The 284,013-nt window shown below is 32.3% G+C and overlaps 98 protein-coding genes, 1 non-coding gene and 4 pseudogenes across 99 annotated transcripts, besides 16 other annotated features; 50 read left to right on the forward strand and 53 right to left on the reverse strand. All coding sequences in view use genetic code 12, as the record gives it.

The window, feature by feature from the left end:
* Positions 1-2,662: 2,662 nt before the first annotated feature.
* Positions 2,663-3,241, forward strand: CD36_63640 (conserved hypothetical protein; the record flags this gene model as incomplete). Its single annotated transcript, XM_002421041.1, has 1 exon — positions 2,663-3,241. One exon carries the CDS (start codon positions 2,663-2,665, stop codon positions 3,239-3,241), a length of 579 nt encoding a protein of 192 aa, XP_002421086.1.
* A 335-nt stretch (positions 3,242-3,576) lies between these two features.
* Positions 3,577-5,070, forward strand: CD36_63650 (actin-like protein, putative; the record flags this gene model as incomplete). Its single annotated transcript, XM_002421042.1, has 1 exon — positions 3,577-5,070. The coding sequence occupies one exon, from the start codon at positions 3,577-3,579 to the stop codon at positions 5,068-5,070; it is 1,494 nt and encodes a 497-aa protein (XP_002421087.1).
* A 1,011-nt stretch (positions 5,071-6,081) lies between these two features.
* CD36_63660 (1,4-alpha-glucan-branching enzyme, putative) lies at positions 6,082-8,115 on the forward strand (the record flags this gene model as incomplete). Its single annotated transcript, XM_002421043.1, has 1 exon — positions 6,082-8,115. One exon carries the CDS (start codon positions 6,082-6,084, stop codon positions 8,113-8,115), a length of 2,034 nt encoding a protein of 677 aa, XP_002421088.1.
* A 427-nt stretch (positions 8,116-8,542) lies between these two features.
* On the forward strand, positions 8,543-11,383 carry CD36_63670 (uncharacterized protein YPR097W orthologue, putative; the record flags this gene model as incomplete). The annotated part of the gene is made up of 1 exon (XM_002421044.1): positions 8,543-11,383. One exon carries the CDS (start codon positions 8,543-8,545, stop codon positions 11,381-11,383), a length of 2,841 nt encoding a protein of 946 aa, XP_002421089.1.
* CD36_63680 (phenazine biosynthesis-like protein, putative) lies at positions 11,324-12,319 on the reverse strand (the record flags this gene model as incomplete). Its single annotated transcript, XM_002421045.1, has 1 exon — positions 11,324-12,319. The coding sequence occupies one exon, from the start codon at positions 12,317-12,319 to the stop codon at positions 11,324-11,326; it is 996 nt and encodes a 331-aa protein (XP_002421090.1).
* Positions 12,320-12,772: 453 nt separating this feature from the next.
* On the reverse strand, positions 12,773-14,896 carry CD36_63710 (annotated as a pseudogene).
* Positions 12,773-14,896: a sequence feature (Similar to S. cerevisiae LPF39;~rearranged/degenerate pseudogene; in-frame stop codons).
* Positions 14,897-15,722: 826 nt separating this feature from the next.
* CD36_63720 (vacuolar protein sorting-associated protein, putative) lies at positions 15,723-17,639 on the forward strand (the record flags this gene model as incomplete). Its single annotated transcript, XM_002421046.1, has 1 exon — positions 15,723-17,639. The coding sequence occupies one exon, from the start codon at positions 15,723-15,725 to the stop codon at positions 17,637-17,639; it is 1,917 nt and encodes a 638-aa protein (XP_002421091.1).
* A 70-nt stretch (positions 17,640-17,709) lies between these two features.
* CD36_63730 (histone deacetylase complex subunit, putative) lies at positions 17,710-19,134 on the reverse strand (the record flags this gene model as incomplete). Its single annotated transcript, XM_002421047.1, has 1 exon — positions 17,710-19,134. One exon carries the CDS (start codon positions 19,132-19,134, stop codon positions 17,710-17,712), a length of 1,425 nt encoding a protein of 474 aa, XP_002421092.1.
* Positions 19,135-19,447: 313 nt separating this feature from the next.
* CD36_63740 (conserved hypothetical protein) lies at positions 19,448-20,254 on the reverse strand (the record flags this gene model as incomplete). The annotated part of the gene is made up of 1 exon (XM_002421048.1): positions 19,448-20,254. One exon carries the CDS (start codon positions 20,252-20,254, stop codon positions 19,448-19,450), a length of 807 nt encoding a protein of 268 aa, XP_002421093.1.
* A 635-nt stretch (positions 20,255-20,889) lies between these two features.
* Positions 20,890-21,783, forward strand: CD36_63750 (NADPH-dependent 1-acyldihydroxyacetone phosphate reductase, putative; the record flags this gene model as incomplete). Its single annotated transcript, XM_002421049.1, has 1 exon — positions 20,890-21,783. The coding sequence occupies one exon, from the start codon at positions 20,890-20,892 to the stop codon at positions 21,781-21,783; it is 894 nt and encodes a 297-aa protein (XP_002421094.1).
* Positions 21,784-21,949: 166 nt separating this feature from the next.
* On the reverse strand, positions 21,950-22,750 carry CD36_63760 (ribonuclease H, putative; the record flags this gene model as incomplete). Its single annotated transcript, XM_002421050.1, has 1 exon — positions 21,950-22,750. The coding sequence occupies one exon, from the start codon at positions 22,748-22,750 to the stop codon at positions 21,950-21,952; it is 801 nt and encodes a 266-aa protein (XP_002421095.1).
* A 660-nt stretch (positions 22,751-23,410) lies between these two features.
* On the reverse strand, positions 23,411-25,720 carry CD36_63780 (conserved hypothetical protein; the record flags this gene model as incomplete). The annotated part of the gene is made up of 1 exon (XM_002421051.1): positions 23,411-25,720. One exon carries the CDS (start codon positions 25,718-25,720, stop codon positions 23,411-23,413), a length of 2,310 nt encoding a protein of 769 aa, XP_002421096.1.
* A 2,200-nt stretch (positions 25,721-27,920) lies between these two features.
* CD36_63800 (NADPH-dependent methylglyoxal reductase, putative) lies at positions 27,921-28,952 on the reverse strand (the record flags this gene model as incomplete). The annotated part of the gene is made up of 1 exon (XM_002421052.1): positions 27,921-28,952. One exon carries the CDS (start codon positions 28,950-28,952, stop codon positions 27,921-27,923), a length of 1,032 nt encoding a protein of 343 aa, XP_002421097.1.
* Positions 28,953-29,266: 314 nt separating this feature from the next.
* CD36_63830 (carbamoylphosphate:L-ornithine carbamoyltransferase, putative) lies at positions 29,267-30,304 on the reverse strand (the record flags this gene model as incomplete). The annotated part of the gene is made up of 1 exon (XM_002421053.1): positions 29,267-30,304. One exon carries the CDS (start codon positions 30,302-30,304, stop codon positions 29,267-29,269), a length of 1,038 nt encoding a protein of 345 aa, XP_002421098.1.
* A 364-nt stretch (positions 30,305-30,668) lies between these two features.
* On the reverse strand, positions 30,669-31,736 carry CD36_63840 (putative uncharacterized protein; the record flags this gene model as incomplete). Its single annotated transcript, XM_002421054.1, has 1 exon — positions 30,669-31,736. One exon carries the CDS (start codon positions 31,734-31,736, stop codon positions 30,669-30,671), a length of 1,068 nt encoding a protein of 355 aa, XP_002421099.1.
* Positions 31,737-31,932: 196 nt separating this feature from the next.
* Positions 31,933-32,925, forward strand: CD36_63850 (DNA-directed RNA polymerase III subunit, putative; the record flags this gene model as incomplete). The annotated part of the gene is made up of 1 exon (XM_002421055.1): positions 31,933-32,925. The coding sequence occupies one exon, from the start codon at positions 31,933-31,935 to the stop codon at positions 32,923-32,925; it is 993 nt and encodes a 330-aa protein (XP_002421100.1).
* A 152-nt stretch (positions 32,926-33,077) lies between these two features.
* On the reverse strand, positions 33,078-33,995 carry CD36_63860 (conserved hypothetical protein; the record flags this gene model as incomplete). Its single annotated transcript, XM_002421056.1, has 1 exon — positions 33,078-33,995. One exon carries the CDS (start codon positions 33,993-33,995, stop codon positions 33,078-33,080), a length of 918 nt encoding a protein of 305 aa, XP_002421101.1.
* A 1,040-nt stretch (positions 33,996-35,035) lies between these two features.
* Positions 35,036-35,342, forward strand: CD36_63865 (annotated as a pseudogene).
* Positions 35,036-35,342: a sequence feature.
* Positions 35,343-35,867: 525 nt separating this feature from the next.
* On the forward strand, positions 35,868-38,849 carry CD36_63870 (arrestin-like protein, putative; the record flags this gene model as incomplete). The annotated part of the gene is made up of 1 exon (XM_002421057.1): positions 35,868-38,849. The coding sequence occupies one exon, from the start codon at positions 35,868-35,870 to the stop codon at positions 38,847-38,849; it is 2,982 nt and encodes a 993-aa protein (XP_002421102.1).
* Positions 38,850-40,076: 1,227 nt separating this feature from the next.
* MDR1 (multidrug transporter) lies at positions 40,077-41,750 on the forward strand (the record flags this gene model as incomplete). Its single annotated transcript, XM_002421058.1, has 1 exon — positions 40,077-41,750. The coding sequence occupies one exon, from the start codon at positions 40,077-40,079 to the stop codon at positions 41,748-41,750; it is 1,674 nt and encodes a 557-aa protein (XP_002421103.1).
* A 1,166-nt stretch (positions 41,751-42,916) lies between these two features.
* CD36_63900 (conserved hypothetical protein) lies at positions 42,917-44,863 on the forward strand (the record flags this gene model as incomplete). The annotated part of the gene is made up of 1 exon (XM_002421059.1): positions 42,917-44,863. The coding sequence occupies one exon, from the start codon at positions 42,917-42,919 to the stop codon at positions 44,861-44,863; it is 1,947 nt and encodes a 648-aa protein (XP_002421104.1).
* A 221-nt stretch (positions 44,864-45,084) lies between these two features.
* Positions 45,085-46,344, forward strand: CD36_63910 (conserved hypothetical protein; the record flags this gene model as incomplete). Its single annotated transcript, XM_002421060.1, has 1 exon — positions 45,085-46,344. One exon carries the CDS (start codon positions 45,085-45,087, stop codon positions 46,342-46,344), a length of 1,260 nt encoding a protein of 419 aa, XP_002421105.1.
* Positions 46,345-46,728: 384 nt separating this feature from the next.
* CD36_63920 (ATP-dependent permease, mitochondrial precursor, putative) lies at positions 46,729-49,116 on the forward strand (the record flags this gene model as incomplete). The annotated part of the gene is made up of 1 exon (XM_002421061.1): positions 46,729-49,116. The coding sequence occupies one exon, from the start codon at positions 46,729-46,731 to the stop codon at positions 49,114-49,116; it is 2,388 nt and encodes a 795-aa protein (XP_002421106.1).
* Positions 49,117-49,438: 322 nt separating this feature from the next.
* Positions 49,439-49,630, reverse strand: CD36_63930 (ATP synthase catalytic sector F1 epsilon subunit; the record flags this gene model as incomplete). The annotated part of the gene is made up of 1 exon (XM_002421062.1): positions 49,439-49,630. One exon carries the CDS (start codon positions 49,628-49,630, stop codon positions 49,439-49,441), a length of 192 nt encoding a protein of 63 aa, XP_002421107.1.
* Positions 49,631-49,987: 357 nt separating this feature from the next.
* Positions 49,988-53,389, reverse strand: CD36_63950 (DNA polymerase V, putative; the record flags this gene model as incomplete). Its single annotated transcript, XM_002421063.1, has 1 exon — positions 49,988-53,389. The coding sequence occupies one exon, from the start codon at positions 53,387-53,389 to the stop codon at positions 49,988-49,990; it is 3,402 nt and encodes a 1,133-aa protein (XP_002421108.1).
* Positions 53,390-53,679: 290 nt separating this feature from the next.
* Positions 53,680-55,017, forward strand: CD36_63960 (uncharacterised protein YPR085C orthologue, putative; the record flags this gene model as incomplete). The annotated part of the gene is made up of 1 exon (XM_002421064.1): positions 53,680-55,017. The coding sequence occupies one exon, from the start codon at positions 53,680-53,682 to the stop codon at positions 55,015-55,017; it is 1,338 nt and encodes a 445-aa protein (XP_002421109.1).
* A 77-nt stretch (positions 55,018-55,094) lies between these two features.
* Positions 55,095-56,750, reverse strand: CD36_63970 (uncharacterized protein YBR130C orthologue, putative; the record flags this gene model as incomplete). Its single annotated transcript, XM_002421065.1, has 1 exon — positions 55,095-56,750. The coding sequence occupies one exon, from the start codon at positions 56,748-56,750 to the stop codon at positions 55,095-55,097; it is 1,656 nt and encodes a 551-aa protein (XP_002421110.1).
* Positions 56,751-59,038: 2,288 nt separating this feature from the next.
* On the reverse strand, positions 59,039-61,381 carry CD36_63980 (conserved hypothetical protein; the record flags this gene model as incomplete). Its single annotated transcript, XM_002421066.1, has 1 exon — positions 59,039-61,381. One exon carries the CDS (start codon positions 61,379-61,381, stop codon positions 59,039-59,041), a length of 2,343 nt encoding a protein of 780 aa, XP_002421111.1.
* Positions 61,382-62,531: 1,150 nt separating this feature from the next.
* On the forward strand, positions 62,532-63,575 carry CD36_63990 (adenosine kinase, putative; the record flags this gene model as incomplete). The annotated part of the gene is made up of 1 exon (XM_002421067.1): positions 62,532-63,575. One exon carries the CDS (start codon positions 62,532-62,534, stop codon positions 63,573-63,575), a length of 1,044 nt encoding a protein of 347 aa, XP_002421112.1.
* A 1,172-nt stretch (positions 63,576-64,747) lies between these two features.
* Positions 64,748-66,979, reverse strand: CD36_64000 (conserved hypothetical protein; the record flags this gene model as incomplete). Its single annotated transcript, XM_002421068.1, has 1 exon — positions 64,748-66,979. The coding sequence occupies one exon, from the start codon at positions 66,977-66,979 to the stop codon at positions 64,748-64,750; it is 2,232 nt and encodes a 743-aa protein (XP_002421113.1).
* A 2,160-nt stretch (positions 66,980-69,139) lies between these two features.
* CD36_64010 (F-box protein, putative) lies at positions 69,140-70,564 on the forward strand (the record flags this gene model as incomplete). The annotated part of the gene is made up of 1 exon (XM_002421069.1): positions 69,140-70,564. The coding sequence occupies one exon, from the start codon at positions 69,140-69,142 to the stop codon at positions 70,562-70,564; it is 1,425 nt and encodes a 474-aa protein (XP_002421114.1).
* A 190-nt stretch (positions 70,565-70,754) lies between these two features.
* Positions 70,755-76,874: a mobile genetic element.
* Positions 72,192-72,626, reverse strand: CD36_64020 (the record flags this gene model as incomplete). Its single annotated transcript, XM_002421070.1, has 1 exon — positions 72,192-72,626. The coding sequence occupies one exon, from the start codon at positions 72,624-72,626 to the stop codon at positions 72,192-72,194; it is 435 nt and encodes a 144-aa protein (XP_002421115.1).
* CD36_64030 lies at positions 73,253-73,945 on the reverse strand (the record flags this gene model as incomplete). Its single annotated transcript, XM_002421071.1, has 1 exon — positions 73,253-73,945. One exon carries the CDS (start codon positions 73,943-73,945, stop codon positions 73,253-73,255), a length of 693 nt encoding a protein of 230 aa, XP_002421116.1.
* Positions 73,935-75,715, reverse strand: CD36_64050 (hypothetical transposon protein, putative; the record flags this gene model as incomplete). Its single annotated transcript, XM_022379231.1, is given in 2 exon segments — positions 73,935-74,714; positions 74,699-75,715. Coding segments are annotated over 2 exon segments (1,797 nt in total).
* Positions 75,920-76,213: a mobile genetic element.
* Positions 76,386-76,856: a mobile genetic element.
* A 99-nt stretch (positions 76,875-76,973) lies between the features above and the next one.
* On the forward strand, positions 76,974-79,994 carry CD36_64060 (phosphatidylinositol 3,5-bisphosphate 5-phosphatase, putative; the record flags this gene model as incomplete). The annotated part of the gene is made up of 1 exon (XM_002421073.1): positions 76,974-79,994. The coding sequence occupies one exon, from the start codon at positions 76,974-76,976 to the stop codon at positions 79,992-79,994; it is 3,021 nt and encodes a 1,006-aa protein (XP_002421118.1).
* A 96-nt stretch (positions 79,995-80,090) lies between these two features.
* CD36_64070 (conserved hypothetical protein) lies at positions 80,091-80,480 on the reverse strand (the record flags this gene model as incomplete). Its single annotated transcript, XM_002421074.1, has 1 exon — positions 80,091-80,480. One exon carries the CDS (start codon positions 80,478-80,480, stop codon positions 80,091-80,093), a length of 390 nt encoding a protein of 129 aa, XP_002421119.1.
* A 495-nt stretch (positions 80,481-80,975) lies between these two features.
* On the forward strand, positions 80,976-82,394 carry CD36_64080 (membrane transporter, putative; the record flags this gene model as incomplete). The annotated part of the gene is made up of 1 exon (XM_002421075.1): positions 80,976-82,394. One exon carries the CDS (start codon positions 80,976-80,978, stop codon positions 82,392-82,394), a length of 1,419 nt encoding a protein of 472 aa, XP_002421120.1.
* Positions 82,395-82,492: 98 nt separating this feature from the next.
* Positions 82,493-84,229, reverse strand: CD36_64090 (uncharacterized protein YDR026C homologue, putative; the record flags this gene model as incomplete). Its single annotated transcript, XM_002421076.1, has 1 exon — positions 82,493-84,229. The coding sequence occupies one exon, from the start codon at positions 84,227-84,229 to the stop codon at positions 82,493-82,495; it is 1,737 nt and encodes a 578-aa protein (XP_002421121.1).
* A 1,337-nt stretch (positions 84,230-85,566) lies between these two features.
* Positions 85,567-87,555, forward strand: CD36_64100 (acyl-coenzyme A oxidase, putative; the record flags this gene model as incomplete). The annotated part of the gene is made up of 1 exon (XM_002421077.1): positions 85,567-87,555. One exon carries the CDS (start codon positions 85,567-85,569, stop codon positions 87,553-87,555), a length of 1,989 nt encoding a protein of 662 aa, XP_002421122.1.
* Positions 87,556-88,005: 450 nt separating this feature from the next.
* CD36_64110 (conserved hypothetical protein) lies at positions 88,006-88,560 on the forward strand (the record flags this gene model as incomplete). The annotated part of the gene is made up of 1 exon (XM_002421078.1): positions 88,006-88,560. One exon carries the CDS (start codon positions 88,006-88,008, stop codon positions 88,558-88,560), a length of 555 nt encoding a protein of 184 aa, XP_002421123.1.
* Positions 88,561-88,776: 216 nt separating this feature from the next.
* CD36_64120 (conserved hypothetical protein) lies at positions 88,777-90,870 on the forward strand (the record flags this gene model as incomplete). The annotated part of the gene is made up of 1 exon (XM_002421079.1): positions 88,777-90,870. One exon carries the CDS (start codon positions 88,777-88,779, stop codon positions 90,868-90,870), a length of 2,094 nt encoding a protein of 697 aa, XP_002421124.1.
* Positions 90,871-90,905: 35 nt separating this feature from the next.
* CD36_64130 (conserved hypothetical protein) lies at positions 90,906-91,586 on the reverse strand (the record flags this gene model as incomplete). Its single annotated transcript, XM_002421080.1, has 1 exon — positions 90,906-91,586. One exon carries the CDS (start codon positions 91,584-91,586, stop codon positions 90,906-90,908), a length of 681 nt encoding a protein of 226 aa, XP_002421125.1.
* Positions 91,587-92,051: 465 nt separating this feature from the next.
* Positions 92,052-93,635, reverse strand: CYP52A5 (Cytochrome P450 52A5, putative; the record flags this gene model as incomplete). Its single annotated transcript, XM_002421081.1, has 1 exon — positions 92,052-93,635. The coding sequence occupies one exon, from the start codon at positions 93,633-93,635 to the stop codon at positions 92,052-92,054; it is 1,584 nt and encodes a 527-aa protein (XP_002421126.1).
* A 2,779-nt stretch (positions 93,636-96,414) lies between these two features.
* FGR17 (zinc cluster DNA-binding protein, putative) lies at positions 96,415-98,388 on the forward strand (the record flags this gene model as incomplete). The annotated part of the gene is made up of 1 exon (XM_002421082.1): positions 96,415-98,388. The coding sequence occupies one exon, from the start codon at positions 96,415-96,417 to the stop codon at positions 98,386-98,388; it is 1,974 nt and encodes a 657-aa protein (XP_002421127.1).
* A 67-nt stretch (positions 98,389-98,455) lies between these two features.
* On the reverse strand, positions 98,456-99,997 carry CD36_64160 (3-octaprenyl-4-hydroxybenzoate carboxy-lyase, putative; the record flags this gene model as incomplete). Its single annotated transcript, XM_002421083.1, has 1 exon — positions 98,456-99,997. The coding sequence occupies one exon, from the start codon at positions 99,995-99,997 to the stop codon at positions 98,456-98,458; it is 1,542 nt and encodes a 513-aa protein (XP_002421128.1).
* Positions 99,998-100,570: 573 nt separating this feature from the next.
* On the forward strand, positions 100,571-101,260 carry CD36_64170 (phenylacrylic acid decarboxylase, putaytive; the record flags this gene model as incomplete). The annotated part of the gene is made up of 1 exon (XM_002421084.1): positions 100,571-101,260. The coding sequence occupies one exon, from the start codon at positions 100,571-100,573 to the stop codon at positions 101,258-101,260; it is 690 nt and encodes a 229-aa protein (XP_002421129.1).
* Positions 101,261-101,526: 266 nt separating this feature from the next.
* On the forward strand, positions 101,527-103,739 carry CD36_64180 (nucleolar GTP-binding protein, putative; the record flags this gene model as incomplete). The annotated part of the gene is made up of 2 exons (XM_002421085.1): positions 101,527-102,336; positions 102,933-103,739. 2 exons carry the CDS (start codon positions 101,527-101,529, stop codon positions 103,737-103,739), a joined length of 1,617 nt encoding a protein of 538 aa, XP_002421130.1.
* A 108-nt stretch (positions 103,740-103,847) lies between these two features.
* Positions 103,848-105,281, reverse strand: CD36_64190 (RNase of the DEDD superfamily, putative; the record flags this gene model as incomplete). The annotated part of the gene is made up of 1 exon (XM_002421086.1): positions 103,848-105,281. The coding sequence occupies one exon, from the start codon at positions 105,279-105,281 to the stop codon at positions 103,848-103,850; it is 1,434 nt and encodes a 477-aa protein (XP_002421131.1).
* A 301-nt stretch (positions 105,282-105,582) lies between these two features.
* On the reverse strand, positions 105,583-106,773 carry CD36_64200 (cell division control protein, putative; the record flags this gene model as incomplete). The annotated part of the gene is made up of 1 exon (XM_002421087.1): positions 105,583-106,773. One exon carries the CDS (start codon positions 106,771-106,773, stop codon positions 105,583-105,585), a length of 1,191 nt encoding a protein of 396 aa, XP_002421132.1.
* Positions 106,774-110,412: 3,639 nt separating this feature from the next.
* On the forward strand, positions 110,413-114,300 carry ALSD2 (agglutinin-like protein, putative; the record flags this gene model as incomplete). Its single annotated transcript, XM_002421088.1, has 1 exon — positions 110,413-114,300. The coding sequence occupies one exon, from the start codon at positions 110,413-110,415 to the stop codon at positions 114,298-114,300; it is 3,888 nt and encodes a 1,295-aa protein (XP_002421133.1).
* Positions 114,301-116,881: 2,581 nt separating this feature from the next.
* Positions 116,882-122,623, forward strand: ALS9 (agglutinin-like protein, putative; the record flags this gene model as incomplete). Its single annotated transcript, XM_002421089.1, has 1 exon — positions 116,882-122,623. The coding sequence occupies one exon, from the start codon at positions 116,882-116,884 to the stop codon at positions 122,621-122,623; it is 5,742 nt and encodes a 1,913-aa protein (XP_002421134.1).
* A 732-nt stretch (positions 122,624-123,355) lies between these two features.
* Positions 123,356-126,265, forward strand: ALA1 (alanyl-tRNA synthetase, putative; the record flags this gene model as incomplete). The annotated part of the gene is made up of 1 exon (XM_002421090.1): positions 123,356-126,265. One exon carries the CDS (start codon positions 123,356-123,358, stop codon positions 126,263-126,265), a length of 2,910 nt encoding a protein of 969 aa, XP_002421135.1.
* Positions 126,266-126,437: 172 nt separating this feature from the next.
* CD36_64240 (mitochondrial 37S ribosomal protein MRP4) lies at positions 126,438-127,826 on the reverse strand (the record flags this gene model as incomplete). Its single annotated transcript, XM_002421091.1, has 1 exon — positions 126,438-127,826. One exon carries the CDS (start codon positions 127,824-127,826, stop codon positions 126,438-126,440), a length of 1,389 nt encoding a protein of 462 aa, XP_002421136.1.
* A 181-nt stretch (positions 127,827-128,007) lies between these two features.
* Positions 128,008-128,613, forward strand: CD36_64250 (conserved hypothetical protein; the record flags this gene model as incomplete). Its single annotated transcript, XM_002421092.1, has 1 exon — positions 128,008-128,613. The coding sequence occupies one exon, from the start codon at positions 128,008-128,010 to the stop codon at positions 128,611-128,613; it is 606 nt and encodes a 201-aa protein (XP_002421137.1).
* Positions 128,614-128,639: 26 nt separating this feature from the next.
* CD36_64260 (co-chaperone protein, putative) lies at positions 128,640-129,266 on the reverse strand (the record flags this gene model as incomplete). Its single annotated transcript, XM_002421093.1, has 1 exon — positions 128,640-129,266. One exon carries the CDS (start codon positions 129,264-129,266, stop codon positions 128,640-128,642), a length of 627 nt encoding a protein of 208 aa, XP_002421138.1.
* Positions 129,267-129,728: 462 nt separating this feature from the next.
* Positions 129,729-131,141, reverse strand: SHM2 (cytoplasmic serine hydroxymethyltransferase, putative; the record flags this gene model as incomplete). Its single annotated transcript, XM_002421094.1, has 1 exon — positions 129,729-131,141. The coding sequence occupies one exon, from the start codon at positions 131,139-131,141 to the stop codon at positions 129,729-129,731; it is 1,413 nt and encodes a 470-aa protein (XP_002421139.1).
* A 1,224-nt stretch (positions 131,142-132,365) lies between these two features.
* On the reverse strand, positions 132,366-133,157 carry CD36_64280 (uncharacterized endoplasmic reticulum membrane protein, putative; the record flags this gene model as incomplete). The annotated part of the gene is made up of 1 exon (XM_002421095.1): positions 132,366-133,157. One exon carries the CDS (start codon positions 133,155-133,157, stop codon positions 132,366-132,368), a length of 792 nt encoding a protein of 263 aa, XP_002421140.1.
* Positions 133,158-134,043: 886 nt separating this feature from the next.
* On the reverse strand, positions 134,044-135,951 carry CD36_64290 (F-box protein, putative; the record flags this gene model as incomplete). Its single annotated transcript, XM_002421096.1, has 1 exon — positions 134,044-135,951. One exon carries the CDS (start codon positions 135,949-135,951, stop codon positions 134,044-134,046), a length of 1,908 nt encoding a protein of 635 aa, XP_002421141.1.
* A 586-nt stretch (positions 135,952-136,537) lies between these two features.
* On the reverse strand, positions 136,538-138,178 carry HGT10 (STL1) (glucose transporter of the major facilitator superfamily, putative; the record flags this gene model as incomplete). The annotated part of the gene is made up of 1 exon (XM_002421097.1): positions 136,538-138,178. One exon carries the CDS (start codon positions 138,176-138,178, stop codon positions 136,538-136,540), a length of 1,641 nt encoding a protein of 546 aa, XP_002421142.1.
* Positions 138,179-142,535: 4,357 nt separating this feature from the next.
* Positions 142,536-144,467, reverse strand: CD36_64310 (ADIPOR-like receptor IZH3 orthologue, putative; the record flags this gene model as incomplete). Its single annotated transcript, XM_002421098.1, has 1 exon — positions 142,536-144,467. The coding sequence occupies one exon, from the start codon at positions 144,465-144,467 to the stop codon at positions 142,536-142,538; it is 1,932 nt and encodes a 643-aa protein (XP_002421143.1).
* A 2,416-nt stretch (positions 144,468-146,883) lies between these two features.
* Positions 146,884-148,218, forward strand: CD36_64320 (cyclin, putative; the record flags this gene model as incomplete). Its single annotated transcript, XM_002421099.1, has 1 exon — positions 146,884-148,218. The coding sequence occupies one exon, from the start codon at positions 146,884-146,886 to the stop codon at positions 148,216-148,218; it is 1,335 nt and encodes a 444-aa protein (XP_002421144.1).
* Positions 148,219-148,367: 149 nt separating this feature from the next.
* Positions 148,368-149,306, reverse strand: CD36_64330 (molybdopterin binding protein, putative; the record flags this gene model as incomplete). Its single annotated transcript, XM_002421100.1, has 1 exon — positions 148,368-149,306. The coding sequence occupies one exon, from the start codon at positions 149,304-149,306 to the stop codon at positions 148,368-148,370; it is 939 nt and encodes a 312-aa protein (XP_002421145.1).
* A 1,094-nt stretch (positions 149,307-150,400) lies between these two features.
* Positions 150,401-152,125, forward strand: CD36_64340 (serine/threonine-protein phosphatase, putative; the record flags this gene model as incomplete). The annotated part of the gene is made up of 1 exon (XM_002421101.1): positions 150,401-152,125. The coding sequence occupies one exon, from the start codon at positions 150,401-150,403 to the stop codon at positions 152,123-152,125; it is 1,725 nt and encodes a 574-aa protein (XP_002421146.1).
* Positions 152,126-152,564: 439 nt separating this feature from the next.
* SNQ2 (ABC transporter) lies at positions 152,565-157,049 on the reverse strand (the record flags this gene model as incomplete). The annotated part of the gene is made up of 1 exon (XM_002421102.1): positions 152,565-157,049. One exon carries the CDS (start codon positions 157,047-157,049, stop codon positions 152,565-152,567), a length of 4,485 nt encoding a protein of 1,494 aa, XP_002421147.1.
* Positions 157,050-158,535: 1,486 nt separating this feature from the next.
* On the reverse strand, positions 158,536-159,981 carry CD36_64370 (hypothetical GPI-anchored protein, putative; the record flags this gene model as incomplete). The annotated part of the gene is made up of 1 exon (XM_002421103.1): positions 158,536-159,981. The coding sequence occupies one exon, from the start codon at positions 159,979-159,981 to the stop codon at positions 158,536-158,538; it is 1,446 nt and encodes a 481-aa protein (XP_002421148.1).
* A 2,483-nt stretch (positions 159,982-162,464) lies between these two features.
* Positions 162,465-167,001: a mobile genetic element.
* Positions 164,844-165,085: a mobile genetic element.
* A 690-nt stretch (positions 167,002-167,691) lies between the features above and the next one.
* Positions 167,692-168,348, reverse strand: CD36_64390 (hypothetical GPI-anchored protein, conserved; the record flags this gene model as incomplete). Its single annotated transcript, XM_002421104.1, has 1 exon — positions 167,692-168,348. One exon carries the CDS (start codon positions 168,346-168,348, stop codon positions 167,692-167,694), a length of 657 nt encoding a protein of 218 aa, XP_002421149.1.
* Positions 168,349-168,957: 609 nt separating this feature from the next.
* Positions 168,958-169,030, reverse strand: tRNA-Ala (TGC). Its single transcript has one exon. It is a non-coding gene; the product is annotated as a tRNA-Ala (tRNA).
* A 14-nt stretch (positions 169,031-169,044) lies between these two features.
* Positions 169,045-169,354: a mobile genetic element.
* Positions 169,355-170,092: 738 nt separating this feature from the next.
* CD36_64400 (peroxisomal 2,4-dienoyl-CoA reductase, putative) lies at positions 170,093-170,875 on the forward strand (the record flags this gene model as incomplete). Its single annotated transcript, XM_002421105.1, has 1 exon — positions 170,093-170,875. One exon carries the CDS (start codon positions 170,093-170,095, stop codon positions 170,873-170,875), a length of 783 nt encoding a protein of 260 aa, XP_002421150.1.
* A 53-nt stretch (positions 170,876-170,928) lies between these two features.
* On the reverse strand, positions 170,929-172,083 carry CD36_64410 (antiviral protein Ski8 orthologue, putative; the record flags this gene model as incomplete). The annotated part of the gene is made up of 1 exon (XM_002421106.1): positions 170,929-172,083. The coding sequence occupies one exon, from the start codon at positions 172,081-172,083 to the stop codon at positions 170,929-170,931; it is 1,155 nt and encodes a 384-aa protein (XP_002421151.1).
* A 206-nt stretch (positions 172,084-172,289) lies between these two features.
* CD36_64420 (nuclear pore complex subunit, putative) lies at positions 172,290-174,692 on the forward strand (the record flags this gene model as incomplete). The annotated part of the gene is made up of 1 exon (XM_002421107.1): positions 172,290-174,692. The coding sequence occupies one exon, from the start codon at positions 172,290-172,292 to the stop codon at positions 174,690-174,692; it is 2,403 nt and encodes an 800-aa protein (XP_002421152.1).
* Positions 174,693-174,703: 11 nt separating this feature from the next.
* Positions 174,704-175,564, reverse strand: CD36_64430 (RNA binding protein, putative; the record flags this gene model as incomplete). The annotated part of the gene is made up of 1 exon (XM_002421108.1): positions 174,704-175,564. The coding sequence occupies one exon, from the start codon at positions 175,562-175,564 to the stop codon at positions 174,704-174,706; it is 861 nt and encodes a 286-aa protein (XP_002421153.1).
* Positions 175,565-175,893: 329 nt separating this feature from the next.
* CD36_64440 (SNF1 protein-kinase interacting protein, putative) lies at positions 175,894-176,904 on the forward strand (the record flags this gene model as incomplete). Its single annotated transcript, XM_002421109.1, has 1 exon — positions 175,894-176,904. One exon carries the CDS (start codon positions 175,894-175,896, stop codon positions 176,902-176,904), a length of 1,011 nt encoding a protein of 336 aa, XP_002421154.1.
* A 424-nt stretch (positions 176,905-177,328) lies between these two features.
* OPT8 (oligopeptide transporter, putative) lies at positions 177,329-179,482 on the forward strand (the record flags this gene model as incomplete). Its single annotated transcript, XM_002421110.1, has 1 exon — positions 177,329-179,482. One exon carries the CDS (start codon positions 177,329-177,331, stop codon positions 179,480-179,482), a length of 2,154 nt encoding a protein of 717 aa, XP_002421155.1.
* A 398-nt stretch (positions 179,483-179,880) lies between these two features.
* Positions 179,881-181,482, reverse strand: CD36_64460 (RNA binding protein, putative; the record flags this gene model as incomplete). The annotated part of the gene is made up of 1 exon (XM_002421111.1): positions 179,881-181,482. The coding sequence occupies one exon, from the start codon at positions 181,480-181,482 to the stop codon at positions 179,881-179,883; it is 1,602 nt and encodes a 533-aa protein (XP_002421156.1).
* A 298-nt stretch (positions 181,483-181,780) lies between these two features.
* Positions 181,781-182,788, reverse strand: CD36_64470 (SWR1 complex subunit, putative; the record flags this gene model as incomplete). Its single annotated transcript, XM_002421112.1, has 1 exon — positions 181,781-182,788. One exon carries the CDS (start codon positions 182,786-182,788, stop codon positions 181,781-181,783), a length of 1,008 nt encoding a protein of 335 aa, XP_002421157.1.
* A 739-nt stretch (positions 182,789-183,527) lies between these two features.
* Positions 183,528-185,630, forward strand: CD36_64480 (dipeptidyl-peptidase, putative; the record flags this gene model as incomplete). Its single annotated transcript, XM_002421113.1, has 1 exon — positions 183,528-185,630. The coding sequence occupies one exon, from the start codon at positions 183,528-183,530 to the stop codon at positions 185,628-185,630; it is 2,103 nt and encodes a 700-aa protein (XP_002421158.1).
* A 2,123-nt stretch (positions 185,631-187,753) lies between these two features.
* Positions 187,754-193,288: a repeat region (RB2 region).
* Positions 187,754-200,585: a repeat region (core RPS domain consists of a single partial RPS unit of 1535bp; orientation FT antisense).
* CD36_64490 (conserved hypothetical protein) lies at positions 189,443-190,993 on the reverse strand (the record flags this gene model as incomplete). The annotated part of the gene is made up of 1 exon (XM_002421114.1): positions 189,443-190,993. One exon carries the CDS (start codon positions 190,991-190,993, stop codon positions 189,443-189,445), a length of 1,551 nt encoding a protein of 516 aa, XP_002421159.1.
* Positions 193,289-194,823: a tandem repeat (RPS (RePeat Sequence) domain; single, partial RPS unit of 1535 bp).
* Positions 194,824-200,585: a repeat region (HOK region).
* On the forward strand, positions 196,409-196,964 carry CD36_64495 (annotated as a pseudogene).
* Positions 196,409-196,964: a sequence feature (Similar to Pichia stipitis IDH1;~degraded pseudogene in HOK region of MRS).
* Positions 200,586-201,957: 1,372 nt separating the features above from the next.
* On the forward strand, positions 201,958-203,250 carry CD36_64500 (alpha-1,3-mannosyltransferase, putative; the record flags this gene model as incomplete). Its single annotated transcript, XM_002421115.1, has 1 exon — positions 201,958-203,250. One exon carries the CDS (start codon positions 201,958-201,960, stop codon positions 203,248-203,250), a length of 1,293 nt encoding a protein of 430 aa, XP_002421160.1.
* A 232-nt stretch (positions 203,251-203,482) lies between these two features.
* On the reverse strand, positions 203,483-204,895 carry CD36_64520 (cytoskeletal protein, putative; the record flags this gene model as incomplete). Its single annotated transcript, XM_002421116.1, has 1 exon — positions 203,483-204,895. The coding sequence occupies one exon, from the start codon at positions 204,893-204,895 to the stop codon at positions 203,483-203,485; it is 1,413 nt and encodes a 470-aa protein (XP_002421161.1).
* Positions 204,896-205,212: 317 nt separating this feature from the next.
* CD36_64540 (RING finger protein, putative) lies at positions 205,213-209,688 on the forward strand (the record flags this gene model as incomplete). Its single annotated transcript, XM_002421117.1, has 1 exon — positions 205,213-209,688. The coding sequence occupies one exon, from the start codon at positions 205,213-205,215 to the stop codon at positions 209,686-209,688; it is 4,476 nt and encodes a 1,491-aa protein (XP_002421162.1).
* A 111-nt stretch (positions 209,689-209,799) lies between these two features.
* On the reverse strand, positions 209,800-211,164 carry CD36_64550 (conserved hypothetical protein; the record flags this gene model as incomplete). Its single annotated transcript, XM_002421118.1, has 1 exon — positions 209,800-211,164. The coding sequence occupies one exon, from the start codon at positions 211,162-211,164 to the stop codon at positions 209,800-209,802; it is 1,365 nt and encodes a 454-aa protein (XP_002421163.1).
* Positions 211,165-212,328: 1,164 nt separating this feature from the next.
* CD36_64570 (methionine aminopeptidase, putative) lies at positions 212,329-213,687 on the forward strand (the record flags this gene model as incomplete). Its single annotated transcript, XM_002421119.1, has 1 exon — positions 212,329-213,687. One exon carries the CDS (start codon positions 212,329-212,331, stop codon positions 213,685-213,687), a length of 1,359 nt encoding a protein of 452 aa, XP_002421164.1.
* A 2,141-nt stretch (positions 213,688-215,828) lies between these two features.
* On the forward strand, positions 215,829-217,194 carry CD36_64590 (endoplasmic reticulum integral membrane protein, putative; the record flags this gene model as incomplete). Its single annotated transcript, XM_002421120.1, has 2 exons — positions 215,829-215,862; positions 216,167-217,194. 2 exons carry the CDS (start codon positions 215,829-215,831, stop codon positions 217,192-217,194), a joined length of 1,062 nt encoding a protein of 353 aa, XP_002421165.1.
* A 1,790-nt stretch (positions 217,195-218,984) lies between these two features.
* CD36_64604 (vacuolar amino acid transporter, putative) lies at positions 218,985-220,511 on the forward strand (the record flags this gene model as incomplete). Its single annotated transcript, XM_002421121.1, has 1 exon — positions 218,985-220,511. One exon carries the CDS (start codon positions 218,985-218,987, stop codon positions 220,509-220,511), a length of 1,527 nt encoding a protein of 508 aa, XP_002421166.1.
* Positions 220,512-220,606: 95 nt separating this feature from the next.
* Positions 220,607-223,921, reverse strand: CD36_64607 (kinetochore protein, putative; the record flags this gene model as incomplete). The annotated part of the gene is made up of 1 exon (XM_002421122.1): positions 220,607-223,921. The coding sequence occupies one exon, from the start codon at positions 223,919-223,921 to the stop codon at positions 220,607-220,609; it is 3,315 nt and encodes a 1,104-aa protein (XP_002421167.1).
* A 929-nt stretch (positions 223,922-224,850) lies between these two features.
* ALSD3 (agglutinin-like protein, putative) lies at positions 224,851-230,820 on the reverse strand (the record flags this gene model as incomplete). Its single annotated transcript, XM_002421123.1, has 1 exon — positions 224,851-230,820. The coding sequence occupies one exon, from the start codon at positions 230,818-230,820 to the stop codon at positions 224,851-224,853; it is 5,970 nt and encodes a 1,989-aa protein (XP_002421168.1).
* Positions 230,821-234,462: 3,642 nt separating this feature from the next.
* CD36_64620 (conserved hypothetical protein) lies at positions 234,463-236,868 on the forward strand (the record flags this gene model as incomplete). The annotated part of the gene is made up of 1 exon (XM_002421124.1): positions 234,463-236,868. The coding sequence occupies one exon, from the start codon at positions 234,463-234,465 to the stop codon at positions 236,866-236,868; it is 2,406 nt and encodes an 801-aa protein (XP_002421169.1).
* A 668-nt stretch (positions 236,869-237,536) lies between these two features.
* Positions 237,537-238,253, forward strand: CD36_64640 (peroxisomal membrane protein, putative; the record flags this gene model as incomplete). Its single annotated transcript, XM_002421125.1, has 1 exon — positions 237,537-238,253. The coding sequence occupies one exon, from the start codon at positions 237,537-237,539 to the stop codon at positions 238,251-238,253; it is 717 nt and encodes a 238-aa protein (XP_002421170.1).
* A 170-nt stretch (positions 238,254-238,423) lies between these two features.
* Positions 238,424-238,747, reverse strand: CD36_64660 (conserved hypothetical protein; the record flags this gene model as incomplete). The annotated part of the gene is made up of 1 exon (XM_002421126.1): positions 238,424-238,747. The coding sequence occupies one exon, from the start codon at positions 238,745-238,747 to the stop codon at positions 238,424-238,426; it is 324 nt and encodes a 107-aa protein (XP_002421171.1).
* Positions 238,748-239,008: 261 nt separating this feature from the next.
* On the forward strand, positions 239,009-241,018 carry CD36_64670 (nucleolar ribosome biogenesis protein, putative; the record flags this gene model as incomplete). The annotated part of the gene is made up of 1 exon (XM_002421127.1): positions 239,009-241,018. One exon carries the CDS (start codon positions 239,009-239,011, stop codon positions 241,016-241,018), a length of 2,010 nt encoding a protein of 669 aa, XP_002421172.1.
* A 298-nt stretch (positions 241,019-241,316) lies between these two features.
* CD36_64690 (Dol-P-Man-dependent alpha(1-3)-mannosyltransferase, putative) lies at positions 241,317-242,900 on the forward strand (the record flags this gene model as incomplete). The annotated part of the gene is made up of 1 exon (XM_002421128.1): positions 241,317-242,900. The coding sequence occupies one exon, from the start codon at positions 241,317-241,319 to the stop codon at positions 242,898-242,900; it is 1,584 nt and encodes a 527-aa protein (XP_002421173.1).
* Positions 242,901-243,377: 477 nt separating this feature from the next.
* Positions 243,378-245,885, reverse strand: FLO8 (regulator of hyphal gene expression, putative; the record flags this gene model as incomplete). Its single annotated transcript, XM_002421129.1, has 1 exon — positions 243,378-245,885. One exon carries the CDS (start codon positions 245,883-245,885, stop codon positions 243,378-243,380), a length of 2,508 nt encoding a protein of 835 aa, XP_002421174.1.
* Positions 245,886-247,324: 1,439 nt separating this feature from the next.
* Positions 247,325-248,516: a mobile genetic element (5' truncated ORF1 + 3' truncated ORF2).
* CD36_64740 lies at positions 247,524-248,499 on the forward strand (annotated as a pseudogene).
* Positions 247,524-248,499: a sequence feature (Similar to S. cerevisiae POL90;~transposable element).
* Positions 248,517-249,961: 1,445 nt separating the features above from the next.
* Positions 249,962-251,128, reverse strand: CD36_64760 (poly(A) RNA export protein, putative; the record flags this gene model as incomplete). The annotated part of the gene is made up of 1 exon (XM_002421130.1): positions 249,962-251,128. The coding sequence occupies one exon, from the start codon at positions 251,126-251,128 to the stop codon at positions 249,962-249,964; it is 1,167 nt and encodes a 388-aa protein (XP_002421175.1).
* A 250-nt stretch (positions 251,129-251,378) lies between these two features.
* CD36_64780 (voltage-gated chloride channel, putative) lies at positions 251,379-254,033 on the forward strand (the record flags this gene model as incomplete). The annotated part of the gene is made up of 1 exon (XM_002421131.1): positions 251,379-254,033. The coding sequence occupies one exon, from the start codon at positions 251,379-251,381 to the stop codon at positions 254,031-254,033; it is 2,655 nt and encodes an 884-aa protein (XP_002421176.1).
* Positions 254,034-256,790: 2,757 nt separating this feature from the next.
* Positions 256,791-264,815, forward strand: ALS2 (agglutinin-like protein, putative; the record flags this gene model as incomplete). The annotated part of the gene is made up of 1 exon (XM_002421132.1): positions 256,791-264,815. One exon carries the CDS (start codon positions 256,791-256,793, stop codon positions 264,813-264,815), a length of 8,025 nt encoding a protein of 2,674 aa, XP_002421177.1.
* Positions 264,816-265,744: 929 nt separating this feature from the next.
* On the forward strand, positions 265,745-269,059 carry CD36_64810 (kinetochore protein, putative; the record flags this gene model as incomplete). The annotated part of the gene is made up of 1 exon (XM_002421133.1): positions 265,745-269,059. The coding sequence occupies one exon, from the start codon at positions 265,745-265,747 to the stop codon at positions 269,057-269,059; it is 3,315 nt and encodes a 1,104-aa protein (XP_002421178.1).
* A 91-nt stretch (positions 269,060-269,150) lies between these two features.
* Positions 269,151-270,677, reverse strand: CD36_64820 (vacuolar amino acid transporter, putative; the record flags this gene model as incomplete). The annotated part of the gene is made up of 1 exon (XM_002421134.1): positions 269,151-270,677. The coding sequence occupies one exon, from the start codon at positions 270,675-270,677 to the stop codon at positions 269,151-269,153; it is 1,527 nt and encodes a 508-aa protein (XP_002421179.1).
* Positions 270,678-270,995: 318 nt separating this feature from the next.
* Positions 270,996-271,205: a mobile genetic element.
* Positions 271,206-271,863: 658 nt separating this feature from the next.
* CD36_64830 (brefeldin-A sensitivity protein, putative) lies at positions 271,864-273,681 on the reverse strand (the record flags this gene model as incomplete). The annotated part of the gene is made up of 1 exon (XM_002421135.1): positions 271,864-273,681. The coding sequence occupies one exon, from the start codon at positions 273,679-273,681 to the stop codon at positions 271,864-271,866; it is 1,818 nt and encodes a 605-aa protein (XP_002421180.1).
* An 879-nt stretch (positions 273,682-274,560) lies between these two features.
* Positions 274,561-275,235, reverse strand: CD36_64840 (ubiquitin carrier protein, putative; the record flags this gene model as incomplete). Its single annotated transcript, XM_002421136.1, has 1 exon — positions 274,561-275,235. The coding sequence occupies one exon, from the start codon at positions 275,233-275,235 to the stop codon at positions 274,561-274,563; it is 675 nt and encodes a 224-aa protein (XP_002421181.1).
* Positions 275,236-275,626: 391 nt separating this feature from the next.
* CD36_64860 (subunit of the CCR4-NOT transcriptional complex, putative) lies at positions 275,627-281,563 on the reverse strand (the record flags this gene model as incomplete). Its single annotated transcript, XM_002421137.1, has 1 exon — positions 275,627-281,563. The coding sequence occupies one exon, from the start codon at positions 281,561-281,563 to the stop codon at positions 275,627-275,629; it is 5,937 nt and encodes a 1,978-aa protein (XP_002421182.1).
* Positions 281,564-283,189: 1,626 nt separating this feature from the next.
* Positions 283,190-283,873, forward strand: CD36_64880 (dnaJ-like protein, putative; the record flags this gene model as incomplete). Its single annotated transcript, XM_002421138.1, has 1 exon — positions 283,190-283,873. The coding sequence occupies one exon, from the start codon at positions 283,190-283,192 to the stop codon at positions 283,871-283,873; it is 684 nt and encodes a 227-aa protein (XP_002421183.1).
* Positions 283,874-284,013: the final 140 nt, after the last annotated feature.

Here is a 284,013-nt window from a genome sequence, read left to right on the forward strand (position 1 = left end):
GGAAGGGGTAGGGGGAAGGTAAAACATCCAAAAAAAAAAAAGCCTTGTTTAGAGCAATAAATAGAACAACAGGAAGAAGAAGAAGAAGAAGAAGAAGAAGAAGAAGAAGAAGAAGGTATTATCAAATAATCAATATTAAGATAAGGAAAAAAAAACAAAAAAAAAAACAAAAAAAAGGAATTTTAACTGCAAAAAAAAAAAAAAAAGTAGTAGAAGAAAGAAGAAAGAAGAAGAAAGAAGAAGAAGATAATGACAAAGATAGATAGGATAGGATAGGATGGGTTAAGAGTATTTCTTTTTCATTCTTTGGTTTATAAATGATGAATTTCATATTAATAATAATTGGACCCAACCCATCATTCTTATTATTATTATTATTATTATTATTATTATTATTATTATTATTATTATTATTATAATAATAATTCTTTTAAGAAATGTTAGACAATATATGACGACGACAACGAACATTTTTTCTTGGGATTGGGTCTTTGGGTCTTTGGGTCTTTGGGTCTTTGGGCTTAGGCCTGGGCTTGGTGGGTGAAGAAGAAGAAGAAGAAGGGGGTGGTCCAAAAAAAAAAAAATAAACCCTTTCTTCACTTCTGGTTGTAGTAGTAGTAGTAGTAGTAGTACTAGTAGTACTAGTAGTAGTAGTACTACTACTACTCTCTGTATTATATCTCTATTTCAAAATACCCATATCCAAATATCAAAAATTAATGGGAAAATTAATTAATGGGAAAATATGAAGATCATAATACTAAATTACTACTTATCATTTACAAGGATAGAGATAAGATAATTAAATATTTTTTATATATCTTTTACTAATAACTTCATCATCATCATCTTTTTCATCTTAATAAATATTGATAAAGATAAATGATATCCTACGACGACGACGACGTGTGTGTAGAGGAGGAGGATATCTAACACCATCTTGAATCTTCTTTCTCTTTTCTCCTTTGTAGTTTTTGTTATCGCTTATTATCTTGTTAATATTAATCATAATTATATTAATTTTGATGGTTAGTGTAGAAAGAATAGAGCCACACACACACACACACAAACATATTTAACACAATTGATAATGATAATGATAATGATAATGATAATGATAAGAAAGAAAGAAAGAAAATACCAATCACCATCACCACCATCAGTTGATCCACACTTAATGAAAATGGACACCTAATATACTTATTTGTTTGTTTCTATATATATATATATAGATAGATAGATATATATGTTTTTATCTACTACTACACAGTATTTATGTTTATATAAAGATAAGATAAGATAAGATACGATATATATTTGAACAATAGATGTCAAAGCAATTCTAATTTTTCAATCATCAACAATTTTTTTTTGCGCTCTGTTTTTTTTTTAATCTCCACAAACTATACAATATTTGGAGACAACGAAAATAAAAAAAAAAAAAAATCAATCTTTTAGTCCTCGTAATGATGATTAAAATATTACAACACATCAACATCAATATCAATATCAATGATGATGATGATGAAATGTTATAAATAACTGTGGTGGTGGTGGTGAAATTATTGAAGACTTGGGGGTAAAATCTTTACCAAAATAGGAGAAAATAACCGTCGCGGCCACGGCCACAGCCGCCATTGCTCCTCTTCCTCCTCTCCCCCCACCCCAACTTGGATTCTTTGTGTAATTATCTTTCTTTTCCCACACCATCTATATATATATATTGTGTACCTTTGATACTTTTGATACTTTTCTATACTTTTGATACCTTTCTATACTTCTAGACTTATGTATAATCAATGTCTTCATTTCGTTTAACTCCACAATAAATTTATTTTAGACAGATTAATTTGTTTCTTTTTGGTTTTTTTTTTTTTGGTAATTTCATCTGTCAAAACAAAACCAAAAACAAAACCAAAAAACAAAAACAAAAAAAATTAGAAGGAAAAGCAGCAATAATCAAAGTGTGGTGTTATCATTTTTTTTTTAAAAAAAAGAAAGATATTGTGTAGTTATTGGTTATCAATATATTTGTTAATTTCTTTTCTCTTTTTCAAGAGTAAGAATAAGGAGAAAAGAAAAGAAAAGAAAAGAAAAGAAGTAGTAGAGAGGTTTCTTAAAGTTGTCTCTGATAAACAAAGATTAATCCTGTTGAGTAGGTGGGTGAGTGAGTGGTAGATGGTAGATGGTGGTGAAAAGATAAACTAAAATCATCATACACAACACAACACAAAGAAAGACAATATCTCACTGTGGCGATTAATTGTTGTCTATTTTGAACAAGCAAATGTTTAGTAAGTTTTACCTTTACCAGTTTAGAAATTGATGGGGAATTTTAATTATAAAGAAGAAGAAGAAGAAGAAGAAGAAGAAGTAAAGTAAAGAAATGAAATGAAATGAAGAACGTTGCTTAAGCGCAAAATTTTTGTTTTATCTTTGACTAAAAAAGAATTAATTGTGGGTTTGTTTATAACCGATCTATCACTCAATCACCCACCACACTATAACTTCCCTCCCCATCAGATAAGCAAATCAATATAATGACACATACATATATATCTATATATATATATAGATATATAGATATGGAATTTTTCAAAAATTTTCTTTTTAAATACAACTATATAGATACATTCTTATTTTACTTTCACTCTACTATATAATGAAGAGATCATTAAACGATTCAATTTATTCAAATTCTTCTTCTTCTTCTTCTTCTTCATCATCATCATCATCACCACCACCACCACCATTAATTAAATCTTTTAAACGATTGAAATTAGAATATGAAATTTTCTCCACTTCAATTCAAGATATTGAAAAATTATTCAATGAAGAAATTACTACAACTACCACAAATACTACTATATCACCTGAATTATCATTATTTACAAAAAATAATCCAATAAAAGGTATATCAAATACTTTTAATAATCCAGATTCTTCTCAATATCTTGATAAAATAATCCCATCAACTTCATTTAATTATGATTGTATAAATATGTCATTTCTAGAACCACCAACAACAAGCAGATATCCTACTGATAATATACCCGTTAAACCAACAAATCAATATATTACTACTACTACTGGTACTACTACTACTGGTACCACTACGTTAACTACAAATATGTATCTTGATATAGATTATGATGAATATGATTATGATTATGATTATCAACCTTTAATTAATCAAGATTTATCAATGATAGATCAACTTATTTTAAAAAGTTCAATATAATATTATAGGATTTTTATAGACTATAAAATGATTATAATTATTTATACCGATACCTATACGTAGATGTATTACTTATAATAATAACTGGTGGAAATTCAATTCTTCATTTATTGTTGTAGTCACGTGATGCTATAGATTTTCAGTTTTTTTTTTTTTTTTTTTCGTTTCATCAAAATTTTTGGGAGAATTGAAAAAAAAAAAAAAAGAACAACAACAACAACAACCACTCTTAATAAACAAAGTAAACCACTCCCCCACTATAACAACAACGATCAATCAATACAAATATATAAACTTTCAGCCCACCCCCCCCTTTTTTTTTTTTTTTTGAAAATATGACAACAACAGTATATGGAGGAGATGAAATCAATGCTATAGTTCTTGATCCAGGATCATATACAACAAGAATAGGATATGCTGGTGATGATTTCCCGAAAATAATCACTTCATCATATTATGGACAACAACAACAACAAGAAGTTGAAAATGAGACCAATCATCAAAGAAAAAGAGTTTTTGGTGAATCAATTAATGTACCAAGATCAAATTTTGATATTAAACCTATATTAAAAGAATCAATAATTATTGATTGGGATGCAGCTATTGAACAATATCAATATTATTTTAATCAACAATTAAAAATTATTGAATCAGAACAACCAATTTTAATAACTGAACCTATATGGAGTAAAACAAATTATCGTCAAAAATTAATTGAAACATTTTTAGAAAATTTTGAATTTAATGGGATTTATTTAGCTAAATCACCAACTTGTATATCATTTCAACAAGGTCGATCTAATTGTTTAGTAGTTGATTTAGGTCATGATTCAGTACTGATTACTCCAGTAATTGATGGGATTTGTTTATTAAAAAATTCTATGAAAACTAATTATGGAGGTAAATTTTTATCAAATGAAATTCAAGATTATTTAAATTCATTTGATAATAATAATAATAATAATAATAATAATAATAATAATAATAATAAAATTATTATAGAACCAAGTTTTAAAATTAAATCAAAATTACCAACTATTTATCCTGATTCACCAAAATATCAAATTAAAAATAATTTACCTAATAATATAACTAAATCATTTCTTGAATATCAAAATGAAAAAATTTATCATAATTTTAAAGAAATTTTAGAAGTCCCAGAAAAAGGTTATAGTACCACTAATAATAATAAAGATTCAACAAGATTATTTGAATTACCTACAGGTCAATCTATTATTATTGATAGATTTAAAATTTCTGAATCAATATTTGATCCAACAATTTATAAATTCACTAATTCTAAATTATCTTTACTTTATCCACCTAATAATGGAGAATTATCAATTTCTCAAGTTAATGAATATCGTCCACTTAAAAGAATTCGGAAAAATGATGAAGATGGTGGTCAAGAAGAAGAAGAAATAACAGAAAATCCTTCTTCTTATTCTTCAAATAAATCTACTCCAAATCCACAACAAATTACTACTACCAATAATAATAATATTAGAGGAATTTCTCAATTAATTTCTCATACTTTATCTAATATAGATATAGATTTAAGAGCATCATTAGCTAATAATATTATAATTACTGGTGGTGTATCATTAATTTCTCAATTAACTGAAAGACTTTATTATGAATTATCAAATAATAATCCCGGATTAAAAATTAGATTACATGCCGTTGGGAATTCAACAGAAAGAATAAATCAAGCATGGATTGGTGGTAGTGTATTAGCTTCATTAGGTACATTTCATCAAATGTGGGTAACAAAAGAAGAATATAATGAAGTTGGTGTAGATAGAATATTAAATCAAAGATTTAGATAATAAGAAATATAACCTATTGTGTTGTGTTGTGTAGTGTAGGGTGTGTAAGTTATTAATTAGAAAATAATACAAAGTTGAGAAAATAAAAGAGAAGGAAAGGAAAGGAAAGGAAGGGAACAATGTGACAAAGCAAAGCCCTTGTGATGATGATGATGATGATGATGATTATTGTTTATCGGAAAAAATAATATATAAGTTATAATTTTGTTTTTGTTTACCTGAAATGCATAAGAAGAGAATGTTTGAATAATTAATTAAGGGATGATATGTAAGTAAGTAAGTAAGTAAGTGAATAAGTGAATGAGTGGATGAGTGGGTGGGCTGGTGATGATGATGATGATGATGATGATAGTTCTCTTGCTTTTGAGAGTGGTGGTGTGTTTAAATATTAGTGTGCATAATAAATTCTTTGGGGGGGTTAAATATCAATTTTGTGATAAAAGAAGAAAGAAGAAAGAATTGTGCTGGTTGTGAATTGTTCTATCTCGCTTAATCCCACCCCTCCCCTTTTCTCTTTCTAATCAATTCATCAACCAATAATAAGGTTGACTTGTTAAGAAGATATAACTAATAAATAAAGACTCGTATAATATAAACAGTTGTTGTAGTAGTAGTTGCTTGTTCAAGGTCGGCTCAAATTCCTCCATGTTTTTTTAGCCCCTTTTACACTTCCTCTCCTTCCTCGCCCCACTCCTGCCTACCTTCCCTCTCCCCCCTTCCCCCCCTTCCCCCTTCCCCCCCCCCAAGAAATTTAAATTAAATAATTAATTAATTTAATTAATGTTTCATACCACACTCAACTCAACTCAACTCAACTCACTTACAATAATCTCCTTATATTCTTCACTTTCCCTTTCCTTTCCTTAATTTATTCTTTTTCGTATCTGAATATTTAAACTCCATCAACAAATTCCAAGATATATATATACATATATACTCTTCCTTTCCCTTTTATAATTATTAGATTACACATTATATACACACACCAGTTTTTACAACTTTATTTAAATTATGTCAAAATCATTAATTCAAGGTGTATTAGATTTAGATCCTTGGTTAGAACCATTTTCTCAATCATTAATTAATCGACAAATTGAATTTCAAAATTGGCATAAAAAATTAATTGAATCAGAAGGTTCATTAATTGAATTTGCTAATAGTTATCAAAAATATGGATTACATACTTTATCTAATGGGAAAATTCAAATTATTCAATATATTCCTAATGTTGAACAAGTTTCAATTGTTGGAGATTTTAATAATTGGAATAAAGATAATCATAAATTAAACAAATTAAATGAATTTGGTACTTGGGAATTAACTCTTGAATCAAATACTATTCCTATTAATAGTAAATATAAAATTGCTATGCAAACTAAAACAGGTGAATGGATTTATCGTTTAGATCCTTGGGTTCATAGAGCTACATTTAATAAACAACAAGCATTATATGAAGGTCATTTTTGGGAAGATAATTATAAATTTAAAAATCCTCGTCCTTCTTCTTCTTCTTCCACCACCACCAAAGAAGGTGGTATTAAAATTTATGAAGCTCATATTGGAATTTCTACACCAGAACCAACAATTGGTAGTTATAAAAATTTCACGGAAAATATTTTACCAATAATTCATGATCTTGGTTATAATACTATTCAATTAATGGCAATTATGGAACATGCTTATTATGCATCATTTGGTTATCAAGTAACAAGTTTTTTCGCCATTTCTTCTCGTTATGGTACTCCTGATGAATTAAAAGAATTAATTGATACTGCTCATGGAATGGGTATTCAAGTATTATTAGATATTGTTCATTCTCATAGTTCTAAAAATGTTGATGATGGATTAAATATGTTTAATGGTACTGATCATTATTTATTTCATGGTGGTAATAAAGGTAATCATGATTTATGGGATTCTCGTTTATTTAATTATACAAATTATGAAACTTTAAGATTTTTATTATCAAATTTAAAATATTATATTGATGTTTTCCAATTTGATGGATTTAGATTTGATGGAGTTACTAGTATGCTTTATAAACATCATGGTTTATCAGTTGGATTTAGTGGAGGTTATCATGAATATTTTGGTGATGGAGTAGATAATGAAGCATTAATTTATCTTATGTTAGCTCATCAATTAATGAAAGAAATTTCTACAAAAGAAGGGTTTTCATTAACTTCAATTGCCGAAGATGTTTCTGGTATGCCTACTTTATGTCGTCCAATATCTGATGGAGGAATTGGTTTTGATTATAGATTATCAATGGCTATCCCTGATATGTGGATTAAAATTTTAAAACATTTAACTGATGAACAATGGGATATTGGTAATATTGTTCATACTTTAACTAATAGAAGATATGGAGAAAAAGTCATTGCTTATTGTGAATCTCATGATCAAGCTTTAGTTGGTGATAAAACTTTAGCATTTTGGTTAATGGATAAAGAAATGTATACTAATATGTCAGTATTATCTCCTTTAACACCAATTATTGATAGAGGTCTTGCTCTTCATAAATTAATTAGATTAGTCACTTATGCTCTTGGTGGTGATGGATATCTTAATTTTGAAGGTAATGAATTTGGTCATCCTGAATGGTTAGATTTCCCTCGTCAAGGTAATGGAGAATCTTATCATTATGCTCGTCGTCAATTCAATTTAATTAATGATGATCTTCTTCGTTATAAATATTTATATCAATTTGATAAAAAAATGTTACAATTAAAAATCACTAATAAAAAAGAATATATTTCTTTAAAACATGAAATTGATAAAATTTTAATATTTGAAAAAGATCAATCAATTTATATTTTTAATTTTAATCCTACTCAATCATTTGTTGATTATAAAATTGGTGTTGAATTACCTGGGACTTATAAAATTATTTTAGATTCTGATGCAAAAGAATTAGGTGGTCATGGTAGACTTGATCATAATACTAAATATTTCACATTTAATGAACCTTGGAATAATAGAAGTAATTCCCTTTTAGTTTATATTCCAACTAGAACTGCCATTGTTTTAGAAAGAATTGAATAAAATAAAATAAAATAGAAAAATAAAATTAACTTGATATTGATTATTTGTATAGTGTTTTGATTTGATTTGTTTTTGATTTGTTTTGATTTTGATTAGATTTGTTTTTTAAAAGACAATATAAAAAGTATTACTTCCTTCTTTTTTTTTGTTTTTGATATTATTAATAATGATGTAGAAGTAATAATATATAGTAGATTTGATATTGATCATTAACCAAGCCGTTTGTTGATATTCACATTGTATATTTGAGCTATTGTTGCTTCCTTGCGGCTCAACTGCGAAATAAAGATCTCTAAATCTTTAAAGCAAAGCAAAACAATGCAAAGTAAAGTAAAGAAAAAAAAAAAAAAAGAATTAAAAGCAAACTAGCAATAACCACCCACTACCACCACCATTAACCACCACGATAATTCATTACTCCTTTAACATGGAAACCAATATACAATCCAATGATGATATTGATACATTTTTAAAACAATTGACTCCAACTCAAGAACATTTTCTTAAAAAATATTTATTAGAAGAACAATTATCAAAAGAATTACATAAATTCAATCAACCTAATTGTTGTCAATTACTTGGATATCCCTTTAGATCTTTTACTACTACCACCACCACCACCAAAGATAACGACGAACTAAGTCATGAATTACCATTATTATCATTTTTTTTCAAACAATTTTTATCTACATTCCCATTTATAACTAATAATTCAAATGAAAATCAACAAGATTTTTGGCAAAATACTTTACAACCATTTATTGAAAGTTTTAATACTAAACCAATAAGTCAACTGGAAGAACGTCAAGAAAATATTACGAAAAGACGTCAAGTTAATAAAAAAATTTTATCAGGATTATTATTATTTTATAATTCAATGATTATAACTGATCAAGAACTTGATTATTTAAAAGAAAATCATTATAAACCTTCAGATACTGGTAAATTAGATAAATTTCATAATCGGAAAGAAACAATAATAAATGATCAAAATGGTCAAAATGGCAAAAATGGCAAAAATGGCCAAAATGGCATTGGTCTAATAAATATAGTTGCTGTAAGAGTAATTTATGAGAATCCAACTAATATTTCATCATGGATTCCTTTTTATAATCGTGTTAAAATTTATCATTTATATATAATTGAAATACAAAACGATAACAAGAATGACAAGAATGACAAGTATTATATTGCTAAATCATATCAAAATTTCAAAACTTTACATCATCAATTGAAGAAAAAATTCCCTGGTCTTATTACAGAAATACATTTACCATCACATAAACATAAACATGATAATGGTTGGGATGTTAATGATAAAGAACTGATTTATGAAGATGAAACTACCTTTAGTAATGATAAAATATTGATTCGAGAAAAAATGAGATTATCATTACGAGGATATTTGAAATCATTAATGAAAATCCCGGAAATTGTTCATTGTACGATTTTATCAGAATTTTTAACTACTAATAAAACCATTTTAACTAATGAGGATATCATTGATTATAATCAAAGAAAAGATCATGAAGAAATTATGAAACAAACACAAATTGAATTTCAACAACAAACTACTAAAATTATGTTACTGTTAACTAAAGATTTTGAAATTTTTAAAAATAAATTAATTATGAATCCAAATACTATTACGCAAATTTTTTATGAATTAGGTTCCACTCCAAATATTAAACAAATGTCACCATTATTACAAACATTTAATGAATGGTGTAAAGTTGAAATTGCTGCAACAATTTATCAAACATTTATTAGTCAAGATAATTCAAATGAATGGTTTAATAAAGTGAAAAAATTCCATCGAATTTTCCCTTATAATATAATTTATGGAATTCTTAAATATACTAATCCCATGAAAATTATATCAAGAATTGTTGATTTATTATTAGTTAATATCCCTTCATTCCCACAATGGAATTTGCTGGGACCAGTACTGGAATTAAGTGAACATTCTAAAAAAAATGGTGCTCGTAATTTATTATCAATGATATTTATTATGCTTTTAAATGAAGATTTAAATGGATTTGATAAAGAATTGACTATTTTAGAATCTAATTTAATTGGTTATGAAGTTTATTTACAAAGAATTAAAAATTATATTCAATTAGATTATCAACAAATTAATTTGATTAGAGAGGAAGAACAACAACAACAAGAACAAGAACAAAATGAAGATTTATTATTGACTATATTACTGACATCAAAATTAACTCCACAAATTGATAATAAATTTAATGAAATTAAATCATCTTATTTCCATTATAAAAATATCACCACCACTAATAATATTGGGAAACTTGAACAATCAGAATTATATTTAAATTTAAAACAATATTGGCAAATTCAAATTCGTAAACGTGATAAAGATTTATTTAAACAATTATGGCAAGAACCAGAATTATCTGAATTAATTAAAAAATTTTTAATTATATTTTATCAACCATTAATAATAATTTTCTCTAAAAGTGATATTCATTTAGCTTTTAAAAATTTACAAAAATTTATTGATGATTTAATTAATACAATTGATAAAATTATTAATCAAGAAATTTATTATTTAAATTCATTTGAAATTTATAATAAATTAATAAATTTATTAAATCGTCATGAAAATTTTATTTGGGAATTTATTCATAAAATTTATATTAAAGATGATGAAAAATTATTTTTAAATTTAATTAAATGGATTGAAAAATATTTAATTATGATGAGAATTAAATTTATTAATCCCGAAATTGTTAAAATAAATATCAATACATCTAATTCTGGTCCTGGTCCTGGTCCTGGTGATATTTCATTAAATAAACAATTATTTATGAATCAATTGAATAGTCGAGTTGAAAAAATTATTACTAAACGGAAATTATTTAAAGAATATCTTGAATTAAAAGCAAAAGCAAAAGCAAAATCAAAAGGAAATTTACAAACTAATAGTAACAATGATATTGATGATAATTGGGAAGATATAAATAATAAAATATTTGGTAATACTACAAGTGATGAATTTGGAATTAAAATTGATGATTTAGAAGAATTTAATTATCTTAATGTTGAAGATGATTTATTAAATGATTTATCAAATCAAACTGATTTAGAATGGAATTTATTAAATAAATTACAGAAATTAGATGAAATCACTTTAAAAACTAATGAATTAGATAAATTAAATATAATTGATGAATTATATCAAGTTTTAAATAGAATAAATACCTTGGAAACAAGTAATGGCATAACCACCAACATGAATAGATAAATCATTTTTATTATTACGTTCAACATTAACTTTAATTTTACCATCTCTTTTAATTGATTTACCTTGAGAAATATTAATAGTAAACTTATCTTTATCATTATCATTCATGATATAATTTGCTAAATAAACTCCAATAGCTCCTGATCCACTACCACAAGCAGGATCTTCTTTAACTCCTACTGCTGGAGCAATATTTCTCAATTCAATTGCAATCTCACCATCATCATTGTCATTGTCATTGTCATTGTCATTATCGTAATATTTCCCAAATACACCAATTCCTGTCCAATCATTTTCTAAACTTAATCGTTCAATTTGTTTTAAATCAACATTTAAATCTAATACTTGTTGAATTGATTCAAATTGGAAAATTGCCCATTTTGGTCCATCTTCAATAACAATTGGTTTACCAATAATATTAACATTATTCCATGAATTTTGTAATTCTTTAATTACTTCATGTTTAATTTCTTGAAATTTGAAATATGGTAATTCAAATGATAATAAAACCAGTAAATCATCATTATCACCACCACCACCACCACTACCATTACTACGTGGTGCTTTCTTATCAACCGATATTTTCACTAATCCTGCACCACATTCTTGAATTATTTGTCCTTGATTATTAGGTTTAATTTTACCATCTTCTAATAAAGCAAATGCAGTACCAATTGTAGGATGACCAGCAAATGATAATTCATTACCATTAGAAGTGAAAATTCTTACCCTATAATCAGCAATTGGTAATGATGATGATGATGATGATTTAAAAGATTTAGGAGTTAAAATAAATGTTGTTTCTGATAAATTTGTCCATCGAGCAATTTTTTGCATTTCTTTAGTAGTTAAATTATCACAATCATAAATAACTGCAACTGGATTACCTAAATATTTGGTTTTGGTGAATACATCAACTTGTTTAAATCTTGGCATGATGGAAAAAAAAAATCGGTGATGGTGAATTAGATATCAAGGAAGAAAATTAATAACGGAAGGGGTGGTTGACTTTATATATGTGTGGGTACTTCCTTTAATTTTCCTAATTGAGTCATATTTCCGTGAGTAAAATAAAGGGAGGGTGTTGCAAGAATTACCAAAGTATGGAAATATAAACTGATGTGTGATGGTGATGAATTAGTCATTTTCAATATACAGCCAAACCAAGTACTGCTATATTGTTTGGTACATAAAGAACAAATCAACAAACAAGAACATTAGCCAGTGTTTACGTAAAATATAGAGAAGCAAAATTACAATGTTTAGCTTAGTTTTGATTCAAATAAATTACGTCAATTAATTTACCATTTCTTTCAATGATATATATATATATATATATATAAGTAAATAAAAAACTATTAACTAAATAGTTCATATTCCACCAATAATTCAAGAAACTAAATCTTCATCACTTGTCTCAATTGACGATGCATCTTCCATCATATCAATATAATAAAATATATCTTTTTCTTCTTCATCTTCATCTTCATCTTCATGTTCTTTATCCAGATTACCCACACTTCCATCGTAAAGATCATCTGAATCATAATCTGATATTACCTCTTCTGGTCCAGAATATCCAATTCGCGAAACATAAGGATCAGTTGTCCAATATATAGCGTTCAAACGAGAAGAACGTTTAGTTATTTCTTTTAACGTTTCATCATATTTACTAAGCAGCAATGAAAGTCCTTGAAATGTTTTCATGACTCTTCTCACATCAATAACACTCACATTCCAATTTCCTGAAGCATGTATTCTTAATTTGGCATTTTTATTTTTTTCTTCATACATTGAAACTAAAAATGGTGATACCAAACGAAGGTTACATACACATAAATCTAGATAATCCAATGATGAAATTGGTAATTTGACATGAGTTACTTTTCTTAATTGATTTATGGATAATGAAAACCTGCGTAAATTTTCCAATTGTTCAAAAGATTCATATAATTCTTCAATCCCCATAGCTTCTAAAGTAAAATCTTCAACACTAATTGGAAATAAATCACTATCCAATTTTTGAATATAACCATTAGAAATTTGAATTTTTGTAATATTAGATTCTTTCAAGTTTAATAACTCTAATGTACGAGAACGAATATCAAACCCTTTGAAAGTAGAACTACTACTTGATTTTTTCAGTGAAAGGACTCATCTTAGCTTGAAATATAGCATTCAAGCGTAAACATGTAAGATTATTTGGTAAATGATACATAAACTCCATGCTTTTAAAAGTTAACTTGCCAACATCCAATTCTAATTGTTCAGTTAAAGGAGGAATTCTGAAATTACTATCAAATGTAAGTATTGGTGTCACAATGTTAATGTATCGCAAATTTTCACCCAAATGACAATATCCAGTATTGAAGGGGACATCTACAAATTAGAAGCAAGTTCTAAAGTACCTAAATTAAAATCCACAAGATCGGTAGTTTTAATTGATAAATGTTTCAAATTTGGGGGGGAATTAATAATGGTTCATCAATATATTCAGAATCTCGGAACCCGTTTCCAATATATTCAAAACTTTCTAATTCAGGGAGAAAATTCTCATCAAATAAATCAAATGGAAACAAACAAGAATCAATTGTTAAATGTTTTAAACGAGGGAATTTTATCAACCCCCTAAAATGCATCACCTCATAGCAATTTTGTAAGTGAAGGGTTTTTAAATTTGGGGCAATTATTTGCTTGGTATTAAAGACTTCAACGTAAGGTAATTCAAGTAACAAATACTCTAAAGTAGGCATTTCTTCAGATACAAGTTTAATCCATTCCAGATGGGTGACAATACATAATTTCCGCAAAGTTGGAGGTAAAGTCAATCCAGTTAATAGACTAGTTTTAATTTGTAAATTCTCTAAACTAGAAGGAAGAGCGTGTATTTGAGTTTCTTTATTACCAGGAATCTTTTTTATATTCAATTTTTTTCATACCACGAATTGTATAATCATCCAATTCAGCACGATGTAACTCAACATTTTTAGCAATGGGGGGGGGGGGGGGGGAAGTGTCACTGGATGTTCAAAATTCCATAATCTTATAGTATCAAACATGAGATTGGAATTCAAAAAAAAAAAAAAAATCTAATAAAGTTCTCGAATCTAAACCTTCTTCTTTCCCATAAAAAGTACCAATAAGACTCACAGCTGCTGTGATAAGTTTAGGGAAAGTATCCAAGACTCTCTCAAATTGTTTCACATGTTCCATATGAAATGTATGTGGGTATATATTCCATTGAGCAATGCCCTGCTTCAAATTATCAAGTTTGATTCTAAACCGGAGGCAATCACATCCGGAGTAGCCATCAATACCTTCGTGTCTTTCAACAGTTTCAGTAATATTTACATCTGATAAAATTTCAGAAGCAACCGTGTCTTTGATAGGAGGGAAATATAATAAATTTGGTAATATACATTTGGGTAAATAACTAATAATTCGAGCAATATCCTCAGGGTGAAGTTTTGCTAGTTCAAGAAAAAGATTAGTATTTATAGTTTTGATTGTCATGGTAGAGTGATTCAAAATTGGTAAATGAAATATTTGAAAAATTTGAAAAAAAATAAAAATATTAGTAGAGGATAATGTTAGTTATTAGTCTATCTTATAATCCAATGGTTCTTCTTTGAAGGAGTCTTAAAACGTATTGATTGATTCTTGGTCGTTAAAAATAAACTTTGAATAGAAAAAGAGTTAAAATAGTTAACATTCCATGAGCTTGTTTGATGGAATGTTATCGTTGTTGTTGGCCTTATTAATTGAAACAAATGAACTTGCAAACAGCTTAAATATTCACTCTCAGGGGTTCGTGAATTCTTGCAGATTCTAATTTGAAAAGGTTGTTCAATAATTGTGATTACAGCAACAACTACAAAAAAGAGTTGCTTAGGGTCCAAAGATGATTGTTAAAATCATTTCTTCTTTAGTATCCATGGAATGGAAATGGCTAGAATGATTCTGTTTAGTTGTGTTGGAGTTTGCAACACCCTTGATTTAAGAAACATTTGGAAGAGCTATCACACACAACTCACTGAAATTATAAATGCTCTGTAATAGTCTAACATGTAGATAACTCTTCCACATTCAATTGATAGTCTCTTGTGATTATTGTTGAACTTTCCTAATCTTTATAAATGATGATCGGGGGGTTGAATGATTGATTGATTGATTGTATCCCACACTGATATAAATCAAAATACTGCATATAAATACCACCATATATACTTCTTTTTTTTTTTTTTAATATTTGCCCACACAAACAAAATAAACAATTAAAAAGAATCCACGTAAGTCAACTCAGTTCAGTCCAACAATTCATTAATTCAAACTAATCAACATGGCTTTGAATTTATCAAATATTAAAAAGGCATACTTTGACAAATTATTCCTTTCTCAGAATGATACCACGACTGTATCAACAAACAATTCTACACCACTGTCCAATATTAAACCAAGGGTTTTGTTATTAGACAAATATACTACGCCGATTATATCCATGTGTTATACTCAATCTGAATTATTGGCAAATAACATTATATTAATTGAATTAATACAAAATTACCATGAATTCTCTTCCATGAAACATTTAGATTGTATTGTTTATATAAAACCATGTCAAGAATCTGTCAATGATTTGCGTCAAGAATTGCATAACCCCCATTATGGACAATATAAATTGTTTTTAAATAATTGTATTCACAAAAATCAATTAGAATCAATTGCAGAAGCTGATGAATATGAAGTTATCACCAAAGTGATAGAGATTTTCCAAGATTATCAAATAGTTAATGATAATTTATATCTTATTGATAGTAATAGTCTGAAACAAGATGTCAATCCTGTTTTACTGGAAAGTGAGAAATTGATTAGTTTACTTTTAGCGTTGAAGAAAAATCCAATAATAAAGTATGAATCCAATTCTATTGATTTGAAACGATTAAGTTCAGAACTTTTATATCAGATTAATTCCAATTCCAACAATAATTTATTTGATGATTTAAATCGTTATTCGGATTCACCTCCATTATTACTTTTGTTAGATCGTAAAAATGATCCTATAACTCCCTTGATTACCCCTTGGACTTATCAATCAATGATCCATGAGTTTTTAACAATTGAGAAAAATATTGTCCATATGAAATCAGATGAAAGCAGTAGTAACAATAAAAATTCCCAAATTATTGTTTCTGATGAAAATGATCCATTTTATAAAGAATCAATGTATTTAAATTATGGTGATTTGACGGAAAAATTCCAAAAATATGTGGAAAAATATAAATCAGAAACTAAACAATCATCAATTGATAATTTGAAAACAACAAATTTATCCGAATTGAAGAAAATATTAACAAAATTCCCAGAATTTAAGAAATTTTCTACTAATGTGTTAACTCATTTGAATTTAATAAGTGAAATTGATAAACAAATCACTATACAAGATTTATGGGAAGTTGGCGAATTACAACAAGCGATTGCTTGTGGGTTAGATAATCAACAAAATCTAAAAGAAAGAGTTTTATTAGTTTTAAACAATACCAATAATAATAACAAACGAGTATCGACCATAAATAAAATTAAATTAATTTTACTTTATTCTTATAGATATAACACTTCTAATGATGTATCATTGTTTTTACAAAAATTGAATGATCCTGTTTTCACTCAACCATTACCTTCTTCAGGTCAAGTTCAATTAATAAAACGATTCAAAACATTATTTGGTTCTAATTCTTTAATTGATCAACAAAAACTTCAAAATCAAAATCAAAATCAAGGATTGACAAATATTTTCGCCAATAAGAAAATTGATCTCAATAATTTGTTCAATAGAAACAACCCATCACATTCAGTATCGGATAACATTTATTTACAATATACACCTCGATTGAATGAGATTTTGGCGGGGTTAATTAACCCACAACAACCGCATCAAGAAGGTTCTTTAGGATTGGCAACTTTGGTCCCCGATAAAGTGAAACAACAATATGGAGTAAATGCTAGTGATGAATCAGTCCAAGATATTATTATTTATATCAAAGGTGGAGTAACTTATGAAGAAAGTCGTTTGATTTATGAATTATCCGAAAGTAACAAACGGATAAACTTAATTATCGGAGGAGATAGTATATTGAATAGTGAAATGTGGTTACAAAGATTGTATTCTATGGTGATGAAATTTAGTGACGAATCTGGTCGTCAAGATAGTGAAGATTCTCATGCAAATAGACAAACTCAACTACGTGATATCTTATAGGTTATAACAATAAAAAAGTAATATTACATAAAATTATTTAATAGTACTGAAAAAAAAAAAAAAAAAATCATCAAACAGCATATTTACCAAATGTATCTTGCCATGCTAAAATTCGTTCTGTAAGTTGTTCCATTAGTAGCAAATTCTCATCAAATGTTTCTTTTAATGCAAGAGTATCAGCATTAGAATTAACGTTTTCTTTGGAATTTGTTGACCCTTCTTTCTCATCATCATCACTAATAAATGAAAATAATTCTAGTTTTTGTTGTTTTTCTTCTTGAAGTTCTACTTGAGATCGTCCAAGCCATTCTAATATTGCTATTGTTCTTTTCCGTAATTCAAAAATCGAAGATTTATCATTTACATAACGAGGTTTTGATGGTTGTTGAATCAATTCTTCTTTAGTTGGTCCCAATGAATTGGTTTCATTAGATGAATCATCTTGTTTTTTGTTATTATTGTTCGCTGACAGTCTTGGTGGTGTACTCTTCTTCTTCTTCTGCCTGGCAGTTTTTGAAGTAGCACCACCTCTTCTTCTACTTCTTGATTCTTCACTTCCAGACATAAGTTCTTGCTCTGAATTTTCATTCAATTCTGAACCACTAGGATGATCTAATCGCTCAACTTTAAGACGTTTTGAGTCATTACTATCATCATCTCTCCGACTAGTTTCTCTTTTCCTTGATCCTGATCCATTACCTCTTGAACTTTCTCTGCCACTACTGTTATTCCCATCACTTTTGTTATCTTCCCTCTTAACCGAATTCCCATTACCTTTTTCATTTGACTCTGATTCACTTAATTTGACTCCTGATTCTCGGGCACTTTCTCTCAATGCTCTTTTCAATTGCTCATTGTATTCGTCATCATCCTCATCAATATTATGGTGGTGGTGATGGTGTCTTCGCTCCTTGCGTTTATCTTTAGTATTTGACATTATTTCCTGTTGTGGTACGTTCCGTTCATTTTTAACTCCTCTTCTCCTCGTACTGTTGTGGCTTGTTTCATTGTTCTTAAAAGTCATTTGCTCAAGTTTCTTCCTTTTATCGTTAACTGGTTTATACAAGGTTCTTTTGGAATATCCATCGTTATTCACAAGGATATGAAACTCTGGTTTACATGACTCACACCAATATTCATCGGGTACGTCTTGGCTCTCAAATAATCCCACACAATACCCGTGTTGCCAAACCGAGCATTTTTCACATTGAATAAACAAACCTTGATCTATTTCTATTTTGTATGTTTTTTTCAAAAAAGTCGATAATTCAGGATTAATGGAATCGTTGGTTAATTCATCTTGTCCACAAATACAACGAGTGATCTCATCTTCTTCTCCGTCTTCAATCAATTCTTCTTCTTCTTCCTCTTCCTCTTCTTCTTCCAAATCAACAATATCTTCTTCTTGTCGTTCTCTTCCTCCACCTCCACCTCCCCGATGGCTGGAAGTAGTAGTATCTGAATTATATCCTCTTCTTCCTGATTTACGTGACATTTAAAGAAAAACTGTATTGTTGTTGAATATATGAATATAGTAAGTTGATAAATGTGGGATAGAACTGAAATTTTGTTTTTCTTGTTGTTTTTCTAGTTAGTATGGGAAAAGTTTTGATCAAAAAAATAAAATAGACTCAAGCAAGCAAAGTGTATGGCACGTGACACAAACTGTCTGTGACATCACCAACTTCACTTTAATTTTACAGACACTACTATCCTCCTAATCAAGATATACATACACGTAATTTGTTTTTTTTGGGGGGGGTGGGGGGTGGGGGGAGGAACATACTTTATTGGGAATTTCTATATATTTACATATTGTTCCAGATTAAAGAATTCCCATATTGATCAATGTGTGTACCAGTTTTTTTATTACACTGTAGTTCTTCCGAAGTCCCCACATCACACAAAGTCTGTACTGTTGACTCAACCATTATCTTTTTAGGTTTCAACTCTTCCCACACATGATCTATAACTACTCGTTTTTTCCGATTATACAAAATCTTTCTAGCTCTTGGTGTAACTTGTACCGTTGGGATATATCCAAATACTCTTGCTGAAAGTCCATCTTTATACAGATAACATCCTACAGTGGTATCTATCATCCGTTGTTTTGTTAACTTGAGTGTGATTTTACTACCCAAGCTAACTCCTAAAGTGGTTGTGTTAACTAATATACCTTCACCCAAACTAAATCCTGTTCCTAAACTAAGTCTCAGGTAGATAGCTGTACGATGAGTTAAAATCACCCCTACAGGTGCAGAAGTAATATGTTTATGATATGGCAGTCTAAATTGACGAGTTATGCATGGAGTTAATGGAATAAGAGATGTTTGCCAAATTGGATTAAAATGTTGGAGTTCTAAGTATCGGAAATTAGTGATTGTGGATACTTGATTGCTTGGTGTAAGTAGAATCTCGTCAGAAGGGACAATAGTGCTGTTTGTGTCTGTGATTGATATGATTGTTTTCGGGTTATAATTGAACAAAGTTGTAAGCACAATATGAGTTACTAAAATACTGTGTGGAGCAGTGTAGTATGAAATGTCTGTAGTGTTTGGCTCGTTGAGATCAATGTATATTGCTATAACCAATGATATGAATATTGTTGACAACATTATAAAATTTCATCAGGTCGTTTGTATTCTGTTGTTGTTGTTGTTGTCTTGTTTTTTTTTTTTTTTGCAACTAAAGAATGTACTAAAAATTGAAGAAATAAAGTTCCCCAATTCCAATAACAAGCATTATTTCTACAAATAGCTAGGTAGGCACATCTAAATCAGGCAGTATTTTGCCAATTCAAGCAATGTTGATACTCGTACCATACTTTTTTCAAAACCTGTTTTAGTTGTGTCATTTATCATCATCATCATCATCATCACATGAACAGAAAGCCCAAAATTTTTTTATAGTGGATTACATAATCACGTTTATCGTCACAATCAACAAATGTAAAAATATTAACCAACAAAATTAAATAATTCATTTAAACTTTTTTCTCACATGGAGGGGAAAAATAATTTTTCTACCACCTACCACCACCCACTCGCTCGGTTCCTCCTCATCATTATCCTCCCTCCCTCCATCCACCTCTTCCCCCCCCTATAAATCAAATATGCTCACTATGAAACAATTATCCAACTTTTTATGACGATACATAACCACATAAAAATATATATATATATAAACTAATCTTTTCCTCATTTTCCTCACTTTAAGTATTACTTTTTATCAACTCTTTAACTAATTATTAATGCCACCTAAATACGCTTTAATCACCGGTGCTTCTTCTGGTATTGGATATAATCTTGCCATTGAATTATCGAAAAAAGGTTACAAAGTCATTGGATGTTCCCCACAACTGGTTTTATTTGGCCAAAAGCCATTAGAACAAGAATATGGTGTCATATCCCTTCCATTAGACGTCACAAACATTGATAATATCAAGAATGTTCTTAAAAAAGTGGAAGAAATAACCGGAGGAAGATTAGATGTATTGTATAATAATGCTGGTATATCTATTTCAGGTCCAGCAATTGAGATTGACGAGGAAGAATTGAATAAAGTTTTCCAAGTCAATGTAATTGGTCAAATCAATATGACAAAATATTTTGCTCCTTTGGTTATCAATGCCCAAGGAACAATTCTTTTTACAAGTTCTGTTGCAGCAAGAGTTCCTTTGAGTTGGGTGAGTGCATACAATGCAACTAAAGCAGCTATTGATGCTTATGCTTTGACTTTGCATGGTGAAATGGCCCCATTTGGTGTAAGGGTACACAGTGTAATAACAGGTGGTGTGGATACTGCTATCTGCGATGCCAATATCAAAACAACATTGGGTGATTCGTTTTATGATGTTGATGGTGTTTATGAATCAATCAGAAGTTCAGCAATGATGAGTCGTGATTTAAATATATCACCCCAACAATATGCTAAAGAAGTTGTCAAAGATATTGTCTCTTGGTGTGATCCTGGATTCAATTTATACCATGGAGCCAGATCTTATTTCTTGCATTGGGTTAGTCGTTTCTTGCCCTTATGGCTTGTTGAGTTTGGTGTTCAAGTTCATTTCAAACAACGCAGAGTATTACAAACAATTGCAAAGTTGATCAGACTCAAAAAATCCGAGGAAAAGAAGAATGTATAACAATTGAAATAGTTTCAATGTTAAAGCTAAAGTTGCTTAAATATAGCCTACGTAAATAACCAAATATATGTTTGGTAGTGCTCTTCAATAGCAATAATAATGATATCAAATTCAATATATATATATATATATATATATATATATAAACATAATCATTAGAATGGGCTTAATTCTTACCGTATTGATCAGCTCCTTGGTTAGCCAATCTATCGGCAGCTTCGTTACCAGGATCACCAGCATGACCCTTTACATGAACAAATTTCAAATTCCCCCAGTTTTTGTCTTGATAAGTTTTGTTAATGTTGTTTTTTAAGGCAACTGTTTCTTGAATCAAATCTTTATTGGCAACTGGTTCTCCCTTGGAATTTTTCCAACCATTTTTTGCCCAATTACTAGACCATTCATTAATACTTTGGATGGCATATTTCGAATCACTATGGATTTCAGTTCTCCCAGTAGCTTTACCCAGTTGTAAATCATTATGAATGTTCTTCAATGCATGTTTTACACCATGTAATTCAGCACGCTGATTTGTAGGTTTGTAGGACGTGTTTTTATCTACTCTGTCCAAGGGAACAGCTGCATTTCTTGAATCATTGGGACCATAATAGACCCCATATCCTGATGGGGCCTTGCTAGTTTGTCCATTACCTCTTGCAGCACCATCAACATAAACACGATTAGTAGTTGACGATGATGAACGATTTGAGCTACCACCAGAATAGCCACCAGAATAACCACCAGACGAGTAACTAGAACCAGAACCTCCACCTGATGATCTACCTCCAGAACTATGAGATGAACTTGATCCTGATTTGCCACCACTTGACACGAATGCATTAGCCTCTGCTGCAGTACTGAATTTCTTATAAGATGCGCCACTATAACCGTGGACTTGTTCTTTACAATCACCCCAATTACTGTATACACCCGTTTTCGAGCCTTTAGCAACAGCGTAATATGGCATGTCTTTTTGAATTGAATTGAATAACGGTAAACTAATCTTGAGAATTTTAATGGTACCCAAAAAAAATCAATAGGAGAATAAGGGACGTGGATGAGGAGAAGGAGGAAGATGAATAAATTCATACAAAATAGTGCGTTTATATGCTTTTTTTTTTTTCTCCCTTCTTGATCAAGGGGCTTTTCGTTTAGGATTTGAAAACCAGTTTGACGAACTCTGGGAAGCTTTAACTTAACAACCATTGCTATTGAGTTAAGTTTAGGAGACAGATAATATAATATAATTTAAATTATATTATACATATGTTGTAAAGGGGGTGATTATACTGTTGGTTTATTATTTGTTTATTAAAATATGTGAAGCATCATCTTTTCAATCGTTTCAAAGGGTTGAATATTATCTATTACATTATTCATGGTGATATATAATTAATGAGTTTCACGTATAATAAAAATAATCATGAAATCCCCAAATAGGGGGGGTTACAGCACAGTTTATTTAGGAAACTTGATACTTAGAATAAGGATAGTATTGACGACCTCTTGAACCAACCCATAATTATCAAGAATCGTATTTATTTACAATTGAGGAACGCTTTACAACATGAATCTCATAGAAAGGATTTGTTTATTTCAAAATTAATCTACTTTTTTATATCATATTTTACACATCAATACCTTCTTCTTCTTCTTCTTCTTCTTCTTCTTCTTCTTCAGCTTCTTCAGCATCTTCAGCATCTTCAGCTTCAGCTTCATCGGGATTCTCTAGATCTTCATCATCGTTTATTTCTTCAGATTCATCATTTTTTTCTTTATCACCTTCGTCCTTGTTTCCTTCTTCTTCTTCTTCTTGTTCAGCTAGCTCTTTGTCAGCCATTTCCTTATCAGCCTTTTCTTTCTCTTCCTTTTCCTTATTGGCCTTCTCTTGTTCAGCTTTTTCTTTCTCCTCCTTTTCTTTCTCTTCCTTTTCTTTCCGAGCTTTCTCTTTTTCAGCTTTTTTCCTAGCAGCCTCTTCTTTGGCCTTTTTCTTCACTTCTTTTATGGCTGCTTCAGAGTCACCTAATTTATAATGTTCCTCACCATAAGCTTTACAATAATCAGTAGCATTTTTAACCACACATTCAATCTGTTTATTCTCTTTCAAAATACCATCCCAATCATGATCCAACAGATTAATTACATTTTTCACACCATGAATATGAACCAAAGTATTATCTTGATCAGCAACACTCATAGTCAAAGTTAAATAATCTTCATCTTGATCAAACATTGAAATACCATTTGGAATCAAGGCATTGGCTTCATGACCAGCACAAACAACATCATAATCCAACCATCCATAGACCGTGACATTAAAATTAATCGATCCTGACAAATAGGTTAATTTAAATTTCGAATTCATTTTCTCCAAAATTAAGAAATTGGGTCTATACATTGATCCACCACAACCACAATCTTTGACATGAGCACGTAAAAATCCAATCCATAATTGTCTTTGTTTAGGTTCATGTTTATTTGATGGCAATTCATCTATTTTATCATTATTGTTGTTGTCAATCTTTATTGGCCATAATTCTGTTCCACCACGTACAGGACCAACTTCTTGAGTAGTTTCAACATCTTTGAAAATCATAGTACATGTAGAATGTGAACTATCAATAAAATTATCCAATTCACATTTCAAAATTTTCAAATGATTCCATTGATAAACAATATATACATAATTATCACCAAGATTTTGAGTCCCATAATAAGATACTTGATTTCTTTCATCAGTATCTATAAACGGAGTCCAATTTTTCTCAACTAAAGTTCTTTCTTTACCTTCAATTCTTAATTCTTTAACTTTATTAAAAGTTACATTATTAAATTTTGAATCTTGAATCCCATCAGTATTTAATTTCCCTAATTGATATTGAAACAACCAACCAACAAACATGGAACGATAAAATTCAAATTTAGTATGAACATTAGTATCATCTTCAGTACTCATATCTTTAATTTGACGATGATATGAATTGAAAATTATCACTGGTTCATCGTCACCAAATTTATTCTTCGTTAATATCAATCTAATATCTTCTGGTCCATACCATCTACTTTTAGTATATTCAGAATTATGATAAAATGGAATAGCCACAAATTGAGGATATCTAACAGCATCATAAACTCGTTCACCTTTATGATTAATCACAGGGACAATCAATTCAATATCATTTAATTCATTCCAATTTTCATCATAAACTTGAGCATATAATAATGAAAGTTGAGGATCATTTTTTCTACCTTTTTGAGAGTAAATCACTCGACTAAGCATCAAATGAACTCCATGTTGTTCTAACCATACTGAAGTACCAGCGAATTTATAAATATGTTTATGTAATTCACCTCTCATGATAATATGTGGTAATCTATCTTTGAAAAATGGTGATAAATCTTGGAATGCTGGATCATTTTCTAATTGGTTTAATAATGTTGTTGTCAATATATATAAATCGTCATGTAAGGTACGATATTTGGTGATTTCAAATGACCGTTCATATAAAATATCTTTACACAGACCAGCAACTTTAGTAGTAGATGAAGAATATAATCCAAAAGTATGATTGGTATAAGTTTGATTAGTGATATAATTTGACAATACAGTCTTTGAATCACCAAAATATTGTATCCATTTAGAATTTTCTGGTTCATTGACATATTCTACTCTATTATCGAAATTTTTGGGATAAATGGCTAATGATGGGTAATATGAGGAGATAACATTGGATGACTTTTCTCCTGTTTGTTTATGTTGTTGTTTTTGCTTCAAAATTCTATTAGTGATAAAAGTTGGCAGATAATCAGATATTTTACTAAACCCATTAAAGAAAACATGTAGTACTATTACGGCAAAAATCAAGGGAATCAAAATAAAATAAACCCTTTTAAATTGTCTAGGTGGCCGCAATAATGGCATATATGACTTTGTCATGATGTTTTTCAATCAAGTATTAAAAAGAAAGGTATAAAGTTGGATTAAAAGGTTATTGAAAGAAATACAAAATACAACTACGTACAGAGATGATATGACTGATTACTAGCAAATATACATATATATATATATATGTAAGAATGAAGATTTCTTTCCATTGAATCTAAAGAAATCCATCTCTTGCTAGATGAGTAAATTCTATTGTTAAAAAGAAGTACAATAATCCATTATACATCATGTTTAAACATTGTGTGGTTTCTTTTTTCTCAACAAAAGTTTCAAGATTTTGATTGTTTGCACTGCCTACCACCACCACCACCATAATCTAGGTTTTTTTTTTTTTACTTAATCTCCTTTCGGGAGTTCGCTAGACCAAAGTAATTTTCTTCTTGTTGTTGTGGCTAGATAAACTATCTCACGTCAAGCATGATCGAACAAAAACAATTGCAAATTAAACCACACAAAACAGAAAAAAAAATTTCATATGAACAATAGAGATTGTTTCCAACAAGCTGTTGATGCACTGTTTGAGATTTCCCAATTCTATTTAAATCAAGTGATGTTGAAAGAAGACAAACACAGAGATTCTGGAAAAAGAAACCAAAAAACCAAAAAAAAAAAACAATGAATCTGATATAAAAGGAATATTCTTTCGGTCCATCAACACAATATATGATTATCACAATTTGTAAACATTTGATGGAAAAGTATCCCACTAGTACTAATTCAATACCTAGTTGGCAAACCTCTTTCTTGAATAGTAAACAAAACATATCTTTTTGTTTACTTCTCTTCTGGTGCTGAATAGATTCTCCCCTTCGCTAAGAATTGCAACTATTTCAGAATGGCCAATTTTGTGAAATATTGACAAACCGGGTGTTTAGTGGATTGGTTTGCGTCTTATGCATCAAAAAGAGACAAAAATGAGAATATTGTTTAGCCATAATATATATCAAAAAGTCTTATTTCTGATTTTCCTTGGGGAAGCTTCATTTAGAAATGGCTGAAGATTTGCTCCACAGATTATAATTTCATCTACTATCCATGTAAATCAGTACTACTGAATTGCAAACAGTTCATAATATTATCAGACATATCATATCAACCGTTTAACCAAATATTATCACAATCGTGTTATCTCGTTGTTACCACCACTAGTTTATAAAACAATATGAGCAGATAATGTAAAATGCAAGAAACATAAATGCAATACACCAAGTACTTTACAAAATAAACTAAATCTAAATAAGTTGCATATCATTACTAGTCTCTCATTGTAAATAGTGTTTACAATGAGAGATTTTTTTTGCATTGTTTATCAATTTTGTTGAACTGTTTGTTATATACGATATGAAATAAAAGACAATCTATTTTGGGACATAATTCAAAACAGTTCGGCTGTTCCTGTTGTCTTACTTCCCCCCTCTTCACTCTTGATTATACTCTCTATCGATTGCAATTCTTTCATGATTATTACTATCACTTGTTGTTGTTGTTGTTGTTGTTGTTGTTGTTTACAAAAGTTTGGCTTTGATCACACGTTTGTTAAATCTTGAATTGTAAACAATTCCAATAGCTCCAACAAGACGCGATTAATATATTTCGTATATTATTGAATAGGTAAACAAGTTCCATCTGCCAAGAAAACACCCCCCCCCCCCCCTTAGATATATATTTTGATTTAGATTTAGACTAATTACAAATTTGTTAAATTACGTTTATTGCATTTCAATGTTTAGCCAATTCTTATAAATTAGACTAAACATTTAGCAGACAGCATTTCCCCCCTACAGCTCTATACACTTTGTTAAAGTGAATCACGCTAGTATTTACAAACAAATGAAATCTGGTATACTCTTTTTACTCTACATATGATGTATTGACATTTTATGATTACAACAATAAGTGTCAATTCCCATTTGTTGGTATTTGTTTACAGTTACATATTTCTCGAATGTGGATTATGTCAACATTTCCTCCTTCTTTCCATTATTAATTATTTTGCATTGATAACTCAATCCTTATTGTTTACATTTTGTGCATTTTTTTGCTGCAATTTCGGATGAAATTTTGTTATACAATTTGATACACATATGTCCCCCCTCCCTACACACACCATACTATTTTTATTTTACAGATCGTAGCTTGGGCCACTCCTGTTGCAATCGGGGCACTACTATTTTCACCTACCATACTCTCATCATAACTTATGAGCATTTACAATCTGTTCAACCGTATCATACACTGATTGTTCAAGGTTGTAATATTTAAATCCTAATAATTCACGAGATTTGGTGTCATCAATAGTAGCCAAACTTTCAGCAATAATTTCTTTGTCTGAACCTGGCTCACCAACTGGTATTTTCCCTTTTAAATCCGGAAATTTATCATTGATAATATCAACAAGGGATTGGGATGTAAATCTACCTGAATTCAATAATATTCTTTGATTTTTAGCATCTTCATTTTCAAATGCAATGATATGAGCTTTAGCCACATCTCTTACATCAACCCAACCTCCTTTTGACCCAGGAATAGGATCATTTGGTTTCAATTTCAAAATAGAATTAATGATCTCACTTGAAGTATTCAAACTTTGTTTAATTTCTGAACTAAATGATTGTGGTCCAAATACAAATGATGGATTAATTGTCGACAAAGAAAATTTAACATTATCATTGGATTTTACAAAATCCCATGCAGCTTTTTCAGCAAATTTCTTCGATCCACGATATCCATTAACTGGGTTAAGCAAGGAATCTTGCCAACTGATTTCATTCCAATCTTTTTCTGTAATAACTGCGTTTTTATCAGCTTCCTTTGATGCGGTACTAATGGCTGCATAAGATGAAGTAATGACCACTTTTTCAATATTTTTGCCAAAATTATAAATAGCTTGTAATACATTCTTAGTACCATCAACAGCAGGTAACAACAATTCTTTTTCAACATCAGTTACATTAAAATGAAATGGAGAAGCTAAATGTAAGAAAACTTTTGCCTCACCATGCTTTTGTAAAACTTTATCAAAGGCACCTTTGGTTCCAACATCTTCAACAATTTCATAAGATAAGTTTTGAGGATTGTTAAATAATTTCAATAAATGATCACCTTTGGTTGTTGATCTAACAGTACCAATGACTTGATAGTTCTTGGCTAATAATTGTTTCACAACGTGTTGGGCAATGAAACCTGTGGCTCCAGAAACAATGACAGTAGTTGGTGTTGACATTTTGAGTTGAATAATATATGAAAATAATCTTGAAAAATAGGAATAGAGGAAAAGGAAAATTGATCAAATTTATATGAATTATTGCCAACCACAGTTTTCCTTTTTCAACTGTGGAGAAATACACTAAATTTGTGATTCGTGTACAAGGAAATAATTTCGGGAAAGTGTTAAGCGGCATTTGACCCAATCTGTTCCATTTAGCGGATAACCACCACCACTCCACGCTACATTTTAGCGCATACAAGGAAACTATTATTCTTTTTATTAGTTACATAAATATATATTTTCATTAAACTACCCAGGTATTACCCTCTTTATTTCAATAAATCACCTTTATTGATGACAAATCCATCAATCACAGCCATAGCAGCATATAATCTATTTTCTGCTTCTTCAAAAACTACTGAATTGTCACTATAAAACACATCATCAGCAACTTCTTCAGAATGTCTAGGTAAACAATGCATAAACTTCCAATTCGAATTGACTTTACCTAATTTACACATTTCTTGAGTAATTTGATAACCTTCAAATTGTTTTAATTTAGCCAATTTTTGTTCTTCTTCACCCATAGAGATCCAAGTGTCAGTGACCACAATATTTGCATTATTCAAAGCAACTATAGGATCATTAACAATTTCAAAACTCAAATTTTGTTCTTTAGCTAATTTTTCAGCTATTTCAACCACATCCTGATCAAATGTGATATTTTTAGGTATTGAAATCGATACATTTATACCTAATTTCAAACAAGCAATAGATAAATCATTAATGACATTATTAGCATCACCAATCCATGTTAATTTTAACCCCTTTAAATTATCACCAAATTGTTCCTTTATGGTCAATAAATCAGCTATGGCCTGCAAGGGATGATACTTGTCACACAATGAATTAACAATTGGAACTGAACTATGTTGACATAAATCTAAAATGTCTTGATGTTTATTGACACGAGCAAAAATACACGATGTCATTGAACTGATAACTTTTGTGGTATCATACATTGATTCATTGACGCCTAATTGAATATCATCTTTACCTAAAAACATTGGTTGAGCTCCAAAAAATGATGCAGCTCCTTCAGTACTTATTCTGGTTCTGGTGGATCTCTTTGTGAATAATAAAGCAACTAATTTACCCAACAATTTTTGATGATTTTCAATTGATGGTTTGTCTGATTTGACCAATTGCTTGAATTGATAAGCTTTATTTATCAATGAAGAAAATTCATCATTGGTCAATTGAGCTATATTGATCAAATGACGTGGTGTTTGCGAAGTTGCTGCTGCTTTGATTGGAGTAGTGGATAATAATCTAGTTGTAGTAATAGTTCTAACTGAAGACATCATAATATGAAAACAAAGATATAAACTTAGTTGAAATTTCAAAAAAAAGAAAAGAAAGAAAGAAAGAAAGATCCAATAAAAAATAAGGGTAGAAGACTAGCGTTTGTATTTATACCCTTGAAAATTTTTTGGGGGATAAACCCAAGTTAGAAAATTTTTCATCCTAATTCGGTAATGACTCAACGTTAACCGCGGTAAACAATATAAAGGACAAAAACTTTTTTTTTTCTTTCTTTCTTTTGACCAATTAAATAAAAGAAAACAACTGTTTACCCTGCATAGTAGTAAACCGAATCATCAGGTGTTTGGAAACCTCAACAAAGGAGAAACAATTCTGTTTACAACTTATCGTATACATTCCATTACTCTAAATAACTAAATTATTCAATTTCTCTAGTACTTCCAGTTTTGTTTCTGATAATTCATTTTGTTCAATCTTAAGGTTTTGGATTAATTTTTGTTTTTCTGATTTCGTCACTTCAAACTGTTTGATTAATCCATTGATTCTTATGATTTGCTCTTCAATAGTGGGTATACTAAATTCTATATTGCCATCGTCATAGCTCTCATTCTCACTATGTTGTTGTCCATCGCTTTCCTCTTGATCAGCATCATCACTATGTATTTCAAAATTGAACTTATTGTCATCAAAATTACTACGTTTACCCATATTTAATGTCCCCATATCTTCATCGTTTAACTCTATATCACCATCATTAATATCATTTAAAAGTTGTTCTTGATCTTCTTGGTTTTGTCGTTCCGTTCCATCATCATAATTCTTATCATCTTTATATTCATTTACTAAAGCATTGGCATATTGTCGAGCTGTCAATTTCAGAGACTCTGGATCACGATTGGTTTCTATTGGTACATATCGTTTTGATGTATCTTCACTGACAGAAGACAAGACTTGGGATTGTCGAAGTTGTTGTGATGAGGTGGTTAGTTTTGACTTTAGCTTGACAAACTCTTCACTATCTTCATCTTTGAGATCATCTATATTTGTAATCACCGGATTGTTTTCAGGATCATCTTCATCCAACTCAAATAGTATCGTATCGTTGTCATTAATAACAGGGGTAGATGTGGTTGTAGTGGAATCAATTTGATATCTTGATAAATTGATTGGTTTTTTAATTGATTGTTCTGGTTCTGATGACTTTTCCTTTGTAAATTTGGCTCGTGGATTAAATCGAAGTAAAGAAGATCCTTTGCTCTTTATTTGTGTAGTCACTCCTTTTAACTCTTTTATATCCTCGTCTCCATCATGTTCCTCCTCTTCATCAATATTAAACAGTAGTTTATTTCGTTGGATTTTTTGTGGCTTGTTGAAAGATTTCCTTTTGAAACTAACTTTACTTGCTTGTGTATTTTTCAATTCATGGTTTAATTCACTCAACAAGTCATCATCATCATCATCTTCAATATTCATTATTAGTTGGTAGAAGCACTTATAACTGTAAGATGCAAGAGTGGCATTGTAATATTTCTCGGTTGTTGTTTAGATAAATCCTCACGATGTCTTCAAAAAAATATTTCTGTAAAGATCATCTTTACTTGAAAAAAAAAAAGAAAAATAAAAAAACTGAATCACCACTATATCCAAACCATACTTTTAACCAATAATCATGAGTGGAGTATTAGTATCAGATAAGGCGCGTCATCTTTATACAAAGATGCGGGAGTACCCAAACTCCAAACTCTTTGATCAAGATGAATTACAAACATTATTTGACATCAAAAAGGGGTCTGAATTGATGGAATATTTACAAGAATTAGTCAATGGGAAATATGTCAAAATCAGTAAAATGGGAGATCAATTAAAATTCCAAACTGTAGCTGAAGAAGAAGCTAAAAAAGTGTCATCAATGTCTGATGATGAAGCCATGATTTATTCTTATATTGAAGCTTCCGGTCGTGAAGGGATTTGGACTAAAACCATCAAAGCCAAAACCAATTTACATCAACATATTGTCCAGAAATGTTTGAAAAATTTGGAAAATAATCGATACATTAAAAGTATAAAATCGGTGAAGCATCCAACAAGAAAAATTTATATGTTGTATAATTTGCAACCTAGTATTGATGTTACTGGTGGTCCATGGTTTACTGATTCAGAATTGGACACGGAATTTATAGAGACATTATTAGAAGTGTGTTGGAGATTTATTGTTGGTAAAACCATGTATATAAAGGATGAAAATGCCGATACTGAAGATAGTAACCCACTTCAAACAACATACCATAACCATCATCCAGGAGTAAATTTGGATCAACTTGTTGAGTTTATAAACAATAGTAATATCACTAGTGTTGAGTTGGGTATTAATGATATTAGATCATTATGTGACGTGCTAATCTATGACGACAGAATAGAAGAAGTTGGTGGGAATCAAGAAAATAGTGGGATTTTTAAAGCCACTTGGCAAAGTATAATAGATAAAGGTAACACAATTCTACAAAACAATTATCAAGATTTGAAAAATGCTGTTTCTGATGATTGTCTTAATTATTTACAACAAAATCAATCCGATTTCAGTGTTTTTCAATACAAATCCACTATCCAAGATCTTCAAGATGAATCAGATCTAGTGTATTTGGATAGTTGGATGAACGAGTAATCATAATATAGAACAATATTTACAAAAAGCAATCAATTTATCATATATATATGTATATAATCATATCTACAAGAACGTACAACAATGTCCTATGTTTTCTAGAAAACAAGACTCAACAAAAAGCCTCAAATATAAACACTCGAAAGTGATTATTAGCTTTCCCTACTAATTGGAATATTTTTGAGTCTCAGAAGATATTTAGTATAGTCAGAACGAACTCTAAGTCTATATCCATCATTGAAAACAGTTTTAGTCAATCTTAATTCTAATGGGACAATTTTCCCAGCAACTAGATCTTTCCCATTTTTCAACATCTCCAAAAATTCTAGTCTCATTGCTTCCCTCTCCTCTGGTGTTTTATTCTTCCAAGCCTTTCCTAATGCTTCTCTAGTTTTTTTTATAGTTATATACAGATCCCTGAAGTGATTCCATTCTTTCGATAGGTAGTATTGGTATGCAGCACCTTGAGTTATGGCTCCTTTAATTTCATATTTGCCTGTACTTTCATCAAATTTGGCAAATACACTTCTAGATGTAACTTTAAGCATAGCTTTTTCAATTTCATATGGTAAACCTTCCACAGTTGGTTCATGCTTGTGTTCCCCCACGGACCCATTTTTAGCATCGTTAAACAATCTGTCCAATATCACTTCAGGAGCTTCCTTTTTTGAAGCTCTTTTTCTCGTATACTTCTTCTTTGTCTCATAAGGTTGGTCTCTACACCATTCCAAAATCAATCTTTGAATTTCAGACTTGGGTGTTTGGGAAGTCACACCGTTGTCATCCAACGAATTTTGTATTTCAACACCAATTTTCCCATCTAAATAGAATTCTGTGGGGATGTAAAACCAGCCAAATCTCGTATAAACAGCAGACGTTTCATTTGGTTTGTTTTCAGGATCAAAATTATCCAAGATTTTGAGTCTCGGATTAGGTGTTTCTATGTCACCTCTACGATTTAGAGTAGTCTCGGGTGTGAATGAATAATTCTTGTAAAATGATATTCTGGGGAATGCCAATTTTGGAATGATTGATATACGGCATCTGGCCGGTACCAAAAGGAACCTCATCGTTTGTAGGGTTGGTAGACGATAATGATGTTGTGATGGCCCGAAGTGAAAAAAAAAAAAAAAAAAAAAAAATTGAGTTCATTTTGTGAGAGTACCAGAAAAACAAAACAACCAACCAGTTGGGTTAGTGGATAAAAAGATTGCAGTCATTTCACATTACTGTTCTTGCATTGTAGCCACTATGTAACAACCTCAAAAGACATACTCCGCTATGGAGGATATTAGGAGCTCCGTGTCCTTTATCAAGCTGGCATGTATGGTTTCCGGTATTTCAAAAAAGAACAAATAAAATGATATCCCCAAGAATAGTTCAGTATGTAGTCAGAATTTGTGAATTTATACAAACTACTTTTCAAACCACTCTGTTAATATATGAGAATAGACCATTTCTATTTTTTCCATGACCTCATAAATCACTGGAGAGGGCTTTTACAATAAGTTTGATACAGTTCACAATTATCTGGTAATTGCACGTACACTCTTTCAATAAAAGAGCCAACTCAATTAACAACCAAGTCATGAATAAACAACACTCTCACTTCCACGAAGACACCGCCACAAAGCGTGAAAGATTTTTCAACGGTCATACTTAAGGACGTCTACTTTTTTCAAAGAATGGGGGGGGGGGTTACACAATTCTCTGTGTGACATATACTAGATCAAAAACAATACAACAGATAATAGAAACAAAATCAGCTCATACACAACCTGAGCAACACTCCAGACTTGAAACAACGGAAAAAAAACTGGAGCATATGTTGAGAACATAATGATCAAAGAGGCTTGGAAGGGATCCAGATTGGTGCTGGTGGTGGATGTGGATTAACCGGGATAGAAGAAAGAAACTGGCTTAAAAAATAAAACAATTCCGAAAAGGCGAAAAAAAGTCGTATCACAAGAAAATCCCAGCTCGATGCAATTATGGTACCATTTTGTGTGTTCTTGCCATACTTTAGAGTTTAATATATTCTCTGTTGTTGATGTTGTCTCTTTTATATTTAGATCTGCCAGCACTACTACAAAACTAGTCAACCACGAGTAAGTTACAACGTTGCAAGATTTAAAATAAAGGGGCCCGTCATATATTATAATTCAGGTTTTTTATAATATCAACAGGTCGTGTGCGTTATGTCGCCAGCGCATCTCATTTAAGATTCAAAAAACTGTATAATATTATTTGGATCGGAGATTACCCATTATACCGAATGTCTCATCCGAGGTATATTCTTGCATATTGAAGAACCTTCAATTACATGCATTTTATTTCAACATCTATCTGCTCATCTCATTTCGCAAAAAGTTCATCATAAGTTCATAAACAGTCATATAAATCATGAGACTATAAACGAAACAGAAGTTAAACATAAATGTCGTAGGAAATAGAAGTACTGATTGCTTTTAATATTGTCGTATTGTTCTCCCTTTTTTTTTCCGATGAAAATAATTCCTCTACAATAATTTATAATAATAATAAATAACCCCTATAGGTAATATTATTGTTGTTTAGTTTGGACTATTATCCACAAATATTCACTTTTTTTTTTTTTTTGGTTTAGCAGAAAATTATTACTCCCTATCAATTATATTCGTATCTAACTAGAATAATAATAATAATAATAAGAAGAAAGAAGAAAAAAAAAAAAGATCGTTCTCCTCCACCTTCGATTTTCATTTAAATTCTATTTCTTATTAACAAAGTTTTCTAAGAATTTCTTTTGTTTCAAACGTTTTCCAAACATTTACTATTCATTTCCTTCCAACTTCTACATATATACATATATTTACTTGTTGGAAGAAAGACTAATCGACTTTTTATGATTCTGACTCATTAGCAGTAAACACCACAACGTCCAATAATCCCTTGTCCATCCAATGAATATACCCAATTCACCACTATTTGCGCCGCAGCAACTAACAAACCATCATAGCACACCAACTAACTCCAATAATGACAAAGGAACTACCACATCCACTCCCACTTCTAAAAACCATCTAAATAAATCTTCATCCTTGTCACTGGCGGTGTTAACTCCCACTTTACCCGAGAAACCCACTGTCTCAACTTCGTCATTAGCGGTATACATTGTTCCTTCCGAACAGAATCTATTTGTCCAAGGGTTTGAAGAACATATATATTTATCAAGACCACCAACAATATTACGAGGGTCTTTGGTTGTAAAGGTATTAAAACCAACTAAAATCAAATCAATAAGTTTAACATTTAAAGGAATTCAAAGAACAGATTGGCCTGAAGGTATACCACCTAAAAAGAACCAGTATAATGAAATAAACGAGATTATCACTCATACTTGGCCATTTGTACAAGGAAACATTAATGACAAATTGCCTCACAATGGAGCAGATTATTTCATTGAAAAAGATGGAACCACTCATCAGGGTGGTATTAATGCTAGTTTTGAAGATGACTTTTCATCAGTAAGATCAAGTACTCCACCTCCGCCTGCATTGGGACACCTGGCAACAAGTCCATCATCCACTCTTTCTCCTACTCGAAAATCACACCGCGAGGAACAATCAAGTAACAATGCAGCTAACTTTTTCACCCGAAATTTATCACCAAGTTTTATTCGAAGAGGAAAATCATCTTCCATTTCCTCAATGGCAGAAGTAGGGAAGACAAGTTCATTTATTGATTTGATTCCAACAACGTCTTCTCCTAGTCCAGGTGATAGCCATTCAAACATTATTCATTTTTCCCCTGGTGATTACATTTACAACTTTGAACACCCATTGCCAGCATCCATTCCTGAATCATGTAATGCCACATTTGGGAGTACATCATATTATTTGGAAGTAAGTATCAATCGACCTGGTGCTTTTAAAACCAATTTAGCAGGCAGATTACCAATTAATATAATTAGAACCCTTGCTGAATCAAGTTTGGAAGAGAATGAGTCTATCGTCATTACCAGAGATTGGGAAGACCAACTTCGATATGATATTGTGATAGGTGCCAAGTCTGTTGTGTTGGATCTGTATTTACCCTTGGCCTTTAGATTTGTTCCACTTTGGGGTAAAGTAGCTCTACACAGAATCAGAGTATATTTGACAGAAAATTTGGAATATTATTGTTCCAATAAAAAAGTACACCGGATGGAACCTTCTAAGAAATATTTGTTATTAGAACACAAGGCCAAGAAGGGGAGATCGTTACTTTCATCCAAAAACCCAGAAGATGAATCATCAACTGATAGTTTAAACGATTTTGATGACGACATTTTACCGAAAGAACTAGAATTTCAATTGTTTGTGCCCACGGAATTAAACGCAAGAACAAATAGTCGTCTTCATCCTGATACATCATATGAGAATATCCAGGCTCATCATTGGATTAAAATTTGCTTGCGTATTAGTAAACAGGATCCAGAGAACCCTGAGAAGAGAAAACATTACGAAATCAGCATCGATTCCCCATTACATGTATTGAGTCATTTGTGTTCACACAACAATACATTATTACCTGCTTACGATGATTTGATTCCTAGCATGTCATTAGTTCACAGTCATAACGAGCTCCCACCTCTTTCACCTGGGGTTACACCCGTGGAACATACAGAAAGACCCCGAAATGGAAGTGTTAGCAACCAAATTTTGGGTATGTTCAATAGTAACAATAATGGAAATAGTCAATCACGTAGCAGTAGTTTGTCTCGAGAAAACGAAAACGGACGCTCACTGACGCCAATAGAGTTTCATCATATTTCTTCTGGTCTTGAAAGTGCTGGAGCCGTTGAGAGAGAAGCCGATATGCATTTAGAAGCTAATTTGTACCAACCAAAGGAGAATGCTATTAGTGCTATAAATTCACCACAGGCATTACCACATCCTGATACGTTTTCATCACCAGTAATTCTGCTGCCAGTGCAACGACCAATCCATTTAATTCGGAAACCATCAGTCAACCCACCTCCTTTCGATGCTGACGTACCACCGCCTTCTTCGATTCCACCACCTGCATATGAAGAATGTGACCCAGAAGGTAGACGCGGTTCTAATGGTTATGGAAGAGATTTATCTGTTACTAGTGACAACAGTCGTTCATTAAGTTTATCTCCATTGAGAATAGATGAACCTAGTGAGAGTGGAACCACTTCTTCAACTAGACCTAGCGTTACCACTAATAGTTTCCCTTCTACTGCTATTGCTAGTAACACTCCTGTTAGAGATTTATTGATACAACAATTGAATGGTTCTGGAAGTTCCAGTCTTGTTACCCCAACTGAATTGGTTGAACCTACAACTAAAATTGACGACAATATTCCCGTTGATAGTCCTGTCCCACAGATTGAAATTCACAATGAGAATAATGATGAGATTCATGGCAACAACGTGAGTACTGAATCAATTTCTTCTCTTCGTCGATCAAGTTTTAATAGTGAACGTGGTAGCAATAGTAATGGGCACGACCAGGACAGGGCACTGAATCGTGAAGGGGAACCGGAAACGGAAACGGAAGAAGAAGAAGATATTACGGATTATCCATCACCAATACTCCCACCTACAGCAGTGCATGGAATGGCTAAGATATCACGTACTTCATCAGCCGCATCAACCACATCAATAAACTCTGCAGAAATTCCCGTTGAACAAACTATTCCATTACTCAGTCTTGTTCCGTCGCATACTTCTCAAGCTAATATAGATTCTTATAATAAGGGCCGTAATGAATCAGTGGGTTCTTTGTTATATGAAGTTGCTAAACCTACAGAGTTTTATAATGGGTTAGAATCTAGTGCTGGTGTTGATAACGATTTCTTTAAAGTAATGAGTAGTAGCTTGAGTAAATTACGGAATCCTCGGCTTGCTAAACATTATCAAGATCAAGAGAGTTAACAAATTTGTACGATTTGTATTATTGCTATCTATATTTGCATTTTTAATAGAAAACGGAAACATGACTAGCATGAGGTTAAGATAACGCAGTTCTGCAGGAACAGTCTCCGTGAAGGTTAAAACCATTGATGACACTCTAGCACTTTAAATGACACATCTTTTTTTTTTTTCTTCTATATATGCCATCAATGATTACAAATAATCTAAAAAAATGGAAATAATATGAGCTAGGAATCTTAAACTTACTTAAATCCGTATAATTGAGGCATATAAAAGAACAATAATCTAGACTTACAAGATAGGTAAAGTGGCGATGAATAAGTTTAAAGACTATTGTGGTTTCATCAAAACGTGTTAGAATTGCGCAAATCAATTGCTTGCACTAAAAAAAAAAAAAAAAAAAAACATATTTCCAATTTGTAAGCAAGGAGAAGTGTTTTTACATCCCCTGTGTGTAATCCATCAAACTGTGATAATAATGACTCATCACAAGAGTAAAAGTAAATTTACCAGATTCGTGTGGTTGAAATATGATTTGTTTAAAAGTATTGTAGTCACACATTTCTTGCAACCTTCTGGTGTAGCCTTGTAATGCTGTCACTATGCCAAGTTCAAGAAGAAAGCATCTATAAAGTAGGACTAACCCCTTGAGGAGACTTTGCTGGTAATTATTGACGTGGGATTGGTAAATAAAGTTATTGTTTTTGTTACTTGATTTTTCATTTTAGGAAATTTACCGAGTTTTTGCTCGTTTAATTATGCCCCATTATAAATCAAAATCTCTCCTTCGTCATCATCATCATCAGCCGAATGCCGTTTTCCCTTCCTTAGGCATTTTTCCGTGGCTAACATTTTAAGGTTTTATTCTGTGTTTGTGTAACATTATTTGGTGTTGCTACCAATTAATTATCACGGTAAATCCACATTAGGAAAAATACCGAGAATGGCACAACCTTAGATTTTGTTTTCGGAAATTTATTCTCCAGCGCTTATTTTCCATAAACTTCTATCGCGAAATCGATACTCTTATGATTAATAATAGCAAGAATCAATCATGAAAGAATAGTTTTGAAAAATTATTTAAGGGATGGAATACCCTCCCTTCATTGAAAGAGTTGTTCTAATTTTTTTCTTTTCCTCCTTAACATTCTACATTCTAATTTACAATTTGCCAAATAGCAATACATATACTTACATATCTCAACCAAAGAAACACAATTTCACACAATGCATTACAGATTTTTAAGAGATAGTTTTGTTGGTAGAGTTGTCTACCATTTGTCCAAGCATAAATACTTTGCACATCCAGAAGAAGCTAAAGATTATATTGTCCCAGAGAAGTATTTAGCAGATTACAAGCCAACTCTTGGTGATGATACAAGTATAAATTTCGAAAAAGAAGAAATAGATAATGAAGGTGAACCCAATTCCACTCAATCGTCTTCCAATAACACTGTAGTTAGCAACACTAATGAAGATGATAAAATAATTGTCACTTGGGATGGTGATGATGATCCAGAAAATCCACAAAATTGGCCAGCTTTACAGAAAGCATTTTTCATTTTCCAAATTTCATTTTTGACAACTTCGGTGTATATGGGATCAGCAGTTTATACACCGGGTATTGAAGAATTAATGCACGATTTTGGTATTGGAAGAGTCGTTGCTACTTTGCCATTGACATTGTTTGTTATTGGTTATGGTGTTGGTCCATTGGTTTTCAGTCCCATGTCAGAAAATGCTATATTTGGTCGAACATCAATTTATATTGTCACATTATTTTTATTTGTCATACTACAAATCCCAACTGCTTTAGTTAATAATATTGCTGGTTTATGTATATTGAGATTCTTGGGTGGATTTTTCGCTAGTCCTTGTTTGGCCACTGGTGGTGCTAGTGTTGCTGATGTGGTTAAATTCTGGAATTTACCAGTTGGATTAGCTGCTTGGAGTTTGGGTGCTGTGTGTGGTCCTAGTTTTGGTCCATTCTTTGGTTCAATCTTAACTGTCAAAGCTAGTTGGAGATGGACTTTTTGGTTCATGTGTATTATTTCTGGGTTTTCATTTGTTATGTTGTGTTTCACTTTACCAGAAACATTTAGCAAAACATTATTATATCGTAAGGCTAAAAGATTGAGAGCAATCACTGGTAATAACAGAATTACCAGTGAAGGAGAAATTGAAAATAGCAAAATGACAAGTCATGAATTGATCATTGATACATTATGGAGACCTTTAGAAATTACAGTCATGGAACCAGTTGTTCTTTTGATTAATATTTATATTGCCATGGTATACAGTATTCTTTACTTGTTCTTTGAAGTGTTCCCAATTTATTTCATTGGAGTTAAACATTTCACTCTTGTTGAATTGGGTACCACATATATGTCCATTGTTATTGGTATTGTCATTGCTGCCTTTATTTATATTCCAGTTATTAGACAGAAATTCACAAAACCAATATTACGCGAAGAACAAGTTTTCCCTGAAGTGTTTATTCCGATTGCCATTGTTGGTGGTATCTTGTTAACATCTGGTCTTTTCATTTTTGGTTGGTCAGCAAATAGAACCACTCATTGGGTAGGTCCGTTGTTTGGTGCTGCTATTACCGCTTCTGGAGCATTTTTAATCTTCCAAACATTATTCAACTTTATGGGTGCTTCATTCAAACCTCATTATATTGCTTCAGTTTTTGCTTCTAATGATTTGTTCAGATCTGTCATTGCCTCAGTTTTCCCATTATTTGGTGCTCCATTATTTGATAATTTAGCTACTCCCGAATATCCTGTTGCCTGGGGTAGTTCCGTGTTGGGTTTTATCACCCTTCTTATGATTGCTATTCCAGTTTTGTTTTACTTGAATGGACCAAAGTTGAGAGCAAGATCGAAATATGCTAATTAGTAATTGTCATTGTTTATAGATATATCGTGTTATAGATAAGTTAATCAATATTTAAGATAGGAAAGGGTTGTAACATCTTGTACTCTTGATATTCAGTGAATTTCAGAAAATGCTAAATACTAAATGTTTGGGAGGTTTTTAGAGTAAGTCATATAATGACTTGACGTATTGCTTATGTAACTTAGTCACATAGATATATTACTCTTGACCTTAAGTTGTTTTATTTGATTCTAATTCGACGAGTCATAATTATAATAACACAGTATGGTGGTGACTAGAGAATGAACACATAGATTAACAGCATCTCGACATCACGCCTGAGACGGTGTACAAATTTCCAATAATAATAACAATTGTTGGCTTAGAAGAATAGAAAGTATTGCCGATGTACGTGTTTTGTGTGTTTTAACAAAACAATGCTTTATAAGAGCATTATCCATTTCAAACTATATTTAGATTAAACTTCTCGAGTGGAAAGAGAGATTACCATTAAACACTTAGACACTGATACTTCCCTTAGATCAATCTTCAATTTAATGACTATAAAAAGAAAGCACAAACTTCTCTAAAAATAGTTTACGAGGAATATAATATTTTTTTACTGCGCCTTTCTGCTACCAATTACATTGCGGGTCTAACTATAAATAAATGTGTAAACTGGAGTGGTAGTGGGGTGAGTGTATGTATACATCTCTATGTGTGTATTCTATTGCTTAACCACTAGTATTTTTAATTCTCTAACCTTTACTAGGAACATATTCTAAACACCCGTGTCATACAATCTTAACAGTCAGTGTTGTGATACTCTGTAGTCTATTGTTGGTGCTTTTTCTTTCATATTTGCCAATTATTTGCAGCTGACTCAGCCCTAATTTGCCCACTTACTCTGTGCATTGTTTTCTTGTCTCAATAAAATCAATTCACAAAGAAAACCTCCGTTAACCATATAAACACGAAGGAGTAGTTTTGATATACATTATATATATAAATGGATTGCCAAGCCTTGGCTTAAATAGAAAAAATTTTCAAAGGTTTACTTGTTCGCGTATTTTGATAAATAATTTGACTTTATACTTTTTTCTTCCAGCTGCCTTTTTTTTTTTTTTTATTAAGTATATTCATTGGAATTTGCTTTGGTATCAACTACACTCATCTATGGTAAGATCATGGGTAACTATAAACCAAGTATTAAGCAATATGTTGTGACAGCAAAAGCAATAAAATCCTCACAATTTGCAAGACTTGGTATCTGCGCGATAGTTCTTCTTTTCATATTGGGCTATCCCTTCTACTTCATATCAAATAACCCATTCGATACATCAATACGATTCCAATACGTTGATCCATATAATGATACCACTCGAAAGTATACCACCATTGAAAAACAACACACCGATATTGGTGGTAACAGTACCACTATTATCTATCCCAAAAATTTAGACTTGGACTTAGACCAGGCGGCTTTGCAGCAAGTTTTAAATACCACCAACACAACAAACCCCTTTGTCCAATACATTGGTAACTCGTCATCTATAGCGTTTAGTCAATTGAATCAAACTTTAGCTACTCACAATATACAGGTTTTTGATTCGTCTTCAAACTCCAAAAACTGTCTGGATATATTGACTGAAACACGATTAACAATTTCCCAAAACATAATTATCAAGGAGCTGTTTGAAATAATGATCAAACGACTAATTCATCAATTGAATACGGAACCAGCATTTAAAGAGCTTGCGCCTTTTTTCCAGAATAGACTTTCACTTCATTTGCGATGGAAAACGTATCATAAACATTTTTACAAATTTGCCGGAACCTCGGTATGGTTAAAGGATTATGGGGTACATTTAATGATTAGTAGGGTCATATACTCTCAGAAAGCTAAAAAGGGGGATCCTCAAATATCGTTACTATATGCTCAATTATATGATACTAATTGGCAAGAATTAACAAATACAGATCTCCTTGTGTCGATGCAAGATACCACTGGGGCATACAAATTGGAAACATTGCTGTTCCCACGATTCTTACCCATGCCCTTTTATTTCAACCCCCTGTTAACTAAAGGAAGATGGTATGGTCCCGAGGATGCACGTATTATGTTGGTTAAAAACCAATTGGATATAGAAGAGCCAATGATAATTTTCAATTCATATCATCGTCAAATCACTAATCATACAACTACTGAAACGAAAGATGGTTCTGTTGAACTAAATTTTGAGTTTTATAGATCAATGTTTGTTGGTTGGCCATTTAGATACCAATTGGGTAAAGCAAATACTGATGGGTTCGTTGACGATAGGTTTGATAATGTAAAGTTCACAAGAGTGGCCGAATTAAAGATTCACAACCAAACTCGAGCTGCAGTTGAGAAAAACTGGACGCCCTTTGTTGATCCTTCAGAACGGAATCCTGAAGACAAGAGTCTTTATATTGTATATCAATGGGATAAATTGAGGATTTTAAAATGTGACATTAGCAATTTAGTGACTGACGATGGGTTTACTCATTATAGTGCATGCAAGTTCAAACAGGATAGTAAACTTAAGAAAGTGGAAAAAGTGGGACCAATCAGAGGAGGCACAGAATTGATTCCAACAACTATAGACAACAAACGGTTATGGATTGGGTTTTTGAGAGCACATATTGATAAATGCGGTTGTGGGAAAGCTATGTATCGTCCGAATATGGTAGTATTGCAAAAGACCGACAAGGGAACATTTAAGGTAGCTTATTTATCGTCATATATATCGTTCAATATTCCTGTTCCTGGTTGGAAAACTCCGGATATCCAATGTGCCAAAAAAGACCCAAGTGTTTTGATTCCCAATGGTATTTCTAATTGGGAAGTGGCTACAATTGATGGAATTGAGCGAGATGTTTTGACTATGACATTATCTGCTGCTGATGAAGACAACATTCTTATGGATATACATGGGTTAAAAACAGTTATTCAGGATCTTATTACAAATCAGAAACAAGACAACGAATTGGACACTGACCTGGTTCAAATGAAGTGTGTTGTTGCTTACTCAACTGAATTCTGTAGAGCGTATGGTGAGGAACAGGCCAGGTTAGGGTTGACAGGAGGATGGTTGCCACAGCATATTTAGATGTATACCTGTATTTGATAATCTAATTAGAAAGCATTAATTGTAACTGTAAATAATAATTTGCAGTATTGCTGTACGTAGTTATTGCTTGCATGGATAGTTGGAAGTATGCTACTTTTTTAATCCGCACCTCTTTTTTTTTTTATAGTTGATTTGGTAGATAGGAAAACCTTGAGCTCGATATTATCACCATGTCCTCTTTTTGAAAGAACCCTATTTTAATGTTAAAACCGCTAATACGAAAGAAGTTCTCCAGACATTTATGGAGAACTGTACATACAAGACATTATTCGAATAAGAAATTACAGAATGTTGAATCTACACCGGAACAGGAATCAACTTCAGCGATAGTTGATAGAATGAAGCAAATATTGGAAGAAAAGATATCTTCTCAATCTGCAACTACAATCGAAACTATGAAACGTAGTGATGAATCACTAAATCAAATCTTATCGAAATACGACACTATGTCAACATCACTACCCAATACCAAACAAGCAGCATCATATATAAAAAGTGAGCCAATACTAGCTCATAACAAACACGCAAAAGATATCTACAATTCAATTCCATGGAGTGGCACCGAGTCTGTTTATGATTCTAATTTAAGAATGATCGTTGATTCCAAACCCAAACCCATCAATGATCCAGCAAGTCTTGCATACAAAAAGAGAAATCCAACAAATAATGAAAAATTGGCTATGGCACGAGATATATCATTGGATTATAAAGTCAATAAACCCCAGAAAGGCAAAGATAAGGATGGCGACAACAAAGATGATGATGATGATGATGGGTTTAGAGAAATGTATCGTGAAAGATTATTAGGTCCATCAATGCTTATTAATCATAGTTCGACATCAGTTGATTTTGTAGAAATGCTAGCTAGTAATAAAATTAATGCCAAGATTGATCAAACAACAGGAAAATTTGAAACTGATGATATGCAAAATGTTAGAGGTAAACCTTTAGAAAAGCAGCATTTAGTGAATTGTACTGATTCGAATTATTTTATGAATCAAGTGTTAAATAAGCAAGAAGTATTACCTCCATGGATTGAAAGTCAACAAAATTTGAATAGAAATATAGCTCAATTTCGAAGGAATTTAATTGAAATGTGGAGCAAGTCCAAAAAATTACATGAATCAGATTTGAAATATATTGAAACAAAAATAAATTTGTTAAATCAGGAGATACGAAATTATAATCTTCAATGTCCTTCTGTTAGTGGACATAAGTTTAAGTTGAATAAAGAAAAGGAAATTGAAAATGCAATCAAGCAAGCTTTAGAAAATCCCATAAAACCAAAACCTATTGAAGTGAAGAATAATACCGGGTTTTTGGATATATTTGGTGGTGGTAGTGGTGGTAGTACACACACAAGTGCTGGTTCTAGACAGAACATTCACATAGACAGAAATATAGATCCCAAACTAAATGTTTGGCAAGCAATCAAAGATGTTTTTAGTTTAGGCAAATAGGGAAATGGGAATATATATTCTATTAAGTAGATGTTTTTAACACAAATACAATTATATTGGTCCTCCCAACAATGATGATTAAAAGATCTCTCAAATCTTTAGCGCGCTTAAAAAGTAGAGAAAAAGTTTCTTATTGTTAAAGTTTTGATCTGACTCACTCACGCTTCGATAGTCGCAGTGGCTTTTTTATGCCCTTGGCGCTTGGCGGGGACCCGACGTTCCACGCCGACGACAGACAGAACTCCTACTACTACTGCGTGAATTTGTGTGTGTTGTGTGTGTGTAATAACCCAAAAAAAAATAAAAAAAAGTTTTTACAATGCCGATTTTTATCAATCTTTACACCACCAATCGCTATCTACTGAGAATATTAATAAGCATTGAATGATAATATTACCGTCTATAAGGAATTTTTTATTCCTTTCTAGTAGTCGAAGTATAAAGGTGCTACCTGCTCGACAATACTTCAAAAATCTCACATTTATAACCACAAAACTTAACACCATACATTCGGGTCCAACGACAACAACAACAACAACATCATCATCATCATATCTACTAAAAACTGTATGTTTGTCACAATTCAGGACGTATAGCACTACCCCTTCATCCAATTTGCCACCTTCTCAAGTTTCTGTCAAGGCACATCTTGATGCAACTAATTTGAAAAAGAAAGAAATCAAACAAGAAAGATTAGAACAATTTCAAAAACAAGAAAACAAAAAAACTTTTAAACAAAATCTTCTAACCATTGGAAGAATTATTAAATTGGGGAAACCCGATTGGAAATTATTTGTACTAGCCATTGGATTTATATTATGTGCAGTTTTATACCCAACTACAGCCGTTAAATTGGTAGGATCTGTATTAGATTCATTCAACAATAACATTAAAGATGAAGATGGGGATTTACTTGTTTGGGGATATAAAGTTTCCACTGTGTTTGCAGTAATGATACCGTTTATGGCTGTTAGTGCTGTTTGTTTCTGGGCCAGAATTTGGGTATTAAAATTATTGGGAGAAAGATTAGTAGCCAGATTACGTGCTAGAGTGATGAAGAATTTATTGCGTCATGACCAAGAATTCTTTGATAATGATAAACACAAAGTAGGTGATTTAATCAGTAGATTATCAAGTGATGCATACATTGTCAGCCGATCCATCACATCTAATCTCCCTGATGGGTTGAAAAATTTATTGTTTGGGTTGTTAAGCTCATATATGATGTATCTGATCAATCCTATGTTATTTGGAATGATGTTATTAATCTCACCACCAATAACAATTGGTTCGGTATTTTATGGGGAGAAAATCAGGAAATTGTCGACCAATTTACAGAATGCCACTGCTGGATTGACCAAAGTGTCTGAAGAAACGTTGAATTCTATAAAATTAATTAATGCATTTACTGGTGAACAAAAGGAATTGAGAAAATATTCTACTCGTTTGAGAAGAGTGGTTGAAGTTGCTAAACAAGAAGCATTTGCTCAATCAAATTATTCTGTATCTATTTATTCATTGTATCATACTGGTTATTTGGCATGTGTGGCCTTGGGGGTTTATTTGATGACAAAGGGAACAATGTCAGCAGGAGATGTGGTGGCATTTACTATGTATCTGGAATTCTTCAATTCAGCATTATACAGTTTAACAACGACATATTTGGAATTAATGAAAGGCGCTGGAGCTGGAGTTAAATTATTTGCATTAATCGATTATAAAAACAAGGTTCCTGCTATACAGGGGGAAAAAGTGACAACTTGGAGACATACTTCAGTTCAAGACGACATACAGTTTCATGATGTTACTTTCAGTTATCCGACTCGTCCGAATCATACAATCTTTAACCATTGTAATTTTGAGATTGTTGGAGGCACTAGTACTTGTATAGTTGCACCCAGTGGAGCAGGAAAATCAACAGTTGCTGCATTATTGCTTAGGGCTTATGATATTCAACTGGGTGAGATCTTAATTGGTGGTAAGAACATAAAAGATATTCAAGTACGTGATTTGAGACGTTATATTGTTGGGATTGTTCAACAAGAGCCAGTGTTGTTATCGGGGACTATACTAGAGAATATTGTTTATGGGTTGACTTCTTCTGAGATCAACAAGTTAACAATGCAAGATATTATTGATGTATCCAAACAAGCCAATTGTCATGATTTTATTGTTAATTTCCCTGATGGATATGATACGGTAATTGGCAATCGAGGTGCTTCGTTGTCGGGAGGTCAAAAACAACGTATAGCTATTGCTAGAGCATTGATCAAAAGACCTAAAGTTTTGATTTTGGATGAAGCTACTTCTGCTCTTGATTCCAAATCGGAAAGTTTGATAAATGAAACATTGAAAAATTTGACAAATGAAGGGTCAATGACAATTATTTCTATTGCCCATAGATTATCAACAATTTCCAAATCGGAATTTGTTGTGGTTTTAGGTAAACATGGTCAAGTTGTTGAAACAGGTAAATTTGTTGAATTATTTAGTAACCCTGATTCAGAGTTGTCGAAGTTGTTAGATGAGTCGGCAACTTCACAAGCAGCAGCAGCAACACAAGAAGAAGATGAAGTAGATGGATCTGAACAAGAGAATCGTCATCATAAAACTCAAGAGGATGAACTAGAGCATATTAATCGAGAAGCTGAAGAGATTGAGAACAAACAAATCAAATATAGCAAGGTCAAAAATCTAATTGAATCATTACCATTGGATATGAAACAACAATTACTTGCAGAAATAAATAATGAGGAAAAGAACACCACTTGAGAGTCTTTTTTTTAATCATTCATGTAAATAACTTAAAAATGTAACTGCCCCCCTTGTTTAAGATTAGAAATTGCAAAGCAAAGCAAAACAAAACAAAAAAAAAAAAAATTATAAATATATATTTATTCGTATTGTTAAAAAAAAGTAGTTTAACTGTATCATTTTGTCATGAACTCTATTTCATATCCATAAATTCTCTTCAAAATTAAAATTGTTTTTTGAAAGACCTTAAATACAAACCAATATAAGATTCACCCATATGGATGAAGGATGGAAGGTAGGTAGGTATGCAGGTAGGTAGGAAGGAAAGTAATGGAGATGTTTATTTGTCAGTTGGTTTCAATGGAATTGGTTCACTTTGTTTACCATCTTTAAAAGTTATAACTTTGGCATCAACGAATCCTCTTTTTTCAGCAGCAGCTCTGAATTCTGGTTTTAAAGAGTTTCTTAAAGTTTGAGCAGCAATTGCTAAAGCTTTGTTCAATGATACACCAGCTTGTTTGTATGCAGACATGACTAGTTGAATTTGTTTTTTATTGAATAGATAATGGATAAAAATGGATGGGAAAGTGTCAAAGATTGTTCAAATTGGTTGGGAATTTTCTTTTTTTTTTTTTTTTTCTCTTCCTTTCTTCTTCTTTTGGGGGAGTTGGATTTGTTTGTTTCAATAAGAAAAGAAAAATTCGGATTACTTTTTGAACATTGGGACACTCCCAAGTTTTTTATTGGACGAGAACAAAGTTCAATTGAAAATGGTAGCTCTGCTTCTTTTTTTTTGTTACAATTCACACGCACATCTTTTCAAATTTGCAATTATTTTACTATTTCTACAAGTCTATATATATATGTATATGTATATGTCTATGTTTAATTAGGGTTTACTGTTTTTGGTATTTGTTTTGGTTTTGGTTTTGGTTTTGGTTTTTGAATTATGACAAGCATTATTCTTCTTACTGTTGATCCAATTGATAAAATCGAAAAACAAAGAAGGTTGTAATTTACTTTCCGATTGTAAGCACCATTGTTTTAATGATTTACAATAAATATCAACAATAGCTTGCATATTTGATTCATCTAAATTCAACAAATTTTTGGCAATAATAATACAACTTTGATTATAACTTTGTACAACTGATTGATTAGATGATTTTATAGTGTTTGCCTTTGTTTGTAATTCTTCAATTAAATTGATCAAGTGATGGTAATATTCAGATAGATTATTATCATCATCATCATCATCATTGTAGTACTTTTTTAATTCTTCATTTTCAATTTTAGTTTTGGAGATTTTATTTTTCAATAATTTATGAGCTTTAATTCCCAAATTTTTATCTAAAGTTAAATTCATCAAATTAATTAATGGTTTAATAAATGTTAAATTATAATGCAGATTTATTGCAACTTTATTAAATGTTTCTAACAAGTCTAAAACTCGATTTTTGAAAAAAATCATATTTTCTTTAGCTTCTAAAACTTCCAATTTACGTTTGTTACCAGTAGATAAATTAATTATTGTGTCTTGACGTTGTTTGAAAATTTTGGATAATTGATCATCCATAGCCATCATTTGTTCATCATCCATTGAATCTGATTCATAATCATCATCATCAGATGAAAGATCATCCAATTCATCAAATTTAACTTCACCAGATTCTTTTGTTGGAATTCCTAAAGCTTGAGCTAATTTCAAATTAGTTTGTTTATCTATTTCAGCGATGGTGTCTTCATTATTATCCAACTCACTATCATCATCATCATCATCATCATCATCACTGTCATTGTCACTGTCACTGTCACTGTCACTTTCACTATCAATTTCGCTATTTTCATTCAGTTTGTCATCCTGTGCTTCTTCATTTTCCTCCTCCTCTTCTTCCTCCTGTTCTTCTTCTTGAAACTCCTCATCTCCTTCAAAAAGTTTTTCTTGACCTTGTTTATTTTCTTTGGCTTCTAATACATCAAATAATAATTTAAAACAACCTTCATTAACACGTAATTTCCCCATATCATCAACTTGACATAAAAAATTTTCCCAAACCAAAACTGATAATTTTTTAAATAAAGTAGATTTTCTAGAAATAAAACTCAAGACAATTTCCGTTAAAACTAAATTATCATCAATTTTATTTTCATCATCATTATCATTATCATCATTGTTGTTGTTGTTGTTGTTGTTGTTGTTGTTGTTGTTGTTGTTGTTGTTGTTGTTGGTATCATCATCTTTTGGAGAAAATTGATTTTCAAATACTAATTTCAATTCATTAATTACTTGAATAGTTTCTTCATCTTCCATATATAATTGTATCAAACACATTGAAAACATCAATTCAAATATATATAATTTATCTGATGATGATGATGATGATGATGATGTTAAATTAGTGTTTAATTCAATAATTGTTGATAATAATTGTTCAGTTTCTTGTTTAACTATAGATATTTCATCATCAAATTCAACAAGACATTTATTTTTTGGGAGTTGTGATAATTTTTCAATTATTTGATAACAAAATGTCGACCAAGTTTTATAAATTTTATTTTCAAGTTTTAAAGTAATAATTTCTGATAATATTGAATTAAATTTTTCTTTACAAATAGATTGTAAAAATTTTGATATTTTAATTTCTTTGGTATCAAAAAATGAATATTGAAGTAATTTAGTTAATATTGATTCCAATATAGTATCAGATAATTTGAATTGATTATTATTATTGTTATTGTTATGATGTTTAATTAAGGAAACAATTTTATCTAAATACCATTTTAAAATATTATCATTTGAATTTTTATTGTTGGTGTTATTACTGTCTTCTGATACAATTTGAGTTTGTAATTTGATTATGAAATTTTCTAATAAAATATTGATATATTGATTAACATTAGATTTTATTTGTAAAATTTCATCAATAGTATGAGATTTACTAATTAAATCAAAATTCCAACATCCACCTTTTGATTCATCTAATAAACACAGTAAAACTATAGGACCCAATTCAGAATTAGGTTCTTGTTGAATGGTTTTCACAAGAGTTTTCAAAGTTTGTTGAGCAATCTTATATAACATTCTTGTTGATGATGCATGTTGATTGATTAAACATCTCATGAAATTTGGAGTAAATAAATATTCAACTAATGATGACGATGATGACGATGATGACGATGATGATTCCAAAGATGTGATAAATTTAATAAATATTTCAAACCCCCAATATTTACGTTCATTTGATGATTTTTCTGAAAATAATGTTTCATCAATAACAACTTTCCAAAATTCTTTTAAAGAAATATATTCTGGTTCTATTTTAGCACGTTTATTATTACTAACATGTTTTTGTGGTGGTGTTTTCTTTCTTTTTTTTGAAATACTAATCAGATCTTGTAATTCATCTTCAATATTGGTATCAACAACAAATTGATTAAATTTGGCAACAATTAAATCCCAAACAAATGGTAAACGAGAATTCCAACTACTCTTTTGTTGATTCTTATTCTTATTCTTCTTCGTCTTCTTCGTTTGTGTTTCTGTTTCTGTTTCTGTTTCCGTTTCTTCATCATTAATTACTTCAACATCTTTTAAAACTTTAGCTAATATTGGTAAATTCCCCTTATAAAAAGGATCACCATTTTTCCAATTTGGTTTTATATTAGATATATTTTGTGATAATTGACCACTTTGTGGAATTGATAAATAAATTGCTAAACCTTCAGTAGATAAATTTAATCCAAAATTATTAATTAAATTTAATATTTTAATATAAATTTTTTCACGATATTCAATATTATCTAATAATTTTATAAATTGTATTAATGTGAAAATTCCAGTTTCTCGAATCCAATTTTTATAATTACTTAATTCCATTAAAATTTCAACAAATTGTAACATATCATTTAATTCACTTTTCAATATAATAATTTTAGAATTAATTAATACTTGTAAACCAAATAATCTTCCAAATAAAATTGCTCGTTGTTCTTTACCTTTCATTGAACTAGTAATTTTTGTAGTTTCAACAAGTAAATTTAAATATTTACCAACAGTTAAAATATTCCGATTAATTAATTCATTAACAACTTCAGTTAATGCCATACTAAATCCAAATTTTGCTGCTTGTCTAGTAGTTAAAATCCCTTTTAATAATCTATTTAAAGCATATGACCATTCTTCTTCATTATCTGTAGCAATTAATTCAGAAATTAACAGAGTAGCAGCATTTAAACGTTCTTTAGGTAATTCAGAACCTAATTTAAAATAATGATCTCTCAGAACTGCCATGGATTTGTTATTTAAGGGGGAGGTGGAGTGGAATAAAATAGTTTGAATTGTGTTGATGTTTTTTTTTTTTTTTTTGGTCTTCTTGAACGGTTTTTTTTTTCTCTCTCTCTTTCCATGTACAACAACAACAACAACAACCGTTGCTCATCGCAGAAGACGACTGACAACTGACAACTGTAAGCAGTTTATTTCATACTTAATCAACAATAATAATACACAACTTCCACGTTCCACTGCTTACCAAGTTTCTTCTTTTTTTTAACCATCTAAGTATTACTATTATTATTATTATGTTGTCTAAAAAATTTACTCTACGATCACATAAATCATCAATAACTTATATATATCCTCATCCAACAATTCCTTCCAATGTTTTCACAGCAGATTCTTCTGGTTTAATAATTAATTGGGATTTAACCATTCGTCGACCTAAATCATCATGGCAAGCTCATACTGATACTATTCTTACTATATCAACAATCGAGAATAATAATAGTAATAATAATGGTGACGGTGATGGTGATGGTGATGGTGATTATTATTTATTAACTCATTCTCGAGATAATACTATTAAAATATGGGATTTATTAAAATTTTCATGTCTTTTAGAAATTCCTTGTAATTCATTAAATTTTACTAATATTGAAATTTTTAATGATTTATTATTTACTCCTAGTAGTATTAATTCAAATAATTTAGATGTTTATAAAATTAATCCCAAAAATTGGCAAATTAAAAGATTAATATTTGATTTTGATATTTATAAATTAGTTAATAAAAATGAAAATGAAAATGGGAATATTATTCAAGAGATAGGATCTGATACAATTACAAATAATCGTAATGATTTTGGAATTATAATGCAAATGAAAATCATCAAGACCATCACTACCACTACCACTAACACTACCACTACCACTACAAAAGAAAACCAAGAGGAGAATGGTGGAGATTTTATCATTTATTTGGGATTTGAAAGTGGTGATATTGTTGGGTTACAATTGATATTACCTCCAGCAAGAATATTATCAACAACTAACAAAAGTACTAATACTAATACCAATACTAATGATAAAACTATTATATATAATCAATCAGCTAAATTTATTCTTAAATATCATAATTCTTTTCATGTACCAAATCCAATAATTTGTTTACTGAATTTAAATTCAATATTAATATCAAGTTCAATTACTAATAAATTGATTATTCATTATAATCCTATTATTGAAATAAAAAATTTGAAATATTCAGGAATTCAATCAATTGTTTATTTTAAAAAATTTCATCAATTAATTTTTGGTTATTGGAATGGATATATTCAATATGATGATATATTAATTAAACAAAATTTACCAAAATTAGGTACAACCAATAATAATAATATCAATAATAATATTGATACCGATATTAATCAAGAACAATCAAAATTAACGAAAAAATTAACGTTTATGACTATTTTAAATGAATCCAAACAAGAAATATCACAAACATCTACTACTACTACTACTACTAGTGGTGGTGATAAATCAAAATATTCATCATTAATAAAATCAAAAAGGAATTTTAAATTACCTCTTTTATTAGTAGGATATGAAGATGGTTCAATAGTTGCCTACAATATATAATATTAGTTAACGAAATAAATTTTTGTTTTCTTAAACCCTTAACGTATAATATGCTCTAAAAAATATAAATCTCTATACTATACATTTAATGCAAAATTATTATCGAAAAGTTGCGAATTTCTTTTACTATTGTTATTGTTATTGTTGTTGTTGTTATAGGTAGATCTTCTTTTAGATTTATTCCCATGATTGTTGGCATTATTGTTAGCATTTCCATTTCCATTTCCATTGCCATTGCCATTATTGTTATTATAATTATTACCATTTCTAACAGAACCACTTCGTTTAACAAAACCATTACTATTATTATTAATGTTATTGTTGTTGTTGTTGTTGTTGTTATAGTTGTTATTATTATAATTGTTGTTTTGTTGACTTGGTTGACGACGATGTTGTTGGCCATGATCTGGTCTTGAATCATAGCTATTATTACGACGATGTGGATGGTGACCATTATCTGATCGAGAGTCAACACTGTTGTTACGGCGATGGTTGTTATTGTTATTGTTGTTGTTATTGTTGTTGTTACTACTCCATTGATGTGTTATTTCAAAATCATTATTATGATTAGTAAATTGTCTAGGTGTTGTTTGTCTAGGCGTTGTTGGTGGAGTATTGAATTTGGATCTACTTTTAGGTATGTTGATAAGATTATTATTAACTTGAGGTTTTTTTGGTAAAGAACTTGGAACATTTTCCAGTATAATAGGTGGCAGTTCTTTTAAAATCAAAGAATTACGTTTATAGTTTTTCCTCTTTTTCGATTGTAAAGAATGGCTATTACTATTATTATTATGATTATTATTATTTGGAGTAGCAGAACCGGAAGTGTTATGATTATTGAAATTATGATTATTTTCCAAATCTGGTGAATTGATTAAAGTTGTATCTTCATCAAAAGAACTATTGGTTAATACATCATTACTATGAGCTATAATTTCAGTCAAATCAATTTCAATTTTTTCTTTTTCTAATATTTTTTCTTGTAAATCAGGATATTTAACCAATAATTGTTCTATAATATTTAAATTTTGTTCAACTTGAGATTTAGTATCTTGTCCATGTAATTTTGCCAAATGAGCTAAATTACCCAATAATTGTAATACTTTGTTGTTTTTATTGACATAAATATTATCCATAGCTTTCCGTTTATTGGTTAAAGAATCCAATAAAGTATCGATATCTTTATCATTATTAACAATAGAAGTTTGTAATTCTTCAAATCGTTTAGTGTTTTCTAATTTATAATTATCAAAAGCAATTTGTAAATTATTTAATTCTTGTTGATAATGATTTTTATATTCCATTTGAGAAGCAATTAACGCGTCATAACTAATTTTTAATCTTTCAAATTCAGCAATATTAGCATTAGAATTGGATTGTAAATTATCACATCTAATTTTCATATTTTTATTGCTAAGTACCAAACTTTCATTTTGACTAGTTAATTCATTAAATTGATCTTCTAAATCTAAAATACGACGTTCTTTTCTTTTCAATAATGCCGATAACATATCATTTTCATGTTTAGCATTAGCTAATTGATCAACAAAGGAATCATTCTTTTTGGCAGTAATGGAATGTTTTTTCGTCAATTCTTGATGTGATTGTTTTAACGCAGTTAATTCATCAGTTAATTGATCTATTTTAGAATGTAAAGAATCAATAACTTTAGTCGATGAACTGGCAGACTTTGTTGTATTCTTCAGTGGGGAATTTGGAGTATCTGTCATTTTCTTATGTAGTGGTGGTGGTAGTGGTAGTAGTGGTGTTGCAAGCTTTTCCTTTAAACGAGAAGAAGGAGAAGAAGAAGAAAAAAAAGCAGGCACTTGATAATAATAATATGGTGATTTATCTCAATGTGGAATTATCAATCAATCAAAGATTAAATGAATCTTGGAGAACTGGTGGTGGGAAGGGGGGGGTATGAAAACAGGTTTCTTTAAATATCCTAATACTTATAAATCTAAGATTGGTTATATTTTATAATGGAATTGGTGATTATTTTCCCTTTTTTTCTTTTTTTCTTTTTTTCTATTTAAAAGAATCAATGTAATGTATTGTATGTATGTATGTATAGTATGAGTGAACAATAAAATATATACAACAACAAATAATATTGAATTCTAAATGAAACTAAATGAAACCAAATGAAACCAAATGAAACCAAATCTATTTCAAAAAAGAAGAAGAAGAAGAAGATAAATGGAACAGAAAATAGAAGTAACAAGCAAGAAGTAAGAAGTAAGAACGGAAAATAAAATAAAATAAAATAAAATTTTTTTTATTTCGTTTGTTATTGTTTTGAGTTGTATAATAATAAGTAATAAGTAGTGTACAAGTAGTGTACAAGTAGTTAGAGGTATTAATTAGAAGTTTTGAGTTAAAATACACGCTGAAATCTTAATGTCGTGTAAATCTGGTGAAATCTCTTTTTTTGTTTTTTTTTGTTTTTTTTTTCCAATTGATGTTGTGTTGTCAATTCTACACACACACACATACACACTTGTACATACAATTGGAATCTTAAGTATAATCCTGCATATAGATAGATTACAATAGAATTTTCACTTTTTCTCTATATCATCCACCAATCACTCATCACCCACTACACTACACTACACTACACTACACTACACTACACTACACTACACTACACTACACTACACTACACTACACTACACTACACGCTATTCACCAATAAGTTCTCTATTGTATTGTTATTGTTATTGATGTGTTCCAATTTGGGAAAAAAAGAAAAAAGAAAAAAGAAAAAAGAAGAATTTAGACGATGAACAAAAAAAGATTACTCAATAATAATAATAGCCACCATTTTCAAGTATAAATTGTTTATTGGACCTTCCTTTCTGGGTGGTTTGTTTAAACTTTTAATGGTGGCTCTAATGTATACCCCCCTCCCCCCTCGTTAATACCTGCTCTTATTCTATTTCTTATTACCCCCCCCCACACACACACACACATCTAGATTGTTTCATATAATTTTAAAGTTCAATTTATCTATGTTGTTGTGTTGTTGTGGTGTGTGTTGGTTGCTTGGTTGGTGGAGGTTTCGTTTTGGTTTAAGAATAAATTGAAGGTGGGAATTTTAGTTGGAAAATTAATTAATTAATTAATTTCTTTTTTTTTTTTTTTTCTCTTTTTTGTTTTTTTTGACGCGTTCCAAAACAATTACAATGAACTTTAACATTCCGTATCAATGAATTAGGATTCTTTTTGTTTCTAGTTGGGGCCCTATCTACTATTGCTACTACTACTACTACTATTACCACCAATTGTATGCTATTTCTTAATTATAATCGCGTGAATGAAAATGGGGATTTACATGTGCTATAATAAAATTTATTAGCAGGTTTTTTTTTTTGTTTTTTGTTTTTTGTTTTTTTTTTTTGCTCTTGTTTCCTTGATGTAGTGGTTTGTTTGTTGGTTGGTTGGGTGGGTGACGGTATATTATTATTAATATTATTAATATTAATATTAAGGGGTCCCCAAAAATTAAGGCATCATCAAAAAGGGGTTAGGTTTAAAAAAAAAGAAATTGACAAGTCGGAAAAACGGAACAATTTGGTCGTGCGCGAGAAATCGAAATCATTTTTTGTTTGTTAAATTCTGAAACATGAAACAAATTTTGTGAATTTTAAAAAATTCTTTTTGCTGCGAAAACAAAAAAAAATAAAAAAAAAAATAAGGGGAGCGGGGGGTTGTTAGAATTTACATCAAAACCAAACCAAACCAAATCAAACCAAACCAAACCTACTACTTGGTGAATCAATAGATACTTTTAAAAATAAAAAAAACTTATATTGTGGATTTACAGATAAATTCCAATTATTACTTTTACTTATAAACTTTGAACAATGACTTACTTACCAAATTTGATCTGATCTGATTGTCTAAAGTTGATCTCGTATACATTATAATGTAATGTAATCCCTGTTAAAAAAAAAAAAAAACATACCTTTCTGATACATAACAATGGTTTTACTAAACTTACTTGTTCTACTTAATCACAACCACCACCACAACCACCACCACAACCACCACCACCACAACTACTACAACCTCCATTATCTCCTCCACAAGCCAGACCATTATCAGTAACACAAGCTGAACCTCCAAATGAGCAACATTTACCTGAATCACTAACACACTGAGCATTCACAGAATTACATAATCCAGTACCATAGAATTGACAATGATCAATTTCAATAGGAGCATATGGTACAACCACATAATAACCATCTCTCCTATTATTATTATTATTATTAACATTGTTGTTCTTGTTGTTGTTCTTGTTGTTGTTATCATCCCAAGGCATAGGGGTTTTCTCACGTCTGTTTATGGCTTTTTTCGTTGGCATTTGAATTGAATTATGATTACTAATATGAGTCACACCACCTTGGTTTTCACCATCAAATAATGGATTATTTTTTAAAAGTTGTTGTTGTTGTTGTTGTTGTTGTAATTGTTGTTTTTTCGTTTGAAATAAACTTAAAAATTTTTTATTGGTGGTATATTTGATTCTATAATTTGTACAATATTGACAATAACAAATAGAATAATTATCTTTAAATAAATATTTATATTTTTTTGATGTAAATGAAAACCCATCATTTAATTTATTATTATCAATTTTATCATTATGATCAATAACATAATGACAAGATGAAGTTAAACAATCATGGAAATATCCATACATTGATAATTGATGAGTATGCCATATTAAATCAATATCTAAAGTAGGAACCAATAATATTTCTTTTGTATATTTATTATTATTATTATTATTAGTAGTAGTTAACATTGAATAAAATCTTTTATAACGAATTAAAGATTCTTTTAAACTTTCATAAATTAAAGGTGAATGTAACCAATCAATTTGATTAATTTTTTCCCAAAAAATTTCTTGTCTTAATATACATCCAACTAAATCTTCACCAATTTCAATTCCATTTTTCACTGTAGAACTAATATAATTGAATTGAAGATAATTTCTTAAAATAATTCGAATTTTTTTAATTTCATTAATATTAATATTAATATTATTTTTTGTAGGTTTTTTTGTAGGTTTTTTTGTAGGTTTTTTTGTAGGTTTTTTTATAAGTATATCATTTATTATAGTGATTAAATTTTTTTCCACCAGATAATTTTTTTCAATTGCTTGACAAATATTTTTATTAAGAGTTATTGGAGATTTTGATGAGTATTTTGGATTACAAATAACCAGAGAAAAATATTTGTATATCCCTGGTAATAAAGGATAAATTTCATTTTTATTTTTTCTTCTTTTTGCATCAACAATCAAATGAAGTATTCTAAGTGATTCATGAGTTATCATAGAAATATTAATACAAGGACAAGTATAAGCACATTTTTTTGAAGGTTGTGACAGTAGTGGTGGTGGTGATAAATCATCTTCTATTATAAAAGATTGTGATCTTAAAGTTCTAACACTTAAATTTCTATCAGCTAATCCCATTTGATTTTTATCATTAATTTTTATCCAATCAGTTAAAATTTTTTTACAACCAGGACAATAAAATCTTACTAATTGTTTATTTAATGAGAAATTGGTAGCGATATCGTATTGATTAATATCTCTTTCATTATCATCATCATCATTATCATCATTAGTAGTAGTAGTAGTATCATTAGTGAATGATTTAATTAAATTCAAATAATTTTTTTGATTAATGGAATAATCAACATTAAATTCAAAAGTATAATTATCAATAAATTGATTAATTTTATATAAAGGTAAAGGATAATTAGCAAAATTTAATACATTATTTCTTAAACAAGTATCATAAAAAGTTTTCGGATTTAATAAAAATGAATGCCATACCATAATTACATCTAATGGTGGCATTAAATCATTCATCATATTTATAAACCATTTTTGATTATCATTATCATTAGTAGTAGTAATAATAGCATCATTAAATATTTGTAATTCTGTTTTTCTAAAATTTATATTTCTTCCTTCACTATTAATATAATTTTTATAATTTTTTTCACGTATTGCTGAAATAAATACAATAAATCGTCTTACTGCTAAAGTAATAAAACTTTGCCAATATTTTTCTCGATATTCATCATTTAATTCATAATTAATTAATACTTTATTTTTCATGACTTGGAAAGCTTTTAATAATTTTAAATGAATAATGGCTTCATGAATTGTTGGTATGAATTGTGGTGGTTTAATAGTTTTAGTAATATCAATTGGTAAAATATTATCTGGAGATGGAGATGGAGATGGAGATGGAATGGTTATATATCTATAACTCAGAAAATCTAATGGATTTGAAAGAATTTCAATAAATTTATTCAGTCTTTCTGTCATGATGATGTAGAGAGTGTATGTGGTGCTTATTATTGTAAAAGGAGAAACAATATAATATTTACCATTATATTTTGAAAAGGGGATCCGTTCTTTGTTTTTTTTTCTTTTTTTTTTAGTACGTAGGGATTATTTATATTATTTATAGATTATATATACCACTTGATGGAAAAAGGTCATTATTATTATTATTATTATTATTATTTCTTGGTAGTATTTTCATAATATAATTGAAGGGGTAACACTTTGAATTAGACTTTCTTTTTTTTATGATTTACGAGCTTTTGGAATAAAGAATTATCCCACGTTTATTTGGAAGAAGTTTACATTGACAGTAGTAGAGTGAGGGAGGGAGATAATGCATCATCATAATCATTATCATTATCATTATCATCATGATAAAAGCCAAATATTTATTTCTAATTATGGTCCTAAATGTTTTTTCTTTTAATGGTTTTACACTAGTAATCCAAAATAATCATGACATTAAATAACTAGGGCTCTTTCATTATGGATTTAGATTAATTGCCAAAAAAAAAAAAAAAAAGAAAGCTGGAAAAAGCTGGGAAGGCAGCAACCTATACAAAACTGGATCTCTGGGTTAATTGAATCAATGTTCTTTATCAATCTTCAATTGTCTTTCAATTTCTTTTACTACTTACATAGAACAACACTACCATTTGAGTGATATTATGTTCCTCCTAATAGTTTTATCTATTTTCCCACCCCCTCCACCCACCCCCTCTTTTCCCCCATCAAGTAATGCACGTGCCTGGTTTAAGATCTTGATTGAATGAACATCGCCAAAAAAAGGAGTGGAGTGAATAGAAGCAGAAGAAGAAGAAAAATATGTCCAATGGTACACGCAAATCTATTACAATTTTTTTTATACGACAGCAAAGTTCTCAACTCTCCACAGTATACTATTTACTACTTACTACTTACTATGTACTACTGCGTAAGGCAAAGGATTTGGCGGAAATCAAACCAACAAAGAAAAAAAAAAGAAAATTTTTCATTCATCCAATTTAGTTGGACTGAAAAAGGAATCGTTTACTACGACTACTCCTACAACTACAACAACAACAACCACTACAACAAGTTGAAAACTTTTATATCTTTTTTCTTCAAACGTAATTTTACTACATCAATTATGTCATCTTATAAATTAGTTTGTTTAGGTAATCCATTATTGGATTTACAAGCCAAAGTTGAAAAAGATTATTTACAAAAATATGATTTAAAAGATAATGATGCCATTTTAGCTGATACCAAACATATGCCAATTTTTCAAGAATTAATTAAACGGGATGATTTAGTTTTAGTTGCTGGTGGAGCTGCTCAAAATACTGCTAGAGGAGCTCAATATATTTTACCACCAAAATCAGTAGTTTATTTTGGATCAGTTGGTAAAGATATTTATGCTGAAAGATTAAATCAAGCTAATGAAGAATATGGTTTAATTACAAAATATCAAATTCAACCAAATATTTCTACTGGTAAATGTGCTGCTTTAATTCATAATCATGATAGATCTTTAGTTACTGATTTGGCAGCTGCTAATCATTTTACTCCTGATCATTTACAAAAATTAGAAAATTGGGAAATTATTGAAAATGCTGGATTTTATTATATTGGAGGATTTCATTTAACAGTTTCTCCACCAGCAATTAAATTATTAGGTGAACATGCTAGTAAAAATAATAAACCTTTAATTTTAAATTTTTCAGCTCCATTTATTCCTCAATTTTTTAAACAACAATTGGATGAAATTTTACCTTATGTTGATTATGTCATTGCTAATGAAAGTGAAGCTGCTGCTTATAGTGAAAGTCATGATTTAAAAACTACTAATATTGTAGAAATTGCTAAAAAAATTGTTAAATTACCTAAAAAAAATAATCAAATTTCTAGAACAGTTATTTTCACTCAAGGATTAGATCCAACTATTACTGTTACTTATGATATTAATAAAGATTCATTTGATATTCAACAATATCCCGTTAAAGAATTGGATAAAGAAAAAGTTGTTGATACTAATGGTGCTGGTGATGCTTTTGCTGCTGGATTTGTTGCTTCATTGGTTCAAGGTAAAAATTTACCTCAATCAATTGATGTTGGTCAATGGGCTGCGGCTTTATCTATTCAAGAAGTTGGTCCAACTTTCCCATTCCCAAAACAAACTTATTCTAATTAAAGAGGATACCAAAAAAAAAAAAAAGGGGGGATTTTAAATATTACTTGTCCTAATTCCTTTTTTGTTTTGGTTTTTGTTTTGGTTTACTTTTAGACATTAATTTATTCCTTAAATTTTTTTGTTTTTTATTATTTTTATTCATTTCAATCATTTCAACATGGGTTATAGAATTTCCCAAAAGAAATTTTTTTTTATTTTTTTTTTTTGTCATATTATCTTCATAATACTTCAACAGGTTTATTCATTCATTTATTTATTTATTTATTAAAGAATTGTAGTTGTTGGTTGATGGAAGATTCCAATAGTTTTCAAAAATTGTAACCTGGAATCAAATGAGATATTATTTTGTAAAGGTGTTTTGCAAAGATTGACGATAAATTTTTTTTTTTTTTTTTTTTTTTATTTTATCATTTGTTGAAATCAAAGAAAAGCCAACCCTACTTTTGCAATGGTGTAGAATTATTTCATTATTGTATATCTATGTATCACATTTCATATTGTCTTGTTATACTAGAACTTGATAGTTGTTATTGGAGATATTCTAATTTTTAGCAATGAAAGTTTTTTTTTTTTTTATTGACGATTTCTTAACCAAATTTATATCAAAATTGAATTCTACAAAGATAATTATCAATATCTAATTATTAACCAAATCAAACATTAAGTCAAACATTCAATTAAATCTAATTATTTTCATTTATTTCAAATATATATATAAATAAATAAATAAATATATATTATATAAATAAATATATATTATATAAATATTAAAAAAAAAAATCTTACTATACAAAACAAAAAAAAAAATTTAAAAAAGGAAAAGTTTGATTCCAATATTCAACTTCAATTTCAATGGTTGTTGAAATTGAAGATTCAAAACAAAACGAAACTAAAACAAAGCCAAAAAAAATAAAAAGGTTAATAATAATAGAGTTAGTAACTATCTTAAATCAACATTAAAATCAAAACCAAAATTCCACTAGAAAATGAAACTGAACCAAAGAGATTAACAGCAGCAGTAGCAGTAGCAGCAGCAGCAACAGCAGCATTATCATAAATTGGAATTGGAGTTTTAATTGGTTCATTTCCTGATTGAGTAATATAAATCAAAGTAGTAATTGTTGAAGTTGTAGTATCTTCATCAGAAATCAAATGAATTTTCATCATCATCATCAATCTTCAGGATTTTCAGGATTTTCAGGATTTATTGGACCATCAGTAACTTCATTATCATTATTATTATTATTATCTGGTTGTTCTTCTTGTGGTGTAACTATAGCATCATTATTTGCAATAGCAGCAGTAGTAGTAGCAGTAGTAGTAGTAGCTGAAGAACTATCATTCAGAATATATTCAGTAATCACCAGATGAGTAGTCAATGTAGTAGTTGTAGTGGTAACAATAGTTGAAATCATTGAAGTTTTAACTTCACAAATAGTTTCATCAATACATGTAGTAAGAGTGATTGTTAAATCAGTAATAATTGTCTCAATTTCAGTCTTGGTGACGATTGGACAATGTGTAATGATAATGGTATTACGAATAGTAGTTCTTGGTGTACATGAACCATCATCATCTTCTTCTTCACAATCAGTAACAGTAGCAGTATCAGTGGTTTCTGTAATAATTGTTGTTAATTCTTGGTCAGTAATATCTTTTGTAGTGATAGTATCAAATGATGATTTTGTTGATTCATTAGATTCATCAGTTTCAATTGATTCATTAATTGGATTGCTAGTTGGAGTAATAGATTGTTCATCATTATTGGTTGTAATAGTATCACTTGGTGTATCACTAGGAGAATCCTCAATAGGTGGATTTGACTCAACCGCATTATCATCATTATCATCATCATTATCGTCATTATCAGTCGATTCAGGTACTTCAGTTGGATCAGTTGGATCAATTTCATCAATATTATCTTCTTCAATATTGACAATTTTAAATTGATTTAATGGTTCACAACCATTTTCTTCACCAAAATATACTCTATAACCAACATTATTATTATCATCATTATTATTATCATCATCATCATGATTATTACAAGCACTAAATTTAACATTATCAGAATAAAATCCATCTATAGATTCTTGTATTAAAAAAATACCTTCATCATTAATAATCCAACCTTGAATTGCATCTTTTTGATTATCAACTAATTCTAATAATTTTTCATCATTAATATTAATCCATTTATTATTATTATTATTATTATTATTAATTTGTAAATAACCATCAATAATTTTAAATATTGCTAAATCACCATTTAAAAGTGTAATGAATTTTTCATTAGAATAAAAATAAACTCTATCACCTTGAAACATGGCTGATATAATCATTGACATTGTTGAATCGATATTTCCTCCTTCTTCTTCTCCTTCTCCTTCTCCTTCTCCATCACCACCACCTTCTACATCTTCTTCTTCTTCTTCTGATGGTGATTCAGTTTCTTCAGATAATTGAGAAGATGTAGTGCTTTCTTCTTCTTGTTCATCAGTTGTCATGGTAGTGGTAGATGATTTTGTAGTAGATTCATCAGTTGAAGTTACAGATTCAGATTCAGATTCAGATTCCTTTGATTCAATTGTAGTTGATGACTCATTGGATTTAGAAGTTGTTGTTACAGAATCATTTGACGTGGTTGTACTTGTATTTGTACTTGTACTTGTACTTGTGGTTGAAGGTTTGTCTGTTTCAATAGTGGTAGATTCAACTGTTGTTGAAATATCATTATCTGTTGAAGTCTTGATTGTTGGTAAATCAGTCTTGGTTGTTGGTAAATCAGTCTCAGTTGTTGGTAAATCAATTTCATTTGTAATTGATGACTCAATTTCTTCTGATGATTCTTCAGTTGTACTTGAAGGAAAATCAGTTGAAGATTCAATATCCTCATCATATTCTTCTTCTACTTCTTCTTCTTCTTCTTCTTGTTGTTGGATTTCTACTTTTGGTTCTATAACAATCTTAAAAATGGCCAATTTTCTACAATTAGATAAACCCAATGGATTAGCTAAAATGGAATATGGTAATTTATTACCACAAAAATATAAATCATGATCAAATTTAAGTGTTTGTCTATCTAAAGACCAACCAATACTTGAAGATAATGATTCATCATCATCATCATCATCATTATTATTATTAGAAAATTTTTTAAGATAAGAACAATTATTTTCATTATAAGTAATTATATCATTTGTACCAGCACAAAATAATTTATTAGAATTTTTATTAAATTCAAAAATATCAATTGATGAATCACTTAATTGAACTTGAAAATTAATTGGATCAATTTGGAAAAATAAATCTTGATAATCTATAATAGTTTTAACTCGAAATAAATCATTAGCTTGAATTAATTTAATAAATATTAAATAAGTTAAAATTGAAATTGATATCATTTTAATTAAACTTAAAACAAAAAAAAATCAAAAAAAAAAAAAAAGAATGAAAGAAGGAAGGAAGGAGAAGCGATATTGAGGTTTATAAATAATTTCAATAAAATTGAACAATATCTGGGACGGCTGGTAGTTTTCTGTTTTTATATATATATATATATATATATATATCAACAATTGGGTCAATATCTTGTCAAAAATTATTATTATTAATATTATTATTATTATTATTATTATTATTATTATTATTATTTTCCTTATAAATTTTATTGCCAGCTTCTACTGTCACCCATGTCATTAAAAAAAGAAAAAAGAATTTGCATATAATTTTTGATCATAATTTGATTATAAAATATATCTATATTCATGAAGTTGTTGTTGTTGTTGTTGTTGTTGTTGTTGCTGTTGTTGTTGCAAAAAAAAAATTAATATATTATAACAACCAGAAAAAAATAAATTGTTTTTTTTTTTTGCAGTTTTCTTAACAACAACAATAAAAAATAACCAAACCAATTCGTTACATTTTCATTAATCAAATTCAAGAATTTTAACATGAGGAGGGGGGGGAAATAGAGGGGGAGAAAGAGAGAGGGGGGATATTAAAAGTGATATATATAGGTATCAAGGCTGGTGTATAGTTTATTTTTTTTTTTTGAAAGGAGTGCCAAGCTGTTTCCAATTATATTTTTATTATCAATTGGCGCTTGTTCAAACGTGGTGTGTTTCAATTTGACGTGTCATATTATTATTAACTGACTTTGAATCATTTGTTAAATAGCTGGCATTGAAGTTTACAAAGAGGTGACTTAATTGTATACATATATATATATATATATATATCTTGAAGTTAAAAGCAAACAACCAACAAACTGTATCATTTGTAGTATTATTGATAACCAACAAGGCTGTATATTTTTTTACACTTTTGGAAATGATTTCATAACAAATCCATTCTAAAAATTTACCGCCAATTCCTACTTTTATTTTTAATCTATTGGTTAGATAATTTTTGATTTTAATTATCCATCTCTTATAGTATTTGCTTTTTTTTTTTTTTTATTTTTATTTTTATTTTTATTTTTACTTTTAACATCTTTAGAAAAGGAATAATAATAATCACCTGGTTTATTCAATATTATTTTATTTCATCTTCAATTAAAAAAGAAAGGAAGGCTTTTGTTTTTTTTTGACATATTTATCAATTAGTAAAGTTACTCAGCGTTTACATTTATAAAAGAAAATATGAAAAATCAGGCAAAAATGAAATTATTATTTGCAAATGAACAGTTAATACAATTTCAATCAATTTCTGTTGAAGGATTGGATTGGATTAGTATTTAGTAGAGTGAATATTGATAGGTGGTGGGGGGGGGGTGTCTTTAGGAGGTAGAACGTTGAAGTCGTGTGTACTTCTAATTCCCCCAATTTCTTTTTTTTTTTTTTATCCCATTGGGCGTGTCTCGGTCCCCAATTTTTCTTTTTTTTGTCTTTCTTTCTTTTTGTTATCTCCTTCAATTAATATTACATCATCCATCATTAAATTAACTTCATAATATTAACTATAGTCTATTCTAGTCTATTCTAGTCTATTCTTATATACTTATTAATATTAATTAGAAGGATTATTAACTAATGATAACTTATTAGTACTGTGTAGATAATTTGCTTAATTAACTTCTCTCTCATTTACAGTAAAGTGAAAAAAAAAAAAAAAAAAAAAAGAAAGACAGCCACAAACAAACAAACAAAGGTGGAGTAGTTTTGTCCCCTTAAATTTTATTTTTGTCTTTGTCTTTGTCTTTGTCTTTTTAAGTGATTGCTCTCTTTTACACACACACACACTTTCTTACTTTCTTTCTTTCTTACTTTCTTTCTTTCCTTCAACACATATATATATATATATATACATCTTTCTAACTTCCTTCTTTCTATTGATAGATTCATTCAAAAATATATTCCATTCCCATTGATTTATGATAATCCCTTGTCATAGATTAGTTTCTTGTTTTTTTCTTGCCTTACCTTGCCTTGATTTGATTTGATTTGATTTCATTTCATTTGTGGTATCTCCCCCCCCCTCCATTGTTGATCGTGTAATTATTATCCCCACCCCACCCTTTATATTAATCCTAATGAATATTTTAACTTAATCCAACTCAAAATATGTTAGTCAAGTTACCGTTGGAAATACAAATTAAACTATTATTAATGGTACCCAACTCAAATTTAAAATTTGTCAATAGTCACTTTTATTTATTATATAACGATTTATATTATCATAAAATTGTCAATACTTTTGGTGAAGCTACTGTCAAAGTTATTATAAAAATATTACCTTGGTTAAAACCTTATATCAAATCATTAGATGTGTTTCGAAAACAGGCAAGATTGGTAATAACGAAAAGATTACAATTGGAAGAATTACCCATAATTATCCATAATTCTGATTTTACTACCACCACCACCATAAACCCATTGAATTGTCAATATATCAAAGATTCATGGAAATACATTTATTCTATTCTCAAAAATAAACGACTTTATGCAGAATATTGTGATTACCAAATTGATGAACCATCAAATTATGTTTTCAATCATTATGTTGAAATCAATCGAACTTATTTGTTAAGTTATAAGAAAGTTTGTTGGCTTACCCCTGGTGATTATAATTTGAATATTGCTTTGGCAATTAAAAATGGTCAAGGATTAGGAACAACAAAATTCGAAGTTAGATATCAAGAATTGAATGAACTTGGTGAAACTCTTATTAAACTGCAAACATTTTATCCTCCTAGTAATATCAATGAAATTTTACCGAAAAATCAATTTGTTTATTTAAATGTTGGACATTTTATAATACCAAAGCCTTCAAAAATTGAATCAAAATTTTATTCAAAACAATTTCAATTTCAACCTCAACCAAATAATGATCATAATAAACTACGAAGAATTGAAATTGTAATGGAAGAAATTGGATTATATTTAAAAAGTGGATTTCGTGTTTATTTTATTGACATTAGTCAACCATCAATGTTATTCAATGAATATGATTTATTATATTATTCAATCAATGAAACTGATTATCGATATTTCATTAATATTTTATTGAAAAATCTATATAAAGCTTTGAATTATGTACAAAATGCCGGATGTTCAGATGATTTGAGTTTCCAATACAATCGAGATATTTATGGAGATGGAGATCCATTTATTATAATTAAAAAATATGATAAACAATTTTTATTGGAATATGACAAAACTAATGGAATGTTGTCTTCTTCATCTTCATCTTCTTCATCTTCATCATTGGCTTTAAGTTCTTTACAAGATTATGTATTATATGATAATAAAAAGTTGCTCAATTATGGCAGGTTTTTCTTTTTAAATAAATTTACAATAAGGAATTTTAAATTCACTACTATTTATCAACAACGTCAATTTATTAATAGATTTGGTGATTATTTGATTGATTGGAAAGAACAAGATAGTAAAAAAAATACTAATAAAGATGAAATGCCTATTGAAAGAAATTGTACGTACGATAAGTATGGATTGAAATGGAAACTTCCTATATTAGGTCAGTTATAAAAAAAAAAAAAGAAAGAAGGGTATGGGGATATGTGTATCTTTAACTTCTAATGTATTATTTATGTAGTTTACTGATTTAGAAAATAACATATCACTTTGCAAATTGAGGTTGGCAATAGAAAGTAAGAGGGAGGGAGGGAGGGGGTTGGGGGTGGGGGGTAGTTGATTATTTTACGGGAACAAGAAAAACTGTTATGTACACTGTATAGGGGTAGTGTGTATATTAACTATTTATGTACAATTATCTAATCTAGAATCGTTAGTTCCTTTTTCCAAGATCAATCCCAGGGGGGATTCCAACTCATATTTATATTACGTTAATCGGATAACACCGAACCCACATTCGGTCTTCTCCACTTCTAGCTTATGGGGGGGGGGGGGGGGAAGACAAAGATGGTTCTGATCGGCTCAAGAACGTCAATGACCATAAGTCGGAGGTTCACTAGCTTATCCGATATCCCTGCCAATGACAATACATGAAGAATCACCTTCTATGCAGTCTTCAGCACTACAATCCTAACAGTTGCCCACCGGTAGACCAAGTGTCCCCACTTGCGTCCAAGTGAAGATCCATGACCGAGTGGCTGTATCAGATGTAGACGACAACGTCAGATGTATGGTCTGGTTAGTTGTTGTGGACGGCGTCACTGTGATGTTGGAAGGTAGCGGAATGCCTTGAACTTGGGGAATCTAATGACCACATTAACGGAGTTGGACCCGTCATGGAATGATAAAAACACCAGTGGGTTAATGGCAAAAAAAATTCTTATCAGACGAACCATGAAAAAAAAAAAAATCAAAAAAAAATTTTGGTAGGGAAACCATTATCGTAATGGGCAAAAACCCTGCCTAACTAATCAAAATTGATTGAATCTGCCATTATTGAACTACGGTGGATCCGTCTTAGTTAACCAGTTTCTAATCATTCCTTTGATTTTGTAGAACTGTTTCGGCAATGTGTATCAAATCAGTATTTTTGTAATTGACTAGTTGTAATAATATCAGGAGCATTGGCAATAGTGTCTGACGGTAGTTGCAATAGTGCCTCGTCGTGGACATTGTTGTGAATTGCGTTGTCTGCGGAAGACAGTAACTCGGAAGTTTGTGCTGCCTAAGATTGAATGTCGGTTGATGTGTTGATGTGAACATCATTCGTATGACTTGGGATTAAATGTGGTGGATGATCTTCGCAGTCTCGCCTGAAGTTGTCAAGGAGCTGAGTCCATTTAGTTGGATCGATGCATTTAATTGTTTCATTGGCTTTAAAAATAGATGCATGATATTCCGGACATTCTTTAAAAGTAAGTGCTACTGTTTGATTTAGTAGATCCACACCGACAATTGCTTGAATCCAGTCATTTCTTGAAAATTGGATTAGTTGTTGATTGTTATTAGGTGGTACCCCTTAGATTATCTGAACGGGAACTAGCAAATGGTCGTAAGTTTTTGACATTTACTAATCTTGATGTTTGACCAGTTTTATCAAATGCTTTACCAAGATCTAATTCATAAACATTATCATTATTGGGAACTTTCTGAATCACTTTGAAAGGACCAAAGTATAGGTTGTAGTAATCCATTTTCATGTGTGTTTGATGGTTTAATTGTTTGACACTTATAGCACCGTTTAGTGTAAAGTTTTGATTTGGTTGTACATGTTTGGCCAATAATATAATTCCGATAAATCTGCTAACACTTTCAATGCACCATAGTGAGTTGCTGTTGGTGAATCATGATGCAAACGAACGATTTCTAGCTGAAGTTCTGCAGTTGGAATTACCAAACGAAGTATTGAGTTTCCTAGCTTATTAATTCCTTTGTAGAATAACAATCCATCCTTCACAGTATATTGTTTGATGGCAAACTTGATTGATTTGTGAATATTGGTGGTTGCTGGGGATCGATTTAGATTGATTAAAGTTGAATATAATAGTGCAATTCTTTTATCATCTGTATATGCTGCTTTGACTCTGTCGAAAAATTCTTCTCCAAGAATATTGTGGTGTAACAGAATTGAAATAGACGACAATTGTAATGATTTCGTGAAATCACGCGATAACATATCTGCTTTTTTAGTTGGACCACTGATGTAGTTGATGGTAATATCAAATTCTGACAAAAATTCAAGCCATCGTGCTAATCTTGGCAGTGGTGGTGAACTGGATTTTTAAAAGATATTCAAGACTTTTTATGGTCTGTAGCAATTGTAATTTTATGACCAGCTAAAATATAGTAAAATCTTTTCAATGTCGCAATCAGTGCGAATAATTCTTTTTCCCTAATCGCATAATTTCTCTCTGCGGGTGAAAGAAGTTTTGAAAAAAAAAATGCGATTGTCCCAATCATCACACCATCTTCTGAAATTCTGTCAATTACTGCCCCCATAGCAAAGTCAGAAGCATCTTAGGTAATAAGATAAGATGCCCCCTTTTCGGGGTTGACAAGAATTGGAGCGTTAATTAGCCTAGTTTTCAATTCTTGGAACGCATTTTCAACTTCTTCACATCGTCTCAATTTTTTTCAAAGCAAACAAATTAAGTGGTCTAGCTAAACGACTATAGTTTTTGACAAGTTTTCGATAAAACCCACAGAAACCTAAGAAGGATTGGGCTTCCTTTGGAGAACTTGGGAATGGATAATTTTTGATAATGTCTAACTTATCAGCTGTCGGTTTGATGCCTTCCTTGCTTATTTGTGATGACCCAAAAATGTGATAGTTTTGCACATAAATTTACATTTTTTCAATTTGGCCCGAAGGTTAGCTTTTCTAAGTGTATCAAATACCAACTTCAAATGTTCCAAGTGTTCCTTAAGATTTTTTGAATAAATGATTAAATCATCCAAATAGATTAACATAAAGTCATGATTGTATTCCCTAAAAACCTGTTCCATCATTCTTTGGAATGATGCCGGGGCATTGATGAGCCCAAACGGCATAACCACCCAATGGAAACTACCAAAGGGGGTATGGAACGCAGTTTTTTCCTTATCTGCTTCATTAATGAGAACTTGATGATAGCCTTGACAAAGGTCTATGCTGGAGTAGTACGTGGAGTTCTTCACCTCCATTAGCAACTCTTCCATATTGGGGAGGTGGAAATGATCAGCAATAGTTAGCTTGTTTAAACCACGAAAGTCATTACATAACCGTACCTCCCCATTTGCTTTGGGTACCATGACAATTGGAGCACCAAATGGACTTACTGTTGGCTCAATAAAACCAGCATCAAGATATTGTTTAAGTTGTCGTTGCAATTCATCCGAATAACGAAGTGGTATCTTGTATGCCTTCCGGTAGGCCACAGCATTCTCATCTTTAAGTTTGATGTCATGGTAATAAGCGTGTGTTGGTTTTTGAAGCATTAATGGTTCATTGTTCATTGTTCACTGTATCACTATATTCGATAAGAAGTTGTTGCAATAGTGTTTGTGCTTTCTCATTATGATGAAATTGAGTATCTGGCTCTGTTGTTATATTGGAAACTACAAGATTTTCATTCAGTAATTGTTTATTAAAATCTATACTGAAAGATTTTGTGTATTTGGTCGGGAACAAGGAACTTTGGGATAACATCAAAGACAGGACAAATCTTTCTTCCAAGTTCTCTTCCAAACCGTCAACCTCATCTAAATAAGTATCAACGACCAGATCAATATCCATTGGACTAGTATCAGTTTCAGCTTGTGCGGGTATTGGATCCTGAAGTTTCATTGTTTCATCATTCCATTCTTGGATAGTATCAGGGAATTTAAGGAATTTCTTAGCAACTTCTGCTCCTAAGATGATAGGGAAATTGTCAAAATCTGCCACAATAAATGTGACATTTTCATTTATGGCTGGCCAAAATATTGAAATTTTTTCAGTAACCGTGGCTAGGAACGTACCATCTGGAGAAGATAATTTCATTGGTGCTATTTGCTGAGTTTGCAAGTTAGACACCAAGTTGCTGTATATCAAATTCGAATCACTACCAGTGTCCAATAAAGCTTTATGGAAATTTATGTTTTCAAGTTGGACGTAAATGAAGAGCACCTTAGATTCACTAGCATTGAGATTTATTTGAATAATTTGCAGTTGGGCATGAGAATTGGTTTGAGAAAGGTCGCGTTTAATGTCTTCCCGGGACACAACTAGTTTTTTGACTCCGACTTAGTGAACTGCTTACTGGATTTCTTTTTATCCGCGTCAATTAAGTTAGCAATTACAGAACACTCGTTGGTGGTGTGGTTACAGGGACCATGACGGAGGCACACTTTCTTATCATCCCATTGTTGATTGTTTGAGTTGTTGAATTTCGTAGGTTGGGATTGATGACCTGATGAGTTGGTAGAGTTGATTGCTTTTTGTAACGCCTCGTCACCAGCTAACAGACCTTCTGATGGACGGAAATACCGTAATTCCGAAATGGAGTGGATGGCTGAGAGTTCTGGATAGAACATTGGTCTAACCTTGGATTTAAACAAGTCTAAGGTGTAACTATTAACTGCTGCATCATTCTTTTCAATCATACTATCGTACAATTTAAAGAAGGCATTTCTAAACTGGTCGTAAGTACCAGTATGAGTTAATTTGTTTAAGTTGACTTGAATGTCCATGTCGTTTTTCTTTTGCAAGAAACGAGTATCAAATTGATGGATAAATTCCTGAATTTCCATGTTGTTGTTCTTTGGCAAGAAACGAGTATCAAATTGATGGATAAATTCCTGAATTGTTAAAGTAGTAGCATTTGAACGGCGTTCGCCGTTAATAGTGTTTTCCTTTTCAATTTGGTCGTTTTCAAATTCTTGAAGCCATTCAGCTGCCATGCCAGCAAGGTGTGGTCTTGCAATAGCAAAAATCATCAGGGTTTTGAACTTTGAAGCCGCCATGTCATTCTTGGTTTGGATTAAACGATTCATCATTTGACGTTTGACAGCAACAGTAATGGATTTGTCGGAACCATCCATAACCTTTGCGCGTTGGATCGCAGTGTCAGGATTTTGACGATTCAACTTTACTTGGATCTCAACTGCAGTTTCTTTTTTAAATTGTTTGAATCTTGGGTTAAATTTTGGTTTAAAATTTTTGGAATGGGATTTGTTTCTAAAGTTTGGGTTTTTTCCCGCTTTGTGGTTGTTGTTGCGATTTTTGTTGTTGTTGTTGTAAGCCATAATGATAAGATTGATTGATTGTAGTTCGAACTACTCTAGATCTTTTGTTAAAAATGCTACTAATTGTTATGTACACTGTATAGGGGTAGTGTATATTAACTATTTATGTGCGAGTATCTAATCTAGAATCGTTAGTTCCTTTTTCCAAGCTCAATCCCAGGGGGATTCCAACTCATATTTATATTACGTTAATCCGATAACACCTGACGATCCTGCACATTTCGTCATATTTCACACATTCTTAAAATGTGTTAATTATCCCAACATTATCAATTATACGTGTTCAGAATTGGTTGCAAAGTTATCAACTCAATTCACACTATATAAACCTTACACTTTCTTTACATTTTTATATTTTTTTATATTGGCTTTTCTTTTAGAATCAATCAATACTTTTTTTATCATTTAGATACATCTTTCATCTATTAATAGATTATCTTTCTATATATCAAAACACGACACAGTCACGTGCCAAAAAGGATATAAGAAGGAACTTCACACCGAATCCACATTCGGTCTTCTCCACTTCTAGCTTATGGGGGGGTAAGACAAAGATGGTTCTGATTGGCTTAAGAACGTCAATGACCATAAGTCGGAGGTTCACTAGCTTATCGGATTTCCCCGCCAATGACAATACATGAAGAATCACCTTCTATGCAGTCTTCAGCACTGTCACACACTCAGCCAATATTACCGTGAATACAGGCTGATAGGATCAAGTGCGACATCTAGATAATTACTCAACATCTTACAAATGATGGACAATGACTATAAGTAATTATCTACGACATTTTAGGGTAACAGAAATTTAGTGTAAGTGTAATACTAATTGGTGGACACACATCCGTTCTACATTGCACATAAACTACATTATTTAAGAAAAATATTTAGAAATAGTAAAAGAATTATTTTATATTATATAGGTTTAATTAGAGAAATGAAACTACTATATATTTGAGTACATTCTAGATGAATATCATCGCTGGTAAAAGGGGTTAAATGTGTAACCATTCATTAAAAATGGTTCAACCGTAGTTACAGGAATTGAACACTAATGAAAATCCCTACAAAAATTACTATGTTATAAATTAGTTTAAGTTAACTGCTGACCGTATGCGCTGAGAAGTGCTACGTCAGGACAAGCACTACAATCCTAACAAAAACAAAACAAAACAAACGCATCAGAATTATTCTCATTCTCCACACTTTACTTTGAATATATACATATATATGTTTGTTAGTTCTTCATCTAATTTAAATGAATCTTAATGTATCAATGGTTGGAAGTAGTGGACAAGATAAATCAATGCCAAAGTCAACAGCTGTAACTGCATCTAATTCCAGTTTAGATCAAAATACACCTTCACAACACCCGAAAGATAAACAACATGAACAAGAAATGGAAAAGGAAATACTACAGCAAGGTAGTAAAGATGCAAGTTTTGTAAATGACAATAATAAACCCCCACAACAAGATCAACCGCTAAATGGACAGCAATATGAAAATCAAGACGAGCAAACTCAACCAAACCAACCGGATCACAACCAACAACAGGACAATGAAAATGACGAACAACAAGATGATTATGGAGATGCATCTGAGAGCAATAAACGTATTATACTACAACGATTCACTATTTATAACGCTACAACTACCATGTATATTGCTGGAAGCAACTCAAAGGAAAGTCTATTTCGTATTATGGAAATCAGCAAAGATGAAGAAAATGATAATGTAGTTTCCATCATTGAAGATAGTAATTATTTTTATACCAGGAAAGATATGATTGAATTATTGAATGGATTAGATGAATCTATTGAAGGAGGTATACATAAAGTTGCCCAAGGATATGGGATGTTAGGATTAATTAGATTTACTCAGAGTTATTACTTGTGTTTAATCACAAAATGTTCCCAAGTTGCTATTTTGGGAGGACATTTTATTTATCATATAGATGAAACTAAGTTAATCCCATTAGGAACAAATTATAAACGTCCTGAAAAATATAGTGATGAAGAAAAATTATTATCTATTTTCAAATATATGGATTTGGGGAAAACTTTTTATTTTAGTTATAGTTATGACATTACCAACACTTTACAAACCAATTTTGTTCGAAACAAGAAAAAAGCCACTGATGTTCAATTTGGGGTAAATACCAATAAAGTAAATGATTTGTTTAATAACTTTGAACACAATGAAAGATTTGTATGGAACAACTTGTTGTTAAAACCTATATTAGATAACCCTGAAGTTGCCACTTATGAATGGTTTCAACCCATTATACATGGATTTATAGATCAAGCTAATATTTCTGTTTATGGAAGGAAGTTTTATATCACTATAATAGCGAGAAGGTCACATCATTTTGCTGGAGCCCGGTTTTTGAAAAGAGGAGTCAATGATAAAGGTAATGTTGCCAATGAAATTGAAACAGAACAAATAGTTAGTGATATGTTAATTTCATCATTTCATGATCCCAAATATGGGTTTTATAACAATCCACGATATACTAGTTTTGTTCAACATAGAGGATCGATACCATTATATTGGACTCAAGATATGAATAAACTTCCCAAACCACCTATACAAATAAATTTAAATGATCCATTTTATCAAAGTTCAGCATTACATTTCAATGATTTATTCCATCGATATGGTCTGCCAATAATTGTATTAAATTTGATTAAACAAAAGGAAAAACAACCACGAGAACTGAAATTAAATCATTATTTTATGGCTTGTATAAAATATCTTGATCAATTTTTACCTGAAAGTAAAAAAATCCAATATTATAGTTTTGATATGTCAAGACATTCAAAAAAAAATTTGGATGTAATAGGACCAATACAATCAATAGCTGCTAATGCAATTAATCAAATTGGATTTTTCCATAATGGGATCAATTTATCTAATACAAATTTACAAAAGGGAATTATAAGAACTAATTGCATAGATTGTTTAGATCGAACTAATGCTGCCCAATTTATTATTTGTAAAGAAGCATTAACTCATCAATTAAGAAGTTTAAAGATTATTTCTCAGACACAAAATTTAGATTATGATTCCGATTTAATTAATGTGGTTACAGAAATATTTCATGATCATGGTGATACTATTGCCATTCAATATGGAGGATCAAATTTGGTTAATACTATGGATTCTTATCGTCGTATTAATCAATGGTCTTCCCATACTAGAGATATGTTGAATAGTATTAAACGAATGTATTCTAATTCATTTATGGATTCTATACGTCAAGAAGCAATAAATTTGTTTTTAGGGAATTATATTTATGAACCTAATAAACCAAAATTATGGGAATTACAAAATGATTATGCACTTCATAATGATTATTCAGGTAATGGATTACATAAACCTCATAAAAGTTATATTAATTGGTATAATGAAACATATTTATTAGATTCAAGATATTTTTTTGGGGGAAATGAATGTAATGAAATTTTAAGATTAGAAGCATTTCCTGATTGTAATGAAAAATGGTTTAATGAATGTTATATTCCAAGAAAATATCAATCATTTACTGAACTTTTCCAATTTAATATGAATTCAAATTCAAGATATTTCCCTCCTACTGAAAATACTGAAAATGGTAATAATAAATTTGATTATAGTCCATTTGAATCTAGAAGAAAAAAATATAAGACTTTTGAACAAGAATCAAAAAAAATTAAACATGATATTAAAATAAAATCATCACCAAGATCTAAACGAATTCAAAAATTTTTACCATTTAATAATGTCCATCATAGCAACAACAACAATAACAACAACAAAAGAAATCTTGAATTAATTGAAGATGATGATGATGAAGATGAAGATGAAGATAAAGACGATAATGGCAATGTCGAAGAAGAAGAAGAATCAATTAGTTTTCCTGATTCAAATCAAGAAAATTCTATTGTTACCGTCAATGAAAAAGATATTGAATTATATAATTCTCAATGGGATTATGATAAAATTATAAATCATCAAACTATAAATACTCAAGATTATTCATTTAATCCTCGAGTTAAAACAAATATTGAAGATAAAGAAATTTATTGGTATTATAGTAATGAAATTTTTTCTAAACTTAGAAATAACGGTGGTGGTGGTGATAGTAATTATAATGGTTTAGAAGATTTAATTAGTCCTCAAGATTTGAAAACATATTTGAGTTTTGATAATAGAAATAATGTTTACGATGATGATGAAATGATTACAAATTTTAATAATCAATTGGATTTAAATACCGACAATAATTATTTTTTTTAATAATAGATAGAAAAACCATATATATATATATATAGCAAGGTGATTCGTGAAAAAATTTATTTATACTTTAATAGTATTACATTACTTGGTATATATTTATTTCCCCATCATTTTAAGATATTCTATAGATTGAGATGAATCAAATGGAAGTTGGGTTATTTGATCCTTCAATTGTAATCCCTTTTCATTTACTTCTCGAAGGAAATTATCATGATGGATTTTCTTCATCATTAAATAATTTTCATATTCTTCTTGATTTATCGGTGGCATACATTGAGGTAGATTTTCAACATCAAGTTCTATATCATTAATGTTTATATCATGTGGTTGGCTACTTGAATTATTTTTTGTTGCAGTTGTAGTTGTAGTTGTTAATGATTGTATTATTTTGTTGGAATCAAATTGTGATGATTTTAAAAGTTCAGGATGTTTTCCATGGTCATTATAATATTGAAGAAATTGATCTAAGGAAATGGTGAACTTCATTGATAGTTATTAATTGTGACAAGAGATGATATTTGGATTGTGATTTTTTTTTTTTTTTTTCTTGGGGTGTGGAGTCTCTATAATGGAATGGAGTCATACACCGGTACACTTCATGGATAACCAATTTTTTAGTTAAACAATACTCCGAATAACCAATACCGATAATTGAAAAAATTGAATTATTCTTAACTTGCTCATCCTGGAGATCTAATAAAACAATCTCGGTAATACATTCCTTAAACACCGAATAAGAATTAGATCTTGTATGTAACAATAGAATAGAATGCTGATTATTAATAAGCTGGTCGGACAAAAAAGGGCTAACTTTTAGATATGACTCAAATGATACTAACACACAAAAATCAAAATCAACACCCCATTCTTGTATTTAAAGATGTACTTTTATTCTCTCCTCCCAGTTTCCCCAATTATACATTGTTTTATAGTCATAACATCCCCCCCCCCTCCCCCACTCTACACAAATAACCAAATACAATGACTAACACTTTATCTTCGTTTGAAAGTGTTGAACTTACTGCTGTTTCCTTAAGACATCAAATCCAATTCCGTCCAGAAGATGATCAATTATCAAATGATTCATTAACTCCCATTGTCACAATCACTGAGGAGGAGTATGAGGATAACGATAGTTCTGAAGAATATCCTGAAGGTGGATTAAAAGCTTATTCAGTCATATTGGGATCATTTTTAGGATTAATAGTCAATTTAGGGTTGATTAATTCAATTGGAGCCATTCAAGCTTATGTTTCAACTCATCAATTACTGAATTTAAAAGCTACTTCAATATCATGGATTTTTTCAATTTATTTATCATTAGCATATGCTGGTGGGATTATAACCGGTCCAATTTTTGATAAACGTGGACCTTTAGAAATATTAATTGTTGCTACAATATTTATTTTCCTTGGATTAATGGGAGCAGCTCAAAGTGTGGAAATTTGGCAATTCATATTGAGTTTTATAAGTTTAGGAATAGGAAGTGGATTAGGTACAACTCCATTAATTGTTGTTATTAGTCATTGGTTTTGTAAGAAAAGTGGCAGTTTTACAGGATTTGCTACTAGTGGTGGATCAATTGGTGGATTGATTTTCCCATTAATGTTACGACACACATATAATGTTTATGGATATGTTTGGGCAATTAGAATTTTAGCATTTATGTCTTTGGGTTGTATGTTATGTTCTATCTTTTTAGTTAAAGAACGATTTCATAAAGTACAAACAGAAGTTATTTCTCAACAATCGAAAACAACTACAAAATTCCTGTTTCAAATTTTAATGGAGAAATTGAAATCAGTTAATGCTAGTGATTTCAAATACATTTATGTAATATTAGGAGCATTTTTCGCAGAATTATCATTGATTTTGTTAGTTACTTATTTCCCTTCTTATGCAATTGCTCAAGGGGTTTCAGAGTCAACATCCTTGTTGTTATTGACAGTTTGGAATGCTACAGGTATTTTGGGAAGATGGATTCCTGGACTTGTGTCTGATATTTATGGTAGATACAATGTCTATGTTTTTATGTTGATATTGTATTGTCTTTCCATATTTGTCTTGTTATATCCATTTGGGTCAAGTGAAAAAATCTTGTATGCATTTGCTGGTGTTGGTGGTTATTGTTCTGGCTCCATACTTGGATTATTACCTGCATGCTTATCTCAAATCACTCCAGTCAATGAAATCGGTACTAAATATGGGATTCTTAACGCAGTATTATCATTAGCAAACTTGTTTGGTATACCAATTGCAGCATCAATTATTAAGGATGGTACATCAAAAGAGTATAATAATTTTGTTGTATTGGTTGGTTGTTTGGCTGTTGCCGGTAGTTTATTTTGGTATTTTAGTAGGGTGGCGATTCTGGGTTTCAAACTAAACATTAAAGTGTAGGTCCTGACTTGTTCAAATTTATATAGTAACATTTTGTAAATATTTGATTCTACATTCTCTATAAACATTTTGTAGATTTTTGTAATTATTACTGCTACTTATTTATCTTGATTTAATATTTTTTTCTGATGGTTCCATTTATATCGACATTGAATACGAGATCTTGTTCCCATCTTTTCAGCAACAAGAGTCCAGTTTATAGTAGAAACAACCGCTAATTGCTCTTCAACAATAGACATTAATTTATCCACCTCTTCTTTTGTCCATTTATTCATTTTCCTATTTTCACCAATCACCAAATAATTTCTATAACGATCTCGACAATCCTCTGGCATTCTTCCCATAACTTCCCCAATATGTGTCCATTTACCTGGATGGGTCAATGTCAATTCTTTCAATTGTTCATCATCAGATTTAGACCATTTAGCTCGAACATCGAAAATGTGGAATTTTCTTCGAACATGTTTGTAAACTGATGAAATAGTACGATATGAAAATATTTGATAAACTCTTCTCCAAAATCCATCTTTAATTGTGTCTTTTGCCCAAACTCTTTGACAAAGATCATCTCTATTCATTTTGTGTAAATAACAATACCCAGCAAAATAATAATCCATATACGATTCTTCTTCTGGTGAAAAAGATCGTGGTTTCTTTCTATCTTCTGGTTTCACATTCTGGTTATACCATTCTAATGTTTTACGAGAAACATCTCTTGCCAAAGTTGGCACATCTGATAATGTAGTGAAATCATATTCTGGTAATTTATGTGGTTCTTTGGGTATATCTCTCTTTCTTATTTTCGTCTTTTTGAGGGTTTTTGGTGTCGTTGTCGTCGTCGTCGTCGTCGTCGTTGTTCTTGTTGCTCTTGGTCTTGGTCTTGCTATTGGTGGCGGTGGTGGTAGTGGGAATGGTACTGGTGCTGCTGGTGCTGCTGCTGGTGGTGCTGGTGCGGGTGCCGTTGCTTCCGCTGCTGATGCTGCTGCTACTGCTACTGCTGCCGCTGCTGCCGCTGTTGTTTCTGCTGTTATTGGCGTTGGAAAAGTGTTCCATGTGAAGGAATAATTTGATTGGGATCCTATATTTGGCAAACTAATATCATTGTTTAAAAATGATTCTGACGCAACAACTTCATTGGCAGCTTCTAATATTTTCCGTTCTTGAGCTTCATTCAACTCATGAGTTAATTCATGGGCATTTTGAATAGCTGCTTCAATCAATTTACTTTGCGCTTCATCGATATCATGAAATTGATCTTTTTCTTCAATTGTATTCTTTTCAGTCACATTCCCTTCACCTGCATTCCAATTATCTGCCGTCCCGTTATTTGTGTTCCCTTCAACTTTGGTAGACATCACTGATTCTTCTCCTTCTTGTGGCCCATCTACATTTTGTGTTTGTTCATCATGACCACGACGATGGCGGTGTTTCTTCTTTTTCTTATCCTTTTTATCCTTTTTATCCTTTTTATCCTTTTTCTTATCTTTCTTATCTTTTTTATCTTTCTTCTTGTCCTTTTCCTTGTGTTTCTTTTTATCTTTCTTTTTCTTCTTTTTGGGTGGTGTCGAGGAAGGGGCTATAGCATCAGATGATGCTTCGTTGATAAAGTTATCATCAAGAAACCCAGTCCATTGTGCAAATTCATAATCATCAGTATTAAGCTTTCTTTTCCTTTTAGCATCATCAGTACCCAAGGTTCCACCCACATACTTCATTACTGCTGCTTCAACAGTATCATTGATATGGTTATTTTGAGCACTCTCATTGTCATTCTCTTGTTTAACACCTAGCTTTAATAAAGTGTGTGCACCATTTTCATGTTGATCTTCTTGCATAGTAAATATTGTAGGTGGAGATCCCTTATAACTATTTGCAGCTATTTTTTTTTTTTTTGGGTATATTGTGATATTCCTTTACCCGACAACAATTGGAAAGAGCAGGGTAAAAGTATTGGTGAAAAAAAAAAAAAAAAGGGAAGTATCAACACATCTTCGTTTTTCTGTTGATCTCTTTCTAGAAAAACCAGTGTTTGGTTGTTGCACGACTATTGAGATAACTATTACGATCAAAACTGACATACATCAAGTACTAAATTAATGGATGCAAGAGGCGACACTAATGGTAAATAGTCAGCTACTGAAAAAGTTGTATGTTGTGTTTTGAAGGCTGACTACACTAAGACCAATAAAGAGGTTTGAATTACTCAGCACGTGATTATAATTCGTGTAAAATATATTGATTATTACTTCCATTTCTGGACCCCCCTTTTTCACTGGAAGTTAATACTTTAATCATCAAATCATATCCATTTAAAATGCAATCTCTTGATTTTCAGAATGATAAGTACGATACAAGAAAAGAACAGAACGTATACAACTCAGCAAGGTTGCAGCAGTAGTTGGTTTAACATTATGCCATGACCCGTTTGATTGATATATAAACAAACAAAATGGTGTGATATTGAAGTTCTTTTTCATGTAACTTGGTTAACCGAATGTGAATAGGTTACCCCATTTTTTTAATGTTTTTCACATGGATATTGGTGTCCTCGGTTATGTGATAGGATTGTTCTCTCTTTTCTTTTGCCCATCTCCTCCTCCACTTTTACCGTTGTAACAGAAAAAAAAAAAAAGAGAAAAATTTTGGTACCAGCCAGTTATCGTTCTACTCCGAATTAATCAATCTTCCCACGGCCTAAAATGACGAAAACTAAACTAAAACCAAATTTTAGCAACATTGAATTTATGCGTGTACTTTTTTCATCAAACACAAAACACAAATAATAGAATACTAATGACGCATGAAACGGAATTTATACTTTTTGTTGTTGCGGACTTATAAACTTACAATTAATGTCTTTCTATTTTTCTTTTCCCTGTCACATGCACTAAACCAATTTTTTTTTTTTTTTTTTTTTTTTAATTTCATCAAAAACTAAATTGAAACCAACTTGTTAGACATAGATTATCAAACGATGACCCCACACAATTATTTCAAGTTTTTAAATGAATTGATATAAATCTACTTAAATAACCTTCTTTTTTCTTCTTCTTCGATCTAATTATCCTCCAATCGTTTTAAATTTTTTTTTTTTTTTTGGCTTTTACAGATTTTCCATTTTTTATTGATCTATATATATATATATCCATTCATTACATTCCTATCATTCAATATGACGACTGAACTTCAAAAAGAAAGAGAACAAATTAAATTCAATCCTAAAGAAGTAAACTATTTCTTGGAAGGATCTAAAGAAAGATCGGAAATTGTCAGCAATATTGTTGAACAAATGGAAAAAGATCCAGTGTTGAAAGTCGATGCTTCCTATTATAACTTAACCAAAGAAGAACAAAGAGAAGTTACTGCTAAGAAAATCGACAGAATTTCAAGATATTTTGAAAATGAATTCCCTGATCAACAAGCACAAAGATTGTCTATTATTGGTGTATTTGACCCTCAAGTCTTTACTAGAATTGGTGTCAATTTGGGTTTGTTTGTTTCTTGTATTCGTGGTAACGGTACCAACTCTCAATTTTTCTACTGGACCATTAACAAAGGTGTTGATAAACTTCGTGGAATCTATGGTTGTTTTGGTATGACCGAGTTGGCTCACGGTTCAAATGTCCAAGGTATTGAAACTACTGCTACTTTTGACAAAGAAACCGATGAATTTGTTATTAATACTCCTCATATTGGTGCTACTAAGTGGTGGATTGGTGGTGCTGCTCACTCTGCCACTCATTGTACTGTTTATGCCAGATTGAAAGTTAATGGCAAAGATTATGGTGTCAAAACATTTGTGGTTCCATTGAGAGACTCCAATCACGACCTCATGCCAGGTGTTACTGTTGGTGACATTGGTGCCAAGATGGGTAGAGACGGTATTGATAATGGTTGGATTCAATTCTCCAATGTCAGAATCCCAAGATTTAACATGTTGCAAAAGTATGCTAAAGTTTCTCGTGAAGGTGAAGTCACTATGCCTCCATCAGAACAATTGTCTTATTCTGCATTAATTGGTGGTAGAGTTACCATGATGATGGACTCTTACAGAATGACCAGTAGATTCATTACTATTGCTTTAAGATATGCTATCACCAGAAGACAATTCAAGAGTAAGATTTCTGGTGATAAAGAAACTCAATTAATTGATTACCCATTGCATCAAAAGAGATTATTCCCATTCTTGGCAGCTGCTTATTTGTTTTCTCAAGGTGCCTTGTACTTGGAACAAACCATGAATGAAACTAATGAAAGATTAGATGATGCTGTTGCTGAAGGTGACAAGAATGAAATTGACAAAGCTATTGTTGCTTCCAAGAAATTGTTTGTTGCCTCTGGTTGTTTGAAATCAACATGTACTTGGTTAACTGCTGATGCTATTGATCAAGCTCGTCAAGCTTGTGGTGGTCACGGTTACTCTTCCTATAATGGTTTTGGTAAGGCTTATTCCGACTGGGTTGTTCAATGTAGTTGGGAAGGTGACAATAACATTTTAGCCATCAATGTTGCCAAACCAATGGTCAAAGAAATCTTACAAGAACCAGAACAAAAAGGATTAGTTATTGCTAATGTTTCTGATTTGAATGATCCAGCTAAATTGGATAAAGCTTTCGAACATGCTCTTTCTGGTTTGGCTAGAGATATTGGTGCCGTTGCCAAAGACAAGGGTTATGATGTTACTGGTCCAAGTTTGGTGTTGGTCTCCAAATTGAATGCCCACAAATTCTTGATTGATGGATTCTTCAAACGTATCACACCAGAATTTGGTCCAGTTTTGAAACCATTGGGATTCTTGTATGCTGACTGGATCATTGAAACATTTAGTTCTGTGTTTTTATCTTATGGTGTTATCGCTCCGGAAGTGATTAAAAAGATATCTTCAGAACATTTCCCAGCATTAGCCAAACAAATCAGACCAAATGTTGTTGGTTTGACTGATGCTTTCAACTTGTCTGACATGTTGACTAATGCTGCTATTGGTAGAGCCGATGGTAATGTATATGATCACTACTTTGAAACTGTTAAATCATTAAACCCACCTGAAAATACTAAAGCACCATATTCACAAGCATTGCAAGATATGTTAAACCGTCCTTCAGTTGAGGAAAGACAAAGAGGTGAAAAATCTGAAGAAGCAGCTGAAATTTTATCAAGTTAGACTAAGGGGAAGAAAGGTTATGTGTGAATAGAAAACAAAACAAAATGAAAAATAGTTTTTATAAAAGACATTGACATTTTTATACAATCAAAGAGCTTGATTGTAATGGTTTTTTTTTTTTTATTATTATTTAAGTTGTTATGATAATAAATAAATAAATTGACGTTTCGAAAGTTATAATAATTGTAGACACATGCTGCTAATTGTGGTTTCTTCGGAAGTTGCGTTGATTAGTTTTATGCAATGCTAGAACGTTTATTCTTTGCTATGCTGAACGATTGGGATATCAATGCATATAAACCTATACTTTTTCCAAGCACTACTTATACTAAGTGCTTCAATTTTTTTTTTTTCTTTTTGATTCACTTTTTACCGCTATTGTTATTCCTATTTTAGACCCTTTATATATTTCAGTTCCTGTCAGGTTTTACCGTTTCTATAACCACCACAATGATTTATCCAATAGTTTTAATCTTGTCAATTTTTGCAAGTTTTATTCAATGTCAATTTCGACCACCTTCTGAACCATTCATCTTAGCTGCTTATGATCCAGGTTATTCCTTGAGTGATAATAATAATATCATGCATCAGAATATTCAAAGATTTGGTTATAATAAAACAAAAGTCATCTTGTCGAAAAATATTGATCCCACCAAAAACTATCTTGAAGGAAGAATCTTGAATAATTCAAGTTATCAAATTGATGCTACTGTGAAAGGATTATTTATTCGTGTTGATAAATTTACTCATCGATTGAAATTGTGTCCTAATGGGAAAACATCTCGATATTTTTCAATTAAAAAAGATATGTTGTTCTATAAAAATGATACTACTTGGTCAGTTTGTTATGATGATTTTGAAGATGTTTCATATATTTATCATGGTGGTATTGATGATAATAAAAAGTATTGTTGTCCTGATAATGGGAAAGAAATAGTCTTACGAGCCTTGGGCAAATATGATGCAAGTGGAGCTCTACCTGACTACGATAACATCGTAAATTAGATAGTTATGTTTACCTGTCTGTGTTGTATAGATTGTATGTTGGAAGTATGTCAAATAACCACTTCGTTGATTTTTTGCAATTTGTAGATTGGTACACGATAAGAGTAGTGTAAAATGGGTTACATATGTAGAGTTTTGATATCAACTCACGCACACAGTATTCAATTTATCAATTTTATACTTGTTGAAGACGAAGTTGGTTGAATTAATTTCAAGATGAACAATTATTTTACAAAGTATATACCTAATATAAGATTAGTTGACACTGGAGATTCTGATGATCATACTATAAAACCCCCCACAAATAGTCTGCCACATATCAATTACATACTTATTTTCAATCCAACATTTGTATCTCCGAAAACTGAATCTGATGAAGAATTAATCAAGCAAATTATAATATTCCTACAAGGCAAGGAGTTGTCAGAATCACAATTTTCACAAATAGGACAAGTGAAATTAATTGGTTTATTGAGAGGGATTGAATCACTTGGTGAGAGTTTCTCCAATTTATCCACAACAACAACAACAACAACAATAGATAATAAACCGACAATTCTTAAATCGTTGGATTCGTCAACTGTAATGATAGAATTGGAGTCCAACTACTTTTTGGCCTGCAATATCGCCACTGGTTTTCAAACCGATGACCAAACTGTTAATGGAATTAACCAACAATTGATAAAATCAATTATACAATCACAACGATATTTTGAATTATTTAATAAATCAATAGATTGCATTTACAAGCAATATGGAATTAATTATTTACAAGATAGTTTAACATCATTTTGGAATAATTTTTTAACAACTTATAATTCACAATCAATAAAAATTCCCATAAGTCCAACATCATCAATAAATTGGTTTAATGGTTTGAATTATCAAGGGTTTTTGGGATTATTACCATATGCACAATACAAGAAATCAACAATTGTTATAAATCAACAAGTAAGAGAAGATATTGAGTTATTTATCAATGCAAACAAATCTGTTTCTGGTGTGCTAATAAATTATTTTAATCGAAAACTACCAAAACGGCATGGTGTGGTGTATATGAATAGTTTTGGAGACCAGTATTTTGGTAATAATGATGGGTTGATTGATATTTATAATTGGTTGGAATTCAATGAGTATCATGATAGTTTGGGAAATTTGAATAATGGTGGTATTTTGAGTAGTAATGTATCAGTAGCAATAACAGCAACACAACAGGATGGAGAATCCCAAGATGGAATGGTGTCTGTAGACACAACTGATACACAACTTGGGTTTGATGTCAGTCTGAGTTTAAGAATTCTAAATCCAGTTAACTTGACAAATAATTTGGTTATCTCTCCAATTAATTATACAGTTTCAACTGTAATGGAGGGAACCCAAGTGTCTAATTGGTTGGCAATGCCCCAGTTTATTAAAAAGTTGACCGTGGGTGATGACAACGAAACAGCAGAAGTACTTCCAAATCAATCAACTGACCATAATGAAGATGGAAGTGAGGAGGAAGAGGAGCTATCTGGTGAATTCATCATAGGACTACAATCTGATGGGAATATATTGAGACAAGTTATTTATTTGAAAACTAGAAATATGACTTATCAAGAACATCAATTGGTGACCTATCATAAAGACGAAATATACATTACTTTGGTATGTGAATCAAGTGATGCAAAATTTGATCTGCCTGAGTTTTATAAGTCTTTGGAAACTTCAATGCTCAACCCGGTTATTGAACAAATTGAAATTGTTGCTATGGGAGGAAGTATGTTACAAACAAGTGTAAACTCAATACGATCATTGTACGTTCCTAATGATATTGATCAAGATTTTTTTTACATCACATGTAATCCTAAACAAAAGTATTTCCAAAGTTCATTACCTTATTTACCACATCTTTCAAATATGAATAGTGATAATTTGACCAAATATCAACTCACAGCATTATATTATTTACATAATCAATTGAGTAATATTTTCCAACCGAAATTTTTCGAAAACCAACTTCATGAATTCTTTCATAAATTCACCAGCAATAAATTGAATGATTGGATGTTTTATTATATCAAATATCATGACAAATTTATTATAATCATGAAAAATAAAAGTAAAAATACAAGTTCGACGATGACTAACAATCAATTGTCTGCTAGTGTACCACCTACCATTGAAAGATCAATAGTCAATAGGATATCTGAAGGGGTATTAGATTATGCTAAATTGGGGTTTTTAGAGAATCTTGGAGATGACGTTAAATATTGGTTAGGCACTCAACAAGGAGAGCTAGAGTCAGTAGAACGGCTATCTTTGCTGTAAAATATGATGAAGAAGAAGAAGAAGAAGACAACAATTTATTGTATATATTTCAACACACTTGGGACATCGTTAGAAATTGCTCCTGGTAAAATCATATTTGTTAACCAACGAGGTAAATAACCACCAGCATCTGACGTAGTTGCCATGACCCATTTTAAGTCTGAATCTTGATTATCACTCCATGATATTTTTTCAATTGAATGATATTTACCAATGACAAAATTACCAGTGGGCCCATCTATAGGTACACTTATAATATAAGCACAATTAAAATCTTCACCTCCTTCTTGATTTTTATCAAATTTGTAGATATGCACTAATTCATAGAACATCCTATTACTTATGCCAATAGTACCAAATTTATATTCTGCATGTAATTCATAACTCCAACCACCATCAGGATATTTGGTTATGTTTGAGATCTGTAGAGAATCAAACTCTTCAACATAATGCACTTCATGATCAGAATGAGTTGATCCAATATTTGCAGTTCCAATTAGGCAATCAATGACTTTTTGTTTATAAGCAGATGGGACTAATGATTCTCGAGCACACCAAAATTGATCATCTTTAATATTTGTGGTTGAATATGTTGATGTAGTGATTGTTTCTGGAATAATCTTTGATTTATATTGCTTTCCTGGTTTCCAATTTGTTACAGATTTTAAAATAGCTTTTGATTCAGCTAATATTGTATCTCTATCCAGGTTAGACATTTTTGATAATAAGAGAAAGGGGATAAATATTGATAAACCGAAATTCTTAGGTTTGATAGTTTTTTTTTTTTTATGTGGGAGATAAAGAATGCGCGAGATTACAACATATAGTCGTATGGAATCGGGCATGGTGCGTATTTTCTCGTACCAGACAAGTCAACTTTCATTTTCCCTTAACATCAGGCAATATAATCATGAACTGTGCTTTGACCAGACGTCCATCTTATCCACTGTATTGTTTTGTATTCCAATATGATCTCTGGGTCTGTTGGTTTTAACAACTTCCCATTGCACTCTAATTACAAACACATTTTTTTTAAAAAACCTTGATTTATGAATTCAAAAGAAATACATACACACCCAAAACTTAAGAAACCTATACAAAATATCAATATTGAATATAAATATAACCATGTTCGTACTTTAAAAAAAAATAAATATTTATTTATTTATTTATTGTCCGTCTTAGTTCATTGAAACAAAGACCCCTTCATCATGATTCATAGTCAAATGAATACATTTATTTGGTGGGTATTGTTTTTCTCTTGTTTCCAACACAGGGAATAGTTGAGCCAATCTAGTAATAACATAAGATGCTTCAGTCAAAGCAAATTGTTGGCCCAAACAAATTCTTGGACCACCATTGAATGGCAAGTAAGCCCATCCCAATTTTTTAGTCAGAGGTTCAAACCATCTTTCCGGTCTGAATTCATAAGAATCTTTACCATAATATTCTTCTAATCTATGAGTCTTGTAAACTGTGTAAGCAACTGTAGAACCTTTAGGAACAAAAATTGGAGAGGTACCATCTCGACCACCACCAGTTGGTAAAGTTGTATCTTTGGTTGAAGTTCTGAAATTGATTGGAACCGATGGGTATAATCTTAAAGTTTCATTCAAGATAGCTTTCAAGTATTCACATTTTTTCAAGTTTTCAAAAGTAATATCTTCAACACGAGATTCTTCACCAACACCGAAATTGGTTTCAATTTCTTCTCTTAGTTTGTTCCAAACTTTTGGATTTCTGGCTAATTCAAACATGGCAAATGATAATAACCCAGCAGTGGTATCTCTACCAGCAACCATAATGTTCAATAATTGGTCTTGTAAAACTTTTGGATTCTTGGTTTGTTTGACCAATTCATAAAGGAAAACATAACCACCTTGAGATTTTTCTTCAATTTCTTCTTCAGTCGAGTTCAATGCCTTGTCAACGAAATATTTGGCCAAGTAATGGACTTTAGCATTACAATCTCTGAATTCCTTGTTGTTAGTCAACCAGTAAAAAGTTTGTGAATATGATCTTGTGGCTAAGTAGTGTTGAGAAATATTGAAAGCAGTAGCAAAGTTGTCTCTACCTGGGATATCGTTTGGTGGAGGAATACCTAATTTATCATCATATAAAGAATGGACTGATTCTCCAAATAAAAATTCAGTGGCAGTATCAACAGTGAATCTGAAAAACAATTCTTGCAAGTCAAAAGTTTCACCTTTGTTTAATTTGATTTGTTTAGCCAAAATTTGAATGTGAGGTTCTAATGATTTGACATGAGCAATTTGTTCACGAGCAAATTGTGGTCTTAACATAGCTCTACTATGTTTCCAACCTTCACCATCTAAAGTGAAAATACCGTCACCTAATAATGGGTAGAAATGAGCGTGTCTAGTACCTAAGGAGAAGTCGTTGAATTGAGTCGCTAAAACAGCTTTGATATTTTCTGGATCAATAGTGAAAATGATTTTCAAAACACCAGCGACATTCAAATAGAAAGTCTTGGTGTTGAGTTCTTCAAAAGTATCGTCACCGAATTCAGCTAATTTACCAGAGTTTTTAGCTTTAATAGCATCAATTAAAGCTGGTATACCTGTCCAACCAGCTCTTTTCAAGTACACAGGGTTTTTACATCCCAATTTGTAACTGTAGTAGGCATTCTTAAGATTGGTTGAAAGGATAAATATTAACCCAGCACCAATCAAAATGGTGTACCATTTGGTCAAGTATGGAAGAACACTATCGATTATATTACTTGATGTTGTAGCTGAGGACATTGGCGGGGTGGAAATGTTATTTGTTAGTAATTAGTTAATGTGAAAGTGATAGTGGGATAACGTTAGTATATAAAAAGTAAGAAAAAACAGTTCTTAAAGAGAAAACAGAAAGACTTTTTCAAAATCTATTTTTTAAACGAAGACTAGAATTGTCTGGAATATATATATATATATATTGATATGAATGCATAGGACATTGGTTATAGTTTATACATGACAGTTTAATTTTTTTTTTTTTTAGTTCCCTTTTTAGGTCCCCCCCCTCTTCTTACATTGAATTCATTTATTTTCGCAATTGTTAAATTGATGATTTTTATGTAACATTTTCTTTTTTCGCACTTATACCAAAAACAACACTTTTGTGTAACCAATTCAGCTCCGACTGATACATAATTTCAAAAGTTATTGTTGGGCAGCGTACTTTGTCTTTTCTTGCATGTGGAGAATTTGTAATTTTATTAATTGTTAATTGCTGTTTAAAGAAATAATATACTTTGTCTCCTTATAAAACTGTAAATCTGAGCAAAAGGTTAATTGTGAAGCCAACTGGAGAATCCAAACATCAAGTTTACCTTTCACAATTATGAATATTCAGATGAGGGACGTTAAATGTTAAACCCTCCCTCTCCCACAAATGTACTAAAACTTTATTGTCAATCCTAGTCTGTAGGATGGCACTTTGAAAGGTTATAATGACTGTAATAACTCTTACCATTGCAATATCAATGGTAAAGAGACCATGAGTACTCTTACAGTCAAGGTTTTTCCTCGTTGGAGATATATATAAACTTTAATTTGTTAAGGCTTTGCGATCTCTTAGTTAGTATATCTTTTGGTGGGGTGTTTAAAGTTTCATTGTTGGTGTTTGCGTTTATCAACAATCAATATGTGTGAACAAAGAGCACAAAATATAAGCCAATCATAAAAACTCTATTGGAAACATTATTGTCACAGTAAGAAAAGACAAATAAGGGCAGCTCATCAACTAGTTTTTTTTCTTTTTAGTCTGAAGCAATTGACTAACTAAAAAGAGCCAATTCCTATATTAGGAAATTACAGGAATTTTTACAAGAAAAAAAAGTAGAATTTCGTAAATTAGAGAAATGTTGGATAATTGCTAGTCTAATTATTGTTGCTTCTCCACCTACAATCAAAAGCAATATACTTCATTCTCTGGGAGTAATAATTATGCCATGGTAATGACTTACACTGTAATTGGAATTCTTGGAAAAACATACTTGTCGTCGTATTATTCAACGTCAATGTCAATGTTGATAGTCTATTTTGTGTTTGTTTTCTGATAGGAAGATTTTACAAGTTACGGAGGAGAAGGTTGAGACGGTTTACTAGAAAATTCAATTGTTTGGTTTTTGTGGAATTAAAATTAAAACCAAATTCCGATACTTGCATATAACAACAAATTTAACAAAATCAATCAAGAACTAATTAACCCCACTTTTTGTTTTGGGGTTTGGTTCGTCAACTCCGAATATATTTTTCGTAGTCACGTACACGTTGTAATCTATTTTTGCCCTTATAACCCCCGCCACCACCACCACCACCACCACCCATGACAACATCCGTATTGCTCTAGTGCCATTGAATAAACTTCCACCACCTCCTTTTGCCGCCCCAAACCAAGTTGCTATATGTACTGACACCACTAATTCTTGAAAAAGAATATCAATGACATGTTTGATTTAGCAATAAGCACGTTTGAATAACAAGTATTGATTCCCCACAGTATGGTTATGAAACTATCGAATTGTATCAATTATGTCGTTTTATCTCTGATTGGCAGTATATTTCATATGATATTGTCACTCTCAATATTGGCCCCTTTCGTTTAAGCAAATTTTTTTGTCAAATCTCTTAGAGAAAATTATGCTTATGAAAAATAAACTCTACTCTAGAAATATTTACTAACATTTACACTATGCGATGTATTTCAAGAATTTGCTTTTGATTATTTTCTGACATCACACTGGTAGCACAGTAGTTATATTAATATTTTTCACATGAATATTCTGCGTTAACCTGAAATTTGGGAGAAACAAATTTTCAGAAACAGGCACTTCACTGCTCAGTAGTATTATATGACAGGAATAGTGTCAATTCAAGTCGAATCAAAATCATTCGAATGTTGACTTAAACATTTAACAGCAAAAACCTTATATCTCAACAAAGGCGGCGATTCTCGAATTGTGTAGAAATCTTTCTACTCCGGTATCTCCGTTTTGCACCTTATAAGGTTTGTTTATGTTGATGCCAGATTTATTCAACTAGGTTTATGGTAAACTTCTTTTAGTTTATGCATTGCGCATCGTCAAGTTACATCATCAATGATAAACACAGTAGGCGACTTAGGGTCTTCTGACAATATTCAAATGTATTTCCATGGAAAAGTCCAAACCCCCTAAATTTTGTTGTTCTTTGTCGTAGTTTTGATTTTATCTTTTTTGACATGTGAATATTATTCCATAATATGTGTAAACAAACAAAAATAGATTTGCAATCATTTGAAAATTTCAATGAATTTATTATCTTGTTACTTGTAGAAGGAGGGGGGTGGAAGGGTAAGTATTGCAAAATCCGAAAGTGTGTTATTTGCAACATTTCTGGAAATCTGTAAGCTTATCTCCCCGTCTCTCTTAATATTGCCTTAATCCATCGCCAAATGTGCAATTGCATCTCACTATGCAGCGCTAAGAAAAATCACAGCAAACAAACCAACAAAAGAAAAAAAAAGCCATCTTTGATATTGTAGTCTCCTTATTCTATGCTGTCAAAATCTAGATCCTATGTTTCAATTGCTTGTGACAATTGTCGCAAACGCAGAAGAAAATGTAATGGAGAAATTCCCTGTCATTACTGTTCAGGGAAAAATAAACCATGTGTATATGACAAAACCAAAGACAAACGAAGACGACGAGTTGATTTAGTTTATGTTGATTATTTAGAACACAAGTATAACAATCTACTTAATTTTGTCAAAAGAATACGGTCAGCCACTAAAGATGAACGTTTACGTGCCCAATGTAATGAAATGTTGGCTAATAATGATCCCAAATTTATTGATAATAAAGATCTTGGATTGTCGAATGATGAGTTGACTCCTGCTAGTGAATCCGACAAACAACAAAAGGAAATTATTCAATTAACCAAGCCTATGGATGACTTGGTGTCTATGAAATGGGAATTGAAATTTGATGAATCGGGGAATACAAAGTTCTTGGGTCCTCCAGTTCGACAAGTAGATCGATGTTTGATCAAGGACAGAACAATAATCATTGATGAGTGTAAGCAAATGTGCTATTTTAATGAAACAGTACTTACAGATACAGAGTTCATCAAAGAACTAACGAACACATTTTTCCAAAACATGTTACCATTTAATTTTGCACTTGAGGAAATCAATATTGATGAGATTATGCTGGAAATCACGTTGATAAACAATAAAAGCAATTGTCAAGAAGTGAGGAGCTGTTTGCATTTATTAGTATTGGCTATTCTAGCATATGGGTTTAATATTCTACCAAAAGAGCATCCATATGTATCAAAGCTAAACAGATGGAACCCATTTTTAACAATGGTTGAAAGATCGTTATTTAAACTCCTCCGACAAACGTCTCACACAATCACCGGTAATCTAACTGATCATTCACACATAGTTTACACCATTTTGATTATCACTCTTTTGCATTTGGGAAATTACGATGAATCTCAAGCTTGGGTTTATTCTTCAATACTTTGCTCTCAAATACAACATGTTGGTTGGAATGTTTCAACAGATTATCCCCTGGAATTAGAAACGAACAGCAAAAATCTTGGTAAATTCCGATCCAGGTTATTCTGGAATTGCTTGGTAGTGGAAAAGATGTCAGCATCGATGTTTGGACGAAGTTCGCCAATCAATTTTCGACAACTTCTAACTGAGTTCTATACTTCAGAAACTAAAGATATCAATGAACTTGTTTTCCAGTTCAATAGCAAACTCTGGTTCATATATGATAAGTTTATGGGTCAGATTTATTCGTTTCATTTCAACACACAGAATAAAATGTTATATAAAAAAGTTTTGATGACAGCAACTCAAAGTTTCCAGGATTTCCAAGGGTTTATGAATCAATATTTACCATTAAATGAAACTAATCTAGATAATCAGAATATAGTTTTAATTCATTTGACTTTTCACGTGTTTTTGTTGTTGATTATTCGCCCATATATGAAAATGCCAGAGATTTCCTGGTCCATTTTTCAAAAAAGTATATCAATAACTGAACAATGTTATGTTTTTATAAATCATTATAATAGTAGATTTGAGAATGGAGTAGCAGGTTGGTATAATTGTCATTATGGGTTTTTGTTGTATCAAGTGTCGGTGTTTTTATTATGTACCATTACTGTTAGTGACCCTGTTATCCCACCTCAACAATACAGTATATTAATTCAACGTTTGAACTTATTCTTACAATGCTTGAAGAAGGGGTCACAATATTTAACTGTTTATAATGTCTATTACCAAACTTTGTTGAATTTATTTAATAATATGAATCTCAATGAGGAAATTTCAATTTTGGTGAGACAAGCATTTGAAAAAGAATCACTTGGAATGGCAACAGCTATTATTGAAAAAGAAGATTTAGTTGTTGACTTTGATCAAGATTGGCAATCATACGTAAACTCTTTAAATTTAGAGCTAGATCAAGACGTTTATGGTTTTTTGGAAGAAGGGATCCTTGATATGTTATGAAATGAGACATCAACTGTACACAGAAAAGTATATACCTATATAGATATAATCAAGCATGAATATGGACTCATTTGTAGTATTTATCCCAATTTTGAGATATTTTATTTTTCACTTCTTCTGGATACCCATTAAAGTTACAAGTGACAAACTCAAAGTCTGGATCAGTAAATTGTTTAGGGAAAATACAGGTGGTTACACATTTACCACCTTGACGAGTCTTGATCAATGGACCTTGTGACGCAAATGGTGCCAATGCGAAAGGTTTAACATCATCAAAGTATAGCTGATCTTGAACTGGTGTATGACGGGTGGTGTATGCCCAAATGAGTTGTTTAAAGTCAAAAATATCAATATCATCACCAACAAGAATGATTTCATGAAGAATCAGACAAACTTTATAGCATTCTTTGGATCTAAATAAGAAATCACCCACTAAATTCAGTAATTCTTTTGCATTAGTTTTTAACTTAACCAATTCGTGAGTGTTGATTTTCACGGCAAGCCATAATGCTTGCGCTTCATAGGGAGTGAATACATCTTCCACGATTTTAGATAACACTGGGTGTTGAGAAATTAAATACTTTGTCTCGGCAGAGACTAATCCTCCAATCAAAGTATGAGTCTCGTCAGTACATAACCCAGGGTTTGATATTGGCATAATAGCTTGGTCACGATATGATATGTGGTTGACACGGTATAAAGGTTGGGTGTGATGATCTTTTGGAAAACAATAACCATGCATTTCCCCAAATGGTCCTTCCCTAACCAAAGTGTCTCTATCCAAATAACCTTCAAATACCATTTCACAATCTGCTGGGACTTCTAAATCGTTGGTTTCACATTTAACAACAGGAACAGCTTGGTTGCACAATCCACCAATGTACTCTGCTTCAGTTGCTCCATCTGGAATTGGCATTGAGGAAACAAGAATTGCTGCTGGTGGAACCCCAAAACAAAGAGCAAATGGGATTTTATCACCTTTTCCAGCAGCAACCCATGCATCAGAAACTTGTTTCACATGTTGAGGATTAATAACTAACCCAGTAATACTTTTTGAATCATGAACCATGCCTCGAGCAATTGACCAATTAGTCCATGATTTATCGGGGGTTTGTAACACCCACATACCATACGTTTGGATGAATTTCCCACCATCACCGTGATGTAATAAGGGAACTGGTAATTTTGTTAAATCAATTTGTTCCTTAGTCAAATGATGTTTTTTATGTGGTGATTGATCGTTAGGAACAAGAACCGGTGGGATATACTTTTTGGGATTTCTATTTGCTACCAAAAAATCAATGATTTCTTTCATGGGTGTTTGAGAATCTAATCCTAAATGTAAGGCAATACGAGCATGATCGTTACCAAATCCTCTTAATCCACCAGGACAACCTAATATACGAAATAAATTCTTAGGGTCGATATTCTCTGGATCTTGCTTTAAATTATTGAAAAGTGGAGCAGCAAGTTTATTCTCATAAGCTTTTCTAGTTATGGCTCCAACTTCTAAATTGGGATCAACTTCAGTATCAATTTCAATTAAATCCCCTTCATTCTTAAGAACTTGAATAAAATCTCGAAATTTTAATGCTGGATTAAGTGACATGTTTTGTGGAGTGCTATGTATTGGCTACTAAAATTACTTCTATTGTGATGTGAAAAGATCAATTGATGCTTTATTTATATTTAAAGTAATTTGTTAAACGGGATGTTTGGTAATAATAGGAGATTTGGTTATTCCTTGGGGCAGCAGCACGGAAATACAAGTCAACATCGAATGATATTTCAGGTAAGCAGTACGATCAACCCGGAACAATATTTCCTGATTTAAAACAATAAGAATTTGAATTGCTGTAATTTCATGTAGTTTTTTTGGAAAGCCAGTCAGTCAATGATAACAGGAATTATAGTTCCGCACACGGTGCTAAGCAACTGTGTATTTCCATTGTTTTCAATTTTGTGATCTCATTAGCAAATAAACAAGAACAACCAACAGTTTATTTCCAACAGACTTTCTCAGGCTCGTGTGAATCTGTTTAGATGAGATGAAATTTCAGAGGTCTGTTTCATTATAAATTGAACTTCCAAGCTCATTGGTTTAAAGACACCGAGATTTTTTTTTTTTTTTGGTGGTATTCTTTGAACAGTTGGATTGAATATACAAGACAGAACCATCCTTATGATTGCAAGAGTTTGTTTGAAAAGACCAAATGCTTTACCCATTTTTCTGATTTCATCGAGAAAGTATTCCATTGATTATGAAAAAGTCAATAACTCGGTATATAACAATGTCATCATACCCAAAAGAATAGTCTTGGCAATTACTGGTGCCACGGGAACCCAAATAGGAGTGAGATTATTAGAAATATTGAAAGAACTAGGAGTGGAAACCCATTTGGTGATGTCTAAATGGGGGATTGCCACTTTGAAATATGAAACTGATTATCAAGTTGATTATGTCACGTCCTTAGCTACAAAAACATATTCTGCAAGGGATGTAACAGCACCAATATCTTCAGGGTCATTTGTTCACGACGGAATGATTGTTGCTCCTTGTTCAATGAAATCACTTTCAGCTATTAGAACTGGTTTCACTGAAGATTTGATAGTCAGAGCAGCTGATGTTTCCTTAAAGGAAAGACGTAAATTGTTATTGGTTGCTCGAGAAACTCCTCTTTCCGATATTCATTTGGATAATATGCTTTATTTACTGCGAATGGGGGTGATAATATTCCCGCCAGTACCAGCATTTTATACAAAACCAAAAACTGTTGATGATATTATTGAGCAAACATGTGGAAGAATATTAGATAATTTCGGAATTAACATAGACACGTTTGAGAGATGGGATGGAATCAATCATAAATAGACAGGTATAGAAATTATTACTTAAAATTAGGCAATAGGAGATATTACCATTATTATTGCAAAATTGTCGTTTAAATGCCATATTGAGGCGACAACGACATTTTCCTGAAGAAAAGTCGTCTGGCCCATCCCTTAAAAAAAAAATTTTTTTTTTACCAGCCCAAAAAAAAAAAAAGAAAATCCTACACGATCTCATCTCTCTACATTTTTAGTACTCTTTTTCTTTCTTTCTTTCCCTTTTAATTATACATAAACATATATCACATCATGGGTACTCAAAAGAAGGAAAAGCAAAGAAGGGTAAGGGAGAATGATACCAGAGATGGTAATCTTCGAGTTAAAGGAGAGAATTTTTATCGTGATGCCAAAAAAGTGAAACATTTGAATATGTATAAACAAGGAAGAGCCATTCGTAATAAGAAGGGGGAAATAATAAAAGCTGCTGATTTGCAAAGTACAGATATACCAAATGCAAGAGTTGATCCCAATAGGAAATGGTTTGGAAACACAAGAGTGATTGCTCAGGATGCTTTAACCCATTTCAGAGAGGCCATGGGTGAAAAATCCAAAGATTCATATCAAGTATTATTGAAAAGAAATAAATTGCCAATGTCATTATTGGACGAGAAAGATACTACTGAATCGCCGACTGCTAAAATCATTGAGACTGAATCTTATTCTTCGACATTTGGTCCTAAACAACAACGTAAGAAACCTAGAGTTGCTGCTTCTAGTTTGGAAGATTTAATAAACGCTGCTGAAGCTGATTCGACTCAATTCCAAGAAAAACAAGAATTGAATTCAACTCTTGGATTAATGGGTGGATCTATCTTGGATAAAGATGATTTCACTCAAGAAGCCAAAGAGGCTATTTTCCATAAAGGTCAATCTAAACGTATTTGGAATGAGTTATACAAGGTCATTGACTCTTCTGATGTGGTTATACATGTGTTGGATGCTAGAGATCCAATTGGTACCAGATGTGAATCAGTTGAGAAATACATACGGGATGAATGCCCTCATAAACATTTAATTTATGTTCTAAACAAATGTGATTTAGTTCCAACTTGGGTAGCGGTATGTTTAAAAAACTGGGATTTTTTTGGACTATTTTTTTTACTACTAACCTTGCAATTCTAGGGAATATATCTAAAAAACAACAAACAATAACAATATACTTGCACCAAAGCATTTAGTCAGGGTGATAATGCTTTGATAATTAATCATTTGATTTTTTATCAATTTTTTTTCAACCACATTATTGCCTGTTACATCTTTGGAAGAATAATACAATTCGCCCTGTGTTCCCAAGGAGTGGCTATTTTTTTTTTTGTAGTCACAAGTTGGATCTTGCACCGTTCTGGTATGAGAGTTTGTTCACAACTTTTTGTTAATAGTTTTTATTGACATACTTTAGAATTGTTACGGAATCTTTTTTTGAGTAGAAATTAATCCTTGTGTTCTCCTTAACCGGAAATGCATTCATCATTGGTTTATTTCATAGTATAGAGGCCGACATTTTATTTTTTTTTCTTTAAATCGAGTTGTTGTTGTTGTTGTTCTTTTGGATTATGTTTCCGATTTGCTAATGGTTTTGTTATTGTGAAAAGTAAACAAAAAAAAGTCGAAGTATGGTTTTTGTTTTGTTTTTATTACTAACATTGTTTAATTAGGCTGCTTGGGTTAAACATTTATCCAAATCCTTTCCAACATTAGCATTCCATGCTTCTATAACCAATTCGTTCGGTAAAGGTTCTTTGATTCAATTATTAAGACAATTTTCAACGTTACATTCAGACAGAAAACAAATTTCTGTGGGGTTCATAGGATACCCAAACACTGGTAAATCAAGTATAATAAATACATTGCGTAAGAAGAAAGTTTGTCAAGTTGCTCCTATCCCTGGTGAAACCAAAGTGTGGCAATATATTACTTTGATGAAACGTATATTCTTGATTGATTGTCCTGGGATTGTTCCACCCCTGAGCAAAGATACTGAAGCTGACATTTTATTTAGAGGTGTGGTTAGAGTGGAACATGTGTCTAACCCAGAACAATATATCCCTGATATGTTGCAAAAATGTGAAAGAAAACATCTTGAGAGAACTTATGAAATCAAAGGTTGGAGTAAATTTGAAGAAGACGAAAGTCTATTGGAAAGAGCAAGTACTGAATTTATAGAATTAATTGCTAGGAAGCAAGGTAGATTGTTGAAAGGTGGTGAACCGGATGAAAGTGGTGTTTCTAAACAAATATTGAATGATTTCAACCGTGGTAAGATCCCTTGGTTTGTGCCTCCACCAAAGGATGAAGAAAAAGATGAAGATAAAACAGGTGAGGATAAGAAAATTGGTTACAAAAGAAAGAGGCAGGAAAGAGAAGCTGCTGAGAAAGAGCAACATGACCAAGATGATCGTGAAGAAGAGCAAGATGAAGATGAAAATAATAAAGAACTAAAGAAAGCTAAATTAGAAGAGTAATGAACAGGGTAATCTTATAGATTATTGTATAGTAGTTTTATTTTATTTTATTTTTTTTTTTTTTCTTTTTGGGCGAATAATAATTATTTATTTATTAATACACTAATGTTACACTCTACCACCAAAATGAACCATACCACTTTTGTTGATTATCCCAACTGGAGTGGATGGTGTAGAAATTCCATTAATTCTTGAAGCAACAATTTCATCTTCAGTGGCCCCGTTATTATTTGTATTGTTAATGCTGGTGCCACCACCACTAAAAGTACCCAACCCCCAAATAGTACCTTTGAATCTACTTAATAATGTCATATTTGACCGTCTCAACAATTCCTTGAAACACTCCATTGACAAGTAAGCATGTAATGTAGAAGTTAATTGTTGTGAATGGAAAGTAGAATTGGTAAAATGTTGTCGAATTGCTGGTGATATGGGCAATAAATGTAATTCCTCTGCCAAATATTCGATTGAAGGTTTATTTGTTTTTTCATCTAAAGTATTTGAATTAGTTCCTGCTCCATTTGTTGTAGGTTTGTTCAATATTTGATTGCCAATATATTTCAAATCATAAAAGTTTGGGAAATACTTGGCACACCACCAATAAAAGTCAGGTTCATCTACGGGTAAATCATCATTCAGTAATAAACTAACAAAAAACCCTAAATCATAACCGGCATGGAAAGATACCCAATTTATATTATCATCTAGAATTAATCCACTTTCAATCATCAATTCTGCAAATTGGAAATGTGGGATTCCTTGTGTCAGAAGTAATTGGAAATTAATTTGTGAAGTTTGTGCCAACATGGCTAAATGTTCTTCATTGTACATTTCCTTTGATAAATCATACAAAAAATTAAATTGCCAAATCACTGGAGTGCTAATTGTTTCGTTTTTCGATATTTTGACAACACATAATGATAATTGAATCAAGTTTAACAAATCAGAATTGGCTCTTAATGTTTGAAAATGATAATCTGAAGAAGATTTAAAAGTCCCCACTGGTCGAGCAACTATGCCAGGAATTTCCTGATGAATGGCAATAAAAACTTTTGATGTTTTGTCATTGATAAATGTTCTTAACGATTGAAACTCGTGTTCCAAATTACTACTCCATACTTCTTTTATGATTGGTATAGCCTGTTGCTGTTGCTGCTGTTGCTGCTGAGCTTGTAATTGTTGAAGTTGAGCTTGTTGTTGGAGTTGTTGCAATTGTAATTGTTGTAACACTGGATTTGATGATAATGAACCATTACCAGTGGACGTAGTATTTGAATTTGCACCTCCATTTAATACTGCCAATAGTGGATTGGTTGATGTAGGAGTTCCCATCAGTTGTTGTGTTAATTGTGGTGGCACTTGCAGTTGCAGTTGTTGTTGTAAATGTTGATTCAATAACTGTTGTCTCTGTAATTGTTGTAATTGTAATTGAGAAAACTGAGGTGATTGGTTTGATTGAGATTGGTTCGACTGCAGTGGCTGCGACTTCTGCTGCTGTTGCTGTTGTTGTTGTAAATATTGAAGATGTGGATTAATATTCATTATTCGTTGATCTGTTTATTAGTGGCCTTTGTTTAATATGTATTGTCCAGTTGTTTGTATCAAAATCTAGTTCCAGAATTCAAGATTTGTTGAAGATTTTTTTTTTTACGTCTTGTCTTTTCATTGAAGAGAATATAGAATGGGAAGGGGAAAAAAAAAAATGTGCGAGGGGACAAGTTTTGATAAAGTTGAATCTGTTTTTTTTTTTTTGAAATGTGGTACATATTAGTTACTTTGAAACATGAACAGCAAACCTTTATTCAAATAACTATCCTCTATACACCTTACATGATTTATATACTTACAATTGATCTCTGTAGGTAGTTATATCGCCACCATTTGAGTCTTGCAAGTAATCATGATCACCCATTTTTCTAGGTTTTATCAAATACTGCAACAAAAATGCGATTCCTAAAACTAAAGCAACAACAGCTACTATAATGTAAATAACCCCTAAACTCATATTTCTGCCTCCAAATATGGTGTTTGTAGTTATGACTATACTCTTGGTGCCACCAAATACTTCAACTGGGTAGTTCATTTTAATACTGATTTGATATGTGCCACTAGACATCGATTGAGTGGTATTTTGTCCGTATAACTTATAAAATGAAGGTAGAGCTGCAGTTCTCATCCAGTTCTGCAAATGCTCCCAGGTTTGTAAATCGGGCATATTGTCTTTTGTATAACCATCGGGATACATCTCGTCCCAATTTGGTGGAGGGACTACTTCATCTGGTGAATACTGTGTCTTCTTGAACTTGTGACTACGATCCAGTGGCCAAGATATTCCTTGATCGCTAAATACATAAGTTTCATTGTTATCACCGTTCCTTGCATTTAACAAAACTGGACTAGATATGGTATCATTGAAATAACTGTTTGCGATTAGTCCACAAGGATAAATAAGTTTTTCCTTTCCATTATATACACGATGTTTCAAAGGCTTACAGTTATCAGTAACATCATCACTTGACAAGGCTTCCCCTCGTAATTGCTCTAAATCATAACTTTCGACATATTTACGATGATTTTGATAAAAATTCGTCAACTTGTAGTACAAGTAAACTGGACCATTCAAGTCCTTAGCAAGATTGAATTGTATGACACAAGTGTTATTGTTGTCCAAACGCCATTGAAAATTGGGGTTGGAACTGGGTCCACGGAAATGGTATCCAGTGTACTTCTTAGGAATATTTTCAAAACTATTCGAGGCTTCGTTACACATGGAATAGTCGACAATTAGATCCTGTACGTTGTATGTCGTGTAAATAATAGCTATACCTAGTGGAGTAAATATTATGGCTATTAAGATTAATAATGGTATTACTGACTTTGGTGTCAATATTGGTTGCCAGGCTTTTAATCGTTGTTGTCTGAATGCAGTATTAGGAGGTTTTCTTGATTTGTGAATGGAGCTGGCAGGATCATTGTTTAAAATATCATCATCATCCTCATCTTCTGAAGACCTTCTTTTGCGCAAGAAATTCATGATGGTGGGGTTACTTTCTTGATGGTTAGCTGGGAGGTGGGCTGTACCAAAAAGGTCAAAGAAAACAAAGAAGAAAAAAATCTTAAAGATCAACAAATATTGACCACGATTACACGAAAATCCTCAAACAGGGTCGTGTTAAATTCGCATTTTCTTTAACACTATATTATAAACTGCAACTAGGAGAAGCTTGTTTGATGGGAATACACGACTGAATGTGGAGAAATCAACCTAACCTTATATTGATTGATGAAAGCTAATAAAATAGTTTATTCATCAGAGCAAGGTCTGGGATTGTTGTTGGCCTGTTGGTAAAGAAGAGTAGAGGACAAAGGATGTTGCTGTGGCTGTAAAGGTAACAGGTAATAAGCTTTACACTAATATTGTAGTCTGGTATGCACTTGCAAATAAATGGACCATTACCTATAATTTGATTATTTAGAGTCAAATACTCAATTCAGCATTTGGTAAAATGACTACATTTTCATTTTCGTGAAGTATTTTTGGAGAGAAATTTTTTTTTGGTTAAAATTGTTGCGAAATGAATGCTAAAAATAGAATAACCAAGCCTAGACACTTTGAGAGCAAAGTAAAACCATCCTGATTGAAACAACTTTTTTTTGTAAAAAAAAAAAAAAAAAAAGGATAGCCCCCAACAACTCTTTGTGATATGCTTAACAGGAAGGAAACCAATTGTTGCAACTGGTACAACGGTTCACCCGTGACCAATAATACAATTTTGCAGGACTTGCATTTGAGGCGGTACTTGAAATCTCTCATTGAAAGATTTCAAACATTTTCAATTCCCGGCAAAAAAATCCCTTGTAATTGCACAAAAAAGCAAAATAAATATCCCAACTGTATTATGACCTATGTAATCAACAATCCACAAAGCCGACATTTTCGGTTATGTTGAAAAATTCCAGGTTCTTAGACACATGTATCGTCCACTTGAAGCTAACTCTTGCCATTTAATGTTGACCGTATTTGATCGAAACTGTCATGACAACACGAATTTAATCTTTCGTGACATTTTTTTTTACGAGATTGGCAAATGAATAGCTGGGATCCCCTACAAGTCACTCTTCAAATTCAAAAACTTGGTGTTCGCTTAGAATAAATAGATAAACACCATCTACGTATTTGGTAGTCATTCTGTAGAAATTGGTGTGTCAAAATTATTCGTAAGTGAAATACTCTCGTCATCAGGTGGCACGAGTATCACTTATCCAAGGAAGAAAATAACGCAATTACTAAAACTCCATTGCTTCGGCATTGATTTCCTTATTGCCGGTATGTTATCAAAGGGCACAAAAGCAAATATTCACAAAGAGATTGGGCATATTTCTCTATTCTTCCTTTTAGGTCTAGTTGTACAATAAACCATAAATGAAAAGTTATAATAGGAAATAGAAAATAGAAGATGTACCACCAATTAAATAATTCCCAAATCATGTTTTTATGTGTATTGCGTAATTGCAAGGGCATTGACCTCATTACAACAACGTTTTCTCAAGCGACCCAATCATGAGGTCTATTTACTCGTATCTTGTATTGCTTCAATCTACCTATTCATTTGTACTGAAAAATGAAATAAAATAAAATAAAAGTAACTAAAAACATAATTACTACTTGGCAGTGGCATGGTTGATTAAAAATATCTTCGACACTGATGCATTGGATAAACAACTGATAATCAATTTTATGCTTTTTTGAACTTAAATAATCAAAGCAAGCCAAGAATTCTGGATTTCTACTAAATTCCAAAACAGGAGTTTGGAACAATAGGATTTCCTGGATTGCTGTGTAGAATACCAGTGACTAAATACAATAAAACGGAAATTTAAACGAACCCTTTTAAGATAAACTCTACTTTTTCTCAATTGTTTAATCGTAAGGTGAGATAGAGGATTATTAACAGAAACTTAAAGAATATAACTGATAACACTGATTAGTTGTGTAAAGCATCTAGGTTTAAGGAAAAAACAGTCCCCCATAGCCATCCAGAAAATGGTTTAGGGCAAGGAATACCGAGTCTAGAACGTGAATAAATGTAATATTGATTATTGCATTGGGAATGTCCATTTTCAAGGAATCGAAAAACTTGCATTAGTTTTTTCTTAGTCTTTAATGTCAAAATTAGTTTGTTCTAGTCATTAGAGGGTTTTTGTTCTACGGAAGGGATGGCCTATTCTTTTTCTTTCTTTCTTTTGTACTTACAAACTAAACTAAAACTAACAGTGCTAAGAATATCGTTAGAAGTTTCTCTTTTTTTCTATTTAGACTAATTATTATTATAGATTGGAGAGCTTTGTACAGCAATTTCATATATAGTACATGAATAAATAATAATAAACATTCCTTCGCTAGAACTTGATTTTTTAGTTCTTTCCATTATTGTATGTGGTTTTTGTTTTTGTTCACTTCTTTCTTTTTTCATTTCTTCCCTTAAGTCCGAAAGAAAAAAAAGCCAACAAAATATTTTCACTCCACATTCTAATTGTTCAAGTAATTTTTTATGATTGTAAAATTCACTGCAAATAGGGTCTATAATTGAAAAGAGCATGAGTTATCATTCTTCAAATCCACAACCCGGTTAGAAAACTATTTGTTGAATTAATATAACCCTGGGCAACTTTTAATTGGCTCATTGCTCGTAGATTCTATGGAAGAAGATTCCAAATAAAAAATTATCACCAAACCAGAAGTATATTTAGTCCAAGGAGAATGATAATATAATTACCACAAAGCCGAATTTCCTTTCAACAGCATAACGACTAATGTCTAATAATTTTATTTTTCATCATTTCTTTTTTTATAAAGTTGCTGCAACTAAATGAAAGGACAAACACATGAAGTATCACTACATCGTCATCATCATGCCTATACGGGTATTTCAGAGTTCTTGATTTGCAAAGTATAATAGGAGGCCCCAAAAAGTAAGACAAAAAGAAATAACTGAAAACATGGGTTTTGCATCATATCTTTGAATCCGCCTCAAATCTACATCGAAAGTGTTAAGTCATTGGAATTTTCTCATAAAGATTGACATCAAATTTACGATGCATTGCAAATCATCTTGGAGATATAGATGGTAGAATTTTCAACTCAGGTAGCTAATTGTCAAACTTTTAATATTAGCATTGTCAATTGTACCACCATTTAAGGAAATGATATGGCTAGTATTGACTTTGATTTGTAATAAGATGAAGAAAGAAAAAAGTACAACGTCATTGTGACTTGCATTTTTCGTTTCAACTTGCGTTTTGTAAACCCTCCGCCGGAAATTTTAGGTATTGAAAGCATGATCTAAATTTTGGATATACACATCATCCAGTATTGAAATATGAAGATGAGAATAAACCATGCATACCGAAATTTTAATGTGTGTTTGTATACTTCCGAAATTCGAAGGGGTGATTTTATCATCTTGAATACAAAATGGACTATGAACTTTGCTGTTTATTGCCAATTGCAAAAAAAAAAGGGAATGGAAAGAGATGCTTTTGTTAAAACTTCATCAATTTCTATAAAAGAGGCTCTTCCCCCCCCCTCCCTCTCAATTGAGATGTAATGATTTTTCATTTCTAGTTTCACTTCATCAGAATTGTTATACAACCAAACAACTGCTAACACTAGATGCTTCAACAATTTATATTGTTATTCGTATATTTGTCGGTTGCGACTGCAAAGACAATCACTGGTGTTTTTAACAGTTTCGACTCATTGACTTGGTCCAATGCTGCTAATTACGCTTTTAAGGGTCCCGGATACCCAACTTGGAATGCTGTCTTAGGTTGGTCTTTAGACGGCACTACTGCAGATCCAGGAGACACATTTACATTGATCATGCCTTGTGTGTTCAAATTCATAACTACCCAAACATCTGTTGATTTGACCGCCAATGGTGTTAAATATGCTACATGTCTGTTTTATTCGGGTGAAGAATTCACAACTTTTTCATCATTAACATGTACTGTTAACAGTGCTTTAACCTCATCTGTTAAGGCTTTTGGTACCGTTACTTTACCCATCTCATTCAATGTAGGTGGAACGGGATCGTCAGTTGATTTAGAAGACTCCAAATGCTTCACTGCTGGTACCAACACCGTCACTTTTACCGACGGCGACAACAAAGTCTCAACTACTGTTGATTTTGAAAAATCAACAGTTGATTCAACTGGATATTTGACTTCCTCCAGACTTATGCCAAGTCTCAATAAAGTCACATCTCTTTTTGTAGCACCACAATGTGCAAGAGGTTATACATCTGGTACAATTGGATTTTCGAGTAGTAATGGTGGTGTTTCTTTTGACTGTTCAAATGTTCATGTTGGAATTACAAATGGTGTGAATGATTGGAATTTTCCAGTGTCATCAGAATCATTTAGTTACACTAAAACTTGTTCGTCTACAGGTATTACAATCACATACAGAAATGTTCCTGCTGGTTATCGTCCATTTATCGACGCTTACATTACTGCTTCGGATGTTAACCTGTATACCTTGTCATATACCAATGATTATACTTGTGTTGGTGGTAGCGTGCAACATAAACCATTTACTTTAAGATGGTCTGGATACAAAAATGGGGAAGCCGGGTCTAACGGTATTGTCATTGTTGCTACAACAAGAACAGTTACAGATAGTACTACTGCTGTAACTACTTTACCATTCAATTCCGATGTTGACAAAACTAAAACAATTGAAATTTTGCAACCTATTCCAACAACTACCATCACAACATCATACGTTGGTGTGACTACTTCTTACCTGACCAAAACTGCACCAATTGGAGAAACTGCTACTGTTATCGTTGATGTTCCATATCACACTACCACAACTGTTACTAGTGAATGGACAGGAACAATCACTACTACTACAACACAGACCAATCCTACAGACTCAATAGATACAGTCGTTGTGCAAGTTCCACTGCCAAACCCAACAGTCTCCACTACTGAATACTGGTCTCAGTCGTTTGCTACTACTACTACTGTTACTGCCCCTCCAGGTGGTACCGATACTGTGATTATTAGAGAACCACCAAACCATACTGTAACTACTACTGAATATTGGTCACAATCTTATGCAACAACCACTACTGTTACTGCCCCTCCAGGTGGTACCGATACTGTGATTATTAGAGAGCCACCAAACCATACTGTAACTACTACTGAATATTGGTCACAATCTTATGCAACAACCACTACTGTTACTGCCCCTCCAGGTGGTACTGACACTGTTATCATTAGAGAACCACCAAACCCAACTGTCACTACCACTGAATACTGGTCTCAGTCGTTTGCTACTACTACCACTGTTACTGCCCCTCCAGGTGGTACAGATACTGTTATCATTAGAGAACCACCAAACCATACTGTAACTACCACTGAATACTGGTCACAATCTTATGCAACAACCACTACTGTTACTGCCCCTCCAGGTGGTACTGACACTGTTATCATTAGAGAACCACCAAACCATACTGTAACTACTACTGAATATTGGTCACAATCTTATGCAACAACCGCTACTGTTACTGCCCCTCCAGGTGGTACTGACACTGTGATCATTAGAGAACCACCAAACCATACTGTAACTACTACTGAATATTGGTCACAATCTTATGCAACAACCGCTACTGTTACTGCCCCTCCAGGTGGTACTGACACTGTGATTATTAGAGAGCCACCAAACCATACTGTAACTACTACTGAATATTGGTCACAATCTTATGCAACAACCGCTACTGTTACTGCCCCTCCAGGTGGTACTGACACTGTGATTATTAGAGAGCCACCAAACCATACTGTAACTACAACTGAATATTGGTCACAATCTTATGCAACAACCGCTACTGTTACTGCCCCTCCAGGTGGTACTGACACTGTGATTATTAGAGAACCTCCAAACCATACTGTAACTACTACTGAATACTGGTCTCAATCCTATGCCACAACCACTACTGTTACTGCCCCTCCAGGTGGTACTGACACTGTGATTATTAGAGAGCCACCAAACCATACTGTAACTACTACTGAATACTGGTCTCAGTCGTTTGCTACTACTACCACTGTTACTGCCCCTCCAGGTGGTACTGATACTGTAATTATTTATGAATCCATGTCGAGTTCAAAGATTTCTATCTCCTCGGATGAAATAAGCAGTATCATTCCATCATTCTCGCGTCCTCATTACGTCAACAGTACAACAATTGAGTCTTCCTCTGTCAATATTCCTACTTCCACTGATAATGATAATGTGTTGTTATCATCCACAACTTTGTTTATTGAATCAAGAACAACTACAGAAATGATTTGTAGCGATGACAAAGGATGTTCTGAACTGTCTAGTTCTTCTGGTATTGTTACAAATCCGGATGATAGTGAATCATCAATGGTAATTAATACTGTACATTCCACAACCACGGTGTCTGATTTACATTCTTCCACTGGTGGTATTAGTGCTACATCATCTGAGAATTCTTCAGAGTCAGGAGTATCAATTTCAACAGATTCTTCTATTACTACTACTCATACTAGTCCAAACCCATTATCTACTTCAATGACATCATTGACTCAAATGTCTACAAATCCAAGTGTCTTAGTTAGTGAAAGTAAGGTTACATTTACAAGTGACGGAGACAACCAAAGCGGCTCCCATGGATCACAGTCTACTTACTTGAAATCAAGTATGGGCGTAAATTCTGGATCTACTACTTCAACTGAAATCGAAATTGTAACAACAAGTTCCACAAGCATTTTACCACCTGTTGCTCCTTCTAGTACTGTTTTAACTACTGAATCTACAAATACTATAGAACAACCTACCAGATCACCAACGATTTCAAACACAATCAATGAACTGATTTCTACTTCACAACCTATTGGCGGAAATGGTAACAATACTTCATTAACCAGTTCAGTTCCAACTGTGACAACAGATGCTTCAGCAACTGCAAATGGAGAAGACAACCGAACTGGTTCTCATGGATCATCATCCACTCATTTGAAATCAAGTATGGGTGAAAATTCTGAATCTACCACTTACACTGAAATTGAAGTTACTACAAGCAGTCCAACAGAATCCTCATCACCTATCGCTCCTTCTAGTACTGACGCAACTACTGAATCTACAAATACTATTGAACAACCTTCAATACTGCTAATTGTTTCAAGCACAATCGATGAACTGAATACTACTTCACAACCTACTCCCGAAAATGGTGGCAACACTTCATCAACTAATTCTGGTCCAGCTTTAACAACAGGTACTTCAGCATCTATGACTATTAATAGTGAAGTTGTTACTAGTGCATCAAACGATCAATCACATTCTAATTTTGCTACCAACGACAACATTATTGTATCTAATACCCCACAAACCACATTGAGTCAACAGGCGATCTCATCCTCACCTTCAACCAATACCTTAATTGTTTCCACATACGATGGTTCTGGTTCTATTATTCAACATTCTGCTTGGTTGTATGGTTTGATCACAGTATTGTCCTTGTTCATTTAGAGACTATATTCTAATCGTTACTTTTTTTGCTTGGTCAAGCTTTCATTTATTCTTTCTTCGTGTTTTGTTATTTTATTTATTCGGTTTACTTCATTAACATGTAAAATGTTTCATTAAGTATCTTTGGTGTTCTGAGATTAATTTTTTTTTTTTTTAGTGTTGTATATATATATATATATTGGTTTTCATTGAATTTTAGAAATATTACGATTAAAAATTACAATAAGATTCTTGTAGAATATATGTTTGTTTAGTAATATTTAGTTACTCTTTTTAAAAAGGAAGTAATTCTGTCACTGAATGTTTCACCAAGTACACATTTTTTGATTGCGAAAAGTAGTACCTGTTAAAATGTTCTCTTAGAAGAAAATTGTTAGTACCCCATACCAAGAAATATGCAATTTGCATACACCTTACCACATAAATCAATATGACTTGAGTGCAATGCAAAGTAAGTTGAACAATTATTGACAAACATAGATCGTAGTAATCTAATTCAAGCAAAACAATTGCATACATAGACTTGGGGATATTCGGTTTATCTGCAAGTATCATACAATAGTTTATTTTGTAAATCAAAACGGAAATATTTAAATAAGCTAAGTAAACGTTATGTCTAATTCATTTTTTTATTACATTTGACCAATAAGGCTTTGAACCCAATGTTAGTAAGTTTGTTTCTGGCCTTTTAAAGAAACACTAATCGAAATGAAGTATCCAAATTGCACGACAAATGTAATAATATAAAAACTCGATATAACAATATCCAGAATAAATATGTACATACACCAACCTGAGAAGAATACCGTTACAGATGAAAACTATATTGCCTTCTCCCATCATCATATGATGGCAAAAATAAACAATAAAAAAAAAACTTCGGCATGAACTTGGCTTTTTTTGATGAGTTAATTGTCTCTCTAGCCTTTGCGTAAGAACGATGTAGCGTTAAATCACAAAATTTTAAAGCAATTACGTCATCATCATTGGTATTTTAACTTGAACAATTATTAATACATTTCCTTGACTCTCTATTCAGATTGTTAACAGACTAACAATGAAAGATTCGAAATCATTGGATCTCATGGATTAGCGGCTATGAAAGAAAGGGTCTTTAAATTAACAGTAGTTGAAGCTTATGTTTATTTTTTATGTATCAACACTGAGGCAGAGTCTAGAATGTTGAATTACTTGTGGGATCCCATAAAGGCTTTGAAAACGGTTGCCACAAACCTACTCCGTGCAGAGAACACTTTCATGTCTAGTATTCATTATGTAAAAAATTGACACAAGATTGTTCACAGTTCAATTAATATGATGAATAATGGTGGCTTGGTTTGGTTTCATTTGGCTCAGGAATTATCCGTTAGAGATTTTCCTCCTAGCTTCGAAGCGGAAAGAAAAAGTGAGATCTATTAAACTTTTCAACGTTCATACATTTGGACAGAAAAGATCAAATTACAAAACATCGGCAGAAGTTTCCAGTGGATTGAAGGAATCTTTGTTTATGTCGATGACGAATTTTGAAGTATAAGAGTTGTTTTTTCTTTTTTTCTTTATCTGCTTTATTGTTTTTATTCATTTAAAAGAAATCCATCCAATACTGTTAATTTTTTTTAAAAAAAAACTAGTGACTTTAATATACTGAAAGAGACATATATATATATATATATATGGCTAAGTATTTATTACACGTGGCCAAATAGAAAATGGGAAAGAATTGTATTTGTTGGACATCTTCTGCCATATTTCTATGATAACTTTGAACACAAAGGATCGTTGTAGAAAACAATGTAGTCAAGCACCTTTTCGTGAACAGCCAATCAGAAATTAGATTGTTGCATATTTTTCCCATTGTAATGTATAACGATTTTGATACTGCAAACTGCAGATGCTCTAGTACATGTTTATCATCATCACCTCATTGAGCCCATGAAAGTATTGATATTGTTCGGATTTATAATACTGAACCGGAAAGGGAAAAAAAAAAAAGGAAAGAATTTAAATTCCGAAGATCCGCGCACAGTAGGCTTAAAATAGAAGATAGAATCAACTTTCTTCTTCTTTTCCTCATTTGATAGGTCATATGAAAACTAAGCAAGAGTATACATTAAGTAATCAATAAATGGAAATTGTACCGAAATTGACAGTAATAACAACAATTCTATAATGTCGTTTATTTGAAAATTTGTACAACATGTTGCTTAATTTCTATTGTCCTCCGTCATTTAATGCCAACCTTCATCCTGCAGTGACTTTGAATAAAGGAAACCGGAAATTGCTGTTCTTATTAATCCAATTTGTGTTATTGTTTTAAACTTCCCAGATGCTATGTGCATCTTCTTTATCAGAAATGAACGGGTGGCTTGATCCTTACTGTCTGCAGCAACCATTAGATATGTTATTAAGTGATGCTTAATTGAAAATCATCTGAATTCGTGAGGGAAAAGGGAAGACTAGAAAGGCTCTCAGCATTTCTAAAAGAAACTATATAATAGGCATAAATTTCCATGCAAAGGGACATTTGTTACAATTATTTTATTCTTGTTGTTTCAAAACCCTTAATCACCAAGAATTTCAAATGCTCCAACAATTTGTATTGTTATTCATATATCTGACAATTGCGACCGCAAAGACAATTACCGGTGTTTTTAACAGTTTTGACTCATTGACATGGACTAACTCCGGTAATTATGGCTTCAAAGGACCAGAGACTCCCACTTGGAATGCAGTTTTAGGCTGGTCTTTAAATAGTACTATTGCAGACCCAGGTGACACATTTACTTTGATCATGCCATGTGTATTCAAATTCATAACCACCCAAACATCTGTTGATTTGACTGTTGATGGTGTTAATTATGCTACATGTCTGTTTTATTCAGGTGAAGAATTTACGACCTTTTCATCCTTAACATGTACCGTGAACAATGTTTTGACGCCATATGCTATGGCTTCGGGTACCGTTACTTTACCCATCTCATTCAACGTAGGTGGATCAGGCTCATCGGTTGATTTGGAAGATTCTAAATGTTTTACTGCTGGTACCAACACAGTTACATTCAATGATGGTGATACAAAGATTTCTACTACTGTTGATTTTGATGCATCTCCAGTAGCTTCCAGTGGCTACATTACAAGCTCACGGATTATTCCAAGTCTTAATAAAGTTTCAAGTCTTTATGTGGTGCCAGAATGTGAAAGCGGTTATGCATTTGGTGTAATGGGGTTTGTAGCTAGCAACGGTGCTACTATTGATTGCTCAAATGTTCATATTGGTATATCAAAAGGTTTGAATGATTGGAATTTTCCAGTGTCATCAGAATCGTTTTCTTACACCAAAACCTGTACGTCAGCCAGTATTACAGTTGAATTCCAGAATGTTCCAGCTGGATATCGTCCGTTTGTTGATACGTATATTTCTGCAGAAAATGTGGGTAGATACACCTTGACGTATGCTAATGACTATACCTGTAACAATGGCTACTCTGTAGTTGATCCATTTACCTTAACATGGTGGGGATATAAGAATAGTGAGGCAGATTCTGATGGTGCTATAATCGTAGTTACAACCAAAACTGTTACAGACAGTACTACAGTTGTGACTACTTTACCTTTCAATCCAAGTGTCGATAAAACCGAAACAATTGAAGTTTTGCAACCCATTCCCACAACTACAATTACAACTTCATACATTGGTGTTTCAACTTCGTATCAAACAGAAACAGTAGCTATCGGTGGTACTGCAACAGTTATTGTTGATATTCCCTATCATATCACTACTACAGTCACTAGCTTTTGGACAGGGTCAGTTACGACAACTACTACTCATACTAATCCTACTGATTCTATAGATACCGTTATTGTACAAGTTCCACTGCCTACAACTATAACTAAAACTGAATTTTGGTCAGAATCGTATGCAACTACAACCACTATTACTAATCCACCAGATGGTACCAACACTGTCATTATCAAAGAACCACCCAATCCTACTGTGACTACAACCGAGTTTTGGTCAGAGTCGTATGCTACTACTACCACGATCACGAATCCACCAGATGGCACTAATAGTGTGATTATCAGAGAACCACCCAATCCTACTGTGACTACAACCGAGTTTTGGTCAGAGTCGTATGCTACTACTACCACGATCACGAATCCACCAGATGGCACTAATAGTGTGATTATCAGAGAACCACTCAATCCTACTGTGACTACAACCGAGTTTTGGTCAGAGTCGTATGCTACTACTACCACGATCACGAATCCACCAGATGGTACCAACTCTGTCATTGTTAAGGAGCCACCCAATCCTACTGTGACTACAACCGAGTTTTGGTCAGAGTCGTATGCTACTACTACCACGATCACGAATCCACCAGATGGCACTAATAGTGTGATTATCAGAGAACCACTCAATCCTACTGTGACTACAACCGAGTTTTGGTCAGAGTCGTATGCTACTACTACCACGATCACGAATCCACCAGATGGCACTAATAGTGTGATTATCAGAGAACCACTCAATCCTACTGTGACTACAACCGAGTTTTGGTCAGAGTCGTATGCTACTACTACCACGATCACGAATCCACCAGATGGCACTAATAGTGTGATTATCAGAGAACCACTCAATCCTACTGTGACTACAACCGAATTTTGGTCAGAGTCGTATGCTACTACTACCACGATCACGAATCCACCAGATGGTACCAACTCTGTCATTGTTAAGGAGCCACCCAATCCTACTGTGACTACAACCGAGTTTTGGTCAGAGTCGTATGCTACTACTACCACGATCACGAATCCACCAGATGGTACCAACTCTGTCATTGTTAAGGAGCCACCCAATCCTACTGTGACTACAACCGAGTTTTGGTCAGAGTCGTATGCTACTACAACCACTATTACTAATCCACCAGATGGCACTAATAGTGTGATTATCAGAGAACCACCCAATCCTACTGTGACTACAACCGAATTTTGGTCAGAGTCGTATGCTACTACTACCACGATCACGAATCCACCAGATGGCACTAATAGTGTGATTATCAGAGAACCACCCAATCCTACTGTGACTACAACCGAATTTTGGTCAGAATCGTATGCAACTACAACCACTATTACTAATCCACCAGATGGCACTAATAGTGTGATTATCAGAGAACCACTCAATCCTACTGTGACTACAACCGAGTTTTGGTCAGAGTCGTATGCTACTACTACCACGATCACGAATCCACCAGATGGCACTAATAGTGTGATTATCAGAGAACCACCCAATCCTACTGTGACTACAACCGAGTTTTGGTCAGAGTCGTATGCTACTACTACCACGATCACGAATCCACCAGATGGTACCAACTCTGTCATTGTTAAGGAGCCACCCAATCCTACTGTGACTACAACCGAGTTTTGGTCAGAGTCGTATGCTACTACTACCACGATCACGAATCCACCACATGGTACTGATACTATAATTTTTCGTAAAAAGGTTTTCAGTTCTGATTCATCAACAGATAAAGTGAATAGCGTGACAATCCTCTCATCAACTCCCGATGAGAAGCTGGTATCTAATATATCTACTTTTTCAAGTGATCCTGATTCTACATTTTTTGTGTCAACGTCCATTCCAGTTTCTGTTTCAAATGAAAGTAACACTCAGTATTCTTTCAGCACAGTTGACAAAACATCTTTAGATTCTGACGTGCCTTCCTTCACTGGGATGGGATTTTTGTCTAGTTACACAACAGCAAGCATTACACCAAGTATATCAAGTTTTGAATCAAAGGTATTTTCTTCATCAGAAGCACAACCTAATTTAGACTCTTATTCAAGTGATACTTTTGTTACTTCGATTTCGGTTATAACGGAAGCATCTTACGACAAAAGTTCCACTAGTGTATCATCGACATTCTCAACCTTGCATTTTTCTTCATACTCCTGGTCATCAAGTTCCATTTCACCCTTTACTCGTCCACATTATGTCAACTTCACGACCTCCATTTTACCAAGATTTGAATCATCTTCTGCTTACTCATCAACTGCTAGTGCTGTCACTTCCATTGATACTAATATTGATACATCACTGTCTACGACTTTGGTGGCACAATCAAGTTCTGACTCAGAAGCACAATGTAATGATATCGGTGGTTGTACTAGTGTTACACAGTCTTCTGATATAATGGTAACACCAAGCAAGAGTGGTAGAATGGTCATATCAAACTCTGCCCATTTAACGATCACGCACCTATACTCGGAATCGGAATCAGAATTGACATCTGGTGCTATTCAAACTGAATCAACTGATTGGTCTTTAATATCAGGAAAGTCAAATAAACCAGAATTCACTAGTACAATTTCAGAGGAAAGCTCATATTCGTTATCTGACCCGACAACTTCATCAACTGGATACCCAATTCTGTTTAAAAGTGAAAAGGAAAGCCATACCAGTTCCTATGCTTCAAGAATATCTTCTTACGAAACAAGTGTTGAAGTAAGCATCAGCTCTAGCGTTTCGTCGGAAAAGGAAATTGGCTCTACCGATAAATCTGTTATTTCGTCAGTTACTGTTTTTCCAAGCTCTGGAACAACTTTTAAATCAACAACTGGTACGACATCAATTTCTGAATCCACAACTACTGGGACACCGTCTTTTGTGTCTTTAACTACTCGATTAAACATAACCAAAACAACCAGTGCTGAGACATCAGCTTTTGATGAACTGAGCTTTAAAAGCTCAGTCGTTAAAGTGTCATCTTCAGAATTAATAAGTAAAGAAGCAACTACAGAAGCATCATCATTTGTGTCAGCGACCACTGATTTAGATACAACTGGTATAACCATTGAAACTTCTGTTTCTGGTGAACTGAGCTCTGAATCGTTGTCAGAACTGATAACCAAAGCAGCAGTCCCTAGAATAAGGTCTTCTGGTTTCGCAACTAGCAGCTCCACAACTATTGAATCCACAATTTCTGAATCATCAATAATTGCTGTTTCATCATCATTTTTGTCAACAACTACCACATTAAATACAGCTGGAACAACAACAATCGAAACACCAGTCATTAAGAAGCTGGGCTCTGGATTATCAACCCTTAAAGTCACGTCATCAGAATCGGTAAGCAAAAGAGAAACTACTGAAACAATTTTAACTAGATCTACAGCTACTGAATTGACTTTCACTGGATCACCTTCTTTTATATTGACAACTACCGACTTGGACATAACTAAAACAACAATTACTGAAGCTTCAGCTACTAGGGAATTAACCTCTAGATCATTAGTCGTCAGTACCTCGTCACTAAGTAAAGGAGAACCTACTGGAACCATAACTTCTGGATTGTCAGCTTCCCAATCATTAACAACTACAAAAGCATCCAATGGCACGACTACTGAAATATCTTCTACAGAGTCATTAACCACAGACATTCAAAGTTTTACATCAATAACAGCTGAACAAGAAAATTCTGAAACACAACGCTTTGAGTCAAAAACAAATGGAGAGCCATATTCAGAAACACAGAGTACTGAATCGTCTACAGCTAACTCACAAGCTTCTAGAACTGGGTATTCCAAGTTTCTGATCCTGGAATCGGTAATATCAAAAGATGAACGTACCTTAATGTCGACCATCGAGCATTCAATTACTACCCAAACATCCACTCAATATCAAGATTGTTCGTCAACTCCAGAAGTGCCAATTTCTGAAGAATCCGGCAGCAAACTATCAATCACTGACAGCAAGACTGATCAATCAGCAACTCGACTTAGCACTCAGTTTGATGGTATTGAAACGCTGACATTTTCAAACACATCAGTGGCCTTAAAGTATTCAAAAACACATTCAGACTTGGTTAATTCTAATGAAGTCATTGGTTCTTCAACAAAAGCAGGTTTTAATGTGATGACAAAAACTTCAATTTCCCACACAACATATTCTGCATTGAATCCATCTGTTTCTTTTGATACGACTGTTTTATCTTCGACCACATTAGATGATTCTACTACCACTTTTAGTTCCATAGCTGTCAATACTCAAGGCACATTAAACTCCTCAATTATCGACAAACACTTACACGGATTTGCAACTATTAGCATTGGATCAAATGGTGGACATTCCCATTCTAGCACGACTTCAACATCTGCTATTACAGATAACAACAGCTTCACATTTAATACTCAACAGACTACATTGAGTCAGCTGGTGGCTTCATCTTTACCCAACACAGTTATTGCCACTACATATGATGGCTCTGGTTCTACTATCCAACATTCTGCTTGGTTCTATAGATTGATTACAATCTTATTCTTGTTTATTTAGTGACTATACTGTCATAAGATTCTTTGAATATCGGTTTATTTTTTTTTTCTTCGTGATATTGTTATTTTTCGTATTTTCGGTTTATTGTTTGCTATTATTATTGTTATTATTATTGTTTTTATAGAACATAGAGATTGCATAGTATAGACTTGTTTAGTAGAAGTGCGTTCGTTGTAAAGATAGTGAGTTCATTAGTTATACTTCATTTTTGTCTCGTTAATCAAACTACTCATTTTAGTAAACAATCAATAGTGTGTGTTGGTTACCCGAAAACTTCAATTATTTGGGTGTCAACAAAGAAAGCAAAAGATTAAATAAGTAGGCAAATACCACCACTAATAAAATTGTAAAAAAAAAAAAAAAATACCTAATAGAATCTATACGTAAAGTTGTTTCAAACGGGTTATTTAAAAATTCTGTAACCAATATTCAAATAATACAGAACAATAGTATGACTCAAACACGAAATAAGTAAAATTGCTTTCCCCTTATCTTTCTGTTGTTATCTCTTATCTATTTGATAAAGTGAAGTAAACTTTTAGATGTTTTTTAAAAAGTTGATAGAAAAAAAAAAAAAAAAAAAAAAAAAAAGACACAGATTTCAAAAATGTCGCATGAGTCGCGTTACTTGAAAGACATTTTTTTTTTCAAGATTTTTTATTCTCTAGTTTTTTTTAAAAGTTACTCATCATATTTAATACCACCCATTCCTTTTTTAAATACTTTAGGTATATGATAAAGACATTGTTCCGAAGAATGTCAAGTAATACCACTATACCAACTCCTAACGGGTCCAATCATTGGACAGCTTCTAAAGTTAGATCTACATTTTTAGATTATTTCAAACAACAGCAACACACTTATGTCCCATCTTCATCAGTTGTTCCTCACAATGACCCAACTTTATTATTTGCCAATGCTGGTATGAACCAATATAAACCAATTTTTTTGGGTACAGTTGATCCAGCTAGTGATTTTGCCAGTTTGAAAAGAGCTGCTAATTCTCAAAAATGTATTAGAGCTGGTGGTAAACATAATGATTTAGAAGATGTTGGTAGAGATTCTTACCATCATACTTTTTTCGAAATGCTTGGTAATTGGTCATTTGGTGATTATTTCAAAAAAGAGGCCATTGATTATTCATGGGAATTGTTGACCAAAGTTTATGGATTAAAAGAAGATAGATTGTATGTCACTTATTTTGGTGGTGATGAGAAGCAAGGATTAGAACCAGATTTAGAAGCCAAAAATTTTTGGTTGAAAGTAGGTGTTCCAGAGGATCATATTTTGCCAGGTTCAGTTAAAGATAATTTTTGGGAAATGGGTGATCAAGGTCCATGTGGTCCATGTAGTGAAATTCATTATGATAGAATTGGGGGGAGAAATGCTTCTGATTTGGTCAACATGGATGACCCTAATGTGATTGAGGTTTGGAATGTTGTTTTCATTCAATATAATCGTGAAGCTGATGGGAACTTGCGTACCTTGCCAAACAAACACATTGATACTGGTATGGGATTTGAAAGATTAGTTTCAATTTTACAAAACAAATTTTCAAATTACGATACTGATGTGTTTTTACCAATTTTCGACAAAATCAGAGAAATTACTGGTGTTAGACCATATACAGGAAAGTTTGGTAATGAAGATAAAGATGGTATAGATACTGCTTATAGAGTTATTGCTGATCATGTTAGAACTTTGACATTTGCTATTTGTGATGGTGGTGTTCCTAACAATGAAGGTAGAGGTTATGTTTTGAGAAGAATTTTGAGAAGAGGTTCTCGTTATGTTCGTAAATATATGAATTACCCAATTGGTGGATTTTTCCAACAATTAGTCGATGTTGTTATTGAACAAAACAAGGAAATTTTCCCAGAAATCTCCAGTGGTGCCCAAGATTTGAAGGAAATCTTAAACGAAGAAGAATTGTCATTTGCAAAGACTTTAGATCGTGGTGAAAAATTGTTTGAACAATATGCTATTATTGCTTCCAAGACTCCAGAACAAACTTTGTCTGGTAAAGATGTTTGGAGATTGTATGATACCTATGGGTTCCCTGTTGATTTAACAAGATTAATGGCTGAAGAAGCTGGCTTGAAAATTGATGAAGACGGGTTTGAACGTGCTAAAGAAGAATCTAGAGAAGCCTCAAAGGGGAGTGGTACCAAAGATGGTAAAACTTTAGTCAAGTTAGATGTTCATGCTCTTTCTGAATTGGATCAAAATGATACCATTCCTAAGACCAATGATGAATTTAAATATGGTCTTGAAAATGTCAAGGCTAAAGTTGTTGGTATTTATGATGGTTCCAAGTTTGTTGAGTCTATAGAAGATCCAAGTATCCAATATGGTATATTGTTGGATAAAACCCCATTTTATGCTGAACAAGGTGGTCAAGAATATGATACTGGTAAATTAGTAATTGATGGGAAACTGGAATTCAATGTTGCTAATGTTCAAGTTTATGCTGGTTATGTGTTACACACTGGTAACATTGTTGATGGGAAATTAAATGTTGGTGATGAAATCATTGCTACTTATGATGAATTGAGAAGATGGCCAATTAGAAATAACCACACTGGTACTCATATTTTGAACTTTGCCTTGAGAGAAGTTCTTGGTGATGGTGTTGATCAAAAAGGTTCATTGGTTGCTCCAGAAAAATTAAGATTTGATTTCAGTTATAAACAAGCTGTTACACCTAAAGAATTGGAAAAGATCGAAGCTATTTCTAATAAATACATCAAAAACAATGATAAAGTTTACTACAAAGATGTTTCCTTGACAAAAGCTAAAGAAATTAATGGGTTAAGAGCTGTTTTCGGAGAAACTTATCCTGACCCAGTTAGAGTTGTTTCCATTGGTGTACTGGTTGATGATTTATTAGCTGATCCTACTAATGCCAAATGGCACGAAATTTCTATAGAATTTTGTGGGGGCACTCATGTTGCCAAGACTGGTGATATTAAAGATTTAGTGATTGTTGAAGAATCTGGTATTGCTAAAGGTATTAGAAGAATAGTTGCTGTTACTGGTCATGATGCTCATCATGTTCAAAAAGTTGCTAATGAATTTGAACAAGAAATCGATGCTGCTGCAAGTTTACCATTTGGTGTTGTCAAGGAATCTAAATCCAAGGAATTAGGGGTTGCGTTAAAGAAATTATCAATTTCCGTATTGGATAAACAAAGATTAACTGAAAAATTCAACAAATTGGATAAATCAATCAAAGATAATTTGAAGGCTAGACAAAAAGAGGAAACCAAAAAGACATTAGATGTAGTTAACAATTGGTTGAATGATAAAGAAAATGTTTCATCATTTTTGGTTTCTCATGTTCCAATTACTGCTAATGCAAAGGCAATTACTGAAGCTATTAACTTGATCAAAAAGCAAGACAAATCTAAATCAATTTATTTGTTGACCGGCGAAACCGATAAAGTTGCTCATGGATGTTATGTTAGTGATGAAGCTATTGCCAAGGGAATTAATGCCAATGAGTTAGCTAAGTCTGTATCTGAAAACATTGGTGGTAAAGCTGGTGGTAAGGGCAACATTGTTCAAGGTATGGGTGATAAACCAGAAGGTATTAACACTGCTATTGAAGAAGTAACTAAATTATTCAAAGAGAAATTGTAGAATAAATTGTTTACCAAAGTGACAAGCGATTACAAATATTGTGTATGGAATAGATGATCGTGTATAGAAAAAGAATAAAACCTCCATGACTATAACTTGATTCTAATAATGATTAATTTTAACTATTTACAAACAAACAAAAAATAATGGGCGCCAAGGAGACTTACATCATTTAAGCTTTAACCACTTTACCATCATTTTCTTCTAATTTTTTAATAGCAGAAATACGTTTTTGTAAACCAGATTCTGCTGATTTACTCATTATACCCAACATTAAATTAACTGATCTAACGGAATCATCATTACATGGAATTGGGTATGTCAACAACGAAGGTTCCATATCGGTATCACATAACCCAATGGTTGGAATACCAGCAGAAATACATTCTTTAATACAATTTCTATTTTCTACTGGGTTTAACAACACCACTAAATCAGGTTTAATGATTCTATTAGAATTTTTGGTGGTAATTTTTTGATCTTTCATATCTACTTCCATTTTAGTTTTGATTTGACCATATTGTTTAGTGACTTCGGTATAATTGGTTATAGTACCTGGAATCCAACGTTTATTAACATAATAACCATGAGATCTTTCACTGGCTTTAACTAATGCTTCTTGAATTGATGAATTATTTTTATGAGTACCCACATATAAAACAACCCCACCTTTTTCAACAACTCCTTCAATCACTTTACATGCTAAAGTCAATTTTTCTAAAGTTTTGTTTAAATCAATAATGTGGACTTTATCATATATACCATAAATGAAAGGTTGCATGCTTGGACGGAAAGATGAAGTTGAATGACCCAAATGACATCCCGCAGCCATTAATTTAGCTATGGTGGTATTATCAAATTGTGGTGGGTTATTGATATCACGTTGAGGTTTATAAACTTGGGTTAAACGAGATCCTATTCTTCCATTTATTCTGGTGTGATTCAATTGTCTAATATATAATTCTTGAGAAGAATAAGGTTTATAATCAGGAGTAGGTTTTAAATTAGGAAATTGTTCAGTGTATCGAGATGAAGTTGTAGTAGTAGTAGTAGATGTATGATTTGAATCAGATGAAGTGTTTGTTGTAGCTTTCAATTTTTTGGATACATCATTATCATTACTGATACTATCATTTGATTTGAGCCATGGACGATTAGCTTTTAAATGATCTGGCAAAATCATATTTTGATTTAAATAATCTCTCAATTCTTCATCTAATTGTTTGATTTTATCTTGAGATAATTTTGATAAATCTTCATTTAATTTGTTTAATCTTTCATTAATCAAAGTTGTTGGGGTTTTATTTAATGCCGATATCAAAGTTTGACTTTCTTGAGTTAATTCTCTTAATTTTTTCGTTTTTAAAATTGCTTCTTCTTCTCTAGCTAATGCTTCAGCAATTGCTTGTTCACGTAATTCCTTATGAGATAATGTATGTTCCAAAGGTGGTTCATTTGGGTTGGTTTGGGAATTTTCAGTAGAATAGTTTCTACTGATATTTCTGAGAACCTGGACACAATACCTTGATGGTGTACTTCTAGTTGTTGCTGATCTTATCATTGCCCCTCAACCTGATTCTTTCTATTGCAAGACTACTGTTAATATACCAAAAAAAAAATTTTTTTTTTTTTTTTAATCAAACCGCTTTGAAAAATTTTGGTGATTATTCCTAAATAACCAATCGCACACGACTAAAGTTATTTGTTACCACCAACAACCAATCCATTTGACTATATCCCATATGTTAAAGTATTATAATCGATCACTGACGTTCGATGAATTGGTTTTAAAACTATCTGCATTGAAAGATACAACATGTTATATACTAATTTCTGATCCTGCTCTATATTATTCACACCACTCTAGTGATACTATTAAATTGTCATTGAAAGGGATCCATAATCTAAGTAATTGTCAATTAATATTGATTGAATCATGGTCAGAAATCAAAGATTTTGTATCCAGTATAGTTGATCGATGTCTTATTGTGTTTTATGGTATTTTCAAAACGTTTATTGAACTTGGATTGAATGATGATGTAGGAAAGAAGAACGTGTTTTTGCAACATCATCAATTTTGTGGATGGGAATTGAATAAATTGTTTCATCTTCTTTTACTTAAGCAATCAAAGTATGGAGTAGATGTACTTGTGAACGATTGTATTGGTCAAGATAATGATAATGATGATAGTGAACCATTAATTTGGAGTTTACAAATACCTAATGTGAGAGAAAAACTACGTAACGATATAACAACTACTAATCAAGAAGAAAAGATGATCTCGTTGCGAGTGATATTTATTAAATGGTTTGAAACGACTAATAGAATAGACTATTCAATTGTATAATTTTTGTATTTCTTTGTTACCTAAGATTATTCTTTTTTTGTAGCATTGGTGTTTGATTCTGCTTCTTCTTCTGTTTCTTCCTCTTCGCCACCTTCTTCACCAGCAGGATTAGCAGCACCACCGGCTTGGCCTAATTGAGAAGCCAATGCACTAAGATCAGCAGCACCGGGACCACCACTTCCGCCCATGCCGCCCATGCCGCTCAACATTTGTGAGAAATCCATGGCTCCACCAGGTCCACCAAAATCATTTGGATCATCTTTAACTTCATTTTGTTCATCTTCATCCACCCATTTATCAAAATCAGTTTTAATATAATGATATTTCAATTTTTCTTTAGTTAAACGTGGCCAATATTCTTCTTGTTTGTCTTTTTTACGAAGAATCATAAAAATATGAGATCCATTTTCAGTATTTATTTTTGATTGATCAGGATCTATTTCTTTGAAAAAGTCAATGTGTAAATGATAATCAATTGATGAATAAACAGAATCATTAGATTTAGAATCAATGGTTAAATGATCATTTTTCAAATCTATTTTCAAATCAACTGGATCAGATATAGCAATGGTTAAATAAATGATATTTTTGGCAGCGTCATCTTCAGAGGAACGTTGAGCCCATAATACAGTTGGAGTTTGAGTTGTAGACATAATAAATTGTAACTTGTTCGATGATATTTCTATTCCAAAAAGAAAGCCTTCAATTGAATATTATTAAAATGGAAAAGACAAAGAAAAAGAAAAGGATCAATTGTCAAGTAATTTGAAGGTTGATTGGAAAGAAGGAAAAAGATAATATTATATAAAATGGGCGGGAGAAATTTCGCACAAACTGTTGTGTGCAATTCCATATATGCGCCGCCAACTAATAAGAAGAGAAAAATGGAGATTCAATCTTGAACTCGCACGAACAAAAAAAAAAAAAAAACCTTCTCGAAAGTTCCACTAAAAAAAAGCCTGCATGTAGTAATTCTATACCACCACCACCACCACCAACACATTATCAATATCTACGGATCTTGTTAATAGCAATACTACCAGCCTATGGCAATCCAAACATCACAATAATTAATATTTACATTATTTTCTTTTTTGTTTATATAAACTATATTCTTATACTGCTAATGGGAAAGAGCCAGCCCATTGGTAAATTTCATCTCTGACAGCTTTAAGTTTTTCCAGATCACCAGAAACAGCATTTTTGAAATCTTTCAATTTATTAGCATCTTTTGGTAATTGTGATTGTACTTCTTTAGCATAATTGACAGCAAAATCAATATAGCTAACGATTTTCTTGAAATCTTCTTCACCTAATCCTCTTGTAGTCATAGCTGGAGCACCAATTCTAACCCCACCTGGGACTAAAGCTGATTTATCTCCAGGAATAGAGTTTTTGTTCAAAGCAATATTGATTTTTTCACAAACTGTTTCAACTCTAGCACCATCAATTTGTTTATCTTTCAAAGAAACTAATACCATATGAGAATCAGTACCATCAGAAACCAATTTATAACCTTTATTTTTGAATTCAGATTCTAAAGCTTTAGCATTCTTCAAAACTTGTTCTTGATATTCTTTGAATTCTGGAGTGTTAGCTTGTTTCAAAGCAGTAGCCAAGGCAGCAATGGTATGGTTATGTGGACCACCTTGATGACCAGGGAAAACTGAGAAATTAATTGGGTTTTCTAAATCATACAAGATTTCTTGACCAGTCTTTGGATTGATTGATCTGATACCTCTTCTAAAGAAGATCATGGCACCTCTTGGACCTCTCAATGATTTATGAGTAGTGGTGGTGACGATATCAGCATATTCAAATGGTGATGGGATAACACCAGCTGCAATTAAACCGGAAATATGGGCCATATCGACAACAAGGTAAGCACCGACTTTATCAGCAATTTCTCTCATTCTTTTGTAGTCAATCAATCTACAATAAGCAGAAGTACCAGCGACTAAAACTTTTGGTCTGAACAAGACAGCAGTTTTTTCCAACATATCGTAATCGATTAATCCAGTTTCTAAATCAACTCTGTAAGGCATGGTTTCAAAATAAGTGGAAACAGCAGAAATCTTTCTTGAATCAGTTTGATAACCATGAGATAAATGACCACCATGAGGTAAATCCAATCCCATTAATCTTTCATGTGGTTTCATAATGGCTTGATAAACTTGTAAATTAGCTGGAGATCCACTCAAAGTTTGGACATTAACTCCCCATTTATCTGGAGTTAAACCAAAAGCTTTCAAAGCTCTTTCTTGACACAAGATTTCCATTCTATCAATATGTTCATTACCACCATAATATCTAGCTCCAGGGTAACCTTCAGAGTATTTGTTACACATTGGAGTTCCCAAGGCATCGAAAACAGCAGTTGTAGTGAAATTTTCTGAAGCAATTAAAACGATGGAATGTTGTTGTCTATCAATTTCATCTTTAATGATTTGATCAACTTCAGGATCAGTTTCTTTCAAATGACCTTCAGTCAATTGTCTATGAGATTCAGATAAAGCGTAAGGGGACATAATTAATGGATAAGTGAGTTGGATTAAAAAAAAAAAAAAAAAAAAAAAATAAACGATTAATAAAAACTGAAAAATTCTAAATGTAACAATTATCGTTAATTTATATATTAATTTTTTTTGTTGAGTAAAAGAAGGGGGAAGTTAAAAAAGAAGAACGAGATGATGAAAAATCTCAGGATTTAGAAATGAGAGAGACAGAAAGGACATCATTATTATTGTGTGTAGTGTCCATGTGTATGTTGATGATTATGATGAGAAAGAAGAAGTTAAAAAAAGAAAAGAATTGCGGTACTAAATTTGGTCGGAGTCAAGAAAAAAGAAAGAATCTATTACTATGGATGTCTTGATTGATCACCACCGTTACAGGATCTCTGAGAAACAAAAGAAAAAATTAGGGCGTATTTGGATGGTTTTGCAACACCCAATAATCTTCTCTATAACATAATCATATCATGAATATTTGTTTCAAACTCATAAGGCAATCATCATTAGCAAGACATTAACAATGGTAAGACATTACTTGATAGGTTGAAGAATAGAGGTAAAATTGCAGCAACTGTTCACCAAGTCCCATTCAAGTTTTGGTTGTTCTTTTCTGTAGTTGTTCACATTTCAAATATAATGTAATGTCATTGTTTCTAATGTTATCTTACTGGTCATATACAACAACACTATATTACTTTAACAGGATTGTTTGTAATAGTAATTTCAGGACTGTTTTGAAGTGAAAACAAAATATGTAGATCACTACAATTACTGCATTATTATTCCCCGATTATGTGAATTGGGAAGCAGTTCGTATTTTTGAGATCCTTCTACTGTCAGTATGAGGTTTCATGTGATTTTTTTTACCAAAACTGTTCCAAAAAAAAAAAAGGAACCCTTTTCAATAGCCAAGAAGAATCGATGGCTTTACTACAAATATAATTCGATAACGTATTCTTATGATGGATTCAGTTTATATTCAATGCTATACAGACAAAAAAAAAAAATGATTAAAAACAACAAAAGGCAAAGCTAAAAAAAAAAAACCACTAGTAATTCGCCCCTATATGATCGCCATATACTAGCTGTTTCTATCTCTGGTAGTTTTTCCATGTAACTTGTAAATACTTCTTCTTTTCAGTTGTTTCTCTGTTCAAATTAATAATAATACTTGAATGTCCAAAGTTTATTTATATGCTTATTTGCTTATTTTGGTTTTTTATTCATTCATTCATTCATTCAAAATAACGTCACTCTTAATCTATGAGCAAAAGCTAATTTAGGAACAACCACACAAAGACAACTAAGTCCATTTAATATGAACAAATTCAAATTATAACTTGAATAATGAGTACTAATTAAAAACAATCCAATAGGAACCAACATCAAAAATTTTTTCGATGGAGTATATTGATCACCATTATCAATTTGTTCCCACATGGTTAAATTATCATAGGCCCCACTATTAAATTCAAATGGAGTTCCTTTAACTTGATGAAACATAATATATGAACCAATATTATAAGTCAAATTAGTTAAAGTCCATTTCCAATCATTATTTAAAACACTAATAAAATTGAAAATCATTTTCACTAATATAATAATGACAACATGAATCACCCATGCACCTTTTTGATGAACCCAATTGGCATTAACATTAGGATTCAATGCTTGATCGATTTTCGTGTCTAAAGTATCTGGTTCCAAATGTTGGATCAATGAAGATGATCTCCGTTGTCTAGTTATTGAATGTGCTGGTTGATGATGAGATGGAGTTGGAGTCAAGGCATTCGCACTATTGCTATTGCTTCTATTACGAGAAGGTGAATTGGAACTACCTATACTACTACCTCTTCTATGAGAAGGCAGTGGGGTTGGAATAGGTGTAGTAAGGTGATCTTCAGCTATAGATGTTGATGTTGAAGCTGATGCTGATGTTGACGATGAAAATGGTGGTTGAGGTGGAGCAGTCACGGTTATATTATCGGGTGTCAAATGTTCAATTTTTGAATTAGGTGAAACGTCAGTCATTATTAATTAAAGTTGAAGGAAGTGGAGGTGGGTGGGTGGGTGGGTGGATTAATTAAAGATTAAGATTAAATTAGGCCTAATATATCAATCAATAAGATATTGATTAGTGATGGTATAACAGACAAGAAGAAAGTAGATGGATAAATAAATACTTGGGGACTAGGAATGGGGACAGGCAGGAGGGGGAAGAAGAAGACTATATATTTTAAAATGACAACAAAAAAACAAAGAAATATGTTTTGAGGAAGGCAAAAAAAAAAAAAAAAAGAAAAAAAAAAGTGTTAAGATTTTTTTTTTTTCCCTCTCTTGTTTTGTTTTGTTTTGTCTTGTCTTGTCTTTTCTCAGGGCAAAAATACAAACAAAAACAATTCAAAAAAAGAACTCAAGAGACCATCAATACAAGTTTAACTAGTCGGTTGTGTTTATATTGTAAGATTAATGATTGATAATGGTCTTTAATTATACCCTTAACTTAGTAAAAATATTGGGTACTATCAAATTAAGTGTGAAAACTTGAATTTGAAAAATTAAACGATAAAAAATTAATGACCCGTCCCCCCCCCCACCTCTCTCCCTCACTCCAAATTACAATAGATTAATGTTGATGATGATGTTGTTGTTGTTTATTTAACGATGATTTGATTGATATGTTTTTCATATCTTTCTTTCTTTTTTATTTTTTGTGTACATTTTGTGATATATAATATCAAATGTGAGATCATCGTTTCCGCATCTTGGTCGTATAGTCGCCCCCACCATCATCACCACCACCAGCAAATATCTGACAGTTTCTTTCCTGTCGTCACAACAACAGAGATGAATAATGAACATCGGAATTGGATATATATATATACTATAAGACTGATTAACTAACTAAACATTTACTCTATGTAGGTACATATATCCCACCAGAATGCCAACCACTAGCAGCAATACATACCCATTTCCCCTTATATGGTGGAGGTTTCACAGGTAATGGTTTGAGCACTACCAAGTTATTCCCTCGTAAACTAACTTCATCACCACCTCCACTGGTATTATGATTATTATACTGATCAATAATATCTTGTTTACTTCCTAAACCTAAACATCCACAAAATCTTGATTCAGTACCCCAACTCAATAATGATCCATCAGTAGTTAATGCTAAATAATGATAATCACCAATTTCTATTCTTTTAATATTCTTACCTTGTAATTCATTAATAATTATTGGTTCAATTCCTTGTTCATCATTATTATTTTCATAATATTGTAAATGATGAAGATTACCTAATAATACTTGATCATAATTTGTGAAAACGGCAAAATCATTAAAACAACTACTAACTTTAGTGAAAATAATATTTTCTTTACCAATTTCTGATTGTTGTTGTTGTTGTTTCCAATTATTAAAATTATTCATTGGATTAGTAATTTGATTTATTTCATCAAAAGTTATTAATGTATCTCTTGTAGCAAATTCATGAACATCAAATCTTGTTTGATATAATTTCCCATCAGATTTTTTAATAAAAATTATAAAATTTGATCCAACAGCAAAATCAATAATATCATTTTTAGTAAATGGTATAATAAAATATTTAACTTTAGAAATAAATTCTCGAGAATTAAATTGTGATTCAGTTATACCTATTCTAGTATACCATACAATTAATCCATAATTATCAATTAATGCTGTTGATAAATTCCAACCAGCAGAAATTTTAATTATTCGATTGGAATTAATTGGTATATTAGGGAATTCAAGCATAACTCCAACATTTGATTGACAACCAGTGTCCCATGTATAAATATTATTATAATTGTCTAAAGCAATAATATGTTCTCTACCAGCACTAATAGAAATAATTCTTCGTTTTTCTAAACTCTGTTTTCGATTTGGAGGAAGTGGAGGTAAAAATAATCTTGATATAAAATTTGATTCTTTAATTTTTGAAGGACGATGAGACAATGCCGGTTGATTTTGTTCTTGTTGTTGTTGAGTAGTAATTTTCCTTCTTCCTTGAGGTAAAGAAGAACTTGTTTTTGGAGCAGGTAAAAACGGTGGCACTATACTACTTGTTGCTTCCGTTGTAGTCGTAACATCCGGTGTGATTCCATTATTATCATCTTCTTCATCTTCTTCTTCATCATCATTGTTAGCATATCTTCTATTCATCATTGGCATTGGTGGAACTCCTCTAGCAATATTTCTTCGTGATCCAATTGGTTGAAGAGTTTGATTATTTGTCAATGTATATAATGCCATTGTTCCAGGAGTTGGACGATAATCTTGAGTTTGAATAGGACCTGGAGTAGTTCTATTATGACTTTGTTTCCAATCATTTCCTGTGAAAAATAATTCTCCATCATTAGTAAGAATTATAAAACTGAAACCATTAGCAACAATATCAATAATTATATGATCATTAAAATTGGTAATATTAGTTGGAGTATGAACCATCATCCAACCAAAATTCTCTGATCTATTCTCTATAGGTACTTGTGATAAACTATACCCTAATCTCCCCATCAGAGATTGTCCCCAAGTATAAATTTTTTGATGACGATTACATCGTAAATCAAATAATTGTTTCCAATTAAGATTTTCTTTTAAAGATAAAGTATAATTATTTTCATTATTAGTGAATTTTTTGTTATATAAATATTGATAAATTATCGATGAATTTTGATAAATTGAATATAATGTTTTTGAAAGACTAAAAAATTTGAAAATATCTTCTGGTGATAAATAATTGGATATTTGAGATGTTAAAATATCTTCTCCTAAATCGTAGATAGACAATGTCATAGTAGAGTAATGATTGTGGTGTTAGAGTTGTTGTTGTTAGTAGTGGTGGTGGTGGTGGCGATGATAGAGAAAAGGAGAGAAAATCAGGGGGGTGTTGTGGCGATGTTTATATAAACTAAGAAAAAAAAAAAAAATACACTCCCAAGTTTTCTTTGTCTTTTGGGTAAGAGTGGTACTAACTATTTGTCAACTGACAAGCAAAACAGGTAAAACAGGTAGAACAAACTCTTGGGGTTAAATTATTTACTTACTTCAAACAACTATCCAAACAACTCCCCCTTTTCCTTTATCCCAAAAAAATTGAATATTAAAAATTTATATAAATTAAATTAAATTGAAACTATAATTTGATTACATACAATAAATAAAACATAAAGTGAAAAAAAAAAAACAAAAAAACAAAAAACAAACAAAAGCAAGCAAGCAAGCAAGCAAGCCACATACAAAAAGAAACTATTACTATAGGTTTAATTCTTTATCTCTTTATCTCTCTCTCTCTCTAAAATGATTATTATAATTTATCATATAAGTTTATAGTACTAATGGGAAACAAGTTCTTTATATTTTTTTTTTTTTGTTTTTTTATTTAAACATTTTCTGGTTTTTCAAAAACACCATTAGTGTTTGAGACAGTACCATCAGAAATATCTTCTTTAGTTTCGAAATTATCTTTTTCAAAATCATCTTCATAAAGACCCAAGTTTTTAGCTTCATCTTCAACTTCTTGTAATGATAATTTTGGTAAAGTGGCAGCAACTCTCCAAGGTTGTCTTTTTTCAACATAAGCTTTAGCGAAAATAATATCGATTTCTTCCAATGATCTACCAGCAGTTTCTGGATAAAAGAAAAAGATGATTGGAACAAATAAGAAATTCATAATGGCAAAATAAAGGTAACAACCCCAACCACTAGCAGCAATAAATGGTGGAGTAAACATAACAACTGCAAAATTGGTTAACCAATTGGTACAAGTGGAAACAGCAGAAGCAGTAGTTCTTGTTCTTAATGGGTTGATTTCTGGTGGGTAAATCCATGGTAATGGTAAAATGGTGAAAGCAAAGAAAACAATAAATAAATAAATACCAACGGCAGCACCTTTAGCATTTTGTTCAGTTGGTTTAATTAAACAAGCAAAAGAAATAATAAATGAAATCCCTTGTCCAATAGCACCAATTAAAAATAAATTTCTTCTACCTAAAGTATCAATTAAAAAGAATGATGGGAGAGTAGCTAAAGCATAAATGGTAGCAAACACCCCACCTAAAATCATTGATAAACGATATTGACTATGATTGAAAACGGTTTCATAGAATAATAAAGTAGAATAATAGATAGCAGCATTACAACCAGTAAATTGTTGGAAAAATTGGGTTGAAGATCCAATAAGCATTCTTTGGAAATGAGCAGTTTTACCACCAGTAAACAAATCTTTGAAACCGGCTTGTACTTTAGCGTTTCTTCTAACAGCATCAACAATAACACTAGCTTCAGCAACAATGGCATCATCATCAGGAGTAGTATCATTTAATGCTGCTAAAACTTCATAAGCTTCTGGTTTTCTATCTTTAGAAATTAACCAACGAGGAGATTCTGGTAATTGAAGAATTCCAAAAATAACCCATAAAGCAAAAAAAATTTGGAAAGCAACAGGGAATCTCCATGAAACTGAAGTATTAACATAAGATAATCCAAAATCTAACCAATAAGCAATTAAAGTACCAAATGCCACTACGGCACCTTCTAAATTAACTAATTTACCTCTATTTTCTGGTTTTGACATTTCTGATTGCCAAACTGGAATAGTAGCAGTATTCATACCATTACCAATCCCAGTAATAACTCTACCAACAACAAATTGACCTAATGGCCAATGAGGTCTAAATGGAGTAACAGAAATAATTGTACCAAGAACAATAATAGTAGCACCAATGAAAATAATTGGTTTTCTACCTAAAGTATCACCTCTAAGTAAAGCAAAAATAGCACCAAAAAAACAACCCAATTCATAAGATGCAGTAACAGCACCTTGAATAACACTATTATCTTTAGTAGCAGGAAATTCCCAATTGAATTGTTCAGCAGAAATTAATCCTGCCATTAAACCTTGATCATATCCGAAAAGTGAAAATCCAAGAGTTGCAGTAATAGTGACTGCTGCACGTAATTTTCTACCGGTTAATCCAGCAGTTGTGGTTCTTTTGAAAACTTTATCTATGAACCCACTCATAATGGAATATATATATATATAATAATTTGTTATTATCTTTTTATTTTAAGTAGTTTTGTCTTGTCTTGTCTTGTCTTGTCTTGTAGTTGAATATGTATATGGTGAAATGGTATCCCAAAAAAAAAAGAAAGAAAGAAAATAAAAACTGTCCAGATGAAATAACAAATTTGAGCAACAGAAGAAAGGATGAACTAAGACTACATTGAATTTGGGAAGACATTTGAAGCTATATTTATATTGTTTTTTTTTTTTTTTTTTTAATTTAATTTAATTTAATTTAATTTAATATAACCAACATGAAAAGACAATCCAATCCAATCCAAATAAACAAAACAAAACAAAACAAAAAAAAAAAAAAAAAATTTGGCAATTAAGATATTACACAAACATAATCATTAGAAGAGCAAGCAACAACAATAAACTAAATGAGGAAAAATTTAATATTGTTCTATTTTTTACTTTTTACTTTTTATTACTTTTTATCATTCATCATCACTGTACTATGACGTAAAACGATTTACCCAAAAGTAAGACCTACATTATTACTACTACACACCAAATTAAACACAAAAACTAATTGGAATCCACAATATATGGATTAATTTTACCTAAACTTATACACACTATACTTTCGCCGTGTGCGTCATAAGTTTATAAAACCAGATATGATACTTCTATAAAAACAGAAAAACCAAAAAACCAAAAAAAAAGTTGAATTGGTTAAAATGCCTTGAGAAAAGTTGTCACAAAACTTTTTGATTTAAAAAAAAAACAATGAAGTTTCAATAAAACCAGTAAAGTGATACATTTTCTTTCTTTATGTGGTGGGGGAGAAATGAAAACAAAAAAAAAACAGAAAGAGAATTGAAACAATAAAACAACAACTCATATTAGTAATATTATTGTTCTTCCATTCAAAAAAATTCTCTTTTCTCTTCTCTACCTCCAATAATAATAACCTTGATGTTATTTTATTTTATATTTTCATGAGATTGCTCATCTCTAATCATATTTTGTTAACCAGCAGCAACAACAACAACGACAGAGGAAAAAGAAAAAAGAAATTGCAAAAAAGAAAAAGAAAAAGAGATTTGGTAAATCTAAAATGGATAAACGGAATTAGTCAAACTAAAAGAAAAGAAAAGAAAAGACAAATCCCTCTCCCTCTCCCTCTCCCCCCCTCCCTTCGCCCCACCCCGGATTAATTAATGGCCAAGAAAAAAAAAATATACCACCCCCAAAAAAAAAAAAAAGAACATATATATTCCACTTGACACATATTACACGCCTAATTACACATTCACACACATCACACACATCACACTATATACAAATCTTTAGTAATTTAACACACCATTACGACTATTGCAATCACGACAACAACAACAATAATAATAATAATAATACTAATGATCTTCAAATAAGACCATCCTGTTGTCGTTGTCGTGGTCTTTGTCGTTGTTATTACTATTTTGTGTTTTGAAAAACTAATTGAATACGATATTAACTATGAATCTTTTATGTTTGATTTTTTTCGAGGTTGAATTAGAGGATAATGATACATATTGATAAATCTCTTTTTACCAAACAATAATGATTGGATTTACTTTTCAAAATTAGAAATTAAACAAAACAAGGATGTTCAATAAAATCAATTTATTATAGAACCTCTTTCTTTTCTTTCTTTTCTTTCTTTTCTTTCCTTCATTTCTAGAACCATATCAAGAAATAATGAATATTATATATGGCGGGGGGGTTGAATTACGTTTTTTTTTTTTTTTTTTGTTTTTCTCCACCATTTCAACTAAGCCTTATCTATAAGATAATAATAATAATAAGAAGAAGAAGAAGAAGAAGAAGAACCATTTGGTAGTCGATCTTTTCCCCACACAATTGAATTCTCGAGTCTCGAATTAACATCTTATATATATATATATATATATATGTATGGCTGGTGTACATGACTAGCCACATTCTTTCCCTCCACTTCGTTTACTGTCAAATTAACTAACTTATTTAAATTCCAACATATATTAACCAGCCCAACAACAACAACATTGACACAATTATTTTTGTGCATTTGTTTTTTTCTTTTTTATCTAATTTCTAATTTCTTTAGTTAATAATTTTGATGATTTTTTAGTTATTGTACTTCCACTTTGTCTTTACATCATTAAAAAAAAAAAAAGAACATCCCATATATATAGATATATATATATAGATATAGATATATGTATTCATGAAGTTATGTCTATATTTACACGACTTAAGTCATTATACATATAATTTATGTGTGTATGTGTGCAAATTATTATTATTATTATTATTATTACAATTTCATGACTAAAAACCCATTTTTCAAACTTCCTCGGGTATATAGCAGCAGCTCTTGTTTCTTTTTTTTGTGTACGTTTGAAGTTATAGTCGATCTTTTAAATATTACTTCAAAGGAAATGACTATATGACTCACGTCACATATAGTTCAAAACAGTGACAAATCTTAGGAACCAATCTATTATTAATATTATTGAAGAAGAAGAAGAAGAAGAAGAAGAAAAAGAAAATGCCTCAAATTGTTTCCCTGCGTCACTCCCCCCCCATTAATAAATGCTAGATGAGATTAAATTATGTATAATTAAGGCTTATAACTGCAGTATTATTTTGTAAAGAGTTAAGAGAAGATTTATCATTTTTTTTTTTTTATAAACCAATTAAAATGCTTGTTGAATTTTCGTCTCTTGTTCAATTTTTGTGTGTTTCCAAAGAAGAAGAAGAAGAATGTCTTTTGTGACACAATAATAATAATTTCTTTTTTTTTCGTCATTATACACGCGCATATTTGGTCTAGACTATTGCTGCTGGTGCTAGTACTCCTAATACTCCTAATACTACTACTACTACTATTAAAACAAACCTTGCAGGTCTTTTTATACAAAGAATGAAGTCAAACGCCAAACGCCAAATGCCAAACGCCAAACGCCAAAACAAAAGAAGAATACAAAAGGTCCAAGTTCTATGAAATGTGGAGTAATAAAATCTTCCCCTTCTCTACCACCACCCACCCGCCCCCTCTATGAAAGAAAAGAAGAGTTATTATTACTCCATTGGGTTGTGTGATTCCAACTTGTACATTGGTTCAAATTGGATGATTAGTTGAAACAAATTCCTTAATGGTCTGATAGTTTTAAAATATCATCATCGTCATCAATTTAGGAAGGAAGAATTTTCTAATTGTTGGTCATACTTGTAGAGATATTGATAATGTGATTGAAAACACGAAAAAAAAGAACAATGATGTTATGATTTATGGGGGAGGACAAGAGATTCATTTTATTTTCTTAGTTTTTAAAGTATTGTTCTTATTTCCTTTCCTTTCATCCTCCAGTTTTTTCCCCAGAAAATTTAAAAAAAACAAAACAAAAAGTGGAACAATAATTGAACAAAGTAATATTGTATCGTAAATGTGAAAAAAACAAAAAAAGGAAAAAAGGAAAAGGAAAAGAAAAGTTCCATTAGTATGTGTAATTCAAGTCAATCTATGGGTTAAATCAAATGGTTGAATGTAGGAAAGTTGGTTCGTTGGGTGATTATTATCAACAATGACCAACTACCACTTGTTTATTCACATATTTATTGAAGCCGGGGGGTGCCGGGGGGGCCGGGGGCCGGGGGGAGGGGGGGGAGCGAGTAGTACCAACTCAATAAATAAATACTTTTTCTAATTACAATAATGAATAAAGTCAATGTTTCTTTCATTCTCAATCACTATTAGTTCTCTCTCCTTCACATATTTCAATTTTTATGGATTCATTGTGTAAAATTAGAATAAACATGTATACGTATATATTTAATATTTCATCTCTTCAAATCTTGGGGCCGGGAGGGGGGGACGGGTGACGGTTGACGGGTGGGCTATTCTAGTTTTTTGGGCCGGTTGCAATTCCCCGAGGGATGGAGGATCTCGTAACGTTATTTCCCTCAGGATATTTTATTGTCATGACAACAACAACAACAACATCATCATCAACAACAACAATAGAAAGTATTAATTGTCCAATCAATAAACTTGGTCTTGTTTGTTTGTATGATTTTCTTCACCCAAGTACAAAAAAACCCATATAATTGATAAACGGTTTTTCGTTTAATTCGTGACTTATTTCCTGTTGAAGAGAAGATACTTTACGTGTTGGAAAAGCACAGAGAGAGGGAAATATGGAGGATATATCGGAATATATCAATTCATCTACTACTACTACTGCTACTGCTACTACAACAACAACAACAACAATTTAAAAACACACACACAATCACACACACAAAAAAAGAAAAAATTCCAATACATTATTACTTACTATTATTATACCAATTTTTCCAACCCTCTAAACATATCTAAAAGACAAACATAATGACCTAAAATACCTAAAACAACACAAATATGCCAAATATTATGACTAGCTAAAAAATAATCAACCCACCAAAGTGATAAGAAATTATTAGCATAAGGAGTGTTTATGGGATTTGGTTTAAAATGTTTAGCAATCAATTCTTCAAATTTTTCATCATGATCAAAAATATCATGATTAGTAGTAGTAGTAGTACTAGTACTAGTACTAGTAGTAGTAGTTGTTGTTGTATTATCTGATATATGTTGATCAACAATTTCTTCAAATTCTTCTTCAATTTCTTCCATTTCATCTTCACCATCATGACCCATTTTTTCTAATATAACATCAGTTGGTTTATAAGTATGACGATTATTAAGATGATTTTCTTCAATTATTATATCATATCTCCATCTTTCTGGAATTAATCCACCATAAAATCCAACACCAATTAAATACCATATAAAACTTTTATATAAAAGTGGAGAAAAAAATGATAAAGTTATCATAATTCCTTCATAATAAGATTTACAAATCATTGCTGTAGCTCCTGAAAATGATAATCCAAGGAAAAATCCAATTCTAATTGATCGACATTCAGGTTTATCAAAATATGATGACCAATTAAAAATAAATCCTGCTAATCCACATAATGTTGAAAAAATCATATACCCCATTAATAATTTAGGATAATTATATAAACTACAATATTCAACACTAATAATTGAACATGTAATTAAAACTGTAATACCAGTATAATCAACACAAGCAAATGTTTGTCTTGTTGGATAATGAGCAAAACAAGAAAAAGTATGCCATAATGAAGAATTAATTAAACATTTAATTGCTGCAAAAAGAAACATATACATGATTAAATTATCCCCCCAAGTAATTTGTTGGAAAATATTACTATTAGGGAAATGATTAATACATATATAAATAATAATTATTAAACCAATTAAATGACTCCAAATATTCATTGATTCATTATGATTAAAATGAAATATCAGTTTTAACATCAGAATATGACTAAGGGAAAATCTATATCCATTAATAATATATTTATTTTCTCGCCAAATTAATGGTAATTCATAATAATGTAAATATCTATTATTGGAATTTTGAAGAGCACGATTAAAATTAAAATAACGAAGCTTACTAAATATAATATCATGAGTATAATCATCAGTTGCTGAAGGTTTATTTTCTTTAATAAAATCATCAATTTTAATTAATTTTTCATCAAAATATTGTATGGTAGTAATGATCTTTTGTGATAAGATTTCTCGTTTATTTAAAGATTTCATTCCTAAATTTGTAAATTCTTCTTTAAATTGACCAATATTTATACTGTTATTGTTATTGTTGTTATTGTTGTTGGTTCCATTATTGTCATTTTGATTGTTTTCTTCTTCACTATCACTATCACTATCGATGGCCAGACTAGAAAATAAATAATTATATTGATCAGCAAGTACTTTAGATAAATATTCTAAATTATTGAATGAATTGGATAACACTGATTTCTTAATTATTCCTAATCGTTCATAAACCATATTTAAATTATTTATTGAAAAATCTCGAAACAGTTGTAAACTTGAAGTTGATGATGATCTTCTAGATCGTCCTAATGGTCTTCCACCACCACCACCACCACCATTAATGGTGCCTTGTTGTTGTTGTTGTTGTTGCTCTTTTTTGGCATTCTTATCAAGTTTGAAAAATCGTTCAAAATTATCTAATCTTGATTCTATTGATGAAATGAAAAGATCCAATTTTTCCACTAATAAATCTTCAGCAGTTTGAACCACTGAAGAAGTAGAAGAATCTTCATCAGTTTTGTTCTTATCATTATTAGATCTATTTCTGATTTCACCAGTAGATGCTAATTCAGTAGCAGTACTCATGATGGAGGGGAGACTATGACTATTAAAGTAATAGTTGAATGACTAAATGACTAAATTACTTAATGAATAAATGAATGAATGTAGTTTTATTTAACAAGAAGAAGAAGTTAAACTAAGGTTGAGTTTTTATCCATGGATAATAATAATAATATAAATAAATAAATAAAATGTAACTTATGGAAAACAATAAAAAAAAAAATTTTTCTTTCTCTTTCTCACGTTGTTGTTGTTGTTGTTATAGTTTAATTAAGTTTAATCCCTCATTAATATACAACAACTAAAGAAGAAGAAGAAGAAGGGCCGATTTAGGTTTCTTTTTTTTTTTTTTTTTTTTTTTCGCTTTGATCTAAAACCGGAAATAAAGAAAATAGGGGAAAGAGGGAGGGAATAGAAGGAAGGAAGGAAGGATCTGCACTAACTATGTATGTGTGTGTGTATATATATATGTTACATGTGCATCGTACACGCACCATAATTATGTCATGTGATTATCATCGAATCATTGGAAATAAATTATACAACCCGCCCCCCCCCCCACCGCTAGTAGAAGTGAAAAATGTGGTTATTTACCACCCACCTCCTAATTAATAAATGAATGTATTTACAATATTAAAAAGATTCGACTTAACGATTCTGTTGGAAATGATTTTGCAATTTTAACTTCTTTGGTCCCATGTTTCTAACATAATCGTTCTCGAACTGTTGTCGTTTAATTTGAACGAAAATAAAGGTTGTTGTAAAGGAGTCATGTTTCATGATGTAATGACAACCCCCCCTGTAATAGTAATTGTATTGGTAACCATTAATGGTGGTATTCTCCATTCACCAACTATCTATCCTTTCCAAACGAAATTCATTTTCTGCTTCTATTTAGTTTCTACCTAGGATAGATTGTAGTTGTAATTTATATTTCTAGCCTTATAACAAGAACTGATATCAGTAATAAAGTTTTGCTTCTGCCTTTGTTTGAAGAATAAACTAAAATTGTCCCTCTCGCTAAGCTTAAACTGAATAGTGGTGGTTAAGTAGAGTAGTCAATAACAACGACGACGATAGTAGCACCGTTTATAGGCCTTGTCTAGAGCCAACATTTGATATTATTCTATAAACTGACACATTGATATCACCTGTTACAATTAAACAATGTTTGGTTTAAATAATAATTAAAGGGTACAACAGTACAATCAATCGAGGAAAAGAAAGAGGGGGGGAGGGGGGCGAGGGGCTTTGGAAATTTTTGTCATAGGCTAGATACAAAATACCACCTATCAACTATTACAAATACTCTTGAAAAATATGACATCACTATCTTCTATTAAATACAAACAATAAAGACAATTAACAACAACAACAATTAGTAGTCCAAAAAAAAATCTATAAACTTTTATTGTCCAGTTGGACTAATTGTGTGGATATCATCTGATAACTTAAATTGTTAATTTGGGCATTATCAACAATCTTATAACTAAAGTTGACAGTTTTTTGTACAATATCAAATTAAATCATAATCACACAAAGAATGATAAGCCAGGGTGAACTTTTATCCAAACTCTATATGTACTACTGCATAATCATGTATTAAGTTGTTGTTGTTGTTGTTGTTGTTGTTGTTGCCGCATATCCCCTTTCAAAGAAATAGTTTTATCCTTATCTTGTGTCATCTAATTATTGGCCACTTTCTACTGTTTCATGTAGCAATATATTTAATCTTAGTTTTTAGTAAGTGGTGGTGGTGATAGGCGCGAGGGGAAGAGCAATATCAAAACAAGAAGAAAACCCCCTTAGTATGTTAATTCATTAGCTGTTTATCAGATAAGTATTATGGTTGGAAAAAGAGTGTTTCGATAAAAGAGGAATCACTTGACACAGGTACAACGTAAGAAACAAATTATCGTAAAACCATACATGGTGTCAAAACAAAACAAAAAAAAAAAAAAAAAAAAAAAGGTCGTTGCACAAATGACAGCGATAATCCATAATGGTAAATTAACTCCACGCCGCCACCACGTGCCCATGTGGGACCGTGCATCACCACCACCACATGGTAGCAACAATATTTAATTAAAAAAATTTGGGATTCTTTTTTGATGATCAATTTTGTATATTTTCAAGACAACTCCGTCCCACAGTTTCCAGATAATTCCTATAGTACTTAAATCGGCTTAGTTTTGTTGCTACTATTATATGATTCTGGGAAAAATCTAACAAAAATAATGGATTATTATTGCTAGTATTACTAGTAATTCTGATATATATATATATATATATTTTGTGTTCAAAACATTAGCGGCTTCTTTTCCAAACAGAAAACAAATTAAAAGCTGAAAGTGAAAAAAAAAAAAAAAACTATAGATATAAATAAAATATAAATTGACATCAAGAACTTTCATAACCCCTTTTTTTTTCTAGATCAACTATGCTTGTTGACAACTATATAAAGGCAAGTTCTATAAAGTTCAATATTTCAATAGCACCATGTGTGGAAATAGCGAGATATTTGAAATCAAATCAACAACAACAGCAACAACTACGACTACATGAAGATCCAACACAACTACTACATCAACCATACCCACTGTCACAACCACAACCACAACCACTGTCACAAGAAACACAATATTACTATCAACAACAACGACGACAACAGCAACAACAGCAACAACAGCAACAACAGCGTGAACATAAAAGACCACATGCTACCCCAAGAATACGTCGGCCATCATCATCGCTAACACCTATATATTCACCCAAAACCAAGAAATCAACTCCCAATAAAACCACTAAAACTCCACTACATAAATCATTAGAATCTCCATCACCACCAATAAAGAAAAAATCCAAGAATAGAATAATTGTCCCTAATGAATTTATAAGATGTGATCTTGATATTATAATAACTTTAATAAATCGAATGTTAATTTCATTAATCAAATTAAATGATAATAATAATACCACAAATATCAATACTTCAACACCTTTACCTCCTCCACCAACTCGATTTCATAGTAAGACTCCACCAGCAATTTCGATTTTTTCATATATTAATCGTCTTACTAAATTCAATAATTTAAAATCTAATGGATTAATTACTATGATATATTATATTGATATACTTTCATATATGTATCCTCATTTCCAATTGAATTCATGGACTATTCATCGATTTTTATTAGTAGCAACTATGATATCTCAAAAAGCTATGGAAGATTATTTTTATACTAATGATCATTATGCAAAAGTTGGTGGAGTATCATTAGAAGAATTAAATTGTTTAGAATTGGATTTTTTAAAAAGAATTGATTGGAGAACTATACCAATAAATAATCCAAATGTTCAACAATTATATTATAATAAATTAGTTGAAATGACTGGAAGGATATCAAATATGATTGATGAAGGTAATGATAATGATAATCGGTATAAACATACTAAATTTATTATGGAAAATGAAGATCCTACAGATTATGATGAAGAGGAGGGTCTGGAAGAAGATCTAGAAGAAGATGACGATGAGGAGGAGGAGGAGGAGGAAGAAGAAGAAGAGGGGTTTTATGATAGTGATGATGATATTAATAGTGAAGATAATATTGATATTGAAATTGAGGTTGACGATTACGATTATGAAATGGAAGAAAATAATTCAAATGTACCTGATTTGCCAAATATACCAATGTATAAATATGATAGTAATGGGTTTAGTATAGATGGAAGTTCTTCACCTCATTTAAAAAGACGGTATAGTAAAGATTAAAAACTCTAGGTATATTTGAGTTGGTATAAAAATTCTGTCATAATATAGATATTTGTTTACGGTAGTAAATGTATAATATAACAACAAGAACAACAAGAGCATGTTTCATTTTTTTTTTTTTTTTTGTTTTGTTTTGTTTTGTATTTAAATTATTTACTATATTCATCTTCTTGAGCTTGAGTGATTTCTTTAGCATCACCACCAATATTTTCAATCAATGCTTGTACTATCCAATCCAAATCTTCATTATTTAATTTTTGACCAATTATACTAATTGTATTAATATGTAAATTCATATGGGGATAACTACCTAATTTTAATATACCTTTACCATATTTTTTATCACATTTTTCTTGTAAATTTGTTAAAAATGGTGCTAATTGAGTTTCTCCTGATTTAGTAACAACATATCTTCTAATTAAATCCGATGATATTACTCGTGGTTTCAACATTGGTTCCATATCTTTGATTAATTGAGTAAATAATTGTGGTACTCCTGGTAATATATAAACTTGTTCATTTAATCCAACTATTGGGAACCATAATTTATCATCAATAAAATATTTCTCAACTATTGTTGTTGTTGTTGAATTAGATTTGGGGTTCAGAATTTGGGGTGGTGCCGGTAGAGTAGCCATTCGATAAAATGCATTCAATTGTTCAGGATTTAATTTATCAAGATATTCACCACGAATTGATTTCATTCTATCAACTACTTCTTGATCTAATTGATAATCTAATTGAAAATAATCACTAATCACTTTATAAGTTATATCATCATGAGTACTACCTAATCCACCAGAAGTTATTATAAGATCTAATTTATCTTGTTTTAATAAAATATTTAATGAATTAATTATATCTTGTTCATCATCACCACATACTATTGTTCTTTTCAATGGAATTGATAAATTATTAAAACAAAATCTGGCAAAATTATAAGAATTAGTATCTAATATTTTACCATTTAATATTTCATCACCAATAATTAAACATCCAGCATTTCTAATTGGTTTACCTCCCCCTCTAGTAGTTGTAAATTGAGTCATTCTTGATAATGTGTGATATAAACAATGACTCACACCCATATAATTGACAAAGCAAAAAAAAAAAAATTGCAACGAAAAGTGTTTTATATATTGGAACCACACTCCACAACAACTGTCAACTGTCAACTGTCAACAAGAGAGACAGCCAGTATTGTTTTTTGGTGATAGTAGTGGTGGTGAAGATTTTCGGTCTTGCTCGTACTACCACAACTGTACACGACCTATGGAAAATAAATGATACACAACTATAAGATGTGTACATTCCTAATTAGGAAGTCAACGGAGAGCAATTATACCACGTGGGGATAATCAAACGTTTTTGGTGGCAAAGTTTAATCTTCGGCTAATAATCCTCACACGACTTGGAAGTTAAACTTTACTATTGTTTATTAGTGGTAGTGGTGGTTGTAGTGGTAATTAGAAATGATTGGTTATTGGATGGAGAAAAGAAATCTGTGGTAATAAAACGGAAATAGTTACGAAAATAAAACGCGGAGCCGACACCGCAATTTAAATTATTGATAGGACAACCAAAAAAAAAAAAAAAAAAAACTTAACCGATATTCTAATAGTTAATCTGTCTACAAAGAGTCGAAAGAAAGTTTACTATTCAGAAGAAGTTAATCTTGTTTGAAGTATAAACTAATTAAAATCTTGAATAAATGGTGGGACCAATGAACTTGTTTATAAGAAGTTGTCGTTGATGATGATGATGATAGGTTGAAACAAAAAAAAAGGGGATATGCGAATTTTACAACCAACAAATAAAAAAGAAGAAGGAGGCTCTGATTCTTTTGTCGTTTAGCCACTACCTTTTTTTGTTGGGGGGGACAGAAGTAGAAAGAAAGGAATTTCATTATTACTAAGAAACTTGTTAAAACTCAAAAAAAAAAACTTCTTCTTTTCTCATATCATTTTTTATATTTCCCATTTCATTCAAAACGGTTTTTCTTTTAACAACAGTTTCATAATCCATAAGACACATTTATATATATATATATATCCATTTATAAACAAGGAAACCAGTTATCAGATCCTCAACAAATTCAAGAACAGCTTTTTTTTTTTTCTTTGTACTCTTCCATTTTTTTTTTTATTATTTTTGTTTGTTTGTTTGAATATAAATAATTATCATGGGAAATAGCCCGTCTAAAGATGATCCCCTACCGAAGTCCTCATCAAGTAATAAATCAAGTAATGGTGGCAGTTCGTCGTCATCTTCTACCGTCAGTGGTACTGACTTAGATCCTGATGAGATGGCCCCTGCGCTATCTCAATTAATGATTAATGATAAGTTAAACAAGAAGAGCAATTTCCCCCAACGCTCTTCTTCCTTAAATGTTGGTAACAGTACTAAACATAACAAGACTAGCAACAACAACAACAACAGTAACAGCAAGACTATTAGAACACTTGAAGTCGAAGGAATGTCAACATCAACTTTGGTCTCCACCACAGCCACAACAACACCACCACAAAGAATACCTTCCATACGTTCAAGACAATCGTCAGAGGTTTATGATTTTGATTTGGAAATTGGAATGTCAATGGCAAAATTGTTGAAAAACCAACAAGATTTCCCTTCGTCTTTGGAGTCACTGAACGCGTCGGTTTCTTCTCCTGTATTCACCACATTAGGAGTTGATACTAAAGATGAAGATCTGCTTCTGTCAATTAATTCAAGCCCTTGTGATACCAAGAATAATGTCATCGCTAATAAGCAATTGTCGTATCCTGAAAATATGTCAACACTGAAGAAATTAGACGTTATTGATGAAATTAACTCATTGGAATCTTCTCCCTCAAATTCAAGTAAACTTTCTCAAGCTAATTTAAGAAAACATAATAAAACCCTTGTGCATCAATTAACGAAAAGGATTTCCGATAGTTCTACTTCAAGTGCATCTGGTTCGCCTCCTTTAGTTGGTACTTCTCAAAAATTGGAAGTTGATATTGATAACATCATTGCAAGGTTATTGGCGACGAAAAAGAGATCAACTTCTCGTAAAACCAAGAGTCGTTTGCCAGTGGAAACAAGTGAACTTAAGTATGTTTTGGCCAAGAGTAGACAGATTTTTTTGGACCAACCAACGTTATTAAGATTGTCACCACCAGTGAAAATTGTCGGTGATATTCATGGACAATTTCATGATTTGATCCGTATTTTCAATTGCTGTGGATACCCACCACATTCAAATTATTTATTTTTAGGTGATTATGTTGATCGAGGTGAAAAATCTTTAGAAACCATTTTATTATTACTTTGTTATAAGATCAAGTATCCGGAAAATTTCTTCATGTTAAGAGGTAACCATGAATCAGCCAATATCACAAAAATTTATGGGTTTTATGATGAATGTAAAAGAAGATTGTCAAATCATAAATTATGGAAGAATTTTATTGATGTTTTCAATGCCTTACCCATTGCTGCAGTGATTAACGATAAAATTTTCTGTGTTCATGGTGGACTTTCTCCTGATTTAAATAATTTTGAACAAATTGAAAATATTAAACGTCCTACTGATGTTCCTGATAAAGGATTATTAGCTGATTTATTATGGTCTGATCCTGATCCTCTGGTTAAGAATTTCTCCTTGACAAATTGGCCGAAAAATGATCGTGGAGTTTCCTATGTTTTCGGTAAGAAACACGTTGATTATTTCTGTTCGAAATTCAAATTGGATTTAATTGTTCGTGGTCATATGGTGGTTGAAGATGGATATGAATTCTTCAATAAACGTAAATTGGTTACGGTGTTCAGTGCTCCTAATTATTGTGGTGAATTTAATAATTTTGGTGCTATTATGAGTGTTGATAAACATTTATATTGTTCATTTGAATTGATTAAACCAATTTGATACAATTGGGTTTTTTTTTTTTTTAATTGCTGTTGAGTTTTTTTTTTTCTTTTTATATTGCTTGTTTGTTTGAATAGTTGTTACTGTTATCCATCATATATTATGAAGTTATGATATTGTTACACAGTTTTCTATATTTTTTTTTTTTTATTATTTTGGTTACAGTTTATTTTTATTTTATTTTTTATTTTGCTTAGGCATAAAAGAGTTATTTTTCATATTCTTTTTATATCTATTGTTATAGTTTGTTACCTTTGTATATGTTTATATGTTTAGAATAAATACATATTGGATTTTATAAATGTTAAGTTTTTTCAACGACTGACTAGTGTGAGGAATAAACAAGATAATTTACAAAAACACAATCTCTATATTATTTACTATAAACGATATCCCATATAAATATAAAAAAAATTTACTACTAATGTTGTTGTGGTTGTTAGATTTTGGATTTTTTGAATTTGCTAATCAATCCAGTAACATTCAAAGATATTTTTCTATATCTTATAAAGTAATAAAGTATTAAGCAAATACTAATATTGAAAATAATGTAAGCACAGAAAAATCCAATATTTCTCCATCTATAAGCAAACTTAACTCCAATGGTCAATAAATATTCATCAGCATTGCTAAAACTACAATACCCACAGTTTGAAGTTGCCCCATCATCAATCAAATACCCACCATGACGACTAATAAATGCACTAGCAAATTCTTTACAAGTTTCTCCTGATGGTGGATTAAAATATGATAATTCTTTAGCATTGCATCGAATGGTTCTATCATGTAAAAATGATGAAACAAGATTCTGGATGAAATAAGTATATGGTGATACTTTATTCATAAATGTCCAAAATCCAGGCATAAGATCGACTGGTTGAACAACTCCAGAAAATGATACAATAAATGTATACAAGAATGAAACAATCACTGAAGCACTCTCAACATCGGGGGAAACATACAGCACCATTAACCCAAATGAAACAGCAAAGGTTTGAAGGAAAATAGCTTGACTGAAATAAAAAATTCCAGAATGCAGAGCAACAGTGTTCACTTGGGTAGGGAAATAAAGACAAACAAACATAATTGTCCCACCAATAATCATATAAATCACTTCAAATATGACTTGTGGTAAAATTAAAAGCGACCAATGATAAGTGTTTGATAATTTCTCACGAACCTCATAAATATCTCTCAGAGCTGCCTTTTCTAACATTTGATTAATAAGAGGAGCAGCAATAACACATGATAAAAATGCACAAAACATACCATTTTGAGCACCAGTTTTAGTATGTTTCAATCCAAAGAATGTAAACCCAATAAATAATCCAGCAATTGTCATCAAGAAAATCTTTGCTGCAATGTAATCTGGATCACGATAAAAGATCAAGGAGGTTCTATGGGTCACATGACGGAATTGGTACCAATACGGAGTAGCATATTTGCTGGTCAGGTTCTTTTCTGATGATGATGTAGTGGTGTCTGCAGCATTTTGAGCTGATTCTTTGATTAATTCATCACGCTTAGCATCAGTTTGTACTTTTTCTGGTGATTGAGCCCAAATGTCACCCCAATCAAATTCAGTAGATGCAGTTGCACCAGCACCAATTGCTTCTAAAATATATTCTGCTGGATTTTCCTTATCATCACAATGACGAGCTCCATTTCTTTCAAAATAATCCAATATGGTACGTGATCTTGGACCAATGTCTCCAAAATAAGTGACAATCCCACCTTTTTTCAATAACAACAACCGATCAAATTCTTCAAATAAAGTGGCTGAAGGTTGATGAATAGTACATAAAATCGATTGTCCAGCATTGGCTAAATCTCTCAACAATTTAACAATGGCCCAAGCAGATTGTGAATCTAAACCTGAAGTGGGTTCATCGAGGAAAAGCAATAAAGATGGTTTGGCAACCAATTCAACCCCAATCGACAATTTTTTACGTTGTTCAACGTTTAATCCATTACCTAACCTTCCAACAACGGCATCGGCATATCCACGCATATCCAACACATCAATGATTTTTTCCACATATTCTAATTTCTCAGCATCACTTACATCATTAGATCTTCTTAACCTAGCTGCAAATTGTAATGATTCTCTCACCGTGACTTCAGAAAAATGAATATCTTGTTGTTGGACATAACCAGTACGACGACTAAATGATGTATCCAAAGGACGACCATTGACTAACATATCACCAGTTATTACCCCAAAATCAATACGTTGAGCCAATACATTTAACAATGTTGTTTTACCTGCACCTGATTCACCCATCAACGCAGTTAATGTACCAGGAACACAGTATCCACTAACATTTTGTAACAATTGACGCTTTTTGCCTTCATAAGGAATTACATAATCGACATCTTTCCAAACAAATACCCCCTTAGCTTTCAATCCTTCATCGACAATGGCACCTTTTTCATCATCCAGTTTGCCTTGAGAAAGAGTACCATTAGACGTAGCAGTTGTATCACCGCCCGATTCGATATCTTCTTCTTTTCTTTCCAGGGGCAATGTGATATGTTCAGGAACTTTACCTTTTAAAAACAATAATTTATCACCACCTCCAGTAATTGGTTTAACGTATTCAGTACCAAGCGTGGCAATAGTAAGGAAAAATGCCAAAAACCCAAACAAAATCCCTAAATTTCTCCAAACATGACTGAATCGATAAGTATAAGCAATTCTTAAATAATCATCACCTAAAACCCAACTTTGTCCTGGAACAGACCCAATAAATGTACAAACTTGTTCACCAGCACCTAAATTCTCATATCCTGGTCCTGATGGGGTAAGGTATTGAGAAGTACATTGCATTTTACGACCATGGAATTCAGAAGCAATAACGGCTTCAAAAGCATACAACACTGGGTTGATGTACGAGATCCATTTGAACCATGGATGCATTGAAGGACGCTGAATCATATATGATGAATACATTAATGATGCCAACACCGAAATCCCACCCATAGCATTTGCACCAGCAATACTCTTGTTGATTGCGGCAATTGCTTGAAACATTGATTTCATTGTCAAATGTAGCATGATAACAAACAAATAACAAATGAAAAACTTACCGGCATCACGAGCTAAATTGGATAAGAAATACAAGATAATGACAAAGAACGTATTGATGAAAATACTAATTGGAATAGACATGACAAAATTGGAAAGGGAATCTGCTGATGGATGATACATGGTATAATTTTTTTGTTTCATCAAAATTGGTCGACTACTAAATGAAGCAGAGATTTCTGCTAATCCCATTAAAGACATAAACAAAACAGCAAAGAAAATGACCCCACCTCGAGAAAATGCCCCGGAAACATCATCAGGGGTATTATAATATAAAGAACCAGCAACAAAAGCTTGAGCAACTGAAGCAAACATAAGTGTCAATGTATAAGCACTATCACCCAAAATTCTTTGATAACTTCTAATAAAGCATAATTTCAATTGTTCTAAATAACTAATCGTAAAAGGAGATTTGGTTCTAGCACCTTTCATTTTCTCTTGTTGAATTGATTCATAATATTTACCTCTAGTTTCATCTTCATCAATTTCATCATTGTAGTCTTTAATTTCTTGCATTAATTCTTGGTATTGTGGCGAGTTCAACCAATAATGTTCAAAATCTTGTGCTGTTCTAGGAACTTTATTTTCCCAACCAGCTCGAGGAAATCTACCAATTGGGTCAGTAATGGCTGTTAAGAATTCTGCCGTGGATTGTCTTGGTGGACATTCCCAACCCATATCTTCAAAATACTTCTTGGCTTTATTTGCTGGACCGTAATAAATTTGATGGCCATCGTAAAGCACAGTGACACGATCAAAAGTTTCATAAATACCTTCACCAGCTTGATAGATGGTGACGAATGCCGTTGTTTTCAATAATTTAGTTGAAGTTCTAATGGCTTGAGCAAATTCTAAAGCTGTTGATGCATCCAATCCTCTAGTAGCATTGTCCCAACAATAAATTGAGCCATTACATGCTAATGCTTCAGCAATAGATACTCTCTTTCTCTCCCCACCGGAAACACCACGAACAAAATCGTTACCCACTTTAGTATTATAGGTGTGTCTTAACCCAAACACAGTAGCCAATATTTCCTTTTTAGCATTGATGAATTCATCTCTAGTGACTCCATTGATTCTCATTTCTGGTGTTTTACAGGCAATAGCAAATGTCAAAGTTTGATCAACAGTCAAATGAGGGAAATGCACATCCAATTCGGGATTATAAACCAAATCATTCTTGAACAATTTCAACATTTCCGATTGTGGTAATCCATCGTATCTGATATCACCAGTGACTCCCTTGTATAAATCAAAATCAGTCCCACTTAATGCCTTTAAAAAAGTAGTACACCCAGCACCTGGTCTACCTAAAACCAATACTGATTCACCAGGTTTAGCAAACCCATTCAAATTTTTCAAGATTTTACGTGGTGGTGTTTTCATTTGTGATAATATTGCTTGAATACCACCAATTGGTCCTTTCAATAAATCGGTGACAGTGGGAGCAATGGCAAAGGATTCATCAACTCCATAAACACAAAGATCTTGGAAAGTAATCCCACTTTTCCGTAATACTATTCCTTGTTTTTTAGCAAAATAAACAAAATTGGCCAAAATCTTGGCTAAATTGAATTCATCTAATCTTAATTGAAATTCTCCTTCTTTATTAGTCACTTGACGTGAAATTTCTCTTGATATAGAATCAAATTTTTCATCAAAATTGTGCCGATTAATCGATGACACCGTTCTTACTAAATGTAATCTTCTGCTTTCATCATTATTTTCATCGTAATCATTGTAATCCTCATCTGTTGAAGGTTGTGTTTTGTGGTGTTGCTGACCAACATACTCTTGAAGTGATGAACTTGAACTTTCAATATCCTCTGATGACATATTGACCTGTTTTCAGAATATGTATCTATTGGTTGAAGATATAAATAAAAAATACCGAAAAGTGAAAGGCTATAAGAAAACAAGATCTCGTTTGGAAAGAAAAGAAAAGAAAAAAGAGAGTCAAAATTCCGAGAGATGCCAAACTGATATATATTTATATGTGCAAATACTCGTTTTTGTTTTAACCTATGCAAGTAACACAAAAAGAAGAAAATACTTGTGGATACTATTAATCATCAATTAATAAAGAAGAACAACTGGCAAAACAAAACATATTTCCATCCCGTATTTCTCCCTTTTCTTATGATATGTGTGTATTACAATGCATTGAAAAGTCCGTTACTTCTTAGTATTGCTAGCATCAGCCGTTTGTTTTTACTAGGTTGGTATCTTGGAGCGAAGCAATCTTACAACTATTAACGATTCTCTAATCACTCCCTCCCTCCCCTCTCGTCTCTCATTCACTGTTGTAACATTCACCAAAAGCTAATAATCTCCTTCTCTGCCTTATTCTTTATTATCAATTTGCGTTCTTGTGTGAGTGATTGATATTATTTTCTTTGTTTTAGTGTAAAGTTTAAACAAGTTTTTAGTAATATTACTAAGACAGATTGTGAGTGAAGAAATTGATGCAAAATGAAATATACTTTTTTTTTTTTTTTTGCTTGTTTGCTTTTAGGCAATTCCAAATTTTTCACCCTAGTTATCTCCGTTTTTGTTATTTTATCCCGTTTTTTAATCTCCGTTTTTTTTTTTTTTTTCATTTGTCCATTTCGTCCGTTTATTCCATCTCATCTCTCTTTACACATATTTCTGTCCTTTTCCTTTATTTTCCTTTTCTCCGTGTTGTTGAAAAAGATTTTAGACCAGACGGATTTGGGTGTGGCTGAAATAGTAGAATAAACCTAATTCCAGATCCTTATTTCGTTTCGAAGTACTATCGTAGTAGGATAATTATAAACACATACTACAAAATCTAGTAATACATGGACTGTTCATTTACTTGAGATCCATGTATTAATTGTCACATATAAAGTCTACAAACTTCTGGTGTAGACCAATCGTATTAGTCAGTTTCATGGGCCATCAGTTCTTGTTAATTAGGAAAGTCAAACCTTTATTGTGTTTTTTAATTGTTCTCGGAGACCGCGTAGATTTGTATTGTTTCGTTCCGAGCTTATTGAAAAAAAAAAAAAAAAACATCAAATGTTAAATATCTGGTTTCATATCGTATATGGTGCAAAATAACACAGATGATTAATAAGTTACTAATTGCCACCTGGTAAGAAAAATATATACCGGAAGAATGGGTTCTCTCAACCCATGACGATCGTTCTTCACGTACACCAGAAGTTTGACAAACTTTTTCCTATTAAATTATAATTATCCTAATTACTAATCAACGAAACTAATATTAAACGCACAAACAAGAATTTAAAACCGAAAATATGTAAAAAACAACGAAGCATTGATCTCAACTTAGACCTTATAATAAGTTCAAAGCCAAAGCAACTAAAGAACCAAAAGTCACAGTTGGAAGAGTAGCAGCAATACCACCAGATCTAGTACTGGAACCAGAACCTGAGCCTGATCCAGATGAAGTTGAAGAGCCGGAACCTGAATCGGAACCGGAACCGGAACCAGATCTAGTCGAAGATGATCCGGAACCAGAACCTGAACCTGAACCTGAGCTTGATGAATCTGAACCACTTCCACTTCTTGTAGCAGAACTTGAACCTGAACCTGAACCTGATCTGCTGCTTGTTCCATTAGCAGATCCTGAGCCAGATGTAATAGTTGTCATACTACCTGATCTGCTACTTGTTCCATTGGCAGATCCTGAACCTGATGTAATAGTTGTCATACTAGCAGCATTAGAACCTGAACCTGTAGTAGCACCAGTTCTAGAAGCAGTACCTGATTCTGAACCAGTATTGGTGGCTGTTCTGGCAGCAGCAGCAGCAGAACCAGAGGCATCTGAACCAGAAGCAGCATCAGCAGCAGTGGATGCGGCATTAGCCTCAGCAGAACCAGAAGCATCTGAACCGGAAGCAGCACCAGAAGCAGTAGCAGCATTAGCAGTGTCTGAGCCAGTGGCAGCACCAGAAGCAGTAGCAGCATTGGCAGCGTCTGAGCCAGTGGCAGCACCAGAAGCAGTAGCAGCATTGGCAGCGTCAGAACCAGTTGCATTTGCTGGGTCAGATGCAGCGTTAGTAGCATCAACAGCAGCAGTAGATCCTGCATTCGTAGCATCTGTAGCACCTGTACCATCAGTAGAACCAACATTCACAGCAACTGCAGTACCAGCAGTGTTGGCGTTGTTTGCATCAGCAGTTCCACTAGCACCATCATTACCATTAGTAGCGGCGGCAGCATCAGTGGCAGCACCATCAGTATTGGCTGTGTCAGCATTAGCATCTGTAGCAGCACCATCAGTATTGGCTGCAGCAGCATTAGCATCTGTGGCAGCACCATCAGTATTGGCTGCAGCAGCATTAGCATCAGTGGCAGTACCATCAGTATTGGCTGCGGCAGCATTAGCATCTGTAGCAGCACCATCAGTATTGGCTGTGGCAGCATTAGCATCAGTGGCAGCACCATCAGTATTGGCTGTGGCAGTGGCAGTATCACCGCCTGCAGATTGACCTTGAGAGCCATTACTTACACCAAAGTTACAGTAGTAGGCACGAAGATCTTGGGCAGAAACGTTGGAGTCATAGTTGGAACAGTCACATTGAGCCAATTCAGACCAATAGCCTTCATCACCACACAAACATCTCAAAGTATCAGATTGAGAACCAACAGTACCGGCACCACCACATGATTGTTGTTTTTGGTAGGCGTTAGTACAGTGGTCGTTACAAGTTTGGTCAGCTCTTTTTGCGGCAAGGGCAATTTGGAAAAGTGCAAAGAATAATGGAGTTGATCTCATGATGACTGTGGGTAAGGTTCTTTTGTTGATTTATTTGTGTTTGTAAAAGAAAGATTCGACAATTTTTGCTTAAATTGCAACTTCTGGCTGAACTTTGGTGGTATTTATACAATTCGAAACATGTCTATTTCTTAATTTGGCGGCGCTTGGTTGGGCCGAGCAATGTGAGGTTTGTTATTGCTGTTGTTTACACGGCAATTTGAGCCTGCTTCTTGCATTAGTTACTTACAGAGAAGGAGGCTACTAGTTGCAGCATGATAATTTCAGTACTTTTTCGTGTTTTACTTTACTAAATTGAGAAATCACGGTGACTGAAAAACCTTCTACCAACTGAAATTTCTATGCATATGAACGACCACAATTCGTTATTAATTTTTCTCTTAACAAATTTCAAATTTCAGATTCACGAAGAACGGGTTTGTGTATTTCTTTTCTTTGTCACCAACCAAATACTATGAAGAAACGCGTTGGAATGTTGTACAAGTTTGGAGCTAGCAGGGTCTCTCTTGTAACACAAATATCCAATTCCCCAATGTGGTCGGATGTACAAAACAAACCATAACAACTGTGAGTTATAGTTCTACATAATAAATAAGCAAATATTGGGATCAATTTAATAATGTAGAATCAGGACAGCAAGTTGTCTTGTTGTCACCTGATACTAATAATTTGCCAATGTGTTCAACAAAGCCCTAATAATAATTTATATGTAGATACTGACGATAAGGATTATTGCTGCTTCCAACTTATAATACTCTTGCATTTGATGTTTACATTTCTCGCCAACAAGGAATTGTATTCTCAACTATGTAAACTCCTTGGGCTTTCGACTGCATTGATTGGGCTTTAAATGTGGTTTGAGGTACAATATTTACCGAGTGGCTGGAATTAATGATTGGATACGATAAAAACATTGTCTGTCTGTTCCCCCCTAAACAAGGTTAAGCCGTGCTCAATTGGCAAAAGGTTTTTCAAGAGTAATTTAGAGTCGAGTTCTCAACAGATTTATTGATTTTGTGTCTTGTCACGTACGCCAAATTTCTTTCTTCTTTCTAAGCCCAAATTGAGTCATTCTTGTACAACATATAACTTTTAATTAATTCAACCCCCCTGAAATTTCGTGACTGGTAAAGAACTAAGCCCAACAATTACTTTTTGTAACGAAATGGTTATTTTGTTTTCCTTGACGGTAACTTTTTTTTTTCTTTTTGGTTCATTCCAGTCAAGAAATATTGGTTCTGCAAAAAAAAGAAATTAGCATAAATTGGCCTTGGCAAAATTTCTGAAACGATATCCCGAAATTTATTCCAACCAAAAATGGTTCTATTTCTTCCTATTTGTTCATTCATTCCACTTGATTATTGAAAAAAAAAAAAAAAAAAAAAAAAAAAAAGAAAAAGAACTTCCTTTCTCCTGAAAACTGTAGTGGTGGCTTCTGATTATTCGTGTCAGTCAGTCAGGCGGGGCCAAGAAACAAATAAAATTGCAATCGACAACAACAATCTTTGTTTTGTTAATTTTAAAATTTTAAATCGTTCCTTGACACGAATTTTTGATCTAATTTATAATTTAATTAGTTATGGGGTATTTTAGTTTCCAACTAATTGCATCGTGTTGGTCTTCTGGATAAAAAACAAAGAGATTCATTAGTGTAAGATTCAGAAGAAACTAAATACGTGCTTTCTATTGTTCATGTAAAGCGTTCTATTCGTGTTTTTAATGTTATTAGTCGACAATTTCACTTACAAACTTGCTTCCTAGAAATATTGCCCATTTGTGTGTATTTAGCGAGGTATAACTTACATGTAAGATCTGTTAGCTATATCTCTTATCAACTTGATCTAAGGAATAGTAATACAACTTACAAACGATTGAATGGAATCACTTAAGTATCACAACCACTTCTCTTCGTGAAAAGTAATGGCTTCAGCAGATAAACAAATATCAAGGGAATACAATCAAGCTGATAATACACCATCTAATGAAAGTATACGCTTTTTTTATATACACAGTATAGTCTTCATCATATACTATTTATTCTTATACATATGTTATTTAGTTTCAAACTATCTAAGTTTACTTTTTGTTGTTAACCTACCAAAAAGTTTTGGGTATCATTAGCTATAAAAGATTAAGTGCTAAAACTGCTAATGCACCAACTGACAAAGGAATCATCTTTGAACCCAGATTTTCTAATTGAACATTAACTTGTGGTAATGAAGTAGAATCATTCATTCCTTGAAGACTTGGTGCTTGAGCAAGTTCAGGTACTTCAGTTGTTGGGTCTGTTGCAGCTGCTACTGCTGGCAAAAATGATTCGGTTACAACATAAGTTGGATCCACCAAAATTTCACTTAATGTTGTTGCATTAGATAAAGGTGATTGTGGTGCACTTCCAGAAACGTTTGCACAAGTTTGTGATTTAACAAAATCAACATCCAACAAACCAGGATTGATGCAATCACAGTCAGCATAGTACAGCCTGTTGTGATATAAGTAATGCAAGCACAAAGACGAATCCACAGTTGAAATATATTACACTGAGGGGTTAAACTGAATATAATAAATTAATATGTTATTGTGATTCACGTGTGAAATAGAATATATAGGAAGAGACTTAACTAACGGGTGTGTTAATCCTCGGCACTTGTCCACAAGAGCGGGGATTAATCATAATGTGAAGAGTGTGTTAGAAAGAGGAAGGGAATTATAAGTACTGCAGAATTCCCTTTAGACTAGCCACTAACTGTTGAAGAACCAACGTTCTAAATATATTCAGTATGGAGTATCACCTTAATACTTTATGCTATACTTTTCCATCAGTTTTTATTATCATTCTCTATCCATTCAATTATATCTATAACTGGTTCTACTTAAGAGGAATAACCAGTTAACAGGTTATGAGCCTCGCACGACTGGAAAACTATAGTAGGTCAAATTGTTGTTGAGATAAAAGAAGAATACATAATTTTCAAGTTACAATTATTGGAAAACAGCAATCACTACTATTAGTTCCACTGCAACTACTACTGATACTATTGTTATCGTCATAATTATTGTCACCAACATTATTATCATATATCTGAATCATTTTTGACGCTCCACGTTTTATTCCCTTATCAAGATACCATCTGCTGATAAATTGAATAAACTTATTGAAGAAGTTGATAATCAAGATAAATTACAATTAATTGAAAGAATCAAATCTATATATTAAAACACTTTATGAATTACTACAAGACAGAATAGTTCAATTATCAAATATATTTCGTCAATTAAAATTCACAGAATCATTACACTAATACAGAAATCAATCCAATCAAATAAAACAAATGATTATAATTATCGAGTAATTAATAATAGTAATTTCATTTTTCCTTAGACAATAACAGCAATTTCACTTCACAAATTTTTGATCAAACGTCACCAGATATTAATACCAATAACAATATTTTTCCACGTGATAAATACGCAATTTAATGAAATCGATAATTTAAAGTAATTATGTTTAAACAATTAACTGATTTAAAATAAAATTAAAATAATTTGAGAATACAAACAAAGTAATGTATATGAGTCAATGGAAGAAATTAATGATAGCTTAGAAAATTATTAAATAACATGGATACACTGGGGGTATTTAGAATAAAATCCTTCAATATTAAGTAATAAATTATTTAGAAATCCAGGAATAAAACTAGAACATAGGAGAGAGACTTGAATAAGATGTCAAACTTTACATTATTGGGAGATTTTTAAAGTTATTAAACTTCAATTGAAATGCCAAGGTGTCTGTGAGATAACTACACTTGGTTGAGTGGGTTGATGTTGGCTAAAAGAAAATAAAGAGACGGAATCTTTAATATTATACTCAATAGGCTTAGCGTGACATCTGTCCTTGGGATTAAGTTATCCATTTCTTAACTTTAAACTTTTACAAAATTGTCCTGACTAACATGAAACGATTCATTGGGAATCTTTCTTTACTTCATTATCTGAGCTGAGGTTATTAAGAAAATCAATTGACAACGTGTTCAAAGAAAAGAAATATACAAGTACAATACGTGAGTCAATGTTAACAAAATTATTTTGGTAAAGATCAAAGCCAATTGCGAAATGAATGGATGCTATGTGAAATAAAAGTGTTCAGAGTGGAGAAGAATGGTCTACTGCAAATATTACGACTATATATATGTACAACTATTGGAGACACAAGATGATTAGTGTACAATACTGCTAGGGATAGTTTATTTATGATTGCATTTGACTATACTAATTGGAAAAGGAATCACTTCGGAATTTCTTTGTCATTTAAGGTATGTTGTTTTTAATTTATAATGATGAAGGGCTCATCACTCAACAAAGAATACAAGCCAATAAAGGGAAAATACATGATTGATTAATACTATAAGTAACTAAATGGTATTCAACTACTAGAGTCTTGATTCCACAGCAAACTTATAAATGGGAAAAGCAAATAATATTCTCATGGATGCCCAATCTCGTGTTCTTAGAGAAATACTCTTATTTGTGGAGAACAATGAATGCCTCTGGCATGCAAAGTACAAAGATAGATATGCAAAGAACTCAAATACTATTAACGATTTATGTCTAGCAATTAATCAAGAATATGCCATCAAACTATAGACACTATGACTTATAATTCATGTTTGTCTTGTTGATTTAAGAGAAAGTTTTTGATTTTGTTTTAAGATTATCATTCTGGGTATTGTTATTTGGCATGTAACTTTTTATGCAGCCATGATAAAAGATATCTGAATCTTTCTGAATGTATAAACAATTTTTCATACGATCCTACGATGTTAGGAGTGACCATCCAAAGTATATTAAGATACTGAAAGTGTTATACAATTTAAAATGATGCTGGTTTTACATTGAACAAGATCAGACAAGAGTAAACTAGAGTTTCAATCAGACCTATCTATAGTCTTCAAATTGGTTAGGGTCGTGGACTATGCTTATTGTTTAAACGGTCTTTATTAATCACTTGATTGTTAATAGTACGACCAAGATGGCTGGCTACATTGCCTCTAGCAATCATTCACGTGCTAAAAGCTTAACATCCACTGGTTTGCCCATGAAAGAAAGTCAAATTAACCATGTTAACTACAAGAAGAGATTTATCGAAAGATTAGAGTGCTCCGAAGAAATATTAATTATCAAATAAGTCACCCAGCACTTTTGGGATCTGGTAAACTAGAAATGGACAATGGTGGATATATATTTTTTTACCAGCCCAGTCCGAATTTGGAAAATATGCATGAATTATGGTCTTTTGAAACGATATTAACTAACTGTACTAGTTGAGGACATCTGATTAATTTTTTTTCCATAACACCAGTTTTGTTTTGTCTTCACAATGACCTCGTTTTTAATATGGAATACACTTTGGTTACGTGAGATAGATTCTTGCCTTACAGGGGAGAAGCCACATTGTACTAATTCAAGAATATATTCCAGAATCATGATTATAGAAAGTGAGTTTATTTATTGAAATGGTAATTGAAGTCCATTGAATAGAGTCCTGTCTTAAGGGGAGAAGACTTAAGATGGCAATACAGGAATACATTGAGTTTGTTTCTTTTATTGAAATGACAGTTTGAAGTACATACAATAGATTCTTGTCTTAAGGGGAGAAATAGAAGATGGTAATTCAAGAATAAATTGTACAATCTGTTGATTCTGGATTAAGACATTAGCCTACTAGAATAAAAGCTAACTATCAGAATTAAGAAACCATCAAGCTTGACCAAACTGTTAGGATTACAATATGCTCAACATTATAGATTGTTGGAATCATCATCTAATTAGAAAGTTGACAAATGAGAAATCTAATTAAGTGTGACAGTATTATGATTTGGTAAATATATGATAACAGGCACAAGAGTCTGATGGATAAGCCTGTTGTAAGAAGAAGAATCAAAACATATTGACTTCTAAAGTTACTATGCAAACACAAATACTTGAAGTGATTTCCATAGATGTGAGCATAAGAAATGTGATAGAATTTTTGGATAATTATACCTATTGATTATCAATTAACAGCAGGTACAACATAATTCAAGTACTAAAGTGATTTATGCTGTTGCAGAAGGTGTGAATAAACTCAAAGGATCATGAAGAATTCTTGCTGAAACAAGAATTGATTACTTTATGAATAGAGTTTGGAATCTAAGATATCAAGAATATTAATGAAAAAGATTATGCATAAGTGATGTTAAAATCAAGTGTCTGTTGTCCTGAATGTGAAATAACTCGTGAACTGTATGTGCATACGGAGATAACTAAAGCTACTTTGGAATAATTGATGTGGCATTGAAAGCTTGAAATATCAAAAATATGTTACTAGCCTAGATGTTATATTGATAAAAGGAAGCTCATCTTTGCAAATACACTCATATGAATTCATTAATGATCGTTCAAACACAGAGTCAGATAGAAGGAGACTTCTAAATTAATTACTAAACTTGTGATAGAATTGAAAGTTAAACTGATCAAATGGAGTCTTACCTTATGTGAAAATGTTGTTATAAATAATGTAAGACAACATTGATCTGAAAACATAGTAGCTTGCATTAAGGGGGAATGTTGTGATATAAGTAATGCAAGCACAAAGACGAATCCCCACAGTTGAAATATATTACACTGAGGGGTTAAACTGAATATAATAAATTAATATGTTATTGTGATTCACGTGTGAAATAGAATATATAGGAAGAGACTTAACTAACGGGTGTGTTAATCCTCGGCACTTGTCCACAAGAGCGGGGATTAATCATAATGTGAAGAGTGTGTTAGAAAGAGGAAGGGAATTATAAGTACTGCAGAATTCCCTTTAGACTAGCCACTAACTGAGAAGAACTAACGTTCTAAATATATTCAGTATGGAGTATCACCTTAATACTTTATGCTATACTTTTCCATCAGTTTTATTATCATTCTCTATCCATTCAATTATATCTATAACTGGTTCTACTTAAGAGGAATAACCAGTTAACACAGCCAATACTCCTCATTCGATAAAGAACAAAGACAAACAAGATCTTCATCAGCACAATACTTGCCTCTGGTATCCTCTTCTATTTCACAACTCAAGTTGCAAGAATTTCTGGTCGGTACACTCGAAGCAATAGCCGTCTCGGTGGCAGCTGATACGATTGGTAAAATTGCTAATAGAAAAGCTGAATTCATTCTTAATGATTTTGATTGAATTAAAAGTGACAAATATGTTTGATTGGTGGTTTACTAACATAAGCATGTGCTGGGAAGACTGTAGACATTTATATACCGTGTGGTTTAGTTTCTCCCCCCTGTCGTTTGACAATCTCCAAAGGTGGCCAAATTATTGGCATATTATTTTGAAACTGGATAAGGGGTTGTTTCACCTAGTATTTTTTTCTTGCATTTTGCAACTAGCTCATTTGGAGCAATGCAGGGGGTTCACTCGTTCACTCCGCGTCGCTTTCCTACTCCAATTGCTATTGGTTCAATAGAGAATGCTTTTTAATCAGATAATAGCAATATATATCCCCTAATTGATAAAAATAGAGAAAGAAAATATGTAAGTTTCTTCCTCAAATACAGTTTTGTTGCATCACAACTACCACAACAATATTGAATCGCGTTACCTAATCAAATTGACAAGCTTTTTTTTATTATAGTAGAATATATGCTTACATGTAAACTTAATTAAATAAAATTCAATAACAATGCAAGTAATGAACCTGATCCAATAACAACTGTTCTTCCGGCATTGTTCTCAAATGCTTGAACTGATACTTGGCTCCAATCAGATCCGTTATTTAGTTGAGGCTGAATTAATGGAGCTTCCTGTGGTGTAGTCTCTGTGTTTTGCGGTTCGATTAAAGTATTTGTATCGGTATTTGCTACAGCAGCCACAGCTGATTCAGTTAATGGAGCAATAAGACTGCTAGTTGATTCTGCGTCGAGCTCTTGTATAGATGGGGTTTCGAGAATAGTAGTTTCAGATGACTGAACACTGCTACTACTGCTGGTGCTGCTTGGTTGTTCAGTAGTTTCAGCTTCTGTAGATGAAGATGTTGTTGTTGTTGTTGCTGATGATGATGATGATGTGCCCCCACATATCTGAATCTTAAGCTCTGATGCTGAGAATTTCTTGTCTGGATTAATACAATCGCAATCAGCCAATGGTTCCCAATAATCTGAATCTGATAAATCACATAAACAATTGGTATCTGAACCCGATGGACAAGATTCTTGCTGTTTCTGCAAGACCTTGATACAGCTGGAATTACAACTTTGTTGGTCTTTTTTCACAGCAAAAGCAACTGGTAAAATAACAGCAAATAGTAAACCAGACTTCATCGTTTCCTCTTGTGTTTAGATAACTAATTTAAATTCAAACTCAATCGTGGATTTTGTTCCGAACATCTAGGGGATTCACACAGCTTTATATATTCCAATCTTTTTTGTTTGTTTGTTTTCTTTGCAAATTTGAAAAAGTATACCATTTCTAAAGAAATCCTATTGTTTTGCAGTAATACGTAAATTCTGTTTGAGTATCAATAGATCGGTAAATATAAAGTGTAGATCTTTCATTAAGTTTCAAATACTTATGGGTAGATCATTTTTCTCTTTATTTGTGAATAATTTCCATTCATCCAACGTTATTCTTGTTAAGTAATAGGCATTCTCAAAGTCAAAATTGGCAGGAATTGTGAGTGAGTACTTAGAAGCGACAGTTTCTGTTAAAAAGTTAGTTGATAAACCACCGCTGATGGATGAAAAGAAGACATCTTAACATATTTATTTTTGATCAAAGTTGAACAGAAACGGAAATGAAAACTGTCGTTACATTCTCGTAATGAGAATTCCAGGATGAAACTTAGACCTATAAAAACAAAGAATGATTTGCAATCTCAGCAAAAAAAAAAAAAATATTAATTGCTACTTAAATCGTAACAAATGTTTCTTTGGACGAGAAGAGAGTCGAACTCTTGACCTTTTGCTTGCAAGGCAAACGCGCTACCAACTACGCCACACGCCCAACTGGTTGTTGGTTGTTGTATATTCAACCCTTCCTGAACATTCCGATTCGGTTGTTGTTTCTTTATTAATATTGTTCGTTTATTGACTTGACGATTTGTCGTTTATATTATTTATCTATTTCTATTTTCGGTGGTTTGCCAAGAAGCTCGTTCCCGACTTCTTGCTATTAATTAATTAGTTAGTTTTGAGAGTGGTGTGACCTACCTCGTCACTCTAATTTTCGGTCTATTTAAAGGGTCCTATTTTCCTTTAAACTTTTATATATTTTTATACTTTTAATATCAAGCTTATTTTAGATCATCATCTGTCTCCATACACATTATTGGTTTTTTAACTTTGGTTTTACATACCTTGAAAGTTTAAATAGCAAAAACTTTCAAATTCTCCGAATATTAACATTAGCAGGTGCTATACCATGATATCTGATGTTATCTAGCCATTCATTTGTTTATATCTTGTGTTTAACTCTATTTTTGAGCAATTTGTACTGATTTTAGTTTCTTTCCTAAAATGGTTGTAAACGCTACCAGTCAAATAGTTTCGTGAATTATCACCACATTTTAATGCTTTCTGTCAACCTCTATATTGGGAGGGTATCAAAATGTATGATTATAAAAATTTTGCTACTCTATTGGGTCAGTTTATTGAAAAGGGGAGTTTTTACGATCAGCCAGTATTTTTGCAGAATATATTTACAAAGAATTAGATAAAATTCTTTGGCAAACTTTGTTTTCAATTCTTAACTACCCCTCACCTAACTGAATTACAGTGAAGCACTAGTTTAATACCTAAAACCAATATTATACATAAGATGAAGACCCAAACACCACCCATCAATTTCTTTAACTCGTCGTTGGGACTGTACCAGTAGTGTTCTTAAAATAATGAATGCAGTGTGGGGGACGGTTTCTACTAAGAAAAAAGAATGTGAGCACATCCCCCACAAATTTGGGGGACACCTAGGGGACTTCCTGTAGCAATTCTATAAATACTCCGAAATATCTCCATCCACAAAAGTAGCAAAACTAGCAATCAAGAAAACTCAACCCATAAGTTTGCAATGTCTCAATTATTTTCTCTTAAAGGTCAAGTGGCAATTTTAACAGGTGGAACCAATGGTATTGGGTTAGGTTATGCCAAAGGTTTGGCTAGTGCTGACTTGAATCAATTAATATTGACTTACAGATCAGAATCCACTTTGGAAAATGCAAAGAAAATAATTCATGAAGTCAACCCAAATATTCAAATTGATGGTATTAAAATTGACTTTTTAAAAGATGAAGAAGATGAAATAATCACCAAAATAGTCAAAGAATCCTATAAATTATCTAAAACTTCAAATATTGATATATTGGTAAATAATGCAGGTATAACTGAAAGATACCCATTTGAAGATTTCCCACAAGATAAATTCGACGATGTGATAAAAGTTGATTTAAACATTCCTGTAAAATTGACTAAAGCGGTTGGCAAAAAGATGATTGAAACAAATACCAAGGGTAAGATTGTTTTCACTGCTTCTTTGTTATCCTTTCAAGGAGGGATGTTGTCAACTCCGTATGCCATCAGTAAAGGTGCTTTAAAACAATTCACACAAGCAGTATCTAACGAATGGTCATCAAAAGGTATCAGGGTCAATTCAATTGCACCGGGATATATTAAAACCAATTTGACCGACAGTATGAGTGAAGAGAACAAAAAAATCGTTGATTTGAGAATCCCAATGAAAAGATGGGGTAACCCTGACGATTTCATGGGACCAATAGTTTATCTCACTTCCGATGCATCGAAATATGTTACTGGTGACACATTGTTAGTTGATGGTGGTTGGATGGGCAGATAGATCTAAAGGAAATATATTCAGTATATATACATATCTATATAACACAAGTATCACTATATTCCTCCTGCCTCTCGGTACCATCTTATTCCTCTATCGAAACTCACTACACACAATCCTTCATTACTGTCACCACCGGAACCACCTCTCACTCCCTTTTTAATAAAAGCAACTCCAGATGCAACACTTTCGTCTTGCTCATCATGTGTAGTATCGTCTAAATCAGATACAGATATATTAATTGTTGCCTCTCTTTCGCTTGTTTCTAAATTCCAAACTCTTATGCATTTGTCAAACCCACAGCTAGCCAAATGCTTACCTTCCTCATCAAAACTCAACCCCAAAATCCAACCTTGGTGGGCAAACCCACCAACAACAGATTTTGCCGAGTGTGATGGTGTAGCCAAAGATCCCACATTCTCACCATGATCGACATCGTACAATGTAATTGACCCAGCAGCTTGATTATCTCTTGCTACAGCCAATAAGGTTCCACCAGGGGAAAATGCCAACACCCTAGGTATAGATGTCGACTGAGAATTTCTACTAGTCACTAAATCCCCCGAACGAAATGTGTATATCAATTTCAAGCTGACAAAATCATATAACAACACATCACCATTGATGTACCCCACAGCACATTTCTTGTTCTCTGTTGGACATATAGCTAAAGAATTTGGAAAAGATGAAGCGTTTCCTTTCAATTGACCATATTTCTCAAATGTGATTAGAGGTTTCCCATCTTGGTCAACAATATTTAATAAATAAACTTCGGTGGTGCCATTAGTCTTGGTTGTAATAAAATAGTCTTTCTTAGATTCTGGATCACGGTAAAAGCCAGGAGTCCAGCAATTGCTTCGAAATGATTTTACATCATCAGTTAGACTTTGTATAGTTGAAAAATCATCATTGACATAGTATTTGAAGACGATAGATCCATTGAAACATGCAAATGCCAGCAATGTTACTTTCAATGTGGAGCTGGGCAACACATTTTCATAGACAGCCACAGCATGGATTCCACTTTTATCTATAAATACCAGTTGGACAAATTCTTTAGGCAGATGAACTTCATCTTGCTTGTTGTCCCAGAATTTTGCATATCCATCACTAGACACAGACACAGTAAACTTATTGGTAATAGCAACACCAAGAATATCCAGTTTGTGAGCCTGAGATACACTGACTGTAGATATATACTGTTTACTCATACTTGACTATTGATAGTTGATTGAAATTAAGTCTATAGAGGGGGTGGTAGATTGAGTCCAGAATTTTCAAGACATTTTTTTTTTCTCTCCCTTTCACGTACTACGAAAAAGAGAACGAAAAAAAAAAAAAAAAAAAACAAGGAAAGAAAATAAAAGTACAAGAGCTCTTACTATCTTATAAATACACCCTTCCGAACCACTTAACAATGCTGTCTATTGGATCAGCTGATCAATTCATTCACCAAATTACACAACAATTTGTGTTTCAACGGTTATGGACAGGAAATTCAACACCACCAGAGTTAGTACCAGCGTCAACCCCCTACAATCGATTGGTATGCCGTAATAATACAGATTTATTCTTTGCAACTGGTAATATTGTTCGATGCTGCTCAATTAGTCCCAATCATAAAAATTACAAGCTATTTAAGGTTCAACATCAATTTCATGAAGTAGTTTCTTTGTTGATGAATAAATCAGGTACTTTATTAGCCATTATCGGGGAAGAGCAGATCGATGTAGTGTCTTTACCCACTAATGTCATGAAAAGTGGTGGTATTTATGTTGATGGTGCATGTTTCAAGATTAATAACTTACAAGGTAAAGTAAGAAAGTGTGTTTGGCAAACAGTTGCAGCGAATGATTCAACATTGGTAGTTTTGAATGATAATTCACAGATTCGAGCTTATGATTTGACAAAATCTTTAGATGTCCCTGTGGTAGACATTGATTTGAAAAGCTATCCCAATTTTGCAAATGAGGAAGCTATTTCTATTACATTTGGTTCGTCTAAGAATTTGGCTGGTGGGTTGACTTTATATGTCTCAACATTGTCAAACATTTATGCTATTTATCCATTCACTTCAAGATTTGGTAATTTGGCCACCACTAAAGAAGCAATTGATATAGCTTTGGAAGATACTAAAGCGGCCATGGAATTGATTCAGGAAAAATACCCTGTAAACTTAGTCGAAACGGCAACTAGTTCTTTGAATAAAGCAGCTATCCAGCAATTTGAGTACTACCTGTATTTCAGAAACCAATTGTGTGGTGAATTACCAATAGTGAAGGAGGTAAGAGACACCCATACAAATAGCCCATACGAGCTTTTTGTTGTTAGGCAGAATTTAAGTAATTGGACTGACTACAGTTTACAAGGTCCCCTCATTTCAAGTAATTCTGGTATAAAGGATTTAATTTCAATTGGGGACAATGATTTAGTTAGCATACTTGCTAGTATTGACACTAATGCCACAGTCACTTATTATGCTCAACTTGCGCCAATGTTGATGAAGTGCAACCTAACGAGTGTAGCAAGTAACGGTGCATCAAATGAATCAAGTCAAACAGTTCATAAGCCAAGATATGTTAAACCAAAAAGAGGATTTGGTTTTATAGACAACTCAGAAGAAGAAGAAAAAGCATTGGTGAAACAAACACAATCACAGGAAAGCTTTTGGAAAGAGGAATTAACAACCTTGGATTTTTTGCAAAGTGACAAGCTTCCTGTTGATGACAATAACGCCATTACTAATTTCCCAACATTCTTTGGAGAAATTGATTCTACCAGATTTAGTGTTTGTGTAAATTCCAACAAATTGGTTCTAGTTGATTGTTCTTGGGTTCAGGCTTTTGTTGACGATCTTAAAAATGACAAAATAGATTCTGTGTCGATCACAACAAATTATGGTATTGCCTCTGCAGAAAAAGAACCTATTACAGCTTTTGCCTACGTAAAAGACGACGTCACTTCCACTGGAGAATACTTGATTGTTTGCAGAAGTAAGCTTGTCAATGACATGGAAGTTGTTCAGATTGTCGATAAGGCTGTGAGCGACGATCAAGATGAAGCCGCAGGTACTTTACTATTGCCTGAAGAGCCTCATAAGGAGTCAACATTGACATACATTCCATCTAAACCTTTCAGTGTGTTGGAAGAAGAATTGGAAAGTTTGGAGAAGATCGATATTGGCACTGATATTAAGAGCAACGAAGATTTGAATAGTTTGACTGTTGATAATCTTTCAAATTTGAATTCCTTATCTGTGAGAACAATTCAACTTGCTTCTTCCTATACAATATTTGGAATTAAATTGCAATCAAGAATTTTAGCCAATTTGGATTCTTTGAAGGAACAATTGCACATACTTGATAAGATTAAAAACGATTATGATGGAGATCATCCAAAAGACCATACAGATAAATTGGACAAGTTGACAGAGAAACAAACGAAGTTAGATGAACGTATGATGAAATTGCAGCAAAAGATATTTGATGGTTTGAATAAATTCAAGCAAGACAAAACATTACCAATATCCAAGGCAGAGAAAGATTGGTTTAAAGAAATCAACTCCATTAATGCATTGTTGAATTCTTCAACAGATGATGAGGTAGCATTAACGAAAAAAATTGAGAATTTATCATTACAAGTTCATTCAATTATTGAAAGCAGGGAAAAGGAGAAGACACCAAAATTAACTGCTGTGGAACAGCTAGAATTAGAAAAACGATTAAGCAAATTAAAAAATTGGTTACAACGTGAAGACAAATCTATTGAAATTTTAAAAGATAAACTTAACAATTCATTGAAATTAATAGGCGACAAATAGGTTAGCATGTATTATCTCATTATGACTTTTGATTCTTGGACATCCAATGTCAACCCGTCATAGTATCGATTATGAAACTTTTTGATACACAGCAACAACAGCTCTTGTTTGGAAAACCTTACCAGGATTGTTGCATCTTCCTCGTTAAATGCTATATCTTCGATATCAAATACACCTATATTTTTGCATTCTTCTTTGATGTCATCAATTATGTCTTGTTTGATGTGTATATCATTGGCAAGTTCTTCTTTTCTAACCATATTTCGTATAACCACAGTTTTAGAAGAGTTTTTCTTTAGATTTTCTTTTTTACTATTATTATTATTATCAAATTTTGCCTCCTCAACTCGTATAGTATTGCCATTATATTCGGTATTATCCATCATTTCAATAGCCAATAGGGCACTTTCAGGATTCGAATAAATGATCAAAGCTTCTCCTTTGAAAGAACCTTTTTCATTGGTGTACATTTTTATTCGAGATTTTTCATCTTTTCCAACCGATATTTTCCCATATTTAGCAAAAGTTTCCTCGATTTCTGAAAACCTAGAATCAATTGGTAAATTTGATATAAATATACTGCTATTCTTTTTCTTTTGTTTCAAACTATTCAATTCTTCCTTCAATTTACTCATGTCTTGTTTCCGTTGTCGTTTAATATCTTCTTTGTTCAAGTCATCTTCTGATAATGATCTCTTGGAAGTATTTATCCACTGGTCCTTTATGTAGTCATATTCATATTCTTGGTCTCCATCCTCGAATAACCATCTTTGCGATGCCTTATCCAAAACTAACCGGGCATCTAACTTTGATAAATCAATATTCTCAAGAGTGGATGGGTGTGGTGGCTTGACAGGGAAGTCTTTACTCATTTGAGAATCGATGCAGTTAAATATCAGGAATAGTGTTCCAATCTAATAGATAGAATGTAAAAGAAAGTAAAAACTTTGAAAGTTAGTTAGTAACAAGGCGTGTATACACCAAAACAACTGTATTATCATGAAAGACTAACAAAGCAAAAAGAAAAGTAGACAACAAATTTCGGGCGACGAAAGGAAAAAAAAAAATGTGAAAAGGAAACTTCTGGTGAACATATCCGCTTTTCATAACCAACAAAACGTGCCTACAGTGTCCTGGTTTGACACTTCTTGTTATTATTATTATTATCATTATTATTCTGAAATTCAATTTTTATTAGAAAATGACTGATATAGCACCTCCATCGGCAGCTACTCCTAATGATTATATATTGAGCTTGTCGCCTGAACAAATTGAACATGACCAAAAAATTGGGATCAAAGCTATTAGGTTATTTTTACAAAGTAAAACATCTTACGACGTCTTACCTGTGAGTTATAGATTAATTGTTTTGGATACTTCGTTATTAGTGAAAAAGTCATTGAATATTTTATTGCAAAATAATATAGTCTCAGCACCTTTATGGAATAACCAAACATCCAGGTTCGCTGGATTGTTGACATCGTCAGATTTTATCAATGTAATACAATACTATTTACAATTTCCAGAGAAGTTTGAGTTAGTTGACCAACTAACATTAGGCGGATTAAGAGAAATCGAAAAAGCCATAGGGGTGGATCAAATCGAAACAGCATCAATACATCCATTCAAGTCTTTGTACGAAGCATGTGTCAAGATGTTAGAATCAAAAGCTAGAAGAATCCCATTGATTGATGAGGACGAAAAAACTAAACGTGAAATTGTCGTTAGTGTGTTGACACAATACAGAATTTTGAAGTTTGTGGCTTTGAATTGTAAAGAAACGAAAATGTTATTGAAACCCCTCAAGAATTTGAGTGGATTAGGTGATGTGAAAAAATTATCTACTTGTACCATGGACACACCTGTTATAGAAGTCATTCATTTGTTGACTGAGAATTCTGTTTCCTCGATACCAATAGTTGACGAACAAGGGAAATTAATCAACGTATACGAAGCAGTGGATATATTGGCATTAGTTAAAGGTGGAATGTACACGGATTTGGATTTGTCTGTTGGAGATGCTTTGTTAAGAAGGCAGGAGGAGTTTGAAGGTGTACACACCTGTACTTTGAATGATAGATTGAGTACCATTATGGATACCATAAGAAAAAGTAGATTGCATCGTTTATTTGTTGTTGATGATGAGGGGAAACTTGTTAGTGTTATCACATTAAGTGACATCTTGAACTACATATTATTTGGAGAGGATTAGATGTAATATAGTCTGTTTATACAATGAAGTCCATATTATTTGATTCGGCTCCTTCAGATTTTTGTAGATTTCCGAATTCGGTAAAAAGTTCCGAAAGCATGGGAAGCAAGCAAGGAAGCGAGAAAGAGAGAGGCTTATCTTTGTCCAGAATTTATCGGATTCGCTTCGCATCGCAACGTTAGAAATTCGCAATTTCAGCTGACTAATCAATCAATCACAGCAACAACAAACTTACTTTACTAACCTTACTACTATTATCGTGCGCGCGGAGTTATTATGAATGGCCCCGAAATTTTTTTTATTGTACGTTTTTTTGCAGTGGATCATTTGCGCAAGTATAAAGCCATAGTTTTTTTTTTTTTTTTTAAGAGGACTTCTGCTTTTTCTTCTCTTTTTTTATTATATCAACTGGCTATTATTTTACATGATGTCACTAGAAACAATATCGAATAATGAAGGAATACGGCAGGGATCAACTAATGAAAGCCCTCACACTCATACATATCTAGATCAATTAGACATCCCGCAAATAACGTTGAGATCCACTATAGTTGGATTACTAATAGGTTCATTGATCCTTATATCGAATTTCCAATTTGGATTACAAACTGGATGGGTTTCAATGATGTCCTTACCAGCTGCCTTACTAGCGTTTTCAATTTTCAAGTTGTTGCCAATATCCATTGCTAAGAATTTCACCGATGTGGAAAATGTATTTGTCCAGAGTATTGCTGTTGCAGTAGGAACAGGTCCCTTATGTTACGGGTTTATTGGTATAATCCCCGCAATGGAAAAGTTTATGACTAATGAAGAAAGTGGGTTGGGCAGACCTTTGAATTTTGGGTTGGGTCAGTTAATGATCTGGTCGTTGGGACTCGGATTATTCGGGGTATTTTTTGCCATACCGTTGCGGAAGCAAGTTATCGTAAAGGAAAAATTACCTTTTCCATCTGGTAGTGCTACTGCAACTTTGATTTCAGTTTTACATGGAAGTGATATATATCAAGATAAAGAGGTGAGCGATGAAAAGATACTTATCGATGAAGAAGAAGAAGAAGGGGAAAATGGACTGGAGAATTTAACCCAACAATCATCAAAATCACGACTAATAACTGCAACTACTACCAGCATTCAAGATGATTATGATTCCAATATGAGATCATTAATAATCACATTTATAATATCAGCAGCATACACCATACTTTCATTTTTCATTCCTATTTTGAAAAAGATTCCTATATTCGGTACTTACCTATCATCTCACTATCTATGGAATTTTCAGCCATCTCCAGCATACATAGGTCAAGGTATCATTATGGGGTTACCAACAGTCTCGTATATGTTATTTGGTGCCATCTTAGGTTGGGGTGTATTAGCTCCATTGGCAAAACATATGGAATGGGCACCTGGAAGAATTGACGATTGGATAAATGGGGGACAAGGCTGGATCTTATGGATTAGTTTAACGGTGATGATTAGTGATTCCTTGGTGTCTTTTATTGTAGTGAGCATAAAATCAATTAATAATGCTTTAGAAAGTTTTAAACAAAGAAGAGATTTAGATCAATATCTTGAATTACAACAGAACCAACAAAATGAGTACTTATTACTGGATCAAGAGGAAACTAGATCGCTGACCTCGTCCAATGAAAATCCCGAAAATAGTACCTATGATGGCAAGAAGAATAAAGAAGATAGCAAATATACAATGGAAGTTCCTGAAAGACATTTAATTTCAACTAAATCGACAGTAATAGGAATTGCTGTATCTACATTGCTTTGCATTATTTCTTTGAAACTAGTGTTTGGAAATACAGTTCCCATATATGCATCATTAGCAGCAATTATATTGGCAATGTTCTTCTCAATATTAGGGGTAAGAGCATTAGGAGAGACTGATTTAAACCCCGTGAGTGGGATTGGGAAATTATCACAATTGATTTTTGCATTGATAATTTCAAATGACCATCCAGCGAAAATTTTGATTAATTTAGTTGCTGGTGGAGTTGCTGAAGCAGGAGCTCAACAAGCAGGAGATCTCATGCAAGATTTGAAAACAGGTCATTTAATTGGTGCATCACCAAAATCTCAATTTATTGCTCAGATATTGGGCACTTTATATTCCGTTGGATTGAGCTCAATCATGTACAAAGTGTACAATAGTGTGTACCAGATACCGAGCGAGATGTTTAGAATTCCAACTGCAGTGGTTTGGATCGATTGCTCAAGGTTAGTTACTGGTCAAGGATTGCCTCCTCACATCCGTGAATTTGCATTGGTTTTAGGGGTTATTTTCGGTCTTATATCGTTATTGAAAAATACTGTTTCTCCCACTTCACTGTATCATAAATATTTGGTTTATTTGCCAAGTGGAGTAGCCGTTGGTGTAGGTATTTACAACACCCCAAATTTCACTTTGGCAAGGTTTATTGGCGGGTTGATCTGTTACAATTGGCAGAAGATTGGTCCTAATGGTAAAATTGGTATGATTATATTCAGTAGTGGGTTGGTACTAGGTGAGGGACTTTTTAGTGGCTTCACTATGCTTTTAACTAGTTTGGGTGTTAAGCACTGGTAAATAGAAACGTTTGCATTGGTATTACATTTCATTTCATTTCAAATTTCATTTTTTTTTTTTTTTTTTTTTTTAAAGTTAAGTAGTCTTTTAATACAAGACTTGTATTTATTTATGAATTGTAGAAGTTTATCGAGATGGAGATTCCTTACAATATCCATAAATAGGAGAAACGATATTGTTTTATCAAAGTAAAAGTACATTAAGATACTATACAAATATTAGAATACAGATAATTGACTTGAATTAAACAAGCAGAGTAGCAATAAAATTATACAGAGTTTTCATTTCCTTTTTCTTTTTTATGGGTACGGGAATACCCATTGCTATTTCTCTCTCTTGATTGTTAAACTTGCAGAATGTACATCACAAGATACAAAACAGTCTGACACTTTATCAGCTTAACGGGTGTTTCTCTCTCTATCGGCGTTAATTCGCTGATTGATCAAATAAATAGCAGTCTGAATAGAGTTCAAGGATCCCGTTAGAGTTAACTTTCTGATATTAGTCATACCTTTACCTCCACCTAACATCATGGATTGTCCCTTATCCGGCTCAATTTTAACATATGTACAAGCACTAGTTTCTCTGATGTGTTTGATGTTGTTACCCCCTTTTCCAATAACAGACCCAATACTAGAGTTGGCAACAAAGACATCCTGATTATATTTATCTTGACCTGCTTGAACAGGTGGGGTTGTTATAACTTCTCCAACTATCGTATTTCCAAACTCATCGGTGTATTGGTTCTGTGGAGGTACATTGATCGAGGGTTGCATACCAACAGGTGAGATAGCATTGGGGTTTGATGTTACTGGGGTACCAAAGTGTTGAGGTTGAACTGCTGGTTGAAACATCATGGAGAAATTGTAAGGACTCTGCTGGTGTTGCAGATGGTGTGGTGGCTTACTGAATGGTGGTAATTTAGCTTGATAACCCATAGGATTGTTATATGAATTATTAGGTGGATGACGCTGTCTACCTCCAAGATTTTGATGATCTGTTGGTTGATAATTAGCAGGGTTATACAACACAACTTTATTCTTCTTCAATACCTCTTTGTGTTCAAGCATAACTTGGGCAATATAATAAACAGCAATGTGAATAGCATCTCCAACACCCATAACAGATAATACACGATCAGTAGAGTATGGCAAAGGATTTTCTGCTGCTTTCAACTTGGCTGCTGAATTTTCTTCAATTTCTCTGAATTTCAATCCTTGTTTTCCAATAATAAACCCAATCATAGGATGGGGTATTAATAGTTTTAAGTTGTACTGCTGTGAAGTAATACTTGCAGGTTCATCCTCTGGTTCCTCCAAAATGACTCTGGTAATTAATCCAAAAGCTCTAGCAACATTTTCTGCTGGACCCTTCACAGCAACAATTCTTTCAGGAACTCCCTTCAAGTTTTCACTAACGGTAATTCTTACATTTGCCTTCTCTCTTAAATGATTGATTGTTTCTCCCTTTCTTCCAACAATTGTACTAGCTTCCTTGACGGGACAATACATTCTCAATTGAATAAATGTAGGATCATCTCTATCACGATGGTTGGATACTGGCTTAGATGAGGAAGACGAAGCTGTGTTTTGTTCATCTGCATGATCCAGCTCTGGTGGTACGTATGCTGGTTCAAGAGTTTCTTGAGTTTGATTGGCGTCTTCATTCGGTTTGTCAAACTCTTCAGATTCGGTCTCTAAATGGCTTGTGCTGTTGTTGGTAATAATGGGGGCAGTCTGTTGTAGCTCCTCCTCTTTATCTTGTAAATCTAACTGTTCGCTATCTAATGCAATTCTTTTGATCGATGATGAATTGATGGTATCATTGCCTGAATGACTGTTTGCTGATTGTTCATTGCCTTCATTATCATCTGCATCTTCATTCTTCCTCTTTAACGTAGAAGTAACATTGTGGTTTACTGGTTCAATTGGAGGTGTTAAAACTGACTCATCTGGAGTGTCCACATGAATATTGTTTGTATTGTTTGCGTCGTCTGACATGTCGTACTTCTGGTAGGTATTCCCTTATGTTCCACTTTTTATTTTGTTATTGAACGCTAAGTTATTGTTTTTTTTTTTTTTTTACTTTTTTCTTTGACTGTGAAGGCTTTGAAATAATAAAAATTTTCGCTGGAAGGATTCAAAATTAAGCTCCTTTTAAGAATTTATCACATATACACTACTTTTTTGCTTCTATTGTGTGGTTTTCTTTACATGATATAGTTCAGACAAGAACAACATTATACAATCTACAAACAATGACCCAATACGGGAACATACTACTATTCTAGACTTTTACTCACTTCTGTAGCAATTGTTGATTCCGTATTTTTTCTTTTTCTTTAGCTTGCAAGTATAAATCATCCCGCTTGGAATTCATTCTGTTTATGAAGTCTTGTTTATCCAAGTAACCAGCTTTATTATGAATTTTCAATTCCTCATTAATATTCCTCTTATCAACAAAACTGGCCCAATCTAGCCGTGATTTCTCTAGAGTGGACAATTTCATTTTTTTGCTATTAGCACTGACCGATAAAAACCTATCTATCAAAGATGGCCTTTTAAGTTTGATGCGTAGTTCCTTTGTTTCATTAGTCACGGGGTCCGTTCTAATCACCTTGACTTGAGATCGTCTATAGGGGATATCATTGTCCGAATTACTGGAAGAAATATTGCTTGTCGAGTTTAAGTATGCCTTGGCTTCTTGTGAGTTTTCATCAACGTATTTTGTTTCTGTTATTAGCTTTCCAGCAAATGTGTAATTGATTTGGATTTTAATCTGTTTTGGACCTTCAAATTCATTTTCATCTATATTCGACTGTTGTTGTTGATTATTTGCCATTTTTTCATTGTCAATATTTAATTCTTCCAGGTTATCTATACTTGGACTCCCAGTTTTCAAATTTTCAAATATCGAGTCAACATCGATAGTCGACTGATCCTTGACAAGTCCTGTTTTCGAATCAACCTCAAAATTTCCAATAAATCTAGATTGATTCAGTAGTTTTTCATGAAGTCTTTGAGATCTAGTTTTAATTTGTGATGTACTTGATTCAATAGTAGAATAGTCAGGTATTTTGGATGATTTTTCATCTTTATATCGATCATTGTCTTCTTCCTCGTCACTGGAGACACCACTTGCATTATCTGCTTCATTTTTCTTTTCAGGGTCGTAATCTTCATCCTCTTCGTCGTCATCTTCACTATCAATATTATTTTGCTTACTCTCTATATTATGATTCCTTCCGGATATTGTATCTTCACCTGGCAAGTGTTCGGTATTCTTATTTATGTTCTGTTTTGCCATCGATGCAATCCCTTTTTGTGTTGAGTTCTGCTTTATATTTATAAAAGTAATTCACTTAGAAGTCAAATTCTTGGATAGGCTAAAAAATAATGTACGTAGCTTTGATTGTTTTCAATGTTATTTAGTTTGGGAAGGAAAGAAAAAAAAAATAAAGAAGCAATTACATAAAAAGTCCTCGGTCGTGCCAATTTACTATAAGGCGCGGTAATTAGGCGTAAGCAAAGACTTTTGCCACACCACAATGCGGTAAACGGCGATTCCGATATGTGAATCCGTTCACTATATACTTCTCCGGTTTTGTTACTATCTTTGATATATTTTTCACCAATAAACATGGATTATGGTCAGAAAAGTTCACCTGCAAAACTATTTGTTGGAGAATTAATATGCTATGTAAGAAGAAACGGAGGTTTAATTAGATTAGTAGATGTTTCTACCAGAGTCAAAACAATTCATTTTTTTTTTTGCCGTCTGGGTTACACTATTCAGTTAATGTGTGTATTCTACTACAAGTTTATTATACGCCCCAATTTTTTTTTTTTTTTTCAAACATATTAATCCCACTTTCTCCAAAATCATATAAAACAAAGAACAATTGAAACTTAATTGTTTTTCTTCTTCTTTTTTTTTTTTAATATTATTATTCGTTTATTTTCTTTGAAAGTTAAATTCACAGTTCTTCAATTGCTAGTAGTATCGTCATTCCATTTAATCCCACCAATATCACTTCTGAAAAACAATGTCCGAGGTGTCCAATAAAAATCAAGAGAATAAGGAATTATTCTATGCTGATATCGACGCTCCAATCGTTGTGTTATCTGCTTTAAAACATTTTGAGGCATTATCATCCAAGAATGCTAAAAAGTATGCCCATTATTTGTCAAGGGCATCCTTTGAAGGAACAAGAGCCGTATTAAGATCAGTTTCCCCAGAAAGTGAACCAATTTATGATATGATTTTAACTATTCACGGTAAATTGGGAACTCCACAATCTGTCGAAGAGTATCAACAAAAATTGGCACCATTGACCAAACAAGATGTTCAACATTATTTGGAGTATACCTTACAATTTTTGGATAATGCTGGAAACTATAAATCATTTGGAGACAAAAAGTTTATCCCCCGTTTAGAACCAGAAACTTTTGATAAATTGATCAAAATTGTCGACGATACTAAAGTTTCTGAGTTATATAACAAGGTCAAAGAAGCATTGTTCAGTACAGAAAAGGGTTTGTTGGGCTATGCCGAATCTGGCCATTTATCCAATTACTACCCTAACAGTGAAACTATAACCAAAAAAGAAATTGATCTGGTTAATCAGTTACTTGCTGAAAACGGTATAATGCCAGAAAATACTAGAGTAGAGAAGAAATCTGATTCTGAATTCACAGTTCATGTTGCATCTTCGGAAACCACTAACAAAACAACTTATTACCCAAAAGACAAATTAACATCCAAGGATGGTAAAATCAATGTCACTTTTAAATTTGGTGATCATCATGAACAATTTCAAAAGATAGTTGAAAACTTAACCAAGGCATTACCATATGTTGCTAATGAAACTCAAGAAAAATTACTCACGTATTACATTGAATCATTTTCAACTGGGTCAATGAATGCACACAAGCAATCACAAATTGAATGGGTCAAGGATTTGAAACCTGAAGTTGAGTCCAACATTGGTTTTATTGAAACCTACAGAGACCCATCTGGAGTTAGAGGAGAATGGGAAGGGTTAGTTGCTATGGTGAACCACGAAAGAACTGCTAAGTTTAGTAAGTTAGTTGCAAATGCCGGCACATTTATTAAAGAATTGCCATGGGATAAAATTTATGAAAAGGATACTTTCACTCCACCTGATTTTACTTCCTTGGAAGTGTTAACTTTTGCTGGTTCAGGAATACCAGCAGGTATTAACATTCCAAACTATGATGATGTCAGATTAAACTATGGGTTCAAGAATGTTTCTCTTGGTAACGTATTGTCTGCCAACCCCAAAAATCCTAAGCAAAAAGAAGTTATCACATTTATTGGAGATGATTTACAAGACGAATTCAAAAAATGGCGTGACGAAGCTTTCGAAGTTCAAGTTGGTTTGCATGAATTATTAGGTCATGGAACCGGGAAATTATTACAAGAGACTTCTCCAGGAAAATTTAACTTTGATAACAAAGATGATAGAATCAAGTCATGGTATGGACCAAACGATACTTGGAGTTCATTGTTTGGTACAACTTCTGGATCATATGAAGAATGTCGTGCTGAGTTGGTTGCATTATATTTAATTTTGAAAAATCCAGACCAAGTATTCCCTATTTTTAACATTGGAAACAAGGATGATCAAACCATAGTCAAATTTATTTCTGCATTATTGATGATAAGAGCTGGTTTAATTGGGTTAGAATTTTGGGATCCTTCTTCTTCTAAATGGGGACAACCACATATGCAAGCTCGTTTTGCCATAATGAAACAATTGCATAAAGCCAACGTCTTTAAATTTGAATATTCGAACCCAGATTATTCTGATTTGGAAATTGTGGTTGACGCATCTAAATTGGACGATGGTACTGCTGTTGATGCTTTGGGTGAGTTCTTATCTAATTTACATATTTTCAAGAGCACTGGTGATGTTAAACAAGGGTTAGAATATTATTTGAACAAATCACAAGTTGATCCAGAATATAGCAGATTTAGGGATGCTGTGTTGAAACAAAAGAAACCAAGAAAGATGGTCATTCAAGCTAATACTTTTTTCAATGAAACCACCGATGATATCGATGTTGTTGAATATGAAGAAAGTGAAATTGGTATGATTCAAAGTTATTACGATAGAAAGGTTTAGAGAACTGAGAATATTGTTAGTAAATAAAAACAATTATACGTTTTATGATTTTTGATCTTTGACTTTTAATAGACCAGATGTTTATGATAAACTGTACTGTAAAAAAATTAGGGACCAGACCTGTGTATGGAAAATGATATACTTTCTGATTCACAAATTCAAGCTTTAACACAACCGAACAGCAAGATAAGTTGACCACAATGTAAATAAAGTGTACGACCGCTTTATATATATCACTGCATTACTGGTTATAGGGACTATATTTCCAATAGTAAGTGATAGTCCCCCATTCAACAATTACCTAACTTGTGGCTATTTATTAAAACATGTGATCTTTTTTGAATGATCATACTGCACCTCAAAACAAGGGTTCAGCTATCTTATCATTTTTTATCAGCCTTGCCATGGCCATGGATTTGCACTTGACCTAGGGGTTGAGGGCCAGTTTCAAGGGCTATGTTGCTATCTAACTGCCTCTAATTGTATATAAACAATTCCAACACCTCAACACAACAAAACAGTTGAACTGGTCTTGGAAACAATGTCAATTTTACCCCTTCTCCTTGATCGTACCTTTGGCTGAGGTAGAGCACTGGCAGCAACAACTCAACCAGTCTTAGGACCAAATTGTAAACTGGCCTGTAACATACTCTGGTTTGTTTACCAGACGATAACCTCGGAACTGGACTAGACAGCAGGGCCAACTATGTTGCCAGTGGTGAATCTGGACGCAGTCATTACAACTGACTGGTACCCATCAACCTTGGCTTGTAGGGCGGGCAAGAGTACTAGCCCTGGCTCCCAGTATTGTTACCAGGTTAGCCATATTATGGGCTCTGGCTTTAGACCCATGCTCTGGGATTGGCCATTTCCCTTGAGCTTAGGGACACCGGCCATTGACCCTGGCTCTGGCTCTGGCTCTGGCTCTGGCTCTGGCTCTGGCTCTGGCTCTGGCTCTGGCTCTGGCTCTGGCTCTGGCTCTGGCTCTGGCTCTGGCTCTGGCTCTGGCTCTGGCTCTGGCTCTGGCCCTGGCTCTGGCCCTAACCCCAACCCCAGCCCTTGGTGGCACTGACTTTGGAACTTGTTGTTCCCACTAGCCCAGCCTTTCTGGCCAAGGGTAGACCCGTCCCATTATGTGTGTTGGCGCTAGAGATGGTACAAGTGTTGGCAACCGGCACAACCGTACCCCAGGATAGGATCAAACCGTCCCAGCGGTGGCTCTCGTACCCCCACTTTGTACCTAACGCCCTGCTTATGAGAGATGCGCTGCACTATGGGAAGAGTTTCGAATCCGTGGATCACCAACTACGTCTTCCTCGGACCTACTTCTTCCTCCCAAATAGCACCATTCATAACATCGTATCTCCTATCCCCCAGAATATCGTATCCTATACATAATATACAAGTAATATATATCAAGACCTTTTAAGCTAGCACACAAGGTTTTATAATCAGCTTTTGAAGACCAATATAATACAGCAGCAACTTATTATTTGTTTTTATCTTTTTTAATTCTTTTTTATATTCTTTTATCTTTTTTGATCGTTTTTGATCTTTTTTCTATTTTTTCATGTCTTATATTATACTTCTTTATAGCTTGTTTTATACTCTTATGTCTTTTTTTATATTTGTTTTGCATTTTTGCATATTTTTTATTTTGTTTTTGCATTTTTGCATCTTTTTTGGTTCCTTTTTTATTTGACAGTTTGATAATATATAACATCTTTTATAAATTATTTGGTAATACCTCAGTAATATTTTGATTCAATAGTGAATGTAAGGATAGGTTTTAATTATAATAGCAGCTTCAGCAGGGAACTTCAATTTCTAGGGAAGCTTGTATTTAATATTAATTGGACAGTTTTATACGTGATTGGACAGTCAGTTTTAATTTCTTCTTGACGTAAATTTATGACTAGGGAATAGTAATATCAATTTTCAAATCTACTTCAGGAGTCTAATAATATAACAAATCTATTATGCATTTTGTTTTTGATTTTTTATATTTGATTATTTTTTTTTTTTTTAGGTTTTGATTTTGTATTTTTTTGCATAATGTGCTCCAACAAGTATTCAAACAATAGGTTCCAGGCAAGTTAAGAGAATCAGTTTATAGAATTGGCTTTAAAATCAACATGAGGAGTCTTATCTGATATACCATTAGTTGTACTATGCGTCTTTTTAATTTGTATTTTTTTTTGATTTTGATTTGCATTTTATATTTGTATTTGTGTTTTTAACCGCATATTGTGCTCCAATAAAAATTCAAGTAACAGTGGAAAGAGCCTTGGTTATTCATTTACTTTCTGAATGGACATGGATTTCGAAACACGCTTTAGGAGTCTTTTAATTTATAACAACAACTTTATTATGAGGTTTTTTATGCTTGCTTTTTTTTTTTGTTTTTGTTTCATTTTTTTATTATTTATTTGGTTTCTTTTCCTCATAATGATGCTCCAATAAATATCCAAACGATAGTTTCTCCCTGCATGCTTTGGATCTGCCATGAATGGATGTAGTTTCAATAGCGGTTTCAGGAGACTTGTTTAATATGACAATACTTCTATTATGTGTTTTTTTTTTAGTATTCTTTTCATTTTAATTTATATTTTTATATTATTGATTTGTTTCTTTTCCACATAATGATGCTCCAATAACAATCCAAACAGCAGCAGTGAATAGCGCCATGGTTATCCATATTGTTACCTGATGATGTCGATTTTGTTAACCGCTTGAGGAGTCTTATTTTATATAACAATAACTCTATTATGCGTTCTTTTTTTGTATTTTTTTAATGTATTATTTATATTTTTATATTTTTGATTTGTATTTTTAATCGCATAATGATGCTCCAACAGGCTTCCATATAAGAGATAAGATTCCTGGATGAAATGGATTTTGAAAGTTGATTTTAAATGAAAAGAAGAAAAAAAAAAGTGGTGGAAAGTTGCAAAAAAAAACTGGCGCCAAAAGGAGTTTATATAGTTTTGTAAATTTTGTCGCAAATATAAAGAATTATTTAGTGTAGCAAATCAAAGTTGGTTGCAAAACCTTTCTGTGTAAAGTTGAAAATAACTAGCAGCGGCAAATTTCAAGTAAGGTAGAATACGCTTAATAAACCTATTTGTATTCATTAGAACAGCATTTGAAGCAGATTACAGTGATTTTCTTGTTTAGAAAGCACAATAAAACAAAATGAACTGATCATACAAGATTTAGAAAAGTGAAGTTTAGCAGTAGTAGTAATAGTCAGAACTATGACAGGTATCTAGTGATTCTATAACACTAGAGCCATGTCTTCTGAATAGAAACAATGAACCCTTGAACGTTTCAGACCGGCTGTTGAACTAGCATGGTCGTATGAACAACCCTTATACTCTTTAGTGTATAAATTACCGCCAAAGCTGCAATGACTTTCATATCACCCACAAATAAGATATACAAAAATATGGATGTCTTTTAACGTATGGTGTATCACAGTATCATTCACAATTTAGTTTGAAGAATCCAAGGAAGGTCAAGGGTATCTGCAACCATTTGAAACAAACAAGCATCGGTCCATAGATGTGAAAGATACTGTACTGACAAAACAGCAAACAACTACCTCTTGCTATACAATAATTTACCACAAAAGATGTCCATTCTTATTCTTGTAAGTGCATATTTCCAAATACTGGTGATGATAATAAAGCATTCATTAGTTTGTCTCATGTCCGTTATTTGACAACTGGAGTAGTCAATCATGTTTGTTTAGTGAAGTAAATAATGTAATAATACTAGTCATTAATCTCTTCATTATAAAACAGTCACTTCTATGATATACTCGACAATATAGCCAAAGTTGAAGTGAACAATTCATTACCAGTTAACTCATCACTCTCAGTATTCCCTAAAAATTGAGATGGCTCTCTATTCCCACTTCCAATACCCTGTTCAGTAATAAAAACCTTGCGAAAAGATACAAGTAAAAGATCATCTATTCTAGTAATTTTGCTTCCATTCTGATTTTTCATATATAGTTCATTCAAGTGAATTTGCAAAGGTTGAAATACACTTAGCACGTAAAACCTGATATAATTATTATAATATCTCCATGCGTTCAATATCAAAGTTTGTAAAGATACTTCCGATGGCTCGGCAGTTTGTAAGTTGTGACTCAATACTGTCATCAATTTCTCAAACAAATTTGATAACTGTCTGTAATCAAAGTCGTCCACCTTAGCACGGCCCAAACTTGATACACTTGATCTTGTTTTCAGTCTAAAACTTTTATCGTGATCTAATGGTGCTCTTTCATTGGGTTGGTGTAAACAAAAGCTCTCTTTCACAAAACTTGCAATTTCTTCCACATTTGCATTCAATATTGGACGCATGCTTACCTTTCGACCAGAATCGGATGCGGAAAAGGATGGGGTGAATAGTGGTTTCAAGTAGTGATAAAGGTTCGAATATATCTTACTATCTTTTTCGTGATCTAATTCACTTTCATATATGCCCAATCCAACTTCTGTTTGGTGATACTTGTTTAACTTATTCTGGATAAACAGATCTGCTGGCACAAGCATTTTCTTATGAATATCCAAAAAAGAACTGTTTGTATGGTCCATATTAGTCTCTCCATCTTCAATTGAAATATTTGGGTTGATGAAATTATAAATCTGAGCTAGTTCAGGATTGCTGATTATTGAATTTGAGCTGTTTGAGGAAAGACATAAAGTTGTCTTGGATACTTTTGACAAGTCATCGAACTTACTGGACAAAGGTGTCGTGCCAGTCGCAACCAGATTGGTATCTTGCTGAAAACTGCTGCCATTGTGATGAGATCGATGAAACAAACTATGAAATGTGGTACTCATTGGCGAGCTCATTGAGTTCTTTCTTGACTTATTCACCTCATTCAGCAGATTACCAGTTACTATTTTCCGAAACGAAGAGTTATCTTCACTTATTGAGCTACTGGTATCCAAAAACAATTCTGGTTTACGACTGCTTTGATTCTTGGAAAACTTTAACTTCTGGGCAATCTTCAACCTATTGCCACTCTTGCTTGATTCAGATGGAGACGCAGATTCTCGAAGTGTCTTTGGGGAGCTATCATCATCGCTTGGAGAATGATAAATTGAAATGTTAGATGACGACTTATTTCTAGTGAATAGCCTGGATAAAGCATTGCTAGTTTTAGTGGTTGAGTTAGTTAAGTTTGATGAAAACGAGGTGTTCGTATTTAGTTTTCTCAAGGTGTTGAAATCGACATTAGCAATTTGTGAACTAGATGGAGCACCATGTATTTTTGTTGATGATGAGGCATTCGATTGTTTAAATATCGATGAACTCGGTGATTCTTGATTAGGAACTTCAGACATTGTGTAATACTACTCAAGTTTCACTATTTCAAGAATGTTTGAATAAAGTAGTGTGGTGACTGTCAAGCCTTGTTTTCTCCTTATAAATGATTCAAATTATGGAATTCTAACAAAGATTCACGAAGGGGATAGTTGAATTAGTAGTGGTACATGCTTATTATGAAATGGTGCCAACAAAAAGCTCATCTTCAAAGTTGAACTCAAGTTTTGACGAGTCTCTTTTCTATTTGGCTGTTATACGCGAAACCAGTTGTCGTGGATGACACAATACCATTGTCAGTACTTTCAACACGGTTCTTATTTGAAGTGCATATCCATTCAAAACTGTGCAAGAATGAAGCTTTACAATGAGTGTATTAAAGCACTTTGGATTAATAAGATTTCTATGTCTTCATTGTGTATTCTCGTCCATGTTAACCGTCTAAAGTTACAGTTATTTGATTGTTCAAGCTTTTTCTACTTGAAACTTCCCCTATACGTTTAGTTGAGGAGAAAGAATGTTGGGTGATGTGTAGGAATACCCACTCGTGTCATAGCTACGATCAGTCTTTATGACCAACTTAAGTGTTGAGCGTAAATGTACAAATTAGTGTACCTCCAAACATTATTTAATTCAAGGCAATTCCGAGAATTTCTGAGTTGTTTATATTTCTCAAATTCCCTCGTCAAAGTGATAAACCACCACTCCTATTTTATTCAGAGTAAGCTTATTTCTGTACAACATTCCCTAGTTGGCGTGTATCTTTCTCAATAGTAGTAGTTATGTTAAGAGTTTTCGTGTTCACTCAGGTGAGATATTCGTAACGTAGATTACACAAAAATAATTTGTATGTCGCGTTTTTCTTGATAATCACCAATGGTGTTTTATAAAATTGTATCTTGCACGATCAATGAAGAATACACCAGAAGTTAGACAATTTGAGCTACAAGTCTTAATCAAAGTTATCTGGTGTGTGTCCAGTAATATCAGAAGCTATTGGAGATACTTGGCTAAGTAAAATAAGTGTAAAGTCTGGCTTTCTTGGTGATTTGTTTGGATTAATTATTTGCAACTACCAATTTTGTGTCACATATTTTTAATTCTACATTTTTTTATATTTTGCAAAAATATTGAGCCAAACTTTACTTCAAACTTTCTACAATAGTTGAATTTCTAACTCGTTGTGTCTATTTCCTCTATAACACCTCCTAAAAAGAACCATTCAACTGTTTGGCTATTAAATAACATTACCATCAATATTTTGAGTCCACAAAGGTTCATTTTGATATTCAAATATGGCCATCAAATACTTGTACACGTGAGATAGTCATACAATTTGAGTCATTGTCACGAGATGATTAAGAGTCATCCATGCCTAAATGGTTAAAACACTACTAATGTTATGCACTACCTGTGGCCATCACACGATGAATACGTGTACTTTTCATTTCCTAATTACGTGTTTGTTTACATTTCCTCTTCCTCTTATGAAACGCGCAGAAATATATCATCACGACAAACATTCATCCCTTTTGACCCATCACATTTCTCTTCCAAATAGTCCAAACTACTGAAACCAACAAAATGGTAGTATTTCACTTTCTTATAATTTATAATAGCTAACCCTGCTAACCAGTTTCAGGCAATCAGTGTGTATATAATTACCAAGTGACTCACATACTCAGAAGTACTAACTGTTTTCAGATATAAAGTACCAGCAAGTTCTTTCCAAATGAATTAGAATAGTTTATTCTACCGAAATATTTTGGTCATTTCCGGATTAGAAACTATTACCACATACCTTACATCCAAGGAGGTTCCCATTTATTGGAAATTCATATAAATCAGCATAATGAAAACCACTGACACACATAGCACTCCCATTGAGAGACAACACCTTCGAGATGATCCACATATAGAAAGAAATCAACTTGGTTTATTTCCACCTAGATACACACACTAAAAACTCCTGAAACATTTAGGATATTTTCCTATTAATGACAATTTCAAGTTAATTCACACACAAGAAACTACTCACTACTTTCAGGAACCAATTGCTAGTACTTTATTTCTAGTTAGAACTCTTCAAGGTATTTCAATGGGTCCAATAATTTGGAGATGTGGCATATATATTGGTTTAATGCGATATCATTATGGCTACCAGAGGGTTATTTTTGCACATACTTCTATTCAAACTAATTACAGTTAAATTTAAAACTCATGCTGGATATCACAGAATCATAAATAGACAACTTAGTCGTTAAATTGAACCAATTTCACAAAATGTAAATTATGTAAGCACACCTGTTAATTCCCTTATAAAAACGGCCTTTTTTATTGTAGCATCTCTAATAATTCGCCTACCTCAGTCACTGTTTGTGTGCATAATAGAGATTTGTCTTGGCTTCAAAATGGTGTTGGTTTGGTCGTTGTAGCGCATCTATTGGTCGAGCAGTAGTCAAAACTAAAATCGGTGTGTTTCTTAACTATGGCCAAAACGGCCTTTTTTGTCCCACAGCTTTCATCTAAATAGGTTTTCAAACAGTATCTAACGGCTTTGGTACTCACATTTTGTGGTTCCAAATCGGCACTAGCCTTACCATTTACTCGTCTATACTCGATCTTCTGTCAACAATAAACCACTATTTTGACCCTTAACTATGGCCAAAACGGCCTTTTTTGTCCCCCAGTATGCAGTTGGATACCGTTTCTAACAGTTCTCATGGGGTTCGTAGCCATAACACGTGGCTACAAATCGGCACTAGTTTGACTTTTGTAGCGCTTCTATTCGTCGCCTTGTTTTGACTGGACATAACTGCGATTTCCTTAACTATGGCCAAAACGGCCTTTTTTGTTCTACAGGTCCTGTTTAAAGACCTTTTTCAATGGCTCTCTCGGTGTTAGTAGTTACATCCTGTGGCTACAAATCGGCACCAGTTTGATCTTTGTAGCGCAGAAACTGGTAATTTGGTGGCTCGCGGATCAAAATGGTTTTTTCTTAACTATGGCGAAAACGGCCTTTTTTGCTCTACAGGTCCTGTTTCAACACCTTTTTTAACGGTTCTTTCAGTGATAGATAGTTACATCCTGTGGCTACAAATCGGCACTAGTTTCACCTTTGTAGCATCAATACTCGTTGATCCATTCTTCGCCAACCAAAACACGGAGATGGACCACCAAAATATTTTCTTTAATAACTCCTCCAATTTTTAGCCGATTTAAACCAAAGTTATACCCAACAATCTAGATTGATGTCGGTTCAAATCGGCCCTAGTCTGGTCTTTGAAGACGTCCTTGTTCACCAGTAATCGCTGTTTTTCCAAAATGCCCTGCGCACGACTTTTCTGGCCATCTCGCACTTTTTGCCCTCCAACAATGAAAACACCATTGATCAAATCAATACTCTCGGTTCCAAACTCCATAACCTTCCTCTACAAATCGGCACCAGAGCCCCCAAATTCTGACTTCAATTCGTTGATCTACAGAAAGGGGGTGCTCTTAACTATGGCAAAAACGGCCTTTTTTGTCCCAGAGAACATGCCACAACTGATCTTTGGATCGGTTATGACGGCTTTAACAATGTTCATGTTTGGCTACAAATCGGCACCCATTGGGCAGTTTTACTGCTCCAACTGGTTGTACCATTACAAACGGAGTTTACGAGCATGCTCTTAACTATGGGCAAAACGGCCTTTTTGCTCATACAGCTCCCAACTAAATGCCGCTACTAAACATACTCTCGGTTTCAACAACCACAACTGTAGCCTACAAATCGGCACCTGATTGGCTCTTGTAGCACCCCTCTACCGCCCACACTTCAATTTCCATCCTTAACTATTGCGGAAATGATTTTGTGGTGTTTTTTTTGGTGGTCAATACCCTAGGATTTGGGAAATATCAATGTTTCTTTAATACTGGGTGTGGTATACTTGATTTATTGTGTTTCAATTAAGCTTATGATACTTCTAGACTCTGCCTATCATGTGATAGTAATAACATTATGTAGAGATGAAAACTGATTATTTTATTGAGAGGTGTAATATTAACTATGGGGAGGTGGTAAGTTGGTAGCATATTTGTTAAAATCGGTGGTGAAATATTTCAATCTGCAATATCTCACTCAATTTTTTATCGATCGTTTTCAATCTGAGATTGAGGCTTGATTGATAATTAGGCTAGAAAATGGGAGGTCTGGGTGTGCATGGGAAGAGTATTGAGTGTGTTATTGTGTCCTCTCTGTTGCGTCTCATCCTTCCTAAGTCACGGAGTTAACATGCAAGTATATGCAGAAAATGCAGGAATTTGTATGGAAAAAGTCACGTGACCAGGTCGGAGTTAAGAAAGTCGTGTACCCGTGCTCAAAATACATACAAATTTTAGGCAAATTCGGACATAAATATGCAAGTTTCATGCAAGGTTCGGAACTTATTTCTCCCATGCATAATGGTTTTTACTAGGATTTTTTTGGGTATTTTTCTGGCGTCTATTATTTTTTCTCAAGCCTAATTTCTTAGAATCTTTTCTTACAACCAATTTCTTACAACCTTTTCTTACAACTTTTTTTTTACAACCAACTTTATCAATCTCATTAGTACACAACAAGTTATATTGAAACACCTCAACTAGCACAACATAAATCATTCAATCAATTGTTTATTCAAGTTTAGATCCCTATGAGAATGTATGAATAGTTCCATTGACGCCATGAGTTGTAATTTATTGTGATAGCGGTTAGTGGTTTCCAGTTTTGTTTGGCGGGATATTAGACTTAACTACTTCAATCAAGAGAATGAATAGGATGATAGTGAATTAATAATGTTTGAGAGTTACAGAGATACTTAGTCAAGGGCGTCAAGTAATTATTGGTCATTTGTTATTGTATTGCTTTTAAAGAAGTCCCCATTATTTTAGACGCTGGTCGGTAAATCTACCTAATAGCCATATTTCAATGAAATTAATAAATGTACAATGGAAATGTACTTAGGATTAATGAATTTAACAGAACTAGCCACTTTTGGTATTGGTGTCATAGTCATCTACTGGGTTTAGTTTATCAGTTGTTATCATGTTTATGAAAATGGGTTTAATTATTTTAATGAGTGAAGCTGGATAGTACTAATGGTTAAACAGATTATTATTTACTAATTGATATGGATGTTTATGATGCACACCTAGGAATCGTTAAATGAATAAAGAGTGATTTAATTCTCATTATTAGAAGTCCAGGATTATGAGTGAAACTATAACAAGTTCTTCCTATTGGTTGTCTCAAAGCAGTAATTGATATCCCCAACAAGTATTTTATTGGTGATCAATTTTTTGACTTTTGGAAAAGTATAGATTCTTGATTAGTTGCCATATTTGGAACATCATGATTGATATCTTGAAATCACTTTAATTATTTTATTAGAGATTGAAATTTGCCAAATCATTGATTAAAAAAGGAATTCGATATTTAAGCTTCATTAGTTTTTATTAAGAACATTCCAGGTGTTAAGAGCATTTACGATGATATTGATTCTTCCTAAATCAGTGAATATACTGAAGGTAAATATATTGGGTTGCAACATCAATCATAACCAGATGTTGTTGAATTCTTGAACATTTTGACAAGAATCAAGTCTGAAAGCGTTGTCATATTTGCTTTTGGTTTTGCTTTGAAGAACAACAAAAAATTGGTTACTGGTATCCAAAAAGCTAACATCATGAAATTAATTTGTTAAGTCAAGCTGTTAGAGATGTTGGTCAAGGTTAGCCAGGTATTGACGTAAGTTATTTCATTGTCGATAATATTTTTATACAAGCTTTTGCCAAACCAGGACAAGCTTATGTTGTCGTCGCCCCACCGTGCATGGTCGTTACTTATCCAGCATTAGTGATGCATTAATAGATGGTTCAGGTTTGGTTCCAGGTCTTAACTTTGGTAGAGAATATGCTGTTTTTGAACTAGGTTGTTGTCACCTTGGTTTACATATTAATGGTAAGAACTCAGAATTGACTTAATGGTAATTCCCAGTTCATGGTTCAATTAACCTAATTGGTTGTGAGCTACAGATGAATAATAAGACAGTTTATACTAGGAAGTCTGAATTAGTCATTTTATTGGATTGTAATGCGTTTCTTAATAGGATGTGCTGTGGTCAATATCATTTGGAACTTCCATGTTTAGAGTCTAATGTCCCACTTCATAATAATCTTTTGTTGTTGTACTGCTCCTATTGAGGAAACGTCGAGACATGAACAGAAGCTTCTTGGGGAATTACTTACCACTCAGCTAAGTTTCATATCCTCACCCTTGTTCATCAACAATTAATTTGATTAGTTGTTAATACATCAACTAAAGTATTGAAGTGAATGGTTGTTCTCATCACAGAATTTCATTAAGGGCAAGTGAAGTGAATTCAACTAGTATTAACTTATTACTGGTGTGTAAGCTTGATAAGGTAATACTATATACATGTTAAGTTGGTTATTGTCATTATTGAGTAATATGGTTATTGTTATGTTGAACTGATTAAGGAAAATCCAACCAACTATTATATGCCATTGATGCATTAGAATTAATCCTGTTTAAAAATTAAACTCAATGTGTGTTAGGGAGAGACAAGTTGGATTATAAGTATATGTGAGAATCCCTTTGGGAGAGTCATCACTGGAAGTTGATTGCTGTTTGGTTACATAGAATTCAACATTTACTACTACAATATAAATTCATAGTTGTTGGTAGAATGAAGTATGGTTGGTCAGACTAAAATCAATCATATTCTACTAATAATGCAGGAAACACTTATCATCTTATCCACTGAGCAAAGTCAAGGGAGTTGGGTGTTAACTGTTCTTGTACTTATTTGGCAGAGTTTGTATAGAGAGCATAAATATAGGACCTTTGGTTAGCCACGTACAAAGGAAAAAAAAAAAACAAAAAAATTTTCTCAAGCATAAAAATAACTCTTACACATCGTCCACTCTACTTTCTTCTGAACTACATCATCAATTAATCAAAATGGTATACACATTTGAAGATATATAAAATAGTATTGATAAAATATATTTCATTCTGGTGTTGTGTATCAACAGTCAAGTGAAAATTGGGTATTCCAGATCCAACAATTATAGATGGCATTAGTGGAGATAGACGATGGGCAGTTTGTTTTGATTATGAACTATACCCTCTGCTAATGGTCAAAAAAGAAGTACTCATCAATTTTTCATTGGATATTAATGAAGATGATATATCCCGTTCGTTCATCAAGCTGTCTTGGAAACTGTCAAAAATCCTGTGGAGATATATGGGAATACTCGTCTAAGAAGTTCTAGAAAAGCCACAAGATTGTTACAACATTTAAGAATTGTCCGTTCATAAAGTTTTAGATGCATGGCTTCTATCGGGAATGCCTTTGTTAATTATGATACAATTTGTGATGAATTTGATTTCCCCAAGACTTCTTGTGTATGGTTGAATTTTAATGAAGAGAACACTTAATTTCAATGAAAACTGGTTTACAATAGGAAGGCCAACAGGTTTGTCATATTGAGTGTCTATGGGATAAGAATCATTGTTATTGGGAGTTTAAACGAAGATATGGCACGTAGTGTTGAAAGTGTTAGTGCTAATGGGGTAAATATTCTACTGGCTATCATTTTGTCAACTGGGTACATTTTATTATTTATTGTTTCCTTTTGCCAGATCAATCAATATGGTTTCAGTATAATGTTTAAGAGCATATGGAAAATTGATGATCTTATATTTAGTTTGATCAAGAGTCATTCACTACTACCTTGTGTATTTGGTGTTACTTCATGCTTGGGATTTAATTCGTATTGGAAACACTATAAAATACTAATTGATATTTCAACAACAAGAAAGAGATTATGAGCAAAATATTGAAAAATGAAACAGTTTATTGAACTATTTGGAAAATAAGGATATACTAAGTTGTTTTATAAAAGTATTATGGGTGTTGGACAAGTGGCTGGATTAATTTTTATTTTATTGCGGTAAAGATTTAGAGTTTTCCCTAAGTATCCATAATTCAAGTAATACCAACAAACAGATTTCAATGGGGAACTTATCGTATGCGTCTACATCAGGGCATGTCAGTCTTTATAGACTATCAATATGGATAGTTGTGTTGGTTTTTTACAAATAGAGTGCTTGAAGACAATGGAAAGAAATGAGAAGCAGGATACAAGACTACCAATATCACTTCAAACAAATGCTCTGACAAGAAATGAACCATCGGAAAAGAGGGATAACAACGACAATCGGATTCTGATTCTAACAATGATAGGAAAAGTATAAAGATGGTTAAACAAGACGACAATAACAAATCGTATGACTCAAATTTCATTGCTGATTAGAACATTACTGACATTATACATATTGTGGAGGGTGTTAGTGTCTTTGTTTGAAGTTAATGTCTACTACTTGCTACTAGTCAATTGAGACAATTAACATGTGTTTGCCACTTTTGCTTCATTTGTGTTTAGCAGAAACTATATCTTTATTTTCTCAAATCATAAATAATAGCCACTAGGTTGCATGATTGCTGCTCTTTCGTTCTCAAGACAGCTCTGCTTTATTTCTAGAGAGTGCTGCTGGTCTTTTTCTCATTTCTTATTGTCTACACTATGTTTGTACTACCAGCTTGGTAACCAACCACATTGATATTAATACAACTAGCTAAAGTATTACACAGCAGGATAAATTATGATTGTGATTATAATAAAGCTTGTTTTTTATGGTTCAAATGTACTTTCGTTATATTGATCAACAATTCTGTTATTATTTGATGTCTAAGTATCTGCAGGTTTCGAACGAAATCCTCATCTTTGCATACATCTATGTCCTCAAAATACAATCGGCTATAATTCACCCAGTATTTGAGTTATATTGAAACCAATGGTATTATTGAAATCAGCGAGTCATTCTCCATCATTTAATGTCATCAAAAAAAATTGGTCAGATTTTTACCTATATATGAATCATACCCGGCTAGACTGATGTAATTTATTTTTTTTGCAAAGCACTGCTTTTACTATGCATTTCTGGAAAATCAAATTTGCTATAACTCACCCAATATTTGTGCTACGTTGAAAATAATGACACCATTGAAATCAGGAGCTCATTTTCCATTAGTTAATGTCATAAAACATTAGGGTCAAATTTTTGATTTTGGTGGGAATTTTTTTTTGGTGGGTTTTACCTTCATTCTTGGTTTCTGAAAAAATTTCAAAAAATTTTCAAAATTTCAAACTTGCTGACTTAAGAGTTCGAAAAAATTAAATTTTGCCATAACTCACTCAATATTAATGCTACAGCGGAACGAATAGTACCGTTGAAGTCAGAATTTCATTCTCCATCATTTAATGTCATAAAACATTATGGTCATATTTTCACATACATGAAGTCTACCCGGCTAGACTGATGTAATTTATTTTTTTGATGGATTCTGTCTTTACTATGTGTTTTTGGAAAATCAAATTTGCTATAACTTGCTCAATAATTGTGCTACGTTGAAACTAATGGTACCATTGAAATCAGGAGCTCATTTTCCATTAGTTAATGTCATAAAAGAATATGGTCAAATTTTGTCAGATTTTAGCCTGTATAAACCCTACCCGGCTAGACTCTTCTTGAAAAAAAGAATTGGAAATAAGAAAAAGAAGTTTTCTGATGGTTTAGAATTAAATTTACCCGACTGGGGAGAAATTTCTCATAAAATACTGTTTTCGCAGCCATTCTATTATAAAAAATAAACCTACAAATGAATTAATCCACATAATAATATATTGCCATTTACAAACCTGATCTGATATTGAAAGAGGCATAAATGCATTTGTTTAATGGATATTTTTTCAATAATTTTTATGGTTTCTTGTATTACTTTGCAACCTAATAACTAGAGATATAATATATTCAACATATGGTAAATGCAACTAACAATTATACCACTTCAAGATTGATGTTTTCTACATGCTAACAATCAAACAGGATTCATAGGGTTTGTTTGTGTTTTACAATCTGGATTAGAAAGTAGGCCAGATGGTCATTATACTCATGAATGGAGAATAGATCTGTTAATATTTAGTTGGTATCTATCGAACAGGTTATCTTAAGAGTGGACTATTTCTACATATATGGAGATAGTCTTGTTGCTTGATATATGCAGCTCTATACTTTAATTGGCGCCTAGATTGATTGGTTAACATTAGACAGAAATTAGAATAATGATTATTTCTATTTTACTTGGATAAAAGGTGTCAGTATTTGAAGAATTGATCTGTTTATGGGAAATAGATTGGCAAGATTAAATATAAGAAAACTTGCTCCCATGTTTTATGCCGCAATTGAAAGAAATAAACCAACAACTTTACAATTGATTGGAATAGATATAACAGTGATGTCCACATAATTGAATTGAATCGTTAGATTTACTTGTTGTTTTATTCGTTTATTTCTGGGTGTTAATAGTTCTTGAAAAATCGTTGATTGAGAGCACTCTACTGAACATTTAGGACAAAAATAGTCAAGAAAAGTTCCAATAGTAAGTGATATTATTTTAAAAATAACTATATATATATATATATATTAGGTCATTGTTTATAATTAATTATAAGTTTATTATTGTATTGTAAGAGAAATGTAGTTTAATGTGAGAAAACATTTGAACATAATTTCGAATGAAAATTCCAACAAAATTTGTTCAAAAAGAAATCAAAAGAAATAGGTTAAAATACCGTCAAAAGATGTAAATAGTCTACCTTCATTAACGTATCTAAAACATTAGCTCTATTTGCCAATTTCTTGTAATGTTTCATGGAAGTAACAGTAGTTAATACTAAAGACGAAGAAAATCTTTTAAATCTCAATAGACTAAAAAAAAAATTAAACCAAAAAAAAAAAAAAATTCAACCCAACTAACCACACAACTACCATAAAGAATACTCCGTCCATTCTACCCACCTACCCCTTCTACCGTAAATGTCAAAACGACAAGATAACAAGAAAATTGCATTTATTCATCCTGATCTTGGAATTGGTGGAGCAGAAAGATTAGTTGTTGATGCAGCTGTGGGGTTACAAGATTTTGGTCATGATATCATTATTTATACATCACATTGTGATTTAACACACTGTTTTGAAGAAGTCAGTTCAGGTCAATTGAAAGTTTCAGTTCATGGAGATTCATTACCAACCAACTTATTTGGCAAGCTTCATATTTTTTTTGCAATTTTAAGACAATTCTATTTAGTTTGTTGGTTAATATTCACTGGCACAATTAAAGATTATGATTATTTTATTGTTGATCAATTATCATTCTGCATCCCATTATTGAAAACATTTTGTAATTCAAATTGTCAAGTATTATTTTATTGTCATTTCCCTGATCAGTTACTAGTAAGAAGAACTAGCTTTTTAAAGAAATTATATAGAGTGCCCTTCGATGCTATTGAAGAGTATACCACGGGGTCAAGTGATCAAATTGTTGTTAATTCAAATTTTACTAAACAGATTTTCCATGACACTTTTAAGAAATTAAATCATATTGATCCTCAAGTGGTTTATCCATGTGTTGATACTGAAACTGATGTCGATACAAATGCATCATCTAATACCGAAGTATCAAAGTTTTTCAATGACTCGCCATTTTTTTTATCAATCAATCGATTTGAAAGATCTAAGAATATTGAATTGGCAATAAAATCATTTGCTAGAATGAATAAGTTAATGGTCACCAATAAGAAGCCAAGATTAGTAATTGCTGGTGGATATGATAGTAGAGTTGCTGAAAATGTTGAATATCTTGCAGAATTATCAACATTATGTGATGAGTTGAATTTAATTAACTTTACTATTAGAGGAAAATTGATCATGATGCCACCATCTGTAGATGTGTTGTTTTTACCATCGATTTCAACTCAACTTAAAAACTCATTGATCCAACAAACAGAATTATTGCTTTACACACCACCAAGAGAACATTTTGGAATAGTGCCTCTTGAAGCAATGTTGGCGAAAACTCCAGTTTTGGCAATCAATTTTGGTGGTCCCTTAGAGACTGTTGTAAATTATAATGGTAACAATCTTGATGAAGCAACTGGTTATACTGAAACTGGTGATTTCTCAAAATGGGCCAAAATTATTATGAAACATTATAATTTGGATGAAAGTACTAAAGTTAAATTGGGTGAAAATGGTCGTAATAGAGTGATTAATAAGTTTTCAAGGAAGAAACTTGCTCAAAGTTTAGAAAACATTTTGAATTTAAACTAATTTATTAGAAGGGTTTATTTTATAGCAATAGATGTTTATATATATATATATATATATTGATCATAAACAAATGATGAACTTTAATAAACTATTTAAAGTATAATAAGAAATTCATAGAATAGAATAGAATAGAATACATCGGGTTACAAGGGACAGAAAATATGTATACAGATTTGTGACCCAATAACTTTTTAGAGAGATTTCATTATCGACGAATGCAGTGATTTTCAATCTATAATTGCACATAATTACCAGGAAACACCCCGGTTTGACCATTGTATTTACCAGTCCACCATCCATTGGCATCTTCGGTTCTTTGTATAATTTCAATAACGGCTCCTGCAGGGAAAGTCAAGTCACCCTGGGCTTGTGCAGTATAATCGTATAAAGCTGTACATGTTGGAAGACCGCTACCTGCTTGTGGTGGCGGAGCACTTGCTGGAGTTTGTGGTAAATATGCTGGAGGCTGTCCAGTAGCCACTGGTGATTGATAAATAGTTGGAGATTGAGCAGCAGCAGGAGTCACAGGAGATTGGTATGTTGCTGGAGAAGATGGTGGTTGATACTTGTTATCACCATATGGTTGATTGTAACCTCCCGGGGTGTATGCAGGTAATTCACTTCCAGTACCAGTGGATGTGATAGAGCTAGCACCGGTAGGAGGTGGACTACTCATAGCAGCATGTCTTCTTCTAGTGGCTTCCAATTTGGATTTGGCGTGTCCGACTTTGAAATGGGTGATTCCAATAGCGTCGGTTTGCTCCTCAATATTCCCCTTCTTGGCAGTGTAAGCTTCGACAATATCAGTCGACAAATCAAAATATGGAATTTTCAACTCTTCCATTCTATTGTATAATGTGTAAAAAATATTCAACTGCATATAATAGAAGGAAACAAACAATGGTTTAATAAAATCACTTTGCATTTGAAACAAAATTGGTAATTCATTCTTTAACAAGTCATTATAATAGTCATATTCTTGTTGAGCAACTTCAACTTCTGCTTGAGCACTGTACATTTTTTCTTCATCTTTAACAGTTCTTTCTTTCTTCTGTTCATATTTAGAAAAATTTCTTTTATGACGATCCAAATCCAATTGTTTATGGTCTCTTTTCAATGACATTTTCCTTATAGCTTGGATAATCTTTAATAATTCTTGTGCTGGTTCAACAATTCTTTTTTCAATCAATTCCAAATCGGGTTTTAATGTATCTTTGAGATCTTTAACCACAGCTTGGTACAGTTCTGATGCTTCAATACCTTGTGGGTTATCTTCCGGCACAGTAGCATTGGGGTCGGATAATCTACCACTGATTGGTTTATAAATTTCTGCCACTGCTTTGGCAAAATCAATCTGTTCATCTAACATCCCATTAACAGCATTGAAATATTTTTTAGATTCATCACTCAATTTCTTTGTTTCGGTTTCAATTTCTTTGAATCTTCTTTCGGCATCAAGATAAACAGCATCATGGGTGATTTCCCCCATGTTTAATTTCTGACGCACTGTCTGTGGGGCCCTAAGGACACCCTTTTTAAATCCTTTAAATGACATAAGAATGTAATAGTAGAGAAAAAGGGGAAGAGGAGGAGGAGGGAGATTATATGGAAGAAAAGGAAGGGGGGTGGAAGGAAGAAGTGGCATTGCTTTTGTCGAGAAATTTACTTGAAATCTGTGATCAATGGGACACGACCAGCAATAATACACATGGTAGCTTCCAGTTTTTTTTTTTTCTTTTTTTTATTGACTTTAACAAGATCTTTTCAATATTCAGATTAATAAGATTGTACCTAACAAATATTATTCATTAGTCATTGGATTCTTATAGATATGGGAGTATTAAAGTTTCATTTAATATAGAAACGTTCATCTAGTAGTAGTTGGTGTATTGAATGTTAATATATAGAGAGGGTACCATGAAGGAAAACCTCCAAAGAGAGAATGAATGGATGAATGGATGAATGGATGGAAAAAAAAAAAAATTCTCTTTTGCCTTACAATATAACTTTGATATTCTTTTGCTTTACATCTCAAAGTATTTGGATAATATGGCTAAACAATATGAAATTACAGGAGATTTAGGGTATAATGGATTTCCTATATCTTTAAATTATATCACCCACTTGCCAGATATTTCTACTTTATACAACTCCGAAGTAGTTGTGATTTTCAAATCATTAATGAAAAGAGACCCTAAGACCAAGGAGAAAGCATTGAATGATTTGTTAACAATAACAGAAATTGACGACCCAACAATTGTTGCATGGCTTCAAGTGTATCCAAAGCTTGCCTTGGATAATTCCCGAAGTGTTCGTTTGTTGTCCCATCAAATTCAAGGCAATTTTTTGAAAATTGTTGGTGGTAAGAAATATAGTAAATATTTGAAAAGTTCAATACCTATATGGTTAATGGGGATATTTGATACAGATAAATCTGTATCTTCAATTGCATATAAAACATTATTACAATCATTCCAAGGAGATGTTTCCAAATTGAATAAAACTTGGAATATTTTTGAAGAACAAATTATCAATTTGATTGGAACTCTTGTCAGTATAGAAAGCATGGAAACTTTATCAGATAGACGATACACTAGTGAATCTGAAATGGTGTCAAAATATGATCGAGGATTAGTTTGTGCTATTAACATGTTAAGCAAATTACTGGACGAAAATATTGTTCCTATATTAGAAGAAGAGTCGTTATGGGACCATTTGAGCAATTCTCTCAAAGAAGATAATATGGATTTGGTGTTATTCAAAAACTTGCTATTACTTATAACCAATTTATCGGATGACAACTTACAAGTGGTATATAAACTAGTTTCTAAGAAGTTTATCAAAATCAAATTCAAATCCAATAAAATTTCTGGAAGTATTATTTATTCCAATGTGATTATACCATTTTGGCAGGCTATTGTAAGATTAACTGAATTTGGTATCCGTAATAAATTGAAGAAGAATTTTTGGGATCTAGCGGGTAGCAAAAGTTCTACTAGGTTTTACGAGTATTTGAAACTTGGTCCATGTAATCTGGATCCAAGTTATTACCAATTAGTTGTCAAAATATTTCAAGATTTGCAAAAGTTAGATGTTGTTGATTTTAACAGCCAGGATGAATACGATTATGTGATTAATTTGCTACTGAAGCAGTATTCAACAACCATGGGGACATTCAAAGCAGGTGCATTGGATTGTGCATTAAAGATACTGAATTTATTTACTGTGGAATCAACTATGTTGGTTGATGAACTTATCTTGCAAGTATTAAAAAGCTTAGCCAGTATTAGATCTCAACCTGATAAAACTGCCATTGTTCAAACTTTGAAAAACAACCTTTCTAGTGGTACAGAAAAAGTATTTAACAAATTGAATAAGACTGTTGAAAAGTTCATTACTGATGCAAATGTTATTGATAGTTCACCAAAGAGTTTTTTGAGTGTATATTTTGATGTTCTTAAACAGCTTGGGTTGCAGTCACAATTGGACAATTTGGTACGATATGTTTGTACTGATTTACTTGATGAAAGCGAAGATTTGAATCTTGAAATACCATTTTTTGTGATTAAGTTGTATTTGAACAATATGATAGATCCGATCCCAGAAGTTACTGACTTTTTGGTTCAACTTCCTGCCTTTGTTGAGGAAGATTTTATTACGCCAATTTTGGATATTTTAAATATTGCCATTGCAAAAAAATTGTTACAAAATGAAGATGAATTAGATGATATAGTGAATGATTTTTATTTGAAATTAACTATGGTTAAACCAGAAAAGATTGATTATTTTATACAAAATCTTGGAATAACTATTGATGAAAAACGATTCCCTGAAATTTATTCTCATTTAACAGATGTATCAAAGAAAGAAATGTCCAAAGATCAAATTGAAATGATTGTAAAATCTACTAAAGATAAAGATGTTTTGTTAAATGTTATAAAATCATTGGATAGTGAAGATGCATATTTGAAATTTATTGAATTAGTTGTTCAATATAATCTTTTGTCAATTATTATTGATTTAGACATTTCTCAACTTCTTCATGTTGCTTGGATTCATTTAAATGTCAAATTTTTAACAACCCTAAAAGAATTTAAAGATATTTATCTTGTGTCGATGATTGAGTTTATTAAATTAGGGTCAGGGTCTTTAAGTGAAGAGTTTTATAAATTTGTTAAAACGGGTCCTTTACCCATTGAACAATTTAAACAAAGAACTTTAGATTCTATTTCCAAGATTGATATTTTTTCAGTTGCAATATCCAATCCGTTAGGACTGGCAGTTTACTTGTGCCAAAAAGGAAAAACACCTCTGGAACTCGATGAATTTATACCTTCAATTGGTAAATTTTTGAATAACATTGATGGACAAGTAGTGGATACATTGTTGTTGCTAATAAAAGAATACCTTGCCGACTATATTTTACTCAAGGACAATGTTAATCAAGATGTTGTTGATGTGTTGTCTAATCTACAACACAAAATCAGTAAGCATTTTAAGAATTTCAAATTTGGTGATTTGATTAATGAAAAAACCCTTGTATTAGAAGAATTATGGCAACTTGTCGAAAGAAATGATGTACATGCATTTTATGCTGCTAGGATAATTAAACGAGCCGTTGAAGATTCATTGGAATTTGAAAGTCTTTCCAGTTTTGAATCGTTTGATATTAATTATACTAAATTGGTGAAAACTCCATTTAAATTTGTATCATTGGTGGGAGGGTTTTCCAAGTTTTTAAATTCCAAGAAATTAGATCGGATCAGAAATTATGTTTTATCAGAAATTTTGGCTGTCAAGAAAGAGGAACAAATTATTACTGATGGGATTAAATGGGTTGTATTATCATTAGTATTTTTCAACACTGAGGTTTTTGCCACTGATGTTTATCCAATTCATAAACTCACAATGGTACTAAGTTTAATCAGTGATTGGTTAGACTCTTCAGTGGCTTATGATAATGAATTTATTGATTTACGGGTACTTATTTGTTGTTTTTTGGGGGTTATAATTCTGAAGCAAACAAATATTCCGGATAATTATTATGAATTGGCCAAGAAAGTTTTTGAAAACAATTTTGAAATTATTCAACTTGAGCCAAATAGATTAGATTTGAATTATTATACTTTGAAATTTTATATTCAGGTTATGAATAAAGATATGGGTAAATTTGATGAGGAATTGATTGATATATTCCTTAATTTTAATTACACTTGTCGTAATCAAGCAACTATATTGGTGGAACAAACAATAGCAAGAGTATTAAGAGAATCATCAATTGAAATGAAAATCATTCAATCCAAAAAAAGTTCATTTTTCAAATTATTCACAAGTAGTAAATCGGTATCTGTTCAAAGAATTTGTGCATGGTATTTAAGACAGATTATTTTGTTAGAACAACAGGAATTTGTTGTTGAATATCAATTGTCTAAAAATGATGAAAAAGAATTACAAGCAAGAATACCTGATGAACTTATAAAGATTGTTAATCATACTTTAGGTCATCAAGAATATGAAGTTTTCCAGTATATGTGGTCATGGGTATTAATATTGTCGTATATGGAAGATATTACTTTGAAGATGAAAAATGAATACATTGGACAACTTGTACAAAATAAAGAGCTTCCAATATTGTTTGATTTTGTTTTTGAATATTTACATGTTGAAGATGAGAGTTTATTTATCATTGATAGTGGGAAACAACAACAACAACAACAACAACAGCAACAGCAAGACACTGAAAACAACATTATTCCAAATTATGATTTAATTGAAACGGGCAAATCTGAAAGTTCCATTCATGAACTTAAATTGTTAGCAGGATATATTTATTTCAAATGTGCTCAACTTTGTGGATCTCAAGTACAACTTTGGTATCAAGAAATTAGAGATAAACAATTTAAGAATATTGTGGAGAAATTTACTGTCAAATTTATTGCACCTATACTTGTTAAAGATATTAAAGAGAATGTTGGTAAAGAAATTGGTAAACTTGAACAAAATGAGGTTAATATAAAAATTGGGACCAATCAAATCAAGGCCAATATTTCTGTAGAAGAAGAGAATATATCGATGCGATGGTCTATACCATCAAATTATCCATTAAGTAATGTTTCAGTTGAAGGTCCACTTTGTGTTGGAGTTAAAGAAAATCAATGGAAAGCATGGTTATTGGCATCACAAAAAATAATTTCATTAACTAATGGATCAATTACTAAATCAATTGAATTATTTTGTAAAAATGTCAATTTACATTTTTCTGGATTTGAAGATTGTGCAATTTGTTATTCAATTCTTCATCAAGATTCTTCATTACCTTCTAAAAATTGTACAACATGTTCTAATAAATTCCATGCTGCTTGTTTATATAAATGGTTCAAAAGTTCAGGTAGTTCTACTTGTCCACTTTGTCGATCAACATTTAATTTCAGAAGATAATATTATAATATAATTAAGAAAAGAATTTTTAAATAAACATTGTCTTTCATTAACATAAATCAATTACTATTTCCAACGAAAACAAAAAAAAAAAAAAAAGGGGGAGAGGAGCTAATCATCTATAAATTGCAATGTGAATTTGAATTCTTTGGTTTTATTTGGATTTAAATTTTGATTGTTAGTCTTAGACTTTTGTTTTTGATATTTTTGATGTTTTCGATGTTTCCGTTGATTAATTAATTTTATAATCAACCATTTCCAAAATATTTGAGTCCAATATTTAAAAGTTTTAAGATTAAATTCAATCAATTGATTCAATTTTAATACAATTAAACCAATATCAATTAAAGATATTTTACCAATATTTAAATTAAAAATTTCCAAATTTAATAAATTTTTAATAAATTGAAACCAATGAGGTATAAAATTTAATGGTGATTGACCAAAATCTATAGTTAATTTAATTAAATTATTAAAATTAAATAATTTATTCAATTTATAATCATCTTGATATAAATAATAAGTTTTTAAATATAATTTAGTAAAATTATAATGTTTAAACCAACAATTTTCATCAATACCTTTTAAAGTAAATTGAAAATTAGTATTTTTAATATTAAGGAAAAAAATTTCTTGTTGATTAATTTGCCATTGATTGAAACCAGGAATTTTATTCTTTAAATTTTGAATAATTAATGAAAATTGTTTAACATCAGGGATGAATGGTGAAAAAGAATTGCTTGTGTTGGTGGTGTTGGTGGTGGTGGTGGTGGTAGTAGTAGTAGCTGGTGTAGTGATTGGTTTGGTTATCATATGATGAAGTCCTCTAATGATCATATGAGAATTATTATTAATAGTTGTTGTTGTTGTTGTTGTTGTTGTGGTGCTGGTGCTGGTGGTGGAGGTGGAGGTGGACGTGGTTGTTGCTGTTGCTGTTGAATCCAAATCTAATCCTAATCCTAACCCTAATTCCATCCCATCTAATAATATTCGATTCCAATCATCAATTTCTACTTTTGTTTTATCTTTATTAATAAATCTTATAATAAATGGACTCATAAATAAAGGAAATTGCCAATTTTTAATATTTAATGAATGATAATAAAATTGAAATTTATCAAGAAATCGGAAATCAATTTTTTTAAAAATTAATAAATCTTCCAAAGTTTGATAATTTATTGAATTTATATCAATTAAAGGTTTTAAATCTAAATAAATGATTTTATTATTATTAATGTTATTGAAAATATAATCTTCTAAATCTTTAATTGAAATTTTATTACAATTAATAGTTTTCAAATTTATCAGGAAAAATACTAATAAATATAAATCAGGAACATAAAATAATATTTTATAAATTATTTCAATAGGAAATTTTAATAAAAATTTACTAATTAAAATATTTTTCAATTTCATTTGATAATTATCAGTATTAATAAATTCTGATAATTCAATTAATAAATCTGATGGACTCATGATTTATAAATTGTGAAATTATAAATTATGATGATTGGAAAAAGGGAAAATCATCATAATATTGATAAATCTTTTGGTTATATGTATATATATATATATATATATATGTATATATGTTTCTATTGATTACTTGTAATTTCCCTAGAATTGGGTGCAAAAAAATAAAGGAAAATCTTAGTGTATTTGGTTTGGTTATATTTGCAATTTCCTTATTCTAACTATAAATATACAAAAATAAAAGATTAGATCTAAATATGACTAACTAAATATCAAGCTTGATCTATTTAGTATTGTTGTAGTAGTTTTTATACATACTTATATATATATATATATATATATATATATCTTTTAAACCAGAATACTTTTCTCATTATTAGATTGAACAAATTGAATATGTAAATAGTCAAAATTAGACATAAATAAATAATGAAAAAAAAAAAAAAAACTATTTTTTAGGAATATAAAGAAGAATCATTTATGAATGATAAACAATTTGTTCTTGTAATTACTTTAGAACTTACAATTGTCTAAAATCTTTCATAATTAAATTGGAAAGAGTTCTTCTACTTCTTCCCCCCCATCCCCCCTCCCCCCTAATTCTCTTTCCTGGGAAAGTAAACATAATAGTGTTTGGTAAGAACGGTAAAAGTAACTGCTACATATCTTGTGAACTTGAAATATTTGGATTGGAGTATTAATGAATGAATTTTGGTAAAGGGATTGATGAGGTTGTTTATGGGATGACTTATTCAAATAATGAATAATTACCAATCCCAAAGTCCAAAGAGTATGAGCAAAAAAAAAAAAACGATATAAATAGAGCAAAATTTGGATAAAACTAATTAAAGACATTTTAATAAATTGATCTATCTTGTAAACCTTTATAGTCCATATATTAATTCTAATCTTATTTAATTAATCCTTTTTAATAGGTTTACACAATTTGGGTTCATTTCTCTTTGGATTAATAATTAAAATTAATTATCAAATCGGACACTACCTCGGCCAATTATTCATATTCTCATTTTCATCATCATCATCATCCACCAATACAAAAAATTTTTTTTTTTTTTTTTTTTTTATTCAAATTATTCTTACTCCGTTTTCTTTCATTTACTTCATCACATTCCCTTTACCTTCAATTCTATTCAATTAATTTCTAGTATGACTGGTGTAACTGGAACTGAAGATACTAAAGTAATTGAATCGAAAATCAATGAATTAAATATTGATAAATCTAAACCAGAAAAAACTAATAAAGTCAATAAAAGCGATGATGTTGATAATGATGATGTTGATAATGATGATAATGATGATGAAGATAATGATGATGATGATGATGAAATAACTGAATCAGGAAATTCTGCTTCTTCATCAGGTGATAAAAAAAAGAAAAAGAATAAAAATAAAAATAAAAAGAAGAAAAAGAAGAAAATTATATCTATTGATTCATCATATCCTGAAGGAATTTTCCCTGAAGGTCAATGGATGGAATATCCTTTAGAAGATATAAATTCTTATCGAATCACATCTGAAGAAAAAAGATATTTAGATCGACAACAAAATAATAAATGGCAAGATTTCCGTAAAGGAGCCGAAATTCATCGTCGAGTAAGACATAAAGCTCAATCAAGTATTAAACCAGGGATGACAATGATTGAAATTGCCAATTTAATTGAAGATTCAATTCGAAATTATTCTAATAATGATCATACTTTAAAATCAGGAATTGGATTTCCTACAGGTTTATCATTAAATCATGTTGCTGCTCATTATACTCCTAATACTGGAGATAAATTAATTTTGAAAAAAGATGATATAATGAAAGTTGATATTGGAATTCATGTAAATGGACGTATTTGTGATTCAGCTTTTACTATGACATTTAATGATGAAGGGAAATATGATAATATTATGAAAGCAGTTAAAGAAGCAACATATACTGGGATTAAAGAACTGGGTATTGATGTTAGATTAAATGATATTGGAGCTGCTATTCAAGAAGTTATGGAATCTTATGAAATGGAAGAAAATGGTAAAATTTATCCTATTAAATGTATTAAAAATTTAAATGGTCATAATATTGATGATTTTATTATTCATTCAGGAAAATCAGTACCTATTATAGCTAATGGAGATATGACAAAAATGGAAGAAGGTGAAATTTTTGCTATTGAAACTTTTGGATCTACTGGTAATGGTTATGTATTACCTGAGGGGGAATGTTCTCATTATGCTATGAATAAAAATATACAACATTTAAAACCTCCATCAGAAAGATCAAAACAATTATTAGAATCAATTAAACAAAATTTTGGTACTTTACCTTGGTGTCGTAGATATTTAGAACGAACTGGTGAAGAAAAATATTTATTTGCTTTAAATCAATTAGTTAGACATGGTATTATTGAAGAATATCCTCCAATTGTTGATAAAAGAGGTAGTTATACTGCTCAATATGAACATACTATATTATTACATCCTCATAAAAAAGAAGTTGTCACTAAAGGTGATGATTATTGATATGTATATGTATATGTATATGTATATGAGTATGGATATGGATAAATATATATAATATATATAAGAAAGTATGATTTAATAGAAATTCATAAGAAAAAGAACAAGGAGGTCACGTGATGTAGAATTAGTCTCTTACTTCTTTTTTTTTCCCTCTTTTTTTTTTGTGTGTGTAATTGGGAAAGATTTAAATCCGGTTCTTGCATGAAAAGTGGGAAAGAATTTGATTCATTAACCCCCCCCTCCTTCCCCCACCCTCCTTCCTTCCTTCCTTCTTAAATCCTTCTTCCTTTATAAGTTGACAAAATGGATGGATGGATTGATAGATAGGTAGATAGATAGATGTTGTTACTTCAAATGGAGGTATTGGTGAGCTGGTGGTGGGAGTATTATTATTACTCAATAACAACAACAGCAACAACAATGTAGGCCATGTAGGCACAACAACAACAACAAGAAGGTTATTTGGTCCCTTGATATTTATTTCTTAAATAGGCAATTCATATAATATTATCCCCAATTAAAGTTGTTATTATTATTACCTCTATCATCATATGCATTGACGATTGATAACTAACGATGGACCGTTTACCAAAAAAAAAAAAAAAAAAAAGAAATCAATGCATTACTTAGTTTAATAATTGAATATTTTGGAGTTTGTTAAGAGGTGAGAGGAATGGAAAAAATATCCTTTAATAACGATGAATTTTAAAAGGGAAAGATTAAAAGATTTCAATAACCGAGGTAGCAGTATGTAGTTTATAGTAAAGTTATATCTAAATGGTATAAAACCAAAGTACTTAACTGTTACCACAAATCTGATACGTCATGAATTTTATACGAACAGCAAGATGATGATAAAGAGATAAACCCTAGTCGTCTCAATCAGCAGCTAAAGATTGAAGGAAAGAGGGGGGGGGGGGGTGGTGGTGGTGGTGGTGGTTTAAATTCAATTATACAAATTGAAAATCATTGGTATCTTATCATATGTCAAATATTATACACACACAGACACAGACACAGACACACCCACACATACATACATACATACACCGTATATATTACTGTTACTAGTAATTATATTTACCCCACGGCCTAATGATGAATAATTAGAAACAAAGAAAGCTAAATGCCTAAAAAAAAAAAATTAATTTCCTTTTTCAGTTAATAAATTATCAATTGTTATTTCACATTTTATACTTGTTGGCCTTTGCTCTGTTGTTAGAGAGGTGAATGAATAGATCATGTTCATGTTCATGTTCATGTTTTTCATGTTCTTTATTACTGATAAATGTCGTTTTAATTCCTTTTTTTTTTTTTTATAGTCAGTACAGATTATATTGCAACCCATTTATATCATGATTGCTATTGGGGTTATAATTAATCCCCCTCCCCTCGCCCCATTATTTGGGTATCTCTCTCTAGTATATATGATTTAATTATTTGGATTGTATTATTACTCTAACACTTAATCATATCATATCATATCATATCCCAACTTAGTAAATTAATGGTTAATTATAACCATTGAGTGTTGTAGACATTTTCTTTCAAAACCCGAACAAGAAAAAAAAAAGAGAACAAGAGAACAAGAGAATCCCCGTGAGAATGAAAATGAACAAGGGGCCCAACATTACACGACATAACACAATATTAATCGATGGAGGGAGGGAGGGAAGGAGGGGACAAAACATTACACGACACGACACGACATGGCACGATGGAGGGTGGGAGGGAGGAGAAGGAATAGAAGAAAAAAAAAAGGTAAGTCCGTGCCGTCAGAAGTAAAAAATTATCACAAGGTAAACAAAAAAGGGGAACGACAAAAAAGGAAAAAAGAAAAAGAAAAGGGAACAAAGTACACGACATTAAAAATTTCAAAAAAAAAAAAAAAAAAAAAATCTCTCCAAATCAACCACCACACAACATACAACACAACACAACAAAACATACAACATTCAAAATTTCATATTTCTTATTTCTTTTTCTTTTTTAAAATCCATAACAACTTTCTTTCTTTCTTTCTTTCTTTTTCCCTTTTTATAATTATATTATTATTATCATCATCATCCAATATTAATATTTTTAATCAACTACTACTTCCATCATCATTATCAACAGAATACAATTGAATTAGATCAACAATGGATGTTTCACCAAGCAATTTAGAATTCACTGGTATGTATTTAACCAACCATCAGAAGGAATAGAATAGAATAGAATAGAATTGAAGGAAGAATGGATTGAGTGGTAATTTATAGAGAGTTGTCCAAAATGATTTTTTGTCAATTGATTCAACTAAAAAACTGAAGATAATCAAAAACACTGCCTCTTTCGTTTCTACCAGGACTAGTCATCTTAGACACTTTAATCAATAAGACTATATATTCATTTGCAATCCTTATTGATGATTTTTATTTCAAAATAAAATAGTTATACTAACATTCTATTATTACTTCTTTTTTTGTTTTTTTTTTTATAGGATCATTTACCAAACAAATCACTGAATATTTAACTTTATCTAATCCAACCAATACTCCATTGGCTTTTAAAGTTAAAACTACTGCTCCTAAATTATATTGTGTTAGACCAAATGCTAGTATTGTTCAACCAGGAGAATCATTACAAATTTCAATTATTTTACAAGGATTTTCTCAACCATTACCAAATGATTATAAATGTAAAGATAAATTTTTATTAGTTTCAGTACCAGCACCAAATTCAATTGATCCAACAAAAGTTGGTGAATCTTGGGGTCAATTAGAAGCTCAATTTAAACCTCAAGTTGTTTCTAAAAAATTGAGAGTTAATTATGTTGTTGGTCCAGATAAACCAGATGGTGGTGCTGGTATCAATCAACAACCACAACAACAACAACAACAACAACAACAACCAGCTCAACAACAATTTAATCAACAGCAACCACAACCACAATTACAACAGCAACAACAACCAAGTCAATCTAATATTGATGTTGGTACTGGAGCTGGTATTGCTGCTGGTGCTGGTGCTGGTGCTGGTGCAGGTGCTGGTGGTGTTATTGCTAGCTCTGGCTATAATCAAGCTCAGAATGTTCCAAACGGTGATAACTCTTTCAATCAAACTGCTAACAGATCATTTGATACTTCTTCTGCTCATAATGGTTATAATAATCAATCATTTGCCAGTACTACAGCTGCTGTTCATCAACAACAACCACAACAACAACAACAACATTATCAACAATCAAACTATCAAGCTTCTAGTGGTAATGGTCATGGTAATGGATATGGTAATGTTGGTGGTGGAGCATCTCAACCATCTCCAGCTTTGCAACGTGAATTAGAAGCTTTAGCTAGACAAGTTCAAACATTATCTACTAAATTGGATCAAAATGAAAAAGCTGCTGCCTCAAGAAGTCCAGTTTCTTCTTTAGTTGGAGGATCTGGTGAAGATGTCAGTGGTATTTCATTACCAGTTGCTTTAGTATTAGTACTCATTGCTTTCCTTATTGGTTGGTTAGTATTTTAAGTTAAATTAAATTAAATTAAGTTAAATTAAGTTAAGTTAAGTTAAATTAAATTCAGAGAGAAAACCAAAATGGAAAATGGAAAATATAAATAAAATTACATTTTGAGATGAATTAATTCCTTTTAATTATTTGTTTTCGTTTTTGTTTTTGTTTTTGTTCTTATTTTTTGTTAATTTGATTATCATCAAGTATTGCGTATCATCCTCATCCTCCTTATCATCCTTATCACTGCCAGATCATCATTATTATAGGATAATCTCCCCCCCCCCCTTTACTTTTAATCTTTATCTTTATCTTTATTTTTATCTTGTCTTGTCTTGTCTTGCCTTTCTCTCTCTTTCTCTTTCTCTCTCTTTTATAACCTTTCAAATACTTTTATCGTTATTGTAATTGTAATTGTTATTGTTAGGAGTCCTTCCCTTCCTCCCTCCCCCCCTTTTATTCATTATACATTAGTATTCTATTATTACTTCTACTACTACTACTACTACTACTATTATTATTATTATTATTATTATACATATAATATTTACAAATTATTATTATTATTATTATTATTATTATTTCTTTTGTTAGTTTGTTTGTTTGTTTAGCTGATTGATTGATTGATTGATTGATTTATTTATTTATCAGGAATTAACATTTCTTCTTACTATATATACGTCATATATATATAAACAGTTAAATCTAGAGTGTGTGGACTTGGCTTGTTTTTGAAAGAATAGAAGTCTTTCTTCCTCTTCCTCCCTCCTCCACCTAACTATTATATATATATATATATATGTATTATACAATCAGTTATTTTAAATGATTAAAGTATTTAGGATATATTTACCAGATATCAACTTATGGTTAATAGTTTCTTCACTGGTTCTTCTTGTTGTTGTTATGGTTATTGTTATTGTAAGTTCTTAAACTTTCCTTTCCAATCTTTCTTGTTCTTCCCTTATAAGGTAATCAAGGGTAAGTTTTTAAATATAATATCTTTGATTTGATTTGAATTGACCACCCTGTCTCATATATATATGTATATGTATATATATGTATATATATATATATACATGTTTGAATTTTATGAACCCTTCCCTGGGCTTTTTTTTTTTTTTTTGAACCCTTCATAAGTTACCTTGAAATATATATTATTTCTTATATTACTTTTGTTTTTCCTTAATAAATTATAACCCCATTCTTATAAAATAAAATAATGAAACATTAAAGTTATTAGGTAATAGGAAAAAAAACTTATATAATTATTTAATTTACATTAAAAAAATGGTAAAACTTGATATAATACTTTTAATCTAGTGGTAATTATTGGTTATTGGTTATTGGTTATTGGTTAAATTGGTTAAATTGGTTAAATTGGTTATTGGTTGTTGCTACCAATTGTGATAATGTTACACGACTTGAGACCCAAAAAAAAAATGAAAAATTGTTATGTGTGTGAATGTAGTAGAGTCGTGTGAGATAACGAAATCTTCTTTGAGAGCAAAACAACAAATCAACAAATCAACAATCTTCTTTAATCAGACCATAAGAAGAATTGAATATATATTTCCATTTATTATCAACCTCCATATATATATATAGTGTTAGTATTACTATACTATATTATGTTGGTATTTATTGGTGGGTCAACATTAACATTAACATTAACATTAACATTACTGTAGTATATATATATTCAATTATTTCTTCAGTTTATCAAAAAGAAACAACAATCCATAGATTAATAAAACAAGTTAAGTTAAGTTAAGTTAAGTTAATAAAAGTCAATATTATTAGAGTTATGGGACGTGCTACAATAAGATCAGGATCTATTAATTTATTAAACACCATAATTGGTGCTGGTATACTTGCCATGCCTTATGGATTGAAAAATAATGGATTATTATTTGGTTGTATATTAATTATATGGTCATCATTAACTTCATCAATGGGACTTTATTTACAAAATAAAGTTGCTAAATATACTGATCAACGAGGTTCAGTATCATATTTTAGTTTATCACAATTAACTTATCCTAATTTAAGTATTTTATTTGATAGTGCTATTCTGATTAAATGTTTTGGAGTTGGAGTAAGTTATCTTGTTGTTATTGGTGATTTAATGCCGAAAATTGTTGAAAGTATTGCGGGTAAAAATGTCCCATTAGATTCAATATTAATGGCTCGTAATTTTTGGATTACTATATTTATGATAATTATTGTCACTCCTTTATCATATTTGAAAAAATTGGATTCTTTAAAATATACTAGTATTTTAGCATTATTTTCAGTGGGTTATTTGATTTGTCTTGTTGTTGCCCATTATTTTTCTACTACTCCCACCTTTGCTTCATCTTCAGATATAGTTTATCATTATATTGGTCCAATATCTTTAAAATCTACATTAAGTTCATTCCCAATATTTGTTTTCGCTTATACTTGTCATCAAAATATGTTTGCTATAATAAATGAATTAAAACCAAATGATACCGACGGTTCACAAACTAGACAATCAAATTTAATCATTCGTAATTCAATTTCAATTGCTTGTTTATCTTATTTAATCGTGGGGGTTTTTGGGTATTTAACTTTTGGTAATTCAGTAAATGCTAATATTATTACTATGTATTCTCCAAATTCAATTTCTTCATTAATTGGAAGATTATGTATTGTTATTATGGTTAGTTTATCCTTCCCTTTACAATGTCATCCTTGTCGTGGATCAATTAATCACGTGATATATTTTTGCACCCATGGAGTACAACAATCGAAATTTCGAACTGCCACTGCCACTGCCACTGCTACTGCTACTGGTGGTAGTAATAACAACAACAACAATAATAGAGATCAACATGGATATACTTCTTTAAGTTCTGATATTGAAAGTTTACAAAGTATTGGTAATGATACAACCATTGGTGATGGCAATGACGCCAATGAATCATTTATATCTACTACCCCAGTAGAAGGAGCTCAAGATACTGATGGTCATGATCCAATTATTGTTCCTATGACAACAAAGAAATTTTATATAATTACTACAGTGATTGTTATATTATCATATCTTGTGGCAATTTCAGTAACTTCATTAGCTCATGTATTAGCATTTGTTGGATCTACTGGTTCAACATCAATTTCGTTTATATTACCAGGATTATTTGGTTATTTGTTAATTAAACCTGAATCTGAATCTGAATCTGAACCCCATGGTTCATTAAATAATTTAGAAAAATTTTGTAAATATGGTGGATTATTTTTAGCAATTTGGGGGGTATTAGTTATGATTGTTTGTTTAAGTGCTACAATCTTTTTAGGTGCCACTCATTAAAAGTTAGATTTATTCTTGATTAGATATATAATTTAATTTACTATAGCATTAATAATATGTACGTATATACATACATACATACATACATACAAAAATTATTTATTAACAATTATTAGATTATTCAAAATTTGTTTATCAAATACTTTAAGATCATTACTAATTTGTTCTCTAAATGATTTATTATTATTGTTGTTATTAATTTCACCTCGTTGATGAATTATTCTTCCAGTAAATTCAATATTCTTAGGATTTACATTAGATTGATTATTTACAAAATTATTAATATCAATTTCTCCACAAATTAATAATTTATAATCATATTTGAAATTATAATATTTAATGGTAAATTCAAGATATTTCTTCCCTTCCTTTTCCTCTTCTTCTTCTTTTTCATTGTTGTGAACAAATTTCAATTCAATGGGAAATTTTAATGAAACATAATATAAATCAGAATCTAATTTCTTTAACCAATGCCAATTTCGACAAAATAATTGAAATTTATCAATTATATTTAATTCTTGTTGTTTCTCTCCATCAATTATAATTTGATCGAATACCCCGATTAATGAAGATTTATTTTTGAAATTATTTTGTTCCATAGTATACATTATTTTATTATTAATAAAATCAAATTGACAAATAATTGAATCATCAAATAAAAAAGATATTTTATGACCTCTATCTTCTTGTTCTTGTTCTTGTTCTTGTTGTTGTTGTTCTTTTTGGGTGGTTTTTAAATATTTCAAATTTGTTAAATTTTGTAAAAATTGATATTTCCTTAAAATTAATTTAATTTCCAAATTATCATATTTTCGAATTTGATTAAATTCATTTTGTAAATTATTTAATTGAATTTGTAATAATGATTTTTTTTCATTACTATCATGTAAATTTTTTTTAATAGTTGATAATTGTAATAATTTAATTTCAATTTCTTTATTAATTTCAACAATATCTTGTTTCCTTTTAGCAACATCTAATTGTAATTTATTTAATTCAATTGGTGGGATTCGTTTAATTTCATTTTTCAATCTTATTAATTCATTAAATTTATTATTCAATATGTTTAAATATATTCGACATTTATCATATAATTCATTTAATCGATTTATATCTTCAATTAATAATTGTTTATCATTAATTAATGAATTTATTTCTTCATTTAATTTATCAATTAAATTTTCTATTAATTGATTTCTCCAATCATACCAAGTTTTTTTACTTTTCAATCGAGCAAAATCTCGAATTAATTGAATTTTTAAATTAATTAATAATTTGGTTTTATCATCCATTGAATAATATTTTTTAAATAATATAGGATTATTTATGATAACAGTTTTTTCATATTCATTATATAATTCTCGTCCTTGAATGATTTTTTTATTTAATTCATGACAACAAAATTCATATAATTCCAATAATTCTAAATTTGGTTTAGCTTTAATATAGTCATGCAAACTAGGGGTTAATTCAATAGAATTGGTTATACTTAATCGGGGTATAGAATTAAGATCCAATTCTAAATCATCATAAAATTGTACTCTAATATCACTTAAAAATTTCGATAATGAAACAGGTATATAATTTGGATCATCTTCATCAAATGAATCATCCTCATCGTCTTCCTCAGATGATTCTTCTTTTTCTTCTTGTGGTTCAGTCTTTCCTTCTTCTCTTTCGTCTTCTTCATTAATATCATCTTGAGTTATCTCAGCAAGTGGAATAGTAGTCGTTGTCACTCTTTCTTCAATCCCTGATGTATTGATTTCATCATCATGTGATATATTGGAAGTTGTTTGAGTAAGATCCATTGGTTGAGACACTTCACCTAAATCAGATTCTTTTCCTGTGGTGATTTTAGAATCAATTTGAGTAAGTTCCATTGGTTGTGATAATGATTCATCTGGTAAATTATTACTTGTAGGTATTGATTCTTCCAATGGTTGTGAGATTGAGTTGGTGTCTTCATTTGAATCTAATATTTTCATGGGAATGGTTTGTGTTAATTCCATAGCATCATTCTCCGTAATTTCATTCTCCCTTATTTTTCCTTCTTCATTTGGTTGTATTTCTTGTGCAATGGCAATGGCATTGGCATCTACTTCATCAATTCCAGTTTCATTATCATCTTGATTCTCCTTATCATTGCGAGGACAAACAAACAGTTGAATTTCTGTCAAATCCATAGCAAAAGATAATTCTCCATTATCAAATCCATCACCTCTAGGAATCTCAGGAATTGGTCCATTATAATCAATCTTTTTATAATCAACAATAGTAAGATCCATATGTTCGGAAAAATCATTAGACGATATATTGCTAGGTTTGTTCTCTTCCCTATTATCATTATCAATTATTTGATGATCTAATTCATTTTCTTCTTCTGGCTCTGTATTGACAACATCATCGATTACTTGTTCTTTCACCTCTGGTTTATTTTCTGAACCATGTTGTTCTATACCACCCTCCAATTCTTGTTCTTCAATAACTTCTTGAAGAACTGGTTTCTCAATACTTGATCGGGTGATATTCTCAAAAGTTTGAGTCAATTCCATTGGCTGAGTATCATCAACATTTTGAGGATCCTTATTTTCACTATGAGCATTATCTTGTACTGAATTTTGATTTTGATTCGCACTTTGACGAATATGTGATAATACATTTGTAACATCCATCGTAATATCTTCATCGTCATTATTTTGATCATCTACATTGGTCTCCTTGGGAGAACTATATTCAATTTTTCGAGGCATTCCTTCTGTCAATTCCATATCTTCCTCCTCCTCCTCTTCTTCTTCTTCTACGACTACTACCCTATGGTACTGTTGATCTGTGCTTGCTTTGCCATCATCAATTACGGGAGGAATGTATTCTGGTACACCAACACTCGTTAATTCCATAGTCTGTTCTTCATGATCTCGTCGGTCGTTGTTGTTGACGTCTATAACATGATCTTCTTCCTCTTGTTCATCTTCATCAGAACTATCAACAAGCATTTTTTCTCCATAGGTATCATCACCCTGTTCTTGTTCATGTTCTTCTTCTTCTTCTTCGTGCTCATCTTGTTCATTTATATTATTCATACCATTGTTATTATCATTATTATTATGGTGATAGTTTTCCAGATTTAAATCATTACCAGAAGATTCTCCATAATCTTGATAAGTAATCCCAATATCAGTCTTACGTCGTTTATTATTAGGATTCTCAACATAATCAATCTTATGTAATGTGACTTCACGAGCAAATGAAACGCGTCGATTATTATTATTGTTGTTGTTGTTGTTTTGATTTAAATTTATTGAAATTCTTGATTCATCAGTTTTGTTACTATTGTTGTTATTACTATTATCTCCACGAAGTATTGGGACGGTATGATTTTGATTATCCTTTAATATACTTTTTGCCATATTTTGTGTTTTGCTGATGTTTGTAAGTTGTACTTTATTAGATTGTTTCCCTAAATGAATGATAATAAACAGTTATGACACTTGATATTTCTAAATTCTTATAAAGATTATATGGAAGTATTAGTTAAATGTTATAAAGATGTTGTATACCATATCAATTCAATTAACTGATTCATAGTTTGTAGTTTGTAGTTTGTAGTTTGTTGTGGTTTTGTTTTTGTTTTTGTGTTTTTGATTTTGGAAATTCTTCATGTGTGGTATATGTGGCGCTACCAAATAATTAACAATAATCAGTTGAACAATCCAACTCTTCTTCTATTTCAACAGCTATATGTCATTGATGTTGATATTACTTTATGTGATATATGAATAGAGCATTGCTAACAATATTTGGCAATCCAATGCTATTTATTTCCAATATTTTGAGTAGAATTGTCTATTGAAAATCCATATAGCCTTTTATAATCCCAAAGGCAAACGAAATTATACACAATTGCTTGCACTGAAAAGTTTAGAAAATAAGCTATAGTGACGTCTGTCTATAGGTTAGGTAGTGATAATCTGTTTACTTTTGTTGCCAAAAAAGCATCATCAATATAACATGTAATTCCAGATAATCCAACCCTTTGTTGAATTCATTGTCAGCTGTTACCATTCTTAATTATTGAACAATAAATGTGTATTACAATATACTTAGTTACGAACAATGTATTAACAAATAAAATATACCTAATAAAAATTGGGCATGCTAAAAAAAAAAACAAAAAACAATCCATGTGGTATAACAAACCTCTCCTAAAGATTGATGAAAAAAATAAAAAATTTAGCAATGCAATTTACCAAAACCGAAAATGAAAATAATACTCTGAAGAAATCACACAAATGAAAAGAAACAAATAATCCTAAACCAGAAATAAGCTCTGGAATCACTAATAGAATAAAGAAATAGCAGTAAGCAACACATACAACCAGGTTGAATGTTGAGTAATAGAACCAGAACCATCAAATGTAGAAGCTAAAGGCGTGGTGATTAAGGAACTTGTAGTCTGTTGACTTAATGTAGTCGCTTGAGAGGCTGTGGTGTCAACTCCTTGGCTACTGGTACCCACAGGTGCTCCACCTGTATTAGGTGGTGATTGATTACCTGGTTCATTATTTCCACCTTGAGTATTAGTGGTAGCTGCAGATCCATGGGAATTACCACCAGTTGTATCATGACCCTTTGTAGTAGCACCATTACCTGTATCTGGAATAGCAGCTGTGGCAGTTCCAGTAGCATGTGGAGTAACAATCTTAGTTGAACTTCTTGATCCTGTATTGATACCAGTTTCACGTGACGGGTTAACTACAGAACCAGGTTTACCTACCAATGGGGTACCTGTTGTCAAAGCAGGATTTGGATTTATCAGAACACCAATAGCTCCACTCTCAGTCACCGTATGGGACACAATAGTCGTTGTCCTAGCAATATCAGTCGATTTAGTGTCTGGAATATCTGGTGATCCAGGTACATTCTTGGTGGCTGGTGTTTCTGCAGATGGTGATTTAGGTGATGGTACACCATTATTTGGAGACCCAGGATTCGAGGGTGCAGTTGGTGATGGACCACCCGGTGTTACTATCTTGCTTGTAACAGAACCAGTAGAAGCTAACTCACCAGACTTTGGTTTATCCGTGCCATTATTGCCACCAATAACTGTTGTGGTTGTTGCCGTCGTTGTTGCAGTAGTTCTTACAACAGAACCTTGTGTAGCAGAAGATTGGCAACCATGTTCGTCATCACAGAAAGTTGTTGATATTGCCACACTTGTTTCACCACTTTCAAAAACAATCGAAGACGTGAATCTATCATCATTAGTAAACGTTATCTCATCACTGGAAAGTATATTCACTGATGATGACTGGGAACTAGGTAAGTTGGTAACCGTAGTGTTTACATAATGTGGACGAGAAAACGAGGAGACAATACTTATCGAGGCTGAAAATGAGGGAACAGATAATATTGAGAATGTGGACTCACTAGATTCATCACTTGGACTAGAACGGATTCGGATAATGACACTATTAGTGCCACCTGGTGGGGCAGTAATGGTTGTGGTAGTGTCGTAGGACTGTGACCAAAACTCAGTGGTAGTAATAGTTGGATTAGGTGGTTCCTTGATAATCACAGTTTCAGTTCCTCCCGGTGGAGCAGTAACAGTGCTAGTACTTGCGTATGACTGTGACCAGTATTCAGTAGTGGTAACCGTGTAATTTGGAGGTTCCTTGATGATTACGGTGTCAGTTCCACCTGGTGGACCAGTAACGGTTGTAGTACTTGCATAAGATTGTGACCAATACTCAGTGGTTGTGACTGTAAAATTTGGAGGCTCTCTGATTCTTACTGAGTTGGTACCTCCTGGTGGGGCGGTAATGGTGGTGGTGGTAGCATAGGATTCTGACCAATATTCAGTGGTAGTAACAGTTGGGTTTGGTGGTTCTCTAATGATAACAGTATCTGTACCACCTGGTGGACCAGTAACAGTGGTCGTAGTTGCATAAGACTGTGACCAGTATTTAGTTGTGGTAACCGTGTAGTTAGGTGGTTCCCTAATGATAACAGTATCAGTGCCACCTGGTGGACCAGTAACAGTGGTCGTAGTTGCATAAGACTGTGACCAGTATTCAGTTGTAGTTACTGTGTAATTAGGTGGTTCCCTAATGATAACAGTATCAGTGCCACCTGGAGGGGCAGTAACAGTGGTCGTAGTAGCAAACGATTGTGACCAATATTCAGTTGTAGTTACTGTGTAATTAGGTGGCTCCCTAATGATAACAGTGTCGGTGCCACCTGGAGGAGCGGTAACAGTGGTCGTAGTTGCATAAGACTGTGACCAGTATTCAGTTGTGGTAACCGTGTAGTTAGGTGGTTCCCTAATGATAACAGTGTCGGTGCCACCTGGAGGAGCGGTAACAGTGGTCGTAGTTGCATAAGACTGTGACCAGTATTCAGTTGTGGTAACCGTGTAGTTAGGTGGTTCCCTAATGATAACAGTATCAGTGCCACCTGGAGGAGCGGTAACAGTGGTCGTAGTTGCATAAGACTGTGACCAGTATTCAGTTGTAGTTACTGTGTAATTAGGTGGTTCCCTAATGATAACAGTATCAGTACCACCTGGAGGGGCAGTAACAGTGGTCGTAGTAGCATAAGACTGTGACCAGTATTCAGTTGTAGTTACTGTGTAATTTGGAGGTTCCCTAATAATCACAGTGTCGGTACCACCTGGAGGGGCAGTAACAGTGGTCGTAGTTGCATAAGACTGTGACCAGTATTCAGTTGTAGTTACTGTGTAATTAGGTGGTTCTCTAATAATCACAGTGTCAGTGCCACCTGGTGGGGCAGTAACAGTCGTTGTTGAAGCATATGACTGTGACCAGTATTCAGTAGTAGTAACTGTGTAATTAGGTGGCTCTCTGATAATCACAGTATCTGTACCACCTGGAGGAGCAGTAACAGTGGTGGTAGTAGCAAACGATTGTGACCAGTATTCAGTGGTTGTAACCGTGTAATTAGGTGGTTCCCTAATGATAACAGTATCTGTACCACCTGGTGGACCAGTAATAGTAGTAGTCGAAGCAAACGATTGTGACCAGTATTCAGTGGTTGTAACCGTGTAATTAGGTGGTTCCCTAATGATAACAGTATCAGTGCCACCTGGAGGGGCAGTAACAGTGGTCGTAGTTGCATAAGACTGTGACCAGTATTCAGTTGTAGTTACTGTGTAATTAGGTGGTTCCCTAATGATAACAGTATCTGTACCACCTGGTGGACCAGTAATAGTAGTAGTCGAAGCAAACGATTGTGACCAGTATTCAGTGGTTGTAACCGTGTAATTAGGTGGCTCTCTAATAATCACAGTGTCGGTACCACCCGGTGGTGCTGTAGCAGTCGTGGTTGTAGCATAGGATTGAGACCAGTACTCGGTTGTTGTCACAGTTGGGTTTGGAGGTTCTCCAATAAGGACAATATCGGTTCCACCTGGAGGGGCAGTAACAGTGGTGGTTGAAGCATATGACTGTGACCAGTACTCGGTTGTCGTAGCAGTTGGGTTTGGTGGTTCTCTAATTATCACAGTGTCTGTACCACCTGGAGGAGCGGTAACAGTGGTCGTAGTAGCAAACGATTGTGACCAGTATTCAGTGGTTGTAACCGTGTAATTAGGTGGTTCCCTAATGATAACAGTATCAGTGCCACCTGGAGGGGCGGTAACAGTGGTCGTAGTTGCATAAGACTGTGACCAGTATTCAGTTGTAGTTACTGTGTAATTAGGTGGTTCTCTAATAATCACAGTGTCGGTACCACCCGGTGGTGCTGTAGCAGTCGTGGTTGTAGCATAGGATTGAGACCAGTACTCGGTTGTTGTCACAGTTGGGTTTGGAGGTTCTCTAATTATCACAGTGTCTGTACCACCTGGAGGGGCAGTAACAGTGGTGGTAGTAGCAAACGATTGTGACCAGTATTCAGTGGTTGTAACCGTGTAATTAGGTGGTTCCCTAATGATAACAGTATCAGTGCCACCTGGAGGGGCGGTAACAGTGGTGGTAGTAGCAAACGATTGCGACCAGTATTCAGTTGTAGTTACTGTGTAATTAGGTGGCTCCCTAATGATCACAGTGTCAGTACCACCTGGAGGGGCGGTAACAGTGGTCGTAGTTGCATAAGACTGTGACCAGTATTCAGTTGTAGTTACTGTGTAATTAGGTGGTTCTCTAATAATCACAGTGTCAGTGCCACCTGGTGGGGCAGTAACAGTCGTTGTTGAAGCATATGACTGTGACCAGTATTCAGTAGTAGTAACTGTGTAATTAGGTGGCTCTCTGATAATCACAGTATCTGTACCACCTGGAGGAGCAGTAACAGTGGTGGTAGTAGCAAACGATTGTGACCAGTATTCAGTGGTTGTAACCGTGTAATTAGGTGGTTCCCTAATGATAACAGTATCTGTACCACCTGGTGGACCAGTAATAGTAGTAGTCGAAGCAAACGATTGTGACCAGTATTCAGTGGTTGTAACCGTGTAATTAGGTGGTTCCCTAATGATAACAGTATCTGTACCACCTGGTGGACCAGTAATAGTAGTAGTCGAAGCAAACGATTGTGACCAGTATTCAGTGGTTGTAACCGTGTAATTAGGTGGTTCCCTAATGATAACAGTATCAGTGCCACCTGGAGGGGCAGTAACAGTGGTGGTTGAAGCATATGACTGTGACCAGTACTCGGTTGTCGTAGCAGTTGGGTTTGGTGGTTCTCTAATTATCACAGTGTCAGTGCCACCTGGAGGGGCAGTAACAGTGGTGGTCGTGACAAAGGATTGAGACCAGTACTCGGTTGTTGTCACAGTTGGGTTTGGTGGTTCTCTAATTATCACAGTGTCTGTACCACCTGGAGGGGCAGTAACAGTGGTGGTCGTGACAAAGGATTGAGACCAGTACTCGGTTGTGGTGACAGTTGGGTTTGGTGGTTCCCTAATGATAATCGTATCAGTAGCACCTGGAGGGCCGGTGACTGTGGTAGTTGTTCCATAGGATTGCGACCAATATTCAGTAGTGGAGACTGTTGGGTTTGGCAGTGGAACTTGTACAACAACTGTATCGATTGAACCTGTTGGATTAGTTTGTGTTGTAGTAGTAGTGATTGTTCCTGTCCATTCACTAGTAACAGTTGTGGTAGTGTGATACGGAACATCAACAATAACAGTAGCAGTTTGTCCAATTGGTACAGTTTGGGTTCTGTAGGAAGTAGTCACACCAACATATGATGTTGTGATGGTGGTTGTTGGAATGGGTTGTAAAACAGCAATTGTTTTGGTTCTGTCAACATCGGAATTGAATGGTAAAGTAGTTACAGCAGTAGTACTATCTGTAACTGTGCTTGTTGTTACGACAATGGTAATACCTCTAGAACCAGCCTCGGCATTATCATAGCCAAGCCAATTATAACTAAAAGAAGCATCAACAGGGCGAGCACCAACGCAAGTATACTGATTTGTGTATTGCATAGTATATGAGGTGAGCGCAGAAATATAAGCATCAACAAATGGACGATATCCAGCAGGAACATTCTGATAGGTAACCAGAACACCCTTTGATGAACAACTTGTTGTATAAGAAAACGACTTCAGCTCTATTGGATAATTCCAATCATTCAAACCATTTGATATCCCCACATGAACAGTAGAACAATCAATAATGGCATCAGTACCAGCAGTTGAAAACCCCATTGTACCCGAAGAATAACCACTTGCACATCTTGGAGGGATAAAAATAGTTACTGATTTTGCAAGACTGGGTAAAATTCTTGAAAGTAAGATACGATCATTTGCATTCACATCTGATCTTTGGAAATTAGCAGTTGTAGAAAATGTAGTGTCACCATCGTTAAATGTAACAGTGTTTGTTCCTTCTTTAAAACATTGGGAACTTGTAATATCAACATCTGAACCTGATCCACCAATATTGAAGGACAATGGTAAAGTTACTGTTCCTAGGGCCTTAGTTTGAGAATTCAATGCATTACTAACAGTACATTTCAAACTTGAAAAAGTAGTAAACTCTTCTCCAGAATATAAATCACATGTAGCATAAGTACGACCATCAGCAACTAAATCAACTGAAGTTTGATCAGTAATAAATTTGAAAACACAAGGCATGTTCAATGTGAATGTGTCACCAGGACTAGCAACAGCTCCATCCAAAGTCCAACCGATAACAGCATTCCAAGTAGGAGTTGATGGACCTCTATACGGATAAGAAGCAGCATTGGTCCAAGTCAACGAATCAAAACTATGGAAAATGCCTGTAACTACCTTTGCAGTAGCAACTGATAAACAGATGCATAGCAACAAAAATTGTAAAAACATTTGAAATGGTTAATGATAAATAGTTGTCTAGTATTTTCTTTGAAAAGTGGAAATTATTGAAAAACAAGTTTGCCCAAAGTATCCCGTTATATATAGAATTTCCAGAAGGTTGATGAAAACATCATTTCTCCTCCTCCTCCCCCCTTCTCTCCTTGATTATTCTTTAGTAATTCAATTTCAGTATATTTTCAATAAAGAAAATTTCCAACAAGCAAAATCTGCAATACATGGTGTTTTTAAAAATAGCTCTGCATTACTTTTCACATTGTGTTTTCATGCGTTAACTGTTTTGTACAAAACAATGTCCTTAAACCATGTTGTCCAACCCCAAGAATTCTCATGCAACTTGTTTTCAGCAAGCTAGATGCAGCAGTAATAACAACAATAGCAGCAACGCCAACACCAGCTGTTCTTGTTTATTCTTGCTGTTTGGTAATTTCTTTCGAAAATGGGTCATTTGGATAACTAATTGAATAAAACAACCGCTCAATGGAAAACACCATTGAAACCAACTTCAAAATTTAAGCACAAACACCTTCATCGAATGTATCATTACCAATTCGTAATTGTGAAATGAGTTAGTCAGACATGTATATTGTAAAATATTATTAATTGATGGAGGTGGTGGTTAAGTGGTTATGTTGAACCGTGTAATGAATAGGACAGAGTGCAAGAATGTAAGGAAAATGAGAAAAGAAATCCGAAAGGCGTGTTAATTATTCAAATTTGTAAATGTACACTCTTACGATTGCAGATTTCATCTATTCATTGATTCACGTTAATAACAAGAATTGACTAACTTTTATTCTTGCATATTTATCATCATCTGCATTATTGTTATTATCAAGGCTGTTTTTTTGGTGCAGTGATGCTGACAGCAAAAGAATTGTTGTTGATATGAATTGCTTGAGAATATTATTATACATTCCAAGTTGTAATATAATACTTTCTAGTGACATATTATTACTTCTTACACATTCCAACGAGGTATATGGAGTTTCCAAATAAAGAGAAGCAAAGTAAAAAAAAGTCAGTTCCAACATAGAATACAAGCCAAACAATTAAACAATAATCCTCTGCAAAGTCCTTGTGGGCTCAAAATCATAACACAAACAGTCGTAAGAACTTTGTGTATATATATTGGTGGATTTATTCTTAAACAAAATTGGCAAAGTCTACCTTGTTTTATGGTGTTTCTCCATTTTCATTTTGTTGAGCCACATCATTCAAACAACAAGAAATTGAAAATGAATAGATAACACCAGGAGGTCATTTTTGAATTAAAAACAAACCAAAGCAAAGCAAAGCTAAGCCACACGTCTAGTAGTTTAGGATATTATCTCAAATGTGGAAGATATATGTGTGTTTAAATGGGGTTTTAAAAATATTATTATTATAAAGAGGCTTGATGAGATCTACTAAAACGGAACCTCAAAAACTTCCTTGGAAAATATTCAATAAAAGAATGATTATATGACATAACCACCTTTTATATCATTCAAGATATGATTAGAAGATTTATTTCTTTTTGTTTTTATTGTCTATTATTGTTTCTTTTTCTACTAAACCTTCACTGACTCAATTCTAAAAGATTGCTTTATGCATGTAAGAATTCTATTGTTTTCTTTATTTGGATATTGCTAGTGTCTTTCTTGTCATTCTTCTTCTCTTGTAATGGCGTTCTATAGTCCGATTTGAAATGGTTAGACAACATTAGTAGCTCGTATTTGCACTAATTAAGTATTTATAAAACCTATAGAGGCGGTAGGCGGAAAGGATGTCAAGGGTGGTATTTAAACCCGGATCCGAGCGCCATGGTAATACTCTACCAGTCCGGTAACGGATGTATGAGTCCGTTTGCACTGAATAAGATTGATTTAGTACAAGATCCTTTTTTTTGAGCTAAGACTTATGCATAATTTATGTACATTGAATGACAAAAAAAGAATAAATTTTAACAAAAGCAATCTTAAATTGAAGTTGATGATTTAGAAGTCTCTTTTTCTCGGATCACTTTTTGTAATCATGCGATGGGATTAACTACTAAAGTTCAATTTGTGATTGGATATTATCGTATCAATTATAGAATGATTATGTACTTGGAGAAGATTCTTATCCCCACTTATGAGGTATACAAAAACTGTCAAGGTTTAAATCAATTACAATATTAGTGTCAATCATATTCCTTTAATCATTTTCAGCAGTTTCTTTTCAACCATCTCTGATTAAATTATTACAATTATTGTTGATAACCTTTTCTAAGAGATGGGCAATAACTTTAATTAAATTTATAGTATGATATTAGATTAGTGAAAGTAAAGTATAAATTGTAAATAAACTACATTGAAGCTTATTGTTGTTGTTGTTGTTGTTGTTGTTGTTGTTGTTGTATTACTAGCAATAACTATCTCTCATCAATCGTATATACTCTAACTCCGTAAACGTGGTTTTGTGTAATAATTGTAAAAGGGTCGTGTAATTAGGTTACATGTCTTTTTTGCAGATGCAACAATAATTCAAGAACACCAATAATCATCATAACCCCCCACTTTCCACCCCCCCCCCCCCCTTTTCTTCTTATCATTCCCAAAGTCTTCTGTAAGATGTTTTAAACAAATTGTGTTTTCTTTAATTTCTTGAAAGTTACTAACTAACTAGTAAACTTTATTTAAGGGAGGAGGGGGGGGGGGCGGTATTTCAATCATCGAATGTTAGAAATTTTTTTTTTTTTGAATCAAAATTAATGCTAAAATGATTTGAATTAATTAACTAATTAAAGTTAATTGGGTTTCTTGGCTGATTAAACTGATAGACTGGTTGGTGTAAATTTAGAACGTTTTATACGTAAGAAAAATTGTTGAACCCACAAATTATAAACTGTCCTGTATTGTACTGACAATTATTCTTTATAGAAACTATCATATATAGTGGATAATTATTGTTTTTAAATATGCAATGCTATATTTGTTGACACTATCATACAACACACAATAAAAAAATCAGTTGGAAACAATAATTATATATCCAAAAAATAAGAAAATTGTATTAATTAGTAATAGAGAAAGGGTTGAACCCCATTCAAAAAGGATTCAAGTGTAAAGTGAAGTGAAATGAAATGAAATGAAATGTGAAGAGAATAATTGGTATATGCACGCACGACACAGGAAGAGGAAGAGGAGGAGGAGGAGGGAATCTGAAAATTGTTTATTGATAATTCAAAACTTATATAAACATCACAATCAATCAGTTGTAAAAGTTTTTCTTATTATCTTAATTAAAAAAAAAAGGAGTTACTGAAACATCAAATTTTATTTTAAGTAGAAGAAACTAGAAGAGATTAGGTTATTTTAGTTGCAATGAGAGGCCAAGATTTGGGACCAATATATATATAATTACATTCGAAGGGAATAGAGATCACCCCAAAGACTTAAACATTCAGTCACTGGGTTTATAATTATTCTGTACAACCACCACCATCGCCATCACCATCATAAACTTTTAATCTGGGTGAGGTAATGTAACACCTAACAATGTTTGTGATAGTTTCATTCTAAACAAAACAAAGAGGAAAGAAAAGAAAAGAAAAAAAAAAAGAAAAATACTAATTAAACCATGCTGAACTTTGATTATTTTGAATATTAAATGTCATTTGACATATTATCAAGATGTTATTTGAATACTTTGAAACAATTCAGGCTACTACTACCTGCAAGATCATTATCCTCAACAACAACAACAACAACAACAACAACAACCTCGCTACCCACTTCAAAGGAAAAGATCATATATAAATTGACTGATCAACAAGTGAAGAAATATTATTATCTAATAAAAATGATTGATCATCAACATCTGTATTTAATCAATGATAATACTGGTACTACTACTAGTACTACTACTACTTCTGGTGATTTGAAATTATTTGATAAGATAAATTCAGAATGGAAACATAAATCCCAATCAGATCGAAATAGATTAAAAGAAGCATTTGAAAATATTATTTATGATATGAATCAACATAAATCAATTGAAATCATTACTGATACTGATACTAATAACAACAAAAAAGATATTAAATGTCAAGAATTTCATATAATGCAATATAAATATAATCAAAATCAAGCTACTGGAGCTATATTTAGTAGGAAAAAATTATCTATAAATTCAATACTTAAATATTTCATTTATTCTGAAATTAATAACACATATGGAAATGGGAGTAAAATTTGTTTTTATGAACAAGATAATAATACAAAATTGAAAATTATTAATGAAATAAAACGGAAACGATGGGTTAAACTTTCATCTATACAAAAAAATGAACTTATGAAACAATATAATGATTTAATAATGAAAGGATATGAAATTGATGAAAAAAATGATTATCAATTAATTAAAATAAATCATGATAATTTTAATATAATGAGGAAAGTTGGAGAAGATGATTGTTTCCCTATTACTACTACTACTACTACTACAACCACAACAAAAGAGGGTGGTGGTGGTAATAAAGTGAAATATAACACTAAATGGCCAACTTTAATAATTAAACATAATTTAACTACAGGATATTGTAAAATTGATGGAGTATCATTATTAGATGGATGTGATTATTATTTATGGAAAAATTTATTTAATCAAAATATATATGATTATGAAAAATATCAAATTTTCAAACAAAAATGGATGGAATTAACTCCAATGGAACAATTTCAATATCAACAAGAATATACCAATATTTTGAAATCAGGTAAAATATTACTTTTTGGGGAATTACAATCAATTACACCAAAATTAATTGAAGAATCAAATGTTATAAAAATTAAATATTCATCAATATGGGGTGAACAATTTAAATCAATAACTTATAAAACTTGTAAAACTTGTAAAACTTCTAAAACTCCAATTAAATTAGATAATTTACGATTTTTAATTAATCAAACAGTTGGGAATATAATTATTATTGGAAAGAATAAAAATAACAACAAGAATTTTGATTATGCATGGAATTATTATTTTGCCAAAAGATTAAATCAATTACAATTGAATGGTATTACAAGAATAAATGCTATTAATGATAATCATCAATTAATAATAATTAAACAAGAATGGGAAAATATGACACAAGAAGAAAAATCAAAAATTGATATAGAATATGAAAATTTATTATTATCAGGTAAAGATTATTTAAATGGAGAAATAGTTACCATTAAGAAGAAATTATCATCAATGATGATGATGATGATGATGAAGAAGAAGAATAATAATCAAGGTATAAACTTAATTGATGAAATATTTGGACAAGATTTAGTTATTCCATCAAAATCAAGAAGAGGACCAGGTGGATATAAAGTGAAAACTTCAATACCAGTATTAATTGATCAAAAATCAGGTAAAGGGATATTATTAGATAAAATAGATTTAGTATATGCTTATAATTATTATTTTGGATTGAAATTAAACAAGTTGAAATTGGGTAATGATTATGATTGTGAAGGTAACCTTAATCGTAATCATCATACTGTGGATAATATTTCTCAAATTGAAAATCAATGGATTTTAATGCTGGAAAAAGATAAATTGAAATATAAATCCGATTATGAATCATTATTACGTGATGGGAAAGATATGTTACATGGAGAAATAGTTTCATTATGGGAGAAATTTTCTGCTAATAAAACTATATCATCAAAGAAAATAAGTGGTCAAGGATTGAAAAGGGCATTATTCCCCAAATCAAATATTGATTTTACCGTGAAATTGATATCAAATGATGATGATATTAATAAAGGAATTGATAAGAAATTTGTATTATTTGGAGAATTGAGTGATAATAAATTATATCAATATTATAAATATCATAGATTACAAGAAGAAAGTATTACTAATATGGAAAATCATTTACAAACTTTACAAGCAATTAAATCTGAATGGGATGAAATGAATGAACAAGATAAACAAGAAATACGAAAAGCTTATGAATTATTATTAATATCAGGTAAAGATATTAAAAATAATGAATTAATTGATATTGATATTGTTAGTTAATCTGGGGTGATATATAGTGTGAGGTAATTAATATATTTAAGACCCGGGTACAAATACCCTACCTTAACCTTCTTGCCGTCTACTACTTATATAGAGGCTTTGTATATATATATATATATATACTTAACGAGTGGAAGTCATTAGCCATTAGCCATTATTGTTAACCCCCCCCCTCCCCCCAACATACACAATGTATAGTGTGACAAGGTGTATAGCTATTACGTAATCCACACATAATGTTAAAGTGTGTGTGTATGTATGCCATTTCGGGTAATCGTTTCCGAAGTCCATATTTTCCTTCCTCGGTGTGTATTAACCACTTCACACGACAAAAAAGATCTTCCTCCTCTTCCTCCTCCTCCTCTTCCCCCACACCATAAACTTCCATCAACCAGTGCAGCAAGTACCAAACTTCCTTTCATCCATAAAATCACAAGCCAAAGAAAAAAAAAATTTCTTCTTCTTCTTCTTCTTCATTCAACAAACATAACATCAAATAAATTTAATTAGATTTCCCTTTCTTTCTTTCTTTCTTTCTTTCTATCTATCTTTAATTAATTAATTAATTAATAGTTGGATCATATTTATAATTGATTCAAATAATTCAAAAAGAAAAGTATCTTCCACCACCCCCCCTTCCCCTTACCTCCCTTACCTCCCTTCCCATTATGGTTGCTGATACATTAATTTATCATCCTACATTAAGTAAATTAATTAAATTTTGGGATTCTACTCCTAAAAGAGAGAAAACTTTTAGATTATTATCATATTTATCAAGATTTCTTGGTTATTATGCTTATAAAAAAGGTTATTCTAAAGAAACCATTGAATTATGGAGTAATTTAAAAGGTCATTTCACATTTATTAGAAAAGCCATGAGATTTTTTAAACCAATTAATCATTTACAATTAGCTTCTAAAGCTTATGATAATAAATTAATGGATCCAATTTTACAATTCACTACTATTATTAGAAATTTAGGTTATGCTGGTTATTTAACTATTGATGCCATTGTATTTTTCAAATTATTAGGAATTATTGATAAAAAAAAATATCCTAATTTAGGGAAATATGCTTCAAGATTTTGGTTAATTGGTTTAATTTCTGGGTTAATAAATTCTTTAAGAATTATTTATAGTTTGAATTCTTATGAAAATAATATTGAAAAACAAGGTGAAGAAATTAATGAAAAGGAAAAACAAGTTGATATTAATGCTATTAATCAAAAATTATATCAAGCTAAAAGAAAATTGATTTGGGATTCATTAGATACTTTTATTGCATTGAATTCTTTAGATATTTTACATTTCACTGAAGGTGATGTTGGTTTAGCTGGGGTTATAACTTCATTATTAGGTTTACAAGATTTATGGAAAGCTACTTGATTGTGTCCAAAGTTAGGGTGTTTTTACTGCTGATTATTTTGACAGTTGTGACTATATATTAAGTGATATCAGTGTTATTTTATTTAATTTGTTCAATTGGATTGAATTTATACAGATATTTATACATACATATATTTATACATACATATATTTATTTTGATATTATACAATTAACTGCTACTACTATTAGTGCTATTCTTATTGGGGTTAGAACATTCATAACCAATATCAAATCCTGCCCAATAATATTTTAGTAGAACATTGGTTAATTCTGTAGATAATTCTTCTACATTTGATTGGTTATTAATTAGTTGGATTATATTTGGAATATCATTATTCAAGTCTATTTCTGGAGTGGTTTGTTGTTGTTGTTGTTGTTGGGGTGTTGATGAAAATGAAGGTTTAATAGTATTATCTATTGGTAAATTATGATTAATACTATAAGATTCATATGATTCATACCACTTTGATTCAATCAACTGATCAATTGTCATACTTAGAGCATTAGTTATGGGAAGTAAATGGATGATGATAGATTAATAGAAGAAAGTCACTTGACCATTTTTGTAACTTCCCCTTTTGTTGTTCTTCACAGTAAATCTCATCTCTCATAATAAGTTTTTTTTTTTTTTTTCATTTTTTTTTTTTTTTTTTTTTTCACTTTTGACAACCAACCAACCAACCAACCAACCAATTTAATCAACCTTTTCCTTTCAATTAATCTTTATTTGATTCATTCCAGTACCACCACTACTATGACTAACGACTCACCAATAAAGGATCTTAGAATATATATTGGGAATATATCTCCTAAACTTAAAGAAAATGAACTGAGTTTACTCACAAGAATAGCTAAATATGGAACCATCAAATCATCATTAGAATTTCATACTAAACCTTTACAATTACATTATTTTGCTTATATAACTATATCTACTACTGATTCTAATTTTAATAATTTAAAGAAATCATTAAATGGAATTTTATTTATGGGGATGAAATTAATTATTTCTTTAGCTAAACCCAATTATTTACAAAGATGGAAGAAATCAAATTCCAAATCCAAATCCAAATCAAAATCAAAATCAAAAAATAATAATTTTAAACAATTGGAACAATTACGTCGAGATAAAATTGTTGAATCTCGATTAGAAAAAATTCAAGAATATAAAACAAATTATCCTATTAATAATTTCACTTCAAATTTAATCACTTCATATAATGCTGGATTTAATCAATCAGAAATTTCTCTTCTGGAACATACATTAAATAATAGTTCTGGTAATACCAAAAATCCTCCACCAAAACAACGATTAATTGGATCAAAATCATATGGAGCATTAACTAAACCGAAAAAATTCAATGAAAATCGATTTTTATATCGATCAGGTAAAGGTATAATTATAAGAGGAGTTCATCGTAAAACTCCAAGACTGAATTTAAAATTAAAACAACAAACTTTAAGAATTTTAATTAATGGAGAATTGAAAACATTTAAAAATTATAAAACAAAATTATGGGGGTTTGAAAAAAATAAAACCATAAGAGATTTAACTTGGAGATTTATTAATGGTGAATGGAGATCAGGTGATGATCATATAATTGAAAAAGTTACATGTGGAATATCTGGAGAACAAGCAAAAAATTATGGTAAAGATAATCCTATAATAGATGAAGATAAACACAATGGTAGTGATAGTGCCAGTGCCAGTGCCAGTGCTAGTGCTAGTAATAATAGGGAAGAAATTGATAAAAATAAATCTATATTGGCATCAATGTTTGATTCGTACGATTTTGATAAACCAATAGAATTAGCAGTAACTGGAAATGATGCTACTACTAATGCAGCAGCAGTAGCAGCAGAAGAAAGTGAAAGTGAAATTGAAATAGATTCTAAAGGTAGAAAGAAAGCAAAACATTACGATTATGAAATTGAAGGGAAAATATCTGAAGATGAATATGAAGATGTTGAACAGTTTAATAAAATTGATATTCAATCTGCTAATCAAATTATTGAAAATTATAAACAATCATCAAATATTGTTCCTATTAAAGAAACATATTATGATGAAGATGATGAAGGTAATGAAATTGAATTAGATGAATTTAACAACAAATATACTACTGAAGCAATTAAAAACAAATATGATAAAGATCATAAAGAAGAGGAAGAGGAAGAGGAAGAGGAAGAAGAGGAATTTATTCCAACTTTTGGTGGTGCTCATAAAACCAATGTTAATAATACTGAAACTTTAAGAGCATTATTTAACCCAACCACAATTGAAACTATACAACCAACATCATCAACAGAAAATAGTACATCATTTAAACTTGGTTTACAAGATGATGATGAAGATATTGATACAGATAAACAATTGGATAATATTAAACAACAAGAATTATACAAAACATTACAACAACAACAACGTCAAAAACAAGAACAAGAACAACAGCAACAAGAAGAAATCAATAATCAACAAAAATTTGGTTTATTTTGGTGTCATTTTGATTCACCATTTTTATCTACTCAATCACAATTTAGTAAATTAGGATTAACTGGTGGTGGTGGTAGTGGTGGTGGTAATAATGGGAAAATAAAATTACCTGGCGAAGAACAAGACGAACAACCAAAAGAAGATAATGATGAGGAAGAATCATTATATGAAAAATGGTTTTGGAGTATGAGAGGAGAGATTTCTCGGGAATGTAAACGTCGTAAACGTGATTTATTAAGAACTATCCGTAAAAAGAACAAGAAAAATTGATAAAATAATAATACAATCTTAAGTAAATAATTTATATTGTAAGACCATATATATATATAAACATATACCTAGCTTCTATTACAACTACTAGTGTTAGTGCCAGGCTAACCAATATAATATAAACCAGCGCTACCAATACATCCTTAGGTCGTGTATCGAAAAGGAAACCAAAATCCAAAAAACTTTAAAAAACTTAAAAAAAAAAAAAAAAAGAGAATTTCCCATCATCAACAAGTTTAAATTGATTCATTAGATTCATTGGATTCATTCTTATACTCTTTGAATATATTTCTGTTTGATGGCAATTATACAAGAATCATCCAAAGAAGTAGATAATACTTCAGAAAAACACCCAAACAATAAAGTTGTTGATGTTACCAATGAAAAAGTGCCCCCTGAATTACCTGAATTAACATTATCAAATGTATTAGATGACATTAAACAAGGTATAATTGCTTTTCTTATAAATCCAAAAGTTACCATTATTGTTTATCCAATAATTATATGTTTAAGTTCAATAATTACTAAACTTGTAATTAATAAAATCCCTTATACAGAAATTGATTTTATTACTTATATGCAACAAATTGAATTAATTAATAATAAAGGGATAATTAAATATAGTGAAATTAAAGGAGATTCAGGACCAATTGTATATCCTGGAGGTTTTGTTCAAATTTATCAATTTATTCAATGGCTTATTAGCAGTAGCACTACTGAAAATGGTGGTGGTGGTGAGTTGGTGTTGTCTTTTGATATTAGAGAAGCACAATATATTTTCAGTTATTTATTTACCATTAGTATAATTTTCAATTGTTTGATTTATATTAATTTAATTAATATTCCACCATGGACAATATATTTATTCTTATTGAGTAAACGATTGATATCAATTTATGTTTTACGATTATTTAATGATTGTTGGACAACATTATCTATTTTAGGAGTGATTTTAATATTACAACAAGCAGCAGCAGCAACTACTTCCACTACCGAAAATTGGTTAAGATATTTATTGGTATTATTGGCAGGAGATTTATATAGTATTGCCATATCGATAAAAATGAATGCATTATTATATTTCCCTGGATTCATTATTATTATTTATTTTTTATTGGATGAAAATTTAATGAAATCAATTAGTGTATTAATAGTAATGATTTTTATACAAATTATTATGGGATGGCAATTTTTATTACCATTAGAAATTTTCAATAAAAATGATGAAATTAAAAAAATGGCATCAATTATTAGATGGGATTATATTAATAATGCTTTTAATTTTAAAAGAAAATTCTTATATGAATGGACAATAAATTGGAAATTTTTATCAATTGAAATATTTTCATCAAATGGTTTTGCTAAATTATTATTATTATTACATGGATTTATTCTTTTAATATTTATATTCACAAGATTTTTAAATTCTCGTATTATTGGTGGTAAATCAATTACAAATTTAATTTATCAAATTTTATTTTCATCACCATTTTCTTCTCACCACCATCAAAATTCAAATTTAATTAAAAATCCTCAATCTGGTCCACAATTAATATTCATTATAATGTCAATTACCAATTTAATTGGTGTTTTATTTTCAAGATCTTTACATTATCAATTTTTAAGTTGGTATGCTTGGTCATTACCAGGATTATTATATTTAAATTTCCCAATTTATTTAGCTTTACCAATTTGGTTTATTCATGAATGGTGTTGGAATGTTTTCCCAAGTAATTCAATTAGTTCAAGTATATTAGTTGGTATTTTATCATTAATTATTGGTGCAACTTGGTGGAATTTTGATTATTGGTTCCCACCAACAATTAATTCATTATCTACTACATCTAATGAAACCAATATCAATAAAAACAAACAAGAATAAAGAAAAGATTTATATTATTTGATAACAACAACCTTACATGGTAAAACTTTTCTATAAACAAACAATGCTTACCAATAGTATATAATATAATATAATATAATCTTGAATATTTAAATAAAACAAAAATTAACGTAATAATAGAACAAATGATATATAGTATAAATTAATAATAATAATAATAATAATAATAATATAATTTAACATAATATAATTCAATTAATAATTAATAAATCAACCGAAACTTTAAAATTCAAAATGACCAAAAAGGAATAAAGGAATAAAGGAATAAGAATAAATACAAATACAAAAAAATAAAAAAAAAAAAAAATCAACAAAACAAATACAAAAAGAATCATTTAAAGAAAACGAAAAACGAAAAATAAACGAAAACTCAAAGGATTATAACAATGTGGATAAAAACCCCAATAGGAAAGGTTGAGGGGTCTAATAAATTAATAAAAACTCTTAATATTAATCTTAATCTCCATTTTCAATTGGATCTGCAGCCCAATTCATTCCCATGAAATTATCATCATCAGTACCACCAGTACCACCACCTGAACCTGAACCAGTGCCAGTAATATCTCCACCTGGTCCAGTAGTTGTCCAAATATCATCAAGACTATCAATATTAAAATTAATATCAAATCCATGAGTCGAATCACCAAATACCAGATTATTGACACCAATTCCTGAACCACCACTTACACTAAGATTATTACTACCATTTGAAAGATGATGATTACGATCACTATTGTTGTCGTCATTGTTTTGGTGGTGATGGTGGTGATGTTGTTGTTGTTGTTGTGTAGTATCTAATAAATGAACATCAAATGGATCATTGTTAAATGTATTGGACATAGAAGTGGCTTGAGTTGGTGCCATCGGTGGATTCAAATCTAGATCTTGATCTTGTAATGAAGTTGAAGACTCTTTTTTCATAGATAATACTCCATTATCTTCTTCTTTGATTATAGGATCCAAGTTCTTAGAATTACTATTAATTTTAGGTTGTTTCTTTGGTGAATTACCATTACTATTTTCATTATTATCATTCAATTTACCTGATTTACGCTTCTTTTTAGTGGTTTCACCACTAATTGGTTCAGAACGAGGTGTCAATGGTTGGAAATCTTTCTTACCCATACTTGGAGTATTAGAACCTGGACGTTGCTGTTGTTGCTTGTCTTGTAATTGACGCATTTGATCTGCCGGTTGTGGTTGCTTTTGCTCCGTGCCAGCACTAGGAGGTTGTGATATGATTGGGGTTGTTTGTCCAGATGCTTTATTACTTCCTGCTATAGAAGCATTTGAATTGCCCTTTTTACTCTTTTTATTAGTAGATTCTTTCTTTGATTTCTTATTACTCATTGCTGGTGATGACTTATTACCTAATGCAGGTGAATTGTTAGATGTTGCCGGTGAGGGCTTTTGATTGAATTGTCCTTGTCCTTGAGATCCATTGGCAATTGTTGCTGATGTTGGTGGTGGTGGCGGCGGATGGAAAGTTGCTGGTGTTGGTTGCTGTTGATTAGGAGGAAGTTGATTGGAATATTGATTTTGATTTTGATTTTGATTTTGACCAGCAAACATCATTCCATTAGTCAATGGATTAGGATCGGAATTAACAGAGTTTCTAGCAAATTCTAATCTCTCTTTATTTTGTCTTTCTAATAACATTAATTGATTCTGATAATCTCGTAGAGCATTATTGTTTCTGCCACTACTATTACTACTATTACCATTCGACATTTGACCATTCTTTTTCATTCCTTGAGATCCAACCAGTTTATTCATATGTTTCTGTTGCTGTTGTTGATTCTGGAAATTGTGTTGAGCTTGGGTCTGACCTTGCTGCGAAGGATGTGGATGTGGCAGTGGGGCAGGTGCAGCATTTTGTTGTGGAGTTGGTTGTTGATTTGATCTTGTACCAACTGGAGAATTATTCTTCAGAGATGAATCACCCATTGCTGATACTAAATTGTTTTGCAATTGATTCTGTTGTTGCTGCTGTTGTTGCTGCTGAGCAACCAATGCTGCTTGTTGACGCAAATTGTTCATTTGATTTTGTGCTTGTTGTTGGAAAGTGGTTTTAGGTTGTTGCTGTTGCTGTTGTTGTTGTTGTTGTTGTTGTTGCAAAAATAGTTGTTGTTGCAAATTCAAATTATTAGGCCCACCACCCACAGCATTCATCATTTGTTGTTGTTGTTGAGGATCTAAACCATTCATAGGGATTTGTTGTCTTTGTGCTGCTATTGCTTGTTGTTTCATCATCATTGCCATTCTTTGTTGTTGTTCAATTGAAGGCTGATTTTGACCATTTGGCATTTGCGCAAATTGTTGGTTCATAGGGAACATTTGTTGTTGTGGATTTTGATTTGGTGGCATATTGATAGGGAAATTAGCACTAGTTGCTGAACCTGGAGGTTGAGGGGTTTGTCCGGGTCCTTGAGGTTGACCTTGATGCTGTGGTGGGAATTGATGTTGTTGGTTTTGCATACCACTAGCAGCAACACCAATTCCTCTTTGTTGGAAAGGCTGTCCTTGTCCTTGTCCTTGCTGTCCCTGTTGTTGTTGAAAATGTTGTTGTTGTTGTTGCTGCTGCACAAGTGGAAATTGAGTCAAAATATGTTTTTGAGCTTCTTGAATTCGAAGATAATCATGATAAAGTTTATTGTTAGGGTTATTGTTACTATTACCATCTCCATATCTGACTTGAAATAAATCAAAGAAAACTTGCCACCATTCTAATAAAAATCCTTGAGAACAATCCATCAAGGGAGGAATTGATGGTAAATTAGGACTTTCTTTAGAAAATGCTTTTGCAGTATCTTGAAATTGATGTTTAACCAAAAAATCCAAAATTAACGAATTCAAAACTTGTTTAGTTGTGTTGGGAACCATAAGATTGGATGATGAAGGAGTTGCTGTTGTTGTTGTTGTTGATGTCGGTTCATTCTCTGGTAGTACTTGTTTATGATTCATTGCCAGCAATAATTGAAGTATTGAAGTTATGAGTTATATAGATGTATGTATGTATATGAAGATAATAATGAAAATTCTCTTTAAAAGGAAAACAAAACAAAACAAAACAAAAAAAAAAAAAGGCAGGGCAGCAAAAATATAGCAGATTCAATGAAAAGATTTATGTAGGAATGAAAAATGTCAAATAGATATATAAAGTAGTATTGTTGTTATTGTTCTTTTTTTGGGAAAGGGGGTTACTTTTCAAAATATGAGAAATGAATGCAGTTTGATATTGTTATTGATAAAAGTAGTCAAGATTAGCCAGTATTAGATAGCAGTAGTTGATCTGTCAGTAAACGGAGGGACTGGTGGGGAGGAGATTCTTTTTGTTTAGTTAAGTTTGGGGATGAATATCTTCAAGATTGGTAGAAAAACTCTGATCTAAGTATAAGAATAAATGAAATTTCTTATATATTGAAATGATTAAACTTGAATAGAATGTGATGGAGGATAGGATGAGTAATGATGGTTGATATAGATTGGGTGGTTGGTAAGAAAGATTTGAGTAGTTTCACTTTTTTTTTTTTTTTGAGTTGGAATAATTTTTCGTTCCCTTTTTTTTTTTGTTTTGTTCGCTCTTTTTCGCTTTTTCTTTTTTTTTTTTTTTTGCTTGATTGTCTTTCTGTCTGGTTGTCTCTCAGATTTGGACTGTCCTTTCTGCTGCTAGTTGCTTTCTTTTTGAAGGTGATATATCAAGCAAAAACTTTTGAAAAAGAATAAGTATTCTTCTTTTCTATCTTATTCTAACAAAGGGGGATTGCAGGTTGAAAGGGGATTGATAGATTGATACAAAGAAAGAAAGAGAGAGTGCAAAGGGTGTGTGTTGTAAAAAGTGAAAATATAAATTTTGGAATCTTAAAATTTAAAAACTGTCGATTGTTTTTGTTGTCTGTTGTTGTCTGTTGTTGTATGTGGTTGTTGTTGAAGGACAGCCGACACAAAGACCAGAATTTAGAATTGTTTTGTTTTTTTGTGTCTGTCAGGTCATTGAGGCTGTTTGATTGGTTGGGCTTTTTGGTTGAATTGTTTTTCTTTTTTCTCCTTTCTCTCTCTCCTTCTGGTTTTTAATACATATACACACACTCACACACTCACTCACCCTAGATATGAATCTATTTAATCTTTAAATTTAGTTTAGTTTTTAGAATTGGATTTGATTAAGAACTACATTTGATAGGTGGGGCAGAGGGTTTCTTTCTTTTGCTTTTTTCCTTGGATTGGATTGGATGTGAAGAATGAGCTACACGTGTGTGTTTGTGTTTGTGTTTGTTGTACATAGTTAAGGAACAAGGGTTTATTTCTATTGTAGTTGTGATGCTACTGCTACAAACGCTACCACTGTATTTACAGCCACTCAGGCAGATGTGGAAACCCCTAGGGAACTTCCACCTACTCAAGTTACGGCTCATCCAACCACCGCCTACACAAACGACGAAATAACGTCCAACTCAACGGTTTCTACCGAAGACGCTTCATCTCAAGATTTTGAGCAAGCTTTTGAAACCAAAGCTCCACAACTGCTTGCCAGTCAAGCCACAATCTCAAACCCACATCCAGAAACTCCCTCAGAAGAGGTCGAGCCGGAAGAACAATTATATGAGGACAATGAGTACATTGAAACTCATGACTATTTCGAACCTCCAGAATTCTATAATTCACTGGAGGATATTGACTACTCCATGGAGGAAGAAAACTCCGACGAGGACAACCACATGTCGCTCGATCCGGTTTCTGAAAATAAAATCGAAGAGGTCAAAAAAGATAATGATGATGATGATGATCAATACTAATCATCTTAAAATTACATCCCTTAACTATGAGAGAACAACGAACATCAAAGGATTACAACAACTTATTGCAAACAACGACATTACACTTCTTCAAGAAGTCGGGCAAACAACATCAATGATGCTTGATTCAATTAGGCTTTCTCTAACAATTATCTACTCAATTCGCACAGCCATTGTCATTCATCATAAAATCGACGGCCCTATCAAAGTCACTAACAAACACACATTAGATTTAGACGATCCACTGGTCCCTTGAGTTAGTGACGCCTTTATCAAAGTCAACAACAAGAAAAGATATCACATTATCCATGTATATTACCCTTCAAGCGCGTTTGCCAAACAAAGAATTTTAATAAGAGATATCTTCTTCCGACTCAAAAACAATACCACTCCAATTATCATGGGTCGGGACTTCAACCATATCCTCAACTTTGAGCTAGACCGGCAATTCCAAGGTATGATAAACTCCGCTGAAAAAAAAACAACAACAACAAAAGAATCATTATTAAGGAATAAACAACTCCAGTTGTTAAATGCCTACCGATACTTTGAACCAAAAAAATCAAATTACACAAAATCCAATCTGCTTAACAATAGGAGAATTGACAGGTTCCATATCTCGGAGAGCCTTTCAAACCAATTCCTTTGTTTAGATCAAAACAAAGACCAACTTATCATATCAACACATGACAGAATCACAATAAGACTCAAATTCATTAACAAGCAAACCAATCATGGGATATGGGGGGGCGGTGAGTTCATCATGAAGGACCAACCATATTCAACACCCCCCTTCATCCCACCCCCACATTAATCTCAAATCGAGTGGCAATATGATCGCCAGTGGAGGATTGAAAGATAACTATGAGAAGGGTTATTGGCTTTCTTTTTTTCTTGCTGATTATTATTATTAAGCTTGTATATTTGATAGGGAAGAGTTTTTAACAGTAGCCCTCTTATGTATGTGTGTGGCACGTTCTTCCCCCCTTAATCACATTACATGTGACATGTGTTTATTTTATATCTCTAATTGCTTATACTTATATTTATATAGTTTTATAAACGTCTTTATTCTGGCCGGTTGTTTTATGTCAACTTGATCCTTCTTTTTTTGGCAGATACCTAAGGCGGGGAAGAGAAATATGAAGCTGCAGAGAAGCCCGATTTTCTACAACAACAAAACCACCTTTGAAATTGTTAAAACAATCTTCAAAGTGAGATAGGTTTGAAACTACACGTATTGTACGTAGCAGTTGTAGTTGTAGTTGTAGTGGTAGTGGTAATATATAGTATTGTTAAAGAACAAACTAAGGCGAGGAAAGGGAGGGCAGAAGAGAATTGACCGAATGAATGTAGCCACGCAAGCAAGGCAGGAAAGAGGAAGGAGGGGAAGAAATTCAAATACTGATACAGACACAGACACGGTCGTGTATAAAAGTTAAAAGTCTCTTTCTCTTATATACAATATGACAGACACAAGTCAATTTTTATTTTTTTCTTGTCTGGCTGCCTGTCTGCCGCCCGTCATTAATTTTATTTTAACCATTTGGGCACGCCTCCGCCTTGAAGATTTTAAAACAATCTCAACTATCACCATCATCATCCTCAACACAACAACAAGTAATACCACTACCAGTACTGGTATCAGTAGTGGACCAGAAGAAGAAGAAGAAGAATATTAAATTATAATGACTTTCATACTTCAATCTTTTTCTATAAATACGCGATATAAATGGTGTGACGGGACAACTATCACGCTATTCTAAATTGAAGTATTAAATCTATGCATGTCTTGCATTTATCTATCTCATATGCAAGCTTCATTTCAACAAGTACATTTGCGGCGTTATTTTAGCATTTCTACTCCTACTCATCATCACTCAAAAGATCTTTATATCTCTATCTCTTACTTTTTACTTCATATGTATACTCCTTTTATTGACAAAACAATATGACTTCTTCTTAATGATTAGATTGGATTAAAATATTCTTTGGCCAGACCGTATATATTTGAATTTCTATTAGTAGATTTCAATTCCAATTTCTACATTGAACATTTCAAGAATGCTTAAATAATGACATTGCTAGTACTACTACTACTACTACTACTACTACTATCAGTACTACTAATAGTGAACTTTGATGTGTCTCTGTTTGTTTATCAAAATCAAAAAAAAAAAAAAACAAAAAAAAATTCTACCAATAATATTAATTTACATACAGACAAAAGTACACCTCACTACATCACCTCTTATTCTTTTGTTTGATTTCTAAATCTTTAGTTGCATGTAGTTTAATAATATTTGGATAATCGGGTCTATTACCCATATATCCTAATGACCAATCATAACTAACGGCATAAGCAAATATAGTACCAGTTTTATTAAATGCCGTGGCAGATATTGTTCCAGGTAATTCAGGAAATGATTTTAATCGTTGTTTAGCATCTTTATCCCAAAAACAAAATGTTCCATCTGATCCAGCAGTACTAAATGTACCATATATAGGATGAAATGATATGGCATTAACTGAATATGCATGAGATTCATTGGCATTAGAACTACTAGTAGTTCTTAATCCTCCACTTACACCAGTACCACTGCCAGTAGTAGTATTAGTGGTACCAGTTGTAGTATTTCCACCGGATTTTCTATGACATTTAAATGAAAAGCCAAATTTTTTTTGTTCATTTTCAGTAATATATTGTATAGCACATCTACCTTCAATAGATCCAATAGCAAATCCATTTGCTTGAGGATAACAAGAAACACAACGAGTTTGCCATTTCAATGGAGATTGAGAACTTTTAAAAATTTGTTGAGGATTATTTAAATCAATTATACTAATATGTCTATCAGCACATCCAACAACTAATAATTTTTGAGAATTATCCATTGAATAAACTCTTTCGGGTAAATTAATTGTTGAAACTGGTTGAGGTGATCTCATATCCCAATATTTCAATGTTTTATCCCATGATCCACTAGCAACAATTTGAGTATTATTAGGACCACATTCAACATATCTAACTGATTTAACCGCAGAATCATGTTGACCAATTTGTTGAGATTGTTGAGTAGTTAAATCAAATATTTTCACTTGATTATCTGCTCCTCCTGATATAATTTTTAATCCATCAATTGACCATCGAGAACTGAAAACTGGTGCTTCATGTTCATACATGGCTCGTCCCATATTATTTCCTGAATTAGGATCAATTTCATAAATTCGAACTTTTTTATCCCAACTGGCAACTGCCAATAAATCTTGTTGAGGTGAAAATGAAAGATCTTCAATTGAATCTTCTGGAGGATTATTTATGGTTATATCATTTAATAATTCTTGACCAGTAACAGCACTTGATGTTCCTGTAGTCGATGTTCCAGTTGATGAATTACCCAAGAATGACATTATCAATTATACTTCACAAATAGTTCCCTATGATTATATTAATTACTTTTTTTTTTCTTAGTTATATACTATAATCAATTGAAATGAAATGAGATGGGAGATAGATGGATGGATGGATGGATGATTTTAACTATTGGATTGTTTTTTTTTTTTTTTCTTTTTTAATTTTGTTGATAAATTTTTTTTCTTCAAACTTTTCCTCCCTCCCCCCCTCTACAAGATTTGTTTTTACACAGACTATAGATCAAACATGAATGGACTTGATAGAGGTACAAGTACCACTTCCTCATCATCCTCTCCCTCGCATAGTATAACTTATTCAACTGATGAAATTCCAATATTAACGTATACCAACAATAACAACAAGAACAACAACCTTCATAATCAAGAAATTCATAAACCTCTTGATCATTGTCAATATGAAGAAAATACTTTTATTGATTGGTGTAAAGAATCAATTCTAATATCAAGAAATCCATTAATTTATCAAAATAATAATAAATGGATTATATTAATTTTATCAGCAATTTTATTAGGTTATTTAACTTCAGCTATTGATTTAATTCAAGTATCATTAAATGATTTTAAAAAAGGAATATGTTTTAGTTCTAAAGATTCTTGGACTTTATTAAATCCTTATATGACTTGTCCTATGGATGATTGGTATAATTGGAATCAAATTTTTTTTTCAAAAAATATAAATAATCCCTTGATTAAATTTATAATTAATTTCCCAATTTATTTAATTTTAGCCATTGGGTTTAGTTTAATAGCAGGATATTTAACTTTAACTTATAATCGATCATCATCATCATACAATAATAACTATATGATTCGTCAATCGGGGATCCCTGAGATTAAATTAATTATATCAGGATTTAATTTAAAAATTGATCAATATTTAGGATTTAAAACTTTGATTTTGAAAAGTATTGCCTTGATATTTGTTGTTAGTTCTGGATTATGGTTAGGTAAAGAAGGTCCATTAGTTCATATATCATGTTGTGTTTTCAATATCATTTATGAAATCATTACTAAACATTATAGCAATAATCAAAATGAAGCCATTAGAAGAGAATTATTAACTGCGGCTACTGCTACAGGTATTTCAGTAGCATTTAATTCTCCTATTGGTGGAGTATTATTTGTTTTAGAAAGTATGCCTAGTTATTTTATCCCAACCAAAATCATGTGGAATTCATTTGTTTCCGCTACAGTAGCAACAATTATTTTAACAGGATTTAAAATATTCACTGATGGAAGAAATTTTAATGAACAAGTTTTATTTCAAGTCAATTTTGGTAATTTTAGTTGGTTATTTATTGAAATTATTCCATTTATAACGTTAGGAATATTGGGAGGTATTTATGGTCATTATTTTATTAAATTTAATACAAAATTTTCTAAATTACAATTTCGAAATTTAATACGACATCGATTATGTAATTTTTTGCAAATTGATTATAAATATGGTTCAATTTTAGAAATTTTATTAATTGTTATAATTACCACAATTATAAATTTCCCATTTGAAATATCAAAATTACCTTTAAATGCATTATTGAATTTATTATTTAAAAGTTGTACTAAAGACAATGATAATTCAACAACAACAACCACAACTAGTAAAGATTTTATATGTCAAGATTCTAATGTCAGAGCATTATTTAAATTATTATATATTATGATTGAAGGGTTTTGGTTAACTTGTTATACATTTGGATTGGATTTACCAGGAGGAATTTTAATGCCAAGTTTAGTAATGGGAGCCATGACAGGAAGATTTTTAGGAATAATCACTCAATCTATACAACTGAAATTTAATTGGGAAAGTTTAGCAACTTGTACTGCTGATTCATGTGTTGTATCACCAAGTTCTTATGCAGTTATTGGTGCTGCTTCATTTATGACGGGGATAACCAAATTAACAATGTCAGTTGTAGTAATAATGTTTGAAATGACCGGGGCTGTTACTTATGTTTTACCAATTATGGGTGGAGTAATGACATCGAAATTTGTTAGTGATTGGTTGACTCCTAATAATATTTATGATACTTGGCTTGAAAATAATTTCAACAAGCAAAAACCTAGCGACGAAAGTGATATTACAACTATTAATAATCAATTGATAAATCAAGGCAAGGGGACAGGATTAATATCATTTCAAAATTTAACTAGTACGATAAAATCAAAATTACCCAATATTAATATTGCTTCATCAATGATCCCATTATTAGAAGTTAAATGTTTATGTTTAATACCTAATCAAGAACAAGAAAATTTTACTTTAAATTCATTAAACTCATTTATTAATAATGATTCTCATGAAGGTTATCCCATGATTATAAATTATAATAATCCTATTATAGTTGGTTATATTCCTAAATCACAATTATTAAATCAATTATTTTTATCATTATCAAATCGATCCATTGATCCTAATTCACCCATTTCATTTCAAATCACCCACAACCAAAGTAGTATTGATATTCCTGAACTAATACAACAACAATTATTATTATTATTATCACAACGAAAACAAGGTGTTCAAATTAATGTTCAACCAATACAATCAACATTGATTATTAATGAAAAAACTCCAATGTTATTAATTATTGAAATGTTTGAAAAATTACATTTAAATAATTTGATAATTGTTAATAGTGAAAATGAAACTTTAATGAAAGGATTTATTGATCGATTTATATTAAATGATTTAATAATTGATAAATTTGAAAAATTGGTTGATAAATTGAATGATTATCAAATAATTCAACAATTTGATATAGAAGAAAATATCGGAAGAGTTGAAATGACAGAATTTGATTATAATGATAATGATAATGATGATGATGATGATGAAGTAACAAGAATTGATAGGAAATCCATTGAATTGATTACATAGATGATTTCATATATGTTATGTATTATATTAAGCAAGGTATTGTGTGTTTACTCTTCTATTTTAATTGACTCAATCATTCAAATTATAGATTTAAAAATGATCAACTGTATAAGTCATTACGAATTTAAACCCAACCAATTAACCCAATTAACCCAATTGGTTATTATTGCCAAATAGTAATAATATTCAAATCATTTTCGCATCAATTTGAACCCAAAAAGAAATTGTTAACATTTTTAAATCAAAAAATTCAAGCAAAGTTTACTAACCATTACAGTTATATTTAAAAATAGAATGGGTTTGTAACTTTTGAAAGAAAAATAAAAAAAAAAAAAAGAAATAGAACACAACTTGTTTAAAACTCCTTCCAGAAGACTTTGGGAATAACAGGAAGGGTTATCATTGGTATTCTGGTTGTTCTCTAGTTGGTAGTTGTTGCTGTTGATTGTTGCATCTGCAAAAAAAAAAAAGGAAGTGACAAAATTACACGACTTTTTCTTTCTTGTTTTCTTGCAATTATAACACAAAACCATTTCTACAATTGGTAGCTATTTATAGCTAGTAATATTGCAACAACAACAACAACAACAACAACAACTATAAACTCCAATAATGAACTTCAAAGCAATTTAATTACTGAACTATACTTGAATATATCTAACATATGATTATACTAATCATTCATATCTTAAAAATGAACATCAACAATAGTAGTAATAATTTAGTTAGAGATAAACCCAGAAAAAACTTGCCAAAAAATGAATAAAGGAACGGTACTTGAAATTCACCAATAAACATCTGGATAATGATTTAGACCTTGAGAATTTTCGGAAGTCTTACATAAATGGGAATAAGAATCTTTTTAAAGTATGTAACGAGTAAATACAATCCACGACGATAACCTACAACTCTAATAGTTTATACTGTGAGTACATCATATGATTACAAGGATTAATCTGATTAAAAAAAAATCCTACATCATAAATTTCACGTTATATCCACTTTTGTCAAAATTTATTCTCCTTTTGGTCAATTAATGTACATAAGGGTTATGCATTAGTCTTAGCTAAAAGTAAAAAAAAAAAGGATTTGACTATAGAACGCAATTACAAGAGAAGAAGAATAACAAGAAAGACACAAACAATAGAATTCTTACATGCATAAAGCAATCTTTTAGAATGGAGTCAGTGAAGGTTTAGTAGAAAAAGAAACAATAATAGACAATAAAAACGAAAAGAAATAAATCTTCTAATCATATCTTGAATGATATAAAAGGTGGTTCTGTCATATAATCATTCTTTTATTGAATATTTTCCAAGGAAGTTTTTGAGGTTCCGTTTTAGTAGATCTCATCAAGCCTCTTTACAATAATAATATTTTTAAAACCCCATTTAAACACACATATATCTCCCACATTTGAGATAATATCCTAAACTGTCAAAAGTTTGGCTTTAAATGATTTATCTTGCTTTTAATTTAGAAGTGATCTCTTGATTTTATCTATTGATTTTCAATTTCTTATTGTTTGAATGATGTGGCTCAACAAAATGAAAATGGAGAAACACCATAAAACACGGTAGAAGTTGCCAAATTTTGTTTAAGAATAAATCCACCAATATGTATACACAAAGTTCTTACGAATGTTTGTGTTATGATTTTGAGCCCATAAGGACTTTGCAGAGGATTATTGTTTAATTGGTTGGCTTGTATTCTATGTTGGAACTGACTTTTTTTTACTTTGCTTCTCTTTATTTGGAAACTCCATATACCTCGTTGGAATATATAAGAAGTACTAATATGTCACTAGAAAGTATTATATTACAACTTGGAATGTATAATAATATCTTCAAGCAATTCATATCAACAACAATTCTTTTGCTATCAGCATCACTGCACCAAAAAAACAGCCTTGATAATAACAATAATGCAGATGATGATAAATATGCAAGAATAAAAGTTAGTCAATTCTTGTTATTAACGTGAATGAATGAATAGATGAAATCTGCAATCGTAAGAGTGTAGGTGAAGGTGAAATGCATAAAAAATTAACAAATCTGAACAATCAACACGCCTTTGACCTCTTTTTTTTTTTATTATTTCTTGCACGTTCTTTTCTAATTCACCATTACGTTCTAACATTAGCCCCAATTGATAGTATTTTACAGCATACATACTGAACTAACTTAATTCATGTTTACAAATTGGTAATTCTATACTCGATAATGGCGTATCCGCTTAAATTTTAAAATTGGTTTTAATGATGTTTGCATTGTGAGGTTGTTTTTATTTTGTCAGTTTTTTTATCCAAATAAGTTATTTCAAAAAAAGAAATTATCAAACAACAAAGACAGATGGACAAAAACATCTGGTGTTGACGCTAGTTCTTTTTCTTTAATTTACTGAATGCAAGTTGATATTTAAGCTGCATGAAAGTTCTTGGGATTAGAGATAAGATGATTTAAATATATTGTTTCCACAGAACAATTGACGCATGAAAATTTCAATATAAAAAGTTATGCAGAGTTGTATTTGAAGACACCATGTGTTGCAGATTTTGATTACTGGAAATTTGCTGCATTGGCTAGGTTATCAAATTGAATTGCAAAAGAATAATTAGGGAGGGGAGGTTGAAACAATCTTATGGATACTCTATATAAGGAGGTACTTTGGGCAAGGTTGTTTTGTTTTTATAACTTCTATTTTCCTTTCATGATTTTAACGAAATACTAAACAACTATCTATCACTGAATATTTCAAATGTTTTTACGATTTTTGTTGCTATGCATCTGTTTATCAGTTGCTGGTGCAAAGGTAATTACGGGTATTTTCAATAGTTTTGATTCATTGACTTGGACCAATGCTGCTAGATACCCGTTTAAGGGACCCGGATACCCAACTTGGAATGCTGTTTTAGGTTGGTCTTTAGATGGAACTGTTGCTAGCCCAGGTGACACCTTTACTTTGATCATGCCTTGTGTATTCAAATTTATTACTAATCAAACATCTGTTGATTTGATTGCTGATGGGGCAGACTATGCTACATGCCAGTTCCATGCAGGTGAAGAATTTACAACCTTTTCATCCTTGACGTGTACTGTGAGCAGTGCTTTGAACCCATCTATTAAGGCTCTTGGTACAGTTACTTTACCCATCTCATTTAACGTAGGTGGAACAGGATCATCGGTTGACTTAGAAAATTCCAAGTGCTTTACTGCTGGTACCAACACGGTCACATTCACTGATGGGAATAACAAAATTTCAACTACTGTTGAGTTCAATAAAACCACAGTTGATCCAAGTGGATACTTGACTTCCGCCAGACGTATTCCAAGTCTCAATCAAGTTACATCTCTTTATATGGCCCCACAATGTGTGAATGGTTACACTTCTGGTATAATGGGAATTTCGAGTAATAGCGGCATTGATATTGACTGTTCAACTGTTCATGTTGGGATTTCAAAAGGAGTGAATGATTGGAATTTTCCAGTATCATACGATTCATTTAGTTACAAGAAAACTTGCTCACCTACTGGTATTTCTATCACATATGAAAATATCCCTGCAGGTTATCGTCCATTTATTGACGCTTACATTTCTGCTTCAGGAGTTAAACTGTACGCTTTGTCATATGCTAATAATTATACTTGTGTTGATAGCAGCTTTCAAAATAAACCATTTACTATAAGATGGACCGGATACAATAGTAGCGAAGCTGGTTCCGACGGTGTTGTCATTGTGGTAACAACCAGAACAGTTACAGATAGTACTACTGCTGTGACTACTTTACCATTCAATTCCGATGTTGACAAAACTAAAACAATTGAAATTTTGCAACCCATTCCAACAACTACCATCACAACATCATATGTTGGTGTGACTACTTCCTATAGAACCCAAACTGTACCTATTGGACAAACTGCTACTGTTATTGTTGATGTTCCATATCATACTACAACTACTGTTACTAGTAAATGGACAGGAACAATCACTACTACTGCGATTCGTACCAATCCAACAGGTTCAATCGATACAGTTGTTGTACAAGTTCCACTGCCAAACCCAACAGTCTCCACTACTGAATATTGGTCGCAATCCTATGGAACAACTACCACAGTCACCGCACCTCCAGGTGCTACTGATACGATTATCATTAGGGAACCACCAAACCCAACTGTCACCACAACCGAGTACTGGTCTCAATCCTTTGCCACGACCACCACTGTTACTGCCCCTCCAGGTGGCACTGACACTGTGATAATTAGAGAACCACCAAACCCAACTGCTACGACAACCGAGTACTGGTCTCAATCGTTTGCTACTACCACTACAGTTACTGCTCCTCCAGGTGGTACTGACACTGTGATAATTAGAGAACCACCAAACCCAACTGCTACGACAACCGAGTACTGGTCTCAATCCTTTGCCACGACCACCACTGTTACTGCCCCTCCAGGTGGCACTGATACTGTTATCATTAGGGAACCACCTAATTACACGGTTACAACCACTGAATACTGGTCACAATCGTTTGCTTCGACTACTACTATTACTGGTCCACCAGGTGGTACAGATACTGTGATTATTAGGGAACCACCTAATTACACAGTTACTACTACTGAATACTGGTCACAGTCATATGCTTCAACAACGACTGTTACTGCCCCACCAGGTGGCACTGACACTGTGATAATTAGAGAACCACCAAACCCAACTGTGACAACAACCGAGTACTGGTCTCAATCGTTTGCTACTACCACTACAGTTACTGCTCCTCCAGGTGGTACAGATACTGTGATAATTAGAGAACCACCGAATTTGACAGTTTCAACCACTGAATATTGGTCACAATCGTTTGCTACTACGACCACTGTTACCGCTCCTCCAGGTGGTACAGATACTGTGATAATTAGAGAACCACCGAATTTGACAGTTTCAACCACTGAATATTGGTCACAATCGTTTGCTACTACGACCACTGTTACCGCTCCTCCAGGTGGTACAGATACTGTGATAATTAGAGAACCTCCAAACCCGACTGCTACGACAACCGAGTACTGGTCTCAATCTTTTGCTACTACCACTACAGTTACTGCTCCTCCAGGTGGCACTGATACTATTATCATTAGGGAGCCACCTAATTACACGGTTACAACCACTGAATACTGGTCACAATCGTTTGCTACTACCACCACTGTTACTGCCCCTCCAGGTGGAACCGATATTGTCCTTATTGGAGAACCACCAAAATTCACGTTGACTACTACTCAATATTGGTCACAGTCTTATGCTACAACCACGACTGCTACAGCACCACCGGGTGGTACCGACACTGTGATTATTAGGGAACCTCCAAATTACACAGTAACTACAACTGAATACTGGTCACAGTCTTATGCTACTACGACCACTGTTACTGCCCCTCCAGGTGGTACTGATACTGTTATCATTAGGGAACCACCTAATTACACAGTAACTACAACTGAATACTGGTCACAGTCTTATGCAACTACGACCACTGTTACCGCTCCTCCAGGTGGCACTGATACTGTTATCATTAGGGAACCACCTAACTACACGGTTACCACAACTGAATACTGGTCACAGTCTTATGCAACTACGACCACTGTTACCGCTCCTCCAGGTGGCACCGACACTGTTATCATTAGGGAACCACCTAATTACACAGTAACTACAACTGAATACTGGTCTCAATCCTATGCCACGACCACTACTGTTACCGCCCCTCCAGGTGGTACTGACACTGTGATCATTAGGGAGCCACCTAATTACACAGTAACTACAACTGAATACTGGTCGCAATCGTTTGCTACTACCACCACTGTTACCGCCCCTCCAGGTGGCACTGATACTGTTATCATTAGGGAACCACCTAATTACACGGTTACAACCACTGAATACTGGTCACAATCGTTTGCTACTACCACCACTGTTACTGCCCCTCCAGGTGGTACAGACACTGTGATAATTAGAGAACCTCCAAACCCAACTGTGACAACAACCGAGTACTGGTCTCAATCCTATGCTACAACCACGACTGCTACAGCACCACCGGGTGGTACCGACACTGTGATTATTAGAGAACCACCTAATTACACAGTAACTACAACTGAATACTGGTCACAGTCTTATGCAACTACGACCACTGTTACCGCCCCTCCAGGTGGCACTGATACTGTTATCATTAGGGAACCACCTAATTACACGGTTACAACCACTGAATACTGGTCACAATCGTTTGCTACTACGACCACTGTTACCGCTCCTCCAGGTGGTACAGACACTGTGATAATTAGAGAACCACCAAACCCAACTGCTACGACAACCGAGTACTGGTCACAGTCATATGCTTCAACCACCACTGTTACTGCCCCTCCAGGTGGTACAGATACTGTGATTATTAGAGAGCCACCTAATTACACGGTTACAACCACTGAATACTGGTCACAGTCGTTTGCTACTACCACCACTGTTACTGCCCCTCCAGGTGGAACCGATATTGTCCTTATTGGAGAACCTCCAAACCCAACTGTGACAACAACCGAGTACTGGTCTCAATCCTATGCTACAACCACGACTGCTACAGCACCACCGGGTGGTACCGACACTGTGATTATTAGAGAGCCACCTAATTACACGGTTACAACCACTGAATACTGGTCACAATCGTTTGCTACTACGACCACTGTTACCGCTCCTCCAGGTGGTACAGACACTGTGATAATTAGAGAACCACCAAACCCAACTGCTACGACAACCGAGTACTGGTCACAGTCATATGCTTCAACCACCACTGTTACTGCCCCTCCAGGTGGTACAGATACTGTGATTATTAGAGAGCCACCTAATTACACGGTTACAACCACTGAATACTGGTCACAATCGTTTGCTTCGACTACTACTATTACTGGTCCACCAGGTGGAACCGATATTGTCCTTATTGGAGAACCACCAAAATTCACGTTGACTACTACTCAATATTGGTCACAGTCTTATGCTACAACCACGACTGCTACAGCACCACCGGGTGGTACCGACACTGTGATTATTAGAGAACCACCTAATTACACAGTAACTACAACTGAATACTGGTCACAATCGTTTGCTACTACGACCACTGTTACTGCCCCTCCAGGTGGTACAGACACTGTGATAATTAGAGAACCTCCAAACCCAACTGTGACAACAACCGAGTACTGGTCTCAATCCTATGCTACAACCACGACTGCTACAGCACCACCGGGTGGTACCGACACTGTGATTATTAGAGAGCCACCTAATTACACGGTTACAACCACTGAATACTGGTCACAATCGTTTGCTACTACGACCACTGTTACCGCTCCTCCAGGTGGTACAGACACTGTGATAATTAGAGAACCACCAAACCCAACTGCTACGACAACCGAGTACTGGTCACAGTCATATGCTTCAACCACCACTGTTACTGCCCCTCCAGGTGGTACAGATACTGTGATTATTAGAGAGCCACCTAATTACACGGTTACAACCACTGAATACTGGTCTCATTCGTTTGCTTCTACTACCACTGTTACTGGTCCACCAGGTGGAACTGATATTGTCCTTATTAGGGAACCACCTAATTACACAGTAACTACAACTGAATACTGGTCACAGTCTTATGCAACTACGACCACTGTTACCGCTCCTCCAGGTGGTACTGACACTGTGATTATTAGGGAACCACCTAACTACACGGTTACCACAACTGAATACTGGTCTCAGTCGTTTGCTTCTACTACCACTGTTACTGCCCCTCCAGGTGGTACTGACACTGTGATTATTAGAGAACCTCCAAATTTGACAGTTACCACAACTGAATACTGGTCACAGTCTTATGCAACTACTACTACAGTTACTGGTCCACCAGGTGGAACTGATATTGTCCTTATTAGGGAACCACCTAATTACACAGTAACTACAACTGAATACTGGTCACAGTCTTATGCAACTACGACCACTGTTACTGCCCCTCCAGGTGGCACTGATACTGTTATCATTAGGGAACCACCTAATTACACGGTTACAACCACTGAATACTGGTCACAATCGTTTGCTTCGACTACTACTATTACTGGTCCACCAGGTGGTACAGATACTGTTATCATTAGGGAACCACCTAATTACACGGTTACAACCACTGAATACTGGTCACAATCGTTTGCTACTACCACCACTGTTACTGCTCCTCCAGGTGGTACAGATACTGTGATTATCAGAGAGCCACCTAATTACACAGTTACTACTACTGAATACTGGTCACAGTCATATGCTTCAACAACGACTGTTACTGCCCCACCAGGTGGCACTGACACTGTGATTATTAGAGAACCACCTAATTACACAGTAACTACAACTGAATACTGGTCACAGTCTTATGCAACTACGACCACTGTTACTGCCCCTCCAGGTGGTACCGACACTGTGATTATTAGGGAACCTCCAAATTACACAGTAACTACAACTGAATACTGGTCACAGTCTTATGCTACTACGACCACTGTTACTGCCCCTCCAGGTGGTACTGATACTGTTATCATTAGGGAACCACCTAATTACACAGTAACTACAACTGAATACTGGTCACAGTCTTATGCAACTACGACCACTGTTACCGCTCCTCCAGGTGGCACTGATACTGTTATCATTAGGGAACCACCTAACTACACGGTTACCACAACTGAATACTGGTCACAGTCTTATGCAACTACGACCACTGTTACCGCTCCTCCAGGTGGCACCGACACTGTTATCATTAGGGAACCACCTAACTACACGGTTACCACAACTGAATACTGGTCACAGTCTTATGCAACTACGACCACTGTTACCGCTCCTCCAGGTGGCACCGACACTGTTATCATTAGGGAGCCACCTAATTACACAGTAACTACAACTGAATATTGGTCACAATCGTTTGCTACTACGACCACTGTTACTGCCCCTCCAGGTGGCACTGATACTGTTATCATTAGGGAACCACCTAATTACACAGTAACTACAACTGAATACTGGTCACAGTCTTATGCAACTACGACCACTGTTACTGGTCCACCAGGTGGCACTGATACTGTTATCATTAGGGAACCACCTAACTACACGGTTACCACAACTAAATACTGGTCACAGTCTTATGCAACTACGACCACTGTTACTGGTCCACCAGGTGGTACAGATACTGTTATCATTAGAGAACCACCAAACCCAACTGTTACTACCACTGAATATTGGTCAGAATCCTATGCTACCACCACCACCATTACCGCCCCACCAGGAGGTACCAACTCAGTAAGAATCAGAGAGCCTCCAAATTTTACAGTCACAACCACTGAGTATTGGTCACAATCTTATGCAAGTACTACAACCGTTACTGGTCCACCAGGTGGAACTGACACCGTAATCATCAAGGAACCTCCAAATTACACGGTTACCACTACTGAATACTGGTCACAGTCATACGCAAGTACTAGCACTGTTACTGCTCCACCGGGAGGAACTGAAACTGTGATTATCAAGGAACCACCTAATCCAACTATTACTACCACTGAGTTTTGGTCACAGTCCTACGACACTACCACAACCATTACTGCCCCACCAGGTGGCACTAATAGTGTCATTATCCGAATCCGTTCTAGTCCAAGTGATGAATCTAGTGAGTCCACATTCTCAATATTATCTGTTCCCTCATTTTCAGCCTCGATAAGTATTGTCTCCTCGTTTTCTCGTCCACATTATGTAAACACTACGGTTACCAACTTACCTAGTTCCCAGTCATCATCAGTGAATATACTTTCCAGTGATGAGATAACGTTTACTAATGATGATAGATTCACGTCTTCGATTGTTTTTGAAAGTGGTGAAACAAGTGTGGCAATATCAACAACTTTCTGTGATGACGAACATGGTTGCCAATCTTCTGCTACACAAGGTTCTGTTGTAAGAACTACTGCAACAACGACGGCAACAACCACAACAGTTATTGGTGGCAATAATGGCACGGATAAACCAAAGTCTGGTGAGTTAGCTTCTACTGGTTCTGTTACAAGCAAGATAGTAACACCGGGTGGTCCATCACCAACTGCACCCTCGAATCCTGGGTCTCCAAATAATGGTGTACCATCACCTAAATCACCATCTGCAGAAACACCAGCCACCAAGAATGTACCTGGATCACCAGATATTCCAGACACTAAATCGACTGATATTGCTAGGACAACGACTATTGTGTCCCATACGGTGACTGAGAGTGGAGCTATTGGTGTTCTGATAAATCCAAATCCTGCTTTGACAACAGGTACCCCATTGGTAGGTAAACCTGGTTCTGTAGTTAACCCGTCACGTGAAACTGGTATCAATACAGGATCAAGAAGTTCAACTAAGATTGTTACTCCACATGCTACTGGAACTGCCACAGCTGCTATTCCAGATACAGGTAATGGTGCTACTACAAAGGGTCATGATACAACTGGTGGTAATTCCCATGGATCTGCAGCTACCACTAATACTCAAGGTGGAAATAATGAACCAGGTAATCAATCACCACCTAATACAGGTGGAGCACCTGTGGGTACCAGTAGCCAAGGAGTTGACACCACAGCCTCTCAAGCGACTACATTAAGTCAACAGACTACAAGTTCCTTAATCACCACGCCTTTAGCTTCTACATTTGATGGTTCTGGTTCTATTACTCAACATTCAACCTGGTTGTATGTGTTGCTTACTGCTATTTCTTTATTCTATTAGTGATTCCAGAGCTTATTTCTGGTTTAGGATTATTTGTTTCTTTTCATTTGTGTGATTTCTTCAGAGTATTATTTTCATTTTCGGTTTTGGTAAATTGCATTGCTAAATTTTTTATTTTTTTCATCAATCTTTAGGAGAGGTTTGTTATACCACATGGATTGTTTTTTGTTTTTTTTTTTAGCATGCCCAATTTTTATTAGGTATATTTTATTTGTTAATACATTGTTCGTAACTAAGTATATTGTAATACACATTTATTGTTCAATAATTAAGAATGGTAACAGCTGACAATGAATTCAACAAAGGGTTGGATTATCTGGAATTACATGTTATATTGATGATGCTTTTTTGGCAACAAAAGTAAACAGATTATCACTACCTAACCTATAGACAGACGTCACTATAGCTTATTTTCTAAACTTTTCAGTGCAAGCAATTGTGTATAATTTCGTTTGCCTTTGGGATTATAAAAGGCTATATGGATTTTCAATAGACAATTCTACTCAAAATATTGGAAATAAATAGCATTGGATTGCCAAATATTGTTAGCAATGCTCTATTCATATATCACATAAAGTAATATCAACATCAATGACATATAGCTGTTGAAATAGAAGAAGAGTTGGATTGTTCAACTGATTATTGTTAATTATTTGGTAGCGCCACATATACCACACATGAAGAATTTCCAAAATCAAAAACACAAAAACAAAAACAAAACCACAACAAACTACAAACTACAAACTACAAACTATGAATCAGTTAATTGAATTGATATGGTATACAACATCTTTATAACATTTAACTAATACTTCCATATAATCTTTATAAGAATTTAGAAATATCAAGTGTCATAACTGTTTATTATCATTCATTTAGGGAAACAATCTAATAAAGTACAACTTACAAACATCAGCAAAACACAAAATATGGCAAAAAGTATATTAAAGGATAATCAAAATCATACCGTCCCAATACTTCGTGGAGATAATAGTAATAACAACAATAGTAACAAAACTGATGAATCAAGAATTTCAATAAATTTAAATCAAAACAACAACAACAACAATAATAATAATCGACGCGTTTCATTTGCTCGTGAAGTCACATTACATAAGATTGATTATGTTGAGAATCCTAATAATAAACGACGTAAGACTGATATTGGGATTACTTATCAAGATTATGGAGAATCTTCTGGTAATGATTTAAATCTGGAAAACTATCACCATAATAATAATGATAATAACAATGGTATGAATAATATAAATGAACAAGATGAGCACGAAGAAGAAGAAGAAGAACATGAACAAGAACAGGGTGATGATACCTATGGAGAAAAAATGCTTGTTGATAGTTCTGATGAAGATGAACAAGAGGAAGAAGATCATGTTATAGACGTCAACAACAACGACCGACGAGATCATGAAGAACAGACTATGGAATTAACGAGTGTTGGTGTACCAGAATACATTCCTCCCGTAATTGATGATGGCAAAGCAAGCACAGATCAACAGTACCATAGGGTAGTAGTCGTAGAAGAAGAAGAAGAGGAGGAGGAGGAAGATATGGAATTGACAGAAGGAATGCCTCGAAAAATTGAATATAGTTCTCCCAAGGAGACCAATGTAGATGATCAAAATAATGACGATGAAGATATTACGATGGATGTTACAAATGTATTATCACATATTCGTCAAAGTGCGAATCAAAATCAAAATTCAGTACAAGATAATGCTCATAGTGAAAATAAGGATCCTCAAAATGTTGATGATACTCAGCCAATGGAATTGACTCAAACTTTTGAGAATATCACCCGATCAAGTATTGAGAAACCAGTTCTTCAAGAAGTTATTGAAGAACAAGAATTGGAGGGTGGTATAGAACAACATGGTTCAGAAAATAAACCAGAGGTGAAAGAACAAGTAATCGATGATGTTGTCAATACAGAGCCAGAAGAAGAAAATGAATTAGATCATCAAATAATTGATAATGATAATAGGGAAGAGAACAAACCTAGCAATATATCGTCTAATGATTTTTCCGAACATATGGATCTTACTATTGTTGATTATAAAAAGATTGATTATAATGGACCAATTCCTGAGATTCCTAGAGGTGATGGATTTGATAATGGAGAATTATCTTTTGCTATGGATTTGACAGAAATTCAACTGTTTGTTTGTCCTCGCAATGATAAGGAGAATCAAGATGATAATGAAACTGGAATTGATGAAGTAGATGCCAATGCCATTGCCATTGCACAAGAAATACAACCAAATGAAGAAGGAAAAATAAGGGAGAATGAAATTACGGAGAATGATGCTATGGAATTAACACAAACCATTCCCATGAAAATATTAGATTCAAATGAAGACACCAACTCAATCTCACAACCATTGGAAGAATCAATACCTACAAGTAATAATTTACCAGATGAATCATTATCACAACCAATGGAACTTACTCAAATTGATTCTAAAATCACCACAGGAAAAGAATCTGATTTAGGTGAAGTGTCTCAACCAATGGATCTTACTCAAACAACTTCCAATATATCACATGATGATGAAATCAATACATCAGGGATTGAAGAAAGAGTGACAACGACTACTATTCCACTTGCTGAGATAACTCAAGATGATATTAATGAAGAAGACGAAAGAGAAGAAGGAAAGACTGAACCACAAGAAGAAAAAGAAGAATCATCTGAGGAAGACGATGAGGATGATTCATTTGATGAAGATGATCCAAATTATATACCTGTTTCATTATCGAAATTTTTAAGTGATATTAGAGTACAATTTTATGATGATTTAGAATTGGATCTTAATTCTATACCCCGATTAAGTATAACCAATTCTATTGAATTAACCCCTAGTTTGCATGACTATATTAAAGCTAAACCAAATTTAGAATTATTGGAATTATATGAATTTTGTTGTCATGAATTAAATAAAAAAATCATTCAAGGACGAGAATTATATAATGAATATGAAAAAACTGTTATCATAAATAATCCTATATTATTTAAAAAATATTATTCAATGGATGATAAAACCAAATTATTAATTAATTTAAAAATTCAATTAATTCGAGATTTTGCTCGATTGAAAAGTAAAAAAACTTGGTATGATTGGAGAAATCAATTAATAGAAAATTTAATTGATAAATTAAATGAAGAAATAAATTCATTAATTAATGATAAACAATTATTAATTGAAGATATAAATCGATTAAATGAATTATATGATAAATGTCGAATATATTTAAACATATTGAATAATAAATTTAATGAATTAATAAGATTGAAAAATGAAATTAAACGAATCCCACCAATTGAATTAAATAAATTACAATTAGATGTTGCTAAAAGGAAACAAGATATTGTTGAAATTAATAAAGAAATTGAAATTAAATTATTACAATTATCAACTATTAAAAAAAATTTACATGATAGTAATGAAAAAAAATCATTATTACAAATTCAATTAAATAATTTACAAAATGAATTTAATCAAATTCGAAAATATGATAATTTGGAAATTAAATTAATTTTAAGGAAATATCAATTTTTACAAAATTTAACAAATTTGAAATATTTAAAAACCACCCAAAAAGAACAACAACAACAAGAACAAGAACAAGAACAAGAAGATAGAGGTCATAAAATATCTTTTTTATTTGATGATTCAATTATTTGTCAATTTGATTTTATTAATAATAAAATAATGTATACTATGGAACAAAATAATTTCAAAAATAAATCTTCATTAATCGGGGTATTCGATCAAATTATAATTGATGGAGAGAAACAACAAGAATTAAATATAATTGATAAATTTCAATTATTTTGTCGAAATTGGCATTGGTTAAAGAAATTAGATTCTGATTTATATTATGTTTCATTAAAATTTCCCATTGAATTGAAATTTGTTCACAACAATGAAAAAGAAGAGGAAAAGGAAAAGGAAGGGAAGAAATATCTTGAATTTACCATTAAATATTATAATTTCAAATATGATTATAAATTATTAATTTGTGGAGAAATTGATATTAATAATTTTGTAAATAATCAATCTAATGTAAATCCTAAGAATATTGAATTTACTGGAAGAATAATTCATCAACGAGGTGAAATTAATAACAACAATAATAATAAATCATTTAGAGAACAAATTAGTAATGATCTTAAAGTATTTGATAAACAAATTTTGAATAATCTAATAATTGTTAATAAATAATTTTTGTATGTATGTATGTATGTATATACGTACATATTATTAATGCTATAGTAAATTAAATTATATATCTAATCAAGAATAAATCTAACTTTTAATGAGTGGCACCTAAAAAGATTGTAGCACTTAAACAAACAATCATAACTAATACCCCCCAAATTGCTAAAAATAATCCACCATATTTACAAAATTTTTCTAAATTATTTAATGAACCATGGGGTTCAGATTCAGATTCAGATTCAGGTTTAATTAACAAATAACCAAATAATCCTGGTAATATAAACGAAATTGATGTTGAACCAGTAGATCCAACAAATGCTAATACATGAGCTAATGAAGTTACTGAAATTGCCACAAGATATGATAATATAACAATCACTGTAGTAATTATATAAAATTTCTTTGTTGTCATAGGAACAATAATTGGATCATGACCATCAGTATCTTGAGCTCCTTCTACTGGGGTAGTAGATATAAATGATTCATTGGCGTCATTGCCATCACCAATGGTTGTATCATTACCAATACTTTGTAAACTTTCAATATCAGAACTTAAAGAAGTATATCCATGTTGATCTCTATTATTGTTGTTGTTGTTATTACTACCACCAGTAGCAGTAGCAGTGGCAGTGGCAGTGGCAGTTCGAAATTTCGATTGTTGTACTCCATGGGTGCAAAAATATATCACGTGATTAATTGATCCACGACAAGGATGACATTGTAAAGGGAATGATAAACTAACCATAATAACAATACATAATCTTCCAATTAATGAAGAAATTGAATTTGGAGAATACATAGTAATAATATTAGCATTTACTGAATTACCAAAAGTTAAATACCCAAAAACCCCCACGATTAAATAAGATAAACAAGCAATTGAAATTGAATTACGAATGATTAAATTTGATTGTCTAGTTTGTGAACCGTCGGTATCATTTGGTTTTAATTCATTTATTATAGCAAACATATTTTGATGACAAGTATAAGCGAAAACAAATATTGGGAATGAACTTAATGTAGATTTTAAAGATATTGGACCAATATAATGATAAACTATATCTGAAGATGGAGCAAAGGTGGGAGTAGTAGAAAAATAATGGGCAACAACAAGACAAATCAAATAACCCACTGAAAATAATGCTAAAATACTAGTATATTTTAAAGAATCCAATTTTTTCAAATATGATAAAGGAGTGACAATAATTATCATAAATATAGTAATCCAAAAATTACGAGCCATTAATATTGAATCTAATGGGACATTTTCACCACCAATACTTTCAACAATTTTCGGCATTAAATCACCAATAACAACAAGATAACTTACTCCAACTCCAAAACATTTAATCAGAATAGCACTATCAAATAAAATACTTAAATTAGGATAAGTTAATTGTGATAAACTAAAATATGATACTGAATCTCGTTGATCAGTATATTTAGCAACTTTATTTTGTAAATAAAGTCCCATTGATGAAGTTAATGATGACCATATAATTAATATACAACCAAATAATAATCCATTATTTTTCAATCCATAAGGCATGGCAAGTATACCAGCACCAATTATGGTGTTTAATAAATTAATAGATCCTGATCTTATTGTAGCACGTCCCATAACTCTAATAATATTGACTTTTATTAACTTAACTTAACTTAACTTGTTTTATTAATCTATGGATTGTTGTTTCTTTTTGATAAACTGAAGAAATAATTGAATATATATATATATACTACAGTAATGTTAATGTTGACCCACCAATAAATACCAACATAATATACTATAGTAATACTAACACTATATATATATGGAGGTTGATAATAAATGGAAATATAAATTCAATTCTTCTTATGGTCTGATTAAAGAAGATTGTTGATTTGTTGATTTGTTGTTTTGCTCTCAAAGAAGATTTCGTTATCTCACACGACTCTACGGTGCCCTGACGTTGCAATTCTCAGTGCGTACGTTCAGCAGTTAACTTAAGGTAATTTATAATGTAATGATTTTATATCGGATTTCCATTAGTATTCAATTCTTCTAACTCAGGTTAAACCATTTATTGTGAATGGTCACACGTTTGACTCCTTTTACCAGTGATACTATTCACCTAATATGAATTCAAGTATATAGCACTTGTATTTCTCTTGATATAAAATGTGTAGAAAAGTACACTGTAGCCCACTATCGAGATGACGATTCTCTTGTAGTTGCTATTCCAATAAACAGTGACCAGTATATGGAGTTCTCCAATGTAATACAGAACATAGTACTTCAGTTGGACTTCTTGGGAATTATAACAGGAAAGCACTCCTAGGAATTTCTCCGATATATATCTTAGAACTTCCGTCGTCAACAGCGATAACCCGCCACCTTTACTCTTTACAGAATAAGTCTACAGTGTCGTGCAAAAGCACAAGGCATTGCCTGCTCTCACATGTCTATCCAAATATGGTATACTCCGGTTACAGCTACTCTTGGCAGTGTTACGTGCAGAGTATGTTCTACAAAACTATATTTGTACGTCGTGCATCCAGGATAAAATCAACAATTATCACTAGAACTACCATGTACCTCATAATAACTTTCTCCATATATTCATATCATCTAACCTCTTGTAAAATTCTTTGTATATTATATAATCTATAGAAATGCATTCTTTATTACACCTCATGTTATAATGATATATATATATATATATATATATATATATAAAGTATCTCTATAAATTAAAGTAACTTTACATTTACACACAAACAATATGTTCTCCAATACTTATCAACGACTCAATTCTTCTTTGGTTCTTTTATTTGGAAAGGGCTTTATTGAGGTTCTTCTTGTTCCCACTACCATTGATCTTTTTATTGTCAAATTTGTCTTTATTTTTGGCACCACCACTGCCACCTTCTTTAGATTGGCCGCCACTACCACCAAACTTTCTATAACCACCACTATTACCACTACCACCAGCACCATTGTTATTATTATTGCTACTGGAATTGTTATGAAAATTATTACCAGTTTTAGATTCTCTTGGTTCTAATGCAAAAGTAACACCATCCAAAGTTGTTTCCTTTGTATCTAATGCCTTACGTTGAGCTTCTTGATGTACAAAATCAACTAAGGCAATATTTTGATTAACTTTGAAAAATTTCAATTCACCAAATTTTCTACTCAAATGATCTTTTAATTCTTTTTCATCCAACAGACGTATACCTCTAATATATATTGGATACCAATCTTCTTTTCTAAACTTTCCACCATTAGATCCATGTTGACCAGATGATGCAGTAGAATTGTTGACTGAACCAGTGGAAACAGAACCAGCAACCAGTTTTTTGGTGGTTGCACTACTAGTAGATACTGGTTTAGCAACAGTTGATGAAGATCCAGTTGATTTGGTAGTTTGTTTGATAGGAACAGCTTGTTGAGCTAATGCTGCCCAAGTCAATGGTTGTTGTGGTGGTGCAGCAGGCTTTGTAGGTTCTTGAGCCTTTTTAACTACAGATTGCTTTGCTTCCTCTTTGGTGGCTGTTGTTTTTTCTTCTTTGGATTCTTCATTCTTAGTAGTAGCTGGTTTCGAAGTTTGGGTAGCAATGACTGCAGCTTCATTCAGTTGATCTTTCGTTGAATCTTCTTTCTTCAATTCTTTGTTGATGATTGGTTCTTGCTCTTGGTTTTCTTCTCCTTTTTCAACTTTAACATCTGATTTAGTTGGTTGAGTTCTTTCAGGTTCTTCCCTTTTACCTTCTTCTTTAACACCATTAGCAACTTTAACATCTTCTTTCTTTGATGGTTCTACTTTCAATCCACTGGCTGGTTGAGTCGATTCAACTGTAGCCTTGTTGGTAGGTTGAGATTCAGTTGCTGGAACAGCTGGTTTTTTGGTAGTAGCGGTACTGTTGTTGCTACTGCCACTACCACCATTAACAGCAGTTTGAGGAGAAGCCTTGACTTCTTGCTCCTTTTTTTGTTCATGCTTTTCTTTATAACCATTAACACTAACAAATTTCAAGATATCGTTAGCAACATCATAAGTGTTGTCAGTTTTACCTGGCACCAAAACAAATGTTTGGGTGAATTGTTTATATGGTTCATCATTGGAACTCCATTCTCCAAATACAACAATAATAATGTTTTTCTCTAAAGAAACTTCAAAACATGCACTAGTAATCACAATTCGATTGTTCTTCCTCATTGATAAATATTTGGAAAAAGTTTCCTTGATAGCATCAGTACCTTTTGCCTTGTATGCAATAGGAACATCTTTGGCACTATCATTAGATGCATCAATTTCGGATTTATCAATGTTGCTTCCAGGGAAAGCATCGTGATTGATCGAGGCCTGTGGGTGATAGATCTTGTGGATCTCATCTAATTTGGAAATGAAGAAATCGTAATAAGATTTAATAAAGAACCACCCAATATTGGATGCACGATCTTGGGATAATTGTACTGGAGTGGGTGCAGGTTTAGGAGTTACTGTTGGAGTTGGAGTTGCTGTTGCGGTTGCACTTGGTGTTGCACTTGGTGTGGCACTTGGTGTTGAAGACGATTTGTCAGCTGGTTGTGGCTGATTGGTGTTAGCATTAGCATTAGTAGTTGTAGTCGTAGCAGTAGTCATTATCAAATCGATTGAAACGTGGAATGGAAAAAAAACAAACTATCAAGATCAAAAGCTAAGAATGTAGTTCAAAATAAAAACAGAACAGAAAAAAGAAACGAAACCCTTTGCAAATATAAATGATATAATGTAAAACAAGCACAATAAATGATATTAATTATAAAAAAAAATAACCAAAAAAAAGTATGTACTCTTTCCTTAATGTTGGTAGTCAAGATATTGTTATCCAAAATGAATAAAACAAAAAAGAAACTAAAGAAGGCGAAGGAGAGTAAATTAGTTTATAAGAAAATATTTGGATAAAGAATTGGTGAAATTTTTTTTTTTTTCGATTTCATTCTTTTTGCTTTTGCGTGTCTGGCGGCGCACACACGCAACAACACTTTTAAAGTTTTTGTTCTTTATTACACACCCCCACCCACATCCACCAACCCACACACCTATATATATACTCACACTTTACATTTAGCATGCACAACAATTCGAGTCAAATACTAGCTCCTACTATCAATCTAGAGTTGCAGCTCTTGCCGATAAGCCGATATTTTAAAAGCATATAGAGGCAATCTGTTCTTACCTATTTGTTTGTTCTTTCATTGAACAACAATATTTAATAGAATTGAATTATACGTATATATACTAGAAATTTGATGTAGATATATTATATGGGTTGTGTGGGTAATATGTGTTAATGTGTATCCATGTATGTTTTTTTTTGAACAGTTATGTTCTACAATACCAAGGACTCAAATATTATGAACAAGAATGACGAAATGAATGAAATTTCAAGTATTTCAACAACAAAAGATCATCCATATATATTCAAAAGAATAATCTTTATTGATTTGATTTGATTTGATTTGATTGGACTTGGTTTATTCATTGACATTCTCGTAATAATTCTTCCAAGATTTTATTTTCCAATTCGCTTTTATTCCCTACTCCTTTGAAACTTTTGATCCCCATTCTTCTTAACACTTCAATGGTCTTATCTCTAGGGAACCCCATACTTTCATATTGGCTAACAATTTCATCATCAATTCCATATAAGGCTGAATCACTCAATTTGGCCCCACCATTATTACTACCACCATCAGCACCATCACTGGCATAGATTTTCGTCCAATACGCAGCTGTTTCTTCAAACCCTGATTTATTGCTTAAATAATGTTTAGCAACTTCAGCATCTTGTGGATCACTTGGCTCAGGTGACTGTAATAAACTTTGTAATGAAATCAAACTTGATTTCAAGGTCAAAATTGGTGTCCAAGCATCTTTTAAAATATCTAAACATATAGCCCCTGTAACCGATGAAATATTAGGATGATAAATCTTGGTAATAAATTTCATTTGTGGGGGTTTAAATGGATATTCTTGTGGGATATCAATAGCAACTTGAAATAATCCACCTTCATACGGTGTGCCTGGTGGACCTTTAAAATATCCTGTCAAATGAGTCAAATCATTTTCATTATTTAAATTCAAAGAAACACCAGACTGGGTATCTTGACGACATTCTTCTAACTCTTTAGCAATTCTTTTGACACGAGACATTGTTTAATTGTTTATAATCAATATTTCATGAACTGTGTTGCTGTTTATTTTATTTTTTTTTTTTTGATGCTGTTTTATTTTTCGCCTGTTTGTTTGCTGGTGGTGGTGGTGGTGATGGTAATGTTTTGGTGGTGGTACTGGTATATGGCACACGACCTGGGGATTTGGAAAACTTGTCATCTTAACACATTCGACAATTTCCGCATCTTACATCAAATATCGGAAAATCGGAAAAACGCTTATTCCTATAATAATAACTACAACAAAACAAAGAGTAAACGATTTATATATATATGCGTGTATGTGTATTAGATAATAATAATAATAATAACAACATTAAAGAAAACTTGTATGTAAACTAGACCATTAAACCTCATAAAAATTAAATTAACTAAGGAGTTGACCCTTTAACATTGACACTTAAAACATTGAAAATATTCTTCACCTCTTCAACTGAATCTTTGACAAATGGTAATTCAAAAAATCCGTAATCCCCATTTTTAACCAATTCGGTAAATAAAATAGTTAATCCCCAAGGATGTGGTTTATTGCTAATTCTTCTTTCCAATAAAACTCTGGTGATAATCTCTTGTACAACCAACTTATTGCTATTACTGTTCCAAATATTGTTATTACTGAAGAAATGTAAGATAATACCAATGAACCAATGGGTATGGCTATTTGGATATCTCAATTGATTAGCAATAGCATTGATCAAATGATACTTGAATTCAGTGTTTCCATAATTCATTAAATCAACTAATAGTGCCACTTGTGATGATTTGGTGTTAAATCCTCGGTTGTTCGGTAATCTATCAGCAACACTGGATATTCCAACATGCAACACTAACGCATTGATCAACTTTATATTGAAATGAATTGTTTCTTCATATCCCAAATCATTAACCTCTTTAGGTTGATTCAATTTTAATCCATTATAAATGGTTCTCATCAATCCTGGCGCAGGAATTCTCAAAAAGTTCTCAACCGGTTTCTTCAATCCAACTTTACTCAAATCTTCAATTGGTTTATAAAATACTACTGGTGATTCATTGATCTCAGGTAATCTTTCAACTTTTAACCCTTGAGTGAAAGGATCTGGTACATGGATATCTTTGGGAGTAGCCGATAAAACAATATTTCTTAATTGAATGTATCCCCTCGGAATATTAGTCACTAATTGATAATGGCATTCTACTAAAAATTCAGGGAAATCATGTAAAATACCAATGAAAATTCTGTTAATAGCCTTGTAGGTTACATTGATCACATCAGGTCCTTGTTGTGAGTTTTCTTGTTTCTCTTTCTCATCTTTCTGTTCATGCTCTTGTTCTTGTTCATGCTCATGTTCGTGTTGTCTCGATGATTGCTTGTTACCATAAACTTGTTGGAATTTCAAAGCCGAACTCAACAACTTGACCAATGTTGAATATCCTTTTCTCTCTGGTAATTCCAATAGCTTGGGCAAATACATACGATGCGAAATCAATGAAATCCAAGCAAAGGTAAATCCAGGTATAACAATTGGTTGCAAGGCATTGAATAATTCACCAAGATAATTATAAAATTCAACATCTAAATTAACAGTAGCTTCTTCATCCAAAACTGAAGCATCACACCATGTCGATAACAAAGATGAGAAAAATCTGAAATACGCACGTTCATTCCAATTAGCCTTTGAAGTCTCATGGTCATTAATTAAATTCAAAATGATTATTCCCAACACTTTCTTCAAATAGTCAATGGCCTGCTTAGAATCTTCAATCAATAAAACAATTCGAACAATCAACATAGCCAAAGTATCAACAGCAAGGTACGTTTCATGTTGAGTTCTTGAACGTAACTCATGTTCAGTGGCAAACGAAGTGATGGAAATCTCAATAGCTGCCTTGAAAAAAGTCTTTACATATTCAGGATTATTGAGTATACCTGCTTGAATCAATCCCTTGACAAACTCAATCTGCAATTCATGTGTTGCCTCGTCTCCATGAGTCAACAATCTTACCCATTCAGCAAATATATAACCCAATTGGGCAAATAATTGGTTTGACGCTGGTGCTGCCTCATTCAAGAGTTTGAACAATGTACTAGTTGCTTCCTTTGCTTGTCTATGTTCATCGCTTTGATCATTTCCTTGGTATTTAGATAAGGCATCTAATGTATTAGCAAACTCTGATCGTAACGCAATAGGACGCATATCCTCTGATGTGAAAATATTGGTCAACAAACTAGCTGCAAACTTTACCACAACCGGATTGTTTGTCTCTTTAATCAACTTCCCAATGGATAAATCTAATTTAATTGGTTGGATCAATTGAACCTTTAATAATGAAAGCATAACTGGCATGTTAAACTTACGTTGATCAGATGAGTGTACAAGCCACCAGATAACATCCTTGGCTGTAGAAGGCGAATATTCACACAATTTATCCAAAATAACAACATAAATCTCATTACTCATTGGGTTTTCATGCGCCTGGGTAAACAAACAGTTAACTGCATATTGTGCAGCCTTTAATAACAACTCAGGATATTTTATGGCATTGCTTTGTGCAATAACTAAAGCTTGAGTCAATGCTGCCATAATGGAATGGTTTGGTGGCAAATCTGCTAATTTGGTTTCTGTGACTTCAGAAACAAGTTGAACTGCTTTGTCACAATTGGCAGTAATAGCAGCAAACAATTGTTCAAAGGAAACAATATCATCAGGAACACCTTGTGCTTGCGCAACAACACGTTCTTTCTGTTGTTGTGGTGGTGGTGCTACTGCTCCTACCCCTACACCAGCTGGCGCTTGTGATTGTTGTTGTAATGGTGCCAATGATTGTGGTTGCTGTTGTGTTATAGCTGCACTTCCTGGAGGGGGTACAATTTGATCCACTCTTGTTTCTCCGAAATGTTCATAAATCTTCAATTGTTGTGTACTCAATCCAGTAGGCGCTAACCCTAATGGATTTGGTAATCTCAACGAGTACTCACTAGCCCCTTCTTCAATAAACGGTTCATTTGGAACTGTGGCATTATGATGTTCACGCAAAAATACCTCTGTCTGCATTCTTGCCTCTATCAAATCAAGAATACTTTCCCCGACCAACACATCAACAATATCAACACATAAGCCAACATTAGCTTGAATGGCATTATTCAATTCAGCTAGAGGAACTTCATTTGGATTGTTTCCCAACAACTGCAACATAGTAGCCTCAATGGTTTCTACCAATGCTTTTCTTCCATTGCATGACACCATTGCATGAGATAACAGCAATGCCAATTTGTGATAACTGTTACGCAATTTCTCAACATCACGTTCTGTGGCAAAATCCTTAGTTATTAAAGCTTTGGTAGTAGTAACAACAGTTTCCACAACTTTGTTACAAATGTGTGGAGTACATTCCCTAACAGCACGAGATAAAGATGCTTGGAATGCTCTTCGCAAATTTGCATGCTGGGTGAAAATGGAATTCCCAATTAAAGTGCTGAAGCTGGTATCCAACGCAGGTTCTGCTTGTTGCTGTGGTGGTAACTGTCCTTGAAGCTGTTGCTGTGGTGGTAAATTTTGTTGTTGCTGTAAAACATTTTGCATCTGCGGTTGGGAAATTCCCGGGAACTGTTTAGATTCAATTATTTGTTGTGGGAATGGTGCTTGCATGTTGTTAGCCAATTGCGAACCTTCTAAAGACAATTTTGTCATTTCATTAGCCAAATTCACTGATTGTGAACTGATACCAAACATTCTCGCCAATGCAGCTGGTTCAGGGTTGTGGTTTCTAATAATAGTACTTTGTTCAATATCTTTTATCTTCATGTTGAATGAATTCAACAACACTTCAATTTCAAATTTTAATTGTAATTTCAAGTCTGCACATTCATACAACTCAGATAAAACCTTCATAACCCCAACAACCCAAGGGTTTGGTGGTTTGAACACTTTTGAATATTGAGCCTGATCCAAGATTTTACACACAAAGGGAAGAATCAATGGCAATGAGTTGAAATCATATGCCTCCACTAACAAGAACTTTAATGCAATATAATCTCTCCTCAATGGTTTGTCGTTGGCTAATGTGATTCTTCCTAACCAAGCACCTAAATTCTTCAATTGGTTTCTTTCACTTCTTGAATCTTTAAAATTACGAATGATATGATCAACCTCTTTCAAAGAAACATTCAAAATATACTCAAAAAATATTGGGTTGCCCAACGACTTGACCAACGTGGAATATAATTCATGGTTGTTTGGCTCTGCCTTGGCTCTGTCCGACACCAAGTAGTCTGAAAACCACGCAAAATAGCTCTCAGTCAATACCTCTTGGATTTCGGATAATCTAAGATTTTCACCTGTCATATTGTTAACACTGAATAACAACTTATCTCTGATGGACTCTGGCGGTCCCTCTTGGGTTGCATAACCAATAGTTCTGTCAACATAATTAATGGACTGATATTTTGGACCAACCTCTGGTGTATTAGTTTGGGTAGGAGCTGCACCAGTGGCGCATGGTATACCATTAGCTGCATCCTTTACTATCTGGTACATCTTAGCGTGGGCAGATAATGAACGACATTCCAACAAATGTTTGCAATAAATTGGATATTCATGCAACCTTGATTTGAAGTTGTACAATGATTGCACGGCAAATTTGAACAAATGTGAATCTTGTGGTTGATTACAGGATTCCCAAATGAAATTTAATGCAACAGTCAAGGTTGTACCTTGAATCAAATCTTTTTCTAAAAGCGCCCCAAACAACAAAGATGTCGAAGCCAACGCTGACAACGGATATTCGGAGAAAAATTTATACTCGTCTAGTAACGAGTGTATCATGCATGCAAAGACATCTTGACTGTGGAGATCGTCACTTGCCTTCATTTGAGTCAACATATCAACAATCTCTTTGATCTCAAGCTCTTTGTTATACATTTTAGAGTAGTAAGCTTTCATTTCCATCTCAACGGTAGGTGGGAAAAAAGGAGATTTCTCCTCGTTGGCTAAAATGGCTTCATCATGACCATTTCCAAAATTAATTAATCTTGGATAAGTTGTCAACAACAACAATTGAAGGTTTCTCAATGTCTTAGCATCAATAACCCCATTGCTTGATTTTATTTTTTCGAGCAAATAATAAACAGTGGGGATTTTTAAAACTTGATGAGGTGGGAGCGCTTGTTGTTGTTGAAGTTGTTGTGCTTGCTGAACCTGCTGGCCCCTTTCATAATCTTTTTGAGCACGCTCGTCCAATGCTTCGCACAATGCTTGATAAATGGATGTTTTGGCTTGTGGATCCTTGAGCTTGGATTCAATAACAGATTTGTAGTCGTATCCGAAAAGACTTGATTCTACCAAAAGCTTGATAGCAATTTTCAGGTCAAACGCCCAAAATATATCCAATATTTCTTGGGTTAACTCAAAACTGGATGCTAAGGTCAACACTTTATCAGCTGCAGCAATGGTTTTTCTGCTCTTGTAGTAGTCAGCTAATTTAACGGCTGCAAGCCCTGATTCCTTAAGCAAACGTACTACTTTGGGCAACGAAGGACTTGCGCTATCTACCAACAAATAAAACAAGGTATCAATCAAGTCATTTATAAATTGGGATTTCTCAACGACAGTTAATGCTGCAGCCAAAATATACTCGGGGAACACACGATAATCATGCTCGAATAATTGGTTTAAAAAAGTGTTTAGTTTTTTATCCTGTTCACTCAATTGGTGTTGCTGTTGCTGTTGCTGTTGTATTTTGGTTATTACTTGAATTTCTAGTTTACCGACATTGATAAACTTCAAAATGTTCCTTCTAGTTTGGGGGGTGTTTTTGTCTTCCTCAAAACAGTAAGCTAAATTAGGCAGCAACGATATATCATAACCACCCTGCGATGCATCCAGTGAGTGCAAGATATACAACAATGTTTTATTGAACCACCATTCGTAATTCAAAAATATATCTATTGGTTCTTGCTTGAAATCTAATGACGATAAGAATTGGGTAATGCTGCCAACTGATGGTTGGATATCTCTTTGTGACGAGTCAAATAAATATTGATGCACGTGATTAAACACTTCGTACCAGTTGACATTGAATTTTCCGGAACTCTCGATAGATTTGAAACATGCTTGTAATTGAGCACCTTTGGCGTTTGAACCTGGTAAGCTACTGGCAAAAGTCAATCCTTGGGATAACCCTTGAGACCCAGGTATTAATATTTCAGCTAATATTAATGCTATGCCTTGATCAATTTCGTTTGGTTTAATCTGCAATAAGCTTGGTAACAATTTTTCTGGTAATAAATTTTCTGGACCAATTTCGATTAATAATTCCTTGAATGACATTTTTAATATATTTTGATAAAATTTGTTGACTGGCTCGATAGTTGATTTAAATGCTTTCAATGAACTTAATGTTAGAAGCTTGTGAATAAATGGGAAAAATGGGGTGTTTAGTATACAATCTAACAATAATTCCCAATTGTAATTTGCTGGAAATTCTTGGGATCTTAAGGATTTTAATAAGTCGATGGAATTCTCCTTTATGTAACTGTCGATTTTTTCGTGAGATGTAGTATCAGCAAGCTTGACTAAAAATATAAAGGATAAGATTGGGTCGCAATTAAATCTCTTTACAAATTCAATGATATCAATGCTTTTGGTGTCGAATAACTTGGATAAATGAATAAACAATAAATCAAAGTATTTCAAGTCTTTTGTGATAACTTCGAGTTCTTTAGAAAATAACTCTTCAATAGGTGTTAATTTAGTGTTAGAATAATTGCAAAATCTAATAAAACTAACAAGCTTTTCGTAATAATTGCTAAGAACAATAGGGTTTGATACTTGTTTAGCTAAAATAAATCTGATTTGTTGGTAATGTGATTCCAAATTATCGTGATCAGCAGTTGTTAATAATATCGATAACTGATTGATAATAGCTTTGGTTAATTCGGGATTCTCTATTCTATAAGATGGCTCCTTTTCGACTTGCTGTTCTATTATTTGTTGGTGTTGTTGGCCCAATGGGCTAGGGTTTACTGGTGATGAAGACACGATAATAGAATTTTAGTTTAATAGATTAAAAACTCACAGTTGAGGTGTTAGTTCAAGGTGATTTTCTTTAATTGATGATGTGGCGGAGTAATGTAACTTCGTGGTGATTAATTCTAAGAATATAAACCAATCAAATGGAAATGTATAACAATTGGCAATTGGGTTTAGTTCTCCTTGTGTGGGAAAAAAAAAAAAAAAAATATAGATCTTTTGTTTTGGTTTATTGTTGTAATAGTATATAAGATCTAATCAGTAGTCAATATATACTCTAATTCAGCTTCTTGTTTTTAGTAATTGCCTTGTGAACAAATTGATTCAAATAAAAGAAGATGTTTTCAGAAGTTGTTGTCTCTTTCTCTCTTTTTTTGGGTTTGAGTGGCCAAAATGGAAAATCAAAGAAGAAAAAAAAATTTTACTGTGAAGTAAGAGGGTAGTGTATGGGTTGACAATTTAATACACGTACACAGATATATATATAGATGTGTATATGCAACACAAAGCTCATTAACAACTAGTAATTTAATGGTTTTTACTTAATAATGTAGATTGATATATTAATAGAAAGAGAAATGGATTTGATTATTGTATAAACAGCTTATTTGTTGTGACTTACATGTTCATTGCCTTATGTGGAGCTACCAGATTTGTATGGGTTCCAGCAGGGAGTGGCATATAACGTATAGAAATTTAATTCTTTAAAGGTATAAATAAACAACGTGTAGAAATAGAAAAAATCTATTGTCTGGGTTATTCTTATTATCAAAAAAAGGGATGGGTTCTGATGATTATCTAGAAGTGGTAAGCAAATCATTTCTAAGATGGAACTATAACTTCAAATTGTGTCTCTCTTTTTTTTTTTTTTTTGCTTCACCACACTTTACTTTTTGCTTAGATTATTCAGCCCTAACTCCCACCATGGTGTACTACTTTACGGCAAAAGTGACTGCAAAAGATGATGAATTGGCTGACTTTGCTATTGATGATTCCCAGGCTGATGAAGCAACCATATATATGGGAAGAGATAAAGTAGAAAATGACCCATTAATCAAGCATTCTCATCCCAAGAACATTTGGTTTCATGTTGACAAGCTTTCGTCAGCACATGTATATTTGCAATTGACCAAAGATCAAATAAAAAGTTTCAAATCTTTTGCAAGTTTCCAAATAGAGGAAGATTTGCTTAATCAATTAGGACAGTTGACCAAAGCCAATTCGATAAAGGGCAATAAATTAAATAACGTATCCATTATATATACTCCGGTTGAAAATTTGCATACAGACGGGTCAATGGATATAGGTACAGTTACTTTCAAAAATAATAAACTTGTGAAGAGGTTTAACGTTGTGAAAAAGGAGAATGCTATAATCAATAAATTGAACAAAACAAAGAGAGAAATACCAACTGATGAGTTTATTTCCAAACAGAATGAGTTAATCAAAGAAATTGCTAATGAGAGAAAACAAGAAGAAAAAGAGGCAAAGGAGTTGAGCAAACAATATGAATATCAGAAGAAACAAAACGCTGACCCTTATGCAGATTTGTTTGCTAGTGAATCAACTAGTAAGTCTACCAACTGGTCTGAAGATAGTTTCTGGTGATTTTTTTCAGGTCTTCATAGAAACGTAAAAACATAAAAGTTGCAATTCTATTCTCATTCCTTCTTACGTAGATAAGATTATCAAAGTAATCTCAAAATCAAAAATGTTTCAATATTCTTTTCTTTTTCTTTTATTTCATT

The sequence above is a fragment of the Candida dubliniensis genome, chromosome 6, assembly GCF_000026945.1.
Source record: "Candida dubliniensis CD36 chromosome 6, complete sequence".
In the NCBI taxonomy this organism is placed as follows: Eukaryota; Fungi; Ascomycota; class Pichiomycetes; order Serinales; family Debaryomycetaceae; genus Candida; species Candida dubliniensis.